We start from the raw sequence: 288358 nt of genomic DNA, 5'->3' as shown, positions 1-288358 counted from the left end.
GTGGTAGATGGGATAGAGTAGGAGGACATATGAGAAAATCTTATGGGGAGATGGAAACTTTCTATATCTTTATTTAGTTGTTGGTTACCTGGGTGTTTACATTTATGTATTCAACTATACACTTAAGGATTTAATTTTATGTAAATTTTACCATATAAAATTAAAACTTTCATTGATTCAAAGATTTCACATTTCTTATAATAATTATTAAGAAAATAGATTTAAAGAGTAGTAATTGCTTGGTTACTAACATCTGCTTTTATCTTATTATGAAGTTTCCCTGTCAAATTTAATCTTTGTTGTTCTGTTTGAGACTTGAATGGGGTTCTTCATAGAACCCCCTTCATAAATGGGCTTTTCACCCAACATGGGACTCTGGTGTCAACTTGTAAATTGAAAATCAATATAAAACAATATAATCTAAGTTCTGGAGCTGAAAAATTGGCATTTCTTTGAAACATTTGTAAAGTATGTGAATTTTTTTTTTTAATCTATATGAAACTTACAACCCACAAGTACTGTGTAGGGGGTAGATGTAGTCATGGAAGCTGTCATATAAAAATGGTTACAGGCTCAGAGTAGCTGTTTTAAATAAGCATCCTTTTCCCATCCTACCCCTAATCTTCTGATCTATTAGATCAGTGATCTTATTCAAAGGTCCAGGGACTTTTTCCATGTCAGTAATGATTCTGTGTAGTCCATGGTTCTATTTTATTGAATGCAAAAAGGGATCTAAAGAAGGTGGGATAGGTCTGTGAGCACTCCAAAGTGGACTCACTCCATTTGGGTGCCAAGAACAGAATGGGGGGAGGCCAGTTGTAAAATCTGTCTCATTGCTTGGCCCGAGCTAGGGAAGAAGGCTGGGTAGGTACTGATGCAAAGAAAACTTCTGTACAATATTTTTCTACTGAGTAAAAGCTAGTGTCTTAGAAGGCTCTACATGATCTCACCATCTCTTTATTTTTTTTTTTTTCATTTTTTTTTCACCATCTCTTATTTTTCTGATCTCTTCTACTCTCCTTTACTTCAATCACATCGGCCTTGACTGGCCAGGTACTCTCTTATCTCAGTGCCTTTGCACTCGCTTTGCCCTTTGCCTCGAATTCCCTTCCTCCAGACAACCACCAAACTCACTCTTTCATCTCTTTGAAGTCTTTGCTCAAATGCCATCTTCTCAGCTAGCCTTACCTGACCCCAGTAGCTAAAATTGGACATCTCCCCTCTATTGGACACTCTGTATTCCCCCTTTCTCGTTAGTGTTTTTTGCCATAACACATCACCTCCTCATATTTTATACCATTTACTTATTTGTTTGGCTTATTGTTTGTCTTCTCACACTAGAATGACAGTACCTAGCTCAAAGAAGATAATCAGCATTTATCCAAAGACAGAGTGAGTGAATACAAGGGGGAGAGAGCCTGTGAGTAAGCCGGTAGGCTCTTGATCCAGACCATCTCGGCTGAAATCTGACTCTGCTAGTTCTTGGCTGTGTGACCTTGAGCAAATCACCTAATGTCTCTGTGCCCAAGTAAAATGGGTACCTACCTCGTATGATTGTGGTGAGAATTAGGTAAGTTCATACTGTAGAACATTGAGGACAGTGCCAGGCATGTTTAGGTGCTCTACATATATTAGTTATTGTTGATATTCAGTAATCTATGGATAAGTTTTCTTCAGGTCCTATGTGCTGTAATAAGGGAATTTAAAATTAGGAGTCTAACCTTCTGAGAGTTTAGAATTGAATTTTTATATAGCTCCTTTTTCCCAGAAAGCGCTTTCACACACTACCTATTGAACTTCAGTTTATTCTTTAAGACCCAGCTCAAATGTGACCTTCTTGGTGAGGCCACCCTATTTTCTCCAGGTGGTGTAAACTCTCTTTGCTCCGAATGCAAAGCATTCATTTGTTTGTTTTGCAAACATTTATTGAACATGTATACATGGGCCAGATGAGGAGCTAGGGATATAGGGAAGACTAAGATGTGGCTTTGACTTTGAGGGGTATGTAGTTTGTTAGCAAACGCAGATGTACGCAGAAATAAGGGCACAGTGGTATCATGGGTCTGTTAGCAGGTAGAGTGCTTATCTGTTTATCTCTGTCCTGTCTCCTGGATTGTGAGCTTCTGTACCCAGAAACTCTACATTTCAGTTATTCTTTGTGTCACAATTCCCTCTGTCGTGCTTGTCTGGCACATGGCATGTACTTAAACATGTTTATTGAAATAGTTGACATAACTGGGGAAAACAAGAAGTGCATAACAAAGAGACAAGTAAAAGAAATGACCATGATGATGATATTAACAGCGAATACTTTTTGAGTGTTTACCCTGGGCCCACTACCAATCTAAGTACTTCACATATTTTACTTTAACCTATATAACAACAGAAATAGCAAGGTATTATCATTTGTATTCTATGGATGAGGAAACAGGCTCAGAGAAACTAAGCCACTTGTCCAGGGACAGAACCATGGTTACAACTCAGCATGGTTTGCTTCCAAAGATTATTTTTGCCTGCTAGTCTATACATCACTAAGATGTTGGCTGGTACCGATCTGGAAACTTTTTGTGGTCAGCTACTTGTATCTGAGTATTTGGTATTTCTTCTCCTGCTACTTTTCTTTCTCCAAACTCGTCAGACACAATTATGGACATAAAAGTTGTGGACAAATGGCTCCAGGGAGTCGTGTTTCAATTAGCAAAGTTGAGGCCAGTGTGGTCAGCTTTCTGGATTCTGACATACCTCTTCTCTTCTTTTTCTTTTTCTCAGTGTAGTTTAAAATGTGCTGATAGAGAATTGGACTGCTGGCAGTAGCACCAACCTACCCATCAAAAAGAAAGAGGCAGTGGGGAACAGTTAGGAAGAATATAAAGATATTCCTTTCCATTTCTTAAAAGCCTTTACTGGAGGAGAGGGAGCCAGAAAGATAGGAGATGGTCTAAGGTGGCCTTGCCTTTCATGAGTTTAAAGGTACTTAGTGTGGGGTGAAAAGTTATTTTTCTTTTCTGGCTTCTCTAAATAAGGAGAAACAGGTCATCTTAGAAAACAAAGGAGGATTCTATTTCATCATCTGATGCAGTGTTAGGCTTGGAAATTGTATAGTCTGATACATTTCAATGAATATCTATTTAGTCAGAATTTATAAGGGGATATAAAATCAAGTAGTTTCAATGTTCACAGGTAAAATCCCTATTTTTTCCCTTCAAATGAACTAGTCAGGATGAAAACCCGTTTATTTTAGCAGGCTTACCTCAAGAACACTTTGATTGCAAGATGCCAGTGCACTTTAGTAGGGTGGCTATCTGCTTGAGAACAGAACAAAATAAGTATCCTCAAGGATTTTTAGGAGAAAAATCAGCTAGTTCTGTTAAATTAGGAATAGAAATAGCAGCATATGACATTTTAAGCAACCCCAAGAATGGGTTTACTTGGAGTCAAATGCATGATCATCTTAGGTCAGATAACTTACTTCTTCAGCCCTGACATGGACAAAAAAGATCAGTTAATTTAGACTATATTCCAACAGTCAGCTTAAAAATTGTGTTCTTATTGTGATATCCCCCCCCAAAATCTAAATATATTAATATTAGCAGAATTATTGTAAAAGGACAAATCTGATAACACTAAATGAAATGACAGAAACCTCTGATGTTAAAATTAGAGTTATGCATGGGAGAAGATAAAGCGATTCTAATGTAATAGCTATTAGAACATCAGGATTGCTATTATCTTAGAATTGATATTGTTGTATCAATTATGTACTTTTTTATAGCAAATCTGAATAACTTAAGTTCTTTCAATTTTTTATAGTCCACATTAAACTATTTATGTGGTGTCTATGTTAAGAGACTATTGCACTTACACTATTTTTATATTTTTTGTAGACAGTAAAAATTATGTCCTTAAATATTGGACGTAAACGTCTAATTACATAAGCTTATATTAAATCCAGTTTTAACATAGTTTGAGTAGTTAAAGTCTGACTTTGATTTGGAGATTTCCTTGACCCTTTCTCCTTGAACCCAATTGATAATATTATTATATTGCTTTTCATTTAGTTTATTATTCTTGGAGCAGAACTATTTTCATTGTTAATTATTATAATAGAATACAAGCAGCATGGGATTATAGGGAAGGGAACATGGTACGTCTTTTTTAATGTCAGAATAGAACAGGCGTTCAATAATATTCGCTGAATGAATGAATAACTTGAAAGTACATCTTACTATCTGATAATCATAATGATTATATTAACTAGCATTTATTGAGTACTTACCATATCTTAGGCACAACATGTTTCTCCTTTTTATACATCATTTCTCACAAAAAACTGAAGATTAGAGAGTGTAAGTTTAAGCACCTTGTCCAAATTCAGGTGGCCAGCAAGTGATAAGCTCAAAGCCAGCTTCTCTTCTCTGGGTCTTGCAGAAGCTGCTCTCTTTCCCTTGTTCTGCAGTATTTTTCCCTCCCCTTTTTTGTTCGGCCTCACACAGGAAGTGAGCTCTGCAGACTGGACATTGTTAGTGGAGAGGATGAGTGGACTGGCCCAGGCCCTGCTCTCTGTCTCTCATGTGGGGTCTGATCTCCTCCTTAGCTCTCAGGCTGTGAGGTGGATTTAAGGGCACTGAGTCATCCTCCTTCAAACTGGTGCTCACTAGTGGCCCCTCTGATCTACAGACGTTCTCTCTTCCTCCTTCCCTGCCTGTGGGCTGGTTTGTGTGCTGAGCTAATGCCTATGAAGCAAAATGATGTCTTCTGGGTCCTCTTCAGTGTTTTCATCAGATTGAAGGGAGACACTTTATTGAAACTGCTTGGCAATATCATTTTTAATTGGAAGTCTCTTTGACTTTGCATTTTTAATTGCATTAACAACAATGTACTGGAGTGACTTAGAAAATGTTTATAACTTGACCCAGTCGAAGCCTTATTTACTAAAAAATAAAATAAAAATTCACTCTTCAGTCTCTGCCCTTCATCCTTTGAACCAAACCAAACCAAACCAATCAAACTTCACAGAAAAGACCAGGTTTGGGTTTTGAATCTAGAATGTTTTGAATTGAAAGAAATAACTTACTTGTTCACTTTTAGTGTGTCTCTTTATGGGTATCGGATTCCAATGCCATTAATTTGCCTGAGTGCTTTCATGCATATTTACTTACATGGTTGCCAAAGCACTAGATATCAAATGTGGAAGAGACTGCTTAGGGTTATGTGATGCAAGACACTGTCTTGACTTCTTGCCTTTTTGTTTCAGTACATGAGAAAAACCTTCATCTCAAGACAGAATCCTCTAACGCTTAAATATATCGTATTAGTGATACATAAATATTAAGAACAAATATCAAAATGTACTATGAAACTTTAACACACTATCAAGTAATGAATGGTAAAGTTTTTAGTCTGTTTAATTTAATCATGGCAGTTGATTCCCCATTAAAGGACAAATTATAATAATATGACTCTCCCTGCCTCAATATTTTTTACTCTAAAATAGAAAACATTTAATTTTAGGTAGAGTTTTTCCTCTGACTTGGATGCCACTGGATTGACCTATAAAGAATGAAAAGTAATTGGATAATACAGTTATTCCATAAATTGAGAGACATGTCTCAGCTGGGCAAATATTGCTGACTCAGCATTCTCTCCCTTCATTGAATCACATTTTCACCCACAGTAAAAAAGAAGTCCAGATTTTCATACCTCAAGCAGACTTTTTGAAAATGATATGAAAACATGAGCCTGTTGCCAGAGGGAGCAAGACCCATTGGTCCTGTTACCACAAGTGCAGGTGCCTGGAATGCTGGACAGTGATGGACATGATTGACAAAGGCAGGCCTAAGTTGGTGTGAAGGCCACAGGCTCCAGGCTGATGAAACACCCTGGAAATGTGCCCAGTGGAAACTCAGGACGGCATGGGTATGGTTTCATGCCAAAGCTTTTTGGGAATGGGTCCAAAAACTTCTTCTGTAAGGGGAAATGAAAGAGGAAATAACTTGTTATTCCAAACGGGTGAGCGGGTTGGGGTGAGAGTTGAAAGAAGGGTTGAAAAGAGAGAAGGAGAAGGGAGCTGTGAAGGTGAGGATAGGCTGAAGAGGGGAAGTGAGCAGTTGGGGCTGGAAATTTTAATAAGCTCACAAAGATAAGGAGGAAGTAGGAACTGTTTGGAAGGTAAACACACCATAATGGAAAGAGCGACCTTGCCAAGAATAGCAACATCAAGATAATTAAAGGAAAAGGCTAACGTAAATGTGAGGAAAAGGAGAAAACGCTGAACAGGTCTTAAATATAAGAACATTCCAACTCAGCATTTCATAATTGACAACATAAACAGGAAAAAGGAAAGAGAGGCCTCCTACAGCTACGCATGCAGATATCCCCCACACTGTGATCTTTGTGTTATCACCCAGATTTCTGTTGACTCAGGTACAGGGGGCTGCATTGGGTGGGGTGAGAGTATAACCTCAATTGTTTATCTTTCTGAGCCTAGTATGTTCTGTATGTTTGTCAGAAAGCCATGATACCAGGATATTTAATTAATTTCCTGAATTATATTATTTTGCAGTGTTAATATCTGTAATTTAGTTGTCTGTAAAACCAAGTCGTGACCTCCTTTATATATAAGATTTTCTTGAGCTCTTTTCACGCAAATGGACTACCTGAAAAGCAATTTTAAAAGATGATCAAGCTTATTAAGTGTATGCTTAATCACACACAACATCACATTGCGTAGTACCCCACTCCATTCTGTTCTGTAAATAGTTAATATCATACTCTAATTCGTGTTTTCTTTTAGTTCTTGAGCATTTCACAACCTTCTTTCTAGAATAAAATTGTTCAGAAACATAAACAGGGAGTTATTAAGATGAGAGGCAAATAAAAATAACATGTACTTTTTAGTACAGAGGTTCAAATTAGACTTCTAATTTCTTCACATGAAAGGAATCTTGGAATCTCTTCTCTAAATTATTACCAAATATAATACTTATGTACAACTTCATTTATTGTGAAAGAATATAAAAAGTGGCCTATATATATATTTTTTTCTATGTCATAAAATTTAGCAAATATAATTTTACTTCAATACTTATCTTTAACAAAACTCTCCCAAAAGTTATTTTATATGTATCTAGATTTATAGTACTGGGTCATGCCATTCCAAAAATGTGCATCAATATATAAAACCCTAGGTTTGGTAACTAACCAAATTAGCCGTTGCTTTATTTCCTCTCTTTGGGGTAACTTTTTATTAAGTTTAACTTCATTTGGTTCTTTAAAAATGTTTTCACAAGTTGTTTTATTATTGGTACCTCGCATTGCTCACACAGCAGTTCATAACGTCTTAAAAGCTTGGCATATTTCTCCTCTTTTGCCAGGAGCAATTGGTGACAAATAAAATAGAAATCTTAACCTTGGCTCTTTCACCACTATAGGAGCCTGATTATTTATCACTATTTTCTACATGTTCTCAAAATTTAAAGACCAAAAAAGATAACATTTGAACAGACAACCTTTTTTTTTTTTTTTTAAAAAAGGCACGATTTCTATTTGTCCATCAGAGAGGTATGTGCATTGGAGCCCTGGAGATACAGTCTAGACATGGCTTTGTCACAAACTACCTGTGTGGAAAAGGGAGAAAAGAAAAGGCCGCCTTCTAGCAAGGCTGGGGAAGTGAGTATAAGGAAAGAGAAGGAGAACAAGTTCCATAAGGACACTGGGAATTGAGGAACAGGTTATTCAGATCCACCAGAAGAGAGGAACATGGAAGAGAGCCTGGAATCCAGTTAAAGCAAACAGTAAGATAAGGCAGCTGCAGTTCTGTGTCTATGAGTCCAGAAAGAGTAGCCTAGCTTTTCATGAGGACTCAGTGCAATTGCTGTTGGATTTTGGAATTGAGAATGTAGTTCTCAGCCACCACCCCAGACTGATACTACTACAACTTAATTCACCTGGTTATTGGTGCCCTCTGGAAAGGGATGTTTACTTTATAATTTTTATTTTTAATTTTTTAAAAGAAGAATGTTGGTCTTAGGCTTATTCCTATTGCATTTGAGGAAAGCATTTACATACTTGATTTATATATATATATATGTATTTTATATATCTCTCTTTCTATATATATCTGTATATATATATAACTTTTGAACAGTGATCTCAAAAAGAATTTTTAATTTAACTCTCAAAGAATTAAAAACCACTTTCAACGCTTTTGAAAAATATAGGCTAGTTCTCAGTTATTTATGGTACTGGATCACAGTGAGTCTGAAACAATTAAAATACGGGAATACCTGGGAATTTCAGATCTAGAAAAAGCTCAAAAAACTGAGTCTCCTAAATTGTTACCACAATTCTTACTAGAAGAAGAGGGAGTAGAGGCTAACAGACGTACAGTGGGACCCATCGTGCCCCATGGAAAATTGAAGTTTGAATTGAATATGGTTGACTATATGCTTCCTTCTATTTTTACCATAGAAAAGGTTTCTTTTAAGATCCCCCAAGGCAGGTGACATTCATCACTGAGCTTCATCCCCAGTTTCAGCATCTAGCTTATTTTCTTGCACACGGTTGGGGCTCAATATTTGTTCAATATATCAAACTGAACATAGAATGTAGATGTTTCTTAGGAGTCCAATCTCCTTGTTAACGGTAAATTTTCGGCTATAGGGAATTGGATAAGTAGTGTTTAAGATGAATTTTCACTGAAAGTCTCTGGGATGCTGAATGAAGATACATTGAATCCAAGTTGCAGCTTTCTTCCTAGTGGGATCAGGGACAAACAGAGACAGGCACTTGCCTGGGCACATGAACCACACTTTCTGACGACTCGGAAAATACCATTTCCTTACTGCTCAAAAGGAAGGTAGAAGACGGAGACCTCCAGACTTTTGTGTTCTGGCTCCATCTTTAAGGCATTCAGATTCTCCTGGAAAGAGTATATATTTTAAGGACCACCTGACAAAATTTAAATGACTTTTTTATTTCTGGGAGCAGGCTTTTCTTGATGTCATGATCTTCTTGTTCATCAAAATGTCACAAGAAAAGAACTATTCATAAAGCAGTTTCTTCCTTTTACTTCTGAGTGTGATCAGCTGCCAGGGTGCATGAGGGGAAGTTGGGAAGTGGCAATTGTCTAATGATGGCATTTTAAACTACATCCTTATTTTATGGGTTGTGTTTGGAAACCACTTCCTTATTGCAGGTTTTATTAGTACTTAAAAATGAGCTTGAATTTCCCGCTTCTTGGGCAAATAAAAAGTGGAATCTTAACTAAGTCTGATTACCTTTTATTGTATGTAAATTTTGAAATGATTATTTTAATTTTATTTGATTAAAGAAAACATAAAAACATTCTCCCTAGCACATGTGAATCTCCTCTTTGGCTCTCTCTTTGAGGAGGAGGAATACTCCTTCATTGTGGAGTCTGAGAGGATGCCATGGGTTGGAGTAAACTAGTGGTGGGTCCTCTCAGGCGATGCTTTTCTCTGGGTCAGAAATAAAAGAGGATCAGTAACTTGATTTCTGCCTTCTTCTCTCCAAGATAGAAGGCTTGATAACTTGCCTTCTAAGTAGCAGAAAGGAGAAAACAATTGTATGTTTCCTGTTGCCACTGTTCCTAATGACCACAAACTTAGCGACTTAAAACAATACAAACTTATTCCCTTACAGTTCTGGAGGCCAGAAGTCTGAAATCAGTTTTACTGGGCTAAAGTCAAGGTGTCAGCAGGACCATGCTATAGGGGAGCATCTATTTCCTTGCCTTTTCCAGCTTCTGGAGTTGCACTCCTTGCTCAATGACCCCTTCCTCCATCTTCAAAGCCAATGACTAGCATCTTTTTTTCTTGACTTGGCTTCCCTCTGCTTCCGTATGCTTCTGTCATGTGGTCTCTTCTCTTCTGGGAACAAATCTCCACTGCCTTCTTCTTATAAATACACATGTGATTACATTTTGGGCCCACCTGGGAAAGCCATGATAATCTCCCCATCTCAAGAACCTTAATTTAATGCTATTTGCAAAATCCCTCGTGCCGTACAGAGTAACATTCCCAAGTTCCAGGGATTAGGATCTGGGTGTTTTGGGGAGCCCATATTCAGCCTACCACAACAATCTTTCAGCCTTTCTAAGAATGTAGGGGGGTCCTCCCTAACTTTTTGCTTTTGTGAAAATTTGTAGTATAAAAACAATTATTTCAATGAGGGAAACGGGGAATTTTTGAATCACAGCAACATAATTGTTTCTTCTATAGGAATTTAGGATATAAAGATGTTTTTATAGTTGTAAGTGAATTTCCATGAAAACGAAGACGATACAGCTTGGAGGAATGAAAGGACCTCTGTTTTACAGATAAGAAAACTGAGGCACAATGATATTGCATAACACGCCTATAATTAGTCACACAAGGAGTAAGTGATGAAGCTTGGATTCCAACTCAGAGCCCATGTTTTACCTACTAGATCAGAATGAAGAGTGGAGGGTGAGGCTCAGTGCTAAGGTGATAATTGATGCTAAGAAGAGGTCAGTGTCAACAGGGGTGGGAAATAGTGTTTGCTTCTAAAGTCAGAAACATAATCTCACAGAGCTGGAAGGCAGCTAGACTTGCTAGATTTCCTGGGGTGGTACTTTTCAATCTGGTATGTTGGGCGCACCTAGGATCCAATCTAGGTTAGTTTTTTGTTATTATTATTATGAATAGCAGTCAGTGTAAAGAAGTTTGGAAACACAAGGCTCACGCCTGCTAATGATAGAGATGAGAAGTCAGCGAGGGCCTGACACCCCATCCATTCTCACCTGCTCCAGATCTCGTTTCATCAGTTATTTTCTTATCATGTCATCAACACTTCATTCTGTTCTGGTCCCTTTTGATCAGCCTGCAAACATGTTTAAAACTTTCTCTTTAATTAATTTTGGCACAATATCTTCATCATCACTCAATTTCTCTCTTTCAATTTACCACCAAAGTTCTTGAAAGAGGAATTTAGTCCTGCCAAATTTACCTCCTCCACACCCACTCATTCTTCCTCTCATTACAGTCAGCATTCCATTTCCATCGTTCCACTAGAGCCTCTCTCAGGGGTCACCAGTAACTTCCTAGTTGCCAAGCCTACTGACCTATTTCCAGTTCTTATTCTCAGTGACCTCTCTGCAATATTTCAGAATATTGATTACTCTCTACTGTTTTTTTTTTTTTTTTTTTGTGGAGCACAGGCTCCGGACACGCAGGCTCAGCAGCCATGGCTCACAGGCCCAGCTGCTCCACGGCATGTGAGATCTTCCCGGAGCGGGGCACGAACCCGTGTCCCCTGCATCGGCAGGCGGACTCTCAACCACTGCGCCACCAGGGAAGCCCTACCCTCTACTGTTTGAAATCCCCATTTCTATGTCTCTCCCTTCTGAGCCTTTTCTTCATTTCTTTTCCATTCCTTCGATGTTAGAATACTGAGGGTTCTGTCTCTGGTCTTTCTCACCTCTTATTCCTGAACACCTTCTCCCTGCGTCTTCCCGTCTGCTCCCATTGTTTCAGCTACCATGAATGTGGGAAAGATGCCCCAATTCTAACCTGCATCCTGACCTCTCTCGTGAGATCAAGGCCCTTACTTCCAAAATCTTCCCTAATGCCTCCTTCTGGATATGGCCTGCAGAACTGCAAACTCATCACCTCAAAACAGGACTTGGTACCTTATTTTCTAAATTTGTTGTTTCTCTTCCATTATTTGTCTTGTTTTATTTGGATACCATCTCGCAAAGCAAGAACCTTGGTGTTATCGCCTCTCTTTCTCTTTCTTTTCATGTCTCACTAAATTCTGGGCCTTTGGCATCCTCACTTTGGATTTTCTGAACCATCTGAAACAGATTTTAATGTGCTAGCACTATTCTAAGAGCTTTACCTCTCTTAGCCACTTAATCCTCACCTATAATAAAAGAACTGTTAAAACATATATATTCTAGGCAAACCTCTCTAGTAAAGTGTGACTAGTATGATGGTGTGTGTGCATGTGAGCAGTTCTGGGGTATTTCCATGCCTTTGGGGTGCCATATGGTTCCCCTTTAGAATTAGTAAGATGGGGCTCTATTACCTCACTTTGGGTTTCCTGGTGGTTGGTTTTCCCATAGTTAAAAAGAAGTTATGAAACTAATATACTATTGTAAGTCAACTGTACTTCAATTAAAAAAAAAGAAGCTATACCCTATTATTCCTGACACTGAGATCTTTCAAGTCCAAATGCCTATACCCCAATCTTACGGAAACATGGCCTGAGAAGGGAAAGAAAATCATTAATTTTTTTGTTCCCATTTATAATTTATGCCCCTAACTGTTTCTCAAATGGGTGGGAAGTCATAATGATCCTGGTTACTTGACCAGCTGGGAACTAAATTATTAAATAATCCTTTGAAAATTAAAACAAACAAACAAAAACAAACAAACAAAGAAAAACTCCCATTTATAGGACAGGACATTGAGGCACAGAGAGGTTAAGAAACTTGTCCAAAGTTATGCAATTTGTTTAGTGTCAGGATTCAAAAAGATTATTATCCCCATTCAATTTAGTAAGAAAGCTTATGGCTACTTGAGCTTAGGTAACTTGCCTACTGCTGCACAGGTAGCTCAACTGGGATTCAAGCCCAAGTCTTGGATTCCAGACCTCCAGCTCTTCTTTCCCACTATGCTTAGTATGAAATGTGGTTCTTACAATACTGCGGCCACCTAATGAGAGTGCAGGGCTCCTTGTCTGTGGCCTGTGATTCTCCTAGAATCCTCCCCGTGCTCCACCCCCAAGTTGGAAACACTGATTTCATCTCTGCAGAGCATAAAGGCAGCTGTAACATAAGGCACTACAGAAGTATTACCTATTTTTCATATCCTTGTTCAAATCTCCACTCTCCCATTTACCTGCCAGCATAAGGAGTGGGGTTTTCCTTTGCAAGAGGATAATCTGAAATGCTACTTTTGCATCGGAAAACTGAGAGGCTCATATATCCGGCTTGGATGGAAACGTTTTTCAGCCTCAGAGCCTATAAAAATATTGTGGCAATGAATAGTTCAGCTGAAACAACAGAATGCTGGGAAAATGAGTCTGCAAAATGTACTTGAAATATCAGTCATCAACATGGTATAAAACACCACTTCTCCCACAGAGGGAGACCTGTGCCTGGGAGCTAAGTACACTTCCACCTGCAGGACTAGCTGGGGATTTTAGGGTTACACTTTGCAAACTCTTAACTACTCAAACCCATTGACTAACATGAAGATTAAAGACTAGGGAATACACCTCATTCCTCTGGGCTCCCTGATATATCCTCCAAGGTGACAGAAAACATAGAGGTGTCCTTGTACTATAAAGACATTGTAATATATATTAAAATTATATATAAATATTATATAAAATTTATGTATACATATTTATATATTATATGTGATTATAATAAAATTTGTATTTTATATATTAAAATTATATATAATATAGTTTACATAATATATAAATTTAATATGAAATTTATATTTATATAGATACATATATATCATATATAAATTATGATATATCATGTATAATACAGTATATAATTATATTGTCACATATAATATATATATTAGATGTCATGTATATTAGATACATATTAATGTTATACGTAAATATTGTGATATATTATGTATCATATATAGTTTATATATTTTATATATGTAAATATAAGGTATTTTATATACATTTCATATAAACATATACAGTATATTGTATATATGCACATATAAGCCAGTGGTGCAAAGTTTGTTTTTAAAATAACCTGGAAACAAAAGATTCTCTAGCTATTCTTTTTTTCGATAAAAACATTTAAAAATGTAAATAAAAGGAGGACTACAAAAGATATTAAAACTGGCTGAGGGCATTAGTTCGGGTGCCTTGTGGAGAAGCAGATTTGGCAGCGGGAAGGTATCGCTTTCAATATAATTTTTTTGTTATAGTCACCAGTTTGTTGTATTTTTTAGATTCCATTTCCATGTATAACTTGACTCATTTTTATAATCATGGATTCAGAGAGCTTGAGTGAGCTGACAGCACTGGATCTCCAAAAACATTCTGAATACAGGGGACTGATGCTCTGCTTTAATGAGCAGCCTCATGGGTCCTTGAACTTCCCCACATATCCTGCCATGTGGGGTACATGCCTCATTTAAGGAAAGGGCCCCTTTGCAAGAGTCACTCGTCAGCCCAGCACATTTCCCGGATGCTGGCAGTTTGGCCATTTGTCAAGGCGCCAGCATTTGGTGACTTCTGGTAATGGATTTCCATGTTTGTTTTATGAAGATGTTCATTCCAATACTGTGAAGAACTTTGGCAGCACTTAAGTGAAGGTAGCTTAGCACGTGACATGAGCTTGGGAGCAGCAACCCATCCCGCAGTGCCTGCAGCCTGCTCACTCCCTCCCTGGGCTGGTGGTTACTGAAAGCCCAAGAGAACTTGTCAGCCTGGCTGAGCAAGAAGCCGCCCTGTCCCAGCATGGGCAGTGCTGGCTCTCATAGATATTCTGGCCGTGTGGCCTGGGCGTTACTTCAGAAGTCCTGGGCTGAGGCTTGCTACAGTTGCCGAGTGGAGGATATTCCCACAGAGGTTCCAGAGGTGCTGGGGCCGACATTATATCCAACACCCAGGGGCTTTTCAAGGTTCCGACCTAAGATCTTACGGATGGATGTGTCAGCACTGCGGCATTCTCTCCGGTGCATCTCAGCGCGCAGGCCTGGTCTTGCGGAACGAGCACGGGATTGGGAGTCCTCAGGAGGCAGGAATCTGCTGTTTACTCTCATCTACCCGGTTGTGTGACCTTGGCCACTACCCTCCCCGTGCAGCTGTAAAATGCAGCAGATGGGCAAGAGGTTCTGACGGCGTCGGTCGGTTAGGGGAAGTGGGCAGGGCGTCGAGGGGTGGGGCAGATTTGCACACGTGAGCAGCACACCCGCAGAAGCATGGGGGGCCGCTGCCCCTACCCTCCAGAGCACAGGGAGGACCTTACATGGGCATGGCAAGCACGAGAGACCTCGTGGAGTGTGACAAATGAAAAATTTTAAGATGACATTTACTTTTACAAGTCAGACATTTAAGTGGGTCCTTTTTATGGAGCATTTTTATGTCACCAAAGAGACTTTTGCGTTTCTTATAATTCTTCTGCACATTAAAAATGAATTATAGTCTCATCCATTTTAGAAAAGAATTTGGGGGAATTTGTAAAACAGACAAAGGCCACATATGCCCTGAGACAGTCTAATAACCTGAATGAGTTTCTCTCCTTGATGGATATACTAGTACCTGTGACTGAGGAAAAGACATTAAATGTCAAAATTTTAGTATGAACCTAGTGTTTGGTACCATTCGTAAATATTTTTACCGTCTCTCCCACTGTTTCATGTGTTTCTGAATGTTTGTTGGGGAAAGTCATGTGGACAGAAATAAGCAAGAGGTGGGCCAACGTTCCGAGCCCGGAGTGCCCAGACAGGGCTCGATGTGTCACCAGGCTCAGTGCTAACTGGTTTGCATATCCCAACTCATTTAATTCTCACAACAACCCTGGGAGGAAGCGTTGTTTTGTCTTCTGCATTTTCAGATGGATGCTCTGAAAGGTTAAGGAATGTGCCAAGGTGGAGGGTCATGAGCCCAGGCATCCTGGTCCAGAGTCCTTGCTGGGTACCACCGTGCTGACCTGCTGCCTGGTGGTACTCGGGCTGGCCTTCGCCTTCCCCTGTGGTTTTTACTACATAGGGTCAAGACGCAGCAGGCTCTGGAAACTATCCTATTAAGTGTAAGTTTTTTGAGAAGAGGATCCAGGTTTGGCTAAAGGTATTAATTTTATACCTGCTGGAGAATTGAATCAAATCGAATGGTGTGTCCTCTCTGCACGCTGCACTCCTGGGACGGGTTTGTGAAGGCTGGCTTTCTCCCATAGTACATAGCACTGGTGGGAGCTCTGCCATCCTCCCCTGGCCAGATGAAAAGTATCAGAGTCTAGAATCTGGTCATCATGCAACTAATCAGGGCAATAGTAATGGGCAGGGAAGGGAGAAAAGCCTTTATTTTGGATTTGTTTAAATTGGGATAGAATTGCCAGTGGCTCCTGCAACTGATGCTTAAACCAGTTCTGGAATTTTGTTCTCTCCCAACACCATCAGACATCTTACACGGAGGGCCACAAATTAGAGAGCAATGGGAAGATGGGAGCCAGGCCTGTGAGGGGTCTGGAAACCACCAGAACAGTGGAAGTTACCGCTAATACCTACCTCAGAAAGAGAAGCTTTTATTTGCATTAGTGATGTTGTAATTTGTGTGATCTTTTATGAGTAGGAAATTAATTTATGGAATATTTTGGTTTACACAGTTCATTTTCCCAGCATTCCATGGCATATTTGAAATATGGGACAAAGCACTCTTATCACAGTTATTTTAAGAAGTTAGAAAGCAAATACGACAAACCTACACCAATTCTCTACAACACGGCAGGGCAGGAATTTGATTCCCTAATTCACAGCTATTTCCCCAGCACTTAGAACAGTGCCAGGCATTGTTCAGGTGCTGGGAAATATTTGTTGAAAGACTGCAAATGAATGAAGTGTGTAGGTTGCATAAAAAGCCTGCCAGTTCCTGACAGATCTCATCACCTTTGCCACTAATGTTTTATTTTAGTGGTTTTAAACATAAAAAAAGAAACTTTATATAAAACTTGAATATATAAACAAAAATATTTTTAATTAATTAAGTCCAAATATAGAACTTTCCCTTATTTTACAGCTAGTCAATGATAACAATGAAGCTGTTATAATGACAAACCAAAATTTGAAATCTAGGACTCTGACAGGTGCAGGCATATAGCAGCCTCAAATCCAATTTATTTCTGTCTTCTATTCTGCTTGCCCGATACTGTATCAAGAAATTATTGGTTCACAGAGAAGTAGTTTGCTTTGCAATCTCGGGATACATTTCAGTGAAACTGATTTGGGAGCTTGAGAGAACTCACAGAAAGTGTTTGTTTCAAAGCTGAATCATTAACAACACATTATCTATTTGCTCTTAAACCTCCTCATCAGCATGTTAGATCAGAAATGCTGCAAACTTTACACAAGAGCTAAGGGTATCTGTGATCTGGATACGTGCTAGGCATTCATTTGCCATGAAGGGAAGCTGCCTGCAGGCGTGCTACACTACCTTGCTGTGGGTAGTGTACTTGAACGTCTGCCTAAACTGAACACTCTGTTGTGCTTGAAGAACCTTGGGATTCCGAAGAACAGTGCGGGTAGGAGGGAAGGAGGTAGGTAGGCAGCAAGAAAGCCTCATTAGTGAATGGGACTTTGTTGGAATTAGGCCTTCACCCATTCATCCATTTGTTCATTTCTAAATATCTGTTGAGTATCTATTGTAAATAAAGGGCTCCTCTCTCTGAAGAGGTGAAAAATCCAGCTTCTATAGATTTGGAGTCCCTGTTAGGGATGAGGAAATGCAAGAAGAGTAGGATAATGTAGTTCAGATCACTTTGAGGGAGTACAAAGAGAATAATTGGTACGAGGTGGAGGTTGTTACTGGAGGTTTCTCTAGTGGCCAGTTCTTTGAATTGCTCTAAAATAGTCAGGAATATGCTTGGCATGCATCACCTAGGTGTACGCGCACACACCTCATACAGATTCACTGTTTTTCAGGAAGGATTTAGTTTTACAAACTCTGGGAAGTCAAGAGCAACATCAAAGAACTTTCCTTGACTGAGATCTTAGGGGTTGGCCTTAACCACATGTCACCTAGTAATGAGTGACTCAACTTACTCTGAGTCAAACTGGAAACATAAATTAGGTCAGCTGAAAATTTTCCACATATTATGAGTGCTCTGAGTTATGGGGCACGCTTGATTTTACCTAATAACTGTAGGTTTATTTGAATTTCAATCAGCTGCCACGTAAATATTTAAAGCTGAATAGTTGGGGCCAAGGAAGCTCATAATCCCTGAAGGGCCATGTGGCTTTTTCTCTCCTCCCCTTGTCTTGAAAACACAGAGGGTACGTGGGAAAGAAAAAAGAAAAAACATAATTCAAAATAAGATATAATGTTTGTTTATAGATTGAAGGCTATGAACTACAACCCATTTCATGTGTGGATGTTATAATTTTTACACAGGAGAGAAAACACTGTAATTTCTTTTGGTGTTTTCCACCTCTGTTTTCTTCCCAAGCTACAAGTTTATCAACATTGCTCAGGTTATCCTGACTTCCAGAAGAAAAGAATTAACAATCACTGAATTATTCATCACCTGTAATTGGGACAGAAGACTATAAAATAGAAAGGATGAGCAGGGAGCAGACTAGCTGAAAGGGAAGGAAGGAGGGTTGTGATACTGCTTTGGTGTTAATCCTTTGATGAAGCATCTCCTTTGCCCTAACTTTCCACTGTCTCTCTGCAGCCTGGCTCCCCGGGCCGTACTTCTGAGGGGAGGAGGAGAGATGTATAGGTCAAATTCGGTCATGGGAGGGAGTCTGTGGTTTCTTGGTCTAGCTGGAGGCCCGATTCAAACATGAGGTACAAGGTCAAGTCAGGTCAATAGGAACCAGCCTAGGTAAGCAGCAGCTGCTCTATCGCCTTGAGTGCTTTTCAATTTGGAATAACAGAGAAGAGCAGCTTCTCTCTGAATCATTGCTTTTCCCGTCTTATGAATTTCAGAACCTCTTGTACTTTCCATTGCTTTCCAAACACAGACTTGTTTCAGGCTTCCCTGCACACAGATTGCAGTGATGTGGGCAAACGGTTTTGACAAGATATGCAGCTTTGAGAAAAAGCACTTCAGGCTTACAAGGACATGCACTGTTGTTGGCCTCTTTGTAGCGGGGGGTGGGGGGGGGGTGGGGAGGTGGGGGGGTGGGGAGCTGCTGCGTCCAGCACCCGAGTGGGGAAAGCCAGCCTGGAGGCCCTATGGCACGGTGGAGCCCAGACGGCCGGGGAGCACGTATCCGGCATTCTCCGCAGGGCTTATCATCAGATTCATAACCAACAGGAGGTCGTTTTCTGTCTGGGTTCTAGGAAGAAGAAAAAACATGTCACCCAGGGCTTTTTACTCATACTTCTTACATTTGAGTGTCAAAAACATTTACTGAAACCAGCTATGTGCAGAGTGCTATAGAAATGTGAAGAAGAAATGAAAGATCGCCCCTTTCTTTGAGGAGCTACCTTCTAAATTGGAGCCAAAAGCTTGTGAAGGCTGCTATAAATGCTTCTGAAACAGCACAGAAAGGACAAATGAATATTTCAATAAAGGAGGAGAGTGGACAGGATCCTCTGGGTTTTCTCACTCCGAAGTTGAAGGGGCTGTGGTTCTGCAACAAACTTCCCTTGTTTTCTTTTTATAAGGTTTTTCTGCCACCTATTAATTTTTTGCAACCTCCTCTGGTTAATCTTTGTTCTGATTTAGTTTCCTTCTCTGCAAGATTGTGGGTCTAATCATTAACTCCCAGCCTTCATGCTTCTTGTCTTCAAAGAGTAACTCCTTCCACCCAGGTGGGCCATGGTGGGGAAAGAAATCGAATGCCATTAACTGCAGCAAAAGAAAAAGTGAAATGAATTTGAATTAAGCTCTTTGAATTTAAGAGAATAAAAACATGATCTATTATCTGCTTTTAAATTTAAGGGTTTTATTTTACAAATGTACACAGCACTTTACTGAACACGTGACAAATGATAAAATGAATTTCAAGATGATGTTTTGCTCAGTGAAAGGAAAGAGTATAGAGGGAATGTTTAGATAGGGAAATGAACTCAGGAAAAAGGCAGATCCAACTTCGATGTTTTTCAAAATCCTGAAAGCAAGTTCTGTAAATCAAGGCAGTATGTGGAGCTCTGAGCAGCATGGTGTTGTGGAAAGACCACAGCTTTGGGACCAGAGAGACTGCGATTCAGCCTCAGGTGTTCTGGGTAATCGTCAGCAAGTGACTTAGCTACTTTCAGCCCCAGTTGCTTCATTTGATTAAAAACAAGCAATAAGAATAACGTGCTTAAAGAATTTGACACAAAGGAGGTCCTAAATAAATGTTAAAAACTGCCTAGCTAGAGACTACATTTTCCAGCCTCCCTTGCAGCTAGGTGTATCCACATGACTAAGTGCTGACGTAAGGGAAAATGATTTGTGCAATCATTTCTTCGCTTGCTGAAAAGATTTATTCACCCTAAACTTCCCCTGTGTCTTATTCCTGTGGGATGGAAACAGATTTGGAGGTAACCCCTCTTTGACCAGGCATATGAGGACAATGATGGTGCAGAAACATCAGGATGGAAGGTGTCTGGGCTGATGAGTGGTATTTGGTCAGAGCTGCCCCATCAGCTGAGATTGGGTGGCCTGTTATATTAGAGAGACTTAAACTTCTATCTTATTGTTAGAAAGAAGCTATAATATTGGCTTGGTTTTAACCACGTCAAGAAGACGAGTGCAGTCACTCCTGTCAGCAGTCCTAGGCCCTGAGGCAGCCCAGCCCAAGGGATGAGACCTGAAATCTCAAGGAAGAGAGGTCCACCATCCCTGCTGTGCCCAGTCTGATTCCTGACCCACAAAACCTGTGAACATAATCAAATGGTTGTTTCAAGATGCTAAATTTGGGTCAATCTGTTATGCAGCAAAAGTAACTGCAACAGAGTATGAGGGTCGAAGACATATCAATATGAATGGACAGATTCATTATCCAAAATATTCCAATGTACTATGGAATAAAATTTCTCCAAAAAAAAAAATTGGCTTGTTTTTTACCTTAACTAATACAGGAGGATTTTAGACGTTTTTTTGTTGGGATAGTCACCAGTTTCCAGGAACCTTCTGAAAACAGGCACTGCGGATGTTCAGAACCAGAATTCTGAGACACAAGCTACTGAGAGGTGCAGGTACTGAGCTTTGCTTGTTTCTGAAGCTCCTCTGCCTTGGCCTGTAAGCTTTCATTATTACCCCACCTCTCACCCCAAACACATACCTTCTCAGGTGAATCAGTGCTGCCTCACAGTGCCGAGGTACTCATGAGGGCAGCTCCATGGCAAAGTGGTGAGTGGGAGAGTCTGACCTAGTGTTGCGGTGGTAGCTAAGGGGTCCTCCTCAGGGTGCATATGTCTGTGGGATTGGTACTGTTTAAGAGGGGTGCCACAGTTGGATGTCCCTTGGAACTTATATTGCTTCCAAGGGAGCATCACAACTCTTGTTGTCAAAACAATGCTAGGTAATAGTTTACTGCCTGTGGTAGGCAAGATAATGGCTCCCCAAAGATGTCTGGGACCCAATTCAAAGAATTTGTGAATATGGTAAGTTACATGGCAAAGGGGAATTGGGGTTGCAGATGGAATTATTGTTGCTAATCAGCTGACCTTAAAGTGGATGGAGAATCCTGAACTATTCAGGTGGGCCCAATGTAATCTCAAGCATGTTTAAGGGTGGAAGAGGGAATTGGAAGAGGGAACCAGCTAGGCTGCAGCATGAAAACTTGATGTTTGCTTTGAAGATGAAGGAAAAGGGCCTAAGGAAGGTGGGTGGTCCCTAGGAGCTTGTTATAGTCTGAATGTGTCCTCTCAAAATTCCTAAGTTGAAACCCTAAGGCCTAATGTGATAGTATTAGGAGGTGGAGTCTTTGGGATACGATTAGGTCATAAGGGTGGAGCCCTCTTGAATGGGATTAGTGCTTTATAATAGACCCAACAGAGCTCCCTCAGCCCTTCTGGTATGTAAGGGTTTAATGAGAAGTCTGCAACCAGAAGAGGCCCTCACCTGACCATGCTGGCGTTTTGATCTTGGATTTCTAGCCTCCAGAATTGTGAGAAAAAAATTCTTTTGTTTATAAACTATGTAGTCTGTGGTATCTAGCCTGTGGTATTTTGTTATGGCAGCCTGCATGGATTAAGATCGAGTTGGAAAAAGCAAGGAAATGGATTCTCACTTATAGTCTCCAGAAGGAGCACAGCTCAGCTGACATCTTAATTTTAGCCCAGTGAGACTCATCTTGGACTTCAGCCTCCCAGAACTATGAGATAATACATTCGTGTTGTTTTAAACCACTACATTTGCAGCAATTTGTTACAGTTGCCATAGAAAACAACTATACTCCCCTAATAATTAAGAGGGGATTACTGATATTCAGAAGCTTTGTTCTCAGATCCAATTTGCTCAGGGATAGATAATTTTTCAACAGTCGGTTCTGGAAAGAGGTCAGAACCAGACCTCAAGAATGTACAGGTGGTGACAGGTAGAGACCTGAGGCAACAGCATTGCAGCTCTGATCACTTTGCTGCAAACGAAGCTGCTTTCCTGAGCCCAGCGATTCCCTCTTTATCCTTTCTGTCTAGTCTTTCTCTGCTTGAAAGTAAATCACAAGCCTTTCATAGAAAGGTGTGAGCTTTAGGTATACCCATTTATAGACGTGAGGTGGGTTGAGAATCACTAAACTGCTATGGAAAACAAGAATCAGCATGCTTTAGGATTATTCCAGCAAAGGTTAATATATTAACTAAAATTAGAATCAGTCAATTACTATAAGAATATGAAAAATAAAGGAATTTCATGTGGTAGCTTAACCTTCAAACATAACAGTTTAAGCTTATTTATTCATTTAAAATTATATGTGGTAAAGTATGCAAAAGTATAAACCTACTAATTTGAATACATACTTTGAATGTCCACATCATAAGGTAGAGTTTATTCCTAATTTAGGAGTGTACATCCTGACTATAAAAATACGATGCCTCTTCACCATAAGTGCTAAAATAAATGTTTGAGTCAAAGGACCGCTTCCATTAGCCAAGGTTGTTATTATGTTTTTAAACCTTAGGCTTTTAGAGAAGCATGAGAAATGAAATGGCAGCACTTGGTTTCCTAAATTCTAGATCTTCTAACAACTAGAAATTAACTGATGCTGTTTAGGGAAGCAAATGAGAAAAGTAAAAAGAGCTGATTCTTAATATCTTGGGAGTGAAGTTAGAGTTTCAGTCAAAGACGTGTGTTCAAGAAAAATACTAGTAAAAAACCAACATCATCTCCCCAACATGCGCAGCAGCTTAATACAGAAAGCTATTTTTATCGTATAAAATGAAACATAATTGTTTTGAGCATTTTCTTAAAGAGACTCTGTAACTAAAGAAAAATAGGGTACAAGGTACTGTGTTTAGTGATACAGGCACAGCTTCAGGTCTTCCTGGATTGGGAGTCTCTCACTTCTGCACACATTTCAGGGGAAACAGTAGAGAAGTGACAAGTGTAAATTTTGAAAAGAAAGAGAATTTAGGGAATTAGAACACAATCGCTAATGTCAAAAGGTGCCAAGGAAACTGCCTATCACTTTTAAAAACATGTTGCTTTTTAGAGACATAGGAAAAGTTAAAGCAAGAAAACCCCAAATCCTACTGTTTCAGTTTTATAATTATTTCATTTAAAAGCCTGTTTTTGAAACTTTGGCGAGTTTCTAATGCCGTTTGTAATATTTATTGAGTTAAGTCTGTCTGTTTATCTCTAGGAATATATAGGCTTCTCTAGGTCACTGAGGCAATGATTTCCAATATGGATTCCAAAGTCTGAAAAGCTAAAGCAGCCTCCAATGTTGATTCGGTGTTTATTACTCTAGTTCATCAGTTGTTTATGGAGGGATCTAAAGTGCCGGTGGTGACGATGTGGGGTTGTTTTAATCTATACTATTATTCTGGTATATTAGGCTGTGTTCTCCATGACATCTGGGCTTGCTATTGTTTGGATCGCTCCGGTTTTTAAGGAAGCACTTATATATACTGGAAGGCCCTAGATTACCCACTCTAACAATTTGTTTTTTATGTGTTCTACACATAAAGAGCAAATAAAGAGAAATATTCATTGGAGTCAGAAAAAGTAGGCACAATGATTTAAATGTTAAAGAATATCTTTCCAAATTTGGGTTCCCAAGCTCATTTGGACCTCATTATTTTGACACCAGTAAATACTATTTTATTTTTAATTAAGACTAATATTTAGCAGTAGTTTGTTTTTCAGACTTCTTTTTTCCATGCAGCACATTTTCCAGGCACTGCCACTGACCATCATAACTGACACCAAACTTTTTATAACAATATCAGAATGCATTCTAATTTTGTTCCTTCACCATGGAAACTACTTTTTTTTTTCTTCTTTTACTATCTTTGATGTCTTCCACGACTATTGAGCATCTCCTGCTGGATATGACAATACTATCCAAACTCAGTTTGTTCACAACTGAACTCATTATCTTACTCCCCATCTCCACCCCCCGAATTGGTTCCTCTTTCTGTATATGAATTTACATTACCATCCATTCAGTTATCCATTCTGGAAGCCTGAGAATCATCCTCATATCCTCCTGCACAGTCACTAAGCCCTGTGAATTCTAACTCCTCCTTAACCCCTGTTTAATTCCCCTCTGCTTGTCTTCAGCTCCTTTGCTGCTATCTTAACTCAAGCCAACATTAGCTGTGCCTACATTTCTTTCATTGTCTGCTTATTTCCCAAGTTTCAGTCTAACCCCCTTCCGCTGTATCATCCACCTTTATGTCACACTGATCTTTCTAAAATGCAAATGACATCACATTACTTCTATTTCCAATTCCTCAATGGTTCCTCATTGCCTACATGACTCTGTTCAGATTCCTTTACAGAGTAAACAAGACCCTGTAGGATTTGACCTCCATCTCTTTTAACAGTTTAGCTTCTCTTCCTACTACCCCCATATGTTGAGGGAGCCATCCATGTGGTATGGCCTACAAGTCCCTGAAAGTACCTGCCAATATATACTGTTGGGTCTTAGCAGTCACTATTTCCTCTGCTTGGAATAAATACTCTCCATCCCCATCACCTCCAGGGAGATCTCCCCCTTTATGTCCTCATTGGACTTAATTAATACATTGCATTCAAAGTATTTTTTTTTCCATGTCTGTCTTCTCTACTAGTTGATTGTATTTTAAAAATTTTATCACTTTGTCTTTCTCCTTTTAGTCTTTAATCCATTTGAAATTCATTTCTGCATACTGTGTGATATAAAGATTCAACTTTGTTTTCTTCCCTATATGGATAAGCAAAAGTCTGGATAACGTTTATTGAAATGTTTCCTCACTGATCTACAATGCTACTGTTTCATAACTCAAGTTTCTACGCAGGTGTTTGCCTTTAGATTCTATATTCCATTCCTTTATTTTTCTTTATGTGCACTGATTCTACACTATTAGTTAATGTAACTTTATAATATTTCTTGATGTCAGACAGAGCAATTCACCCATCTTATTCTTTGTCAGAAGGGAGACTTGGCAATTCTCAACTCTTGATCTTCCATACAAAGTTTAGAATCGGCTTGTTGAGCTTCACCAAAAACCTTTAGATATTTGATTAGAATTGCATTCAGTCTGTAGATCAATTTGAGGAGAAATGACATCTTTATAATATTCAGTCATTCTATCCATGAACATGGCATGTCTCTCAACTTTTTTAGGTATTCTTTGATGTTTTCCAATCAAGTTTTATAATTTTCTCTGTAAGAATATTGCAAACCTTAATTTATAATTAAGTTTGGGTTTTCTATATGCATTATCATATTGTCTGTGAATCATGGTAATTTTCTTTCTTCCTTTCAAATCCTCTTTATTTAGTTTTTCCCAAGACCTTTGATACACTATTAGGTAGAAGTTGTCATAATGGGAAGCCTTGTCTTATTCTCCATCCTCTGGCTTCTGTTAAGGTTATCTTTGTCCTTGGTTTTCTATAATTTGAATACAATATACCTAGGTGTTTTTGCTTGTTTGTTTTTGTTATTAAAAAAATAAACTGGCTTAGTGTTCGTCGAGCTTCTTGGTTCTGTGGTTTGGTGTCTGTCTGTCATTAATATGGAAAGTTCTTGGCCATCATCATTCCAAATATTTCTTCTGCTTCTTTCTTACTTCTTCCAGTATTTCAGTTACGTGTTTGTTACACCTTTTGAAGTTGTCCCACTGCTCTTGGATGTTCTGTTCTATTGTTTCATTCTGTTTTCTCTTTGCATCTCAGTTTGAGACGTTTCTATTGACCTGTTTTCCTCAGGTTTGCGAATTCTTTCCTCATGCATGTCAAGTCTACTGGTGAATCCATCAAAGGCATTCTTTGTTTCTTTTACTGTGTTTGAAATTTATAGCCTTTCCTTAAGGTTTCTATCTCTTTACTTACATTTTCCATTTGAATTTCCATGTTGTTTACTTTAGAGCCTTTAACGTATTAATCTTAGTCACTTAAAATCCCCTGTTTGATAATTCCAACAGCTGTGTCGTATCTGAGTCTGGTTCTGATGATTGCTTTATCTCTTCAGATTGTGGTGGTGGTGTGTGTGTTTTTTTTTTGTTTCCCTTTTAGCATCCTTGTAATTTTTGTTGTTGTTGTAAGCAGGACATATTGTATCAAGTAATAGCAACTAATTTAATAGGCTTTTAGTGTGAGGATTTATGCTAATCTTGCTAGGAGTTGGGCTGTGTTTAATGTTTGTTGTAGCTATGACTCCAGAAGCTTCAAATTCCTCTAGCATCTTTCCTTTCTCTCCTGTCTTTGCTTTGGGCCTTCCCTAAGTACTGCCCCTCAGAGAGAGCCTATGTCTTGCAGCTCTCTTAGCTATAACCCACTATTATGATACTGAAGCCCTGTGGGTGTGGTGGTAGGGGTGGGGGAGGAGGAGCGTTCTGTAATCTGATGAATCTCAGTCTTTTTGTGAGCGTATGTCTAGTGACTGTGGTCTTCACAATTGTTTCTGCCCCTCCTCCTGTGGTTTGAATTTATTTTGTTTGTCCCTTCCTGCCTTCCCCAGCTGTAGCATTTCAAATCTGTTTCCTTGAAGCCCTATGCCCTGTTCACTATGGTTTTTATTTTTTTCCCTTGAGTGAGACAGGAAGGCTGGAGGTGGCTGGAATGGGGAGAAATTGCTAACCCCTAGGATAAGTTTTCAAAATCCGTGCTAAGCCCAAGTCCTTTGCCTTGTAGAGTAAGCCTCTTCAATGGAGATGTCTCTGAATACGTTTCACAAGAACTACTCTTCCCCTCCCCTTGACAGAACTACAAGGGACTGTTTCTCCAATTCTCAGATCCTCAAGGGAGAGCCTGTTGGAGCTTTTGGAGGGAAAGCCCATGAAAATCTGCAGGGGGCATTTGAAGAGTGTGGTCCCTGGAGTTTCTTACTTTCATGGTAGTCCACACTCAGGCTTCAGTCAAAATTACCCTTTAACTGTTCCTATCAGTTTGCAGCTCTAGCAATTTCTGCTGCAGTGAAGCACGTTTTGGTTGCTGTGCCTTTCTGGATGTGCCTCCCTCCACATTTTGGGGGCGGTAATTTGTCTTGCAACTTCAGTTATCGGATAGAAACAAATTATTTTTTTCATCTTCAGTTTTTCTTGCTGTAAAGATGGGAGCGACAACTTCCAAGCTCCTTATATCTTGGAGCTGAAATCAACTTTTTATTCTTGATAGAAGTTGAATTGATGATAGTGTATTTGTATGCAGTGATTAATTAAGTTTACTAATACTTTATTTGGGATTTTTGAATCTATGTACATGAATGAGATTGGCCTGTAATTTTCCTTTCTCTTACCGTCCTTGTTTAGTTTTAGTAACAAGGTTTTATAAAAATCACATAAAGTGAGTTGTCTCTTCCGTGCTTTTTCCTATCCTCTGGAATTGTTTGTTCCCTGAAAGTTTTGTAGAAATTGCCTGTAAAATTGTCTGAGCCCATTTTTTTCTTTGTGGGAAGATTTTAAACTCAATGTCCTTTATGGTTAGAGTACTAGTACTTGGTTGTTAATATCTTCTTGAATATGTTTTGGTAAGTTACTGTTTTCTAGAAATTTGTTCATTTAGTCTAAGTCTTCAAATTTATGGGCATAAAATTATTCATTACATTTTCCTATTGGTGTATCTACTGTTTTCTTTTTCGGTATCTTGCTCCTGCAGAGTGGATCATAATTGGGCTGGAGATACTTTTTATTAGGAAACTTCTCTGATAACCCAATATGTGACTAGGTCAGTGCTGGTTTTTAGAAAATCCAGTCAGGGTCATCTGTTACCAGCTTTTGAGAATTACATCATCCTCCAAATGTCTTCTGTCATTCTTTGGCATTGTTGGGCCTTGGCCTAGATTATGTCTATGTCTATAGATTTAAAATGTCTTTAATAATTGTTAACAATATCAAAAAGATATCTTAACATTTGATGAAGATCTCTGCAACCGATTTGGCTAGATTCTGTGTGCAGCTATCCAACTCAGAGGCTGCATTTAGACACAGCCTGTGAATCCAAAGCAACATGAGCAAAGTTCTAGTCACGCCATAGTTTGTGGCTGCCAAAACGTGGACACGGAAGCAGTTATTTTAAAACTTGATAAGCAACACAGCATTTTGGAGAATCGTAGAATAAAATGAGTCCTTCTTGTTGCCCAGTTGGAAAAATATTTGCATGATTATTTACATCCTTAATATTGAATGCCCTTTATCTGGTCATAGAATATATGTTTTGGGTAAGAATTCTCTTTAGAAGCATAATTTATATTTTAGGTAAGATAATTTTTTCAAGCAAGGTTTATGTTCTAGAGACTTTTCTATGTTTAGTACTTTATTCTGGTGGGATTTAGTAATCTTTTGTTAAAAATGAGAATATATTTAATTTTTATTTTTAAAATATAATTTATATAAAAAATAAACTATGGATCAATTATATATTTAGAGCCCTAGGTTCCTTTATATAATATTCTTGTATTACATTTTTGGGGGGTATAATTTATACACAAGTTAAACTGGGAAGTTGGAAACTTCTTCAGTGTTCATGTAATGTTTAATTTAAATTATTTCCAACCACGGCCCAAGTCTCATTCTGCTATGGACAATCTGTGTTTCTTGGTATATGTTCCAACATTTTATTTAACAAAATAGAAATAGAAGAACAAATATAAAGGCACCAAATGTGAAGTATAGCTAGAAGGCTTTGACAGACATAACAGCGAAGCTACTTCATCTTTGCAGCATTTGATTCAGGGACATTGTAACTCAAAAGATTTCATCTTTGAGCAATTTAATTCTGTAATTTAAAGAACAACTCAGTACAACATAAAAAGGAGAAATGTCCAGCTCAATCCTCATGCACATAAATCCAAAAGTATGAAGTGACATGAGCTCTAGCAAATGCAGTGTTGATTTGATTCTGATTATTTCAGAACCTCTTCTTGACCCTCCAACCAGCTTCCTCATTTAGTCAGATTCAAGGATATTAAGTCAGCTTGGAAAAAAATATTAATGATTAAAAATATATACTACAGAGATAAAATATGATGTTGATATTTTGAGATCTTCAGGATAGACATTTATAAATGAAGTGAAATACGTAAAAAGCTAAAATTACCCTCCATTTAGTGATTAAAACAGAGACATTAAATATTAGAGAAAAACTGTTAGATTATAAAATAAACTATTTGCCTTGGTCAAATTTTCTTTTATTGTCTCTTTACATAGATTCCTTAGAAAACAAAAGAAAGCTGCTAATGGTTTATTGGAAAGTGCCATCTCAGTGAAGCAAGAGTGAGGGGAAAATATCAGGGAGGCAGGGAAGGAAAAGAACAAGTCCAATGTGATGCACTGTGGAACTGCAACAGAGGAAACAGATTGGGTTGTTAGATCACGTAGAATGACTCTGGAGAGGCTGTGTGGAACATTTCATCTCAGGAGAGTCTACTGCAGCGATCTGGGCATTTATCTGAGCTCTTGCCCATCTCTTGTATTTTATTGGTCTAAATCAAAGCAACTAAGTCCTGGAGATATCTGGATAGCTGCTGAAAAAGCTAAGGTTTCTCCTTGTCAGTTGGTGATGTCCGTGGACGTTCCCTTTGCTTTTCCACCAAGGAATGGCCTATACCTTTGCTAAGGTAGCTCCTAGCAGAAAGCAAGAAAGGTAGCAGAAGCCAGGGTTGGGGGAGGTAGTTGGAGGGAGAAGGCAGGATTTGGGATGGTGCTTTAATTGGTTTTGTTACTAGTACATCTGTGTAAAGAGTGTGTGTGTGTGTGTGTGTGTGTGTGCACGTGCATGCGCGCAAGTGGGTGTGATTTCCCAACAGGGGCCTATAAACGAGGGCTATGGGTAAGTGTAAAAGTGAAGGGCATGTTGTCACTGTACAGGTTGTTACAGAGCCTAAAAGGGGAACCCAAATCATATAGGATCTGAGAATCCTTTAGATGTTTCCAAGGGAGTGAAGGAGACTTCAGTGTCAAAGTTTCTGGGTGGCACTGTTGACATAAGCCTAGAAGGAGTGTAGCCGAGAGATGGTTCTACTGATATGAGATCTTTGAGCTTCCTTTTGAGAAGATTGACCTGTGGCAGTAGCCTGAGAAGATGTAGCCAAAGGAAAATTCAAACAAGTGTTGGGGCAGTCCCCACATCCCTCCCCAGGGTCTTAGTGGACAGAAGTGTAGGACATATTTCCACTTAATCTATTTTCCATTCATTTCTAATGATTGTTTCGTTACATTCTTCATCACCTCATCTGTAGGAATTTAAGTCTTCTTAGAGCCTTAAAGAAACAGAAGAGATTCTTAAGGCCTCTCCATCAGCAAGAACAAAGGCTCCAGGACTAACACAGAGAGGTGCCAGGGTATGGGGAGATCGGGAATAGCTAATAATCAGTGTAGTGTGATTAGAAAGGCAATCTGCTGATGGACCAAACTGAGAGTTTTTCATTTTTCATCTACCTGGTTTCTGTCATGTAGACATATCTGATGCCAGGAATGCTATTTGGAAACAATGTTGTAAATGGAAGGAGCCTTTGTATTCAGCACCCTACTCTTTTAAGGATGATTTTGGAAAATTTCTCAGATTTTACATCTCGATGTCTGCTTTCCACCTTAAGAAGATGTGAACAACCAGGTGGATGGTGAGACTAAGTTTAGTCATGGGAAAACAAGCCTTTTTGTATGCCATTTCTTAATTCTCTCTTCAGGCCTTCTTTATGTTTTTAGCATGTACTAGGTAATGACCAACCATCATTATCATCTAAAAATGCTTATTAGTCATTCATCTACAATATGTTGAGATTCTATTTTATCCTACTGAATTATAGATCTCCTTGTGGAAGCTAATTTAGAATATAGTTTTGTTCCTGTGCCCACTGCTAAATGTAATGCCATCTATTAAATAATAAACAAAATTTAAATAAGACTTTTTCAATAGTCACACATTAAAATGTTTTAGTGAAAAAATTGGGGGGGTACACTTATTTATATTGTTGCAAATGTATTTTTTCAAAGTCAAGGAAAAGGTATCTGTGGATGAATGTGGAGATGTTGTCATCAGTTTTCTCCATAACTGCAAGATGTAGAGTTTAGAAGTGCAAACCTGGATAATGTGAGTGAACCACCAGTTTTCGGAGGGAACCTTTCAAGCATTCTAGCATTACCGAATTACTGACATCATCACTCTGAAATTCAAAGACTACTTTGGGATTATGATGGTAATTATTTGTAGAAATAACAGTAGTCCATAGGATGCATGGTGCAACTGAAAAGTGCTCTCCTGTCCCTTTGCTCATTCAAACCTACTCTGAGTAGATCTTCTCTGCCCTTTGGATGAAATATGGGGCAGGTCCCATGACTTTCCCAGTAACTCCCAGAAAGCCAAAAGCCTTCTAGTCCCTTTAGTCATAAAACCAATTCTCTTTTCAAGTCTCACGTAATAGCAAAACTTTACACTTCCCATCAAATTAAATCTTCTGCCTTCCTCCAGCTTCGACCTGTTTAGGTTGGAAGTTTGCAGTGGCAGGCAGGTAGGGAGAACACCCTATGTTCTTATAGTTTATTTCTTCTCTCCCTACCCACCCCATTTGGCTGCCTCTGGTTCCTCCAGGGTAGTGAGGGGGATGGAAGAGAGGAAGTGGGCAGGAAATACCTTGGCCTGGCATTGGGGTTCTCTGGTCTTAGTGGTTGTTGGAGGCTGACTCTTGAGGGGGCACTTTTATGTGTCTCTTTGAAACTCATCCCTTTGGGCACACCTGAGTAAACTTCCTGTGACTTGGGCAATGAGTCTTCCATTTTCTATCTGACTACTTTGACTTTTCCCCTCAACCTCAGGGCATGCAGTAGTCCACCACCTTCACCCCTGAGAGAGTCATAACACCCTTTCATGAAGTCCTTTTGGACAAAATTGAAAATGGTTCCAGGCTGGTTCTCTCCTTCATGGCCAACATCTGGTTTACGTAAAACACATGTCATTGCCTCTACTCCCTTGTTTGTTATCACAATTTACCTCCAGTGAAGTTTCCTTTGTCAGCTGCCATCAGCCACTTCAGCCAATTTCTCCCTTGTAGACTTTTTCTGTGTGATTCAATTACCAGTTCACTGGGTCCCTAAGCTCTAGGGGGAGACAGGCCAAGCAGCCTCCTTCCTGCCCCCCTAGGCAGTGGGAGGAAAATGCCATGGCACTTCAACACCTTTCTCTAAAGACGTTTTCTTTAATGGTCTTTTCAGTCTCAAACTTTTTATACCCTCAGTGGGTGGGCTAAGGGTCACAAAAAATTGGCTTTAGCCACTTCTTTTTTGCAAGTCAAAATGCATACTGCTTACAGGCATAAGTAGCACAACACTTCAGTCTGGAAACCAGGAATATCTGCGATCTATGTTTCCTGATTCATACCAGAGACTAGAAGAGAAATGGTCCACTTTTAACATTTTTGTATATAAAGTAGAACCAAGCTAAGAAACGCATAATCATATTCATATTTTCTGCTCATTATGTATAGATTTAGTAAAAATTGTGTTAAGAAGTACTAAAATCCAAAACAAACAGAACAAAAACTGAACAGTGTGACCTAACACTGTATTTTGTATGTCCTACTGTATTAACAATTCAGGTTACATACTTAAAAATTATGTCTAATAATCAATAATGGCTAAATGAAAACTGGTTTTAAAATTAGTTCCATTTATTCGTGCATCAGCAAACATTTATCGAACTCTATTATGGACCAGGCACAATGCTAGAGAGGAAGACAAATATGAATGAGAGAACACTTATTCTTGTGGAGTGGAGCTAGGCAGGGATACAGGGTGGGAGGAGAGGTGCCTGTGGGCATCCAGATGGAGAAAGACTGTAGAGTTGAATCTATGAGTCTGGAAAGCAGAAGCAAGACTTGGCCTAGAGTTATAGAGCTGGAATAACTGAATGATGATCTTTAAGAGGAAAAACTAAAAAGCAACCAAATAAAATGTTTCCTTGCCTTTTCTTAGAATGACCTACATAGGCAGGACCCAAGTGGAAATCAGGTTGGAATCTGCAGTGCATTTTCCTTGGAAATAACCATGGGTAGATTCTTAGGCCACTCGCAGCATAAAAACAACTCGATATAACTTTTTCTTTGTAATTTTTAGAATGAGAAAACTCATTTGAATTCTCATTTGGAATTCTAAAACTTATCTCCCCTTGCTCTGGCTACAAAACTGGGACTGGTCATGGTTCATGAAAAGCCCATCTTCCTGTAGGAATTGGGTGAATTAGATACACCTGGGAATTGGTAACTTGTGAAATATCAGCATTTGTATGGGAGAAGGTATCTCTTGGTGTCAGTCTCTTCCCAGTTCTTAGTTGAGGGAAATGGAGTTGCACCCTGGAAAGAGCAGAACATCCAGGGCTGGTGGAGTGGTGTGGGCCGTGTACATGGGGTACTTGTGTGTTGTGGACTGTCCGTTTACGTTCTTGTTTTCCAAAACCCTCTGAGAACTTTTGAAATGAATGGGTTTTCTCCACAAATGAACATATACAGATTTTACATAAACTTTGAAGCCCATCTATAGACCTCCTTTCGCATACCATAAAAATAAAATAATATGTTCTCATAAAAGGAAGCTTATATAACTACATCCAAAAGAAAAGTATACTAGAATTGTAAAGGATCAAATTTTAAATGTATATTTGTCTATGACATAGAGATAAAAGCATGGAAAAAGGAGTAGCTTCCAGAAAAAGAGCTAGAGGGAAAAGATAGGTCCATACAAGGTCAATGTATCAATTTAAAAAATACTGTAGAGAGAAATAAATTCATTTGTCAATGAAGGAGAAAAAATGAAATACCTCCTTTAAAAATTTTTCTCCAACAGGAAAGATAAGCAAAAAGAAGTTAGTCAACTAGGAAGTACTGGAGATATAACAAGAATAGCCATTTCCCATGAGAGAATAAGGAAATTATTTTTTTTTAATTTAAGAACTCTAAATCAATAGGTCTGAATAATGAAATTAAGAGAATGGGCTATTATTCTTATAGAAACACTAATAATTATTTTTGAAAGTGAGCTTTAGAGGCCAGTGATTGAGATTTATGCAAAATAATTATATTTTATGTTGATAAATACGTAAATACCATTTTTATGTTCTCCAACAGCTTAATCTTTCATTTAATAGTGCTTCCTCCTAGAAAACCTTATGGGATACTATTGTCATTGATAATGAAAATACTTACACCTTGGCATACTGAGCATATTTTTTCTTCTGTTTAGCCCTAATGAGTATGGAAGGCATTAAGTAGTACTGGAAATAGGCTCTTGAAGGGTTACTGCCTGGATATGGATTTAAAGACATTAGACATATTCAGAAGGAACACTAAAGTGTGATCAGATTGGTTGAGAAACAAAACCAAGTGTACCTAGCATGTCTGGAAGATAATTTCAATAAATTGAAATACAAATATTTATTAAAACATAAGTGTAACATTGAAATCTTGGGACCTGGAGGGGAAATTTGACAGGCTCTTGTATTGTAAGTAATTCATCCCATTAATGTGGATGATTTCAGGATCTGGACACTTTAGGGAGATGTTTTCACACTAAACATTGGAGGGGGGTGTAGTGTCTGGAAGGGAATTGGTAGTAGTTTCTACCAGCGAAGATTCCCAAATGTAGATAGATGATGCAGTCCATGAGGAGGCATATTGCAAAGGAGAGAATGACAGGACTGATCTTAAGTGGGGATAAACTGATAGTGAATCTGATATCTATCAATATTTTGCCTATGAAATGGACAGAATGAACAAATGTGTTTCTAGTCTGATATGAACTAGAAGATTAGTCACACTTCTGAAAATTCCTAAATACTAGAATTTGGTGTTTAAAGCAACATATCTTGGTATTTGCCAAACAAGATGGGATAGATTATGAATGTTTATCTCTAACACCAACTGTCCAAACTGAAACTAGAAACATCTGTCAAATGATTTTCATCCTACTTTTTTATGCTAATTTTTTCTGTTTTAGTTTTTTCTAAACATGATGTGACAGAATGTCAATAAGAAAATTCTGGATATAGCACCAGGAGCATTGGAATTCTTGAAGTTGCTATAGGGCTTGGAATCAATGATTTTGGGGTTCAGATGTTATGACTGGGGAGTTCCAGTAATCTTTTTCTAAATACCCTAAACTGACTTCATAATTTTTTTTATGGTTGTGATGAATGAATTTTATCAAGTTGACCTTGATATATATTTACTAAGCAAATTATTATACCTGACAGTACTTGGTAAATTGAAGTATCTCTTCTATTTAATCTTAAGCCCAGCCATCAAATTAGAAATAATGACCACCAACACCTTGGAAAAATGTGTTGCATAATCAATTTATATTTAACATAAAATACTTATTGAACATATTAAATTAAAAATAACATATAAAATTGAACATACTGGTTTTTAAAAATCTTGGCATGTTAAGTAGGCTTTTGTTGAGTTTAAAAACATGCAATGATTTGATAGACTGTTTCAAGTTTTTCTTAAACAGAAGCATTACTTAACCAAGTTTCACCGGAATGACTCTAATCCATGTAATATTGAGAGAACCATTCAGCTTAAATTGAAATACTAGTTGTCAAATATAAAAAATGAACAACGCCCAATATATACTTACTGGCAAATACTTTTGTTTTGCTTCTCCTTTAGTGAAATATAGAATCACAACCAACCTGTACAAAATTCCAGAAAAAGCACAAAGCAAAATGTAGTTCTTCAGAGGGAACATGGGACCCAGATTGCCCATGGCATGGTGGTAATCTCACCTCTCTTTTGCTCTGGTGTTTCCAGCCAGTGATTGTTCCAATGGAGCCTTAAAAATACGGTATCTGTGGAGACTTAGAGTTGTAGAAACAGTCAAATGTTAATATCAATAGAAGATTTTGCAAGTCAGTCTTGGACCCACTGATGTGAACAGCTACTTTTGAGCTCTAGACTGACTTGTTGCTGACTCTGATCCTTCAATAATTAAAATGGGAACTTTCAGGCCTTCTTGCAGTTAAGCATCTACATACTTTCCTGCATGTATTAATCAAATGTTATGAACGCCCTTCAAAGCAAATGTTCTTCCTCTTATAGCTGTGAGTGTTTTTTCTTCTTTAAGAAGAGAAAGATCACTGAGCAAGATTATAAAAAAAATTAAATTCTTTTCATGGAGTTATTTTTGTACCTTAGGAGTAACGGGAGGTGGTTAATTCTGAACATTTATCTGAAACTTTACACCGGCTTTGCCCTGGGAGAATTTGCAAATCTTCTTTCCTGCCATTGGGTCTGACTGAGGAACTTCCATTTGCAGAACCATATGTGCAGTAACCAGTCCTTGGGGTCACCCTGGCAACCACACAGTGTCCTCATTCCAAGCCACACTGGTGCTTTGCCAAGAGAGGGACAAAATGGAGGAGCTTAATGTGACGCTGAGAAGGGGAAAAGGAAATGAGAAAATTTTGAAATCAGTGAGCTGATTTCACATTCCTCCAGAAAGACTTTTGTTAACACAAAGATCATCTAATCAGAAATGGAATTGTTGTTCACTATTCCAGAAATACAATTGTACAATGTAGCTCTGTGGTGGTTTGTAATGAGACGTGAAATTTAGGTAGGCAAATATGAAAGGTTCAGAGTAAATAGTATATCCAGCATAGGAATCCAAACTCCACTTGCTTTACAGGATTTGTTGTCCAGGAGTAGCAAGAGTGATTTGTCTCATGAAAGCACTGTGTAAAATGCCTTAAGAAAGAGCTCTCAATTTTGCATTCCCCTCCCATGACACTTGATTCTGTCTTTTTTTTTTTTTTTTTTTTTCTTTTTGCGGTACGCGGGCCTCTCACTGTTGTGGCCTCTCCTGTTGCGGAGCACAGGCTCCGGACGCGCAGGCTCAGCGGCCATGGCTCATGGGCCCAGCCGCTCTGCGGCACGTGGGATCCTCCTGGACCGGGGCACGAACTCGTGTCCCCTGCATTGGCAGGCGGACTCTCAAACACTGCGCCACCAGGGAAGCTCCCTTGATTCTATCTTGATATGTGTTTCTGTTCTCTTTCTTTTTCTTACATGGAATGTGGAACAAAAAATACCTGAAGGACAGCACTTAGAACCTGAAGAGAAAAATCTTAAAACATATACCAAGGGCTTCCCTGGTGGCGCAGTGGTTGGGAGTCCGCCTGCCGATGCAGGGGACTCGGGTTCGTGCCCCAGTCCCGGAGGATCCCACATGCCGCGGAGTGGCTGGGCCGTGAGCCGTGGCCGCTGAGCCTGCACGTCCGGAGCCTGTGCTCCGCAACGGGAGAGGCCGCAGCGGTGAGAGGCCCGCGTACCGCAAATAAAAATAATTTTCTTTTTTTTTTATTGTGATAGGAACAAAGGGGAAGTATATCTTGGCTGAGAAAATACAGTTTTACCCCTCGCTTTGGCATTTTGCTTGTTAATACAAAATAGTACCCCTAGGAGACCCTAGTTCCTAATGCAGAGTTCTATTAATTACCGAGCAGGAGCCATTCTTTCATTCCAAGGATGAGACTGTTGGTATTCCTGATTTTACACAGAGAAGGACATCTTTTGTAGACTCTGAAAGATCCCTTGGATCGAAAGGAAAAACACAAGAAACTATGGGAGTCTAGGGACTTCCCTGATGGTGCAGTGGTTGAGAATCTGCCTGCCAATGCAAGGGACACGGGTTCAAGCCCTGGTCCGAGAAGATCCCACATGCCGAGGAGCAACTAAGCCTGTGTGCCACAACTACTGAGCCTGTGTGCTGCAAATACTGAAGCCCGCACGCCTAGAACCCGTGCTCCGCAACAAGAGAAGCCCGCACTCACCGCAACTAGAGAAAGCCTGCGTGCAGCAACGAAGACCCAATGCAGCCATAAATAAATAAATTTATTTAAAAAAGAAAGAAACTATGGGAGTCTATGAGTCTAGTCAAACAGCAGTCTAAAAATTTCTGTCAGCATTAAAGTAGAGTTCAAGGCATATAAGCAGTCAGAATAAGAGTTGTCAGTCACATGTTTGTTTTAAAAGAGAATAATCTAAAATATTTGTGCCTACCCAGATGTAAGCTCTGCTCTTTGCATTACCAAAAAGGCCAGCAGTATTCTGTCAACGGGATATTTGAAAACACATGGGACTGGTTGCAATGTTTATTCATACTTAAAGCTGAACTGATATTGCTGATAATGTTAATGATAACAAATTGAGTTTGAAAAAGGTCTTTCAGTGACTTTTGTTCCAGTTGACATGCCAGAAAGAGGTAAAAAGTTTTTTTCTGCATGAAATTATGATGTACCCTCTACAAATTAAGGTTTGTGTGTCTATGTGTGTTGGAACTGGAGTTGTGTCTCTACCAACTCTAATAGCATCTTCTTACTCTGATCTAGTCCTCTGACTTTCAGTATTTGGGTAGGACAAAAGAAGGATTTGGAAAGATGAAGGGAAAAGGACAGGAAACGGAAAAGTTTGGGTAGAGGGTAGGAGTAAGGGAGTGGGATTAAGCCTCCCCATACCTCCACGACCTCCTTCTCACTACCCATCACCCACCACATCAAACAATAATGGTCAGAATGGAAGAGGCAGGAAAAAGAAAGAAAAAACCCAAAGCCAGAAAGGTAACACAGAATGTTGTGTGGCTTATCTGTATTAGGAATGACCTGAATTTTGGTTCCTATACAAGTCAGAAAAGCTCCTATAAGCCACAATTCTTTACATAAAGTTCCTTGGCAGTTGCCACTGCAAATCTTCTGGTCTTTTCCGATCTCTAAGAAACAATACTATATATGCAGCTGCTGTCAATCATGGAAGGCTGCCTCAAGGTTATACCAGGTCAGATCTGGAAACCCCAGGATCAGTGAGTGAGGTCTTGATGGCAGGGTGGGTGGCAAATATGAATGGAGAGAGCTTGAAATTTACAAGCTGCTGTCACAGCAAGATTAGGGCTAAAAGAAGGCAAAAGTTTGAAAGACGGAGTGAAGGAAGATCAGGAAGCAAAAGACTAAAGGAAAAATGTGTTGTTTTGTTAAAGGTTCATGAATTTAAACACTCAGCTAAAAGAGGTTTAACTTTATAGTAAGCATAGTTGTTCCGTATAACATGGCCAAATAATATTCCACCTTCCTGTAGAATTTCTCCTTTACCCCATGCAACTTGCCTGTTTCACGACATCCCTGTGATTTCTCTGAGTTGCAGTTTCTAGTCCATCTCAAATGTTTCCCACTTTGCTGTTTGGAATTAAATTTCCTGTTCATCACAACAGATTGGATATTATTTAAAAGGATGGCAGTTCAGTCAGGTAAACATATACCTTTGACAGGCAAAAATGAATTAGGCTGAACATAAAAGTAGAAGAAAAAGAGAGGTCAGCCACATCTTTTAGCTTTCTGTTTTCCCACATCCCTTCCTGCTCAGAATGTTCCAGAAAATCATCATAAAGTATTGAAAATGCTTGTCTCATACCCGTCTCCAAGTTTTTAACATATTTTGACAAGTCAATAAGTTTATACTGAACTCTCTTGATTTACTTTACCTGAATACGAGGATGATTTCTTTTTTTTTGCCCTGTAACTTACAAAATAAAAACACTACCTACTTTTTCAAATAGTGAACTATATTTCTAGTAATTAAAAGACAAGGTATTTGTCTTCTCCTTTCCTTCTCCATGAAACAGTCATCAGGGTTATTCAATGGCAGTTGAGAATGGGGGTGTGTAATTGATGCAGTTTGATATTTCTATTTTTAGTGTAGAATACACCTCAACAGAATGTCTTAATGTTCAGTAACTTAATGGCAGAATTATTGACCAGATTCTTCCCCATCCAGCTACTACAGTACCCCCATTTTTTAGAAGATTCAAAAGTATCAAAGATTCAATTTACACAGCTAAACCTAACCAGTCATCCTTTGGGACTGAAACAGATAGAATAACATTGCTAATAGAATGAAAAAGTCTAAAATCTATATAAAACATCATTAATATTTTTTCTTTAGTCTCATATGGATAACATTATAATCAATCTATTTGAAATATGCAACAGATCATTTCTCTCAAGTTATTGAAATTAATGGGACTATGAAAATAGAAAGTCTAGAACTGATATTATGATTTTTTTCAGTTTACTGAATGAATGTCAGTGACAACATAAGAGTTAAAGTCCTTATTAACAAAGCCTGAGGTATCACACACTAAGGAAACAGAAACATCTTCCTAGAGCCAAATCGTCCCTTGAGTTGGCCCACAAATGTAACTCATAAGATATCTTAATAAAGTATTTAGGCCTATGGATTCCCATGAATTATGTGCATGAGAAAGCTTCTTTACTGGAATGGAAGAAAATTATAGCCGTTGTGATGGTTCCCACAAAAAAAGTCTCACAGATCTTTCCTTGGACTCTCTTCCTTGTGCTTCTGTTGACGACACATGCCGTGACTTCCAGCTGGTCTTCTGGCGGTACCCTCTCAGCTGCGTTTGTGAACTTCCCCATCTCTCCATGGCCCTTAAATGATGATGCTACCTGGCTTCTGCTTTAGGTCCTCTTCTCTCACCATACCCACTCTCTTTGGGTCTCTTCAGTTACAACTTGGGTTACCATATACAGACCAATAATTCCCAAATCAGTATCTCTAACCCAGCTCTCACCCCAGACATTCCGATCTGAAGATCTACTGGACCTTCTGCTTGGCTCTCCTAGGGCCACTCAGCATCGGCGAGCTCATGAGCTTCAGTCCCTCCACTCTGCCCAGTTTGTGTTCTCTCTTCTCAAGTGGCATTAATCATCCTGTGGCCAAGGGACAGAGCAGACTCATCCCAATTCTGCCTTCTCTCACAGCGCCTGCAGCCAACTGACCACCAGGTTCTATCAGTTCTCCCCCTTAAACATCTCTTCGTTCTGTCCATCCATTGTCACCACTCCTTATTTAGGCTACTGTTACCTTTCTCGTGGATTAGTGCAAAAATGTCCTAATGGATCTTCCTGCCCCGTGTCTTGCTTCCCGTCAATCCATTTTTCAAATCACCCTTAGAGTGATTTTCTAAAGTGTGAATCTGGCCTTATTATTTCCCTGTGGAAACTCTTTAATGGCTCCCTGACGAATCTATTTGAAATATGCAACAGATCATTTCTCTCATGTTATTGAAATTAAATGGGACCATGAAAATACAAAGTCTAGAGTAGGTTAAGTCCAGTCTCCTTAATGAGGTTTACATGGCCCTTCACAATCTGACACCTGATGTCTTCTCCAGTCTCCTCTCTCCTCCTCCCTAATACATGAGTGCTCTTTGCTGAGCTTTATGGATCTTCTAATTTCAAATTCTCAAATGGAGTATGCTTCTCTCTGCCGTCTGGATATTTGCTCATGTGATTCCCTTTTCTCCTCTTCAGGAAGGGTATGTGTGTTGTAGTAAAGAGCAGAGGCTCTGAAGTAAGACAGCCTCGGTTGGAATCCTGGCTCCTCATTTCCTAGTCTTTAACTTTCCTAGATGATTATGATGTTAGTAACAGTATCTACTTTTCAGGGTTATTACGAAGATTAAGTGAGTGGGACTTAGAATGAGGTCTGGGCTCTAGTGAACACTCAATAAATATTGTTGGCCATGACTATTACTTCTCACCTGATACCATTTTTCTAAGAATCCTTGCTCCTGAACCTCTGCATCTGATTAAGTGTCCCTTTTTTTTTTTTTGTGGTACGCAGACCTCTCACTATTGTGGCCTCTCCCATTGCGGAGCACAGGCTCCGGACGCGCAGGCCTAGCGGCCATGGCTCACGGGCCTAGCCGCTCCGCGGCATGTGGGATCTTCCCGGACTGGGGCACGAACCCATGTACCCCTGCATCGGCAGGCGGACTCTCAACCACTGTGCCACCAGGGAAGCCCTAAGTGTCCCTTTTATGCTTTTCCATAGCACCCTGTATGTACCCAGGTACATACACCACATACATACACCACAAACATGTGGTGGCAGGTATCACACTATATGGTAATTGTTTCTCTATTTGTCTCTCTTTCCTGATTAGCTATACATTTCTTAAGTTCAGAGTTTTATTTTGCTCACTCTTGCTTCTCTGGGATCTAAAAAATGTATCTGGTACATAAGAAGTGCTCAATAAATATATCCTGAAAGAATGCAGGTCATTTGTAATCACCACAGGCAACTCAATTTCTACATATAGTCTTTGCTTTTCAAGAACTAAGATTTCAGGCTTCCCTGGTGGCACAGTGGTTGAGAGTCCGCCTGCCGATGCAGGGGACATGGGTTCGTGCCCCGGTCCGGGAAGATCCCGCATGCCGCGGAGCGGCTGGGCCCGTGAGCCATGGCCACTGGGCCTGTTCGTCTGGAGCTTGTGCTCCGCATTGGGAGAGGCCCCAACAGTGAGAGGCCCGCATACCGCAAAAACAAACAAACAAACAAAACAACAACAAAAAAAAGAACTAAGATTTCAGGAAAAAGAGGAGATTCAATGTCACTGTATTTTACATGTTCTATCATGACAGTATATTTTAAGAAAGTACTGGGTTGGCCAAAAAGTTTTTTCGGGTTTCCACAGCAAAACCCAAACGAACTTTTAGGCCAACCCAATATTTACGTGGGATGTCATTTTGAACTGAGTTGATGTATAACTAGTTAGACTTTTCCCCTGTAAACAAGAAAAATCAATAAGGAGACAATTATAAATAGCTCCCGTAGTATAATCAAAGTCTGAGGTAACTGCAGTGTGACCAGTACCATCAAGGGTTTCTACCCCTCTATAGGTCTTAATAGACAAGAGAAATGGAAAGAGAAAAAGAGAATGCACTTCTTAAAATGTGAGAGTGTATGAAGACCCTGGGTTTAAAAAGGAGCAAAGAGTTGGTTATATTTTTTCCCATAGTTTTTGGCTATCATGAATAAAACAGCTATGAACATTCAAGTACAATTGTTTGAATGGGCATATGTTTTCACTTCTCTTACCTTAGAGTGGGATTGTTGGGTTGTAGGTACATATTTTAATCTTATAGTGAACTGTTGAACTATTTTCCAAAGAAGCACCATTTTGCACTCCTCTCAGCAATATGTAAGAGTTTCAGTTGCTCCCCCTTGTCTGCAGAACTTGGTTTTGTTGGTCATTTTTAGCCATTCTAGTGGGGAAGTAGTTGTTTCTCATGTGGTTTTAATTTGCATTTTAATGATGTTGAAAACATTTTCACATGTTTGTTGGCCATTTGTACATCTTCTTTTGTGAAGTGTCTGTCCAAATTTTTTGTCTATTTTAAATTGGGTTGTTTGTCTTATTATTGAGTTGTAAGAATTATTTATGTACTCTGGATACAAATACTTTCTCAGACATGTGTTTTGTGAATATTTTCCTCCAGTCAGCAGCTTTGCCTTTCCATTTTCTTCATTTTGAACTCGTTTTGATGAATTTTTGATTTTGATGAATTTTAGTTTAGTAATTTTTTTCTTTTATGGTTATTGATTTTTGTGTCCATTGGAGAAATCATTGCCTATCCCAAAGCTGTGAAGTTTCCTCCTATTTTAGAAATTTTGAAGCAGGTATTTTATAACAGGCATTTGATCTGGAGCAGGGTCATTTAAACTAATAAATAACCAAAGTAATAGCCAGACATAGAATTATGGTTCGTGGTTATAAGCTGAAGATAGCGATTTGAACATTTTCAGTATTGGAAACAGACATCTCTCAAATCAGCATATCACCTTTACAAAATGCAATTCCGAGCCTGCCATAGAACAGTGAGGTCCATCACTGGAGTTGAACCTGTGAACGTTGCACATGTGCATGGCAGAGAGCAAAATGAGAATAGAGACAAACCAAGACTGAAATCAAGGCAGCTATGACACAAATCTGACTAAGGGTTCTGCTAATATGGGAGTGACAAGGGATAGTTAAAAGCAAATGTATATTGTTTATAAGTTGCATATATATTTATGCTGAAGTTAACAATAAGTTGTATATATTTCATTCCAAAAACATTAGTCATTTCTGTTTTCCTAATGAAAATTCTTCAGTGATTTAGTCACTCAAGGCTTGAAGTAGGGATACCTGAATTGAGAATACCAATCGAAATTCTAACCCTAATAAACAATAGCTTGTGCAGCCCTTTACAGAGGGACATAAAGGGCTTTATTTGCTTCTAACATGGAACTTAGAGTAGATAACTTTGAAAGCAGAGGGCAAATCATGATATTTCTTTGCCATCCAGGGTTCTGATGAACTGAATAAAAGAAGAACCCCTTTTGTCCATTTGAGAGCTAAGCTTGAACTGAACATTTCTTTACCTTCTGAAATGTTCAGTTAAGTGCTTTTACACTTCAATTTTCCAGCCTGGACCAAGACCAGAAATGCCAAAGTGATATGAGAAAGGCTGTTCTTGCTGTTTTTCTGGCTGGGATTGGAGCAGAAAGTGCCAGCAATCTTGCAAGAAGCCTGTTCTCGAAAGATCTGCAACCCAGTTTGCAGAATCAAGGGGTTTGAATAGTTCAGATGAGTTTGGCAGGGCGTCCTGGTGTGCTCATCTGAATCACACCCTGCAGAAAGCATTTTGTCTTGTCAAAGTCAACCACAAAATACTCCGTGTACTTCTTCAGACATCTTAACCATCATGTGTGCCCATCCAGATAGACCACTAAAGGCTAACTGCACGCTGCCAAAATGAAATGTCTGAGTGCGATCCCTGTGACTAGGTTTCAGATTTCAACCTGAAATAATAAAAATGGTAATCGCAGTGATAATTTCATAGAATGTTTATAGAATTGGCTCCAAAGTGCATCAGAGTCCTTAAACTACAGAAGACATTAGAGATAGTTTAGCCTAACCCCTCATTTTATACTTTAGAAATTTAAGGTTCAGAGAGGTGAGGTTATTTGCCCAATTTCATGCAGCAAGTTAGAGGCAGAGTCCAGCCTGGAAAATAGGAGCCCTTCTTCCCTACAGCACATCATGGTGTAGGCTGAGTGATTTGCTCTTTATCATGTATGAGCCCCCCAAAGAAGAAAAGTAGCTATACAGTTACTATGTGGTTAGAGTATGGCAAGTAAAAGGAAATTCCTTGTATGTGCTGAAATGGAAGACCACCATTTCAATATCAGTGCTGGAGTGCCAAACAATATATTCAGATCTATTAAAACCCCTCACTGAAATGCTGGTATACGCCCTTTTTTTTTTTTTTGGTAACATTACATGCTAGGAGTTTTTCTTTCTAAAAAACCTTTTGCTGTTAGAAAAATCTCGGCAAGGAAGGAAATGATTGCTTTGAGGACCTAAGCTGGGAATTCTCATTCAGACATATCTATTCAAGAATCAGCAGTGGAAGCAAATGTTGCTCATAAACATCCTACCTGGACTTTGGTAGGCACAGGGCAGCCTGGCTGAAGACAGGAGTGTGGAAGCAAACACTGCTGGTGGGCCCAGAGAGAGGACCCGTGTCAGTATCCCAGAGTGACAGTCCTGGCCCAAGTGGAGCCAAGTGACCTCAGTGGCAGGCAGATTTGCCTGTTCATGTCCTGCGTCCACAAAACAGTGCAACGGTTGTTCTGTAGTTGTTTCTGTTCCCAGAAACAGTGGAAGCCTGCTCACTTACAGATCTACAAAGTGGAAGATAGCTCCCTGTTGTCAAAACCCTTCACTCTTCCCTTGTGAAATACCCATTTCTTGTTTGTTTTTTTCCCCATTCCTACAGCCACGGTTTTACTATTATAATTTTTTTTTTGGCTGTGTCGGGTCTTAGTTGCGGCACGTGGGATCTTCGCTGAGGCACATGGGATCTTTTTTGTTGCAGTGCGTGGGCTCTTTTTTGTGGCGCGTGGGCTTCTCTCTAGTTGCGGCGTGTGGGTTTTCTCTCTATAGTTGTGGTGCACGGGCTCCAGGGCGCATGGGCTCTGTAGTTTGTGGCACGTGGGCTCTATAGTTGAGGCGCGCGAGCTCAGTAGCTGTGGCATGTGGGCCTAGTTGCCCTGCAGCATGTGGGATCTTAGTTCCCAGACCAGGGATCACACCCACGTCCCCTGCACTGGAAGGCGGACTCTTCACCACTGGACTACCAGGGAAGTCCCTACTATTGTAATTTTTTTAACAGGCTCTGCTTAGCTGAGATTTAATTCAAGATAGTGTTTTACATATAAATAGCACTTGGCAATATAATTGTTGACTTAGTTTCCTCATTGGTTAATTGGGTTTGTTCTCTCTTATCTCTAGGTCCCCTCTATCTCTAACATACTAGAGTTCCATGGGTCAGGACCCTCTGTTGCATACCTCCTGTTTCTCAGTCAGGTAGCCAACCAGCCACCCTGTATTCCATACCATGGGTATTTGTGTAACAACAATGTTACGGGAACCTGGCATGAATGAATATAAATACATCTCCAACATGACTTCATCATATCATCTTAACAAGTAGGGAAAGTATTTCTCTACACATAGCACGTGCACTACAGAGTCTCTATGATATGAAACACTTTAAAGTTATAATGAGATCTGTGCTGACACAGACACGAAGAACTTTGGCGACCACTGAAAGTGGAGCCTCAACCCTGCCAGCACATCTATTCTCTACCACCAGGCTAAATACCCACCTGCTAGTGAAATATAAAGGACCCTGTGCTATTCAACTTATTCTTAAAGTATTTAAATAAAAGTTCAATCCCTTATAACCATTGGTTTGGTTAATATAGGCACAATGACTTTTTTAGAATACAATGGAAAGACATGATATTCCTAAGATGATAATAGTATAGTTGATTTTACTCATTTTATTTACTATCATTGGTTTTATTTAGCAGATGTCACAATATAAGCAATTTCTACTAATGAGAGCATTGAACGGTTTGAACCTGGGCTTTCAAGTGAACCAGCTGGTTCAGAAATGATATTTATGTAATGTACATCCTCTGCAATAACAAACCAAATCCCAAATACACATTTTTCACAATGTAAAATCTTACCTCATTCTCTTCTCTTTAAATAGCTATCCATTTTACTATAGAGTTTAAGAAAAACCAAATGTTAAGCATTAGGTCTTATTATGAAACACAGTATATATTAGAAACCTATGAGCCCACTTATATGAGGAATCCAAAATTGTCATACTCACAGAGGCAGAGGGTAGAATGGTTGTTACCAATTGCTGGGTGGTGGGGATGGGGAGGTGTTGGCCAAAGGGTATAAGGTTTCAGTTATGCAAAATGTGAGTCCTAGAGATCTGCTGTACAGTAGAGTGCATATAGTTATCAATGCTGTTCTGCATATACAAAAATTTTCTGAGAGGGCAGATCTTAGATTAAATGTTCTTATCACACACAGAAAAGAAAGTAGAAAGGGCAGGAGGAAACTTTTGTAGGTGATGGAAAAGTTTATGGCATAGATTGTGGTGATAGTTTAACAGATGTATACTTATGTCCAAACTCATCAAGTTGTATACCTTAAATAAGTGTACATTTTGTATGTTAAAAAAAGAAAAAGAAAGATAGAGAAAGAAAGAAAAAGAAACCTATGAGGCTAAATAGGAGCTAACTCCCTGTTGGATCAACAAAGCAAAGACTCCTCGATAATCTTGAGCATTTTTATTTTTTAATTTTTTAATTTTTTGCGGTACGCGGGCCTCTCACTGCTGTGGCCTCTCCCGTTGCGGAGCACAGGCTCCGGACGCGCAAGCTCAGCGGCCATGGCTCACGGGCCCAGCCGCTCCGCGGCATGTGGGATCTTCCAGGACCGGGGCACGAACCCGTGTTCCCTGCACCGGCAGGCGGACCCTCAACCACTGCGCCACCAGGGAAGCCCTTGAGCATTTTTAGACTGGGGTCTGTGTATCAGAGACAGCAAGAGCAGTGAGTATCTGTGGAAACCAGGTGGTTGCCACCAGCAGGTTTCCAGGCAAAAGTCAAACAGGCTTTTTCTGAGTCATCCTCTCACCTCCCTTTCTTTACCCCTTTCTCTCTCCAAGTCCCACCTGGTCCCCTCTCTTCTCTGGCTCCTGGGCTGTCTGCCCCATGCTACTTTCACGTAATCTTTCCCTTCCTACATGCTTAGATATCTGCCCCCCCACCCCCCTTCTCTTTCCTCCAGTTGAAAATACCCATTTCTCAGTAAATATAGATTATTCTGTAAGAGATTATTAGGTTAAATAAGGCGTACTGAGTTTCAAGATACTTGTAATGATATATACCCTGAATCTATACTTTAAAAAAAAGCAGACTATTAAACCAAACAAGTGTAAAATTAATATGGGCATGTTTCTAAGTAGGAAAAGACTTCCTGGTATTTTCTACTACTGTGATATCCATGTATTTCCAATAAATTAAAAAAAATTAGCGGTCATTAAGCAATCACTTTACTCTTAAAACTTTGCAGACTCTCTTTCCTGTCCCTACAAACACCAGTGAGGGTGGAGGGTTGTGCCTTCAGATGCTAGGAGCTGACCAAATCAGGTAAATAAGACTGAAATACACTAATTATTCTTAATTCTAGTTGTATTTAATGTTTATCTAATTTTAAAAATAAGTAATAGATTCACATGGTTTAAAAATTTAGTAATAGTGAAAATGAACACAATAAAAATTTCCTTCTCATCAGTCCCTCCTCTGCTGGTTTCCAACCCTTCACCAAAACAGGTGACCTCTGTTATTAGTTTCTTGTGTAGATTTCCAGATATATAAAAAATGTTTATATAAGCAAATGCTAACATATTCCTTTCCCTACTTTTAAAACAAATGTAGCATACTGTACACACTTTGGGTTTCTCCGCTCACTTAACAAAATATCTTATGTATCTTTACATATTAGTGCTATAGAACTTCACCATTCTTAAATTTTTTTATTATGGCTGAACAGTATCTCATTATTTGCATATGCCGTGATTTACTTAAACAGTTCTCTACTGACAAACTTTTAGATTGTTCCAATCTTTTGCTATTACAAGAACTGCTGCAGTAAATAACCCTGCACATTCATGATTTTGCCCATGTGTGAATATATCTGTAGAATAAACTCCTAGAGTTGGAACTGCTGAGTCAAAGAGTATATGCATTTGTAATTTCAATAAATATTGCCAAATTGCCTTCCAGAATGATTATACCTATTTACACTCCCACCAGCAATGAATCGCTGTTCCCGTTTCTCTATATCTTGCCAACCCTAGGGGTTGTCAAATTTTTGGATTTTTACCAACATGATAGTGAAATATGGTATCTTGATGTAGTTTTAATTTGCATTTTTTTCTATGTAGGAGTGATTTGAGCATCTTTTCATATGTTTATGAGTCATTTATATTTCCTTTTCTGTGAACTGTTACTCACTTTCTAATTTTTTTTTTGAATTCTATGGTCTCTTTATAGATTAGAGAGTTTAGTTCATTGTCTGTATTGTAAATAGAATAAATTACAAATATTTTTTCCCAGTTTGTTGTTTATCTTTTTGCTTAAGAGTTGCTTTAAAGACTGGATAATGGGATAATTGCATTAGTGTTTCATGTCATTTTGCCTACACACACAGCTATGGATGAAGATAGATTAGAGTGTGTGTGCGTGTGTGTGTGTGTGTGTGTGTGTGTGTGTGTAGATTTTTAAAAAGACTCTCTTTTTTTCTTAGAGCATAAATAAAACCATGCAAACAGCTCATGCATTTACATACAGGCTCAGCCCTTCCTGTAGGCAGAGGAGGAATGCATGCATATTCTCCGAAAGAGGTTCAAAGTGTTTATTGAGTTGCCTACTATGCACTATGCATTGATGTTGGCACTAGGAATAGAAAAACGACTGAAACATTGAATCTTTATTCTAAAAATTCACAGTTTGGTAGGAATGGTGAGGAAGTTTGATATTCACATAAAGAAATATAATAGAGTAGAAGACAAAAGTAAACATGTCAACAGAGAACTAAAATAGAGCAGGATAAATGTATATATAGTTACGAACACAGTGATAAGGGAGCAGGGAGGATGGATGATTGACTGTAACCTGTATTTCTCATTAAAACCACCATATCAGTCAGAGTTCAGTGCAGACAAAAGAAACTGCTTTGAGTATTTCAAACAGAAAGGAATTTAATACAGGGGATTATGAGTTCACAAAACTATTGCGAAAGGACAGAGGAATGGAAGTCAGGTAGCTGCCCTTGACTTCTGGTTTCTGGTTGTCCCCCTGCCGCTGCAACTGAGTAGTTAGAAAAGCATTGCAGCTCAGCCTACTGCTGCTTCTGTTCTGGCAGCCTGTCATCCATGACGCTGATGAACTAAGGAGAATATGGGCCCTGGCCACTGCCAGCATGCATAGCTGTCAGAGCTCGCTTGTCAGATGCAGCTGCCACAGGAAGGTAGCCTCACCTATCTTTCAGATTTGTCACAAGCACATCTCTTTGGCCGAATCCAGAATGTACCTGGACTTCCAGGTGTAAGGGAGCCTGGGAAATGTGGTTTTATTCCTTCCGATGCTTGTAATTCAGGGCATAGCAACAGATGTCAAAAGGTAATACACAACTTCAGTCACTTTGGTATGAATTTATCAGATTATCAAGCATGATGAAGCAGAAGACCAAAGAATGGGTACATTAAATCGATATGGTTTGTCCAGGTCCTAGGGGAATTTGTCCTAGGGGAATTCTAGAAAATAGGATTTACAAAGGAGCTCACCTGGCAGGAAACCTGGTAATTGCAAGTGGGAAGATGGAGGACATGGGGCCTTAAAGCATGAATAGGACTGGGAGAGTTATTAAAAGAATGGTTGAGAGTGTTAAAGGAAAATAAATCGCTTTTCACTGTTGTATAGGCACATACAGTGCTGATAAGAACAACAATAAAAATAATAATATGAAGATTTCATAACATAATATATGTGAAAACCTCTGATAAACCTCAATGCCCTGACCATAAACGATACTAGTTGTAGGTATTGCTATTCTCACTTACATACGAGGAAACAGGTTTTAAAAAATTAGCAACTTGTCCAAGTTGACTTTACTGTGTATTAGAACTTGAACTGAATCTCCCTTTCTTCTTCCCTTCTCTTCTCTCTACCTCCCTCCTATTCTCCTTCCACTCTTCTTTCCCGTAACTTATTGAGTGTTTACTATCTGCTAGGGTCTTTCCTTAGATGATCAAGGCAAAATCCTTTTCCTCAAGGAGGCAGTAGCCTTCTAGTCTGTCTGATGTTCATTCAGGATTTTTTTCATTGTATAACATATGCTTCCCAGAATTATGTTAGAAGCCCTGGATTCTGTTAGGAAACTAGCCACTTTTATCCTATTCAGAACACACACACACAAACAAGGCACAGGCCAGTTCTAACAATGGGGTAGTAGACTCTAAACTCAGACCTTCAGATCTCAGTTGTAGCAGTAGACACGGCTCCTTGCTGGGAAATGGGTCATATGGATTTTATATAGAATTGCCTGCATGTGTATGGGCAATAGGATTTGAATCCTGGGAGAAAATAAAATGAAAGAATAAAAATGGCTACAAAACATCTCCAGGATATTAAAGTGAAGCTAACCACATAAAAGACACATGACATTTGCTTTGAATAGATAGACTGAGCATTTTGGTTCTTGTGCCGCTTTTTATCTGCCAGTGATTCTTGGGGCAACAATCCAAGTTTTTAGGACACTATCACATTTTTAAGTTTTCCTAATGAATTATAATAACATTTCTGTAGTTTACATCAAATCGTGTTGAATGGCATTTTTAGCAAATTGTGTCACTGTGAATTTCCAAATTTTACAAAATTTCTTGTGCCAAAAAATAATCAGTGAAAATGATTTTGTGTGAAACTTTTTGAAAGCCAAGTTTAGCTGATTTTGCTAAATAGCACAAGCAAACAATTTATTCCATCTTTCTCCAAGTCCTTTTTCTGTGCCTTGCTCTCTGCTTCCAGGCCCCCCTCCCTCTTCCCCTTTCTAAGCTTCTTTCACTTTGTCTGCTGGCCTTTGTTTCTGCTCCTAGTTGTCTTTCTCTAACATTATCAGCCCTCCCCTCAACCCTCCACCCGTAGCTATAACCAAGCCTTGGGCTATGATTTTGGGTTGAGGGTCACAGAGGTCATGGATTTTCCACGGAAAGAAAGTAAGAAAAAAGGGGAAAAAAAGAATGATCACTTCTGCTCTCACTTTTGCCCTTGGTGCTGAGAAATATACTTGCGAGTATCCCAGCGAGCATTATTACTGTGGGATTGAGACAAACACAGTACTCACCGTAAGAGAGACCATCATAATGTTGCTGAGGACTTGTATTCTGAGATCCTTGCATGTGGGTGGTTAGACTACCTTAGTAGACCTGTGAGTGCGTCCTTCTGAACTGTGCTGACTCTATTTCCCAAGGAGGGAAATAGTCATGGGGAGTGGAAACAGCATGTGTTCTGCAGTCAGAGATCCTGGGTTGGAATCCCGGCTGGCCCGCCACTTAATCTTCCTGAATGTCAGTGTTTTCTGTTACCAAATAAGGAAACTAGTTACTGATCTAGCTGTAACAGTATTACTGCTAACAATGCTGTGAATGTTAATTGAGTATTTACTGTATGCTAGGTATTCTGTTAAATACATGCCTCATCTCAGATCCCTTTGCAACATTAGGCCGTAGCAAAATTATTATCCCTGTTTTATGGATGAGGAGATGGAGGGAAGAAAATACATTATTTACTCTAGGCCACTTAGGTGAGAAGTGGAGCTGGGTCTGATTCCAAAGCCCTCCTTTGAACCACTCACACGAGGTAGATATGAGGATTAAATAATACAATACAGAGTATCAGATATATAGGAAGTTTTGTTTCAAATCGTTTTGTTTAGGGCTAGAGATAACAGGCATAAAGACAGCTCCAGTTCCTAGGCTGGCTTTTTCTGAATGTTCTCTCTTCCCTTCCTTATGTGGGCACACCGGACCCCAAAATATGGTGACTGAAGTCTGTGACACAAATCATGGGAGATATCGTCACCACCAACTCTATTTCTTTGACCACGTGGAAAATTTGGTAAACTGTCTAGAAAATACCACAACAGACTGCAACTGGGGCATTGCCTGGTCCCAGATCAGAAATTGTAGGAGGGTGGTGTGCCCACTGGGAATTGAAGAGGGAGACGGAATTGAGATCAGAAACATCCCGCTGCCACCTACTCTTCGTGGTATTCCTAATGGAAGCCACAGAAGCTTACGGAGACTCCTGCAGAAAAGCTACATAATTATAGGACGGCACTCTATTCCAGCTTCTGTGGCTTCCGTGTGTGCTTTTGTGATCCTGGGTCGTGTCTAGCCCACGTGCTAATTTCTACCTGCTGGATACAATTTGGTTTGTAACAAGTGATGCTTTTTAGGAACTTTCTCATCAATTCATCTCTGGGTGGGATTCTTTTCTAAACCATGTGAAGCCAGAGAAGCGACACAAACATCTGATTGGTATGTTCTGTTTCAGGAGAATAATGAGTCTTCCTTCTGCAAAAAAAGATCACAAAGCTCCTAAACTAACTATGGCAAATGCTTTAGGTATGTCTTTAAATTTGGGCATCCGTGAATTTAGTTAGGCCCTTTCAACTATGCCTAGATCACAGTTTGTCAAATCACAGTTATTACTGAGGTTCCAGGAGGTCTTTGATTATTTCATGACCTTTTCCCTAAATAGCACCTATTACTTTGATACAAGAATTTTTGAAGTGCTTCACAATCTTTCGCTATTCCCTGGGGCCTGGGTCAGCATTCCTATCGCCTCTATTTTAAGATGAAACACAGAGAGTTTAAGTGATTTTCCCATGGGCTCCCAGCAAGTCAGCATCAATGCTGGACACATACTTCGTAAGCTTTTGGCTTTAGATGAACTCGCTGAGCCACATATTTCCCCCAGCAATTATTTATCCACATTATGCCTCTGACCTGGATATGCTGGTGCTTATTTCCCATTTGCATAATGAGGAATACATCAGGCACCCAGGAAGGAATACTTCCTCCCCACAAGTAGCCAAGCCCTAATGTGGACCTGGCTTTATGGGCTCCAGAAGGGTGAACAAGGAGGCTAAGCCGGGCCAGCGCCGGCCTGAAATGCGAGTCTGGGCAGAGCCTGGTCAGAGTGAGGTCCAGCAGGGAGCCTGTGCCGCCTCGCGGCGGAAGACAGGGGAGGGGGACATGTTTTCTCACTTGGGTTTTTTTAAAATGCAAAATTCAGTTTAATGGTGGAAGGCTGAAATCTTTTTCTGCCTGTTAGGTAGCTGGAGAGGGGTCCTGACGAAATACTGTGAGTAACAAAGTTTATGTTCAGGTAGAATAATAAATGCGGGATGTGGGTAAGGAGAGAAACTATTTTTTGTCTTTTGCCTTTTGCGCTCAGATGGACACATCATGAGGAGTATTTTTAAAAGTATGCATGGAAAATTAAATATGATAGTTTGCTAAGCCATTTGTTTTCAAATGACTTTTATTAATAGTGTCTTTGTTACAAAACTATCTTGTCTTATTATAAGTTCATTAAATTAGCTTTAGAAAATACAGATAAGCAGAGAGAAGAAGATAAAATCACCCTGAATTCCACTACTAAGGGGTAGTCTTTGTTAACATTTTAATGCATTTTTTTTCTTTCTTAAAAATGGGCTTACTCTTGCTTTTTACAATGATTATACATTATATAATTTACTACCTGTTATACAAACACACAGAGAGGATTATACTATGCATATTGCCTTATAACCTGCTTTTTAAACTTAAAACTACAATATTTTGAAAGTCTTCTCTGGTCATTAAACAGCCTTCCCCAACATCATTCCTGATGGTTGCATAGCATTGCATTGTATGGATGTATTGTCGTCTATTTAACTAATTCCTCATTGCTAGACATTTATGCTGTTTCCAAGTTTTCTTTGTTATAAACAGGCTATGATGAAGATGTAAATCTTACTCATCATGGCATCAGATCATGCATTTAATTTGTATCTTCTGGAAGACTTAAAACATAAGGTTGCTAAGCAATATCACTGCTGTATGAATCCTTTAATGGGAAGACTTGGGGTGAGAGAGCTGCTTTGAGTCTAGCCAGGGCTAAGGTGACAATATGTCAAACAGTAAAGGGCTCATTCTTGTTCACTGGAGGTGGAGATAAGCCCAATAAGCTAAGAGCTCTGTGTGACTAAGGAAATGGACTTCTCACACAGCAAACTAGATAACGGTAGAATAGCACTTAATTAAGATACTGAATACAACACTTAAAATGTGTTAAAAAGGAAGGAGCTTATTTGTCTAAACTTTAGGTGTGCTGAAGTGGTTGTCTGAGGACATCAATATACCAGTCCCATTATGTTTGATGCAGGTCTTTCCAGGACACATTTCTAAAATAAAGACAAAAAACAAACAGAAAAACTCCAAACCTTCATTTTTTAAAAAATTAATTTTTGTTGGAGTATAGTTGCTTTACAAGGTTGTGTTAGTTTCTACTGTACGGCAAAGTGAATCAGCTATACGTATACATATATCCCCTCTTTTTTGGATTTCCTTCCCGTTTAGGTCACCACAGAGCACTGAGTAGAGTTCCCTGAGCTATACAGTAGGTTCTCATCAAACCTTCAAATAACAACAACAACAAAAAACCCCAAACCTACCTTTTGTTGATTGCATTTTGTCCTCTATTAGCTCTGCCTTTCCAGATTGAGCAGCTCTCCCCCTAAATGCTTTGGGAAGGCCAAGTTACCACGTGCAACTTTTTCACGTGTAGGTCTATACTGCTAAAGAAACAAGCCTACTCGCTTTGTATCATTCACGTTAGCTAAAAAAACTTTTGTGGAAATTCAAAGGAACCCGTTTAAATTCTGTCATCTCTTACCCACCCCCAGCTAATTTTTTTTTTCTAAAACACATATATTTCCTATGACTTTCAAGCCTGCACTGATGATAACCTGACTGGCAGATATGTAGGTCTAGGCTGAAGGGACATGTGATCTGAGCAAATTGCAGCAGTTCTAGAGATTGAAGTAATCAAAAACATACATCTTTTGGACTGCTCGGGCATGTGTGGGCTGTATCTGCTATACCAGTACTTAGAGTGGCATAATGATGTCAGCCTCTCCCCAGATAGTTTTCGATGGCTCTGTGAACATGGTTAGAGAATAACAAGTCTTGTTTTCCTTCTCCTTTGCGGTGACCATTGTCTCCAGCTGGTCCTGTGCTCAGTGAGTCATTAATTACACCCAGAATCTTTAGAAGTGACCTGTTGCGGCGTTGAGGTTTATTCCCAACTTATTCTGCTTCACCGCATAATATTTGGCCAACGTGCCGTGTTCTTCTTTTGAAAAAATGTTCCCTCATTCGTCCTCGCACCATGAGGATTCATTTTTGAGATGAAGAGCAAAGGGCTAGGTTAAGAAAAACACAGCCACCTCCAGAGTGCAAAAACTGCAATAAACCCATCACCTCTAACAACAGCAGAGCAGGAAAAGATAAAAAACAGCCTGCCAAGAATGTAGTAACCACCCATTCACTTTTAAATACTCTCCACACTTCAATGCACAGACCTAATTACTTTTCTGCATTCCCAAATCCACTTTGCCCATACCGCAATCAGAAACCTGGCGTTAAAATATTTTAGACTTGGAGGATCAAGGCTAATTATGGGCCTTAGCTGCACCTTTTGGTTTCTCTCCCCTCGACCCCCTCCTTCTCTTCTTTGGGTTACTTTAAAGCACGCTCCACTGGAAGAAAGGCTGCCCAGTCCCAGTTGGGGGTGAAGCTTCGAGAGAATAAAACAAAGAGCAACTCAACTCAATTCAGTAAGCTTCAATGAGGCTGGTACATTTAATGTGAGCCCAGGGTTAGCCCACAGAATTGTGGCAGAATGCAATATTCTCAACAAAAAAAGATGTGTTTAAGGTCGGCTAAGGCCCCATAAGGCTGTTGTTGGTGTTTAAGCAGTCCACTGAGGTATTTAGCACCAAGGGTTTCTAAACATTCCAGCAGAGAATTAAACCGCAGCTTTACAGTAGCTGCTTAAAGGTTTGGGGGGCTGGGAGCGTCCCCTCCCCCTTGTATTGAAAGGTCAACAAACAGTAGGAAAGATCATGTCATAACAAAGATGAAGCCACCTATTATCGCGTATAGTGACAGCTAATAGCACCATCAGAGGGATTAATCCAAGGTATTAAATAGTGTAATTGTTAAAATAATATCATGGTTATTAGAACACCCAAGCATGAGCCATTTTTCATTTTTACATAACATGAAAGTATTGCAGGTGAGCTTAGTCGTCCCATGACAGGCACTTGTTATAAATATGTAAATATTAGAAAATTGCTTCAGTGCTACAATTTTCCTGCAGCATACAGAATGCATTTTTGATATGCAGATGTTATGTTTCATGACATTTACTAAACTACTTTTGGGTAATTTTGCCCAGAGTTACACTCTTAAAAAGCTTTCATTCACACAGAACAATTTACTGTGAAAGTTGGTTCTAATGTTTTACTTCATTGAGGCATTTTTAGTTTCATGGATTTAATAAGACAAATACTAACACAAAAAAGCATAGTTTCTCAAAGGTGAGTTTGTGAAAATGGCTAAGGGAGGCTGAACACTGATAGAGTTAACTCTGTGGAATCTTCGGCTCTAAGTTTGAGCTCTAGTAAGTTTTATGAGACTGGATCTGGACATAGCCATCTTAGGTTTACACAGTTCTTACTCAGAATATTAGAAAGAAATGTGGTCACCTTGAAGGAGTGCAGATGTTACAAAAACAGAAGAACCCTCAACATTGAAAACACACGAAGCTACTAAAATGCTTCCCTATTTCTTTTAGCTTCCAGTAGTTAAGAATCCAAACCACAAGATGTACTGGAGGAGATGGTTTAAAACAATAAGATGTTTCAGATGGTCAGAGTTTGTAGGGCACTTAAAAAATAAAACAAGGGGCACATACACTGGCTCACAACCACCAATTAACCCTCCTTGTTAGATAGGTAATTTTTTCCAATCAGAGGCATCAAATATCAGAGAAATCATGGGCCAAAACAGTCATTATCTGCAGGGAACTCAAAGGCTTTGAAAGCCAATAATTCCAAAGAAATAACAGAGTTCTTTCACTGTATGGACTTCATCTTAAAACCTGTAATAAGAGCCAGGCCCTGGCTGTGAACCTGTACACTTCAAGGAGAAAAAAGGAGGCAGCAGAAGGCAAGGGCAATAATCATAGGGCTTTTCTGTATAAAACTATCTGGAAGTGGAGGTCAAAGACCACATTCTGAACACTCTCTATATCACACAACGTCCTGATCCAACATAGAAATGAAGGGCTTGATTGGCCAAAGGTGGGAATGGAAAAAAATATTAAATTACTGCGCTAAAGAACATGACAAGAAACTCTGCTTAAAAAGTCTAGCAGTTTAATTTGAATTTTTAAAGCTTGAGTGAAATTAAATAATCCTTGACAGGATAAAAAATAATCACAGAATTTCTCAAACTTCATGGCAAACTCTTCTTAAGAAATGCATTTATTCTTAATACCTCATTTTCTTTCTGTGGCATTCATATTTTATAAGGTCTAGTCTTGGAAATCTGTAGCTAGTGGACCTGGTCATTGAATATTTGACAATGAAGCTCTCCCTTAATTGTACCCTCACTTATTTTCTTATATTTTTGCTATATCAAAAAAAAAAAAAGAAGGCTAGAGTTCAAATCTGTAATAAATCATCTATGTTGTATCTATATATTCCATGCATGAATGAACTAGCATTTGGTGTTTTTACCCTTTCAAACACATGGCTTCATATTCTGTAGACGGGGCCTTAACTTTTACACATTTACAACTAATTTCATAGAAATTCATGGGTGTAACACATACTTTTCACTTAACAAGGTCAGGGCACAAATCCACATGCCTAATTTAAATGATTCCTTTCCCCACCCCCCCATCATTATAAGCCCATAACAGATGTGAGGGAAAGAGAAACTCTATTCCTTATAGTTCAGTTGCTCTGACTACCTCTGATGATTTTCCTGCGGACCTGGGAGAACAGATTCACATTTTCTATAGCAAACTTTCCCAATGAAATAGAACTTTCGAAATTCTGTTTTTGTCCTTAGTTAGGTTAATGTTAGAATTGGACACTGCCGCAGTCTGTGACAGTCTAAGATACTGAATCTGGTCACTTTGCAGACAGAATAAGGTTCTTGGCTGATGTTTGAGGACTGTTGACAAGACGTATGTAGCATAAGTAATCATGTAGCCCAGCTGTCATCCAACGTGGCTTAGCTAGCACCTCCTGGTATGGCATCCAAGGGAGTTGGACTAGATCTCTTTGATACTCCTGTCCAACACTTAAGGCTCTGTGATACTATAATTTGTCCAATTTAGATCAAGACATTTCATTATACTTAAGAGAGCACTTTGTTTTCTGACTTCAGTAAAGCAAGAAAAATTTTAAATTACATTTATTTTGGTAATTAAAGATAAAATTGACTGTATCTGAGCTGGCAGGGACATTGAAATTCTTATATAGCCAATGCTAAAGTGCCATTTTTAGCATTTCAAGTTTCTTAGCACATTTAAATTCTCTCATGTGTTCCTTTTCCAGGGGTTTCTACAGGGAAATAGTGGCCGTTACTTTCAAAAAGTGGAAAGCAAATACACAGCTAGTGAGAGCTCCTCACATCCTGCCCAGTCTCAGAAGTGAGATGCTGAACATTTTGTAGTGTTAATTAAGAAATAGAAGAATAAACAAATGAAAACTTCTCAGTGACACATGGACAGGGTAGAACAGGGTCATTTATGTTAATCAGCAAAGTTACTCACTTGCTACACTCTTCTTTATGTTGATGAGTCTGACATTTATATTTTCATTCTGACTGCTTACCAAAGTTTTCATCCTATCGTACAACTTTGCACAGCACATCCCAGTGTCACATGGAGCTCAATGGAGAATTAAACTCAGTTTGGTTTCCCAGTGTCTCCTGTGTGTGGTGTTTATTTCCTTCCAAATCAAAGGCTTTGCCAGTGTCTTCCCCAAACCTGGGCACCCCTCTTCCTCCTTGGCTCAGCACCCCTAACAGCATCACTATTGTCAAAGTTCTCCAGGTTCAAAGCCCTGAAGGCATTTTTAATTTATTGCTCTCCTTCATTCTTTGTAATTATTAAGTTCTTAAAATGTTTCCTTTAGACCAAGTGCTGTGACATTACTTCCTTTCTATTCCGCAGACACCTGTCACACCTTGTCTGAATTAACGCGGCTGCCTTCTAGGAGTTCTGCCCGCCTCTTCCCTTTCTCCACTGCCACTGTTAAACTAATTTTTGTAATATACCCACTCTCCTACTCAAAATCCTGTGAAGCGTCCTGATCTCCTAGCATCGTGCCTGCGTGCCACCTTCCACCTTAATTACGGAATCACCTTTACCAAGTCTCCCACATCTCCTTGCCGCTTAGCCTGGACTATCTTACCATTCTCCTCACTTGTATCTATACTTCTCAACTTTCCCCTTTCTCTTCCCTCTTCAACTCCCCAAATCCTAACCACATTTCAGCCTTTTCCCGGTGAGATGTTTTCTGGCTTGTTTTCATCCACTTCGATCCCCTTTCCTTTGAACTCCTAAATCGTATCTTATCTTTAGACTGGGTGATCATCTTTGCTGGCAGCTTTGGCAGAATGGAAAGAACCTTGGACTGGAGTCAGATAAACTTGATTCCAAAACAGGTTTCAACAATGTATCAACTCTGGGCCTAGAGCAAGTCATTTTAACTCTCTGAGCCTGTATTGCCTTTTTTTATAAAATGCAGATATTAATAAAAGAGATGCAAACCGATAACAAATGTGAAAGTACTGAAGTACTGACATGTAATCAGATTGTTAGTGTTAGTCGAATTTGATTCTTTAAAATTGTTTTTAACTACTTTATGTCTGTCTGTTTTCCTAATTTGGCTTCAGGAGAGCAAGTACTCTGTTTTATATCCCTTCCTCCCCACAGAAGCTCTGGATATTGTTATGTAAAACTTTGTGGCCAATTAATAAATCTGGAATAAAACTTCCATTTTAGAAACTTGGCCTAGAGTTTTCCAACAACGCATTTTAAAGCTAGTCCAATCTTGGACTCTGAAAATAGAGTAGAAACAAACAAACAACAAAAACCTACAAGTTAAGTCTTGTATAGGGAAATCTTACCCCTACTAAATTTCTTGGACAACATTATAACTTTATATGAACTCTTGGACTCTGTCATAGATAGAAGATGATCACTTACTAGTTTTTCCCCTTTTCTTATGAACTAAATGTAACAAGTTGCAAAGAAATAAAATATTTGAAGACATGCTAACCCACCTCCACTCAGGGTAGTTTCTAATAAATATTAACTATTTTTTCACTTGATTATTTAATTTAGTTATCAATCACTTATATAATTCTTTTTATGGGCAAGTATTGTTTGAACACTTTACAAGTCTTAATTCACTTCATCCTACCCTATGAGTAGGCAGGATTATTGAGGTTATTTTTACTGTTAAGGAAACTAACGCACAGAGGGGCTGAGCGACATGTTCCAGGGCTACAGAGCTAGGAAAGCTGGAGAAGGATCTGGACCCAGGCAGGCAGTTGGTCCCCAGAGTCTCATACTCTTAACCAACAGGCTTATGGTGCCTCTTTTGAACCTTGTGTGTTTTCGTACTTTTCTCCTTGTTTGGACCCCTTTCATTGCTATCCCTCCTAAACGGTAGCTAGCAAAACTCTAGGATACAGTAAATATTAATCACAGTATTCATACTCTGCTCTATTCCTTGACCTGTTGGGTTGGAAGTGGACTGTTGAACTCCCAGAGGGAGAAACTTCACAGGCTTATGGGATGGGAGAATGACTGTGTCTTTTATGGGAAGGTGGAGATTATTCCTTTTATATACAGAGGGTGTTTTGCTTTGCCTCAAAGATTAGGAAAGGAGAATCGACCTGAGTCATTTTTTTAGTCCTCACCAAGAATTTCAAAATAACGTGTCAATGCAGTGTCACAACATAATTGCCTCAGATAACGTATCTCAAATCGTGAGCAAAATAGCAGCACATCGGCCAGTTTACTTAATTATATTTTGCCAAGTACTCAGCTGTATTTTCTTGAATTGTAATTTTAGATTTGAAGCAGTTCAGCCATCCATGAGGAAAGGATTTCAATGTGTTCAAAGAGCCTTTTTTTCTAGAACTTTATCATGTTTAGAAGGTCATCAGCCCCCATACCACTGGTGTCATCTGATTGAGAATGAAGGTCAGATCTTATCCTCCTTTTATGCTGGGGTGTTTCTATTTGCTCTGTTACACAGTAATGTGGATACTGCAATTTACCATGCATGTGCTCAGAGAACTTACGTCCATTTCTGATGTTACACTTGAACACATTTCTTACCTTAGTCCGGTCGGGCTAACTCTCATGGAGAAAGGCCTGCTAATTTCTTTTGGTCTTTGCAGTCACATTTATATATCAGGAGATAACCTAGTTCAATTAGCCATTTTAGTATGCAAAGACTTTTATAAGAAAATAGAAATAATTAATTGTCAGAAGGATTTTAATCCTCAGTGTCTTCTTTTATAAATGTCGACTCTAATGAGGTTTGAAAAGTCACCACTTTACATGTGCCAAAACCCACATATGTATGTGTTTTTGGTAGATTTTCAGTTGAGGCCCATACCGTCACCCTCCTTCCTAATGATGAGAGGAGAGTGATGGCTCGCTCTCATTCCCTGCATGTAAAAAGACCTTCGCTTTCATTAACTAGGTAGAATATATCTGTGTAAATCTGAAGGTAAAGTGGCTGTTAATAATAAACATAACAGAGGGTATGAATATCGGTTCACAAACTCAGATGTGCAAAGGACATCAACATTGTAAAAACTGCTTTGAGCTAACTACAATCTATCCTCAATCCTCCTTGTGGTCCTGACAGGAAGTTCAGTTCAATTTAGGACTCTCCTTCCCTCCTGCATTGTGCAAAAGCCCTAAGGACTTACATAGAAGTACTACATACTCTCTGCACATGTCTGGCCACAAGATATTTATCTCTAAGACACCCGTTCTCTAAGTCTGGATGTTCATTTCTGGTCAGGAGGTTTTATTGCTTTGCTCCTGTGCCAGGAATCTTTGCCAAGCCCAGAGCCCTTGTGTTTGCAGCCCAGTCCCACCAGCCATACAGAGCCCTCCTTCCCTGATCAACCTGGGGGTTGATCACACTGCTCACGCTGCCATGGAACATGCATGGATCCCACCCCTCTCACGAGCCCCACAGGCTCTCACCTCCTCCCAGATGTGGGATATCTCCCCCTTGCCCTTCACCTCAAAACCACGCCCCTCTCTTTCTTTTCCCTCCAGGACAACAAGAGCAATTGTCTTCTACAGCTTGTGTGTTCTGCTCTGTGGAAAAATCCCAGAACCAAGAGAGCACAAAACCTGGCCCCTATTTAGAAATGACAGGAGGGAAAGGTAGGGAAAAATAAATGGAGAATAAAACCAAAATAATTTCTCGGTTAATTATCTCACCACTCTACTCTTTAAATAGAGAAATATTCCTGTGTCAGGCTTACCTTTACATACCATAGGTCATAAAATCCCACCACAGTCCCACAAGGACAGGTTTCTTATCTCCACTTTACAGATGAAGGGTTGGTTAGTTTCCCTTCTAGGCCAGTTATACAGCCAGTAGTAGGGCCAGCATTTCAATTCAGGCCGATTAGACTCCAAAGCCAATATTCTCTATAAAAATAATGCCACAAGTGAGACCAAAACAAAGTTTTCTCCCAATTCTTCTGAAGAAAGCACTTCCAGCCCTAGAGTATTCCTGCCATATTAATAATGCAATCTGAATTAGAGAGTATCTTTTGCCTGGGTTTCTGTGGGTTGCCCACCTGCCTCAGAAGTTTGCTCTTCTAATTTCTCCAGGGCACAATTTCCCAAAGGATATACTTCATGAAGGGTTGTGTGGTGTTACATCTTGTTCTAGGTCAGTGTTAAACTTTAGTGTGCACTAGGATCATCAGAAGGCTTACTGGAAAACAAAATGCTGGACCTCACCCCAGAGTCTCTGATTCAGTGAGTCTGGGGGAGACCCCTGCAAATTTGCATTTTTAACAAGTTCACAGGGGATGCTGATGCTACTGGTCCAGGGGACACACTTGGGAACCAGTGTTCTAGGAGTAATGTCATCTCTAGTTTAGTTTAATTGAGTGAGGATGTAGAGATAAAATAAGTGTTCTCATGCCTCTGTTACTTGGGGATTTGTCTCAGCTCAATATTGCTAACTGCTGTAGAGGTTAAGCATGATCAAGTTTTAATTTATTTCCTTGGTCATAAATTGTTTAATTTATACCTGTCATAGACTTTTGTTTAAGGACAAGAAAAGCACAATAGTGATACTGAAAGGCGACAAGTCTGAGGAGAAGCATACACAAGATAACAACTCTGCAAATTCTCCTCCAGATGTTCTTCCACAGTTGTGTATGCTGCATTCATTGGATCAGATTCTTGCACAGAAACCAAAATGAGTCTAATATTTCAAAAACTAATGTTAAAAAGAGAAATGATAACTTTCCAGTTGACTTTTCAACTGTTTTTTTACAACCAACTATCGGAATGCGGTTTAATTTTACTTACATTTAAATATACTTACACAAAAACATGCTACTTTCAAATTGTTAGTCAAGAATATCATACTTTTATCGCATAAATTGGATTTAGTTAAATAACATGAATTTCTCGTTAACTATAAAAAATGAAAAATTCTTTATATGAAATAAGACTTTAAATAACCTATTAAATAATCTATATAACACTAATAACTTACTAATCTAAAATAAAAATGCTTACATTACTTTTTATTAAATGGCACAGAAAAAGTATTTAAAATATTTCTAAGGGTGTTCAAGAGATTAAATAATCCTAGGAAAGGGATTCAGGACTCAGAGGAAGAAGGGAAATCTTTAGGGGAGTAGATCCCACAGTGACCCAATTTTTTGGTGTTACTTTACTGTCTTCTCTTTCCTCTGGCTGGTGTGGTGCATAAGATCATATCCATCCAGGGAATGCCTTTATTCTTAGGAGACCTGTTGGGCACAGGGCACATGTTGTGAATTCTTAGTTGGAGCAGGTTCTTCACGAGGCTCTTGGGAAAAGCGCTCTCTCATTTTTATGCCTCCCCTGAGTCAGAGGGCTCACACCCAGAGGTTGGAGACCAGACTATGGGCCCAGGGAAAGGTGGTTTAGAAGCCCACAGCTGGGCCTATAGATGGCCTTTTGTTAAGGAACAAAAGAAATCCTCCCAGTTTTCATATGGCTAAGCCTAGTTTACCAGGGTGGGAGGTCAGATTGGAATTTGGGACCAAAACCCTATAAGGTAGACATTGATCTGTAATGTTTTCCATTCTTGAATCTAGTTCGACATTAGGTGGCATTATGGAACTCAGGATTTAGGATTTGGGATTCTAACCCTCCTTCCTTCCTCCCTCCCTCCCTTCCTTCCTCCCTCTTTCCTTCCTCCCTTCCTTCCTTCCTTCCTTCCTTCGTTCGTTCCTTCGTTCGTTCCTTCCTTCTTTCCTTCCTTTCTTCCTTCCTTCCTTCCTTCCTCAGCAGCAATGACTAACTGAACCTGTTCATCAGAGCGCCCTGAGAGTGGATTAACTTTGGTTGTTTTTCAACCCTCATGCAAAGTTCTTTATTGACTTTCCATTACCTATGCAAATAATGCCCATATTCTGAAGCTGGGCATTAGAAACACGTCATGATATGGTCTCAATCTCTTATCCAGTCTAGGCTTCCATTAAACCTTTCTCCCTCCTAACACACCCTGTGCTCTGTTTACCACCCTGCTCATTTTTCTTTGGTAACTTCTTGCCTCTCTTCTGACCAGGAATGCCAGTCTTAGGCAACTGTCTTCCAAATCCTCCCTCCTTTATGAGAGTGAATTATTTCACTCCTGGTTAAATTCTGCTGAGATTGATACCTGTTTTGTATAGTGTGCATTTCTGCCACTGGATTGTGTGCTCTTTGTAACCCCATTATCTAAGACAGTCAATGTTGCACTTTTAAAGAAACACAGTGCCTTAAGGTCTATCATTTCATTTAATCCCCCCAGCACTTCTATGGGGGTGATATTTGGCTTATCTCGAAAGCAAAATAACTAGAAGAAATGTCAAGATATATTGAATAGTAGCATTAAACAGCATTGGAGAACTAATAGGAAACCATGGCATCAAGCCAAAACAAATGGACAAGCAAATTATAGGTAACAGAACAGACTTTGCAAAACAGCTGTTGCTGTAAACTAAGGAGAGGTCATTCTTAATAATTTAGGTAGAAAAGTCTGCTGGCTTACTAACATTTTGGGGGCATGTGCCTGTAGTCGGAGATACCGTGGATAGTGATGTCTTCTGAAACCTATGAAGAAACCTGCCCTTATTCTGAAGAGCATTGCCTGATCTCTAAATGGCAATGGACTTTGCACAATATGAAGGTTTGGTTATGGCCATTTGCAGCAGGTTGGTTTCATTTGGGTGACTAATGCTAACTAGCACTAGGTAGGAAGGAAAAATAATCATACAAGTAAAAGCCAAGGCAAGCTAAGTTTATCACTTTTAAAATTCATCAAAGCAAGATTTTTTCAGTGTTTATTTTCCTTTCTTTCTAATACTGAAAGGCAATGTCATGGCAAGTTCCCTAGGACACCTTGACTTTGTCACCTTTTAGTTTCTTAGGACCTCAAAATGGGTTAAGTCTCTTAGTTTCTTGGGACCTCAAAATGGGTTAATGAAACCTGCCCTATAGGAGGTCTTGTGAAAAATAATAGGAGGTAACATATATTAAACTAATTGTATACAAACAGTATAAATAAAGTATTTGAATTTTTTTGCTCAAGACATAACATTATAATAACTTTAAAAATTATGTGTCTTTTGTTTTGTTTGTTTTTCTTTAAAAATCTATTTTTGTAAGGCTGACTCTCTGTTTTGGTCTTTTGAAGACCTCCTTAGGGCTATATTTGAGTGTAGCTCCTTGGGTTCTTATGATTGGGTTCCTGCTGCTGGCCTAGTCCTACACTGATAACTTTTTGTATGCTACCTATTATGGGCTGAATTACGGTCCCTCAAAATCCATATATTGAAGTTCTAACTCCAGTGCTTCAGAAGGTGGCTGGATTTGGAGATAGAGTCTTTTAAGAGGTAATTAATGTAAAATTAGGTCATATGGGTGGGCCATAATTCAATCTATTGATAACTGGTATCTTTATAAGAAAAGATTAAGACACAGATTTAATCTATAAACATTATCCTAGCAACCAACTTGACTCATCCATACTTATTCTCTAAGGAGATGAAAACTGTATTCTTTTTATTTAGGATTATTTAGTAAGGACATCATTGACTTTGATTAATTTTGGGAGCTGAGTGACTGTGGGGTAATTAAGTTGATTGCTGGTATGGCTTATGGAATCAGTCTTGTTGGTCTGAGCATACAAATTATGCTACAAAACCATTTTCAAAATTAAATTGAGGTTTTGGTAAGACACAAACTTTTTGAAGCTAAAGTTGCAGTATGGCAGCTTTACTCTTAGGGTTTAACGTGTTAATTTACTTTTCTATGCATTCAAATGATTTCTTCCTAATTCAACTTAAACAATCAAACTAACTAACTAACTGAATAAATAAAACAAAAAATCCCCGAATTCAGTATTACCTTTTTCTGTTGAACTTATTTTGGGCATAGTAGGCTATATACTCCATGTGACACATAGTGTATTTCCATATGTCTTTAAGCTTTCCTATGACTTTCTTTGTTGGTTATTCCCTATTTTACTGGAAACACTGAGATTGGTCTTAGAAATTGGGGGTTCCTGGTAAGGAAATTGAGTGGAGTCTATTGTAGCAGAAGGCTACATATTTTTGAAGAAGGCCACAAAATTTTAGACATTTTTCCTATTAAGAGGTGATTCTGTGTCTCCTAGTCTTAAATGTGGGTGAGCTCTATGACTGCTTTGACCAAAATAATGTAATGGAAGTGAAACTCTGCCAGTTTCTGGGTCTATGCCTGAAGTGACCAGAAGGGTCTACTTCCTGTTTCTTGGAACACTCACTCTTGGAGTCCTGATCTACTATGTAAGAAATATGACTACCCTGAGACTGCTCTGTTTTGAGGAAGCTGAAGCTAGCCACATGGAGAGGCAGCAAGAAGAGACACCAATGTTGGCCAATCCAATGTTGGCCAGCTGTTCCAGCTATCCCATCCCAGTCTCCAAGTATGTGAGTTAGAAATCCTGCCCAGCTCAGCCACTAGCTGAATATCACCAAATGACTCCAGTTGATACCCTGTGAAGCAAAAGAACTGTCCAACTTGAGTCCTGCTCTAATTGCTGACCCACAAAATAATGAAAAGTAATAAAATGTTAAATAAGTTTTAAGGATAATTTGTTATATAGCAATAACCAACTGGAACTTGAATCTTAAAGACTTATATGAGGATGATGTAAACTTATGTTTATTTATAGTTATATAAAATGCTTATTTATTGTCCTAAAGCTATAATAATAAAAAAATGCATATTTATAATCATATAAAGATAATTTCTGGCAAAATCTAGAGCCTTCAAACTTGACTGACTTAGAAAATTTTAATCTTCTGTTTATTTGTAACTATTCAAGAAAATGTATCTGAATGCTTTTATCAAGAATAAATGTTGAATCTTTAAATAGAGTTTATTTTTTAGAGCAGTTTTTGGTTCACAGCAAAATGTTGAAAGTATGTTTAGTTGTGTAAGAGACCACCAAACTGTCTACCAAAGTGGTTGTACCATTTTCCATTTCCACCAGCAGTGAATGAGGGTTTTTGTTGCTCCACATCCTTTCCAGCATTTGGTGTTGTCAGTGTTCTGAATTTTGGCCATCATAATAAGTGTTTACTGGTACCTCATTGTTTTAATTTGCATTTCCCTGATGACATATGATGTGGGGTTTAGTGGTTTTTAAAATGTATTATTTGCTCTCTTTTAAAAAACAAACTAAATGGATTTCAAATATTATATTGTATTTTTCAGTAAAATTAAATGCTAACAGTGCTACAAATACAGTTCTCTTTATTCTATAACTTGTTTGAATAAAAACTTTATATTGTATAATATGGGATAAGCAGGAACATGTGGATAATAAAGAAATGTTGCCTTTTTTACTGACAGTGCTTTGGCCTCAAAGAGGATAATTTGTCTGTTATTCATATGATTATTTTATAAAGTTAAAATATCCAGACATGTAGAGAAAACAATTCTCCTTAGATCACCCTCTTGGAACAGAAACATAATGCATTAAAGATCAATTGATACCTTATGTTTCTATCAGTGGTATAAGTTAAGATTTAGTTATTAATATAATCGAGACCTCACAAAATATAGAATAGCATTTTCATGTGGAATCGGAATTTCCCTATATTCTCCATTTGAAAAATTATTCTTATGCATATAGCAGTTAATAAAGAACTGTTTTTATAATAAGCATTTTCTCTTCTCTTTTTTTGATGCATTATGTCAATGGAAAAGAACCCCCCAAATAAGTGCTGCTGCTTATCATCGTGCAAATGTGATTCCAGAGCGCACTTCTCTGTCTTAATCACTGAAATTATTTGGTTATCAAAGCCATACACAGTTCGTGATTTGACTTTCATCCTTTTCATACTTATCCATGATATTGGTCTAGCCTTGAAAACATTAAAATGGCCTTTGTTTGATATTCAACATGTAATTTCAGAAAGACGTGTTCATTTTAAAAATTGAGACTGAGTGTTAGTGTGATAGAAGAGTCTTAGCAAAGCCTGGGAATAGAACCACATTTTCCCGGGGTGTATGGGGGAATAGGTTGAGTAAACAGTAAAATGGCTGAGGGTGTATTTGTGTGTGTGTGATTGTGACATGTAAGTGTCTGTGTATACATTCAGCTCTCTCCCCTATAGTGGACAGACTCTCTATGTATTAATTTTTTATCCTGCAATTTTACCAAATTCATTGATGAGTTCTAGTAGTTTTCTGGTAGCATCTTTAGGATTTTCTATGTACAGTGTCACATCATCTGCAAACAGTGATAGTTTTACTTCTTCTTTTCCAATTTCTGTTCCTTTTATTTCTTTTCTTCTCTGATTGCCGTGACTAGGACTTCCAAAACTATGTTGAATAAAAGTGGTGAGAGTGGGCAACCTTGTCTTGTCCCTGATCTTAGAGGGAATGCTTTCAGCTTTTCACTGTTGAGTATGATGCTAGCTGTAGGTCTGTCATATATGGCCTTTATTATGTTGAGGTAGGTTCCCTCTGTGCCCACTATCTGGAGAGGTTTTATCATAGATGGGTGTTGAATTTTATCAGAAGCTTTTTGTGCATCTATTGAGAAGATCATATGGTTTTTATTCTTCAGTTTGTTGATGTGGTATATCACACTGATTGATTTGCGGATATTGAAAAATCCTTGCATCTCTGGGATAAATCCCACTTGATCATGGTGTATGATCCTTTTAACATATTGTTGGATTCAGTTTGCCAGTATTTTGTTGAGGATTTTTGTGTCTATGTTCATCAGTGATATTGGCCTATAATTTTCTCTTTTTTTTGTGATATATTTGTCTGGTTTTGGTATGAGGGTGATGGTGGCCTCATAGAATGAGTTTGAGGGTATTCCTTCCTCTGCAGTTTTTTGGAAGAGTTTCAAAAGGATAGATGTTAACTCTTCTCTAAATGTTTGATAGAATTTGCCTGTGAAGCCATCTGGTCCTGGACTTTTGTCTGTTGGGATTTTTTAAATCACTGTTTCAATTTCAATACTTGTGATTGGTCTGTTCATATTTTCTATTTCTTCCTGGTTCAGTCTTGGGAGATTGTACCTTTCTAAGAATTTGTCCATTTCTCCTCAGTTGTCCATTTTATTGGCATATAGTTGCTTGTAGTAGTCTCTTATGATCCTTTGTATTTCTGTGGTGGCCCTTGTAACTTCTTTTTCACTTCTAATTTTATTGATTTGAGCCTTCTCCCTTTTTTTCTTGATGAGTCTGGCTAAAGGTTTATCAATTTTGTTTATCTTCTCAAATAACCAGCTTTTAGTTTCATTGATCTTTGCTATTGTTTTCTTCATCTATTTCATTTATTTCTGCTCTGATCTTTATGATTTCTTTCCTTCCACTAACTTTGGCTTTTGTTTGGGAGTTTGGGATTGACATATACACACTACTATATTTAAAATAGATTAAAAAAATAAAATAGATAACCAACAAGGACCTACCCTATAGCACAATATTCTGTAATAACCTAAATGGGAAAAGAATTTGAAAAAGAATATATATATATATATATATATATAACTGAATCACTTTGCTATACACCTGAAACAAACACATTGTAAATCAACTATACTCCAATATAAAATAAAAATTAAAAAAAATTGGAACATAAAAAACTATACCTCAATAAAGAAGATTTATCCATTCATTAAACAAGTACTTACTGATATGTTTTTATAATACTTAGGATTTCATTTCTCATTGTATTGCTAAGAACTAGTATCACTGGGAGGGAGAGACATTAAAAAGAAAAAAAAAAACCCAGAGACTATTTCCAGAAGAAATCTTTAAAGTCCTTTTAAACAGAATTATGCTAAATTTGATATTTTGGAAAATAATTTCTTCCAATCAGCTGTTCCTAATAAAGAGCCAACAGGACATATGTTCTGTGACAAATTGGACTTGTTTTGGCAATGGGAGTTACATGACCTGGTTTGGAAGTATCAGAACACTAAGAGATTAGATGCCACCTGCCCTCAGTTAACTTACTCCTTCTGTGTGAAGGCATTTTTCTATGTCAAGTACATATAATAACAACAACACAATTGTAATGTTTTCAAAATACAGATTAAGTTACTTTCTGACAAGTGTGTCCAGGATTTCATGCTGCCTTCTGCCATCATCAACGAGTGAATCGTTTCTGTACCGTTTCTGTAGACGGCTTCTCCTGCAGAAGGATTTATTGTATTTGATTTCTTTCCTTGTGCTGGGTATTGTGAGGCATGGCAGTGGGGCTGGTGCAGGGGCCCTGACAACAAGGGGGTGGGTGCCACTGGATGGGGACTTGGGGAAATCCTAACTGTGCTGTTTAGGGTGTGCTAAACTATGGTGGGTCTTGGGAGAGGAGGTGTTTTTCACAATGATCCACCATGCAGGGGGTCCAAATTCACTCTATGAGAAACACCTGTAATAGGGGTCACCACACTGTTTATAGTTGCATGGAATGGACCTTGACAAAATGAGAGCACAACAAGATTTCCTCTGGTCCTATGAACAATAAAGTGAATGCCACTTCAGAGTATAAAATCGATAGATTCCCCCCACCCTCATAGACATTAAATATAAAACTCAAATCATTTATTACTCATTAAATATCCTTTAATCTTGATTTTTTTCAAGACTATTAATATTTATGTTCATAGTTCTGATTTGTGTGCATAAAATACTTTCTCATTATGCATCCTTAAAAAAACGCCTGCTCAAAACGTTCATTTCCAATAAAGCTCTGATAAGTTTGTGGCTCTCAAAGTTCATTCCTAGAAACATCCCTGCTTGGGCTTCCCTGGTGGCACAGCGGTTAGGAATCTGCCTGCCAACGCAGGGGACACGGGTTCGAGCCCTGATCCGGGAGGATCCCACATGCCACGGAGCAACAAAGCCTGTGTGCCACAACTACTGAGCCTGCACTCTAGAGCCCGCGAGCCACGACTACTGAAGCCCGCGCGCCTACAGCCTGTGCTCCGCAACATGAGAAGCCACCGCCATGAGAAGCCCGTGCTCCGCAACGAAGAGTAACCCCTGCTCACTGCAACTAGAGAAAGCCCGCGTGCAGCAACAAAGACCCAGCGCAGCTAAAAATAAAAAAATTAAAAAAAAATTAAAAAGAAACGATCCTGCTTGATATACCTCTAGCCGAAAGGCTGGTGAAACTAACTCTATGACTTCTAATCATATTTTCTCACCCTTCCGCTTCTATTTCTGCCACTTCTCTTGGTGCGACCCCCGTGCAGCCTGCTGTGCCCACCTGAGAAATCTGGCAGCGGTCACCATGCAGTGGCCTCGCCACCTCCCCAGCCTTGTCCTGTCAGGAGTGTGCTCAAGGGACCAGCGACGCAGACGAATTTCTCAGGTTTTCAGTGACCTAGAAAACCAAAGAGGTTCTAGCTTTTGCCCACGGCTCGCGGCGGTGACACAGCGCTGCTTAGCACGGCTAAGATGGTCAGTAGCCCCAGACACGGTTCCACAGCCACCCCATGGTCAGGATGGTGTAGGAAGAGCAAACTGCGTTCTTACACTTTACATGAAAAAAACCCCAGTAATGCTGACAGCTTTACCTTTTGCTCTTTGATGGCATAGCCGAAACGCAGTAGTTTTGCTTTAGAAGATACACAACTCCCGATGATTTCCCAAAAGGCGGTATTCAGCAAATGGCGCAAAAGCAACCAAGAGGCCCTCAGCGAGCAGAGTGTGGGCGCTCTTCCTTCTTGTTTGAGGTTTCTCACTCGGATAAGAAAATCCAGGAGGCAATGCGGCCGGAGGATAATTCCTCCGCCTGGCAGCTGAGCTGTAATCTCGCTTATGGTTCTTTAGTAAGCTCGCAGTTGCTGCAGACGTTTTAATGTCTTAATGAAAGGACAGGGAAATTATCACTCACTGATTTGTGTTTTTTAATCTGGAGTTTCTAAATTAAGACTACTTAACGATACAGGCATGCCCATTTCCAAGACGGAGTGTGCAGCTCCTGAGTTTGATGTGTCACCTTGAGGGTTTCCTGGGAGGTAATTATCATGCTGGGATGAGCTAATCTGCCCTGGAATAGTACACCTGCCTCATTCTGCTAACAAATAGGCCCCTGCCTTCTAGAGGCTGCCTGACCTGACTTATTATATCTCCCCCATCAGCAGAAAGACTCATATCATCACTGGGCCAAAGGTGAATTGCCTAGAGACAAAGTTGGAATGAATTTTTTGCAGTCCCATTTCACCAGACATTCAAACCACTTCATTCTGAAGAGTGGAGACCTTTAACTCTGTCACATATTTATGTATGCTTATAAGGCCAGGGAAGGGCCTTCCTGCAGATCTGCTCTGGATGAATGTATCAAAATAGTATTCTAGAGGAAACTGTGTCTGCTCCCAGACCTTTGTTCTGCGATGTTACTAGTCTGAGAGAAGCTAGATACTGTTGCTGGTGTTTTAGTTTACTTGCATTTTGGAAGTTGCACGTGTATTCTTTTGTCATGTGCCAGTAGCCATAGAATTCAAGTCCAAACACAACCTAGGCCTGCATAGGGTGAGATGGACACAAATGTCCATCTAATCCTGAAAAAAATTAAGACTTTTTAGCTGATGGCTGTTTTCCATATAAAATGTGGCTTTGTTTTCTTTTTTTAAAAAAAATAGTTTCTTATTCCCTACAGCAAAAGAGGCTAATATTCATTTAAAACCCAATAACAATTAAACCCCCCAATAACAATTAAAACCTACAATGAACAACTGCTCTAGCTTTGTTTATTGCATGCATAAATAATCATACTTCAATGAACACGTTAGTATCTATGATCTCTTCCCAGATTAAGGTTGCCTCGAGACTGCTTGCTTTGGCTACTGTAAATGTGACATGAATTACGCTCAGGAAAATGCGTCTAACGTGCTGGGTTTGAAGTAAATTATTTTCTTCTAATATACCTACACAACTGTCACAAGGAATTACACTGCAGATTTAGTGATGTTAAGTGTCAATTGTAATTTGGTGACAGCCATTTTATTGGCTCTGCTTGGACTGCTTCTCAGTATGGAGGCCACCGTATCATTAAAAACCAGTGATCCTTCACTGATGACATAATTTGACTGGCAGAGAGAGGAGCAGAGAGGGGCTTGCTTCCACCTGCACAGAATCTGCTGTATGTCAGAGATGAATTTGCCTTCAAATTAGAAACAGCACTGCAGATGAGGGGCTGTGATTTTGCTTGAGTTCTTTTAAGGCATTTTTCTGGAATGGTTACTGAGCAGCTGATAGAAGTCTCCTTTAATATGTCAAACATATATATTATGCAGCCTGTAAACATTTCAAATATTTTTAGTCATAGCTTACAGCGAGTTATCTCTGAAACAGTTTCAGCTGAACTGAGCCACATGTATTTCTGCACACTCATCCATCCATTCTTTTGTCTAGAACTCTGTCTTTGGCATAGGTTCCAGGAATAAAATTTATGTGATAAAATGGTAACCAGAAATAAAACAAAACAAAACAAAAAGCAGCTCGGCAAAAAACTACCAAGGTCTAATATGCGCCCATATTATGTGTTTCGGCAGGTAGGATAAATCATGGGAGCTATGTAAAAATTTACAGTAAGAACAGAACTGTAATCATACATTCTGAAAATTTTATAAACTGACAATTCAAGTAATGTGTTTTATGCTAATATACATTGTGGTAGGGTCTAATAAACTGTGACTCACTCATAAATAGTAGAAAAGCTTATGGTACGCACAGGCAAGCGCATACACAGACTCACACACATTCTATACTTATGCAGAAAACAGAAAATAGAGTCCAAGACTTTCTTAGCAAATTTAAATAAATATAACTGCATTCCATTTTCAGTATTTAAATTAAAATTTTTGCTGCAAGGCACTGTAAGGAACAAAGCAAAACACCTTAAAAGAAAGTGTATCCCTCGTAATTTTACCTCATTTCACACCTATTTGACAGCTTCTCTTAGCCAGTTGGTTTCATTGAAAACACTGACAACATTCACCTATTAGAGTCCTGCCCTTCTACATGGAGACTATTCCTCTTAGATACACTTTGTTAGCCTTCAACATGGAAAAATAACTTTCTCTCATCACACCGCTGACACTTGCCATTATTTCCCCTTTCTCTCAGCACAATATTATTTATTTATTTATTAAGGAAAGAAACTTTCCAGAACAATAAATAGCATAAATTATTCAGCCAATTTCAGTCCAGCCGCATAAATCATACTCAGGCAGACAAGCTACTTATGACAAATGCTTTGTCTAAGAGAAATATACCACTGAAGGTTCAATCAGAAGGGCTCAACGTTTCAGACTTTCCCATTTTTATTCTTGGCCAGGAACTCTACTTCTCTGTCTACAGAGGCTCTTGAGAATGCTCTTTTTTTCCCCATGAGAATACTGAGACCATTTTTACCCACAGGATGGAGGAGGGTGTTAATAAAAGTGTACTTTTCCGAAGGAAAATTCAAATGGAGGTTGGCAAATCTTCTAAATTCTTGAAAGCATATTCCAGGGCCAACTGTGGATATGTTAATAGCTTTTCCCATGATAGGCCATCAAGTCCTGCTTTTCAACACTGCTCAGGGTCTTCCCACATCGACCAAAGAAAGAGCAAATGGAATTTGGAAGCAGGGTGAATCCAGGGTAGCTGGCACCGTCAGGAGACTCTGGTTCTTCTTTCGTCCTGTTGTTGGCTCCTAAGGCTTCTACCACTTATGTTTTTTAACTGAGGCTTCCTCCTTTACGGCCTTATTAATATAAATGGGCCCCATAAAAATGCTTGATTACAGCATGGTAGGATAAAATATGCCCATAAAAAATCGTTTTGGGGGGTAAGCTTCGAAAAATGGTGATATTTTTTGCAGTAAGAGGAATGAAATCTTAATTCCCCTAATACTTTAATTGCCAACTCTTTCCTTTAGTTATTATTTAATTCCTAGACCATCAATGATTCGAGGTATACATGTATGTTATTGAGGACATCAGATATTTGGAACGACTTTGAAACTTACAAAAAATATTAGGTCCGTGCTTGATTTTGATAACCATTTACTCTAAGGGGAAAGTTTCTACTATGCTACAGCAGTTAGGGAGGTTGGTTTTTGGGTTTTGTTTTGTTTTGGTTTTGACAACAGAAAGCTTGTCACTCACTAAAGAAATCTAACCTTTTTTTCAGTGAAAATGGTCATGACTTAACAAGGAATAGCCAGTTTCCTCACCCCGTTTTAGTTAAAAAGGGGACTATGTTGTCCACGTTAAACCATCAGGAAACATTGGGAGAAGGTAGGAATATGCTGGTAGTGGCAATGGCAGAAGAACCAGGGGTTGTGGTTTTGGAGTATAAAGACAGGGAAAATGTCATGAGGGATTTGTTTACACCTGTGGTCCCCCCCAAATTTTGCTGTGGAAAGCAGGCTCAGCGGCCCAGCACCCCTCAGCGAATGTGAAGGTCCTCCTTCAGTGAAGCCAGAAGAAAATCAGGACCTGGAACACAGCACAGCTTCTCTCTGGGCCTGTTTTCCGCAGTAGTTTCTGGACTAAGCCTTGCTTGCCTTACAAGCGCTGAGTGAATTGCGGCCCATGCAGCTGTGGCAAGTATTCCTTCCCAGTGTTCATGTGGCATGCTGCCATAGAAAGGTACAGCACATGGCTCTCCTGAGGAACATGCTTCAAGTTTAGTTTCTGACTAGTAAATGAATAAATTTTTCTGACTCAGTTGGGAATGAAAGGGAAATAACCTGCCTCTGGAACTATCCCAGGGTCTGATTCCTTTGGAGCGGTTGGTGTAACTTAGTAACAACAACCCAGTCATCAGAGAACTCCAGTGTAAGTATATAGCCAACTATAAGCCTCACAGATGAGGGAACTCTGGATCCACAGGGGCTAAGATAGACGTAGGTAACACTGAGCAATGCTGGGGGAGAAAATTTAGCTCAGAAAAATGTCAATAAAAATTCCAAGTACCCCATTCTAGACAGACTCATTTAAATCCCCAAGTTTTTAGGAGATGAGATTACAGTGTACTCCCAGAAATAGTTTGGCTGTGATTATTGTCTGGCCAGAGTTTGTGTCCCCTTGAATATATTTGTCACTTATTTTGTCAGGGCTCTGGTAAGTACACAAGAAATTGGAGAGAATCTACATAGGCTAGTGAAGAAGCTAAAGAAAGCAAGTGCAAGGACTAAGATCTTATTCCAACAAGAGTTTAGAATTTGAAATAAAAGGAAAAAAGTCCGTATAGTGCAGAATGTTATGACTTTTTCAACGAACAACTTAATTTCTCTTAGACCAAGTTATCATTGTCTGTAAATAGGGTGAGCCTATGTCCCAGTTTTCCCAGGACAGTCCCAGTTATGTCTGTTGAACAGGCTTAGTTATAAATAATATCCCCTTTTATTCTTAAAAGTGTCCTGGGTTGGGAGATCAGTTACGTAGTCACCCTAACCACAAACAAATCTCCCTTGGACCTAATAGATTTGTATAAAGGATGAAAGTGGAAACGCTTTAATTTGGTTTTCACATCTGGTTTCCTGAAGTGATGTAGTGAGTGGGCAGGGGACATGGAAACCAAAGCAAACCATGCCCAGATGATAACAAGCTTAGGTCTACATCTTTCCTCCAACTGTTGTCATATGTCCTTTGTCTTTCTTCTCTAGGCGATCTCTGAGGATATTTTGAAATGTTTTCAGATAAACAATTTAGGACTCCAGATAGTTTCGGATTTTCTTTTATAGTTGTAATATTTAGGAAAAAAGTGAGGAACCGGATTTCATATGTCTTGCTTAAATTAATTAGGGAGTTGGGAATGGAATCAAATTTCACTTTATTCCATTACGAGAATTATCTTGGGTAGTGTATTGGAATAGACACTAGCCTTCTGAGAGCAATCAACAATGAATTATAAGTAGACTATGACCAACAGATTCAATTTTTGTATGATGTGGGAGAAGTTCTGATTCTGCCAAAGTTACAAGAGACTGCCAGTGAGTCAACTTAAGAAACAACATGATATTAAAAATATTTGTAAACATGGACACTACTTACTTTTAAATATTTAAGCAAGATTTTTCATAAAATTAGAAATTTCAGTGAATCATGTTACTTATGTTTAATTCTCTAAAAGTTAAAAATTACATTTCGTTGCCTGACAAATTTTTTGTTGTTGTTTATTTAAACACATGCTGGTTAATGTGATGTTGCTGTGAATAATGATTTTTTTCAGGGGGGGGTATTTTTGTTAGCAAAGCATGCATTAAATTAATTACTTTAAAAATGGATACATGAAATGATATAGTCAAGGTCTTTGGGAAAACAGGAAATGTAGAATACTGGTATGTTTTGCTAGGAATATTATCTTCTATTTTGGTTTGCTTATTTTTCATGTAATGAAACTCTAAATTGTTAATTGAGGAAACACCTGTTTTACCTGATTTTCTTAAGTGCACTGGATGGATATTGGATGCCTTGCAGCAAAACTCTCATTAAACCAAGGATCCCATGATATGAGCTACAATGGCTGAATTATTGCATCCAAGAGGATATTATACTAAAACTTCACTGCATTATGATCCTCAGGGGCTTTGTGATAGAATTACTTGTAAATGGAACCATTTTATAAAAACATCCTTCTGATGCTTCAGGATTTCACAGAATTGGATGAGAAGAGACACTTTGTTACAGATAAGGAATTGATTTGGAAAGGGAAACAAATATTAGAAACAAATGAGCCTTTCTTGGGGTGAAAAAAGTACAGGACAGGCTGCATAGAGGCTATTTTATTGAACTCTATAAACTGCTTGGAGAAGCTTAAATGACAGAAATGTCCAAACCCCGTGCTGCTCTTTTCTTGCGTCAATCAGCACGTTCTCCTCTTCTGGCATAGTCACTGATGGACGAGCAGCGTGTGACTTGAGCCAGCCGAGTCAGAGTACTTTGAATACTGGACTGGAAGCACTGTCTCTGAGAAAGTTTGCACCTCATCTGCAGCTGAAGCCATTCTACCGTGCCAAGGAGAGCCAGTTTGAGAACAGTCTTATCAGATACTCTTAGGATAATGATACTGACAGGATTGCTGTGGGGATTAAATAAAGAGTTGGTACATTGTGAAAATTTCCAGCTTTATGATGACAAAGCCTTTCGGTCAGTGGAAAGGCAAGGTTGTATGAAGATTTTATAACCTAAGCAAAACACCCCTTACAGCAGGGCTCCATAAATAGTTGTTTTCTTTCTTCATTGCCGATCAGTATCCGTTCTCTCCTTTTGTCTCCACTTCGCCTTTCAGTTTGATACATGGATTGGTCTCTTTCTAGCTTCCATGGCCCAGTGCCTGGGAATTCCCTACCTATCTACCAAGGGGCATGGGAAAACCCCATTATCAACCTTCACACATTGTTGTGGCTGACGAATGAACAGTACCCTGCTATCCCAAGTCATTAGATAGGGCAGTTTTACCCAATCACAGACTAGCTGGACATTCCAATCATTCTTCAGTTAAGTACAAATTTCCTTTGAGGAAAACCAGATTCAGGGGCACAGGTTGTGGCAGATTGTATGTTCCCCAAATGACCACAACAATACTTCCTCTCCCTCCCGCTCTTCTAGAACGTCACCACTCTCTCAGCAAGAGGCAGAGTCGACATCTCTTCCTCATTTGGGCTTTGTGACCGTTTCCAGACTGATAGAGTACGGCAAAAGTGATGCTATGGGATTTCCAAAGTTTAAGTTAAAAAAGAGGGGATACCGTTTCTGCCTGGCTCCCTCTCTGGAGATGCACCCCATGAGAACCCAGCCAGTATGATGTGAGGAGGTGTAGGCTACATGGAGAAGAACCAAGGCTGCTCCCAGGCAACAGTTAGCCCCAACTTGCCAGCCAAGTGAGCAAGCCATCTTGTAGGCGGATCAACCTGCCCTCAGCTGGGCTTCCCCTCCTGATGCTGTGCGGAGCAGAAGTGAGCTTCCCCTGCTGAGCCTTACCCAAATTGCAGATTTGTGAGTAAAAGTAAACGGTTGCTATTGTTCAAAGTCATTGTTTTTGGTGGTTTGTTATGCTGCAATAGTTATTAATCCTCGGCACTTTATGAGGTAGTGCTAGTATTATGCTCATTTTTTTTTTTACTGAGTATATCCTGTTTATTGTTTATGATTTACACGAAAAATGATGCTCATTTTATAGAGAAGGAAATAGAGGCTCTAACAATAAAGTAACTTGTCAAGGTCATCATGGTGGTAAATGATGGGGGCAGAATCTAGAGCCTTCCTCAAAGCACAGGTTCTCACAGAGGATACAACACCCATATATCAGTCATGGTGTGCTCGTAAATGGTGTGGGCTCTGGAGATAAACTACTGGAATTTGAGTGCCCGAAGAGTGCAGAGCACTGGGGCAATCAGCAGTGAGCAAAACAGAAATCCCTGCCCTCATGGGGCTTCTTTTCCAGCGTGTGAGGGACGATAATAGAAAGCCCTTAGCATATAAACTATTTACCACAGTGCCTGACACACAAATGCAGCATGAATATTGGTTATTGGTATGATTATTGAACATGAAAAGACTATGGTTATTATCTGTGACCTTGATGTTACAAACAGTACTGCTTGTCCATTTTAACAACCACATTTCAATAGCTTGGATGGGAAATAATGTTTGATTTGTGTGGGCAGAACACAAGTTTGAAACTGATTGAGATAATTCTAGCAAATTATACAATGTTTAGTGTTTAATATTCATCAAAATTATATACTGGCCTCTAGGACCTCACAGACCTATAAAGAAACGTCAAATGGGATTATGAAAATAATTTCACAGATACTAAAAAAGAAAGTCCAACAGAAAAATAAAGTATAATCTTGGTTATCTGTGGTGTAATGGTGGGCAGGGAATGTGTAGACAATCGAAGTCAATAGATAGCCCTCAGCTTCCTGGTTCATCAAACCTTTTCCCAGGGCTGACAAGCAGCAGAATTGGCTAGTTTAAATTTCACTTCCTTTTATTGCTCCCATGGAGATGTTAATAAATAATAGGCAAGGAGAGGTAAGAATCCAGGTAATGAGTCTGTTGTCGATGTTTGAAGCTGGAAAGGATTTTAGAGGCGCCTCTGGTCTAGTTCCCTCATTCTAGAATCTAGGAAACCGAGGCTTGGAAATGCTGAATGTCCTGATGGCAGGTGATTGGTGAGGATCAGAGCTGAAACAAGGTCCCAAGCTCCAGATTTCCAGTCTTAATTTCACTTACAGCTTTCACTGATTTTCCCTCCCATTGCCTCTCTCCTCTTCTCTGCATAACTGTAACTGCTAAGCTTCTGGGGTCTATGCACAAGTAACTGAGTTAAATGGAAACTAAGTTTTCTTTTTCAATATTGTGGTCAGTAAACAAAGGACCAGAAAGGAACCTTGATTTTCCTTTAGCCAGAGTTGGAATTCCAGCCTTGGTGCCCTTGCTCCAGCGATTGATGCTACCTGGGGTGCCCTTGTGCTTTGTAAATTCTCATCCAGCTGCTTTCCTCCATAAAGAAAGCCTGTTCATTCTCATGGTTGTTGGAGGAGATTGTTGAGAGGATGTGACCACTGGTTGACCTGTGAGCTGGACCCAGGCAGCTGGAGGTCCCTCATCCCCTCCCCTGTCCTTGGAATATACATTCTGCCCAAAGTTTTCAAGGACACAGACTCGAGAGAGCAAAGTGGTATTGAGACCATTTGAACAGTATACTGACTGAACCCAATTAAGACTCTGTAAAAACTTTTAAGATTCTGGTGGGCGGGTACAGAGATCTACTCATCTTGCAGCCACCCAAGCCAAGCCTCAGATGTAAGTTCCCTTGGTTATCAAACCTGCCATCTGCCAATCTGGCGTGGCCTGCCTCTTCCGTCACTCTTCACCCTCTGTGTAACAGGGGCCAGTTTTTTAACCAAGGGTCTGGCTGCGATGCCGTGAAGTCTTCCTTGACCACTGTGCCTGAGCTACTCAGTTGGTTCCTCCCTCAAATTACCTTGTATTACAGCCCCATATAATTACTTCTGTTCTAAATTGTAAGCTCCCTGGTGGGGGGGGGCGTAAATAGGCATCACCCTGACTGGGACAACACAGTCTCATTCATGAGTACAATCATCTGTACATGTATGATATATATTATATATCTTGCCTAGTTTAGTTATAAGTTTTCAACATATCCCTTTCAGGACTTTGTGGCTAGCCACCTGTATTTGGCCTATAATTAAATTCCAATCATGCCAAATTGTACTGTCATGTTTTCAGAATGTCAGTGGCAAGAGTAATAAAGTAATAGGAGGGAAATGCTTTCTATCAAATAACTACTAATGTGCAGCTGGAATTATAAAATGATTTAATTTATTCACTTTAGAAATACTTGGATCACTCATTAGGTAAAAGGCAACAAGTTAGACTCCATGTTAAATAAAAAGCTGAATAAAGGAAAATAGTTTCTTCTAACAGTGGATGATAGTACGTGCAAATCATATTTTATGTAATGCCTTTCCTGCCCTTTCCCATAGGAGATGGAAGTAGGCATAGGGGCTGGAGAGGTAGGATGTTATAGTTTTAATTTCCCTTTACAGCCCTTCATTGGAAACAGCTATGTAGAACCAGCTGTGCTTGTGTAGCATGTAACATATGTGGTCAAGATTAAGAGCTGACTAGTCAATTCTTCAGAGTTCTCTTTTCTTTCTCTTGCCACTTTGGGCATCAGAACCTCGATTCCAATAGTCATTTGTGTTCATCTAACTCAAATATCTATCTGCAACAATATTTGAAGGGACTATTAAGTTGTACATTTATAAAGAGAGTTGAAAGGCTTAGTTGAATAGAATAGACTGTATACAAGAATATATGTGTACATTCTGATTTTGAGATTAACTTTTAATTTTTCGCTACTAGGAACTGGTAAACTCTTTAGTAAGTTGTAGTTCAGAAAAAAGAAATTTTTTTCTTGTATGGTCTGAGTTGGCTTGCCTTTTGTTTTTACCCAGCTGTATTAGGTTGCTCTAAGTGAAACCGTGGGTAATCATTAGTCAAATCCATTTTACCTGCCTTCACTAATCAAGCTCGTTTTAATTGTTGCTACAGAAGACTTGTACGTTCTCCAAGTGGCACTAAGCCTAAACAAGATGCTGGCCCTGAGTTGTTTTCCAGGAATTGGAGTCAGCTGTGTATATTTCAAGCTGAGCTGGTTAAGACTGGATAGGACCACCGATCCTCCAATCAGGCATGCAGGAGTGTCCGCTCTGTGACCTTTTGACCCCAGAGGGCTGAAACTCCACCCTCAGATCGTGCAAAGAGCCGCCACATTTGAACGAGCAGAGGCCTGTAGCCTATTACGCATGCGCAGAACGATGATGCCGTTATTCCAATCACCTTTCCCCATGCCCCCCACACTGCCATATTCCTTATCCCATAAATACCCCAGCCTCTGGTCTCTTATCTTTATGGTGGGAAACCGTCAAGAAATTTGATGAGGTTAAATTTGCTTTCATTTGTATAAATATTTTATCACTTGCAACAGTGTGAAGGAGACAGACACAAGTTATGAGGCTACTGTAATACTTTAGGCAAGAGAAAACGTAATAAGGACTCGCAGTAGCAGTGAGGATAGAGAGAATGAAATGTTTATTCATTTGATTTGGGGTTAAAGAAGAATAAATATAGGATAAATATAAATAAAGGCTAAGTTTCTGGTTTTGTAATGAGTGGGAGGTAGAACATGTAGATCAAATACAGTTTGGAGGGAAGGATGATGAGTCACCAGCTGTTGGCATTTTGAGATGAATATAATCTACCGGGAAATTAGATTTAAGAGTCTGAAGACTGAAGAATGATCTGGGCAAATTAGGTTGGGGAAACAGCAGAGAGTTTGTAGTAGGAGGTAAAACTGCTTGGGAAGCATGCAGAGGGTAAGAAGAGAAGAGCGTCAAGAATCGAATTTGGGGAAGCCTCCACGACTTAAAAGAAGGGTCGGAGAAGATGAGCTTAAAAGGATGCTGGGAAGAAATAGCCATAGAGGGGGAGAAGAAATAGGGAATTTCTTGTCAGGGAAATGAAAGTGTTTCAAGGAAGGACTGTTCAACATATTAGACTCTCTAGAGAGAACAAGTAAAGGCTAAAAAATACCTATCGGATTTGAGAAGTGGGTCATTGATGGACATGGTGATAGAAATTCCATTCCGTGGAGGGAATGAAGCTGTGTTAAACCAGGTTAAGGAATGAATAAGGGGCTAAATTGAGATTTTTGAGGGTGGATTCCTTTCTATAGAAACTTATGAAAATAAAAGATCATATTTAGGGTAGTGCCTATGGGGTGGTTGCCTGATTAAAAAAGACTTTATAAAGATATGACTTTGATGTTCATAGGTTTACATACTGAGGGAGAAGGAACCAATGGAGAAGGGAGGTTAAAAGATGAAAGAATGAGTGAGGATTATTGAGTGAACAATATCTGAGAAGAGGCAAAGGGGGAGGAAACGAGGTTACTGATTCTTCTCTTTCTGTCCCATGCTGTTCCTGTTCCATAACACACTGAGCCGGGCAGGTCACTTCCTTGTCAAACCTGAATATCAATTTGGTCTCCATATGGTTCAGTGTCTGTGGTGTTGGGTTAAAAGAATCAGCCTAGCTACCAAAAAGTAAATTAAAAAAAAATTTTATTGGCATCCCTCTAAAAATGCCAGGGACTGGAGTATAGTCCTAACTTTGAGTAAGACTTAAATTTCTCTTTTGACGTCTCTCCTTACTTTTCTTTCATGTATCACAGCTGCATTTACTGTAGCTTTTCCACAGTAAAATCACACAGCAAAGCATACTCTCGTTCCTTTTTCGAACTCTTTCCCCCTTGCCAAGGTCATACACTTGAAACTGGCATTAAAATCTCTCCTATTACCTCTCTTTTTTCCAAAAGAAGTTTTCTCTGTTAGAGAGGAGAGACCGAAAGAGAGCAGAGGGGCATATGGAAATAAAAGGAATTGGAGCTAAGGAACCTAGCCCAGTAGTCCTCAAACTTGAGAATCGATCAAAATCACCTGAAGAGTGTGTTAAAACACCAATTGCTGAATTCCACCTCCAGAGTTCCTGGTTGAATAAGTCTGGGTTGGGGCCCAATAATTTGCATTTCTAATAAGTTGCCAAGTGATGCTGAGGCTTCTGGTCTGTGGACCACACTTTGGGAACCACTGAATTAGCTAGCTTAAGGGAAAGCAGACCAGAAAGAGCCCTGGGAGTGATGGAATGCTGTTACTAAAGAGAAGGTATGAGGCACGGTTTTTATTAAGGGCAAAAAGTCATGTCTGGTTTTTAGAAGATGTGGAGCAAGGCCTACTTGATGCTGAACTACTGAGTTACTGGTCCAGGTTCTTTTCCTCCTTCTGATGGGGCTAAAGCTGCTTCCACAGTTTGAGGAAGGAAAGTATACAGGGGTAGTAGCTGGGTGGCTTCAGGGTTTGGGATTGGAGGCAGTCAGAGACAGATAAAAGGCAGATCTTTACACATTAATTTTACAAAGGACAAACTGAGGTGAGATGAATATTAGTATTCTGCTTTTTCCCCAAGGGGTCTCAAGAAGTTGTGTGACTCATCCAAGTTTAGTTTGCATCCAGGCTGAAGTAGCTTTTCTGATCCTCTAGGTGAGTGTTTTTCTCCTACCTACAAAGTGCTTAAAGGTGTCTCCTTCCAAGCAATTGTGTAGAGTAGTTTGAGTCTCTATAACAGCTTTACCCAATGTGAGAAATGATAAATCTCGAGACACATTTCTTAATGTATTTAATCATGTATAACTTCAGTGAAATTTGAGCCATATATTTCCAGTTCAAGTTAAGTAATCAAATTCCCATATTGTTGAATAGCTAAAAAAATTTTGTGCTTAAAATATCCTTTAAGAACTTGTTAATGTACTTTTTACAGTGCTGTGTTCTGCAGAAAATGTTGACTTATGCTTGATAAACAGATATCAAAGCAGGGAAGAATATTAGGTGAATGAATCTGTATCTTCACAAACTCTGGTATAACTTTAACACAGCTTAAAGTGTTCCATTGCCATTAAGACAGGTCTTTTCTAAGTAAATAATATTTAGAATTCCTCATCATGTTGCTGTGGCTATTGCTACACAGTTGAGCAAGTTAGATTGTAAGGAAATAACTGCATTTGTGAGAGGGGAAAAACAACAGACACATAATCATCTAAACTTTGGACAAGCCTCTGAAATGGAAGCCATTATAGCAAAGAAATCACAAATTTATGGAGGAAAAGCTGGGAGGTTAATTTTACCCTTTAAAACCTCAATGAAGCACAAAATTCAGGGGAAAAACTAATAATTATGACTAAGCATTGTAAGATTTGGAACATCAACTCAGCAAATGAAGACATTACCACATGGCGGACATTAACCAATAAAAGGTATCCAATCACTCTAAAATGAGCTCATAACGCAAAATGTGAGCACTGTGGGTTTCCAGGGAGATGTTGCATTTATGAAAAAATTCATTTATTACTAGCCCTGACTGAGCTCATTCAATCTCCATTTACTGAGCATAGACGATGGCCTTGCACTTTGTGTGAAGTGCTTAGGAGGACTAAAAAAAATGCATTGGGTACAGATCCTGACCTTAAGCAGATTACAGTTTAGTTGGAATGTGTGACTGGAAGAAAAAGAGAGGAACAAATAACTATAAGATAAAGAAGATGCCAAAGATGAACAGAAACCAATATGAGGAGAGGCAGAAAAAGGAGTGTGAAGGATCAGGGAGAGAGGGCAGAGTTTAGGATTATCTTCAAGGAGGAGAAGCAATCGAGCTGAACCTTATAGCATGTATGATATTCTTTGATTTTTATTTCAAATTTTCTCAAAGTACACACTATCTTCTCTGAGCTGAAAATGCCATAGCATACGTGTTTTCAAATGGCAATCTGCTATCAAACCAACACACCTTAACATGTGAATCAGACAAAAAATGCAGAAATATGAAACTCATTGACGGATATAAGTCAGCATGAGCTAATTTATGCACCAGCAAGAAATGTCCCTATATCACTGTGGTTTAATGGAACTACGGTTTATACAAGATAGGTTACTTGTAGAAAGGTAACTTTGTAAGAAGTGTGGAGAGTGGCTTGAGGGCGGGGAGAAGCTTTACAAAATTCCTGGAAGACATTGGGGCAAGTAATAGTGAGGGTTTGAACCAGTGCTGTAGCAGTGTGGCTAGAAGAGATGAGATGGATTCAGGAGATCTTCACATGTAGGCTTAACTGGAACTACTTGATGCAGGGACTGAGGGAGAAGGAAGCGTTAATTATAATCACGTGTAGCTGGTTGACTGGGCAGATGGTGATGCTGTCAACTAACAAGATACCATTTACCAGGAGCAGCAGCAGGTTTGGAGTGAAATTAACTGCGGTACTTGCAGGAAAATTACTTGGAGATATCAACTGAAAAGTTATAAATGCGTATTTGGATCAAAGAAAAGAGATAGGACTAGAGGTGGTTTTGGAAATCTCCAGTGACAGTGGAAGCTGAGGGATGGCTGAGATTTCCCCAGGAAGAGAGGGTTGAGTATGGAACTTGGGGGAAACCCTTCACTGTGTGAAGAGATGAGTCCACTCCAGCTTTGCTCTTTTCTACAATAGGCTTTTATTAGTTTTCGTGGGCCATCGTAACAAAGTACCATAAACTAGATCACTTAACATAAGTTTCATAAACGTATTGCCTTCCAGTTCTGGAGGCTAGAAGTCCAAGATCAAGGTGTCAGCAGTGTTGGTTCCTTCTGAGGGCTGTGAGGGAGAACGTGCCCCCACGCCTCTCTACTAGCTTGTGCTGGTGTGCTGGCGATCTCTGGCATTCCTTGGCTTGTAGATACATCACCCCGATCTCGGCCTTTATCTTCACATGCTGTCGTCCCTGTGTATGTGTCTCTCTCTGTCTCCAAATTCCCACTATTTATAAGGACACCGGTCATATTCGATTAGGGCCCACCGTAATGACCTCATCTTAACTTTATCATCTGCCAAGACTGTGTTTCTGAATAAGGTCACATTCTAAGATACTGGGGGTTAGAACCTCAACATGTGAATTTTGAGGGGACAAAATTGAGCCCATTATAGGTTTCTTTTACCCCCTCATCCTAGCATGAGTTTTGGAGTTGGGAGAAAAAAGCCAGACTGCAATAGGCTGAGAATTAAGAGGAGATAAGAAAGTCAAGGCTGTGAATATAGACTATTTATTTGGAACTATGTCCATTACAAGTCAAATGGTGAGGGCTAGGGCTCCATGGATGACACAATTTCCAGAACAAAATACTTCAGTTTGCCAAAGAATCAAAGTCTATGGTATCTTAACAGTGCTTCCTGCAAGATTATTTCTTCAATTTAAAACATATGGGCTTGCTTATTTGGTGAATAATGGCACATATCCATAGAACACGAGTTAGTAGCCATTCACTTTGCATCTAGGATAATGTGCGCTTCTCTGATGAAACTTAAAAGTTTGAGTCTGAAAAATGATGTGTCTAAGAGAGTATGGACTAAGCAATTTTAGATATGGCAGAGCAATAAAAAACATTCTTGCCATGGATTCATTGGAGGTGCAAGGACACAGATTAACCTTGGGAGGTGTATTACAGCATTTATTTTTTCAAAGAAAGACTTGGTATTTAAATTTTCACTTTCATGTGAGAAATATAAATCTTGGGATGTCTGAAAAATATTAAAATGTTCACAGAATTAACCTTCAGTGATAATAGCAAATGTCACATTTCTACTTCATCACATATTGAGAGAAACTGAAATATGTAACCAAATGGTGGCATACCAGGCTCTTCTCCTATGCATCATGGTGTGTTAACTTTGTACCAAAATTTCTGGGTGTAAATATGTGTATACAATTTTGTTTTGAGCCTTAGATGATATGATTTGTAATTTGCAGTTGGATTTAAAATAAACACCAAGGAATTGAAATGTTTTTGTAACAAAATTTTAATAGTATTTATCTTTCAGTGGCATTTGTTTATCCTCCTAATTTTCAATTTTATTTGCTTTTTGGTTTACAAATTTTACATGTTGAGAGAGCAACCAATTGAATATAGTTTTTCTGTAAATATTATACATTAAAATCAGTGATACTTCTAGAGCATTAGAATTCTGAAAGAGCAGTTTCATATCTTATGGTCTTCTGGGTTTTTTTCACAATTTATATAAGTGGGATGTACCGTTCTTGGGGGAAAATAGTGATAATGACAGATACTGCACTTATCTCTACCCTGGTAAAAAGTCAGAATCCAGTTATTTATATATGATACATTTTCCATAAATGGGCACAGGGTGACCCCACTGGAAATTGAACTTCTAATATAACTGTATCCAGTATTACTTCTCTATCATGCTTGCCTGATTTTTCTACTTTCCAACTGGTCTTGGGGACTTTACTGTTGCTTTTGAATCTTGTGCTAGGTACTGAGCCCTTTCCTTTCTCTTTTCCTCTCTGACAGGTAGGACAGCATCTCTTCTTGTTTCACCCAGATCTCTACATTTCTCTGCCGGTAAAAGAACTAAAACTTGTTTTATGCAAAAACATTAAAAATGTTAAGTCAGAAGAGAGTCAGGGAAAAGAATATTGGACTTGGAATCAGATAACGTAAGACTAGATGTTATTTAATCCTCATTAGGGTGCTTATAGCTATGTATTCTCATACAGTATATTAAACTTTGTCATTCATTCATTCATTAATCCATTCACTTGTTCATGCATTCATCTACTTCTTTCCAAGAAGGATTTGTAGAATGTTTCTTGTGTCTAGGCACCGTGCTAGACACAGAGGATGTTAAAATGAAAATCAGACCCTTCCCTCAAGGAGTTCATAGACCAGTTAGGAAGCTAAAAAAATTATGAGTGATGAATGTTAGAGATAATCATCTGTAAATGAGGAGGTAGAACAATATGATTTCTAATGCTCTTTTTACTTCTATAATTCTAAGGTTCTATAAAAATCCTAAAAGTTGTTCACATGCCTTTCCACTTTGGGATAAAACAGGCCTAGAGATAGAAAGATAAAATAAACCCGTTTCCTCCACTTAACAGGCCCCTGGCTTGAAAGGAAAATGGATGAGTAATTGAATGTGTGTGTGTGCCTTATTGCTCTTTGAGTCCTTGGACCACAGCATTCTCCTATTACTGCAGGTGATTAATGGCATCCTGGCACACTGGGCTACAAATTGTTCAAAGTAAGAGGAATTTGGAAGTGAGTGAGTGGCAGCACATGTGGTGCTAGATGAAGTAGGGTAAGGAAGTCAAAACTTCGTGATTCTTATTTCCATATGTGCTTAGAGACGAGGAGAGTCATCTAAGAGGAGAGAGAGCAACAAGACTCCAAAAATGTACCTGGTATTTCTTCCTAAATTCAGAGACAATTTTTAAAGAGTATAGGGAGGCTATGATTTGTGGAAATAGATGGCAAAAAAACTGAGTCATAATAACTAGTGTTCTTCGTTCTCTGCTGCAGACACCGCTTAGGCCCTGGTGGAATAATTACCTTGTAAGAGTAAAACTTCTCTTTGGGCAGTCATGATGGTTAGTAAATAATACTCTAAAGGTCTACGTCAAATTCTTTTGAACCACGGTAAATTTTTTTAAAAAGCAGCTAATAATTCTTCAGTAGGTAGACTTTGTTTAAGTGTAGTAGAACTCATATGATTGACATATTTCTGGTATCAGTCAGTGTTTAGTCAGACAAACAGAATCCACTTGAGGAATTTCAAGCAGAATTAATTTAATATAGTTACAAAATATTGGAAGGCTGGAGGAACACCTGGGGAAGGTACCCAGAGAGTAGTACCTATATAAAAGCACTGCCACCCCTAGGCCTGGGGACCCAAAGGAGAAAATGATGTTTCCTGGAGTGCAAGTGCAGCTGAGGTTGCTGATGTTGGAACTGAGTTACCCGAGTACAACTGTGAGTTACACTTAACTGAAACTATTGCTGATGCTGACATTGCCATTAGAATCTGCAAAAACTGGCTTCTTGTTTCCTCCAGCTTCCTATAAGTGCCTCCCACTGATAAAACTTACCAGAAAGTCAGGCGGCAAGGGAATCTGGGAGAGGTAGCTTTGTAGGCTTCCTGCCTCTGAGGTATGAAAGAGGGTAGAGAAGAAAAGAGAAGGAGCTGAGAGACAAAATGCTCTCCACACCTCCCATTGCCTTTTCTCTCCTTGATAATCTGGTTTATTTTCCAGAAGTTCCGCCACCACAAATGAGGCAGTGAAGGGGAGAGTGGTTTAAACGGAGGGAAGGAGGAAGACGTAACATGGTGACGATCTTCAGAGAAGGGAAAGAAAATTAGGTCAGAGAACTGGGAAGACAGAGGAGGTGTGACTGTCAAGACGTCAGATGACAGTGCCCTTGAATTCATACATCACGGAGTTCAAGCCCTTTGGGTTGGGGTGAAGTGTGGGCTAGCAGAAAAAGTTGTTAAAATTGTGGGATTCATGGATTGGGGGTTAGGTTAAGCTTGCTACTTGTTTCAGGATCTATTCTGGGAAAATTTTAAATTCCTTGAGGACTCATGTTTAACATGGCATGACACAATATGGTACCACATGATTGGTTAATTAGGAATGATGGAAGGAAGCATCTAGACAAGAGTGCTCAGTAATACCCCTGGTTTCCCATGGCTCATGAGATGGTATCTAGGTATTTCTTAAGTCTATTCTTAACAGGCAGTGGAATGCATGGGCAAGGCTGCTACAGAGCGCAGGACTTGCTACAGAAAGCTGTAGCAGGATCTAAGGTCTTTGGGAATAGTGCCACCAAGATCCTAACCCTCTCTAAACCCCCAAAGCACCAAGCAGTATAAAACATAATGTATTGGATACTAGTACAGGATACTCAGTAACTTGCTTGATACAGTGAGGAACAGATCAGCAGAGGCCAGCACAGACCCAGATGCTAGTACACAAGCCACAAGTTCTTCCTCTGGACATGAGAGCATCCTCTTATACCCAGATAGCCTCTTGAGAAAGAGGGAGGAAGGATTTCTTTGTAAGATCCCTTGAGAGGAGAGAATTAGTCTTGATAGGGAGTTTAAAGCAGTCTTTTTCAGTAGTCATTTAGGGTCCAAACTGAAAGATTCAAATATAGGTGCTGCAGAGCAAGATAAGGTGAGTTACACAGTGGAGAAATGCATTCACATGGCATAAGTTTATTCTTTGGAATATCGTGTTTCTGATGTTGTGAGAGATGTATTGCTCATAAATGGTTATAATAAAAGACAACAAAAATTTTCCAATTGAACCCTTTTTAGATAGAATGTTTAAAGTTTCAATCTGTTCATGATATGTAAATTAGAATAGTCCTAGAAAATTAGTTGCTTTTGAATTATTGGCATTTATTGTTTCATGAATGATATAAAATAAGTAAAGTTAATTTTCAGGAGAAAGATTTTATTTTGTAATGATTCATTATTTATACTATGATGGGAAGGTCTGTGTGGTATTTTTAAGAGCCTATAGAAAACATGATCTTTTGTTCTGAGAAGCTCATAATCTAAAGTGATTCATTTATTTGTAAAGATGGGGTTATTGTAAGAACAAAAAGATAGTCTTTATTAAAGTTTATAAGCTAAAGGAGAGGAGATTGTTTCCATTCATCCCCATCTTTCCATAATGTTTTTGTAATGGGAACAAATATTAAAATGATCCATTCTTGTCAAAAAGGGGTATATTCAGATTTGGACAACTTAATAAATAACAGAACTCCCAGACTACCCCCCTAACTAGGGGCCCCTGACTTCAGAGATGCCACCGCACCTTGAAGTATTCCAAAAGCCCGTAAAATACATTCTTATCTCTATTTGTGTGAACTACAATATTAAACCATATTAAATAACTACTTAAGTAAAATAATATAGAAGCAAAATTGTTATGTTTGTGCTTAGACTTTGATAAGCAATCTAGACAGACTAGTTATTTGTGTCCATAAATGTATGATGATCTCATAGTGAGTTAGTTTACAGTTTTATGCATTAACTGCTCCAGGCTGCTTGAGTATCATTTTCTGCTGGCTATTATATTCTTGGGTCACCATAATGCTAATGTAGGGCGTTTTAGCTGATAATTCCTGAAAAGTGCTTGCTTTTGAAATAAAAAGCAAAGCAAAAAAAAAAAAAAAAATCAAGCCACAATGCTGACTGAAAAAAAATATTTATATTAAACCCCTCAGCTAGATTCTCAGACACATCACTGCTTAAAATGCAGTCACCTGACAAAAACAGTTCTAATTATTACCCCCTTGGGCTAACATTTTTCAGAGTGACTGGCTAAAATGCACTCCAGCTCATAATTTCTGTCTCTGACAGTGGAAGACATAACCTAGTTTCCTCTAATGCAAAAGTCTCTAATCTAGAGGGCAAGACCCTGCTCCATCTAACACTGAAGGGAGAAAATGCAATTTGAGCACAAGGAAATTGCACACATAGTTTGATAGTTCTACCACTCTCAGATTTTTTTTTTTTCTTCCCTGGGTTTAAATATCTTGTTTTATTTTATACTAAATTATGACCTGGCTGAAATTGCTATGTTTTCTTTGTCATATCCTAGAAACCTCTTACTATAAAAGTGCAGGTTATACTATAGCTCCATACTTTCATTTTTCCAGGGGGTGGGAATGTTCACGTTTTGACAGTTCAGCAGTGAAAACATTAAAAGTTACTGTGCTTGCTACAGCAATATTTTTTCGTGTTGAATAATAGCTCTTTTGTCTTGGCAAATGGGGCATATATATACGGCATTAGACAAAGGTAATTAAATCGTTTTGAAATGACGAAAGTGCGGATTTTTGAGTTGGACTAATCAGTAACAATTTCATTGTTGACTCTATGAACGAACAAACTTTTGTGATTGCCTGGAGAGGTGAATTAACCTCAAATTGTTCTGGTTCACTTCCCAGGCGGAGGCCAAGTAATACATTGTCTTGAAACTGATAAGCCAGGAGGCTAGAGAAGTTTCAAGGCAGTCCGTCAGAAATCTTGCAAAGAAGGCAGCTATCAGTAGACGGTACTGGAGATTTTCATTAACCATTTTTATTTCTGTGAATTGGAGAGCCCTCGCCCCCTTTCCTATCTCTTTCTGCTGACAGCTGCTGCTTAACACCTCCCTCCAAGCTGGGAGGGTAGCCGGATGGCTGCATGTGCAGCTAACGCCAGGATGGCTTCTGAGGGAGCAACCAGGGCCTCGGTTTCCTCCTGGAGACTGCTACATGTCACCTTCACATCTCATGCATCTTCCATCATTTACGTGAATATATCAAGGGCTCTGGTAGAAGGCACTAGGCTATGAAAAGTGCAGCCTAACCGGTGACTGGGAAAAAAGGCCGCCTTCAGCTACAAATGATTCACTACTGTGTTAAAGAATACTTTCTTTTTTTCCTCCACGATGACTTTGAATCCTAAAGAAATGCCTGTGCTTCCATATGCAGAAAATAAAAGTGAAAGAGTAGCATAGAAAAAGAATTACTCTTAAAAAGTACTGATTTTGGTAAACATTTGTAAAATTACTATATGCAAATGTTTAACGATGTTGTAGGGTGTACTTGTAATGTCAGGAGGAAGGTTTACATCCAGCTGTTCTCACACATGCTACTGTAATTTATCACCCCCAAATTACTGTTTCCATCAGAAGATATTGCCATCTGATCAATCTCATCATTACATATTGGCAGTTTGGACAAAACTAGAGTGAATTATTTGAAAGGTCATTTGACTATATCTAACAGGTGCTTTAAAATATCTTGTGTGGTTCATTAACCAGTTTAATCCAGTGAGTTAACAAAGAAGTTCTATAGTTCATCTGTAGAAAATTGAAACATGGCTTTTATTTTTCAGCCATTAAATTATAAATATCAAAATGTTTTTTAAAAGATACTTGTTTCTAACACCCTATGTTATCTATGTCCTTGGGAAGCAAATAATAATGAATAGGATTAGGAAATAATTTATACTGAACTCTATAACCCTGAGATGGCAGTGAAGCATCCCCATCTCTCCTGACCCCTGGCCTGTTTAGAAGACAGGCTTGGTTTCAACCAAGGAAGGTAGCATTGAAAGTGTGGAGAGGCTGCAGCCTAGAGACACAGAATGGGCATCGTTGGTGCTAATTTACTGAAGCCTATGCACAGCATTTTGATCAAACTCAGTTTTCAGATTATGGACACATTTGACAGCTTCTTCTAGATATTAAGATTCTCTTCAAATAGGATTATTTTAATATATCAATATTTAATATAGCATTTAAAAATTAAGTTGTCAGTTAGAGGATACATGCTAAACTTTGAATACAAGAAAATAGTTCATGGTAAAGAACAATTATATCCGAATACAGTATTCTGAAAAATATTTGGATATTAAACTTGTCTTAGTTACAGGGCCCCAGGAATATGTTATGATATCTTCCTTATTCTATTTTAACCTCGCAATATTATCTCTAGGGGAATTTTAAAAATAGTATGTCAGAAAGCTTGCTTCTAAGTTGTTTAGTCAGGTCTGTCTTTCATAAAGTTAATAGTTTCTAAATATTTCCAGATTTAGCTGTCTGATATTATCAGAACAATTATGAAATATTTTTAGTAATACTATGTCAACAAGGTCTTTCATATTTTAAAAATATGCATCTATTAACTGCTTTAAAATATGGAAGATATTAAAAATAATTCAAAAATTAAAACTAACAGCCTATCCATTCAGTACTGTTTTATACATAGCATTTATTACTATGTTCCAGACACTTTTTTTCAGTGTCATCCATGTATTACTTCATTTAATCCTCAAAACAATCCAATGGAAAAGTTACCATTATTAGGTCCATTTTTATAGACAAGGGAACTGAGGCACAGACAGGATATGTAACTTGACCAAAGGCACATAGTTGGTAAGTGGAAGAGTTGGTATAAAAATCCAAGTAGGTTGATGCTGTGTTCTTTGCCCTTGTATTTTATTATATTGCCTCACAGTAAGTGTTGATTTAAAAACTATGTTAAGATATGAGACTTTCTTTTAAAAAAGTAGGAGTGTAAAATTCCTTGATAGGAAAAATAAAGAATTTTCTGTACATCAATGATCATAGCATCATCCCTCTGTCCCCTATCACTCACCATGAAGCTTGGCAGCAGTGTGAGGAATACACTGTACCTTCATGAACAGAGCTGCATGGTATGAAATTTGCATGTGGGAATACTAAACACGAAGGTACAGAAGTAAATGAACAGTTCCACAGAAAATAGGCAACTTTATATTTTTTCTTTTGCATATTAGTGAGATTTCTATGTTATAACAAGAGAAGATGATACATTTAACTAAAATACTGACCTCCTGATATCAAGGATAGTATTATATACTGAAATTACATATTAAAATAGATTTTGGGGCGCTTTTTTGGGGAAAAATATTTACAGGAGCTTCACTTTTTGTTTAAAATAGAAAATAAATCCTCTGATGAAAATTACTTTGATAAAACTGACTTCAGATTAAAATCCACGTGAATTGTGTCACGTTTTACAGGAAGAATCTAATTTTTTTTTTTTTGCCGTACGCGGGCCTCTCACTGTTGTGGCCTCTCCCGCTGAGAGCACAGGCTCCGGGTGCACAGGCCCAGCGGTCATGGCTCATGGGCCCAGCCGCTCCACGGCATGTAGGATCCTCCCAGACCGGGGCACGAACCTGTGTCCCCTGTATTGGCAGGCGGACTCTCAACCACTACGCCACCAGGGAAGCCCGGAAGAATCTAATTTTGACCTAAATGATATCCAAGATCAACTTAGACCTTCATACATTTTTAACGTGACAGACGCACAATGGCCTCTCGGTTGGTGTCAGAGAGGAGACACTCTGAGGAAGCTTTTATCTACCAGAGTTAGGCCCAGGGAGCACTGTAGCTTGAGATTTCCTTGGTCTACCCCCCGTTCTCTATCACCAGAAAGGATAGAAGCAGAAAAAGTGAAAGTTTCTTCTGAACAGATTCTTTTCATTATAGACTTCATACATTTCAGAAAGTTAGCGTAGAGCAATTAATATCCCTGATTCTTTTGCTGTAATAACATGCAGCAACTAAAATCTTGTTAACATTTTTGTCAGATGTGAGAAAACATGTAATTTTATTGTTTACCAGGTTTGATTTTTTTGGGGAAAAAAAGCACAATTATTTTGTCATTAGAACCTGTAAAATAAAATCGCAATAAAATCCATGTATACAGATCTATGCAAACCAATAAAAAGAATATTTGCATAAGTGTCCTATTAATTGAAACCAGTTTCCCACAATTCTAAATCATATTCTTCAATGAGTTTTGTTGATCTTGCTATCCAATTTAAATGGTCATACTTGGGAATATATATTTTATACATACGTGCACACATATACCTAACAGAAAGTAGTTTGGGTTTTGAATTAATAAATATTTTGGAGGCTAGCAATTACATTTTTTCATTTAGCACTTTAATTCAATCTAGTATTATATGTATTTTCTACTCACTTCTGTATAGACCACTGTAAACATTTGGAAGGCATTTCGTATGGCAAGTTTGTGTATTGCAATTTTTGAGCAATGCAAACATCCCCCTTAAATAAATGAAAACAGATCCCAGAAAGGGTATGCTTCCAACACATTCCCCAAAGATCTGAGTGCCGCTGTGCATTCTTGCTCAATTTAAACAAACTAAACTTCAGTGAGTCTCTCCTCCCCTAATGGGTACCCCCACTGGGAACATTGTTAGGTTACCACCATGGACAAGGCCTCAGTACAGCTGGATCTGTAAACAAGACCATAATCCGCATGAAAGAACTCTCAGAGTTTTGGCAGCACTCACAGTGTTGTTAACATATTGTGCCAAAGCAATAACAAAGCCATCATTTTTAAGTTTGTTCACGGATTTGTATTAATCAAGAAATTTTCCAGAAATTACTTCTAAATGAGGAACCTTCCAGAAAGTTACCATTTGGCAAGAAGACTTCCAGATGCCTTTTTTTGCTTATCTGCAACATACTCTTCCAAATAAATTACAAATTTGTGGAAGTTCAGTGGAGACAGAAAACACATTGCTGTGCTGGCGGAAGGAGGCTCCTTCAGTTCACTCCCTGCTTCATCAAAGCCTGGCTGGTGCTCAGGTCATTTTTTCTTATCAGGAGGAGGTGGCCAGGCCATCTAACTTGGCATTCTGGTGATAAACATTAAGTATTGATATTTGGATCAGAAAAGCAATTATTAGATTACAGTCAGAACTGCACACTAAGCATTTAGGAAAAGACCAGGAGAAGGTGTTAGACCTTTGTTGAAATTTATTTGTTGGTTTTTATTGGTATATTAGGCAATTCTCTCAAATTCAATTTTTTTACTTTAGACCCTTTTTTCAAAACTTGTGCACAGGCAAGCCTTCTGCAAACTATTATGACTATAGGAGAAAAGAAGGGAGAAAAAGGAGGGCATAGCAGTGCCATCAGAGTTGGGTAGTGGAATAACCTATATTTTAAAAATTTTCAACACTGCATTATTCCTTAGATACTTAATAATAGTAGTTTTTCATGTAAGTTTTGTGTGATAAAAAAACTTCTGGGTAAAGTAAAAAAAAAAAAATCCTGGGTAAAATAAACTTTTTAAGGGTGTTAAATATTCGAAATGCAGGGATGATATAGCCTTAACAGAGGGTGCATCCATGACTCCCGTGGTGGTAGCTGTACATGGGCTCAGACTTTTATATTGGGAGTTGGGAACCTATAAGTGAGTCTATCACCAATGGTCATGGGAATTCCAGGTTACCTGAGGAGGTCTGGATCTGTTGACTGGAAGCTGATTCAACATAGACTGGCCCAAATGACCCAGGCACCACCCCACTGACTGGACAAGTAGGGCTGGGTTAGGTTCAATTCTGCCCTGGAGCCTTGAGGTCCTAAGCCAGAGGAAGTTGCTTGCCTAAGGTTTTGGTTGTATTTCATCATTTATTCAAAAGCTCTTTCTCTGGCTGAAGACCACCTCCAACCTGCAAACTACCCTGGAACTAAATACATGTTTCTTGTTTCCCCCTGTGGTGCATTGCTTAAAGCTCCACTATAACCTGTTTATATTCCACCTTGTTTTAAAGTTACTTGTGTTCATTTCCTACTTTCCCTTTGAAAATGGAATGTTCCTGGATGTCTCTCCAAATACCTAATATGGTGCTTTGTACATATATGTACGTGTGTACATTTGACTTGCATGAATGCTTATTTAACTGATTTGAGAATGCTTATTGTTTCTTAAAAAAAATCCTCCTGAACACATAGTATTTTGGAAGGTACCTAGCACTATACTGAGCCAATTATTCCTCCAACTGAATTTATAATACTCCAGCATTATATTCTATACTATATACTCTAGCATATAGTATATGATAAATAATAAGCACTACAAAGATATGAAATGATGACAGAATCATAGTTTCAATTTTAAAGCTTATAATTGTTCTTCAAGAAACAAAAATGCTAGGCAAGTTCTTCAGGGTTTTTTTGGGAATCAGTATCCTCTCCCCAAAGAACATAAACTTGAATTTTTTCTGAGTATCTGATTATACAGATTATACTGTCTATATCTGATTATACTGTGGTCTGTGACATGTTGATGCTGATTATTTTTTCTGTGTATACAGTAGTTATTCTAAGGAATATGTATTTACTCTCTATCTCTGAATTAACTCCTCTTTGAGTGGTCTATTGTCATATGAGATTGGACTTATTCATGTAATTCTGCAAGAGAGTCATCATCTGAGAATACCCTTATTTCTGTTGGTTGTGACCCCCATGATGCAGTGGCTTTTGTTTTCTATCAGTTAATGGGCAAGTCACATTACTCACGTGGCTATGTGGGTTTAAATGACCCAGAATAAATTTTTACTAATATTTAAAAAAAATGTGACCGAAGGTGAAGTAAATCAATAGTTTGGAAATTACCCTCTCTTTTGTATCAACAAAGACTTGCAAAAATTAATAAATAAATACTTCAGGCAATAGGATTTCTTTAATCATACTCTTAAAATTTCTTTATTTTAAAATTATATCTTTTTCTTTTTAAAGATAAGTTTCTTTAATCTTATCCTTGAAATTCATAATACGCAATTCCTCAATAGAAGTCACTGTAAATAAAAATGTGTCCTAAGGGTAAATTCAAGAAACAAGCTATAAAGAAAAATAGCTAGACACACATAGCAAATGTAACCTAAATCCCACCAGCTGAATAGACTCAAAGCTGTGTAGATCAGAAAGACCTTGTTGAAGATCCAGGAGAAGGACTCCCTGTGTGCTGGGGGTCCAGTGATGATGGCAGATTGTCATTTAATGTTTGAATCACAAACCTGAGGGTTGCCTCAGCCATTTTTAGGTAAGCTCTGTTATTTACTAGAAAGAGCAATAAGGAAATAAAATATTGTTCATAGTCAACCAATGTTAAATTGAAGAAGCTCTTTCCAGTAAACAACAGTTTCCAAAACCAGATGTGAAGTCCACTTGTTTCTCATGTATTCAAAAAGCAGAAGTTAGCCTAAGTAGTGCATATTCTTGTGAGTTTCAAGTTCTTTTTCTCTCCATTTAATATTGTCTGGCATTTATTCAGCACTTATTTTGAATGCTTTATGTATTATCTTAATTCTCACAATTTAAGGCATGTATACTATTGTGTATATATACAGTATAGTTAAATAATGTCTCCAAAGACATACTGCTAATTGGAGTAGGGACTGGATTCAAACCCAGGGCTATTAGTCTGTAGAGCTTTCTGTTTTAACAGTTTTGCTATACCACCTCTCTGATTGGAGGACAAGACTTAGGATCCAGTAGGCTAATATTTCTATGTAGTTGACACTTTGTCACATATATTTAAAGCTGTGAACATGCACAAGGAATCAATCAAAAGAAGAGCATTTCTCCACCCAGGGTCACCTTTATTATTTCTCTCATCACACACCTGGGCTGTTGAAAGTTGCTATAGAAAATCACAAAACTCTTCTGACTGGATCTGTATGGTTATGTTTTCTAATTTTAAGGCTGCTCACAATTCTTTTGCTGACTCCCCATCACATTTTCTACAGAAGCATTTCCGTACTATCCTTCATCTCAGCAAAAACCTTTACTTCTGGCTTGACTGAGATTAATGTTTGGAAGTGTGTTCTGTTGGGGAACTGTCTTACTGGTCCTCTTGTTTTCCTGTTTCCCAGGAATTAACAGAACTGGAGCAGCACTCCCTTTTTCCCCGCCCACTTCTTCCTCTTATCCATGAGGATGAGTGATTTAGGAGATTTGTTGGTACAGGTGGACTCTGACATCCAAAGGTCTACGATCCTTATTTTGGTAGGCTGCATGTTTTAATTCACTGCTCCCTTTGCTTACCCTTTTTCTATGTCTTCTATGCCTGTTCACAGGGTGAAGGTATTATCTTTTCTCCTTCATGTGACAACTTACTGGGGCAGGCCCCACTAGTCATTGGTTTATTCAACATGTAGCAACAAAGTCCATATACGGGTAGTATTTACTCTGTGGCACTTACTGAACTAGGCTCTGAGTAGAGTACAAAGATGCCTAGGACCATTCTGGTCCTCAAGGACATTACACACTGATTGACAAATTAAAGCCAATGACGGTAAAATAAGGCATACAAATATAAAAAAAAAGTATGCTTCTAAGAAACATACAGAGTGTGAAATTCCAGAGAAATAAAACAACAGACGATGTAAACTATGAAAACAACAGACTGTGGAATTCCAGAGAAATAAGAAATCACTTTCAGTAGAGGTGATCAAAAGGAGAGATCCCTTTCAATGAGATAATCAGGAAACCATTCCAAGTTCTCTACAATCTGAATACTGTAAACTTTGATGTTGTATGCCACCATTCCTCCATGAGAACAGGAAATAGTGCCTTCCATGCTTCAATTAATCCTTATAATAATGCTACAAGGAGGTGTTCTTATGTCCATTTTATAGACACAGAGCTGCCTAGAAAATTGAAGTCCTAAGAATTAAGTAGCTTGCTCAGATTCACATTGTTAATCACTGGGCGAAAAGGAAAACCCAGGTGTGCCTATTTTGATGTCCACATTGTTTTCTTAAGACCAGACCACTTTCCAAACTGTTTGGTGTAGGATGAAGAGCCCTGGGTAAGATGAAGAAAGTCAGGATTTGAGTACTGGAACCACTATTTCCTGGGCGTGTGATTTTGGACATTTCACCTCTCTACTCTTCAGTGTCTTTTTTTGTGAGAGACATAGATGAAAATTCCTGTCAACTCCAGGAACTCTGGAGAAGTTAAGATGAGATAGGCCTGAGATAGGCCATCTGAGTGCTAGTCCAGAACTTTACTTCAGCTAAGAACCATGCAAGTATTCTTTCAACAGCATGAACAGAGATTGAGTTCCCTGGAACCAGACTGTGAGATGGGGAGTTGCATGATGAAATTTTGCTGGAGTGTGGTCTTTGGGAAATAGACCTCTGCAGAAGTAAGCCAGGTAGTACCGGGTTGAGTAAGAAGCTGAACAGCAGTGCAGTTCCAAATGAGGCCTCGGCTGATCACCACAAGCGCCCTGAGGCCGAATGTTCCTTTAGAGTTGCTCATATTGAGGCAAGGGAGCCTGAGCCTTTGTTTCCCTGAATAAACCAGTCACTGGCTGTGGGTTGCCCCTTGGGAAGAGCTGTAACCTTGGGCAGGGCAATCCCCTGCAGCTGAAGGCCATCCCCAGTGAGGGGTGTAGCAGGTGCTATTCCCAACTGCCTGAAAGGGACGCATGGGCCCTGAAGAGGAGATCTGGGTAGAGCACTGCAGGATCCTCTACAAAGACCTAAGATGCTAAGAGCCCCACCACCTCTGTCATGATCTCTCAGTGCTCACCCCTTTTTCTTAGTCCTTCTAACATTACAGTGCGTGCCATCCATTTGGTACTTTCCTCCCCACCTGAACACTGATTTCAGGGCCATGTCTTAGATCTTTGAGCTTCCAGCACTGAGGAGTGTACTGACTACAGGTAGAAGCAGCTCAATTAATGTTTGATGTTGGTGATGTTAATGGATACTGAGGAGTCTGGAAAGGAAGCTAATAAAATCCATTTTATTTACCAAATATATAATCACAGAATAAAAACTAAGGGATGTGAAAGAATTACTATAATTAGCAAAGTATCTTACACACAAAAAAGTGCTCAGTATATTTCTATAGAGTAGACAGGTAAATGGATGAGTAAAAGAATGTGGAAGAGAACAACTGAGGGCCAACTGGTTGGCTCTGATTCTCAGCACAACTCAGCAAAACCTTGAAAGGAACAACTATGGACTGTGGCCTGGGATGTCAGAATGATTCCTTGAAGATGGTGGCCTTGAGGTCTGGGTGGCATAGAGATGGGAGGAAGGTGGAAGAGAATGTAGTGGAGGTCGATAAGGGAATATTTTATGGCAGGCAGGAAATAGACATGAAGGATTTGGGTAGGCATGAGGGCAAGCAAGGACACTTGCTTCTTTGGGGTGAAGTGTCTTTGTGTGTGAATTGCAGGGTGCTAGGCTCAACAAGTAGGGGAAATGGAATAGATTGTGAAAGGGATAGGGGAGTTGACAGTACTACGTCATGATGGAGTCCTGAGTTGGGGAGTGAAAAATGAAAAAAATGAATGTAAAAAGTGCAGGGCCTCAGAATAGATTGAAGGGAAAATCAATTTGAGGCAGAGAGACCAGATAGAAGGTTGCAGTGGCATTTGAATATAAGTGATGAAAGCCTGAACATGGGTGATTGAAGTTGGAATAGAGAATAAGGGTGAAGTTCAGTAGTTAATCTCAAGAAAGAAAAATAGGACTTAATAACATGCTGATTTTTTTCCCACTTCTTTGTGCCTTAAAGCCAAGAATGTTGTTGAAAATAAGGAACTTCAAATTTCTTCAATAGTTATATCTTTAAAAATATTAATGTCAAGGACTTCCCTGGTGGCGCAGTGGTTAAGAATCTGCCTGCCAATGCAGGGGACATGGGTTCAAGCCCTGGTCTGGGAAGATCCCACATGCCGTGGAGCAACTAAGCCCAAGAGCCACAACTGCTGAGCCCACGTGCCACAATTACTGAAGCCCACGTGCCTAGAGCCCATGCTCTGTAACAAGAGAAGCCACCGCAATGCTAAGCCCGTGCACTGCAAGGAAGAGTAGCCCCCGCTCGCTACAACTAGAGGAAGTCCACGCAGCAATGAAGACCCAACGCAGCCAAAAATAAATAAATAAATAAATGTATATATATTAAAAAAAAAATTAATATCATTATCCACAATGTCTGAGATTCTAAAAGCATTAAGACATGCCTACACAATATGACCAGAATGACTGTTTTGTCTGAATTGACTAGGCTAGTTAAATCCTAATTTAATCATTCCACTCAAGGCAATTATCTACCCTCTGTATAACTCTTCTCAGTCTACTAAGTGTGCTAATATTATAAAGTGGCCAGTTAAAAACTACTCAATTTAGCCAAAACAGCTAGGCCAAGAGTACAGTATTAATATATATCTGTTTTTTTAAATCTTCCTATCTACCTACCTATCAATCATTTATCTCTCTCCATCTATGTCAGCAAGACCAAAGTTAGGTCATTCATGTCTTGATCTAATTTTGTGGTGACTTGGTCTTATCTCGAGCCAGGACTGGTACAATATGACCTTGGTTGAAAGAGCATGTTCCCCATAAGTACAGACATGTTGTGTGATGTACATGGTATTTATAAACTCTGACATTTTAGAAATGCAAAGTATATTAGACTAATTCATTTTTATTTTTTATGTTTCCTATTTTATTTTATTTATTTATTTTTTTACATCTTTATTGGAGTATAATTGCTTTACAATGGTGTGTTAGTTTCTGCTTCATAACAAAGTGAATCAGTTATACATACATATATGTTCCCATAACTCTTCCCTCTTGCATCTCCCTCCCTCCCACCCTCCCTATCCCACCCCTCCAGGTGGTCACAAAGCACCGAGCTGATCTCCCTGTGCTATGCGGCTGCTTCCCACTACCTATCTACCTTACATTTGGTAGTGTATATATGTCCATGCCACTCTCTCGCTTTGTCACAGCTTACCCTTCCCCCTCCCCATATTCTCAAGTCCATTCTCTAGTAGGTCTGTGTCTTTATTCCTGTCTTACCCCTAGGTTCTTCATGACATTTTCTTTTTCTTAAATTCCATATATATATGTTAGCATACGGTATTTGTCTTTCTCTTTCTGACTTACTTCACTCTGTATGACAGACTCTAGGTCTATCCACCTCATTGCAAATAGCTCAATTTTGTTTGTTTTTATGGCTGAGTAATATTCCATTGTATATATGTGCCACATCTTCTTTATCCATTCATCCAATGATGGACACTTAGGTTGTTTCCATCTCCGGGCTATTGTAAACAGAGCTGCAATGAACATTTTGGTACATGACTCTTTTTGAATTATGGTTTTCTCAGGGTATATGCCCAGTAGTGGGATTGCTGGGTCATATGGTAGTTCTATTTGTAGTTTTTTAAGGAACCTCCATACTGTTCTCCATAGTGGCTGTACCAATTCACATTCCCAACAGAAGTGCAAGAGTGTTCCCTTTTCCCCACACCCTCTCCAGCATTTATTGTTTCTAGATTTTTTGATGATGGCCATTCTGACTGGTGTGAGATGATATCTCATTGTACTTTTGATTTGCATTTCTCTAATGATTAAAGATGTTGAGCATTCTTTCATGTGTTCGTTGACAGTCTGTATATCTTCTTTGGAGAAATGTCTATTTAGGTCTTCTGCCCATTTGTGCATTGGGTTTTTTTTTGTTGTTGTTGTTATTGAGCTGCATGAGCTGCTTATAAATTTTGGAGATTAATCCTTTGTCAGTTGCTTCATTTGCAAATATTTTCTCCCATTCTGAGGGTTGTCTTTTGGTCTTGTTTACGGTTTCCTTTGCTGTGCAAAAGCTTTGAAGTTTCATTAGGTCCCATTTGTTTATTTTTGTTTTTATTTCCATTTCTCTAGGAGGTGGGTTAAAAAGGATCTTGCTGTGATTTATGTCATAGATTGTTCTGCCTATGTTTTCCTCTAAGAGTTTGATAGTTTCTGGCCTTACATTTAAGTCTTTAATCCATTTTGAGATTATTGTCGTGTATGGTGTTAAGGAGTGACCTAACCTCATACTTTTACATGTACCTGTCCAGTTTTCCCACCACCACTTATTGAAGAGCCTGTCCTTTCTCCACTGTACATTCCTGCCTCCTTTATCAAAGATAAGGTGACCATATGTGCGTGGGTTTATCTCTGGGATTTCTATCCTGTTCCATTGATCTATCTTTCTGTTTTTGTGCCAGTACCATACTGTCTTGATTACTGTAGCTTTGTAGTATAATCTGAAGTCAGGGAGCCTGATTCCTCCAGCTCAGTTTTTCGTTCTCAAGATTGCTTTTACTATTCGGGGTCTTTTGTGTTTCCATACAAATTGTGAAATTTTTTGTTCTAGTTCTGTGAAAAATGCCAGTGGTAGTTTGATAGGGATTGCATTGAATCTGTAGATTGCTTTGGGTAGTAGAGTCATTTTCACAATGTTGATTCTTCCAATCCAAGAACATGGTATATTTCTCCATCTATTTGTATCATCTTTAATTTCTTTCATCAGTGTCTTATAATTTTCTGCATACAGGTCTTATGTCTCCCTAGGTAGGTTTATTCCTAGATATTTTATTCTTTTTGTTGCAGTGGTAAATGGGAGTGTGTTCTTGATTTCACTTTCAGATTTTTCATCATTAGTGTATAGGAATGCCAGAGATTTCTGTGCATTAATTTTGTACCCTGCTACTTTACCAAATTCATTGATTAGCACTAGTAGTTTTCTGGTAGCATCTTTAGGATTCTCTATGTATAGTATCAAGTCATCTGCAAACAGTGACAACTTTACTTCTTCTTTACCGATTTGTATTCCTTTTATTTCCTTTTATTCTCTGATTGCTATGGCTAAAGCTTCCAAAAGTATGTTGAATAAGAGTAGTGAGAGTGGGCAACCTTGTCTTGTTCCTGATCTTAGTGGAAATGCTTTCAGTTTTTCACCATTGAGGACGATGTTGGCTGTGGGTTTCTCATATATGGCCTTTATTATATTGAGGAAAGTTCCCTCTATGCCTACTTTCTGCAGGGTTGTTTTCATAAATGGGTGTTGAATTTTGTCAAAACCTTTCTCTGCATCTATTGAGATGAACATATGATTTTTCTCCTTCAATTTGTTAATATGGTGTATCACATTGATTGATTTGCGTATATTGAAGAATCCTTGCATTGCTGGAATCAACCCCACTTGATCATGGTGTATGATCCTTTTAATGTGCTTTTGGATTCTGTTTGCTAGTATTTTGTTGAGGATTTTTGCATCTATGTTCATCAGTGATATTGGCCTGTAGTTTTCTTTCTTTGTGACATCCTTGTCTGGTTTTGGTATCAAGGTGATGGTGGCCTCGTAGAATGAGTTTGGGAGTGTTCCTCCCTCTGCTATATTTTGGAAGAGTTTGAGAAGGGTAGGTGTTAGCTGTTCTCTAAATGTTTTATAGAATTCGCCTGTGAAGCCATCTGGTCCTGGGCTTTTGTTTGTTGGAAGATTTTTAATCACAGTTTCATTTCAGTGCTTGTGATTGGTCTACATATTTTCTATTTCTTCCTGATTCAGTCTTGGCAGGTTGTGCATGTCTAAGAATTTGTCCATTTCTTCCAGGTTGTCCATTTTATTGGCATAGAGTTGCTTGTAGTACTCTCTCATGATCTTTTGTATTTCTGCAGTGTCAGTTGTTACTTCTTCTTTTTCATTTCTAATTCTATTGATTTGAGTCTTCTCCCTTTTTTTCTTTATGAGACTGGTTAATGGTTTATCAGTTTTGTTTATCTTCTCAAAGAACCAGCTTTTAGTTTTATTGATCTTTGCTATTGTTTCCTTCATTTCTTTTTCATTTATTTCTGATCTGATTTTTATGATTTCTTTCTTTCTGCTAACTTTGGGGCTTTTTTGTTCTTCTTTCTCTAATTGCTTTAGGTGCAAGGTTAGGTTGTTTATTCGAGATGTTTCCTGTTTCTTAAGGTAGGATTGTATTGCTATAAACTTCCCTCTTAGAACTGCTTTTGCTGCATCCCATAGGTTTTGGGTCGTTGTGTCTCTATTGTCATTTGTTTCTAGGTATTTTTTGATTTCCTTTTGACTTCTTCAGTGATCACTTTGTTATTAAGTAGTGTACTGTCTAGCCTCCATGTGTTTGTATTTTTTACAGATCTTTTCCTGTAATTGATATCTATTCTCAAAGCATTGTGGTCAGAAAAGATACTTGATACAATTTCAATTTTCTTAAATTTACCAAGGCTTTATTTGTGACCCAAGATATGATCTATCCTGGAGAATGTTCCATGAGCACTTGAGAAAAATGTGTATTCTGTTGTTTTTGGATGGAATGTCTTATAAATGTCAATTAAGTCCATCTTGTTTAATGTATCATTTAAAGCTTGTGTTTCCTTATTTATTTTCATTTTGGATGATCTGTCCATTGGTGAAAGTGGGGTGTTAAAGTCCCCTACTATGAATATTTTACTGTCGATATCCCCTTTTATGGCTGTTAGTATTTGTCTTATGTATTGAGGTGCTCCTATGTTGGGTGCATAAATATTTACAATTGTTATATCTTCTTTTTGGATCGATCCCTTGATCATTATGTAGTGGCCTTCTTTGTCTCTTCTAATAGTCTTTATTTTAAAGTCTATTTTGTCTGATATGAAAATTGCTACTCCAGCTTTCTTTTGGTTTCCATTTGCATGGAATATCTTTCTTCATCCCCTCACTTTCAGTCTGTATGTGTCTCTAGGTCTGAAGTGGGTCTCTTGTAGACAGCATATATATGGGTGTTGTTTTTGTATCCATTCAGCCAACCTGTGTCTTTTGGTAGGAGCATTAAGTCCAGTTGCATTTAAGGTAATTATTGATATGTATGTTCCTATTCCCATTTTCTTAATTGTTTTGGGTTAGTTATTGTAGGTCTTTTCCTTCTCTTGTGTTTCTATCCTAGAGAAGTTCCTTTAGTATTTGTTGTAAAGCTGGTTTGGTGGTGTTGAACTCTCTCAGCTTTTGCTTGTCTGTAAAGGTTTTAATTTCTCCATCAAATCTGAATGAGATTCTTGCTAGGTAGAGTAATCTTGGTTTCAGGTTTTTCTCCTTAATCACTTTAAATATGTCCTGCCAGTTGCTTCTGGCTTGCAGAGTTTCTGCTGAAAGATCAGCTGTTAAACTTATGGGGATTCCCTTGTGTGTTATTTGTTGTTTTTCCCTTTCTGCTTTTAATATATTTTCTTTGTATTTAATTTTTGACAGTTTGATTAATATGTGTCTTGCCATATTTCTACTTGGATTTATCCTGTATGGGACTCTCTGTGCTTCCTGGACTTGATTAATTATCTCCTTTCCCATATTAGGGCAGTTTTCAACTATAATCTCTTCAAATATTTTCTCAGTCCATTTCTTTTTCTCTTCTTCTTCTGGAACCCCTACAATTCTAATGTTGGTGCATTTAATGTTGTCCCAGAGGTCTCTGAGACTGTTCTCCATTCTTTTCATTCTTTTTTCTTTATTCTGCTCTGTGGTAGTTATTTCCACTATTTTATCTTCCAGGTCACTTACCCGTTCTTCTGCCTCAGTTATTCTACTATGATCCCATCTAGAGTATTTTTAATTTCATTTATTGTGTTGTTCATCATTGCTTGTTTCCTCTTTAGTTCTTCTAGGTCCTTGTTAAATGTTTCTTGCATTTTGTCTATTCTACTTCCAAGATTTTGGATCATCTTTGCTATCATTATTCTGAATTCTTTTTTAGGTAGACTGCCTATTTCCTCTTCATTTGTTAGGTCTGGTGGGTTTTTATCTTGCTCCTTCAACTGCTGTGTGTTTTTCTGTCTTCTCATTTTGCTTATCTTACTGTGTTTGGGGTCTCTTTTTTGCAGGCTGCAGGTTCGTAGTTCCCGTTGTTTTTGGTGTCTGTCCCCATTGGCTAAGGTTGGTTCAGTGGGTTGTGTAGGCTTCCCGGTGGAGGGGACTAGTGCCTGTGTTCTGGTGGATGAGGCTGGATCTTGTCTTTCTGATGGGCAAGTCCACATCTGTTGGTGTATTTTGGGGTTTCTGTGGACTTATTATGATTTTAGGCAGCCTCTCTGCTAATGGGTGGGGTTGTGTTCCTGTGTTGCTAGTTGTTTGGCATAGGGTGTCCAGCACTGTAGCTTGCTGGTCATTGAGTGAAGCTGGGTGCTGGTGTTGAGATGGAGATCTCTGGGAGATTTTCGCTGTTTGATATTATGAGGAGCTGGGAGGTGTCTTGTGGACCAGTGTCCTTAAGTTGGCTCTCCCATCTCGGAGGCACAGCACTGACTCCTGGCTGCAGCACCAAGAGCCCTTCATCCACACGGCTCAGAATAAAAGGGAGAAATTAGAATTAGTAGAAGAAGAAAGAAAGAAAGAAAGAATGAATGAAAAAGGAGGGAGGGAGGGAGGAAGGAAGGAGGGAAGGAAGGAAAGAAGAAGATAAAGTAAAATAAAATAAAGTAAGATAAAATAAAATAGTTATTAAAATAAAAAATAATTATTAAGAAAAAAAATTAAGAAAAAAAACAAAAACGGACGGATAGAACCCTAGGACAAATGGTGGAAGCAAAGCTATACAGACAAAATCTCACACAGAATAATACACACACACACTCACAAAAAGAGGAAAAGGGTAAAAAATGATAAATCTTGCTCTCAAAGTCCACCTCCTCAGTTTGGGATGATTCGTTTTCTATTCAGGTATTCCACAGATGCAGGGTACATCCAGTTGACTGTGGAGCTTTAATCCCTGCTTCTGAGGCTGCTGGGAGAGATTTCCCTTTCTCTTCTTTGTTCTTACAGCTCCCGGGGCTCAGCTTTGGAGTTGGCCCTGCCTCTCCGTGTAGGTCGCTGGAGGGCGTCTGTTCTTCGCTCAGACAGGACGGGGTTAAAGGAGCAGCTGATTCGGAGGCTCTGGCTCTCTCAGGCCGGTGGGAGGGAGGGGTACGGATGCGGGGCGGGCCTGCGGCGGCAGAGGCCAGCGTGACGTTGCACCAGCCTGAGGCGCGCTGTGCGTTCTCCCAGGGAAGGTGTCCCTGGATCCCGGGACCCTGGCAGTGGCGGGCTGCACAGGCTCCCCGGGAGGGGGGTGTGGAGCGTGACCTGTGCTCGCACACAGGCTTCTTGGTGGCGGTAGCAGCAGCCTTAGCGTCTCATGCCTGTCTCTGGGGTCCGGGGTTTTAGCCGCGGCTCGCGGCCGTCTCTGGAGCTCCTTTAAGCAGTGCTCTTAATCCCCTCTCCTCGCGCACCAGGAAACAAAGAGGGAAGAAAAAGTCTCTTGCCTCTTCGGCAGGTCCAGACTTTTCCCCGGACTCTCTGCCAGCAAGCCGTAGTGCACTAACCCCCTGCAGGCTGTGTTCATGCCGCCAACCTCAGTCCTCTCCCTGTGCTCCGACCTCAGCTCCCAGGCCCGCCCGCCCCGGCGGGTGAGCAGACAAGCTTCTCGGGCTGGTGAGTGCTGGTCGGCACCGATCCTCTGTGCGGGAATCTCTCCGCTTTGCCCTCCGCACCCCTGTTGCTGTGCTCTCCTCCGCGGCTCCGAAGCTTCCCTCCTCTGCCACCCGCAGTCTCCGCCCGTGAAGGGGCTTCCTAGTGTGTGTAAACCTTTCCTCCTTGACAGCTCCCTTCCACTGGTGCAGGTCCTGTCCCTATTCTTTTGTCTCTGTTTTTTCTTTTGCCCTACCCAGGTACGTGGGGAGTTTTTTGCCTTTTGGGAGGTCTGAGGTCTTCTGCCAGCATTCAGTAGGTGTTCTGTAGGAGTTGTTCCACGTGTAGATGTATTTCTGGTGTGTCTGTGGGGAGGAAGGTGATCTCCGCGTAATACTCTTCCGCCATCTTCCCGGAAGCCCGCTCCACCAGTTTTTGCATCACATTTTCTGCAGCTCTGCTGTTTGGTGAATACATATTTAGGATTGCTATACATTTTTGGTAGTTTGACTTTTGTCATTATTTAATGTCCCTCTTGTCTCTGGTAATTTTCTTTGCTCTGAAGTCTACTTTATCTGATATTAGGTAGCCACTCCTATTTTCCTTTGTAATATAACTGTCTTCAGTATATGTTCTATACACACTTAGAACCACATCAGGTAGTATTATTATTTTTGCTTCAACTATCAACCATAATTGAGAAAACTCAAGAAGAGATGATACCCATTTTCTTTTTTTCCTCTCTAGATCTTGTACTTGTTTCTACTTCTACTTTGTATCACTCTTTATTGAAATGACTCTTCTAAACTTCTTTTCCAGATCCATAAGTCTTACTGCTTTCCTCTGCTACCAGACACTACTTATCATCTGAACTTGTTCAAAGCAAGTTATGTCAGAGCTCTATTCCACTCTCTTCTGAAAGAAAATGAAATCTAATTATCATATTTTTATACAAAGATAACAAGGATAATAAAATCCTGAAATGTGAAAGGGAGATGTGAAAAAGAGCATTCATGAAAGCTCAAAGAGTTTTGAGACACACAGTTGATGTGTACACTGATCTGCAGCAAGATCTTGACATTGTCATGTAACATTAAGATGGCAAAATAAGTAAAGACAGTGTTTCCATGCTCCACTAATTTTTACCAAAAGATAGAGCTGAATAAAAGCCAGCTGAATCTCTGCCAGTCCTCGGGCATATGTACAAGGAATTGCACAGGCATGAAAAAGCAAAACTACAGTAAATAATGTGATTGAAGTAAACAGATGCTGCAGGTGAGTGTGCCTTTTAATTTGAATAAAAAGCTAACTATACTTTCATTACTATGACTTCATATAGTATATTTTTCCTAATTTACATTCTTCAAATGTAATTTACCTTAAATTTTTTTTTATTTCAAAGTTATTTCTTATCAAACTGCCTATTTTGCTATGAAGTTCAATAAAAATGATGAATCTTACTGTTTAAGCACTCTGGTTTTATACAGTAAGCATAAATGGAAAAAAATTAGTTCAGAATTTGTATCCACAAAGTTGTGTGGGACTGTAATCATTACATTGTAGAGTTTGATTAGAAACCTCTGAAAGTTGCTCCTTTACCTCTGTCCTTTCATGTGGGACCTTGCCTCTTTGGGAGCATTTTTCACATTGCATCTTAATTTATTGACATGCCTCTCTCATGAGAATGTGAGCTCCTGGAAGGCAGGGATGAGCACCTTATATACTTGTTATCTAAACTAGTCTATTATTAGAAGGAATGATTTTTAAGCAAAGTTTATTTATGGTTTTATAGATGGTAATTTTAAAGGAAATGAATCTTCTCTAGCTAGTTGCAGCAATATAAAAATAGTTGCTTTATTATCACTTGTAAAGTAGACATGGACTGTAATATTTATCAATATTTATCAATCTATTAACTGATATGTGACTCCTACTTTGGGTTGTGCAATCTGCTGATCACTGTAGGAATGTGAAAATAGTATAAAGCATAATTTGCTCTTCTTGGGAGTCTCTAATCTACTTGGGAAATAAGACCAATAGATGAAACAATTCAAGTAAATCTAAGCTTATACACAACATGGGCCTGCAACAGGGTTGTAGAGAGTATGCACTTTAGAGGTTCAAAGTAGGGGTGGATCACAGAGAGCTGGAGGATCAGGGAAGGGTTCCTAGAGTAGATGAGACTTAAGTAGGGTCCGGAAGTATGAGGTACCGTTCTGGTAGATGGAGGGAAAGACCAGTGGTTTGGGGAGAATGAGGAATTTCCCAGGGAAGAAGACATTAAATAGGAAATATTTTTTAAATTACGGAAAAGAAGGAAGATGTCTCAAGAAATACTGAATCTTTCGAGATTGTACTTCCTCTTTGTTTTATGGTGAGGATCAACCAGATTTCTCAGACGATGATGAGTGACATAGAAAATGAAAGATATATTTATTGGAGGGTCAGGATAATGGCTATCCAAGCCTGATGGGCCATCTTCTATCTCAGTAGTTAGAAGAAACTCAATGAGCAAAGACTAAAGCTTATAAACGGGGTGGGATAATCAGAGACTTCTGGGAGAGAGAAAGATCAACAAGTAGAACTACCTCAGGCCCCTGTCTCTAACTTGCAGGGTGCCCAAGGAGACACAGGGCAGTGGCCTCAAACCTTTAACCAGTGAACTCACTAAGGAAAGGACTTCTGGTTAAGGATTTATTTATTTTTTCCCAACTGTTGCTAAGTGCATAGACCCTGGCATGGATAAATATCTTTAAATTGGAGAGATTATGGCTATGTATAAATTTAATATGTAAGTGTTTAATTATGTAAGTTATGTATTTTGGGTATTTGTTTTGAATATGATTTATGAAATGTTGGCTTGTAGAAAACTGGCACATAGAGATATGTTGAAGCAGGTTTAGAATTTTTATCAACATAAATTGTATATAAAATGTACATTTTATATACCTCAGTGGTGTTATCACTCTTTCTAACACATTTTAAGGAGGAAACCTATTTTCATATTGTGGGTCTCAAGAATAAGTTAAAAAGAAAGAAACCCATAAAACAATTCTCTAGGTTTCCCTAGAAAATGTTCTCTGCTCCATATGTGCTTTGAGTTTTATAATTAAACTTGTGCCTGGACCAATGTCATTTGAATTTTAAAGGTTATGTACATAGAATGTCAAACCAATCATTTAAAACACGTTAGTAAAGTGAAGCATTGGCCAAGATCCTTCTCGAAAGTTCCTATTCCTCTCAACATTATCTAATTCTATGAATGAGAAACATTCTATCTACTGTGAGTGGTTTAGTTTACACTCTGCTCAACAACCAGTTGACTGGTTTTCTCGACTAGGTCCCGGATTCATAGGGATGCAGACACAACCTCACGTGAAGCAGCGCCCCTTGTAATCACAAGTTGATCACAAGGTAACCATGGTAGCAGAACAATGAGAGAGGCAGCTGTCCCACTGCCATTTATCTGTGTGCCACATGTTTGCATGAAAAATTTGTTAAGTACTTTATACTTGGAACTTGTTTTGTCTGTAACTCCTGTGAACAAGAAAACTTTTATTGCCAAGTTTAGAGTGGTCTTGAATTTTATGGCTTTTTCGATTTGTATCCAAATTTGTGTCAGCTGGATTTCACTTTGGTCGTGTTGGCAACGCATGACTTTCTGGTTCTGAGACAGACTAATTAGAAGGTGCATAGTCATCAGATTGCTAACTGCACATTTTAGGGAGCTAAGTGTAAATAAATCTAAATCATATGAACTAAATTTACTGAAAAATACATGTGAATTTAAAAATTAATGGAAAAAAATCAGTGCCAAAATGACCTGTTCTTTTTCTCAAAACCAAAACCACTTAAGACATTATTTACTGAACTTGAAATTGTAGTTGGGCTTGTCATTTTCTATTGGAAAGAAAGGAAGCTCAAAATGGTAAAACACTGGGTGGAAAAATATTCTAACTGAAAAACAAAAGGCAATTCTATTTTAGAAGGTTATGCTTTTCTTAGATTGTGAAAGTCATCTCTATTACCTCAAGATATAGAAATTTCCACCTAGAATCACAGGGTATAGTCTCAGAACTAGAAGAGCCTTGAAAGCTATTCAGTCAGGCACCACGTGATAGGCTGAGGTCCTCGCCGTGTGCCTGGATGTTTGTGCTTAGACTTCTCCATGCTAGACAAAACTGTTTCTTGAGGCAGCCGTTCCACACTCATGGACTGCTAGAAAGAAAGCAGTCTCTCTGGAGCTTCCCCCAAGTGGTGTTTATCCCTCAAGACTGGTTTAATTCATTTTTCTTAGAACTGTTTGGTTTAGTGTTTAGTTATTTGTAAGGGCAGAAGCTCACATGTGTTACCTTAAGAAAAACGGAGTTTATTATAAGGATTCACATGGAATGGAAAAAAAGAGAGAGAAGATAGCAGGAACAGAATCAGTGTTCCAGGATCTCTCTCTCTCTCTCAGCACATTGGCTGCCCTCTGAAATATGCTCTGTTTTCTTACCTCTGCTGCTGATCTTTGTTCACAAAGTGTGTTGCTCTCTCATCATCTTAGTTTACACATGGTCTTAGTTTACCATGGGCCAACTCTGTCTGCTGGCTTCCTTTTAGCTTTTGCCTTTATTACTAACTGGTTCAGTCTTTCTGTGTTTTCTAATACAAATTCCCATTTAGGGAGAGTGAGGTCCAGCTTACCTTTTTACTCCAGGTGCTGGCATAGGTGGCTGGCTTATGGACTGGCTGCCTTTCAGTGATAGTCATATGTCAACTACTAGTCCACCTTGATTGGAATGGTGTTGTGTGATATAAAGCATGGCCATTTCATTGGTATCTAGGATGCAGGATGGTGGTAGAGGCAGCATCTCTTTCAAGTGGAGTAGATGGGCGGTTGATAACACCCCTGTACCTATTTCTTAAATTATATGAAATGTGTGTTTATATACCTTCCTACCCTGTTATTCCTCCAGGTTAAAGTCCAGACTTTTCAATTTTTGCTTATAGAACATGGTTTTGTGCGGCTTTACTTCTTTATCTTTTGTGCATAATTTGGTTGACTTATATCCCTCTTAAAGTTATAACTGAAAGTCCAGAAGTCATTCCAAGATGATCTGACCGGTTTATGATAGGAATACCACCTACCATGTTTTAATACCTTGCTTTAACTAATGCCATCCAAGGTTCAATTAGATTTTTCTAAGAGTCACTTTGTCTTGTTGACTCGTAGACCTTACTGTTGGCTAAGCCTCTAAGTCCTTTTCTGTACATGCTGCTGAGATAGCCCTCTTCTTATCTCATACAATTGACTCCTTGTACTCAAGTTCAAGACCCTTTATTTTGCTTAAATTTTATTTTTGTTAAAAATTTAATGTTAATATTCTGCCCTCTAGAAGCTTACATTTCATCACTGATCATACTTGGTATAAAGAAGTTCCTTAATATATTATTTAATTAAATGTGGAAAAAACTTTTTTTAGGGTTTGTCTTTGCAATCACCTGTTAAATCTTTTCAGACCAATCCTTAATCTGTTCTCCAATATTATCACTCTCAACCTGATGGGTAATAGTCATTTGATCACGTGCCCTCCAATCTGAATTTTTTGCTCTTTCTCTCTGCTCCACTCTGTAGCATAGAGGGTTGATCTCATTTTTTAGCCTCCATTGCTAATTGGCTTCTAGCTAGGTATAGACAATGGAGATTCTTAAGGGGGATTGGAGGGCAGAAGAAAAGGAGAAGCCAGGATACTTTTCCCTATCATTTTTGCTTTGATCCTCATCCTTCAGGACATTGACTACTGCTTTTGTAGGACAGCACCTCAGTCCCTGGTGTCAACAACTCTTGTTGACCTTGGCTCCTGGCTTTTGGTAAGGCTACCTTCTCCCTTTGCTATTTCAGCCCTAGAGGTAGTGATAGCTTTCTGAGTCTTGCTAAATTCTGGTTGCCTCATAGTCCCCTTTTAGGCCTTTAGATTCTTCCTATAACTTTGTAACTGGTTCCCCATTTTAAATTCCCTTGACATTTGTCCACCTGGGATGGATACTGTTTTCCTAGCTGGATCCTGGCTGATAAAGATAGAGGAGGTTGTTAATCATATCTAAGGATAATATATCCTCTCTCTTTTTTGCTTTCAAATCTCTATATAATACAAACAAAAAAATTTTTCTTAAAGGTACCCCATTAACAGATGACTAAAGGTGGCATAGTAGTGCAGCAATTAAGAGCATAGATTCTGAAGCCAGACTGCCTGGGTTCAAATCTCAGATCTACCTCTTATTATATATGTCACCTTAGGCAATATGTTTACACTCTCTTTTTCTCAGTTTTCCTATCCATAAATTAGGAATATTAGAAATGCTTACTTTAGATAATTGTGTGAGACTTTCCTTACTTGAAATAATTTGGGCCACGTGTGTTTTGGAACTGAGAACATTTTAGATTTTAGGAAGGTAATATGGTACATGTGATCATATTTATATGTTACATAATATACCATATATTACATAATACCCCCAATGGAATCTAGGGCACTGATTAGTAATCAGACATTAACGCCTTCTAAAATCAGATCAGAGTTTGCTGCAAAATGAGTTTGGTCAAGTTTTGCTGCCAAGTGAGTTACCAAAAAACCTGGTTGACAAAGGTTTTTGAATTTTAGAATTATGAGTGAGGGATTAGGCTATTTCTGCTACAGAGTAAACACTAGATAAATGTTAGTGAAAACTTCTTCCAGTCTGGCACTGGTTCATCATTCTCTCTACCCAGCTTGATTAAAAAAAAAAAAGTCCACGTGAAGTCCCTTCACGAGGAAGGGCCCCAGGTTTTTCCTGGATTTAATAGTTCCAAAATAATGATGCAAGCCGACCTCCAAGTTTTAAAGTTCAAAAATGCCACGTCTTGGGCTTCACTGGTGGCGCAGTGGTTGAGAGTCCGCCTGCCGATGCAGGGAACACGGGTTCGTGCCCCGGTTCGGGAAGATCCCACATGCCGTGGGGCGTCTGGGCCCATGAGACATGGCCGCTGGGCCTGCGCATCCGGAGCCTGTGCTCCGCAGCGGGAGAGGCCACAACAGTGAGAGGCCCGCGTACCACACACACACACAAAAAAAGCCACGTCTTTTGGATTAATTATTTCAACTCAATAGAAAATACCAACAATAGGAAAATTAGCAAATCAGCCATTGAGCCCATGTAGGTAGAAATCTAATTCTATTTTGTCAGCCGGAAACATCTAATATGCTGAATGCTGAGAACTTATCAACTATAACAGCAAAAAAAAATTAGGGAAATACTGGTTTGAGTTTTCAATTTCATCTTGTGTTTGAATCACTCAATGGCAATAATTCATTCCTCCCCAAATCTGAAGTTTTCTTCTGCAGTCTGGCTGAATTCTCAGCCAAAGTGATCAGTCTAATGTAGCAACCCTAAAGATCAGCAATTCTGTGAGTTTTCTCAGCTTTGATGGTATCAATAGGCTACATTTGTCTTGGAAATTTGAGTTCTAGGATTGAAACGGAATTGATATTTTTGTTATCAAACTTCAGATAAAATATTTTAAAATAGCTCTGAAAGAAAGTATAAAAAAACTGTCATAAATTTTAAGATTGGAATTGTATCTGCCCCTGTTAAAGTTGGATGAATTGGTATATACATCATGGATTTTTTTTTTTTTTCTAACCTTTCCTTGCTTGTAGCATCACTTTTCTTGCGCACACCTGACTAATATAGACAGTTTAAAGTGATATCTGACTAATTTTGCCAAAGGCTTTGGAAGATCTAATAGCAGTCTTTAAAAATTCTCACTGTTTAAGCATTGTAATACCAAACTTATTGGATAAAATGTCTGTTTTGTTCTGGCAGATTTACCTTTCATTATTTTCTATGGCTCTGTAGAAATGTTTCTCTTGGAACTGCTCATGGAGGTTTGTTCTCCATCTTTTCTAACATTGATAATTCTCCCCAAAGGTACCTTTCAACTGAGCCATTTAACTCACCAGGGGGCTCAATAGATTGAGACCAAGCTTGCAAGCGCTTAGGGCTTTTGGCCCTGCTCTTCTATTCCAACCATGCACTCCAGTGGGAGAGCAGTCACATTAAGGCCATGAAAGGCCAAGTTGTCAAAAGAAAACTTGGATTTCCTTCTTCCTCAGCACTGAGGTGAGCTCCCTTCCACAAAACCTTGCCTCCTGTTACTTACATGTTACCTTATATGGCTTCAGAGTGGAGGCTGAAGCAAAGACTCCACCACCTGTGCCATTCTCTTTGGTCCACTATCAAGGCTCCTTGGGCAGCCTCCTTTTCTACCATCTCTGTCCAACTTATTTCTGAGGTTGCTTCAGTTAGACTCTCTACCTTATTTTAGAGCCTGACTCACAAACTATTTTTGAGAAGATTTCTTACTTTAAAAATTTCTGTTGCTAAAATGCCTTCAGGTATTGGATTGTCACTTCTGGAGTGCTGTCGTTTATTATCTACTTATTTATGCAATAACAAGTTTCTTCTTCACTTTCTGATATGTGTATATCAATATCTATCAATATTGTGTGTCTATATGTAATACTTATTATACTGTGTCCATGTACATACATCTGTCTTAGCTTGGACTGCTATAACAAAATACCACAGACTGGTGGTTTAGACATCAGGGATTTATTTTCTCACAGCTCTGGAGGCTAGAATTCCCAGATCAGAGTGCCAGCATGGTTGGTTTCTGGTGAAAGCACATGGCTTCTTCTTTGTTTGGAAGTGGAGAGAGTGTAAGCAAGCTTTCTGGCATCTCTTTTTATAAGGGCACTAATCCAATAATTAGGGCCCCATCCTCATGATCGCATCTAAACCTAATTACCTCCCAAAGACTCCATCTCTGAATACCATGACATTGGAAGTCAGGGCTTCAACATGTGAATTTTGGGTGGACACAGTCATTCAATGTATATATGTTGGAGAAATTCATGACCCCAGGTGCTTAGTCCTATAACTACATTTAAGCCAAGCTTGTGATTCCACTAAATTGAGGTCAAAACTTAGTATTTGTGGCAAGATGATAATATTTTGTCCCATAAACTATCCTGGTAGAATTAAATACTGTATGTTTTGAGGAAGCATCAGTCTCTTGCTAAGTAAACAAAAAAAGTTCAAATATAAATTTAATACCATTATAGGAAATGGAATACATAATAATAATGAAGCCAAAAGTAAATAGAAAAACTCAGAAGTACCAATTATTTCTTAGAACCAGTTTCAGTTTCAGGTAATTCCCATAGCAAGTGCCCAAACGAGACAATACATATATGAAACAGCTTTGTACGGCATGGAGCCTTTGAAATGCATTTTTGTTATTTGTGTTGTTGACTTCTGCTATTCTGTTGTCACATACCTTGGCTCAGGTTCTCATCCCCCAGGGCCACAAGACCAGATTAACAGCAGTCTCCTGGGGGAAAAACCAGTGGGGATTCTGAAGGTGGGAGTGTAGGACTCCAGCTGCTTTGAGAGCTGGGAGGTGTCTGTGACTTGTCACCTCTGATTGCCACAGCCCATGGACAGGATATCTGAGCATAGCACATTGGATACCTCCACTCTTATTGAAGTCCCTCAGAGAGAGGCACGAAACTACTTCCAGGATGGCAGCTAGAAGATGAAGTCATACTTAGGACAACCTGTGGGAGGAGAGGGGAGCCAAAGAATCCAGCGTCCTTGACCTTTTCAGTTACATGATACAAGAAGTAAGGAGAAGCTTACAGGTTGAGGGGTGTTTAGTCTCTTATCAAACTTTCATACTGTTTTGCCTGACAGAGCCTAATGACCTCTCTTTACTAAGCTGTACATCCATACATGGTAATGCAGAGCCCAGGCTGTGGAGTGTGCAGACTTGGAATGTCTTGACTCTGCCTTTTACTAGCTGTGTTGTCTTGGGCAACTTACTTAATAACTCTGGGCTTGTTTGCTCATTTGTAAAGTGGGCTAAAATTAGTACCTATCTAATATTGTTATGGTAAGAACTAAATGAGACAATGTAGGGAAAACGCCTAGCCTAATGCCTGGCACATAGTGAGTATTCAATAACTATTAAGTAATCTCAATTTTATTTATTTATTTATTTATTTTTTACATCTTTATTGGGGTATAATTGCTTTACAATGGTGTGTTATTTTCTGCTTCATAACAAAGTGAATCAGTTATACATATACATATGTTCCCATATCTCTTCCCTCTTGCGTCTCCCTCCCTCCCACCCTCCCTATCCCACCACTCCAGGCAGTCACAAAGCACCGAGCTGATCTCCCTGTGCTATGCAGCTGCATCCCACTAGCTATCTACCTTACGTTTGGTAGTGTATATATGTCCATGCCACTCTCTCGCTTTGTCACAGCTTACCCTTCCCCCTCCCCATATCCTCAAGTCCATTCTCTAGTAGGTCTGTGTCTTTATTCCTGTCTTACCCCTAGGTTCTTCATGACATTTTTTTTCTTAAATTCCATATATATGTGTTAGCATACGGTATTTGTCTTTCTCTTTCTGACTTACTTTACTCTGTATGATATACTCTAGGTCTATCCACCTCATTACAAATAGCTCAATTTCGTTTCTTTTTATGGCTGAGTAATATTCCATTGTATATATGTGCCATATCTTCTTTATCCATTCATCCAATGATGGACACTTAGGTTGTTTCCATCTCCGGGCTATTGTGAATAGAGCTGCAATGAACATTTTGGTACATGACTCTTTTTGAATTATGGTTTTCTCAGGGTATATGCCCAGTAGTGGGATTGCTGGGTCATATGGTTGTTCTATTTGTAGTTTTTTAAGGAACCTCCATACTGTTCTCCATAGTGGCTGTACCAATTCACATTCCCACCAGCAGTGCAAGAGTGTTCCCTTTTCTCCACACCCTCTCCAGCATTTATTGTTTCTAGATTTTTTGATGATGGCCATTCTGACTGGTGCGAGATGATATCTCATTGTACTTTTGATTTGCATTTCTCTAATAATTAATGATGCTGAGCATTCTTTCATGTGTTTGTTGCAGTCTGTATATCTTCTTTGGAGAAATGTCTATTTAGGTCTTCTGCCCATTTTTGGATTGGGTTGTTTGTTTTTTTTGTTATTGAGCTAAATGAGCTGCTTATAAATTTTGGAGATTAATCCTTTGTCAGTTGCTTCATTTGCAAATATTTTCTCCCATTCTGAGGGTCGTCTTTTGGTCTTGTTTATGGTTTCCTTTGCTATGCAAAAGCTTTTAAGTTTCATTAGGTCCCATTTGTTTATTTTTGTTTTTATTTCCATTTCTCTATGAAGTGGGTCAAAAAGGATCTTGCTGTGATTTATGTCATAGAGTGTTCTATGTTTTCCTCTAAGAGTTTGATAGTTTCTGGCCTTACATTTAGTTCTTTAATCCATTTTGAGCTTATTGTTGTATATGGTGTTAGGGAGTGATCTAATCTCGCACTTTTACATGTACCTGTCCAGTTTTCCCAGCACCACTTATTGAAGAGCCTGTCCTTTCTCCACTGTACATTCCTGCCTCCTTTATCAAAGATAAGGTGACCATGTGTGCGTGGGTTTATCTCTGGGATTTCTATCCTGTTCCATTGATCTATCTTTCTGTTTTTGTGCCAGTACCATACTGTCTTGATTACTGTAGCTTTGTAGTATAATCTGAAGTCAGGGAGCCTGATTCCTCCAGCTCAGTTTTTCGTTCTCAAGATTGCTTTTGCTATTCCGGGTCTTTTGTGTTTCCATACAAATTGTGAAATCTTTTGTTCTAGTTCTGTGAAAAGTGCCAGTGGTAGTTTGATAGGGATTGCATTGAATCTGTAGGTTGCTTTGGGTAGTAGAGTCATTTTCACAATGTTGATTCTTCCAATCTAAGAACATGGTATATCTCTCCATCTATTTGTATCATCTTTAATTTCTTTCATCAGTGTCTTATAATTTTCTGCATACAGGTCTTATGTCTCCCTAGGTAGGTTTATTCCTAGATATTTTATTCTTTTTGTTGCAGTGGTAAATGGGAGTGTTTTCTTGATTTCACTTTCAGATTTTTCATCATTAGTGTATGGGAATGCCAGAGATTTCTGTGCATTAATTTTGTATCCTGCTACTTTACCAAATTCATTGATTAGCTCTAGTAGTTTTCTGGTAGCATCTTTAGGATTCTCTATGTATAGTATCATGTCATCTGCAAACAGTGACAGCTTTACTTCTTCTTTACTGATTTGGATTCCTTTTATTTCCTTTTATTCTCTGATTGCTATGGCTAAAACTTCCAAAACTATGTTAAATAAGAGTGGTGAGAGTGGGCAACCTTGTCTTGTTCCTGACCTTAGTGGAAATGCTTTCAGTTTTTCACAATTGAGGACGATGTTGGCTGTGGGTTTGTCACATATGGCCTTTATTATGTTGAGGAAAGTTCCCTCTATGCCTACTTTCTGCAGGGTTTTTATCATAAATGGGTGTTGAATTTTGTCAAAAGCTTTCTCTGCATCTATTGAGATGATCATATGGTTTTTCTCCTTCAATTTGTTAATATGGTGTATCATGTTGATTGATTTGCATATATTGAAGAATCCTTGCATTGCTGGAATCAACCCCACTTGATCATGGTGTATGATCCTTTTAATGTGCTGTTGGATTCTGTTTGCTAGTATTTTGTTGAGGATTTTTGCATCTATATTCATCAGTGATATTGGCCTGTAGTTTATTTTCTTTGTAACATCCTTGTCTGGTTTTGGTATCAAGGTGATGGTGGCCTCGTAGAATGTGTTTGGGAGTGTTCCTCCCTCTGCTATATATATATATATATATATATATATATTTTTTTTTTTTTTTTTTCGGTACGCAGGCCTCTCACTGTTGTGGCCTCTTCTGTTGCGGAGCACAGGCTCCGGATGCGCAGGCTCAGCGGCCATGGCTCATGGGCCCAGCTGCTCCGCACCATGTGGGATCTTCCCGGACCAGGGCACGAACCTGTGTCCCCTGCCTCGGCAGGCAGACTCTCAACCACTGCGCCACCAGGGTAGCCCCTTCTGCTATATTTTGGAAGAGTTTGAGAAGGATAGGTATTAGCTCTTCTCTAAATGTTTGATAGAATTTGGCTGTGAAACCATCTGGTCCTGGGCTTTTGTTTTTTGGAAGATTTTTAATCACAGTTTCAATTTCAGTGCTTGTGATTGGTCTGTACATATTTTCTGTTTCTTCCTGATTCTGTCTTGGCAGGTTGTGCATTTCTAAGAATTTGTCCATTTCTGCCAGGTTGTCCATTTTATTGGCATAGAGTTGCTTGTAATACTCTCTCATGATCTTTTGTATTTCTGCAGTGTCAGTTGTTATTTCTGCTTTTTCATTTCTGATTCTATTGATTTGAGTCTTCTCCCTTTTTTTCTTGATGAGTGTGGCTAATGATTTATCAATTTTGTTTATCTTCTCAAGGAACCAGCTTTTAGTTTTATTGATCTTTGCTATCGTTTCCTTCATTTCTTTTTCATTTATTTCTGATCTGATTTTTATGATTTCTTTCCTTCTGCTCACTTTGGGGTATATTTGTTCTTCTTTCTCTAATTGCTTTAGGTGCAAGTTTAGGTTTTTTATTCGAGATGTTTCCTGTTTCTTAAGGTAGGAATGTATTGGTATAAACTTCCGTCTTAGAACTGCTTTTGCGGCATCCCATAGGTTTTGGGTCGTTGTGTCTCTATTGTCATTTGTTTCTAGGTATTTTTTTTATTTCCTCTTTGATTTCTTAAGTGATCACTTCGTTATAAAGTAGTGTATTGTTTAGCCTCCATGTGTTTGTATTTTTTATATATCTTTTCCTGTAATTGATATCTAGTCTCATAGCGTTGTGGTCGGAAAAGATACTTGATACAATTTCAATTTTCTTAAATTTACCAAGGCTTGATTTGTGACCCAAGATATGATCTATCCTGGAGAATGTTCCATGAGCACTTGAGAAAAATGTGTATTTTGTTGTTTTTGGATGGAATGTCTTATAAATATCAATTAAGTCCATCTTGTTTAATGTTTCATTTAAAGCTTGTGTTTCCTTATTTATTTTCATTTTGGACGATCTGTCCATTGGTGAAAGTGGGGTGTTAAAGTCTACTATGAATGTGTTACAGTTGATTTCCCCTTTTATGGCTGTTAATATTTGCCTTATGTATTGAGGTGCTCCTATGTTGGGTGCATAAATATTTACAATTGTTATATCTTCTTCTTGGATCGATCCCTTGATCATTATGTAGTGTTCTTCTTTGTCTCTACTAATAGTCTTTATTTTAAAGTCTATTTTGTCTGATATAAGAATTGGTACTCCAGCTTTCTTTTGGTTTCCATTTGCATGGAATATCTTTCTTCATCCCCTCACTTTCAGTCTGTATGTGTGTCTAGGTCTGAAGTGGGTCTCTTGTAGACAGCTTATATATATGGGTCTTGTTTTTGTACCCATTCAGCCAGTCTGTGTCTTTTGGTGGGAGCATTTAGTCCATTTACATTTAAGGTAATTATCGATATGTATGTTCCTATTCCCATTTTCTTAATTGTTTTGGGTTTGTTATTGTAGGTCTTTTTCTTCTCTTGTGTTTCTTGCCTAGAGAAGGTCCTTTAGCATTTGTTATAAAGCTGGTTTGGTGGTGCTGAACTCTCTCAGCTTTTGTTTGTCTGTAAAGGTTTTAATTTCTCCATCAAATCTGAATGAGATCCTTGCTGGGTAGAGTACTCTTGGTTGCAGGATTTTCTCCTTCATCACTTTAAATATGTCTGCCAGTCCTTTCTGGCTTGCAGAGTTCTGCTGAAAGATCAGCGGTTAACCTTATGGGGATTCCCTTGTGTGTTATTGTTGTTTTTCCCTTGCTGCTTTTAATATATTTTCTTTGTAGTTAATTTTTGACAGTTTGATTAATATGGGTCTTGGCATGTTTCTCCTTGGATTTATCATATATGGGAGTCTCTGTGCTTCCTGGACTTGATTAACTATTTCCTTTCCCTTATTGGGAAGTTTTCAACTATAATCTCTTCAAATATTTTCTCAGTCCCTTTCTTTTTCTCTTCTTCTTCTGGAACCCCTACAATTCTAATGTTGGTGCCTTTAATATTGTCCCAGAGGTCTCTGAGACTGTCCTCATTTCTTTTCATTCTTTTTTCTGCTCTGCAATAGTTATTCCCACTATTTTATCTTCCAGGTCACTTATCCGTTCTTCTGCCTCAGTTATTCTGCTATTGATCCCATCTAGAGTATTTTTAATTTCATTTATTGTGTTGTTCATCGTTGCTTGTTTCATCTTTAGTTCTTCTAGGTTCTTGTTAAATATTTCTTGCATTTTGCCTATTCTATTTCCAAGATTTTGGATCATCTTTACTATCATTATTCTGAATTCTGTTTCAGGTAGACTGCCTATTTCCTCTTCATTTGTTAGGTCTGGTGGGTTTTTATCTTGCTCCTTCAACTGCTGTGTGTTTTTCTGTCTTCTCATTTTGCTTATCTTACTGTGTTTGGGGTCTCTTTTTTGCAGGCTGCAGGTTCGTAGTTCCCGTTGTTTTTGGTGTCTGTCCCCAGTGGCTAAGGTTGGTTCAGTGGGTTGTGTAGGCTTCCCGGTGGAGGGGACTAGTGCCTGTGTTCTGCTGGATGAGGCTGGATCTTGTCTTTCTGGTGAGCAAGTCCACGTCTGTTGTTGTGTTTTGGTGTTTCTGTGGACTTATTATGATTTTAGGCAGCCTCTCTGCTAATGGGTGGGGTTGTGTTCCTGTGTTGCTAGTTGTTTGGCATAGGGTGTCCAGCACTGTAGCTTGCTGGTCGTTGAGTGAAGCTGGGTGTTGGTGTCGAGATGGAGATCTCTGCCGTTTGATATTATGTGGAGCTGGGAGGTGTCTTGTGGACCAGTGTCCTGAAGTTGGCTCTCCCTCCTCAGAGGCACAGCACTGACTCCTGGCTGAAGCACCAAGAGCCTTTCATCCACACGGCTCAGAATAAAGGGGAGAAAAAGTAGAAAGAAATAATTAGTAGAAGTAGAAAGAAAGAAAGAAACAAAGAAAGAAAGGAGGGAGGGAGGCAGGGAGGGAGGAAGAAGGAAGGAGGGCAGGAAGGAAAAAAAGAAAGAAAGTAGATAAAGTAAAATAAAATAAAGTAAGATAAAATAAAATCAAGTTATTAAAATAAATAATTATTAAGAAAAAAATAAACGGACGGATAGAATCCTAGGACAAATGGTGGAAGCAAAGTTATACAGACAAAATCTCACACAGAAGCATACACACACACACTCACAAAAAGAGGAAAAGGGGAACAAATCATAAATCTTGCTCTCAAAGTCCATCTCCTCAATTTGGGATGATTCGTTGTGTATTCATGTATTCCACAGATGCAGGGTACATCCAGTTGACTGTGGAGCTTTAATCCGCTGCTTCTGAGGCTGCTGGGAGAGATTTCCCTTTCTCTCCTTTGTTCTCACCGCTCCCGGGGCTCAGCTTTGGATTTGGCCCTGCCTCTGCGTGTAGGTCGCCAGAGGGCGTCTGTTCTTCCCCCAGACAGGACGGGGTTAAAGGAGCAGCTGCTTCGGGGACTCTGGCTCACTCAGGCCGAGGGGAGGGAGGGGTACGGAGTGCGGGGCGGGCCTACGGCGGCACAGGCCGGCGTGTCGTTGTACCAGCCTGAGGCGCGCTGCGCGTTCTTCCGGGAAAGTTGTTCCTGGATTCCGGGAGCCTGGCAGTGGCGGGGTGCACAGGCTCCCCGGAAGGGGGGTATGGATAGTGACCTGTGCTCGCACACAGGCTTCTTGGTGGCGGCCGCAACAGCCTTAGCGTTTTATGCCTGTCTCTGGGGTCCGCGCTTTTAGCCGAGGCTCGCGCCCGTCTCTGGAACTCCTTTAAGCAGTGCTCCTAATCCCCTCTCCTCGCGCACCAGGAAACAAAGAGGGAAGAAAAAGTCTCTTGCCTCTTCGGCAGGTCCAGACTTTTCCCGGACTCCCTCCCGGCAAGCTGTGGTGCACTAACCCCCTGCAGGCTGTGTTCACGCTGCCAACCCCAGTCCTCTCCCTGTGCTCCAACCGAAGCCGGAGCCTCAGCTCCCAACCCCACCCGTGCCGGCAGGTGAGCAGACAAGCTTCTCGGGCTGGTGAGTGCTGGTCGGCACCGATCCTCTGTGCGGGAATCTCTCCGCTTTGCCCTCCGCACCCCTGTTGCTGTGCTCTCCTCCGCGGCTCCGAAGCTTCCCTCCTCTGCCACCCGCAGTCTCCGCCCGTGAAGGGGCTTCTTAGTGTGTGTAAACCTTTCCTCCTTCACAGCTCCCTCCCACTGGTGCAGGTCCTGTCCCTATTCTTTGTCTCTGTTTATTCTGTTTTCTTTTGCCCTACGTGGTACGTGGGGAGTTTTTTGCCTTTTGGGAGGTCTGAGGTCTTCTGCCCGCGTTCCGTAGGTGTTCTGTAGGAGTTGTTCCACATGTAGACGTATTTCTGGTGTGTCTGTGGGGAGGAAGGTGATCTCCGCGACTTACTCTTCTGCCATCTTCCCGGAAGCCCACAGTAATCTCAATTTTATTGTGGCTGCTATGATTGTATCTGCCTGAGTTTGAATCCTGGCTCTGCCACTTACTAGCTGTGTGACTTTGGGCATGTTGCTTAACCACTATCTCTGTGCTGTAGTTTTCTCATCTATAAAATGGGCATAATAATATTACCTATCTTATAGGCTTGTTATGAGGATTAAATAAACTTAATAGCTATAAGTCCTTGGAAGACTGCCTGGCCCATAGAAAATGCTATATATGTGCTGGCTAAATAATTAAATAACATTATTATCATTACACTAATCAAATTAAAGAGAAATTCCCCTTCTCTTTACCTAAGAAACCCCAAACCAGGAATTTAAATTCGAATAAAATATGCTTTTCGAGGTTGTGAAAACATCCAGTTAACTATATTTGAATTAAAAAATCAGGCTAGCTTATTTTACAAATCTTAGCACTACATTATTAATAAAACATTTTCTGGATATTGCATTTAATTCAGAGTTGAGATTTTCATAAATGTTAACTTTTGTCTTAAAACTTCTACTGCATAAAGCTCGCAGGCAAACCTTCAGACAATCAAAAGATTTGCCTTAGCAAAATCTCAAATAATAATAAAAAGAGACATTGGACTGTGAGAACTGACTGCATATGCTGAAAACTGAATTATGTAAATTGATATTCAAGCTTCCAGAAGTAAAGCCACAATATTCACAGATAAAAACTTCATCCTTTACCTTTGTGAAGTGTATGTGGAGTGTTGGTTAACTGCAGGGGGCTGCTAGCTCCCTCCATTGCCTGGATGGGGGGAGGTGGTGGGTAGCAGGTGGAGTGTGGTTAGGGAGGTCGCTTAGGTATGCTTCTTAGGGCAGGGGATCCTAATCTTTCTTTAGGGTCTCATGTAGTCAGTGGATCATCTTCCCTGAACAATACACCTTTTTTTCATCCTTTCTTTTCAGAGAGACTCATCCCAATCTGAGAACTCCTGGTTGAATGCCTTGGAGAAGGCCTGGGCTCCACACTTTGGAAGAGTTCAGAGTCTAGTTAAGAGATGGGACACTTCTGGGATCTCTGTAACTTTTTATTGTCCTTATGGAAGTGGGAAATGTCACCCTTGCATGGCAACATCGAAGCTTCCTCGGTGGTAGACAGGTAGGTCCTTGGCAGTTGTGTGTTTGCACATAAGCATAGGAAACTATACCACCACTTCTGTGCACTTGAAATGACCCCATTTTGTCCTTTGAGGTAGAAAATCTTTATTATTTTTTTGGTTTGTAGAGGAAAGGTTGAAACTCAGAAAGGCTAGGTGGCATATCCAAAGCTACATATCTAGCCCTGGTGCCTAACTCTTCTTCGTCTGTGGGAGAGAGGGCAGTTCTCTTTTCCATTCCTTGAAATGTCCTTTGAAGATCTCACCCAGGTGAAAAAAGGACTTTCCATCAGTGGAATTTATTTTATTACCTTTGATAAAATTATTTTGGGGGAAGGAGTATTGTAGTATTGTAGTATTGTCTTCTGTCTTGTTAGAATTTTATTTTTGCAAACTTTGATTCTATTAGTGAGAAATAATAACAATCCAAACTTGCATTTATTTGATAACTTTCTTTTAAGGAAGTCAGTGAATACAATTCCTGACAATTCTAAAAAGCTTCAGTAACTTCAAAGCATGTTGTGAATGTTGAAGTTAAATCATATCTCCCAAAGGATTTTCTTTACTTTTTCTATAAAAAATTTTATTTCATTTACGTTAAATCAATTAGTCAAATCATCCATTAACATATGTTGGGCACCTACTATGTGCCAGATACTGTGCTAATGGGCAGGTTGGACTGGTTGGATGAGTTGATTTTCTAAAAGAAAAAATTCAATTCCGTCTTATCAAACTTCAGATTAACTTGAAGTTTTATGAACAGCAAGACTCCAAACATAGGGTATGCCAGGAATTGCAGAAATTTGAATAATCTCTAATATTTGAGGATTACCATGCTGGTTGTTATCAGTTTGTCCTCTAGATCCATTTCTGCACTTCTTTGCCCTGCCTTGTTCTTTGGAGTGTGTGTGGGGGTGGGAACGGTGGAAGGGAGGATGGGAATGCTGATTTCTATGTATTGGTTCTACTAGCATCTCTTGCCTCTATCTTCTGGTTGTGTTTGACCAATGGCAGACCAGCAGGAAACCAGAGGGTGGGAGGGGAAAGAACCCACGATATTTATCCTCATTCTCTAACTCCCTTCTCATGGTCTGGCAGAGTTGAGTTCCTCTCCTGCTTTGCCTCTGTTGGAGGTTGCCTCTTTCACAGTGCTGCTCTCTCCAGGCTGTATACCTCACATTGTGTATCTGTAACATTGGTTTGTCTACTTGCCCTGTCCGGCCTAGGGCTGGTACTGGCTTCCCACTGTTGCTAGTCCCTGGATGTCTTGCCACTCCTTATTGGTTCTTTTAGCTCTGCCCACACCCCTGTAAATAGTCCTTTATTTTGAATGTGCCATCTGTTTCCTTTAGCATCCTGACTGATACTGCCAATTAGTCTGTGCCAAGCACTACACTACGGCTTCATGGATTATCTCATATAATACATACCCGCCCTGTGTGGTAGGTTCTAATATTACTCTTATTTTTTAAAAAAAACGTATCAAAAAGAGATTTAAAGGGTAACACAGCTGGAAAGTGGTGGGGCCAGGATTTAAACCCAGGCAGTCTGATTACAGAGCCCATCCGCTTACCCATGATGCTGTATGTCTCTGGTCAGATTCTCTGGGAGACTGACTGTGAGATGAAGATTTGCAGGGCAGGCAGAATTTTGGGGAGTAGAGCTTGCAGGATGAACACCTGGGTGGGTGGGTGGGTGAAGGAAGCAGGGCTGGGGAGAAAGAAGTTGAACTGCAGTGCAGGGGAAACAAAAGCGTAATCCAAGCCCAGGAGGAGCTTTGGAGCCTGGGAGGCTTCCAATTTGGGGTAAGGGAGCAGGGGTTTTATATGCTGGTATTGCCCAGACACTCAATGCAGGGCTTTAACTTTGGACCCTCTTTGGCCAAGGTAAGTCCAGAAGAGAGACTGTTGAGAGTGTTGACTGCCAACTCTCCCAGAAGCTGGGGGAATGAGGGCTTAGTCTTGGAGGGCAGATCTGGGCAGCATGTCATCACATCCACTATACTGTTTGAAACACATATGGAGGTCATGAGTTAGCAGCTTGCTCAAATCATGTGTGATCTTTGAAAACGTTATTAGACTCATGTATATAGCTGGTTTTCCAACTATACGTGTGTGTATGTGATTTTGATGCGATCATTTGATGTTGTTGAAAAACACTGAAGCAGGAGTCAAGAGACCTGGATTCGAGTTTCTGCTCTGCAGCTTAATACGTGCCTTTGTTCAATTCACTTAATGCTTCTGGATCCCAGTTTCCTTACTCATAAATTGAGGAATTTTGATTAGATGGTTTCTAAAGCTATCTTAAACTGTAAAGTTCTCTGTTTCTATTAACTTATTAGCTTTCTAAAATCCAGAAATAGCAAAAATAAACATGTTGGAATGCTTTTTAAGTAATGCTGGAGCCTATTTCTTGAAACCTCCAGTTAGTGACTTTCTTAAGCTTTGTCAATAAATCATGATGAATATCATGAAAATTCACACAGCCCCAGTATCACCCAGTGATCTCTGAAGAGCAGAGATGCCCCTTTTCTCACTGGAATGTCTTTATTTGGTATATGTGAGGTTTAAGAACACTAAACACTTCTCATTCTTTCTGAGCATAGCTCATACAGATATTTTATTTTAAGAATTGTTTTGAAATTGCTTTTGCAGGGTCATTGTTAAAATTTGAACAGGCATGATCTTAATTTGGCTAGATCTATATTCCTCAAAGTGAGAAGGAGTAGAAAATGGCCTTAGCTTGAGTTAGTAAAATAAAACTGATTCTCAAGGTATAGAAAAGCTAGAGAAACAAACAGGTAAACAAAATCTAGATAACAAAAAAGAGAACGAAGGTATTGATGATAGAATTATGAAAAAATATTGAGTAAGTACTCAACATTGTGAACTTTAATTAAAACTAACAGAAATATATCTTAACAAGAGAGTAAAGGCTTAAATACAGAACTAAGCAAATATAGAAATCCTTTAAGATTGATTTTCCTGAGCTGTGGCCAACGATTCAACAAAAATGGAAAATAACTATTATTGTCAGTCATGTATGGCCCTGCCTGTATGATTTCCCAATGTAAGCCTTATGGTCGAAGCTGCTTGAACCATAAATAAATAAATAGACATACCTTCACTCTGCTTTCCTTACCTGACTCTTGTTAAACCTTATCAACAACTGTAGAGGGCCAAAGAAGCAATTTCAATAAATATTTCATTACATGGGAGCCCATTTGCTGGCATTTCAAATAAATAACTACATTCTCTCACTCAGTGGACACTAGAAGGGGAAACTCTCCAGTTTCCATTTTCAGACTTTCTTTTACTTTCTGAGGAGGTCAGTCATTTTCGTTTTCCAGTGTACAACTCGATTATTTATTGGAGGAAAATGTTTTAAACCAGGAAAAGAGAAAAAAATTCCAACCAAATAATTTATTGAAGACTGTCTCCTGGCAGATTAATCCCTACTACTTGGCCAGGGCTCATTCCAGAGTGATCAGACTGGTCAAGCTTAAATTGTATGTCCACAGGAAGTTGCATAAATAACCCCAAATACTGTGAACCTCTTTGCACTCGGTCATCCCCATGACCTTCAAAGAAAATGTCAGAAAAGTAGTAAGAGAAAATATAGCCTGAGATGCTCTAGTTATGGTATTTTCTAATAAATAACACCATTTTATGCTCCTTTCATCTAAACACATTTATCAGTTAAGACTTACATGCTTCTTGGTAAGTGAGTAGAAATACTGCCCTTTACCTCGTGGGTAACCTGGAAATACAATTAAATGTATTCTAAGTCAAGCTCAGGAGCTATTTTTAGAGCCAGGGTTAACTTTCTTAAGCAATATCCTTATTTTATTTCCTTAACTGTATTCACTTGAACATTGCCTTTAGAATATACTGTGGTCCTTTCTTAATTGCTCCCTTAATAGAGACTGTGTACATGGGAATGTTTGAGGAGATGATTTTGTGAAAAGCCCTAGCTTCCATCTTGATTATCCAAAGGATGGACCTTGATTTACAGCTACAGAGAAACAAGAGCTGTTCTAGTTAGACTTTGCCTAGTCACTTTTTGCCCAGCAATTTCAGTTCAAAAGTGAAGTCATCTTCTCAGCCAATCTCCTTTCATCCTCAAGTTTTCAATTTTGATTGGAGACATCACTAGTATTTAAGTCTTCTGTACCAGAGATTATGAAGTTATCTTAATTCTTCTTTCTAATTGTCTCTAGCTAATATGTTATGTACTCTTTATTCTTATCCCTTTTTAATGAAAAAAGTGCTGGATTTAGAAAAAGACATGGAATTCTAGTATCCCAACTCTGCCACTTACTAATTATGAGATCCAGAAAGTTTCTAAAAGTTTTAGTGCCTTCCCCTGTGAAATGGGGGCTAGTAATATTTGTTTTGCTGATATCACACAGATGTTTTTATGATGAAATGAGTTGGTGTGAATTGTAGATTATCCCAATTTATATGGTAGAGAGAAGCAGGGGTAACCTAATTAGATCATTGCCTTCTTTTGGGAGCCAGAACATAAAACTGCTGCTCTCTGAGCAACATCCACTCCCATGCATTAGAAGCTTTAGGATGGCTAGCTTCCTGTCACTTACTGCATATACCCAGCCCTGATCCTGAGGTGTAAGCCCTCTAGAAGCTGTCCATCAAATTGCTTACTCCTGTGGGCCTAGAGAGAAGGCACACCCCACTTCATACCATTGCTGCTAAACTGTCTTTCTAGGCTGCACTGAATGTAGTTGTTCCAAAGTACCACAATTCTTCAAGAGACCACAGAGACTAAGTTCACCCTTCTTCGCATCCCTGTTTTCCTCAACTGCCTACTGGACCTCTCCTTTTCTTTTTTCTTTTTTTTTTTTTTTGCGTTACGCCGGCCTCTCACTGTTGTGGCCTCTCCCGTCGTGGAGCACAGGCTCCGGACGCACAGGCTCAGCGGCCATGGCTCACGGGCCCAGCCGCCCTGCGGCATGTGGGATCTTCCCCGACCGGGGCACAAACCCGTGTCCCCTGCATCGGCAGGCGGACTCTCAACCACTGCGCCACCAGGGAAGCCCTGGACCTCTCCTTTTGAACATCGCACACTAACATCATATTCGATACACCTAAAACTGGAGTCTTCCTTCCAAACATTCCTGTCCAATGTCTCCATCTCAAGGAACCGATGAACACCACTACATTTCACTAACTTGTCCAAGGCAGCAATCTGGGGTAGGCCTTCCACTCACCAATATCTAATTAAATACCGAAGGCGCTTGCATCTATCTCCTAAACATCTTTTAATTCTATTCACTTTTCTTCCTCTTTATTGCCACTTACCCTGTCTCAGGGCATCATCATCCTTTACCTGAATTACTGCCACAGCTTCCTAAATTGTTTCCCAGCCTCTCCTCACTCTTCACCCCTCTCCATTCTATCCTTACATTCTAGCCAGAGTTAGTGTTCTAAAATGCAAAGTTGACCATGTCATAGCCCCGCTTAAAATGTTTTAAATGATTTCCACTTGCCTTCAAAATACTGGCCAAATTCCATGAATCCTGTAAGGACAAACTTCTGCTCTTGCTTCCAGCTTCCCTCTCCCCACTCATATCATGTATGAACAGCTTATAAGCTTGAGTAATTACTCTCAGTTCCAAGAACGTGCCTTGAGCACCTTCATGATTTTGCATATGCTCTTCCCCCTCACTCAGATCACTTTATCTTCTCTCTTTGCCTGGCCAATTCCCAGTCATTCTTTGAATTTCAGTTTAGATGTTGTTTCTTTTGGAAAACTTCCCCTGTTTCCCTAAGTTCTGAGAACACCCTGTATTTCTGCTATTGTAACACTCAACATGTTGTTTGGCGCTTGTCTGTTTATCCACCTATGTCCCTTACTAACACTCCACAAAGGTGGGGATTATGACTGGTGTGTTCACCACTCTATTCCAGGTACTCAGCACAGTGCCTCGCAAGTAGAAAGCTCAAGTATTTGTTGAATAAATTCATGAATAAGATCAATGACATCTTTGTTTATTTTCCTGGTCAGCAGAGTGATATGGTTCCCATTGCATGATTATGGATGGTGCCAACCCCTCTATGAAATGGAATAATAATACCTGTCTCAGATGACTTCAGGGTTGTTTTTGATACTAGTGAGATAATTCCCATGAAAGTTCACTGTAAACTGATCAATTTCCTACTAATAAAAATATATCATTATCAAACTCATCATGTTTTTATCAGCATGTGCACGTGTATATTAACCATTTTAGAGCTAGTATTTGAATTTAGTCATTTAAAATTCTGTACTGTGTATATCAGTTAGCTATTGCTGCAGAACAACCTGCTCCAAAAACTTAATGGATTAAAAAACAACTGCTTATTTAGTTCATGATTCTGCAGGTTGGCAGTTAAAGCTGTGGTCAGCTGGGCAGTTGGTCTTGACTGGGCTCTATGGACAGTTATTGGGTCAGTAGGGGGCTGGTTGGACCAGGATGGTTTCAGCTGGGCAGCTTGTCCCTGTTCTGTGTGTCCTCTCATCCTCCAGCAGGTTAGTGCGGACTTGTTCATGGTGGAGGCAGGGTGCCATGAGAGTAAACAGAAGAACATAGGACCCCTTGAAGTTTAGGCTTGGAACTGACACAATATAACTTGGTTACGTTTTTATTAGAAAGCAAACCCAAAGCCAACCCATATTAAATAGGTAGGGGAATCTCTGGAAGACATTATGGAGAGTGAATACAGGGAGGGAAATATTGTGGCCATTCTGCAAACAAGCCACCATATTCTGTCAGCATCTTCATTTAATTATTTACCAAGTCACAAATCTGACCATGTTGCTTTATCTAAAATTCTTTAGTGACTCTCCATTGTCTTCTCATACCACTTCTTACATGGCAGGCGTTGACTGTTCTAAACACTATATATATATTATCCCTATGAGGGAGGTACTATTATTGTCTCCTTCTTACAGATAAGGAAACTGGGGCACTGTGAAGTTAACAAACTTGCCCAAGTTCACTCAGCTAGAAGTCTGGTTTTAGCATCAGGATCTGGAGCCTGTAGTTTAACCTTCATCGTCTCCTACCTCTTAAGACTTAGCTCAGTTTGATCTGTTCCCCTGTGTACTTTGACATTTCCTATGTTCAGTTACCTATTTCAATATCTGATGCCCCTGTGAGTTAGCCACTCAAGAGCACAGATCATGCCTTACCTCTGTAGCCATTGAATGTAGCACAGAATCATGTCTTTGTTGCCCTTTCCATACCAAGATGCGTCTTTTGCACCATTAAAAATCTCTGCTTCTTGGATGAAAAAAAATCAGAGTGAAGACTATTAGTCCTCACAGCATCTCCAAGAAAGAAGTGACGAGTGGGAAGCTCTATCTCATTTTGCAAACAGGAAATTTAGGCATGTGGAGATGAAATCACCCAGTGCTGTGCCAGGATTCTTTTTTTGGTTTTCCAATTCCTAGTTTTGTGTTCTATCTACCAAAGAGTGGTATTTGTCTATGAAATGCGGCTGATGGTTTCTTAATTTTCCCCAGAACAAAAGTTAAAAAACCTAGCAATTAAATTAAATCACCCAAGAGGGATGCCTTCTTCCATTGTAAAGTTTTGAGGGAACAAACTTCTGGGGAAACTTTTTTTCCCTGGGGTATAGTGCTTTCTTCTCTTTCAGCAGAATATATTGTGTCTGATGGAGCAAAAAATTGTTTTTAAGAAACCCTGCACCAATCTGTCTGCCCCAGCTCAGACACATGCTCGAACAGAAAATTAAATTCACAGAAATGAGAGAAAATCAAGAGAACCAAAGGAGCATGTCTTCTGTTTCCCAGGACCATCCTCTAGTGTATTTAGTGGCCTCTTGGGTGACAGGGTGATGAGGGGAAAGGATTGGTTGAATGCAACTAATTTTTCATGTCTTTTTGCTTATTTCATCAACGCGCCATGAAAAAAGTAAGCGTCATGCACATTTTACCTACATGGTTTTAATCTGTAAGAAGCTTTATTAGAACTTAGATAGTTAAAACAGTTTTGTTTTTTTTCCCCAGTGCGAGTTTCATTACTACCATTTGCTTCATTAACAGCAGTAACTTCTTGGGTGTGAAGCTTGCTTGAAATGGTAACTACTTAGAGAAAGTGGAGGGAGAAGGAGAAATAAAAGAAGAGGCTTAAGGAATAGTGCCACTGAAACACATTCTTGGGAAAGAAAATCAACTGGATGGTCTCTCTGACCACATAACTGTTTTTCCTCTTAAAGATTTTTGGCATTTGGTTTAAATTCTATTATTTCCTAAATAGTAGTCTTTAAATCTCCTTTTAATCATCTATTGTATGCATATCATTTCAACTTAGGTAGAATTTTTATTCGTATAAGATGTTTTGTGTTTTTGCTTCATAGTGACTTCCCAATTTTACAACCTTCCTCTGTCTTCTGTCTCTAAATTTCATTTGCCAATAAAACTATGCATTTGAATACTTGGTTCTAAGCTTTGTAAAAAGAGGGAGTTTGGCATGTCTTGTAAACCATGTACTTAATAAAAGTTAGATGAGGATAACGAAGATGGTCCTGCAGATGCTGACCTTTCCCAGTAATCTATTTTCCTTGAAATGACTGTATTTGCCTCAGTGACTCAAAAAAAAAATCTCCTTTTTTCTATATCTCAAGAAGGACAAAACACCTTCCGGATTTTATTATTTTCTACTCCCGAATAAGAGTTTGACTGAGAGACCAGAAGCCAGGTCCCTTGGGTCACTGAGCACAATGGTGAAGTTGCATATGAACTGGCAATTAAACTCGCCAACTCCTCAGGCACGTCTCGGATTCTTCCCCACCCACCCCGCCCCCACCCCGCCCCGATCTCTTCTCACCTCTATTCTCAGAGTGGCTGGTTTGTTATGAAACTCATTCTTTTTAGGCCAAGTTTCCTTTGAACAGGGTGCAAAGGCATATGATCCTGTGGATTAGAAGTGGGTTGTCATCAAAATGATATAGCTCTGTTCTTCTCCGTTCCTTTCTTGGAATGGCTGAGAACAGACTTGCGAAGAGAAAAACTTGTTGGCGTTTGGGAGCTGCCAGGTTTTAGAGAGCCCAATTATGTCTTTTTTGAACTAGCATTTCTTTAATAGAGTTTAATTTAAAAATGTTTTTTTTTTCATTTTTGACATTTCTTGTAGTTTTTAATTTGAAAGGATGAGGATATGTTTACTTGTGGGGAAAGTGAAAACAGATTGTGCATGAGTAAGCAGGGTCAGTTGGCCAATTGTGATGATGCTAGAGTGGCCATCAAATGGTCCCCTATACTCCAAAAAGTGCCCTTTTTATTGATCTTGTCCCTAAAAGTCCCCCAGTGTTTGTGACTTTGCTTTAAATCATTGTTGTTCCACTAGAGTACCCATCTTGTTTGTGGCTCAGCATCTATTCCATCTACTTCTTGGAAAGTTTCCTATGAAACTTTCCTCCATTTCAGAGGAGTTGATTCCACCTGAGTTTCAGGGCTGTGCCGACAAGTCTAGTCCAGTCTCCTGACCAGGGAAGTTAGTTCAGGTATGGGAACGTAGCCCAACTGAAGAGATGTGAAGGGACTTTTGCTGGATTAAGAAAAAAAATTTTTTTTTAGAGAAGTCTTTTGCTTTTCACAGGAGTTACTAGACTTTTGATCTCTTTTCCCCTGGAGTTTTTTGGTGGGAGGATGTGGGGTGTGTGACCACAGCCTTCCTTTTTTGTCATAAATGTCAGGAACTGAAGAGACCTCTGAATGGAGCCTGAGCATGGAGCTGAATGTGTGGAAGGCAGAACAGAGAGACAGCAGGAAACTGGGCCTTTGGTAACATCCCTTGAACACTGGACCAAGCCTCACCTGAACTCATTGCTATCTAGTATGCATGTTATAACTTTTAGTCACATGATTATCATCTATTTGGATTTAATTATAAATATTACTGCCTTTTGAGCTCCAGAGAGTGTGTGGGGCCAGCTGAAGCTGCCAGGCCTGCATCACAGCTGACCTCTTGCTCTACCCCATCCTGCTTCTTCTCTTCCACAGGGGTTGATCCTGAGGAAATTCCTTCTTGGACTCTTCTTCCTGGGGAACACAAAACATGACAGAGGTAGCCCCTTATGGACAGACTGATTTTTCCATGGGCTCACCACAAAATGGAACAAAACACAGCACAACAAATTTATTATACCTCACTCGTGCACTGTTCTTCTGGGAATTCATCTGTTAGGTTTTGCTCCAAGAGCCAATAGTCAACTTAGGAAACTGAGTTATCCCAGGAGGGGGTAGGAGGGAAAGGAAGTCAAGAAGACCACTATCTTCTAGAATCTCTAATCAAATTTTATGTTTTATTTTTGACATATCTGTATACTCATGAAACTATCACCATGATCAAGGTAATGAAAATATCCCTCAGCCCCCGAAGTTTCCTCGTGATCCCTCGTAATTCCTCCCTTCCACCTCTACCCCCTTCCCTATGCAATCACTGATCGGCTGTCTGTCAGTATAGATTGGTTTGCATTGTTTACAATTTTATGTAAATGGAATTTTAAAGCATGTACGCTTTGGTTTGCCTTTTCTCACTCAGAATAATTATTCTGAGATTCATGTGTGTTGCATACATCAACAGTTAATTCCTTTTTACTGATGGATAGTTTTCCATCTTATGCATATACAATAACTTGTTTATTTATTTACTTGTTGATGGACACTTGGGGGTTTTCAGTTTGGGGCTATTATAAATAAGGCTACTATGAGCATTTAGGTCTTTGTATAGACATATGCTTTCATTTCTCTTGGCTAAGTACTTAGGTATGGAATGACTGGATCATGTGGCTGGATCATTATAGGTGTATGTTTAACTTTTTTTGTGTGTGTGGTACGCGGGCCTCTCACTGTTGTGGCCTCTCCCGTTGCGGAGCACAGGCTCCGGACGCGCAGGCTCAGCGGCCATGGCTCACGGGCCCAGCCGCTCCACGGCATGTGGGATCTTCCCGGACCGGGGCACGAACCTGTGTCCCCTGCATCGGCAGGCGGACTCTCAACCACTGCGCCACCAGGGAAGCCAGTATGTTTAACTTTTTAAGAAACTGCCAGATTGTTTTCCAGAGTGGTTGGGTAATTTTACACTCCCATCAGCAGTGTATAAAGGTTCCAGTTCCTCTAACCCTTGCCAATTCTTGTGTGTCTTTTCAAATGTTAGCCACTCTATAGGTATGTAGTAGTACCTCATTGTGGTTTTCAATTTTAATTTTTAATTTGGAATTTTCCTAATGACTAATAATGTTAGTCATCTTTTCATTTGGTTACTTGCTATCCACATATCTCCTTTGTTTTTTCATTCTCTTCTCATAATAGTGTCCTTCAAAGAGCAGAAGTTTTAAATTTTCATTAGGTCCAATGTTTAAATTTCCTATTTTATGGATCATGCTTTTAGTGTTCTAAGAAATTTTTGCATAACCCAAGGCCACAAAGATTTTCTCCTATGTTTTCTTCTAGAAGTTTTATAGTTTTAGGTTTTACATTTAGGTCTATATCCATTTATTTTTAATTTTTTATATGAACCATTTTGAGTTAATTTACATATATGGTGAAAGATATGGATTAAAATTGTTGTTTTTTTGCATATGGATATTCAAGTGTTCCAGCACCATGTGTTCAAATCGCTTATCTAATTTTAAAATATGGAGCACATAATTCCAGTGTAGTCCATAGACTATCTCAGCATAATCACTCCTAGGGTTTGTTAAAAATGCAAATTCCTAGGTCTTACACCAGCCCTTTCGAATTAAAATCTTACGGCAAATATCCTAGGTGATTCTCGTGGATGCTAAACCTTGGGAGCAACTGGCATAATGCCATTATTATTCATTAATGCTTCCCTTAAGTCAGTACTGTCTCCATCAGAGATGAGAAAGGATGTAATTTAGAAAAAGTCAGTCTCTACAGGATGGAAATAAACCAGAACAGTTTCTATTGTTTATTTTTAATACAGAAGATTTTAAACATATACAAAAGTAGGTTGAATAGTATAATGAATTTCTATGTACTTACCATTCAATTTTAGCAATAATCAACATTACAAATTACTTTAAAAAAAAGAGGAAAATACAGGTGAATTTTTGCTATGTGAGGAAAAATGTCAAAGCTTAACAAGCAATGGGGAAAAACCAAAAATACCAAAAATACAATAAGCAACTACAAAAAAATCAAAGATCAATATATTTGCCATAATTGTTATTACAAACCTCTATACATCAAAAAAAATCTTAAGTGATTTAAAAAACATACATAATCGAGGAAATATTTTTGAATAGAACAGGTGATTTTTAATCTATAAAGACATATAAAATGATTAAAATGACTAAAAATCTTACTAAGTGATAGAAGGATAAAAGGGCAAAGGAGAAAATATACCATTGAGATTATATTGAGAGGATGTTATACAGCCAGTAAAATCATCTTTAAAAATAATTTTTATAATGATGGGGAAATGCTTATGATATGGTGAAAAAAACTGAATACAAAATTTATGCTTTGTGTGTCCTCACAGCCTCTTCAACAAGTGGTGCTGGTAAAAGTGGACAATTACATGTAAAAGAATGAAATTAGGACACCTCCTAACACCATACACAAAAATAAATTCAAAATGGATTCAAGACCTAAATGTAAGACCAGAAACTATATAACTCTTAGAAGAAACATAGGCAGAACACTCCATGACATAAATCACAGCAAGATTCTTTTTGACCCACCTCCTAGAGAAATGGAAATAAAAACAAAAATAAACAAATGGGACCTAATGAAACTTAAAAGCTTCTGCACAGCACAGGCAACCATAAACAAGACGAAAAGACAACCCTTAGAATGGGAGCAAATATTTGCTAGTGAAGCAACTGACAAAGGATTAATCTCCATAATATACAAACAGCTCATGCAGCTTAACATCAAAAAAAACAAACAACCCAATCCAAGAATAGGTGGAAGACCTAAATAGACTTTTCTCCAAAGAAGATACACAGATTGCCAACAAACACATGAAAGGATGCTCAACACCACTAATCATTAGAGAAATGCAAATCAAAACTACAAGGAGGTACCACCTCACACTGGTCAGAATGGCCATCATCAAAAAATCTACAAACAATAAGTGCTGGAGAGGGTGTGGAGAAAAGGGAACCCTCTTGCACTGTTGGTGGGAATGTAAATTGGTACAGCCACTATGGAGAGCAGTATGGAGGTTCCTTAAAAAACTAAAAATAGGGCTTCCCTGGTGGCGCAGTGGTTGAGAGTCCACCTGTCGATGCAGGGGACACGGGTTCGTGCCCCAGTCCGGGAAGATCCCACATGCCGCGGAGCGGCTGGGCCTGTGAGCCATGGCCACTGAGCCTGCGTGTCCGGAGCGTGTTGCTCTGCAACGGGAGAGGCCACAACAGTGAGAGGCCCGCGTACTGCAAAAAAAACAAAACAAAACTAAAAATAGAACTACCGTATGACCCAGCAATTCCACTACTGGGCATATATCCTGAGAAAACCGTAATTCAAGAAGAGTCATGTACCACAATGTTCATTGCCGCACTATTTACAATAGCCAGGACATGGAAGCAACCTAAGTGTCCATCGACAGATGAATGGATAAAAGAAGATGTGGCACATATATACAATGGAATATTACTCAGCCATAAAAAGAAACGAAATTGAGTTGTTTGTAGTGAGGTGGATGGACCTAGAGTCTGTCATACAGAGTGAAGTAACTCAGAAAGTGAAAAACAAATACTGTGTGCTAACACATATATATGGAATCTAAAAAAAAAAGGTTCTGAAAAACCTAGGGCCAGGACAGGAATAAAGATGCAGACATAGAGAATGGACTTGAGGACACGGGGATAGGGAAGGTTAAGCTGGGACAAAGTGAGAGAGGCATGGACATATATACACTACCAAATGTAAAACAGATAGCTAGTGGGAAGCAGCTGCATAGCACAGGGAGATCAGCTCAGTGCTTTGTGACCACCTAGAGGGGTGGGATAGGGTGGTTGGGAGGGAGACGCAAGAGGGAGGGGATATGGGGATATTTGTGTACATACAGCTGATTCACTTTGTTATACAGCAGCAACTAACACAACATTGTAAAGCAATTATACTCCAATAAAGCTGTTAAAAAAAAATAAAACAAGGCTTAAGGAAAAATGAGAGCGAGTATGCTCCTGGATGTTATTTTTTTAAGTTAACTCCAATGAACATGTATGTATTGCTGATGTAATCAGAACAGAAAAAAAAGTATTTTTTAAGAAGAAAATGAAAGGGACATTTTCTTGGCAAAGTCAGAAATGGGCACAGATACAAACATGAGGCAAAGAAGAGGCACAGGGAGGGCTGGAGACTGGTTTTGCACAGCAATTGCCTTAAGTGAAAAAGTAGAGGTAACAGTTTCCTCCTTTGCAAGTCTTACCAGTGGATGAAGACTGCCTCACATGAGCGGTGCAGATTTTGGGAACTGGCAGAGGTGGACAGATTCTAATGGGCAAGCCATAGTCTGTTTTCCTGATCAGATATAGACCCTGCTCAAGCCCATAGAGCACCTTTTCTTGACTCCTGGAGGGGGCATGGAGGAAATAAGTTAAAGTCATAACAGCCCTTTCTACTTGTCCAAAGCCACCCAACAGATGATATGTCTGTTTGTTCATAGACTCTGAAGTGTCACTTTGTATCATTCTTCTTCTGCAGTTCAGAAACTCAATCTAAAATATTTCACTAAATTGGAAACCCACTCATCTCTTCTGGGTTTGTACTTCTGAACTGAAACTGAACTCTGGTTCACATGACCTTAGAACAATGTAACTTTTTGTTTTGAAAAAGAATGGCTTTAAAAGTCTCATAAATGGGTCCTGCCTGTTCTTGGAAATCAAGTAGCACTTGTAAACTCCAGTGACTAAATGTTGTGTAATTGTGAATAAATAATGTCAAGGAAGCAGAAATGTACAGATTCTACATTTTAGGTTATGCATAATTTCAGAAATAATAAAAATGTGTTTGTCCCTTTGAAATTCTAGTATTGGAAATTGCATCAAGAATTGCAAAAAAGGATATTAAAAGATACAAACAGATTATTATTATATATTTTTTTAATCTAAAAGAAGTAAATTAGAATGTCAAGTAAAGCTGGTGAGGTCTCCAAAGTACTACAAAGTTTACTGGAAGAAATTTTTATAAACTTGTTCTTTAGATGGTTCCATAATTTGATGGTTCCAGGTAGTTTAGATTAACATTCTCAGGCAGCCTTCTTCTGTGATCAGCACCAAAATAACTATCATCAAAACAACTATTGAGTAACCAAAGTATGCAGAACATAGCTTTATAAAGTAAAATAAATTTGTGTAAAAAAGTTTTTCTCAGGCTTGTCAGGAAAATAAAGCAGAGTGATAATGAACTATAAAAATGAGGCAACTTCTCCAAAACAGCAACATAGGACACCCTAAGGAGTTTAAAAAATAGATTTAAGAATTGATTCAAGTTATTTTCACTACTTTTGTGGAGTCTCTTTTTAAAAGCAAGAATCAAAACGTAGTAGGGTGATTATGATTTTACTTAATGGAATAACAGAAACTAAAAATCTGAAATAAGAACAGGATCAGACAAATACTACATTTCATTTCTTCATATGCTAAAATATATACTACTAGATTTCTCTGACATGAAATACACATTAGTTTTATTTACTTATATGTATTAGTGTGAAGTGTGCTAAAAAGTAGAATCGAAAATAAGATTAAAAGTTAGAATTATCTATAGAACATAAGCTCTGGGCCCCAATTTACCTACAAAAATGATGTCACATCCAGATTTTCAGACCTGCGGGTCTTAACCTTATATACTTTCTACTTAACTTGTTTAACAGTTTGATAATAAACAGCATGTATTAAGTATCATAAATGTGTAAAGCATGTTCTGCAATGTCTGTCTTTGTGGAGGAGGGTTTTCAGGACAGTATATAAATAGCAGTTTGAAACTGTTTTGATGGTTTACTTAACAAGATGAGTTACATTTTTACACTTAGTTGGCCAGATCCAGGATATTTAGCTCCTATTACTTTAGTAAATTCTGTACCGTCTCAGGTTCTATACTATGGCTGAAAACTCCTCATTTGATACACAAGGGGATGCTGGCCAGTGAGCAACATGTGAGCCATTATTTTAGAAAATATGGGCAATTATATACTGGTAGGTTTAATTTACCTGGTTATTTGGGCTTAAAAATTATATGGTCTACCCACGTACTGCAAAAAAAAAAAAAAATTATATGGTCTAATATGTGCTTAGTCTCCTGGTGAATTCCAAAATTACTGCCCCTATATCCATTTCTGGAGGTGATCTACAGGAATACATATCCCAACCTTCAACCATGCTGTTCCTCATAGAAAAATTCCCCGAACTCAGTTAAAAAGTACTACCTTTCATTTAAAATCAAGAACCACTTATTGAATGCTAACTTCATGTCAAATATTGTATTAAGCACTGGAATAAAAAAAAAAAAGAGATGAGCATGGTATGGTTTCCATGCCTCGACACACTGTTTTGTGTTTGGCAGCATGCAGATACATTACCCTATTTCATCCTCACTGGAACTCCACAAGATAGATCTGATTTCTCCCATTTTACAGGTGATAAAACTGCAACAGAAATGTCACTTGCCCAGGATCACACTTTTAGTTGAGCCAAGACTATAACCCAGTTATTTTTGAACTCCTGGTTCTTTTCTCTATTATTCAATAGCATATGTTTTGCTCATGTTTTCCAGTCAAGATAGACCATGTAACTATTTTAATGCAGAAGTCCCTCTAGTCCAAAGTAAGAATTTCATTACCTTGCCTAAATTTCACTGGCCATTTCAATACCATAGGAGCAGGAAATTATTCAGTTCATGAAAAAGAAAATTCATGCACCTGTGGATTTCATCTTTTGTGCCAGATGAATAGGTGAGGTTGGATTTGATTTGCTCCATGACTAAACTCTAAAATTGGGATTTAAAATGGATATGTAATCTCACTTTGATTCCATTTCTCCTGTAATGCTGCCTAATGGTTATGCAAGTCTCAGAAATGTATTTAAAGTAATAACATGTCCTTTTATCCAATAACATCAAACTGAGATCTTTTTTGTTCACTTTTGCTAGACCTCTAACCTTTAAAGGTGAGTCAGGCAGCTGTAGAAAATCTGATCTTATTTTCTGCCCCTGGCAAGACTTTTTCAAGTTCATCTTTTTTCCCTTCTCTCAAAATCTGATGAAAAATGAAATGTCAGGAAAACAAGCTTTCAGGCTAAAAAACTTGTGTCTGTCTCTGTGACAGATGTCAGTTTGAAAGGTTTCAGGTCACCTGTCAGAAGTGTGCCAGTGTGATCTGTATTCACATCGACTTGACCTCACACCAACACTGAGTTGTGCTTTTAAAAATATCCTTGAAAAAGAATTAAAAGATTTGAAGTCATTGCCTTTTCCTCTATCTGTTAAGTCCGATTAATGAGACAAAGGAAGGGGAGGCAGAGAGAGAGAGAGAAAGAGAGAGAGAGAGTTTTAAAAGGACAGTTTGACCTCTGGTTGCCCCTGGCAGTGAACCAATCAGAATTCTTGTAATCCAAACACAGATGCCTGGAGCTAAACAAATCCTATACTTGTGAACAAGAATTCAGTTTGCTGTCAAAATATAGTGAAGTTCAGCATAGTGCTTCTTTCAACAAAATATCATGAATCAAAGTTTAAATGTTTGTGATTAATAGAGAAGAGTAATATTGAGCAACATAATAGCTCAATGGTGGCTCAATTTAGTAAAAAATATCTCCATCAAAAAAATCATGTGTTTTGAAGTCCTGTATTCTAATTCCATATCCTGGTTGTAACTCCCTAATATTTTATTTCAGAAACTCCACTGATATTATAGTACAAGTCAGTAGTTTTGTAATGACTAATTAATGGGGTTGAACTCTGTTCTTTTTCTGGATTAGTTACACAGTGTTTGAACTATTTATCACAGTGATTAAAAAATGTTAAAAAATGTTTCTTTTTCTAAGTTTTTCCCCATGTGCCTTTATCATAGCCTGGGAAACTTAAGGATTGAAAAAAAAAAAAAGGTAGATTTTGTTTCACCAGTTTGGGAGGATTCAGGGCTTTGCCTTGTAACCAAGAAGGTAAAAGATTATAGTTCCAAAAGCATGTTTGTCAAATCTACCACTGTAAACAAGAGACTGGATCAGAAGAGATGAGAAAGTCCATGTAATATGACCCCAGAAACTTTAATAGCACTATAGAGATGTTAGCTTTTTTCCCCTTTGCTTGACTTAAGTATACAATACTTCCCTTCTTTCAAGTGGGCCCACTCCTGATGTGAAGTTGAAGATATGCTCACTGTATTTGTATTTGGAACAACATTATTTTTGTGTATGGAAAACTTGGGGGGAAAAAATGAAGCGTAGACCTGGAACGCAAATTAGTTAGCTTGAAATAGAGGCAGAAAGCTGATTCTCAGCAATGATTTGTGTAGTATGTGTGACATTTTTTTCCCTTCCACAGCTACGTTTTAGACAAGTACTTCTCAGGCTTGATGGGCCCTTGAATTTCCTAGATCTTGTTCACGGGAGATTCTGATTTGTAGGTCGGAGTGGGGCTTGACCATCTGCATTCCTAACATATTCCCAGGTGATGCAGATCCTGCTGAGCCTGGTCTTCATACTGGGTGCAAGGTTTTAGGCTCTTCTCAGCTCTCCACAAGAGTGTGTGTCAAATACATCAAGGTTCCCAAGTTTAGGCGGCTTATCTTATTAAAAAAAAACAACCACCAAAAAACCCTTCTGACATTTTTTTCCTGTGTTGATGATCTTTTTTATGTTTCTGTGACTTGATCTCTTTTTAGGAGTTTCAAATTTCAATATAACAGTAGCTACATCATCTCAGAATGACCCTACTGTATTACCAAAATAAAGCACAAAGATGGTAACAATGTCAGGTTTTCCCAAACCTGCTCTTAAATCGTTAGTTTTTCTCTAGGTCATGGTCTTGTTGAGAGCATTTTGCAACCTACTAGGTAATTTCATTAATACTGACATCTCTTCCTTGCCATCTAACAGACTGTTTGTAATCAAAAGGTTGGAGGTCTCTATAAGAAGCACGTGGACTAAGAAGCGCCCCGAGAAAAAACAGTTAAAAACAAGAGTAGCCAGAATTATCAGCGGTATTTAGACCCAGATAACCACAAACATCCTGGAATTTACTTGCCAGTGAGTCATGTTTACATCTCTAGATGTTAGTTTACTTTCCCTTCATTTTTTTTTTTCTTGATCACTCATGCAGTGGAAAACGGAAACGAAAACTTCCACGGAAGATGACTTGCCAATACTTGTGCTTATGGGTTCCCACTACTGATGGGAAGGGATCTGGCTATTAGACAAAGCTGTCCCGATTTTCTCGTGCTCATTATATATTTATAATATGGACAGTCTTGTGACGTTATGCAGCTGCTTAAGCAGGAAACTAATATCAAATAAGAGAGTGCCAGATTTAGCTTTACCAAGATAAAATGCACCATATTTAATGCTCAATTTTCATTCTATGTGTGTTAGATAAACACGTGATTGCTGAGATTTTCATACCAGTGTATTTTTTTTTCATACCAGTGTATTCCACTACAAGTTATTTTTATCCTTTGTAAAGATTCTTACTCTCTTGCTGTCAAATGCTAAGATCATTTAAACAAGTGAAAAATATTTGCTATCTTTCTCGAAAGGCACAAAGTACTCTCTGTACACAGGATGTAGCTCATTGCTACCTTATATTAGAAGCAAACATGAAGTGGTTGCCTATCACATAGTAAGTCTTTAAGGACTACTGTATCATACGTTCATGAAAGCCTTTATTTCATGTTGTCAACTTCCTCTGGTGAGTCAGCCAGACAACTGTGAGTGCATGATTATAGATTGGAACCAGAAATACAGATCCATTATTGCTATCACATAGATAGCAATAACGTTAATGTTAATGTTATTGACGTTACTCAATAACATTACTCTGATTAAACCTTCTCCTGTAAGAAAACGGTTTCAGCCTTTTTGATGAATATTGGTGGAGGAAAAAAATGGGGGATACAACAATTGTGAAAACAGATTTTTCTGCCTGAAATTAATAATTCTGAGCAGTACTAAAATTAATTACTCCGTGGTTATAAGTAGGCAGCGGATTTATGGTAAATGACAGAGTGTTTGCAAATCTTCCTGACTACTCGATTAGAAAATGCACAACTGGAGGCGTCACCCGAGCATGCATTATTTAAGTGGTTGGTGTCTGGCGACAATCTGGAAACTGCAATTGTTGTGATTGCCGTAGGAGAATTCACACTTTCTGAGAGAAATTCTTTCACCTTTGTGTGCCCACAGCATGGATCTCTCGTCGTGGCAGCTGTAGGAAACACAGGAACTCCGTGACCTGGAAAATGTGGGACAACTGCCACAAGGTGACCCTGGAAGGCTGGGGTAGGCCCAATTAATTTAAAATTTTGCTTGGCCTTGTCTCTTCCAATTTTCTAAATCCTCTGGAAAAATGATTAATGCATACACTGCCAATGCGAAAATATTTTTGACCCTATTAAAGTCGACCAAGGGTAAACCAAGTGTAGGCTGGCATTGTATCAAACTAGCTTTATTAAATTTGATTGGAGGTTTGTATGAGGAAGGGACAGACAAGGACATTATTTTGCACAGCGGCTCTCTTTTAAATGAAAATATCAAGAGGAATACAAAGTAGCAATGTGCCCTGGACAGGAATCCTTTTAAATATAGGAAAATACCATGAAGAACTTTGTTTAAAGGGTAAACCATATTTGCTAGAAAATTTTTCTGCTGTCTTGTTGCTGTGCTGGTCAGTTACCAATGAGGGTGTTTTAATTTATGGAAGCCTTATATTTTTTTCATTTATAGATGAGCTAGTTCAACCTTGGTTTCTTTCTCTTATCTGTCATTGAATTCTACGAGTTAAAATTATCTGTCTGCATTTCGAACCTTAGCAGAATGTTTCCCCAATGAATCCATCCTATGCAATCATTTAATTAATTAATAAAGTTAAATTTTTTTCCTACTGGTTATGAATAAAAATGTTTTGAATAAAAATGGTACAAGTCAGGCACAATTTCAAGGGATAGACTTTCTGATAAGCATTTCTTCCTTCTCCAAGAAGGAGAAAACCCATTTAATTGTCATAAAATACCGTCAACATCCATATTTCATATGTAATGTTTCTCATAGTTTTCTCAAATCTAGGAGATATTTAGCTACATTATCATAAAGCATATATTTTATCCATTTATCGTATGCAAAGTACAGCAACTTTGTAGCAGGGGTGGGTATTAATAACGTTGATATAACTAGCAAATAGTAAATACTTGGTGAATGAGTGAATGGCAGAAATCACCTGTGACCATCTACCAAAGGGGAGACTAGAGTTACAGCTGGAATGACAGTTTAGGAGGTGGCACTAGGCCAGTGAACGTTCTAAAATACACGAGTCATTTTAGTCTAGTGAGCATGGATGTGGAGAATAGGTAGTCATAGGATAAAAAATATCCATGACTGGGGATATTAGCTTTACCTCTGATTCTTAAACTGAAAGATAGGAATGAACTATCTATAAGACTTGTAGATTCTATCACTCTTCACCCATGTTCCATGGCTTTCTCGTCAGTGTCTTCCTATATCTTTGCCCTGTTGAGTGCAGGCCTGGCCTTTTGATGTGGTTTGGCCAAGGAAATATGAGCAGAAGTGAGTTGTCACTTCAAGCAGAAGCTTTAAGAGCCAGGGCATAGTTTGCTTATTCTCTTTCCCTCTGCATGACAGTCAGCAAAGTTCCAGATAAAGGGCAAAGGAGAGCCAAGCTACGGCTGACTTGTGATATACACAATACTGTGCATGAGAGACACACTTTTGTTACTGCTAGCCTTTGGTGTTTTGCAACTCTCTTTTACCCCTGTAAAACACAGCTTACCCTGACTGACAGAGATGTAAACTGTGTTCTTTCAGCATGACCTAAAGAATGTGACTCTGTGAGCTTTGGGATGAAATTAGCTGTCATCTTCCTGCTACCATATCTAGGACCCTCCTTGCTTCCACACCCATCTACTCCTTCTTGCCTCTTTAATGGATAGAGTGAACCTCCTCTGAACAATGGCCACAACCTCTACTTGTGCTCTGGATCCCATCTCCTCCCAAATGCTAACAGCCTTTTCTCTCTGACATTGCAGGAGAGAAGGGATAACTCAATCTTTCCCTGTCGAATGGATCATTCATATCTTCTGTGCTAAAAACAGTTCTTTCTTCGTTCCATGTCCCTTTCAGCTGGCCCCTTCCCATTTCTCTCTCCTTTTTCTCAACCAAACTTCTCAAACTACTTAACTGTGGGTGCTGTCTGCACTTCCTCACATTCAAATCTTTAAGCTACTCTGAGTTTTTTTATCGCACCACTGAAAACAAATCACTCTTGTCAAGGTTACCAAAAGCCTCCCTATTGTCCAATCCAGGGGACACTTTAATGTACTAATTTTGCTCTGCTTCTTAGCAGGATTTCACTAAGGTGACCATTCCCTCCCTCATGAAGGACTCTTCACTCGGTGTCCAGGACATTCTCCTGGCTTCATTCTTACCTTTGTGGTCGAATCTTTTTCCTTTACTCACCTGTAAAATTTGTAAAAAGTGGTACTCCGTATGGGTCAGTATTGAGTCCTTTTTCTTACTATCTGCAGATTATCTCCACGTATTGAATTTGGTCTCATGACAACTGTGGTTTCTAGAGTTGCCATTCTGAAGTTCCCACTTAGAAATACTCATAAAAACCCCATTTATATAAATATATACTTTCTTATTTCCCACTTCAAAACATTTTTCATGAAATTTTAGGCAGCATTCATAATGTTATTTTAATTCCCTCATTTTATTCTTTAAAAAAACTATCGATCATCTGCAGTGTGCCAGGCACTATAATAAATGTTAGCAATATAAAAATGAATCAGATATAATTCTTGCTCTCAAAAAAGTGCTTAGTGGGGAGGAATATACGCACACGATTATGGTAAAATGAGTAAAATGAGAACATTTCTAATAATGTACCTTCTATAACACATGGTGGGAACATAAAGGAAAGAGAATCTAGGTTTTCTGGGGCAGTAAGAGAAAGATTCCCAGAGGAAGTTATATTTGGGCTAAAACGTAGTCAAACAGAAATTTATAGAAGCAGGGAAGAGGAAACATTATTCCTAAAGGCAAGGAGATGTGAGAAGGCCTGTCATATTTAGGGGATTTAAAATAGTTCAATAGTTTTACAAAGAATAGGTGAGGTGGGAGAAGACTAAGAGGTGAATTTGGATTTAGGGACCGGGCTGAGGGCATGAGGGCATTTTATGGAATCATATTTTCTTGACTTTGGGCGACATTTCTGAGCTCTTTCCAATGTTTCTGTTTAATCCGTCCCAATCCTATACGCATGGACCCTATTATATCAATACTAAGGGGAGGAACAACATAGACAATACTAAAAGTTTTGAGACAGGAAGCATTGTATGCTGTTACATTTCTAGTCTTCGTATTCTTCTATTGTATCTGTTTTCATTCTGGTCTTCTATTTTCTGACTACTTCATTTGGTTTTGAGTAGCAGTTTTCTGGAAAGATAGAGGCTGAAAGTTTTTTTTTAATTTATTTATTTTTAATTTATTTATTTTTGGCTGCATTGGGTCTTCATTGCTGTGCGCAGGCTTTCTCTAGTTGTGGAGAGCGGGGGCTACTCTTCGTTACAGTGTGCGGGCTTCTCATTGCGGTGGCTTTTCTTTTTGGGGAGTGCAGGCTCAGTAGTTGTGGTGCACGGGCTTTGTTGCTCTGCGGCATGTGGGATACTCCCGGACCAGGGATCGAACCCATGTCCCCTGCATTGGCAGGCGGATTCCCAACCACTGTGCCACCAGGGAAGCCCAGGCTGAAAATTTTAATGTGTTGATAAGTACTATTACTATTTATATAATCTAATTCCTGTCCTTTACCTTTCATACTATAGGGAAACAATACTTCTGAATATTGAATGGCTGTTTGAAGACTAAACTTTCTCTAGTTCAATATGGATAAAATCAGTTATAAAATGTTTGAGAGTTCAGTACTAGAAGAAATTGGTATAGAGTGAGTTACTGTAATACATAGTTTTATCTAACAGAACCCATTGAAAGTGCATGCATCTGGGTGACTTGGCACTGTTTTAGTAATGGCAAACATGACAATTTCTATAATTTTATTATATTTACATTCTAAGCCTAAATTTATTGATATTTCTTATTATGCTCATGATGGATAACATCTTTAAAAAATTAAAAATGGCTAACCCAGTATATATACATGGATTCTTAAATATTCCACACCCACCAGAGTAATGCAGCAAGAACTTTTGAAACTAATTCAGGGAAGGCGATTTTGCTTCTAAATATTATAATATAAATAGTATTTAAAATATTTAAATTCTGTGATGCAAAATTCAGTTGAGTGGTGTAAAACATATTTTGACTTTGCTTTACCTTAAAAAAAAACTCTTCTATTTTCATCACTTAATTTATGACAGGAATGACAAATTGATCATGAACAGGGCATTCTAGATGAGATTTTTAACTTCACAGATGAATATGTTGGGGTGAATCAAATAGTTGAACGGACAAACCTTCCCCATGGAGTGCTAGCAGGCACCATTGTCTTACTTGAATTATTTTATAGTTGCAACTGAATGGACTCTGATAACTTCTCCAGTGAATTAGTCATTCTAGCGAACTGCCTACAGCATTTTTGTGAAAGCAGTAGAACCAAGAACAAAGAGACATTAGTGTATGAATCAGATTCTGCCCTGTGACTTCACAACTAAGTTGAAAAAAAAATGGGCTGATAGAAAGGAAAGTGCAAGCCTAATTTTCTGAAGATAGAGGCAGTTTGTAAAATGACTCTAAATATACAGTGATTTCTTATCTGCTGAGCTCTAGCCATTCAAACGCTCGTTATAATTTTCCATTAGCATTTGATAGACCATAGCTGGGTGGGTGGCCGCTGACATATAAGTTGGCTCCACTAAAGTAAAGACTCATTACTTATAGGGAACTTGAGCTACTGGGCACAGGGATAGTTTTTAAACACCAATCCTTCCCCACCCGTCCAACAACATGTGTCAGGACATGTGATGTCTCTCACACCAGGACACGTTCAGGAATAAAAAAAGTCTACACTCCAAATTATATGAGGAGAGACTAAACAATTTATAAGATGATTTAAATAAAAAGCTAAGTAATTATGGGCTTCTTTTTTCCCCATAGTGCTGATGTGTCCTCTCAGCGTTAGGTAAAGTGTTTAGGGATATTCATGAAGGATTCTAGGACACTGGAGTGCTACTGGGTTTGTTAATTTCTACCAGAAAGCCTCAGATGTGTTACTCTACTTGAGTGGGTAGTGGGGAAATCTGGTTCATTATTTCTGATAATGGAAAATGTACTTTTCTGCAATGGCAGCTACACAGCTCACAATTGTGGTTGTTGAGGAATTAGGCATTAGCTTTTCCAGGTGTCTAGGGTTCCACTCTATATCTCTCTTTTTGTACGTTACAGCTCTTACAAAGCAGCTAGTACAATGACAAAGAGCTTAGCTTGTTGAAAAATGGGAAGGTCCCAAGTGCAGAGGAAAAGTTGACCCAGGTCTTAAAATGTAATTAAATGAAAAAAACACATGCCTCCCCATTTGTCTGTTGGGTTAAAATAAAGTTAAATACATAAATTTTTTAAATTGAAATATTTGTTTCTTAAAACTCTTTTAAAAGTTTAGTTTCTGTGTTTGAGATGTGGCTCAAACTTTTTATTTGTTAATGTTCATACAAAAAGAATAACATTTAGTATGTACAAGATAGTATTCTAAATACTATAGGGGATGCAAATGTTTAAGGATAAGGAGATGTTCAGGTCTCTCAGTACAGTTTTGCTTCTAGTCATAGGATGGTACCAAATAACCACAAAGCAAAGCACATGGGACTTACAAATATAAAACATAATTCTTAACTTTTAGGTTGTGTATTTTTTTTTCAGTTGACATATGCAATGTAGCAGGGAATGGTTCTAAAGTCTTGCTCTGATAATTGAAATCTGTTCTCTGTGGTGGCCTGCATTAAATGCATCTGAGATACCAGAAATTCTTTGATATTATATAGAAGAAGGAATAAAAATAATTGGATAGTTAGAAATGTTGAAGTTTGTATAACCTGTTTACTCATTCTATAATTATGTTTCTCAAGAAGGCCCAGGGAACATTCTCTTCACTGAGGCATTGAGAAATACATTGTTGAAGGATTACTAACTTTAGAAAATCAGTAGTGACTGTCCTCTGTAAGTGGGGGTCATGGTAGGTGATGCCCCAATAAAAATAGACTTATTATTTTCATTGGGGATGATAGGATTCAGAGTGGCAGAAGAATTTAATCACCACTTCAAGTCAGTAATGGGGTTGAATTTTATTGAAAATTCTTGGCATCTGTTGGGGTTATAATATCATTTTCTTCCTTTAATCTACTTCTTATACTGAATTACTGTAATAAATTTCCTAGGGTTACATCAGGCTTTCATTTCTATGATAGTATATTTGATAACAATATTTTATTTTGTGGCTGGACTATGGGATTCATTTATTAATATCTTGAATTTATATAATAAGCAAAATTGGACTACAATTTTATCTTGTCTTATCCTTGTCCAATTTGTGCTATCAGAATTTTTCTAGCCTTCAAAAATATGTTGGGCAGACTTCCACATTTCCCTGTTTTTCTATGCTCATGGGGATTATTTGTTCTGGGAATTGTTTACTATGATTTTTCCATAAAATCATCTGGGTTTGATACCATTTTAGGAATAAACTTTAACATTTTCTTCTACAGTAATTATTCTGTTCAGATTTTCCACTATTTCTTAAAACATTTCAAGTCATTTTCTAATCCTTTTCACTGGTATAAAACAGAATATTCTTACGTAGTTATTTTTAGAAAGGATGTGAGAGGGGTAAAATTTGAGTCTTTGCTTTTCTGAATATGCTGTTATTGTGTCTTTATAATTGATTAAAACTATAGCTAGGTCAAGAATTAGATTTAAACAAATGTCCTTCTGGTTCTCTGACAGCATTGCTCCATTGTCTTCTAGAATAAGTTGTTGCTGAGAAACTTGATACAAATATACTGCGTCTTATTCCTCCATAGGTCACCTATTTACGTCCCCGTGAAAACTTTAGGATTTTCCCTTTCTTTGGAGTTTTAAAACTCTACTATGATTTATCTTTATGAGTATCTTTTTTCTTTGATTCTGTTGAGCCCTAGTTAGGCCCAAAGGCATGCATCTTTTTTTAGCTCTGGGAAATTTTCTTCTATAATTTTTTGATGATTTTCTTTCCTTCATTGTGCTTGTTACTCTTTTCATAAATCTAGTGTAATGGATGTTGGAGTTTATAATTCTATTATCAATATGTCTTAGATTTATTTTGTACAGTGTAATCAATATTTTATTCTTTTGTATCATGTTTTGGAAGAATCTTTCAGGTTCTTCTTTCAGTTTGTGAATTCATTCTGTGGCTGTGTTTTCATTTCATTTAGCTTTCAAAATTACCACTTAATTTTTTTGACAATCATATTTAAAGTTTTAAGATCATTAATTGTTTCTATTTTTGTGTATGAAATATCCTTTTGAAGTTCTCTAAATATATCAAGTATAAATATTTGAAATGTTTGCTCTGTTAGGCAAACTTTAATTTCTCAGCTGTTAATTTTTTATTTAATTTGTTGTCTTTATCATGCTGATAATTTCCTCAAATATTTGGTGATTATTATCTTTTGCCTCTTCTTTGTGTTTAAATATTCTCGTTCACAATCTATAGACAGTCCCTGCTTATTCTAGGGGAGAGATCATACATACTGTTGTATGGTGTGCACAGGTACCTCTAGGAATTAGGGATTCTTATTCTTCCTGGTTTTGCTAGCTATCTGCCAAAACATTGCCTTTCCAGACCTAATATTTAGTATTTATTGCATTAGCTGCGGCTTCCAGGAAAATACCTCTGCTGCCTACTGTTCTGGGCAATGGGCAATCAACCTAATGATTTTCTGTGCACCTTTCTTGCTGAGCCCAGAGCACTCCTGGGATTGCTTTTCTCTTTTGCTTATGTGATTGATTATGGTCTGTTTTTCAGTAATTCCTGAAATATTCTAGTTTACTAATGGCACTTTCATTTTCACTGATGTACATTAATGTACTTTAAAAGTATAATTTTTGTCATTCCAAGGACTTTAAGCAGGAAGGGAAAAAAAGATATGTGTACTCAGTGTGACATCTTGGTCAAATATTATCTCCATTCCTTTGAACATTTTATTGTCTTGGTCTGGTATTACCAGTATTCTAAGGTCTGCCCAACACGTTATTTTTCATCTTTCAGAGTCCTAAAAAGATGAAGTCAGGCTGTGGGAAGGATGGCCAAATCATACACGAGACCACGACACTGGGGCTCCTTCCCTCAGAAGGCTGGTATTGAATGGATTACTGCCTGAGGCAACAATGTAATAAGCAGTTACTTGATCAAAAGCAGGGAACTGCCCAGTAGAATCAGAGGATAGAGGATATATTCTCTGTAGTACATCTGTGTTCAGAAATGCAGAAAAATTTTAGAAAATTTCTGTTTCCAATGAGATTCAAAAAACATTCATTAGGTTTTAACAAGCAGTTATGAAGATAAAACAAAATTAAGATACAGAAGTACTGTATAGGTATGATAAACAGAACTGTTAAATTAGTAACTTCAAGGGAAGCAGGCTATAAAAAAATTGACAGAAAGAAAATAAAATTAACAAAATAAAAAAATAGATGTGATGAAATATTACAATTTCAGGAAAAGTATAAATAATTGAAAATAATAAAAAATTTAGTAATATGGACAGAGCTATATGATACAATCTACATATATAGAAAGTGAGAACAGAGTAGATGAACAAAAGTAATAAGCAAAGATGTGACAGAAGAAGATTCATTAGCAAAAGATAGACTGACTTTTAAAAATATAGAAATAGCTCATGAAATCTGAGAAATATTAATTTTACTACACATATTGGTGAAATTATTATATTCTAAAAATACAGCAAAATTATCAGACATGTTAGCAGGAAAATCATGTTACTTATAAAAAACAAAACTTAGGCTGGCTACAGACTTCTCCAAATATTTTTGGACCATATGTAAAACAACATGAAAAAGAATGTTAAATATAAAGTTAAAGACAAACATACATCAGACTTACCAAAAAAAAGAAAACCAAACCCAGAGGAAGCAATATTACTTTGATACAAAATAGAATTCACGAATAAAAAGCATATAATGTCACGTTTTTATTTTGATAAAAGCTGATGTCCACAATAAAGTTATAACAGTTATAAAACATTATGTGACTGAAAAGATAAATTATCTACCGCATAAACTGTTAGAAATACATGGAGAAACTGACAGAAACACAATTGTAATGGGATACTTTATCACATACTATTCTTAGTCTTTGACAAATCAAAAGTAAAAAATAAATAAGGATTGAAAGGACTTGAAAAAATGGAGTTAACATAATAATTATATCTATATTTATATTTTTACATACATGATATGTGGCATGTGTATATATTTATACTAAAATTTTATAAAATTTAAATGTATCTATATAAAACTCTATATTCTAAAGGAACAATATTTTCTTTAGAAATGCCTCAAACACTTACAAAAAGTGATCATATGCCAAACACACACGGTCAAAATCATAATTAAAAACCAGGAGTAGAAACTGTGTAAGCTGTGTATTTTAATGGCATTGCAATAAAATAAAAACCTAATTGCACATCTAAACAAAAAATTCACACTAGTTAGATATTAAAAGCAAAATAAAGCATTTTGCCAAAGAGTTCTTGGATTAAAGTAGCACTACAGATTTTAGCTAGCATATTTAGAGAGATAAGGAGCACTTTCTAAATTAAAACCACTGTGATATTTCCAAAGTCATGGTTTGAAGGCAGATTTATAGACTGGAGTTCCTTGTTTATTAAACAACAAAGAATGAAAATCAATTAATATTTAACCCAAAAAGTTGGAAGAAAAACAACAAAGCAAACATAAGAAACTCAGGAGAAAGAATATGATTCAATCACTGATTTATTATTTTTTTAGGAAAGAACAGCAAAAAAGGAAGAATAACTAATAGAAAAACTTCTGGAATACCCAAACAAGAACAAAATAAATGGAACATTAAATGTAGACATTTATAGTTTATAAGGGGGGGATATATCAGTAAATGGGAGAGTTTAAACATTTTAAGAAAATTTTGCACACCACTCTATGCTAATAAACTTAAAAATCTCAATGAATACGTAAGTTCCTGACAAGGTATAAGTTAACAAAATTGGTCTGAAAAGAGGTGGAAAATTTAAATTTAAGTAGGCCTACAACTGTTAAAAAAATTAAAAAGTAAATTCAAGTTTTAACTTTTGTGTCTTCAAAGTGCACTGATTAAAAATTCCCATAGTGTTTAAGTAGATTGAGAGCATAAAAAGAGAACATTTCAAGTCATTTTATGAAGGTAGTAAGCTTTGATAACAAAGTATGACAAAGTTAGCACAGCAGTGAAAACTACAGATTAATGTCATTACTGTAATACATGGATGAAAATATACTAAATAAATATCAGAAAATAAAAAATAGGAGCATATTTAAATAATGAAACACCATAACCAAAACTAGTTTTTCATCCTCAAATAAAATAATTCATTATGATTTGACATATTAATTTGAACATTACATCATAGGTTGCAGAATAAAAGTAATATGATCATTATGAATGATGCCTAATACATTAGTTTCCTATTGCTTTTGTAACAAATTACCACAAACTCAATGTCTTGAAACAACACGAATTTATTATCTTACAGTTTGGGAGATCAGGAGCCCTAAAATCAAAGTGTTGACAGGGCTGCATTCCTTCTGGAGGCTCTAGGGAAGAATCCATTTTTATGCTTTTCCAGCTTGTAGAGGCCACCTGCTTTCCTTGGCTCATGTCCCCTTCCTCTTATCCTTCCAACTTCTTCTGTCATCACATCTTTACTGACTCTGACCCTCTTGCCTTTCCTCTTACATGGACCCTTGTGATTACCCTGAGGCCACCTGGATAATCTGGGATAATTTCCCCATATCAAGGCCCTTAATCGCATCTGCAAAGTATGTTTCACTATATGTAAGGTAACACAGTAACAGGTTTTGGGGATTAGAATGTAGACATCTTTGGGGCCACTTCTCTGTTTATCAAACCCCAAAAGAATCTAATTAAATCTAAAATCTCTTCTGGTCAAATTCTTATCAAACCAGGATCAGAAGCATACTTTGTTAAGATTGTAAAGCCTTTGCATTACCAGCTGTCACCATCTTACTTTGTGGAGAAACACTGGAGATATTCTTAATAAAATTAGCAATCATTGTCATCTTATTCCTACAATGCTATTATTTAATATTGTTTAGGAAGTAGTAACATAAATAAGAATGGAGCTCTAGTTTAGAAAGGAGATTCAGTTTTCATATTTTCCAGTGATGTTACTGTACACATAAAGAGCAGAAGAATCGATTGAAAAACTGTTAGAGTTAATATAGAGCTTAATAAAATGACTGGACTCTGAAGAAACAACCAACAACTAAATAACCAAATAAATAAATAAACAGTATTTAATATACTGACAGGAAAAGGTTTAGTTCAGGCAACAAAAAGAGCCCCTTTGTCTGCAGGGACAAAAAGTACAGGAAGAAAAGGAAGTCGGAGGCTTAGACCAATAATTTGCAGACTTTATAGTGTCAGGCCTCCTTAACACTATTAAGTAGTGAGAATGCTGTCTAGCTTTTTTTATGTGGGTTGTATCTATCGATACTTACTATAGTAGAGATTAAAATAGAGAAACTAAAGAAAATTTAGTAATTAATTAAAAAATAGTAGTAAGCCGATGTTAAAAATAACATGTATTTTGTGAAAAATAAGTATATTTTCCAAACGCCTTCAAAATTTAGTGAGAAGAGCGGCATAGTTTACAGTTTTCCAAATGTCTTTAATGTCAGAAGACAGCTGAATTTTTTTGTCTGCCTCTACATTCACTTTGTTGTGATATGCTGTTTTGGTTAAAGTACATGAAAAATGTCTGACCTTAGATAGGTAGTTGGAAAAGGGAAGAGTATTTTAATAGCCTTTTGGAGAGTTGTCGATATTCTGCTTTGACCTTGACAAGTGGTAGTCTCTTAACATGTTTCAGTGAGGAGTCTGAAATGATGTTAATGAACTTTTTGTACTCTGCTTCATTAAAATCCATTGGCCTGTCTTGCAGTTTGACTCTTTCACTCATGCATGGTTTTGTAACATTATGCCTCAATCACTTGAAAAATATTTGTAAACTAACTTTGCAGGTCTTCCATATGTTGACACATTTCATTAGACAATATCTAAAGATCACATTTGTTAATACCACTGCTGATCTCATCAGAAGAGTTTTTAAGTACTGGGAAGTCATCAAGCTCAGGGGCAGATACAAGTTCTCCAAAATTCTAATTTTTGCCTGAAAACACTAAGATTTTGGAATTGACTGCTACTACAGCCTATGCCAAAATTATCTGACCAATGTGGAGGTACCAGGAGACCTTCAAGCTGGTTATTTTTATCTTTACAATCAATGGTTCATGATCCGTAAGAAAAATAAACTATCAGTGATATTTAGACTGTAAGTTGGAAGCACATGTGCATCTCTGGCCCATCAATAGTTCATATAAATTATAATGAACATTTGAAAACTATGGCAAGAGTCAAAACATTTATTTTATAGGGTATGGAAGAATGAATTGGAAGTGAATGAGGAAGGAAAACTGGAGGAAATAAAATTGTTTTAGTAATTTAATTACACTAGGTCCTAATGGGCTTCCCTGGTGGCGCAGTGGTTAGGAATCCTCCTGCCAATGCAGGGGACTCAGGTTTGAGCCCTGGTCTGGGATGATCCCACATGCCATGGAGCAACTAAGCCTGTGCTCCACAACTACTGAGCCTGCACTCTAGAGCCCGTGAGCCACAACTACTGAGCCTGTGTTCTAGAGCCCACGAGCCACAACTACTAAGCCTGTGTGCTACAACTACTGAGCCTGCACTCTAGAGCCCATGAGCCACAACTACTGAGCCTGTGCTCTAGAGCCCGTGAGCCACAACTACTGAGCCCACGTGCTGCAACTACTAAAGCCCACGTGCCTAGAGCCTGTGCTCTGCAACAAGAGAAGCCACCACAATGAGAAGCCCGTGCACCGCAACAAAGAGTAGCCCCCGCTCGCCGCAATTAGAGAAAGCCCATGTGCAGCAACGAAGATCCAACACAACCAAAAAAAAAAAAAAAAAGGGTCCTAATAAGGGTAAGGTTAGTAGGAATGGAAATGATGAAATACGTTCAAGACATTGCATATATATGTCTTAGTTTTTATCACTATTATTACTGCAAATAAGGGTCTAAAAGAACTTGATCAGAGATTGAGTAATGGAGTAAAAAGAAGAGAATTCATATGTGGTTCTAAGATTTTAATGTGTGAGAAGAAGCAAATTTTGGTATTGAAATTGGGATGGTTTAGAGAGAGTCTGGATTAGATGGTATCCAGGGAATAGATGACATTTATAGCTCCGGGAACTGGAGGTGGTTATCTAAATCCCAAGTGTATGTAGAGAAAAGCAGTCACAAAATTGAGGCTCGAGGCTCTCAGGTTTAGAGTTTGGTGAGATGCAGAAGCATCAACAAAGAGAATGAGAAGGAGTAGAGAGTGAGATAGACAGAATATTTCCCCAGAAACAAAGCTGGAAAAAAGCTTAAAGAGATCATCTGTATCAATGTTGTTGATACTTAAGATGAGAACTGGTAAATGACCGTTGCGTTCATCAGTGTGATAATCATTAACGATCTTGACAAGTGAAGATGGAGAGGTGGGGATAGAAGTCATCTGGCAGGAGGTTCAAGGGAGAATGATAGAAGAAGCTAAAGAGGAATACTACAAAGGGGAGCAGAGAGATTGCTTGTTAGCTAGTAGGCTATGGTCTCCTAGGCTACATGTGGTCAAGAGAGGGTATTTTAAAGATCAGAACATCCTAGTAACTGCATTCTGAACACTGATCCAATAGAGAAGGAAAATTGATGATAGAGGAGAAAGAGAAGACAGACAGTGGAGCAATGTCTCTTAGTGAGCAAGAGGAGATGGAACCAAGGACGAGATGGAGGGGGAGGGCCCTCATAGGAACAGGCAAGCCACCCAGGGAAACAGAAGGGAAGGCAGAAGTAGGCGCCAGCTGCAGGAAGGTGTGAGAATGTGGCGGGAGAGCCTGTCGAAATTCTTTTCTGCTTCCTTCTGTTGTTTCACAAGGTCCTAGAAAGAAAGGTGAGGGAGTTGATATATGCAAGTGAATAATTATCACAATGAAGCATGGAATCCAAGGTGGGAAGGGAGGAGGACATGAGGGAAGTTAGAGACCTGAAAGGGTGGTAGGATCAGAGAATTACAGTAAATGAATTGAAATACTGGCATATAGCATGGTTAAGACCAAAAGCAAATTACTGAGTGGGTGAGAACTGTAAACAAATAATTGTACTTGTGCTTACATCTCTTGTCTCAAAGATAAATTCTTAGTGAAAAGTTCTGATTATAGAGTGATTAATGAAGGTTGTTTTCATTTTCATGTATTATTCTGATTGTATAAGTTTCTTTCAGAAGTCAGGCTTAGTATCATATACCTGGTGGACCCCGCTTGAGAAACCATTGGTCTCATCTGTCTTGTCCCAGCCCCTACAGAAGCAGGCAGCTCTAAGTGGGCTCTGATTGACACCATGCAAGTGCAATCTGACAGCACTTACCTGGTGCCCCTGTGGACCTCTCACCTTCCACACAAGTGTTGACTGACAGGTGTGGGGAACTGCATGACCAGCTTGGTGCTGGGAATCTACACATGTGGAACTGGGAAATGTGCAGGGAGTTAATTAGGCAACATTAAGCCAGGGTTAAAACCCATGGAAGGTGGGAGCTTGTAGAAAAGTTCCCCCTTTTGCTTCCTCCAACAGCTGTTCTGAGAAGCTGCGTAGAGAGTTTCTAGGATGTTGGAACACTCAGTTGCAATTAGCAGTGCTGAACTTGAAACACATCCTCAAGTCTTTGTTAGGGCTTTTTCTCCTTCCCCTTGTCCCTCACTCCTGCTCCCAGGGTTGCTCTCCATGATAAAGTAGGAGCCTATGAGCCCTCAACCTCAGACTCTGCTCTCGGGGAACCCAGACTGAGACAAGCAACATGACATTTCTACGCTCTACCAACTCTAGTAAAGGAATAAAACTGCATTTAAACAAATAACTTCTTTGAATAAGCATCAAGAGAATCTGACAAAAAAATTTAGCTTGAGATTAGAATCTGTAATTTTTCTTCATTAACATAGACTTTTATTGATATGATTTCAGTCATTGGTTATTGTTTATGAACTTAAGTTCTAACATTGCATTTTGTGGCAATTTAGACAAAATATACATGATTACTTTGGTCTAAAAAGTTAAAAGTAAAAGTACAGTTATGTTTATTATACTTCATATAATGTGTACTAAGAATTATTATTTTCCTTTTCTTAGTTTTGCTTATTAAAAATGTTCAGCCTTCATGATTCTTTCATGGATTATTGATACAGCTTCTTAGCTCATTTCCCTGTCTCTGAGTCCCACCCGCTTCTATCCCTACACATTGTTCTCAGTGATCTTTCTAAAACAAAGATTTGATCTGCTGGACTTCTCTGCTTAAAAGCCTTCAATAGTTTTTCATTGCCAAAAGTTAAGCCCAAACTCTTAGGATGACCTATAACTTGCTGCTCTCTCCTTTCCAACATCCTTGAGCCCCATGCTGTCTCTATATTTAATTATTTGTAATTCTCTTCGCTGGCCAAACTATTTCAGTTTTTGGGTTCAGACCTGCTCAAGTGTCTCCTCTTTGGCAAAAGGTTCATCTTCCATGCCCAGTTGGATTTGATCACTCTCTCTTCTAGGGAGGTATACTTTGTTCCTTCCTCTTTTATAGCATGAATCACACTGTACTATTATAATGATTTGTTTGCAAAACTCTTCTCATCTACTAGACAAGGCTTTCCTCATTTTTATGTGCTTAGCCCTTTCTGGCACTTGGTATGTAATAGTTCATCAGTAAATGTCATTGTGATTGCAGTCAACAAAACTGTGCTATCTTTGAAAGTAACAAAACTGGATTAAAAATTTATATTTCAAAGTTTTTGTGAATTCAAATAGCCACCCATTCTTCTTTCCCAGCTCTATTGTCCCCAGGCCCCTTAATGGAATCAGTGGGGAAAGTAATTATAAACTTTAGCTGGATATTCTGGGTTCACAACACATTTTGGAACATATGAGTATAAAAATTCCTTTTAGGTTAAGCTTCTACTCTTCAGTGGGAATGTTTACACTTTATCTGCAGTTAACAGTATTCTGTGTCAGCAGCAGGCTGGAGGGTGGCTTGTAAATGCTGAGAGTCATGGAGCAAAGTTAGCCTAGTCAAAAATTAGACATTTGCTCTTGAACATGTGCTCCTCTCTAGCTTGTACGGTATTGAATTTCCAGCAGCTGAGCTCCTTGAGTCAACCATGAACACAATAATTATTGGGCATATGTATTAGCATTTAAGACTCTAGAGGGGGCGCTGTAGCCCGACCAGCTCTCTCTGCACACAGGTATGTTTTGTTTAACCTGTTCATGTTTTAAAACTATAAATTACTTGCCAGCATTCAAAAACCAATATATTTCACACATAGAAAATCTTCTCCTGAAGAGCAAGAAGATCTGGGACAATAGACTCACATTTTTCCATAAGACAACAATGGCTGGAGCTGAACACTAACTATGAGGCACACATTGCCCTGTCCACCTCTATCCTAGCCCAGCTTCCCTCTATCATTTGTTTACTTTGACCCCTTGGTCATTGTAAGAATTTTGATTTGCAAATCCTGACTTTTGTTTGTACAGCACATTAAAATTATTCCTTCTGTGTTAGTGCTCTTGTCCCATGAAACCATGACCTTACTCCATTATAAGTCAAAATTCGACATAATTTTCTGATAGTTTGAGTTATTTATAGTAGAATATTTTAAAAATACCATATGATTAAATGTAAATATTTCCCCTATACCACATTATCACTTAACATTTTAAACATCCAAACTTAAGTTGAAGTCTTCTGGGATCAAGTACAAACAATTTTGCTGTCAGCTTTTTCAAGAACCAACTTTAATAAGGTAAACCAAGTTGCTCAGAAGAATTAAGATAACTCAAAATATCTGTACCATATTATCTGCTAAAATTTTGTATTTTTTGACATCTTGCACTATGTCAATACATTTCTCTCATGTCGTGTTGTGTTATGCCAGTTCATAGTGGGAAGAAGCATAACAGGATGTGACATTATGTAAGTGATGCACTGACATGTATAATTTTAAAAAGACTACCCTCCTGTTGGAAGCAGACACACACAGTTAATTCAGATCCTGGGAATTTAAAATGAAATTGATGAACAAAACTAGAAATGTCCATGAACTGATGAATGAATGATGTTGTTCACCAACCCAAAAGTAGATTGTGATATGTGACTACATTATCATCACTGAGGATCTCAGAGCTAAATATTACCCATGTATAAAGTAGTCATTTGCTATTTTCCAAATTTGACTAGATTCTTTACAGGTAGTCTACGTAGTAAACATTTAAGAAGAGTATTTTTATTTAAAAAATTTTAGATTTTTCTTCTCCTCTGGGTCCCCTTTTGATTGACATCCTTTCACAAGTGTGGTCCTTGCCATCAAGGTGGTCAAGACCAGTGTCTCTCACTGATCTGGTAGTAGTTTCTGCAGGTGAAGAAAGCAGCCTGGCTGGTGTCATACTAGGTCTTCAACATGGTCTTCATCATGTGCCAAGCCGTGTGGCTGACAGGGTCTTGGTGCTCCGGCCCGGTGTCAGGCCTGCGCCTCTGAGGTGGGAGAGCCAAGTTCAGAACGTTGGACCACCAGAGACCTCCTGGCCCCATGTAATATCAATCAGTGAGAGCTCTCCCAGAGATCTCTGTCTCAACGCTAAGACCCAGCTCCACCCAATGGCCAGCAAGCTCCAGTGCTGGACACCCCATACCAAACAACTAGCAAGACAGGAACACAATCCCACCCATTAGCAGAGGCTGCCTAAAATCATACTAAGTTCACAGGCACCCCAACAAACACCACGAGACGGAGCCCTGCCCACCAAAAAGACAAGATCCAGCCCCACCCACCAGAACACAGGCACCAGTACCCTCCACCAGGAAGTCTACACAACATTAATTTCAACAACATTCGAATTACAGGGGGCCCAGAAAAAGAAGAGAAAAAGAAACGGTCTGAGAAAATATTTTAAGAGATTGTAGTTGAAAACTTCCCTAATATGGGAAAGGAAATAGTCAATCAAGCCCAGGAAGTGCAGAGAGTCCCATACAGGATAAATGCAAGGAGAAACACACCAAGACACATATTTATCAAACTATCAAAAATTAAATAAAAAAAAAATTAAAAGCAGCAAGGGAAAAACAACAAACAACATACAAGGGAATCTCCATAAGGTTAACAACTGATCTTTCAGCAGAAACTCTGCAAGCCAGAAGGGAGTGGCAGGATATATTTAAAGTGATGAAAGGGAAAAACCTACAACCAAGGTTACTCTACCCAGCAAGGATCTCACTCAGATTCGATGGAGAAATTAAAACCTTTAGAGACAAGCAAAAGTTAAGAGAATTCAGCACCACCAAACAAGCTTTACAACAAATGCTAAAGGAACTTCTCTAGGCAGGAAACACAAGAGAAGGAAAAGACCTACAAAAACAAACCCCAAACAATTCAGAAAATGGTCATAGGAACATAAATATCAATAATTACCTTAAATGTAAATGGATTAAATGCTCCAAACAAGAGACATAGACTGGCTGAATGGATACAAAAACAAGACCCATATATATGCCGTCTACAAGAAACCCACTTCAGACCTAGGGACACATACAGACTGAAAGTGAGGGGATGGAAAAAGATATTCCATGCAAAGGGAAATCAAAAGAAAGCTGGAGTAGCAATGCTCATATCAGACAAAATAGACTTTAAAATAAAGACTATTACAAGAGACAAAGAAGGACACTACATAATGATCAAGAAATCAATCCAAGAAGAAGATATAACAATTGTAAATATTTATGCACCCAACATAGGAGCACCTCAATACATAAGGCAAATGCTAATGGCCATAAAAGGGGAAATCAACAGTAACACAATCATAGTAGGGGACTTCAGTAGCCCACTTTCACCAATGGACAGCTCATCCAAAATGAAAATAAATAAGGAAACACAAGCTTTAAATGATACATTAAACAAAATGGACTTAATTGATATTTATAGGACATTCCATCCAAAAACAACAGAATACACTTTCTTCTCAAGTGCTCATGGAATATTCTCCAGGATAGATCATATCCTGGGTCACAAATCAAGCCTTGGTAAATTTAAGAAAATTGAATTGTATCAAGTATCTTTTCCGACCACAATGCTATGAGACTAGATATCAATTACAGGGAAAAAACTGTAAAAACTACAAACACATGGAGGCTAAACAATATATTACTAAATAACCAAGAGATCATTCAGCAAATTAAAAAATACCTACAAAAAAATGACAATGAAAACACAATGACCGAAAACCTATGGGATGCAGCAAAAGCAGTTCTAAGAGGGAAGTTTATAGCAATACAGTCCTACTCCAAAAACAATAAAAATCTCAAATAAACAACCTAACCTTACACCTAGAGCAATTAGAGAAAGAAGAACAAAAAACACCCTAAAGTTAGCAGAAGGAAAGAAATCATAAAGATCAGATCAGAAATAAATGAAAAAGAAATGAAGGAAACCATAGCAAAGATCAATAAAACTAAAAGCTGGTTCTTTGAGAAGATAAACAAAATTGATAAACAATTAGCTGGAGTCATCAAGTAAAAAAGGGAGAAGACTCAAATCAGTAGAATTAGAAATGAAAAAGGAGAAGTAACAACTGACCCTGCAGAATACAAAGAATCATGAGGGATTACTACAGGCAACTATATGCCAATAAAATGGACAACCTGGAAGAAATGGACAAATTCTTAGAAAAGCACAACCTTCTGAGACTGAACCAGGAAGAAATAGAAGATATGAACAGACCAGTCACAAGCACTGAAATTGAAACTGTGATTAAAAATCTTCCAACAAACAAAAGCCCCAGGACCAGATGGCTTCACAGGTGAATTCTATCAAGCATTTAGAGAAAAGCTAACACGTATCCTTCTCAAGCTACTCCAAAATAAAGCAGAGTGAGGAACACTCCCAAACTCATTCTATGAGGCCACCATCACCCTGATACCAAAACCAGACAAAGATGTCACAAAAAAAGAAAACTACAGGCCAATATCATTGATGAACATAGATGCAAAAATCCTCAACAAAATACTACCAAACAGAATCCAACAGCACATTAAAGGGATCATACACCATGATCAAGAGGGGTTTTTCCCAGGGATGCCAGGGTTCTTCAATACATGCAAATCAATCAATGTGATACACCATATTAACAAACTGAAGGATAAAAACCATATGATAATCTTAATAGATGCAGAAAAAGCTTTTGACAGAATCCAACACCCATTTATGATAAAAAAAAAAAAACTCTCCAGAAAGTAGGCATAGAGGGAACTTACCTCAACATAATAAAGGCCATATATGACAAACCCACAGCCAACATCGTTCTCAGTGGTGAAAAACTGAAACCATTTCCTCTAAAATCAGGAACAAGATAAGGTTGCCCACTCTCACCACTATGGTTCAACATAGTTGTGGAAGTTTTAGCCACAGCAATCAGAGAAGAAAAAGGAATGCAAATCGGAAAAGAAGTAAAGCTGTCACTGTTTGCAGATGACATAATACTATACATAGAGAATCCTAAAGATGCTACCAGAAAACTACTAGAGCTAATCAATGAATTTGGTAAAGTAGCAGGTTGCAAAATTAATGCAAAGAAATCTATTGCATTCCTATACACTAATGATGAAAAATCTGAAAGTGAAATTTAGGAAACACTTCCATTTACCATTGCAACAAAAAAGAATAAAGTACCTAGGGATAAACCTACCTAAGGAGACAACGGACCTGTATGCAGAAAACTATAACACACTGATGAAAGAAATTAAAGATGATACAAACAGATGGAGAGATATACATGTTCTTGGATTGGAAGAATCAACATTGTGAAAATGACTATACTACCCAAGGCAATCTACAGATTCAATGCAATCCCTATCAAACTACCAATGGCATTTTTCACAGTATTAGAACAAAAAATTTCTCAGTTTGTATGAAAACACAAAAGACTCCAAATAGCCAAAGCAATCTTGAGAAGGAAAAATGGAGCTGGAGGAATCAGGCTCCCTGACTTCAGACCAAAGCTACAGTAATCAAGACAGTACGGTACTGGCACAAAAACAGAAATATAGATCAATGGAACAGGATAGAAAGCCCAGAGATAAACCCACACACATATGGTCACCTTATCTTTGATAAAGGAGGTAAGATATATAATGGAGAAAAGAGCCTCTTCAATAAGTGGTGCTGGAAAAACTGGACAGGTACCTGTAAAACAATGAAATTAGAACACTTCCTAACACCATACACAAAAATAAACTCAACATGATTTAAAGACCTAAATGTAAGGCCAGACACTATAAAACTCTTAGAGGAAAACATAGGCAGAACACTCCATGACATAAATCACAGCAAGATCCTTTTTGACCCACCTCCTAGAGAAATGGAATAAAAACAAACAAATGGGACCTAATGAAACTTAAAAGCTTTTGCACAGCAAAAGAAACCATAAACTAGACGAAAAGACAACCCTCAGAATGGGAGAAAATATTTGCAAATGAAGCAACTGACAAAGGATTAATCTCCAAAACATACAAGCAGCTCATGCAGCTCAATATCAAAAAAACAAACAACCCAATCCAATAATGGGCAGAAGACCTAAAGAGACATTTCTCCAAAGACGATATACAGATTGCCAACAAACACCTGAAAGGATGCTCAACATCACTAATCATGAGAGAAATGCAAATCAAAACTACAATGAAGTATCACCTCACACTGGTCAGAATGGCCATCATCAAAAAATCTGCAAGCAACAAATGCTGAAGAAGGTGTGGAGAAAAGGGAACACTCTTGCACTGTTGGAGGGAATGTAAATTGATACAGACACTATAGAGAACAGTATGGAGGTTCCTTAAAAAACTAAAAATAGGACTACCATATGACCCAGCAATCCCACTACTGGGTATATACCCTGAGAAAATCATAATTCAAAAAGAGTCATGTACCACAGTGTTCACTGCAGCACTATTTACAATAGCCAGGACATGAAAGCAACCTAGGTGTCCTCTGACAGATGAATGGATGAAGAAGATGTGGCACATATATACAATGGAATATTACTTAGCTCTAAAAAGAAACGAAATTGAGTTATTTGTAGTGAGGTGGAAGGACCTAGAGTCCGTCATACAGAGTGAAGTAAGTCAGGAAGAGAAAAACAAATACCATATGCTAACATATATATATGAAATCTAAGAAAAAATAAAAAGGTTCTTAAGAACCTAGGGGCAGGACAGGAATAAAGACGCAGACGTAGAGAATGGACTTGAGGGCATGGGGAGAGGAAGGGTAAGCTAGGACGAAGTGAGAGAGTAGCATTGACATATATACACTACCAAATTTAAAATAGATAGCTAGTGGGAAGCAGCTACATAGCACAGGGAGATCAGCTTGGTGCTTTGTGATCACCTAGAGGCGTGGGATAGGGAGGGTGGGAGGGAGAGGCAAGAGGGAGGGGATATGGGGATATATGTGTACATATAGCTGATTCACTTCGTTATACAGCAGAAACTAACACAACATTGTAAAGCAATTATACTGCAATAAAGATGTTAAAAATTTTTTTTTTAATTTGATCATTTAATTCCCAAGCAGGTAATTTATTCCAAAGCCCTCTTTGCCATATTTCTCTGGATATGATATGTTAAAGATATATTTTGTTTTAAACAACAATGATCACTACATTTTTCTCTTTTAAAGATAACATTTTCAAATAAAAGTATTACATGCTTATTATTGGAAACTTGATAAGCCCAAAAGAGTGTTAAAGATTATTGATAAACATCTCACCTGAAGATAACCACTCTTAATGTTTTAGAGTATTTTGTTCCAGTTGTTTCCTTAAGATTCATATCTACTTGTCTTCACTGATCTATATCTATATTGACAATCATTTGATTGCATTTCAAAATTTCGTGGATCTGGGACTTGGGCAGGGCTCAGTGGGCATTTCTTCTACTTTGCACATGACATTGTCTGAGGTCACTTGGTAATATTCAGCTGGTAGATAGGGTGGTCTGAAAGGTCTGAGATGGCTTTTCTTACATATCTGGCATCTTGGCAGGGTGGCTACATAAGACTTGGCCCAACTGGAGCTATTGGTTCTTCTCTTTTGGGGGGTCTCCGTGGAACTCCTTGAATCAGTTAGACTGCCTGAGCTTCCTCACTGCATGGGGGCTGGATTCTAAGGGCAAATGTTCCATATGTATGTATACTTTAAAAGCAGGGCTGGAATTCCACTGTATACCCAGTTTTGAATCTTGCATTTAAGGTTTAAAATCATATTATATGCATTTTCCTATTCCACAAAAATTTCTTGGCCCTTGATCTTGATAGCTACATAATATTACATATGATACTATGTAATTTACTTAGTCACTATCCTATTGTCACACAAATAATAATCTTTTTATTACATTAATAATATGTAATAAAAATTCCTGTGCATACATTTTTACCTGAATTTTGTATTGGTTCCTTAGTGTGTAGTCCAAGAAGCAAAATTAGCAAAGTGTATGAAAAGTTTTGAGGCCAGTGATATTGATTGTCAAATTGCTTTCCAGTAATGTAGTACTTATTCTCATTATCACCATTTAATACTTATTCACTATACCTTCATCAGCATTTTCATTTTTAAGTCTTCATCCATTTGATGGTTATAAATATCTTACTGATGTTATTTAAGTAAGGCTGAAATATTTTCATGATTATTATTAATTTGTTACTTCCTTACCTGTATTTGTTCATTCATCTATTGAGACACTATTTTTAAAATCAGTTTATCTGAATTCTTATATATATATATATATATATATATATTTTTTTTTTTTTTTTTTTGCGATACACGGGCCTCTCACTGTTGTGGCCTCTCCCGTTGCGGAACACAGGCTCCGGACGCACAGGCTCGGCGTCCATGGCTCACGGGCCCAGCCGCTCTGCGGCATGTGGGATCTTCCCGGACCGGGGCACGAACCTGTGTCCCCTGCATCGGCAGGCGGACTCCCAACCACTGCACCACCAGGGAAGCCCTTTTTTGCTATTCTTAATCTAGGCGATGCAGAAAGATAATAAAAATTAAGATGATTATGCAATTAAAAATCTCTTTCTCAAAAAAAAGATACAAAATATACTTTCAAAGCAGCATAAAATTTGATAACCTACTTTTAAAATAGCAAACAATTTTTTCAAATGTTTCTGAAATTCTGTAAGTTATATTAACTGTGTATTGTCCTTTTATTGCAGAGTGAAAAATCATTTCTGATTTCTATATTTATAAACTAGTAACTAAGTATTTTATATTAGTATTATATACATAGTTTCTCAAGAGAGAACAATGGCAATACATTCTACATAAAAATATTTTTATTGCCTCATTTAAAAAGCTGTTTGAATTATTTAAAGGATATGATTTCACTCCCTCCTTCTTTGATGTTCATTTTAGAACACTGTATAGTACAGGTTATAAAAGTAGTGAAAGTAAAATGGCTGATATATAGATAGATGTAAGTATATAATAGCTGTGTATTTTGAATGCGAAGGACTGTGAAACTTACTGTAGAAATTCACTGCAAAATTTCAGTAGCAATATCACAGTTTGCTTTGGGGAAAAAAACACAAGAATGCAGGAACTCACAACAATTTTTTTTTTTTTTTTGCTGTAAAATGAAAGCTTTTCATCATGATGTCCTGCCAAGATATGTCCTCAATAAATTCAAAGTCCTCCTCACTTTTTGAAATTCTGTAAAGTACATTGCCGTTGATTTTGAAACATATATTCTCTCACATTATCCTTACTCGGCCAGTTTGTTGGATGTCTGCTAACTTGCCTATTAGTCCTTTTCCATTAACCTTCCTTTTCTGTCGTTGTTTTGTCATGCAGGTGTTCCTCTAAACTAGCTTGACCACTTACATTAGCCTTTCAGTGGTCTGGCTTACAGTTCTAGCTAACACATGAATTGTCTGCGTATACAGTTTTTCTTTTTTCCTTTCCTTTTCCTCCCTCCCTCCCTCCTTTCCCTCTTTCCCTTCCTTCCTTCCTTCTTTCCTTCCTTCCCTGTATTTGGCAGTCCTTAAAAGAAATGCTTACAGTAAACTTACATAACTACCACATAACATGATGCCATGTCAAACCGTTATCACCCCTCCACCAGACCTAACAAAGGCGACATGGTAATTGTTGCATTAAGACCCAGTGCAATGGCACACAATTGCATGATGCTATTTCACCCCCTTTCTTCTTGAGCCTTTCATAACAGTCTCCTTTATTGCTGATGGGTTTCTAACGATGGTGTCCATGTGGCTTTGGAACAACAGCAGAATGTTAATTTATTCCCCAGTGTTACCCAGGGGCCCCGACGTGGGTCCAGGATTGGTGATGCCCTAATTTAAATACTGGGTAGGACCAGGCTGATCAGGTGGCTCAGAGCTAGCACAATAGGCTGTGAGGGGGAAGACCCACTCCCTGATCAGGGCCGATCAGGAGGATTCCAAGTGTAATTGGCCTCTGGGGAGTGTGTAAGTCACTCTGTACACCCCCTTCAGACCTCCTTAATGCCTTGCCAGCTGGAAGGAAAAGTGCCTCTTGCATTGCCCACAAAGGAAGCGGGGACCGAGGGGAGTAGAACTGGAGAAATTAGAAAAGAGGAACGAGACAGCAACACAAATGAAGAGGTGGGTAATAATATTTTACATGTAAAAGCCGGGAGAGTGTGTCATAAACAAATGGGCTTGCAATGGTCAGTAGACAATGATATCCTGTTACCTCATTTCAAATGCTGACTAATTACAAAGCGCGAGAGGAAATTAGCACAGGAACCTCGTTCTCTGCCAAGTCCACATCAAAATGCTGTGAAAGAAAAACATGAAATCAATCTTCCATGGCTTTAAAGAACTCATAGTTCCTGAAGTTTAAAGCTCTGCACTAAGCCCTCCAAAGTATAATAAGACTTACTGGATGTTCAAATCTCAGAAATTAGGCTTGTAAGAGAAAAAAAAAAAAAAAAAAAGAAACACTATGGCTCTCACCTTTGTTGATCTGGACAACATGCTTAACATTCTATTCTTTTGTTTATTTGTTTTTTATATTTGAGTTTTATTTTATTTTATTTTTTTATACAGCAGGTTCTTACTAGGTATCAATTTTATACCTGTTGGTGTATACATGTCAATCCTAATCTCCCAGTTCCTCCCACCACCTCCACCCCCAATTCCCCATCTATTCTTTTCTTTACTCTGATATTATTGTTTAAATCCCCAACTCCAATTCTACTTGCTTTATGTCAAATAATGATCTGATGAAGTGGGAAACATATCTTCTTGGACAGAGTTGCCTCTTGACATTTCTTTGAGGATGCATGTGGCTTGTTTCAGGATCTGAGTTCTTAAACTTCCCATTCAAACAGGTGCTGGTAAATAGTAGAGCTGTTTATTGTTATTTTGTAACTTTTTCTGAATGTAGAATTTTTGAAAAGGAAATCACTTTCTTCTACTGATTTACAGCTTAAAGATGCATCACCACTGAAAAAACTAAAACAACAAAAATCGGTTCCCAAAATAACTTAGACATTTAAATAGGCATAAATCCAAAAAACAAGCAAAAAAAAAAAAAACCCCAATACAAAAAACAAACAAAAACAACTTTAAGAAAAGCACCAACCTTTGCCAGAATGTGTGCTAGCATGAAATAATGCTAAGAGAGTCAGTAAACCAAACCTGCAATGTGACCCGGACAGTGAGAGGCATCTCTTGAGTCCAGGTTTCCTGCTCCTTAGTGAGGGCTGGTAGTAATTGACCTAAGGGCGCTTTAGGATGCTGCTGCTTAGGTACCACAGGTCACTGTGGGGTAGGGCCAGCGCTCCAACCCGCTTTCAACAGGAGTAGTACCATTGTTTTTCAGATATGGGGTTTTGGAGCAAGATGTCTTTTTGGGGAAAAAATTCATAATTCTGCTGGCTTAAAATAATTTAAAAGGACTGGACTAGATGATCTCTTGGGACCCAGTCTGTTCTGATATTCTATGATTCTATGTGAAATATCTCATTGAAAAACCCACCTCAAGATAAAGTACTGTATCTGGAAATTATTAGTGAGGAAAGAAGGAGTCTTATCGTACTTGAAGATAAAACTCAGGCTTTTTCCTGTGACCAAAAAAAAGCCGTTGTAGGAAATTAAATAACCCTTCTTAATGGTAGTCACGTAGATATCTTTCACTTGCCATTTTAATGGGGTAATTTGCTGCTGGCAGGGCAGGGAGAAGACAGTCTTTTAAATGTCACCCTCCTTCAGGTGTGAGGCTCTGTTTCCTTCCTGGGCATTCTGGTGAAGGCAATGTTGCCATAGATTCATTTGCTATCGTAGTGGTAAAAAATAGGGTAAAAAAATAAGAAAGCCAGTACCAAATTAAGACAACTAAAAAAGTATAATGAGGTTAATATTTTTGAAAGTATTGCTGATGTATTTAGCGAGTTGCTTAGTAACTCCTCATCCATTGAACCAATAGCATTTATAGTTTCAAGCTGAATCCCTGAGAATAGAGGTCATAGCTCAGTTTAGAGTAGCAAGCTTGATTCTGAAGTGGAAGGGTTTTCTAAATTCCATAAGCTTTACTCCGCATGCCAACTTCACTGCAGAGACATGGAGAGCGTGGAAGCAAAGTTCCCATCAGGGGGAAGTATAAGGCCTTCTGATGGTGAGAGGAGTGGTCGAGAGAAGAGAAAAGGGGCAAATGTAGGAACTGAGGCATTCACGTACAGGCTTACCTCTAGGCTTAAAACCTCTGTTGGCAGGGGGAGGGGTAGTGAGACTGAGGGTCATGGCTTGAGAAGGAAGCCTCAGCAGAGGAACACTGTATATATTTGGTATTTAGAATTCTGGAGGAGAAATTTTCTCATAGAAAATCTTTCCCAGTAGGAAGTGGCTGCAGCAGAGAAGACATGCTGAATGGCTTGGTGAGGTAGACACAAGCCTGAGACATGACCTCAGACATGTGGGACACAGCTGAGGCTGTTGGCTGGGCAGCTACCAATGCTGTCATTGAGGTGACGGTCACAGTGACCTGTGGCCGAGGCCTGCATCAGGGCAGGCTGCCCAGGTGGAGACCCAGATGAGAGCCACATCCAGGGCTCAGGCAATCTACAGCCCAAAGGGAGCCTAGGGAGGGACCTTGTCATTAAGAGAGAGGGCTGAGCTCACCAGAGCGCTGTCCCTGTGTGCTGTTGCTGCTGAGAAGAGGGACCACAAATGTCACCAGCTCAGATCAGCAGTGGGGTCAATAAAGACAGAGACGGATGCCCAGAGATGAGCAGGGCTGGATATTTCCCCACCCACACGGGCTACAGAAACTCCCCGTGCACTCAGATGCCAGGCTGAGCATAAACAGGAAGAGACCGTCGCCTGGGACTGTTGGGATTTTAGCACTCAAGTCTGCATTTTGGGGGACACCTCAGTACTGGCCAATTCAGGACAGTTGATGACCCTAGCTTCAAGTTCAAGGCAAGATTTATAGAAAAATGCTTCATCTAATAGCATAGTGACCAGCAGAGCTGCCTCAACTGTGCAGTGGCCTGAAAGCAAAGTCTGCCCAGTCAGTAAAGGCATCAGTCATCATGGAGCTTTGCCCATTAAAAGATACTGTAATTTTTTGATTGCTCCGGGTGAGTTAAATGAGATGCTTTTTTCCAGTATCATAAAATGTCTTTTGGATCTGGGTTATTGCCCTTTCTGGTAATTTCTCTCATTTCAAAATAGATATTACTCTTTCTTTTAAGCCAGATTGAAGGGGCCCATGATTTAGGGTTAACGGTTTTAAGTTACAAATCTAGTTCTTTGAAAGGGAGAAGGTAATACTGTGGGCTTCTCTAATGGCATTTGTACATTTGCCATTTCCCACCATGTTTCCAGTTCATGGTTCATCGAGGCAACTTAGCATGGTGGTTAAGCAGGTCAGGGCTGGCTTCAACTTCCCTGGTTCAAGTCCCACCTCTCAATCTTCACTTGCCAGACCTTGCAGACCTTAAGTCATGGTGCCTTGGTTTTCTCATCTGTGGGGTGGGATGGGATGATGCCGATAATGGGACTATTACTTACCTTGCAGTGTTTTGTTAGGATTAATGAGATAATGCATTTAGAGCTCTTTCAGTATGTCTGGGCACATAGAAAACACTCAGCGGAGGAGAAATACTCCTCCATTTACTAAGTTTACTAAGTTGGAAGCTCTTTGAACATAGAGACATTGTCTACACTTTTGCCCACCTGTTCATCCTTAGTATGTAGAATAGAATAAGCATTAAATAATGTTAGCTATTATCGGGATTAATTTTTGAAAAAGAAAACTACCCACAATCTTTATACCATTCTTTATATTTCTCTCGTTCTTAAAATTTCTTCTTAAACTTATAAGAGAAATAAAAAAAGAAAACCTGAAAATTCATTGGAGGTAAATACTTGCACATTGTTATGAAGACACAGGCATGTTTGTAATCTCAAATTTACTGTCTTCTAGAACATCTGAGACAGGCAGAATGGGTCAAACACCAATCCAGGAATCTGAAAATCTGGCTCCTGGTATTTTCTCTGTTCAAAAAGTTTTCCAGGGCTTCCCTGGTGGCACAGTGGTTGAGAGTCCACCTGCCGATGCAGGGGACACGGGTTCGTGCCCCGGTCCGGGAGGATCCCACATGCCACGGAGCGGCTGGGCCCATGAGCCATGGCCACTGAGCCTGCGTGTCCGGAGCCTGTGCTCCGCAATGGGAGAGGCCACAACAGTGAGAGGCCCGCGTACCGCAAAAAACAAAAAAACTTTTCCGTAGAGTTCTCTTCAAAATGTTTAAAATTAGGGGGTTGGACTAGATGAGCGCTAAGGCCATGTCCAGCTCCAGACTTCAGCAATTCGAGCAGGGAACAAAACAAAACAGTATACAATTAAGTGCTAAATTGTACTGAACAGCATGATGATGCTTTTTAAAAGCTTCACCCTTTTCTCTCTTAAAAAACCCTTCAAGGTTAATGTTACCCTTTTCCTTTTGAAAGCCTGCTTTCCTTGTGCAGGACTATTGTGATTCAGACGAAAAAAAGAGAACGCGCCTGTTTCGAAGATTCCCCAGCAGCTGAGAACACCTAACGGCAGAGACATGGCTAACATTATTGCACACCACGCGTCAATGAGGGAATAAACATGTCTCCTACCCAGAAGGTTCATGAACTGAAGGAGGCTGGCAAATTACTTTATAATGACAGCCATCCTTGCAGCAGGGCAGAAACAACAAGCAGCATTGTCTCTGCATCTTGAGGTAGCTGAACATCGCACCACCTCTCAAATTTCCTTGCCCCGCCCCCGGTCCTTCCATTTCTACTTTTTCCCCCATGGAAGGCAAATTGCTCTAGTCTTCTTGCTGAGAAAGCACGTTGTGAGTTGCACAGCTGAGTCCGATGGCCTGGGATAGTCTACAGCCCTAATTTGCTAAATGTAGGCAGGAAATAATTTCATTTCCCCTGAGCCTCTCTCTTTTAAGAGAAGTCTGAAAAAACACTTCATAGGCTCTAAATTATAACTTAGAATATGCTGTACTTCCTTTGATGGCACTGAATGACTGACTTCTCCAAGTATCCCTGGAATCAGGCAAATCGAAGAAGAAAAGACAGATACTCTAGTCCTGAAATCTCACTCTATTTGGCGAGGCAAGGTCGCCATTTGCTTTTCTCACAGCTTGTTTGTTCTGGCACTAATTCTCTCACATAAATCACAAGCTTTTCTGAGTAAGGATGCATGCATAGAGGTAGAGAATTTGGTTCTAGTCGAAATTTCCTTTGTTGCTTGAAGTTTTGAAAGCTTTCTTTGAGTGTGTGTAGACACAGCTACTCCTGGCACCAAGGACACACTAGTACCTCTTCACGGGCTCTAGGGTATGTTGGTAGTACTGTGATCTGTCAGGTATCCTTTCTGACAGAAGGAGGAAGGGGTAGGAGCAAAGTGTACGCTGGGTAGGAGATTCTCTGTGCACAATTTTATTTATCTGAGTGTCAATGGCAAATAGTACTCGATTTAGGCCAAATGCCGAGTCTCCCATATTTCTTTTCAGTGGCATCGTCCTGACTCTCAGTCTTATTCCTTTGCTCTCAGGCGCAGCTGGGTGGAGAGTAGAATGCTCTGGGACTACTGGCTTCTTAGTGTAGCACGCTAGTCACAGGGGTCCTGCCTGAGGCTGTGGCTCTCATAAGGATAGTCCCATCCAGTCCCCTTTGTCTTTTCTTCTTGCCTTTTCCAAACTCCCTGTCACCCACACGTCTGTTCCTTTGCCTCAAGACTTTGTAGATGCCCGGAGCCCTTTCTCATTGGCATTCACGCTCATGCCACTGCTGATGCTGTCTATTAATTATGATGTTGCCCACTCCCCAGTAGTGTGGGCAGGTGGGCATGTGGGGTTTAAGAATCTCTCAGGGCTTTTTGGAGGGAAGCCAAGCATAATTTTGTAGGCTGGTGAGTGGGAAAGGGAGCCCCTGCAGTTAGGGAATGACTTATTTTTTTAGAGCACTTTGTATTTTGGATTTGTTAACTTGTTCATTGGCTGCTTGTCTCTTAAGAGCTTATGCTACAGGACAACAGAGACTATCAGTTCTCCTGATATACCTAGCCTCTTAACTCAGCACCTAGCATGTATTTGATGCTCAATAATGTTTATTAATAAACATCTATTGAATGGAAAAAAGAAAAATTCCTTTAAACTTGTGTTTCATGTGTGCGTGAGAAAGAAGAGGGGGGTTGGGGGAGATAGATAGATGTGGGAAAACTTCACATCAGAGGTTTTCAAATTGTTCCGTTTATAGCGTGCTCCTAGTGTCTCAGTAATTTTTCTCACAGCATTCCCAGGCCAAAAGAAATAATATAACTGTTGCATTAAGTGGTTGGGGCCAAACAAGTTAATAAGTATTTATGTCCTAAGAACTTAATGGCCATTTAAAAACCACAAATAAATTGAAAAAATACATTTTCAGTTCATTCTCATCCAATATTACATATAAGTGGGATATGTGTGCATATTGGACTGTACAACTTCTCAAACTTTGGAATTAGATTAGACATTATTAGCCTCAGGTCCTGTTCCACATTCTGTGTTGCTTTTCATGTGATACTTGCTCGTAGCAATCGCTAAAACCCCAGGTTCACGAGGACATGACACCATCAAAAGGAATCTAGCACAATCTAATATTGAAACTGGGAACCACCTCAAGCAGCCGGTTTGTATATCTGACAGATAAAGAATATCTCTGTGTTTCCCTGTAAAATTTAAAAATATCCTATGGTGAATTGACTGTGGCACCCTGGGGCATGTTGGCACAAAGTTTGGGAACTTCATGGTTATGCTCACGTTGATTTCAAATACAGGAGGAATCACAGTTACGATGATGAAAAGGTAATAAAAGTTTTAAAAGCGCTTACTTTTGCAAAGCGCTTACCAATTATGGCTAATTTTCATTCCATAATAGTCATCATTAAAATATGTTTTGGGTTAACTTTGCTACGTTGAATTTGATTAAAAGTTGACCCTTACTTTCAAAGGCTATGACTCTAGAGCAATGAGACCAGTTTCTCATGTTATTCACACGAACTGGTCTCGTTACTGTATATTCCACAGGTTTAACCTTCACACTTTGTGCCCCATGGAGCATGGTTATCTGCTTACAACTTAAGCGTATAGGGGTTGTACTGCTGGTCTGGCTCACACTTGCAGCGTTAGAAGAGCTTATGGCATCTGCAACGCATCACAACATTTGTGTCAAAACCTACAAATTATCCGTTGGTATTTACTTAAAGGCTTCCAGTGAAATCCTGTGACAAATAGGTCCAATCTAACATTGGCCTTCTCACTAAATGCTTTATTCTTGGCATTTATAAATGTTTACAAATGCGTTCTTGAGTAAATTTGGGTTTTGAAGATAATTTATAAGGCTTAGCATTCCTTCTTTAGAATTCAGCTAACCACTGCTCTTTCTCAGCTGAAATGGGAGACCTCAGAGGGTTAAGTGAGTTTCACCTCCACAAAAAGTCTACATCAAGTATTTCCTTAAATGTGGACTTCTTGACAAACACATCTCTTCATTTGCAAGGCCCATGAATTTAAAGCATCCAGTAATAACAGGCCTGTTCTCCCTCTCTGAGCTGGAAGTTCCTTGTGAAATGGTATCCTGCCCAAGTGCCACTGCAATAACACTCTGAGTCCTAACGTTGGTGTCAAAGTGCTAGTGAACCAAGACTGGCAGTGGGTTAGTTTGGGAGGGCTGTTTGCCTCTGCCTACTCCCTTCTCTCCCTACTGATCAGCTCGCCCACACGAGCTATTCCGCTTGTCAACTGTTCATAGATAAAGGGAGAAGGGGATGAAGAGAAATTACGACATGCCTTTCCCTTTCACTCAATACCCAGATCACCCTGTTAGTGATCCAGCCTTGGAGGGCATGCGAGCTCTGGCCCCTCTAGATTAACGGCTTCCTAAGCAGATCCTCCAAGTAAGAAGTACACCCCTCGCTAAAGGCGGCATCACTTACATAATGTTTTGACAATATCTAACACTTTCACAAACATCCTTAAATTGAATACTTAAATACATGAGCGTCTGTATTAATACATGACTTGCCTGATTATTTAACCATCTTTTCCTTTCTGTTAAATGACCGACTTAATGAAGGGCAGCTGCATTGCTAGGGTCATTCGGGTGGGTGAGAGCCCTTCTGCAGTATTTCGCATCTGGAGTAAGAGAGCTACGGAAAAGAAATCGATGCTCTAAAAATACTTGCTTTTTGGTAAACTAAGGCTTAGCTCTCCAGGGCCACACAATGTCACACGTGCACACATTTTAGCTCCTTCTCTCAACCCATCTCCAGTCCAAATCAAAATGGGGACAGAAATAATCCTGGCTTTTTATTGGCATGAGGCTCCAATGGGATAAGCTCTTAGTACATAGCAAACATGAAATAAATTAGTTTTTTCTCCTCCTCTTCCACATTATTATTATTGAGTTAAACAATTATGTGAAATAGTTGTACCATGATGTAAATTTATATTAATGGCCCCAAAATGTTGAATCTCAGTTGGACATCACATGAGAAGAAAAATAATGAAATAAAGAAATTCTACCTATCATGAAAAATTACCACAAAATGGATATGGCCCTCAGAGGTCCTGACTCCTCGTCTGTAAGAACGACTTACCCTGAGGCAGTGATGCTCACTGTGCAGCTTGTGAACTGCTCACAACACTTAACAAGCAGTTTGTGGCCCATTATAGCCTGATTTACTGTGTGTACCCTGTGTGTGTGCTTCTGTTTCTCTCAGAAAGGAGTTTCAAGTAAAATGTGTAGGTTCCACTCTCTGAACCTTAACATATGGCACACGGCCGTTTGCGCCATGAGCATAGAGTACTTGGTACCTCAAGGTGATGCCTTAATTCTCCATAGCAACCATGAGGGATAGGTGTAGGTGACATCGTTGTGGTTAGTGGTTACATGGTTATAAACATTAACATGTTACACAAGCGGTAACAGGAGAATGAGCTGAACTTCACAACTAATGGAGCGGGCTCCTCTGGTGGAGGGGTCCCGTCAGAGATGAGACAGCTTTTAGATATACTTAATGCAGGTGTTTCAAAGATGGAGGGAGCAAGGTAGAGGCAGTGTTTGTGTGTATGTATCTTTCAGAGAGAGAGAGAGTGGGAGAGGGAGAGAGATTTTACTGGTTTTAAAGAGAGGGACCTCAGGGGATGGTGGTGTGATGAACTGGGAGATTGGGATTGACATATATATATAAATATGTATAAAATTGATAACTAATAAGAACCTGCTGTATAAAAAAAATAAAAGAAAATAAAATTCAAAAAAAAATAATTTAAAAAAAAAAAAGAGAGGGATCTCTTTTTTTTCCCCCCATTTGTTTTCATGTACACAGAGGCTTTCCTGCTCTGGACTCCTTTCTGAAAGCTATCTTCTGTGCAATATGCATATGGTAGGTACAATTTTTCCTCCTCTTAATGCAGTTGCCTTGCAGAGACTAGCAAAAGAGTTATTTGAATCTCATAGAGACCAGCTTTTTCTGATTATATTTTTAACCTTATTTTGTCAGTTCACACTGTCAGGCTTGTAGGCCATCTCCTTCAAAAGACACCTCATTTTCATTTTCAATCAATTTCTCTCCACGATTCTTCACATAGCTTCCTTCACACTACTAATTCCACTTCAAAGCTGGTATCCTATCCCACATCCCTGAGCTTGCTGTGCTAACATGTTTAAACATGATTAGTCTTTATTAATGTAAGAGACAAAGCTCTAAGAATCACACACCTCTTAATTTGCTATAGTTCCAAAGGGGGACCTCAACCCCAGAAACTGAAAATGAATGGGCTCCTTGAGATGCAGATATACTGGGCATTTTCTGTCTAAGTGGGAAGTTTTGCTTTATAGTTGAAGATGGGATTTTTCTCCTGGTTGCCTTCCAGTTCAAATCCCTGCTATATCAAATGCCGTGAAATATCCAAATAATCACATATTTCCTGGTCACATCAGAGATGATGATTAATTTACTTTCAGCAATGTTTGTTACACATTTAGTTCAGGAAATGAAGGGATTTTGACATCATTGTGGTAGTATGTTACCCCCATTATAATATTATAATAGAATACTCTCTCAGTGTCGTACTCATGTATTCCATTATTCAACAAATTCGTGCCAAAAATTGTGGTAGGCACTCAAGAAAAGGTGGAATTGGATGAGATGACCCATAAGGGAGTTAGTTAAGGTGAATACTTTATCTGTTTAGTACTGTCATGAAAATTCTATCTAAGATTTCAAAATATTTAATATTATACATATAATATACAAATATCTGATATTGGTATATGTTGCTTATTTTATAAAGATTTGTGTTACACATATGCAATAAAATATTAAAATAAGGCTGATATACTAAGGACCTTATAAAAGAGTCGAGGAGATTATTGGATCTGAAATCTAAGCTAAGGATAATTTCTACACTTGCACATTAAATTTAGTTCCTGTGCAGGTCACAAAGGCCAATAAAGAAATTTCATGAATCATGTAGTATTCATTTTCTAATAAAAGGATATATACTAGTTGGTAAGAAGAAAATGTTCCCGGAAATGAACTCTAACCAGGAATCTAATCCTGGATTGCTATAATAAAAGAAAATATCTTTAATACTGGCCATTACAGAAGATGAAGAAAATGTATTCATATGGTCATTTCTTATAGAGACCCTTGGTAAAAATCAAGAGAATAATACTACATTGCAATTTTGTGAACCTGTTTCTACAGGGAATAAATGACATAGTCATCAGGTGTCTGGAGCCTGCTGTTTTGTTGCAGCTAGAGGCAGCTGGGGGTTCTGCCATGCTCCCTGGCTGGGTATGCACCTGAACCCAGCATTTCTCACATGACTTGACTGAGAAAGCCCAGCCCCAGGCCCCTGCTGACAATGTTGACAGCAGTGCCACCTTCAGCAGGCCCCCAGTGCTGGGCTGTTCCTGAGCAGTGGGCAGGTTCTTCACCGTTCCAACTTCCACCTCACCACTGCCTTGGCAGCCAGCTTGGTCTACTCAACAGCTATTTGGGCTCCCCTTCTCCTCACCAGCAACGTTCCTAGACTCTTTTACCTGCTGCTGGGGCTCATGTTTGGGCATCAAAGGTGAATTGTAGCCTAAGCAAGTGGAGAATTTGGAAGTATTTCAAACTGTTGACAACCAGGATGGTTATACCAGTATATGTCTCATGTCCTCTAATAAGAATGTCATCTCCCTCCCACTGAGCTCACTTAGTACTGCATGGTTTCCCTTCTCAAGGACACTTATCATATAGATTTCTCGTCTTCTCTACTGGACTGTGGTATCCATGAGGGTGGTGTTCGTGTCTGGTTTGATTTGTATGCCCCACAGCACTTAGCACAGTCCCTTATACTCAATATCTGTTGAATGAATAAATGAATGTGAGACATTTCACCAAGTCCTTTGAATCTGTGAACATGGGTATAAAGAGGTGAGGTGTCTTGTAATATGTTCCATCTCTTGATTTTCACTCCATTGAATACTGAGAGTGTCTATCCTTTCTCATATGGGATGAGTTTTACATCTAATTATAGAGTTATAAAGATTTGATTCTTGAAGGTGAAATCCTGAGGAAAACAGATATCATCAGACCCTGGTCCTCGAAGTATTTTCTCTTTGAGCGTGAGCAGAAGTCTCATGTTGACTCAGAAGGCCGCTCTAAGGCTTCTTTCTTCTAACTTTATTATAAATAGGGTCACCATAAAATTTGTTGTCAAAATTGGGATACTTTTGAAGGTGAAAAATGGCTCTTTTCATAATATGTTAGGACTGCAGGCATTAGCCTTGGGCAATGGGGATGTGTGGTCAGCTAGTTATATTTTTATCTTATGAATCACTGGTTGCCAGAGTGACAATCTGCCTTCCATCTCCTTCAATGGCCATGAAAGAGGCAAGAAATGATACACGTAGGTCATTTAAAATTTCCCCAAATTGCCTTTTTTAATGTATGCAGTAGATTGGGATATTTCTTACACTCTTCATCTCAACTCAAGGCATAATCTCAATTCCTAGACGTAAAATAGAATGAAAGAAAAATGGCGTCCTTTTTCATCCTAGAATATAGAAGATAAAAATTGATATAAGTACCATCAAGGCAGGTAGCTGGTAAAATTCTCAGAGAAGAACTTTACTTCCCAGTAGCTGATTTTTAATTGTAGGCTTCAAAATTTGGTAAGGCTCTGGTGGAGAGAAGGGGATCAGTATCAGTGGAACACTCAACACTTTTTCCTTCATTGGGAAGGATATTTCATCTCAGCTTAGAGGAACATGGTGGGGAGGCAGAATGGCTGATATGAAATAAAATAGAAGCCTGAGCACTTGGGGGGCAATTCTGGCTGTCTAAGTGATCAGTCATTTGCTCGCAGTGTGAAGTGTCTGCATTTATCACAGTAATATTCTTGTTTGTTTCTGTAGACCTTGCAGGTCTCATTGTATCTATGCTGATGGCCTTGTCATCACGGCTGATGATCAGGATTCTCTTTGTTGGTCTTATGTGACTCAGTGACCTTCAGTAATTGAGGATGGAACGTGGAATTAAGTGCATAAGGGTAAAGCAAGTGTCTGTAGTGAGACCTTCTCTCCCCTAATAAGGGAGCAAAAGTTTGTCAGAAATGACCAGCAGGTTATCTTGGGACATTTAAAGGAGTGGAAATAAAGGGACCCTCCCTGCCTTCATAAATTACATAAGAGTGTCCAATCTGCTCATCTTCACCTGGTAATTTGGAATGGAAAAATCTCTTGTGCATAAACTGCCTGTCTGAATCTACCACAGTTAATCCGGAAGAGAAGTGGGAATGGGTAGTAGGCTTTTTTTTTTTTTCAAATTTTGTTGTTAATTAAAAAAACAATTATCAAGACTTTCTAATTACTTTATAAGTGCTATATGGCCTGTACCTGCTCCTTAGCAAATTAGTAAGGTAATGTTGGAAACATCTTATTAAACAGAATTACTCTGTTTCCTCCTCCAGATTCACACATCTACTTAATAGACCTCTTCTTGTGCAGCACTTTTGTGAAACATTTATATCCATTAAGTGATCTCACAGTTATTAGCATTGTGCATTGGTTTTTAAATGTTCTTTACCCAGGACCTACTAAATTGACAGACTACTATAAGGGTGAGTAGGGACAGACATCAACTCTTCAGATCTTCAAAGATATTCCCATAAAGCAAGTTAGTATTTTGGAAATAATAAGATCTTTCTGGTGTAGGTTATAGAGATTCATTGAGAAGATAGTGCCTAAAGGGAAATAGAGCCTAGAGGTCCATAGAGGGTCCCTGGGACAGAATGGGAGTATCTGTAGTCAGGGGCTGACAAGTAAAAGACTAGAACAAAATGTGAGCCATTGGAGAGCGCTGGCAAAGGGAGAACTTAAAGGAGAGAGGTGACTGTGCTCTAGACGTCAGGCCCATGGGAAAGATGCTGCTCAAAGACCTCGACGGATGGGGCTTCATCCAGTTGAGAGCTTCAGAGACTACGTCAGGGTCTGCAGCACATCCTTTTGAATCTGAGTGGAGCCAAGTTGAGAATGAGGAAGCAAGCAGCCAAAATATAGGAATCATGATCTCATAGTTTTAAATAATCTTTGAGTAGATGATTTATATCATATAGCCCATCATAGAACTATTTGATATTGGAGCTTGAATATGAAGATTGAGACATATTCAGAGTTGTTTTGAATTTTCTAAATTTGAATTGACTTTCATTTAATCTAAATACATTTTAATTCTTTTATATAACAGTTCACATAAGATTCATGATGATGGTACTCATAATTTTTTTTCTTTAGTTCAGTACTCTGTAGTTCTAGGAGCAGTGTCAGGATCACATTTTTTTTTTTTATACCAAATTGTTACATGAGGCTTGCTAGCTTGTCCAGCAACACAGAATGTATGCAGGGGATCTGGAATTAAACCTAAAATTCCCTCTCTGCTTGCCTACATCTGCAGTGATCAGTCCACCATGCCCTGGGTATCTAACAGATATTATCAGTCTGCAAATGCTTTGATGTCACATACGCCAAGCCACTATTTACCAGAATGAGAGTCTCATTTTTGGCATGCCTTGCTCATGAAATATTTGTGGAGTGTTGGCGAAGCTATGGAAATCCTTTTATTTGTAGGAATTAAAAAAAAAACAAACCCAATTCATCATGAATAAAGGTTTCTTGAAGGGATTTTAAGGGAACACTGGGGCACAGTTTGAATCTCAAGTTAGATTCAGAGAAATTTTATGGAGATAGAGGGGAAAACAGGAATAGAATTTATCAATTGTAAAATAAGTATGATGACTAAAAGTTAAAGGATTTTGGATCATTAGGCAGTGAGAGTTGAAAAATAGTTGATCAGTTTACCATTTTTAGTAAGACAAAGAATGAGTAAGTGATGGAAGGCCCTGACAAGCCTCATTGCAAACCTCATTGGGACTATTTAATTGCAGGAGTGACTGGGTGGACATAGATGGCTGAAGATGGTTTGCTTTGTGCCAGAGCAGAGTTGGGAGAGGGGCTTCACCCTATTTTGATCAGGGGCACTGCTGGGAACAGGAGAGCAGTGGCAGAACAGGGCAGAGAGCTAGATGGAGCAGCTAATGCACCAGGACTGGTTGGTGGTGAGGTGGGAGTGTGGGCACTGGGCAGATCAGGAGGACTGGCCTGAAGAATTCCTTCTGGGCACCCCAGAAATGCTTCCAGTGGACTCTGCAGGTTTCTGGTGAGACAGGAAACTCATGCCACAGTAATTTGGTGCATATATCAGCAGTTCCTAAACCTCCTGAGGGCAGTAACAAAAGAAGTCTCTGTGGCTGTGGAATAAGTGTACTTTTGTCCATTGTCCTCCACCCATGGACCTCAGGCAGCAGAGAGTTAGATACAGTCAAGGTTACTTACTTGAAATAGGAGTGAAATGGCACGTGAAGGAAGCACAAGCCATACTGAATTCTCTTACATAGTTTATCTAAGGCCGACCATTACATGTAGATTGTCTGGAATGCACTTTGCCTCTACCTTCTAATTACAATTCCTTTAGGATTTCCCCAGAAAGCCTCCATTGTTAAATTTTATCCCATTAGCATACGTACATCCCCTAATTTCACATACTGATGTCCCCTGGGTTATCCTTCCCTTTGGTCCCTTCTTTGGGGCCTTCTTTATTACTGTAAGTTACCCTGGGTACAATAGAAGTTCAATAAATATTTATTTAATAGATTAATAAAATTGAATTTTTCTTCCTCAACATATCTCATCTAAAAAGGAATTATTTTCTTATTGTAAATGTTATGTTAATTGTTAATTTTTTTGAGATTTAAAAAAATAAGTTGTCGTAAGCACAGTTTGTTATTGTGGCTTTTTCAACACAACAGGAAAAATATTTTGGCCAAGAAATATATTATATTAAAATAAAAATGCACTGTAAAAATTAGTGGCTTGTCTGTAATGCAAAGATAATTTTTAGAAATCTAGTTCTTTTGAGATCCTATGAACATATGTTATAGTAGTATAAGAATTAGTAAGTTCAAAGTTGTTTTTTCCCCAGTAAAAGACTTTTCTTCAAAGTGCACTTATTTTTGAGTTGCAATTTTCTCATTTTTAGGAGATAGGGATAGTAATACCTTTTCCACTGCCCTCTTGTTTATTGTGACATTCAAATAATGGATTTAATTCCTTTGTAAAGTATCAAGCCCTCTACAAGTATTAGAATACAAGGAATCTTCATTCATTCATTTATTTATTCAAGCATTTTCAAGCCCTTGTGTGTATGAATGCCAAGGAAAATGCTATAGAGGATTGCCCTCCTCTTCAAATAAATGCCTTTTAAATTTACAACATCCAAAATTGTTAGCCCAAGTCGACCAATCATACAGATTAACCAGCCACCCAAATAAGAGAGGGCAAATTTCGAAAATCCAGAGAAAACATAAGTCTGACTTAATGACATACATCTCTGGAAGGAGGAACACTTCAGGAAGTTTGGAGAACTTTCAGCAATAGTATTTTAGTTATAAAGCTGCAGACTAAGCCAACAAGGAAGAAAAGGTGGTGCTGTTCTAAGAAAACTACCTGCCAGTGTTTGAAGGCCCAGACTCAGAGACATTAGATTCATTCTGTGTGTTTGGCTCTGAGGGGCACAGTAGGACCAACAAGGGAAAATTACAAGGGCGTAGGTTTCCATATATTACAAGGGAGAGATGTCTAATATGGTAAACTATCCAACACTAAAATGAGATGCCTGAAGGGTGATGAGTTTCCTGTCACTGGAAGAATTCAAGGACAAAATACACTACCTCTTGCTTGAGCTGGAGGCTTTTAAGGTATTTTCCAAAGCTGATCTGATTCAATGATTCTACTCTTGAAGTTGGTCTCTTAAACTGTGAGAATCCACTCCCCCTGCCCTTTTTGGACCCCCTCTTCCAGCTGTCTTCTCCCCAGAAGACATTTGAGTAAAGTGAAGAAAAAGGAATTCTGCTATTAAGTATGGAAAGATTCTCCTTAAAGATGAGATTTCTGTTTAAGGATAAACCCAGGGTCACAATTTTATGTTTTTACTTATCTTTTAAAAATAATTTAAATGGAAGCATAAGTGTTTAATGTGGTGCTTATATCATTTCCGTTCATTTTCCAAATGTACATACATGAGGATGGAATGAGCCTGTTTTGCCTGGATACAGCAATCGGTTTTTCTCCTCTGTTCTCAATCAGACAGTTTTAAATTTTGGTTAGGTACATAAATACACTGTGATGGACAGCATTAATAAATATTACATTGACTCTGCTTGAACAGTCCTTCTTCATCTTCATCTTTTTTGTTTAAATTCTGTGGGGTCTCAGAGTGCTCTTTATGGAGATCAAGAAGATTAAGCAAAATTAGCTCTCAGCTACATAATGGGCTTCCCTCTCCTGGCATGTGTCTCCCCTCTCTGCATGTGGTGACTCCCCCTGATATCAACAGGAGATTCACAGATGGGGAGGGGGGTGGAATTATGTTCTGGGAGAGCAGGGCACATCATGGGATTTCAGGATTCTCTTTCATTTCTAGCAGTGTATGTGTTTGAATTGGAATCTAAAATGAAAATGATAAGTAAATCAGCTGGCTACTCAAAGACACCTTCAAATTCATCTATCTCTGAAGGCAGACTGACCTGTTCAATCTCAGAGCAAGGGGTAGCCATCCTAGTCTTGAGAACATCTAAAGCATAGCTCTGTAAACAGATGATACCTTAAAAGAGGTCATTTTCAGAGAGAACTATGCTTCAACCATGTCAAACAGTGAAAATCATGCTGTTTATAAAGTTCTCCAGAGAGAGACTGGCTTACTCATGGGCAGAGTCAGCAGCTGCCTACGTGGAATAATTTGAGGATCAATGAGAGGCCCCCATGCTTTAAAATCCATCTCCCTCATCAGTCTGCAGTAGTGCCTGAAATTTCCACCATAACTGTCATATCTTAAAAGCCTTTAAGAGGACATATGCCCTATTATCTTGAGGGAGGTAACATTAATTAACTATATAACATATTAGAATGGATGAGTTTTCTTGTTAATAACCCATTACAACCTTTGACACCTAGTAAAGATCTGGGCTGTGAAGATACAGAAGAAGAGGCAGGTAAGTTTTCATGGAGAAGCAGAAAGAGGTGATTCATAGTGTGCATGAAGGGGATATTACTCAGGTCCATTTGGGGGGTGTCTCTAATATGCAGATAACTAATGGAGAGAAAGAAGACATTGGGTATTTTGTTGCAGGTAGTGGGGTGTGGATGACCCCAAAATGTGAGAAATGGAAAACAAAAGGAAGGGTACAGAGGACAACATTTACTTGCCTCATAATATTGTTAATCTTTTTTTTTTTTTTTAAAGAAGATGTTGGGGGTAGGAGTTCATTAATTAATTAATTAATTTATATTTGCTGTGTTGCGTCTTCATTTCTGTGCGAGGGCTTTCTCTAGTTGTGGCAAGCGGGGGCCACTGTTCATCGCGGTGCGCGGGCCTCTCACTATTGTGGCCTCTCTTGTTGCGGAGCACAGGATCCAGACGCGCAGGCTCAGTAGTTGTGGCTCACGGGCCTAGTTGCTCCGTGCCATGCGGGATCCTCCCAGACCAGGGCTCGAACCCGTGTCCCCTGCATTAGCAGGTAGATTCTCAACCACTGCGCCACCAGGGAAGCCCATATTGTTAATCTTGACCCTACCATTCCCAAAGAAGTTCAGTGGTCTTAATCATCATTTGTATAGTGTTTTTCATGCTAACTTAAAGGCTCTTATTTGAGGGTGGAAGATGTGTCTTTAATCCCGTATCAATGGAAATGGAGAATTGATCATCATAATTTAAATGGTAATATTTTACTAATTTCAAGGATTTTTATTGACCTTTCAGCTATAACATGCATTGGCTAAGTTAACCAGTTTTATTTAGTAGTTTCTTCCAAGGTATTACTTAAAAATATTTACGCACCCACAATGTGAAGCATTTACAGTGTTTAATTAGTATCAAAGAATTTTAAGAGCTGGAATTGATGGTTTAAGATCTCTTAGTTCAACTCCATTACTTTAGGCATGAGAAACAGAGACACTTTTTCATAAAGTGTCTTTATTTATTCCTTCCTTTATTTATTGAGTATTGACTATATGCTAGGCACAGGGAAACAGTGGTAAGCAAATATAGATATAATATTTTCCTCATGGTGCTTATACTTTAGTGGGGGGAAAATACTAACTAATCAACTTATACAAATACATATAAAGTAAAAGCTGTAATAAGTATTATTAAATAATGTATTTCATGAGAGTGCATCATAAGGGAACGTGAAACCTTATAATGGGAATGGTGTTAGTAAAATGTCCTTACAGAAATAATGTTTGAATTAATGTCTGATGGTTAGTAGGGGTTCACTAAGTGGAAAGAAGGGAGAAAGAGGCAATGGGTAAATGGGCAATGGGTAAAGAATGTGCAAAGGCCCTGCCACAGGAGGCCAAGGCATGTTTATGGAATTAACAAGAGGCCTTGGTGTTTGGAGCTCAGAGGGTGACAGGGAGAGAGTTTGGAGAAGAGGCTAGAGAAGCAAGCAGAGGCTGATCACATAGGGGTTTGTTTGGACCTCATCCAAGGAGCAGTGCATAGAAGGGACTGGAGCCAGATACATGCAGGTCAGGAGGCTAAAGCAGTGATCCAGAAGAGAATGGACGTGGACTTGCCCAAGGCTATAGAACTGGCATTGCTTCTAGTTTCCTTGATTAACAAGATCATGTTTAATTACCTTAAATGCGAATGGATTAAATGCTCCAACCAAAAGACACAGGCTTGCTGAATGGATACAAAAACAAGGCCCATCTATATGCTGTCTACAAGAGACCCACTTCAGACCTAGGGACACATACAGACTGAAAGTGAGGGGATGGAAAAAGATATTTCCATGCAAATGGAAATCAAAAGAAAGCTGGAGTAGCAATACTCATATCAGATAAAATAGACTGTAAAATAAAGAATGTTACAAGAGACAAGGAAGGACACTACATAATGATCAAGGGATCAATCCAAGAAGAAGATATAACAATTATAAATATATATGCACCCAACATAGGAGCACCTCAATACATAAGGCAACTGCTAACAGCTGTAATGGAGGGAATCGACAGTAACACAATAATAGTGGGGGACTTTAACACCTCACTTACACCAATGGACAGATCATCCAAAATGAAAATAAATAAGGAAACAGAAGCTTTAAATGACACAATAGGCCAGATAGATTTAATTGATATTTATAGGACATTCCATCCAAAAACAGCAGATTACATTTCCTTCTCAAGTGAACACAGAACATTCTCCAGGATAGATCACATCTTGGGTCACATATCAAACCTCGGTAAATTTAAGAAAATTGAAATCATATCAAACATCTTTTCTGACCACAACACTATGAGATTAGAAATGAATTACAGGGAAAAAAATGTAAAAACTGCAAACACATGGAGGCTAAACAATACGTTACTAAATAACCAAGATATAATTGAAGAAATCAAAGAGGAAATCAGAAGATACCTAGAGACAAATGACAATGAAAACATGATGATCCAAAACCTATGAGATGCAGCAAAAGCAGTTCTAAGAGGGAAGTTTATAGCTATACAAGCCTACCTCAAGAAACAAGAAAAATCTCAAATAAACAAGCTAACCTTACACGTAAAGGAATTAGAGAAAGAAGAAAAAACAAAACCCAAAGTTAGCAGAAGGAAAGAAATCATAAAGATCAGAGCAGAAATAAATGAAACAGAAACAAAGAAAACAATAGCAAAGATCAGTAAAACTAAAAGCTGGTTCTTTGAGAAGATAAACAAAATTGATAAACCATTAGCCACACTCCTCAAGAAAAAGAGGGTGAGGAATCAAATCAATAGAATTTGAAATGAAAAAGGAGACGTTACAACAGACACTGCAGAAATACAAAGCATCCTAAGAGACTACTACAAGCAACTGTATACCAATAAAATGGACAACCTGGAAGAAATGGACAAATTCTTAGAAAGGTATAACCTTCCAAGACTGAAGCAGGAAGAAATAGAAAATATGAACAGACCAATCACAAGTAATGAAATTGAAACTGCAATTAAAAATCTTCCAACAAACAGAAGTCCAGGACCAGATGGCTTCACAGGTGAATTCTATCAAACATTTAGAGAAGAGCTAACACCCATCCTTCTCAAACTCTTCCAAATATTTGCAGAGGAAGGAACACTCCCAAACTCATTCTATGAGGCCACCATCACCCTGATACCAAAACCAGACAAAGATACTACAAAAAAAGAAAATTACAGACCAATATCACTGATGCATATAGATGCAAAAATCCTCAACAAAATGGTAGCAGACAGAATCCAACAACACATTAAAAGATCATACACCATGATCAAGTGGGATTTATTCCAGGGATGTAAGGATTCTTCAATATATGTAAATCAATCAATGTGATACACCATATTAACAAATTGAAGAATAAAAACCATATGATCATATCAACAGATGCGGAAGAAGCTTTTGATAAAATTCAACACCCATTTATGATAAAAACTCTCCAGAAAGTGGGCATAGATGGAACCTACCTCAACATAATAAAGGCTATATATGGCAAACCCACAGCAAACATCATTCTCAATGGTGAAAAACTGAAAGCATTTCCTTTAAAGTCAGGAACAAGACAAGGATGTCCACTCTCGCCACTATTATTCAACATAGTTTTGGAAGTCCTAGGCACGACAATCAGAGGAGAAAAAGAAATGAAAGGAATACAAATTGGAAAACAAGAAGTAAAACTGTCACTGTTTGCAGATGACATGATACTACACATAGAGAATCCTAAAGATGCCACCAGAAAACTACTAGAGCTAATCAATGAATTTGGTAAAGTTGCACGATACAAAATCAATGCATAGAAATCTCTTGCATTCCTATACACTAATGATGAAACATCTGAAAGAGAAATTAAGGAAACACTCCCATTTACCATTGCAACAAAAAGAATAAAATACCTAGGAATAAACCTATGTAGGGAGACAAAAGACCTGTATGCAGAAAACTATAAGCCACTGATGAGAGAAATTAAAGATGATACTAACAGATGGAGAGATATACCATGTTCTTGGATTGGAAGAATCAATATTGTGAAAATGACTATACTACCCAAAGCAATCTACAGATTCACTGCAATCCCTATCAAATTACCAATGGTATTTTTTACGGAACTAGAACAAAAAATCTTAAAATTTGTATGGAGACACAAAAGACCCTGAATAGCCAAAGCAGTGTTGAGGGAAAAAAACGGAGCTGGAGGAATCAGACTCCCTGACTTCAGACTATACTACAAAGCTACAGTAATCAAGACAATATGATACTGGCACAAAAACAGAAACATAGATAAGTGGAACAGGATAGAAAGCCCAGAGATAAACCCATTCACCTATGGTCAACTAATCTATGACAAAGGAGGCAAGGATATACAATGGAGAAAAGACAGTCTCTTCAATAAGTGGTGCTGGGAAAACTGGACAGCTACATGTAAAAGAATGAAATTAGAACATTCCCTAGCACAATACACAAAAATGAACTCAAAATGGATTAGAGACCTAAATGTAAGACTGGACACTATAAAACTCTTAGAGGAAAACATAGGAAAAACACTCTTTGACATAAATCACAGCAAGATCTTTTTTGATCCACCTCCTAGAGTAATGGAAATAAAAACAAAAATAAGCAAATGGGACCTAATGAAACTTCAAAGCTTTTGCACAGCAAAGGAAACCATAAACCTGACGAAAAGACAACCCTCAGAATGGGAGAAAATATTTTCAAATGTATCAACGGACAAAGGATTAATCTCCAAAATATATAAACAGGTCATGCAGCTCAATATTAGAAAACCAAACAACCCAGTCCAAAAATGGGCAGAAGACCTGAATAGACATTTCTCCAAAGAAGACATACAGATGGCCAAGAAGTACATGAAAAGCTTCTCAACATCACTAATTATTAGAGAAATGCAAATCAAAACTACAATGAGGTATCACCTCACACCAGTTAGAATGGGCATCATCAGAAAATCTACAAACAACAAATGCTGGAGAGGGTGTGGAGAAAAGGGAACCCTCTTGCACTGTTGGTGGGAATGTAAACTGATACAGCCACTATGGAGAACAGTATGGAGGTTCCTTAAAAAAATAAAAATAGAATTACCTTATGATCCAGTAATCCCACTACTGGGCATATACCCAAAGAAAACCATAATTCAAAAAGACACATGCACCCCAATGTTCATTGCAACACTATTTACAATAGCCAGGTCATGGAAGCAACCTAAATGCCCATCGCCAGACAAATGGATAAAGAAGATGTGGTACATATATACAATGGAATATTACTCAGCCATAAAAAGGAACACAATTGGGACATTTGTTGAGCCATGGTTGGATCTAGAGACTGTCATACAGAGTGAAGTAAGTCAGAAAGAGAAAAACAAATATCGTATATTAATGCATATATGTGGAAACTAGAAAAATGGTACAGATGAACTGGTTTGCAGGGCCTAAACTGAGACACAGATGTAGAGAACAAACCTATGGACACCAAGGGGGGAAAGCGGGGGTGGGGGGTGGAGGGATGAACTGGGAGATTGGGATTGACATGTATACACTGTTGTGTATAAAACTGATGACTAATCAAGACCTGCCATATAAAAAAATAAATAAAATTCAAAAAACAAAACAAGATCATGTTCTTTTAACTCATAGAAGGTTTGTGTTGCTCTTTGAACTTCCCATCATCCAGTTATCCTACTTCCATTTTCGTGGGAGATTTATCCCTTCCCGATAAGTCCCTGTGATTTTGGTAGAGCTGACTGGAGCATGTGATTCAGACCTGAGCTATGAGACCCTCAGATTCTGTTGAGACCATAGCTGTTGGTTCAGGAGTGGGCATGAGATCCCATCAGAGCAAATGAGATGCCAGGAGACTAACTAGAACTTCTCAGACAGAGAAAATTAGTGAAGTGGGGCCTGCTGGAGTTATTCAAACAACAGGTGGAGAAGAAAGTGAAGCCAACATAGCAGAAGTCAGATGTGAGAGATGGTGAGAAAATGCACCTGGATGACACTGTTTGAGCCCTGAGGCCAATCATGGCAGAAGTCAGCCATGCCTTGAATTTTTCAGTTATAGGAATCAATGAAGTCTCATTTTGTTAGAGTTGCTTTTCATTGGTTTATCTCCCATGGGCAACCAAGAGTCCTAACTAAAAAAATATTAAATATTTTGCTCTTTTGTTAACTTACTTACTGGATACCACCTAAAAAAGAGGAAAGCTATGATTTTCAATACAACCTTTACAGGAGAACAATTTGACTATAAAGTTAGCTATGCTGGATTCATTTGGGTCTAACACTAGTTACCTTAGTATTAAATCACTTTAAAGATGAAAATTTTACAGAATATTTTATTCTAAATAGAAGTGTTTTTCCATGAAATAATTGTATATTGGAAATGCTTTATTATAAACAATATATAGATAAATGGTACTTATTATATCTAATGTCATTAAGAGAAAACAGCCAACTGACAAATATTCCTCAAATAATATAATGACATATGATATGCAAGTAATTTCAGTGCCTCTGTAAAAAAAGGTGTTACTTCACACTCATTAATAAATCTTTATCATATCTCTATTATAACATTGTGCCAGTTATTTTTGATGCTTTCTCATATGCTATCCATTAATAGTCTCTTTTTTTGTTCTCTCACTTATCTTAGTTAATCTGGGTAAATAATAATACAGTTTCTTTAAGTTTTGGGTGCGTATTTAAAGACTTTTATATTCTTTGTATCAATAAACAAATAGCTTAAAAGCTTACAGATTATAATATTTATTTAAAAATAATTGTAAAAAATTTAATTAAAGGTGTAAGATAAGGCTTTTGTGAGGAATTTTGGAACTGTGGAAGACTCAAAGTGCTTTTTTAAAAAATTGAATAAGCAGAAACTGACACACCATTGTAAAGCAATTATACTCCAATAAAGATGTTAAAAAAAAAATAGACATTTTAGGAGCTCAGTCTCTTGCTGGGGAAGAGTTTTGGTGTCAGTGCACTGGAAAAAAAAATTGAATAAAATCCTGCTTCCCCTTCTAAATCTTGCAGTTCCATTCAGAGCAAAAGTATCCATTCATAAACTTTTGAATTAGTTGGGTTTCAAGAACTGTTGCCATTGACTATTTGCTCCGATTTATTTTTTACCGAAAACATGAGCTTCCGAGGCTGGTAGAGGGTGTTGAGAATGAGGTGGCAGATTTTTCTTCCTTTATGATCTTATGAGAATGTAATAATTAAGCTGGGTAGGACCAAAGGAAATGTGCAGTCTGTGAGTACGTACACAGTTGAATAAATGTATAGTGATTACGCCAATATTTAGTAAAACCAAGGAGAAAACAAAATTACAAAAAGAAGTCTGAGGGGCTTCGCTGGTGGCGCAGTGGTTGAGAGTCTGCCTGCCGATGCAGGGGACACGGGATCGTGCCCCGGTCTGGGAAGATCCCACATGCCGCGGAGTGGCTGGGCCCGTGAGCCATGGCCGCTGAGCCTGTGCGTCCGGAGCCTGTGCTCCACGACGGGAGAGGCCACAACAGTGAGAGGCCTGCGTGCCGCAAAAAAAAAAAAAAAAAAAGTCTGAGGACAAGCTATACATACATTCGTTCATAACCATTAATATTCACTGATTATCTATTGTGTGCAAGGCATATTGCTAATTTACAATGTGAGAAAGTTAAGATCAAGGATTTGTTAAAGTTAAAATCAGGGATTTGTCCATTAATGTACATGTGATCTAACAGGAACACAAGTTATGTAATATCTGTTTCATAAAAATGTATATAAATAGCTTTATGTTTAGAGGACTTCTGTCTAGTATGATTGAGGAAAGCTACATGGAAGAATTGATATTTTAGCTGTGACTTGATAATTATGCAGGATTTGTAAAGGCATTCCAATGGAAGGAAATAGCATGAATAAAGTTATGCAGGAGAAAAAACGAGAGTTCAAAATAGTAAACGGTGAGTAGTTCACGAACAGAAAGAGATAAACATAAGATTGGAAAAATGAGTTACGTGAAGGCCAGATCATGGAGGTACTTGAAGGATTTTGTAGTTTATCTTTGAGGTAATCGGAAGCCATACTCCTTTGGAGCATGAAGAAAAGATTGAAAGAAGGTTTAAGGAAGATGAAGATGGCTAGGGAATGAGAGGCTACTGCAAGTGAGAGGCAATAAAGTCCATTTTAGGAGAAGTGGAAAGAAAGGATGCTTGGAAGAGATAGTAGACCAATGAAAGTTCTTGGCAACCGATTGAGTATGGGACAAGGACAAGAAAGAAAGAAAAGATGACTGAGGAGATAAGCAAATGTGACTATTGAAAGAGGAAATTCAAGAAGAGGAGCAGATAATAGTAAGAGAAAGGTGTCAAAGGGATATGATTCTCTTAAGGATTGTGTTCAGCTCTTCATGGCAACAGGAGTACTGGATTAAGCTATTACACTAATTTTTAATTTTATGTATATCCTATTTAGGAGTGTTATACATAGCATCATCCTACTACAGCATCACTGTAATTATGGTACAATTATATTTGTAAAGTTTTAATTCAAATAAAGTGATTTTTTTTTTTTACTCTGCTTGCGCCAGCTGCCTGCACCAAGTGAAGAAATGACCTCTTTCTTTCAAAACCTATTTATTACAGATGCAAGACCTACATATTTCATTTCCATATGTGCTCTGTTGATCCATGGAACATTTCAGCTATAGGCCTTTTAGTAGATATAAAAGCCAATAATGTATGAAATAGACATTATTACCAACATGATATTAAAAAACGTGAGGCAAACAGTATATTGCACATTGTAGAAAAACTGTATTTGTGTGTATATATATATATTCATATATATTAAAATACATATATATATAAATATTTTAAATGTAGTTATTTCTTCTAGAGTTAATAATGTTTCTGAATCATCACCAGGCATATAGCTAACCATGCAAAAGAGAGTTTTAAGCTATGGAATTAAAATAATCTAGTGAGGCCAGTGAGTGTCTAACAGGAGAGATGGTTTTATATGGTTTTTCTAAAGCCCTCAAGAGTTCAAGGGCTCACAGTCTCTCTTAAAGATCTCCTGTGTTTTATCACTCTCCTAATTAAGAAATTCCCGCTTAAGTCCTGTTGAAATCTTTCCTGCTCCATTTCTCACTTGTTCTCCAAGGAGCAACTACACTTCCCTGCCTGATTTTGGTGAGGCCTTAGGGGTTGTCAGTCTTCCTAAAACGTTTTGTGGTTGTGAAGTGACTTGGGAAGCACATTTTCTTCCTAATTGTTGGATATTGTAGTGATGAAGTACCAGTGAGAGCAAACTCTGGAACTTGTATGAGTTAGGCCTTACGTAACCCTGGTAGAAAGTAGCAATGTATAGAGCCTAAGGAGTTAATTGGGCAATCCCTCAGAATCCTCCAGTGACCTTTGAAGCCTCTGATGCTCCCAGATTCTCAGACCAAAATTGTTTCTGCAGCCTTGAAATTGTAGTATCTGGGAAAGAATTGGTTCAGTATGAAATCCTGTGGCCTACAGCCAGAAACGTTTCCTCATAGAAGAAACAAACCTCAGTCTCTAAACATAGCTTGAAAACAGCTGGGCAAGGGTGAGGCAAGGAGGCATGTCTGACACAAAATCTCTAGAGATCCTCACTCTGAGGATCTGACCCTGCACTTGCATGACCATGAGAGGGAGGGCCTGCTTGCTTCATCCTAGTCACAGACCCTGATTGAAAGCAAGTCATTTGAGGAGAGCGTCAAACTTCCCAGGATGTGAATTGCATTTCTATTATGCTTCTGCCCTGTGAGCCACAAAAATAATAGCTGGTGCTTGGGATGGGAAGAGAGGATTCTGCTCTCCAGGGGCAGGGGCTGTGTGTCAATTAGGACAGAGAGAACTGGCTTTTTCCAATGAAAACAAAAAGAAAATTTAGGGGGAAAATATTGGGGTAGCTCCTAGGGTGGAAAAGAAATTTGAAGAACCAGATTTAGGAAGGACTGGGAACCGTTAGTTGGTGAGGATGTGGAGACATTGGAACCCTTGTGCACTTTTGGTGGGAATGAAAAATGGTGCAGCCACTGTGGTAAACAGTATGGAGATTTGTCAAAAAATTAAAAATTGAACTATCATGTGATCCACCAATGCCACTTATGAGATTATACAAAAAAATTGAAATTAGGATCTCAAAGAGATAATGAACTCCCATAATCATGGCAACACTTCATAATAGCTGAGATATGGAAACAAATGTCCATTGACAGATGAGTTGATACAGAAAATGTGGTATATACATACAATGAAATATTAGTCAGCTTTAAAAAATAAGGAAATTGTGCAGTATGCCACAACATGGTTGAACCTTGAGGACATGATGCTAAGTGAAATAAGTCAGTCATAGAAAGACGGATACAGCATGATTCCACTTGTCTGAGGTATTTAAAATAGTCAAACTCATAGAATCAGAGTGGAATGGTAGTTGCCAGGAACTGGGCGGAAAAGGAAATGAGGAGTTACTATTCAACAGGCATACCATTTGAGTTAAGCAAGATTGAGTAAGTTCTAGAGATCTTCTGTACAAGATCGAAACTGTACTCAACAGTACTATACTGTACACTTAAAAATTTGTCAAGAGCATAGATCCCGTGTTAAGTGTTTTTACCACAATAACATTAAGTTTTTAAAAATTTGCGTTGTCTTCAAATTAAAAACAAAAGAAAACAGCTTCGTGATTGGAATGCTATCTAAGTTTCACCTATCTCATAGAACGGGATTAAATGAGACATCATACACAAATCATTAGGACCATGACAGCACAAAAAATGCTCAGTGAATGTTGGTTATCAGAAGGTTATCATAATAATTTTTAAATGCCACCTTGAGTCATTTTGAATAGTAATTTGAGCCAAGCCTCTCAATAACTTATTTACTCATTTCATAAATATGAGCACTTGCCATATAATTAATTGCTATGCACCGTGTTAGGCGGTAGGTATTGAAGAATTAAAGGTATTGTTTCAATCTTCATGGCATTTACCATCACATGGGAGTGGCATCTGGGGGGCAAGCATGTAAATAATGACATAGCCAAATATGGTGTTAGAGATATTCTCAGAGTGGCTGCGCCTGAGAGGGAGAAGAGGATGGGGGGAAGTGGAGAGGTCAGGCATCCTGGGTTGATTCTAGGACTAGGACTTCGTGGAAATGTATTATAGCAACAGTTCATGAATGCAGCACCTCCACAAAGCAGTAAAAAATACCTCTGTGAACCAAGCTTAGCAATCCTCCATGTGAAAATGCTTCATGAATCACAATCACAGGAATCAAAACTTTATTCAAGTTATTACTTGCGTTGCCACATTGAGCAAGGCGGTATTTTCTCTTAAGCGATTTTTAGAAGATCAACTATGTGCCTAATGCCTTTTCATTTTTCCCCACACTTTCAAATTTATTCTTATTTAGTTCTCAAGAGAATTTTTAAAGCAAGTAATATTTTTCTATTCAAACTGAGGCTCCCTTACCATAGTCTATAAGGAAGCCTACTGATCATTTTGTCTGAATTTCCTTTGTTTTTTAATAGATTAAAAAAAATATTGAGGCCCAGAGAGGTTAAGGGACTTTTCCGGGGTCACGTACATTTGACATATGAATAAGATAGTGACCTAAGCATGAATAGTTTGTCAGGTAATGTGTCCAGTTGAGCACGCAGGATGGCTGAGGCCCAGACTTAGGCTCCTTTCTTGCAAAACAACAAAACTGATTAAGGATAAAACTTCTTCTCCCAATCTCTCTCTCTTTTTTATTTATTTATTTATTTCTATTGCTTTATTGGAGGGCCAGTCCATTATAGTTGTAGAAAGCTCTGGCCCTCTGAAAGGGCCAGACCTGGACCTGCATCTTGCCTTTATCACTTACTAGTTATGTGTTCTTGGACAATTTGACCAACCTCTATATGCCTTGGTGTCTGTCAAATGAAGCTAGTAATCATATCATGTATGTATATATAATGCACTTAGCATAGTACCTGCCATGTAATACATATTAGGCGTTGCTAATAATAATAGCAGAAAAAGTAGAAGGATTGGATAGCAACAGAATATTGATTTTGTTCTATTATTGGTGTTCGTCAGAGGAATGGAACCAATAGAATTGATTGATTGATTGATTTTAAAGAATTGGCTCACACAATTGTGGAGGCTGGCAAGTCCAAAATCTGCAGGGTAGTCCAGCAGACCCAGGGAAGAGCTGCTGCTGCTTCTGCTGCTGCTGCCGATTAAGTCCAAAGGCCTTCTGCTGGCAGAATTTCTCCTTGCTCAGAGATCAGTCCTTTGTTCTGTTAAGGTCTTCAGTTGATTGGGTGAGGCCCGCCTACGTTACAGAGGATATATGCTTTACTCAAAGTCCACCGATTTAAATGTTAATCTCCCCCAAATCACCCTCACAGAAACATCCAGAATACTAATGTTTAATGGCATATCTGGGCACTGTGGCCCAGCCAAGGTGACATCAAAATTAACTATCACAGTTTCAAAGCACCTTAACCATGTTTTAAAGACGGTTTCCATGTCTGGTCTGGCATTAGTGAAGCTATCACTCAGTCATAGAACTCAAGCCAGCTATTAGTTTGACAGGCTTGGATGCAAATCCCTTTTTCTCCTTGACAATAATGAAGCAGTCATATTCTATGATGGGCTCTGCTTGTCAGTTTTCCATCACAGACTTACCCAGCTATGGACATTCACTGGCTCCCACATGCTACCTTCTTCCAAAGTAATGTCTGCTATATTGTTCCCAAACTAATTATACAGGCACCTATTCAACCACTGATACTCACATCCAAGTCACTCACATTTCTCCAGAGGAGTGACATTTCTCTCAATAGCAATAGTTGGCCGTTCGTGGTTGTTAACGTTATTCAGACCCTGGCCCTGAAACCTGCACTTGTTCTGGAAGGAGCCCTGTGGGAAGCAATCAGCAGGCGTGGAGCTGTTTCATTTGGGGCTTTGGTGGCTAGGAGAGGTCTGAGGAAAGCTATGTGTATTTTTAGACGACCCCGCTCCTGTCAGAGGCAGTGGAGGAAGCTGAGCGTCATCATCAATCTCCTGGTTGTCAGGTGGCAGCACAGGGGATACTCCAGCCAAAATGGCCTGGCTGTTGAAAGTGGCATTATTTGCCTTGTGTTATGGTACATGTCATTAAACCTTCTGTTTAATGTTCTTTTCCAGGGAGATTGTCTCTGGTGTTTTTATCATCCAGGGAAATGTGGTACCAGAAATGATCATGTTCCTGGCAATTTTCTTTGAAGATGGTAGACTTTTGCAGAGTTTACTCTCCCTTCTATTAGGGTTGATAATGAGAAATTGTGAGGATTATTAAACACTCCTAGCTTTCAGTAGGAACTTATTTAGCACAGATGTTTCTATAATTGCAGTACACTGGGAAAACTCACAGTGTTCAATGGCCCAAAACTCATTATTACTTATTACTTCTACCTGTGTATTGTGGTGCTAGTAAGCTGGGTTGAAATGTTTAATTTAGCAGAGCCAGAGCTGTGTATATCAGCTGCTTTAGAACAACTACAGAGAAGAAATTATTGGATGTTCTGCCCAAACCCTTCCTACTTATTAATCTTTCAACCGTTACCTGGTACCCTGATATGTTCTTTTTTATGGGGTCAGGTCACGCCATTGTGTTAGAGTCCTTGAGACAATTCCCTAGCTTATGGCCATGAGGAAGAAAATGGGATCTTTAGAGACTTTTAAAACAAACAATGTGGCTAACCATCATATTTCATTGGGACAAAAAGCATGGAATGTGTACAACTGTATTACTACTTCTTTATAGAGCACAACTCTTGTCTCAACAGTATTGCTTGTACTTTTAATGAAAGCTTGGCAATGTTAAAGAACATGGGTTCAGAAGATGCACTAAAAATGCTTATAAAAGGCCACTGAAGAGAATACAAAAACTTCATATTCTCTCAATCTCTACATTTTTAAGACCAACACTATAAAAAAATTCCCCTTGCATCCTTTATTTCCCTAGGCTGAAGAGAGACTGTCTTGCCTTGGCTACAAGTTTGCTGGGGGAAGGTTTGATAAACACACCTATATGCATTTCACTAAGGTGCTCTTTCCTTTGGTGATCAACTTGTTCTGGTTTGCTGAGGATATTGCTGGTTTTATCACTAAGCACTCAAAGTGCTACATCCCAGGAAACTTTCTTAGTCTTGGCAGATTGGGACTGTTGGTCACTCTTTTTCTTTGATGCCCTGGGGTTCCTACGGCCTGTTAATATTGCATCTACTATCCCTAGAGTTGAAGGTTTCTTGAGCATGTTAAAGACTGTTGTTTTTCCTCTGTGCCCAGAAGAACCCAGGATTTACATTATTAATGTAAAAGAAATGAGAAACATGAATTCAATGACAATTTTCACTCATAAGAGCCAATCATACAAGCCATCAGAGACTAAATAATACATCCTGTTAAATTTGGAACTAGATTTCAAATATATAACATTTGTAGCTTTAAATCAAGACCAGAAATTTTTGTTTTTCATATTCATTTGTTATACTTAAATGAAGTAGATCATATTTATTTGACAGTGGCAAAACCAAGATTACAAAATGATCTAGCGAATTTGGATAACTTAGACTTACACATCTACCTTTATCTGAATAATCTTATACTTTAATTTGAGGATAAGTTTATTTTTCATCTTGTATTCTTTGTCTCAATTATTTTGATTGGCTGCTTGGACACACACACAAATTCAGAGGGTAATAACGATGGCTTCATTTCTGGTTTTATTTTCCTTTTTTACGTATAAAATGCAAATAAATTTGAAAGCACTATGACGATATACTAAGTATTTACTATGTATTTAAAACTCTACTTAGATCAGTGAGTTAAGTATCACAAAGAAAAATATAAATCATCTAGTTTTTAGGAAGCACGTGGAAATATTTTAGAAAGCTAGCACCTCCTGCCTTGTATTGAGTTATTCTGGGGAACAGTGAATGTGTACATCTTGTTGATGTTGCGACGCCACACTTCTGTAGGTTGTGCGTGGTGATGAGGTATATGGAACAGACCGCACGTCCCTTCCTTAATAGCAGGGAGGGGAGCTTTGTGCCATTTGCCATTGGTGACTAAGTTACAGAGGAATATTTCAAACCCTAGGAATGAGTTTAAGATACACATTTATTGGTATGTCAAAAGACAAATGTAATTGACTGTACTTTGGTTTTTAGAAAACCAAACAGACTTGGAGCAGTAGTTCAAAATATTCCATAGGACTTGAATATTTCATATATAAGTAACTAAAGAGATACTCCATTCATTGAAGTGCTGGACAAACTTTGGCATGTTTATTTTTAATTGTGGCAAGGCATCCCAAGGTGAAGGTATTCATAAAAATCTTCTCATTAGTATTCAAACTTTTTAGGTCTCAGAGCTTTCTAATGAGATCTAAAATATTTAATCCACTTGATCATGAAAACAAACTATTAGGAATCAAGAAAGAGCCTCTGTATTTGTAGTTTCTAGCTTCAGATAGTACTTAAGAGCATAGAGGTCTGGAAAGTTTAAAAACTAATTAAAAGTTTTTACCAAAGTTATTTGAATATCAGCTTAACATCAATCTGACTCTATGCTGAAGGGTCAGATTTTTAAAATAGGAGGGCAGAAGAAAACCTGACCTCCTACTTAAATTTTTTTTGAATTTTCTTTCACTTGGACTTGACTTTTTGAAGCTCTAAATCAGATTTTTCTTTGAGATGGAAAATAAGTGACAGAGATAAATCCAAAGCTAGTGACACGTGCACACAATATGCCAGCCTCAGATGGAGTTATCAGCATTTCATCCTCACCGCATTGTGCTGAAATTCTTCTCACCCATTCCTTTCCTGGAATACTCCTGTTGAGGAGCTGCAATAATAACTACTCTGCCAATTAAGGTGTTCTACCTGGGGCCAGCCAGAGCTTAGTTTGGGGACAAGGTCACTTGCTGGGATGGAGTTGTAGTTCCCCAATTACTAGTAGTTCCACTACCTCTTCTAACTTGTCAAATAATGAGGAGACTTTGAAAGCTAAATCCAGCAGTAGCTCCTAGCAGGGTTAATGCAGAGTGAATGACAATGATACCTCAGGAATGAGAATCTGACAATGTCTGTCAAGTTCTGTTCACAAGGATGACGAAGTTCATTGCTACTCAACGCTACTTGGGAAAGGTATTGGTCTTGATCTTTTCAGTGAGAAAGGACCACATTACTCACTTTGGCAGAAGTTTCACGCTACCCATATAAACTGGGCAGGAACTTAATGTTCTAACGACAGAAGTTGAATGTGTTACAACAGGGCAAGTTACCCACAAAACCATGTCATTTCCTGTGTATGTCTCATGTCTTGACTCTCTAGTCAATTTTTTTTATTGCATCTCTAAATTCTCAGTTTAGTGATGAATAACTGTGGTTATACAACAGTTATTTTTAGTACTCATTAGCAATACAACTGAGAGAATAAGAATAACAGAATTATGCTCCCAAATGAAAAACAGAAAGATTTTATACCAATGATAACAACGTTCACTGCTGACTCCACTGGTGAATCATTTAGCTGAAGACTGAAAACAACTCAACAAAAAGCCCTATAAAATTATTCTAATGATTAGCCATTCAACATTTGTAGGAAATTGACTAGATGGCCTGAAAACTAATGTCTCCCAAGTCTAAACTGTATTTTTAAAACTAGTGCTCAAAGCTGAATATGTAATGTAGCAAAGAATTTTAGCGATTAGATTCTTTTGCATGTGTGTTTCCTTCACTTCACATGTGTTTATTTATTGAAATAGTGAAGGATACTGCTGTCCCTTGATTATGCTTGGATTCACTGTGTAAAAGATTGAGAGAGCAAATGGCCTTTTTGGCTTCTACAGATGTTCTGACTCACTCTTCAAATTCTGCTGAAGTTTGCTTTGGATAAATGGACAAAGCCTCACTTAGTGATGACAAATATATACACAAGTATTTAGGGAGACACAAATATTACTTTTGACTCACGTCATAGCTAGTCAACTGGTTCAGATCTGAATATCGGATATCTTTTCCTGCTGGGAAAATGGTTCTGCATCCCCAAGATTATTTTACAAAAATGAAAAAGAAAAGTATTTGAATAAAAAATGGACAAATATATATTTTATCTTATGTAACAGATATCCTTTCCCCAATTTCAATTATTGGGCTCCAAAATATTAATTTTCTGTTTGCTTTTGATACATGTGGCAAACTCACTAAGAGCAAGGAGGGCATTGTTTTCACATTTTTTATACTTGCATCATAGTACGTGGACCTATAAGAACTTTCCAAGTTCTCCATTAGATGATGCAAGTTAGATGATGCAAAATATCTACAAAATTTTAAATTCACATTTTGATAAATGAATAAAGTTTCAGTTAGGTGACATACACACTTTAGAGTAGCTCTTTTAATATTAAGATATTATTAGCTCTATGGGCTATGTTCTGGACTGTTACAGCATGCCATCTTACTTCCTACCCAGTATTTTGCTGATTGTTAGTGGCCAAAACGATGCCAGAGAGGGCAAAGGGGAGACTGCAGTATTTGCTTTGTAACGATGCATCTGAGACATTTTTCTGTATGGAGTTTTTTCTCTTTTGTTTTTCCAGAGTAAAATTATCCTTTACTTACAGATCTCATTTTCTTACATAATATTCATAATTACTAAAAAGTAGTAGATGTAATATAGGCAAAATACTTTCTCTTGAGTGTTTTCAGGCTGGTTCATAGGGAGGAGGTGCACTTTGCCATCAGTCAATGATTTTTTTTTCTCACTGAGGGGTTGGGACGTTGTCAAGGACCTAGTTTAATTCTCTGGCATCTCTGTAAAGCAATCCTTTCCTTTCAGAGTCAGGTGTGGCAACATGGTCCAGTCCAGTTTGATATTGCTGCCCCTCTCCTCTCTTTTCAGAGGCATCTTCCCACTTCTCTCTTGGTGCCTCGCCCGCCCTTTTCCCTGCCATTCTGCTTCTTCTCCTGAGGGCCCCAAATGACAACGAGTTAATCTGACAAATTAATCTGTGCTAATCTGTTCTTGGGGGCCCCTTCCAGGTAACAGAGGCATGCATTATAAATAACTGAATTGTTACCTGTTCTAGCATCCCAACCACCCTTTGTTGCATAATCAGTTGATACTCTAGGACAGTGATGGGGGAAGCATGCTTGCGCCAGAGGGCCTTTTGAGGTCTGTCCCATTACACTGTCCCCCATGGCCTGTCTGTTCACAAGACTGCCTGCTTAAGAGACTCTCAGAAACTCGTTTCAGGGCAGCGCCTCTACAGATTCCCAGCCTTTAGGACTCTGTGGATATCCTAGGTCTGTGAATCAACTCTCTCCAAGTTGGGCGGGGCAGTGAGGGACTGATGCCTGTCAGTCTCCCTTTGTTTGCGGTAGCACACCCTTTCTTGAAACAGTTTCCAGAACTGCTGGAGCCAAAAGTATTAGAAACAAGTCGCAAATAATCATGAAAACACAAAAACCAATTCTAACATTTTCTGTTCAAGAAAGCATATGAATTAGACTGATTTTCTGAATACGTGTGCTACTATAGTCTGGGTGTTTAATGATAATAATAAATGCTCACATTTATTCTAGCCATAGTGCTACTAGCATTCCAAACATCATCTCATTTAATTCTTGAAATAGCTTATAGAATTAGTACTATTATTATTCACATTTTAGATGAGAAATGGAGACTCAGCAATGTTATATAAACTGCTCAAAATTTGCACAGTAAGTAAAATGGAACCAGACTCTGCTCCTACATCACTTTAATGCTGGCATCGATGCCCTTTTCACTAGACCACAGCTGTGCTCACTTCATCTTAGGTCATCTTTGGGTTCTCTTCTGGCTTCATCACCCTTGTTCAGTGATTAGGGCAGTTTTTCTTATTATCTGGGACCTTGGCTGGACCCTGACTTCCCTCAGTTGCTCTCCTTAGTTATGAAACAACCCCTTTTTAGGATGTGAGTGTATCAACCATCTCTTCTGATTGGTTAGATCATTTAATCAGATTACTTTATGCAGATAAAAACAAAGAATGGAAAGAAAGAACACATAGTTCCATGTTCTGTAAATAATTAGAATGGAAGGTTTTCAGTAAGTTTCCTCTAGCACAGAAACTTTGTCAGTTTGATCATTCCTTTACATGCTCAAAGCTTGTTTCTTTTATGTTATCATCAGTTTTTGAGAACCTAGGCAAATGGAAATTCAAATTTAATTTGTGCCTATGATTAGTGACATATGTTTAGGAATTCAGGGCATTCAAAGATATTTTGCCTAACCATTTCATGAATTTAGTCATTCATTATAAACTGTTTCATTTCGTGTTTTAGGGTTTACTTTTTATTTACATATTTATTTATTTACCTGTAACTAACTTCCTTCTCATATAATCATAAACAAAAATCTAGTGGTTAAAAAAGCTCCCATGAAAAGGAAAAACAGGAAGAAGCAATTTGTTCTAAATAAACCTAAAAGGAACCAGATCCTAAAGCCCAAGACAGCTTTTTCAATTTAATAGTTATTGTTACAGTTTTCTATTTAACGGATGTTTAGCGAGGTCAAAATTCATTGTTTTTGAGGCTGTATCCTCTCTTTTATCTACTAAGTTCTCCATAGACTAACACTTATGGAAAAACATGTCTGTTTGGATTTAGATATAGTCAGGAATGTGACATAAATAGAGAGGGAGAGAAGAAATCTCATGTTTTCTTCTGGCTCTTTTCCGCGGTTTGCTAATTGTGTCTGCTACAACGATTACTGGGTTCTGTTTAAGATCAGACTTTCTTCTTGATATGTGAGACGTTCCTTTTTGTAAACAAAACATTGGGTTTTCATTCAAAAGAAAATGTGTGATAATCAGGAGACATTTCTTCTTACTATTTCTATTTGAAAATTCCCACCAGGTCTCTGACATGAAATACAAAGGGCTTGCCTTCAGCACGAATAATTTCATAAACTGAAGGAGTTCATTTTTGAACATTCTTAAATTCAATGAGCAGAACACACTTTTATTTTCAGAATCATAACATCCTAAGCTACCTAAGAGGTCCAGTAGTGTCATGGTTGGACAAGAAGAAAAGAAAACATTTGACACATGCATATGAAAACTGAATATAATTTTGAGTCATGATTTTTTTTTTATTTTGAATTTTTTTTTTCTCCACAGAATGTATTGATATGTTTCCTCACAGGCAGGATTATACTATCTCTTGTATCTTAGGAATTATTGGACATGAGAAGTGTATTAATTCTTCCATGTCTAAATGAGCAACATCCAATAAGAACATATGATAGCTTTTTTTTTTTTTTTTTTTTTTTTGTGGTACATGGGCCTCTCACTGCCGTGGCCTCTCCCCCTGCAGAGCACAGGCTCTGGACGCACAGGGCCAGCGGCCATGGCTCACGGGCCCAGCCGCTCCGCGGCATGTGGATATCTTCCCGGACTGGGGCACGAACCCGTGTCCCCTGCATCGGCAGGCGGACTCTCAACCACTGCGCCACCAGGGAATAGCTTTTTAATCACCGACGTATTCCAGTAAATTGTTCTTAAGCACAGAGCTTACCTACTTGAACAACTATCAAAGATATCAGAAATCTTTGAATATTCATTTGAAAATCAACAGCCTTTTTCTCCTTTGAAGTACAATACCAATATTTACATGACAATTCTTCAACTAGGCAAAATAATGATGTGCTATTTAAAAAATGAAGTGGGTTGAAATCTGAGGGAACCTCAACTATGCATATAAAAGATTTAAATATTTACATTAACTTAACTATGCTTAAGTGCCTATTAAACTGTCTTTATAGAATTTATGGATTGCTGTTGTTTTGTGTGGTTGGGAAAAACACCCTGTCCCTTTTACTAGACAGTGATTATTGGCTGAAGTCTTTTTAATCTTAGAAAATAAAATGAATTTCTATCTCTCTCTCTCTCAGTATTAATGATGGCAAATGACCCTATGGCTGAAGCCTTTGGATGAATATGTTCTTAAAAAAGTAAAAGTACTCCGAAACTTTTGACCATAAGTGAGAAAATTCTGTATTTGCTTTGGTTTGTGGTTCAAGTTTAGAATTACGAGGTCAGATTTAATCCAAAGCCACTTTAATGAATCTTTCTTGAAACCTCAACATCTTTATTTTCTTAATGACTTGATCATTTCATTGAAGAAATCCAAACTGCAAATTACAGGAAAGACCCAAAAAGCAGGATTTTGTAGTGACAACTGTATAATATATAATATTTATATATATGAATATCTATTTTAATAAATATATTCTTAACAGTGCTAGAAGATGAGTACTCTCATATATTACTGGTGACCTAAGTCACCACTTTTCTGGAAGGACAATTTAATGGTATCTACCAAAGGCGTTAAAATAGCTATACCTTAACAGAGCAATTCTCCCTTAATAAATTTATTCTAATGTAATTAAAGATGCATGCAAAAATATCTTTAATAGTGCTCATAGTAGTGCTATTCTAATTACACAAATTGGTACACTACCCACATTTTAAACAAAAAGGGATAAAAATCAGACTATCATACAAATCAAATTGTATCCACACAACAGCACATTATATATCTCTTACATGTTTGTGTAAAAGTGTACCTATGTGGAATGATGCTTATAACAAAATTTTCAGGGAAAAATGTAACTGACGAAACAAAGGGTTAGTAATAGATATCTCTGGGTACATGGAGCTAAGAGAAATTCTTAAAAATGTGATGTTTCTGTAATGAGCATGTGTCAATTTTATATTGATATAAATACACCACTTTGTAATAAAAATGATCTGTTAGTTTCTAAATTTGAACAAAAGCCTGAATTTCACGAGTTTGAGCATGCAGTCAAATTTCTACAGTTTAAACAAGTTTTTTGATGTTTAGAAAATGAAAAATTTCCTAATAAAATATCATAGGAGATAAACCACAATTGTGGTATTATTCTGATGTGTAATGTTTTCTCTGGCTTTGTCCTGCATAACTAAGACTGGCTCTGTATAGGAAATATTTGCTGTTTTGTTTGCTTTGTCTAAAGGGGTAGTAGAATAATTAGATGTAAATGTTTACTGGGTGATGTGCTGGTTAATGTTTAACAAGCTGCTCTGGCATCGTGGGGGTGAGGTGGGAGAAGGCTTTATTTGTAGCGTTTGCTGAATGGTGCAAATACTTTCACCATGGCTGATTTCAAGCTCTCTATGTGACATCGCTGAGTTGGGAAGAGATGTACACACCTGGCTGTCAAGTGCTGGTAACAGTGAGCTCCAGCATACCACTGGAAAGCGGTCTCTAGATGGGAGGGTCCCTGTGAGGGTGGAATAGCACAAATTAGATGCAGAAGCACTCTAGATTAAAAATTGAGCTTGGAAAGTTTAGGAAGTGGAAATCTTCCTAAGGCAAAGGAGAAAGAGGAAGTGTACAGAATAGTGATGTAGTTAAGTATAGCACATGAGACAACACTAGAATTTTCGAGAGTGGCAATGATTGAACTTTCTTGTCAGAAGAATCAGTTGCAGCACCTATTAAGCACAGACATTTCCAAGATTCTCCCTAGGAGATATAGAATGGGGCCCAAGAATCTGTATTTTAGACTCTCAGAGGACTGCCATCATCAGACAAGGACATCTGAATTAAAATGCACATGTTGTGATCCCATATCATGTTTTGGAGTACTTAACACTGGAGGATATCTTATAATTAGAGTAGATATGTAATTTATCTTCCAAAACCAGGATACTTTTGAGTATGAAAGGGAGTATTAATTATTACTTCAAGTTAATAGGTATAACTCAAGATGATCCTGGGAAAACTAATAAAATTGACCCTACTCAAACGTACTCCCAGGAGAAGTCTTTGCAGTTATATTGGAACACTAGCTGTAAAACCATAGGATGGGTGAATCCGCTGCTACACGGTATCTTATTCTGAGCACTCTAAAACAAACAAATTTCTTGTTCTTGACTCAAACATGAGGATCATTGCGTTCCTAGAGTGTGGGAACTCTTTTTATAGCACCATCTCATTCAGTGGAAGGGACTCTTTCCTACAATGGGTATAAATTCAAGTCAGTGGACGCTTGGATAAGGATTGAGGTCTATTTATACCTCTCTTGGTATTCAAATCTGCCTAATTTTGAGCAACATCTTCTCCTAAAGAGCTTTTTAAACTTGCTTGTATGGAGAACTACTCACTGGCACAATCTGAGATCCACTGAAAGGACTGTTTTCCCTGCCCCACCTGGTTTGATGCCTAATCTTCTCGGTATTAGCATTCATCCTGTAAGAATACTCTATAATGACCTTTTAATTTTCTCCCATAATAGAACCAGGAGGAATCAGGACCCATTATCAAATAAATTTCAGTGTCTGAAAAGAAAGTTCAGTGTAATGGTGCATAGGTGAGTGGACACTGCGATTGAGAGGTGGCATGGTTGGCTGAGATGACAGTGAGAGCATTACCCTTGGGAAGGGTGAAACTTAGATTCAGCCAGTGCCCAGTTATTTTGTTAAAGCGCCATGGTAAGCGCTTCTGTTGGATGGAGGTACTGGTTTAGATCAGATTTTTTTGGACTGGACTCACCACATGCAGGCAGGTCCCAAGTGGTTAGTGCAGAAGATCTCTGTTACTGTAGGCTGTGTGTTCTTAAGCAGTGATGTTGGAGATGGAGTTATTACAAGTGGCTCAAATACATATATACCAAAGTCTTATTTATAAATGAAAGTAATAAATCATATGCTATTGTGATTAATACAGTACCATTTAAAATAGACAATAAAAGTTTTACTGATTCACATACATGTGTATGTATGTGCATATATGGTCGCACATGCATACATACAACTGCATGTGTGTGTGTATATTATATATGTAGTACATTATACCTTTCTCAGGGTTGTCATGTGAAATCAGCCATTCAAGTATAGATAAAACTTTTGTAGGTTAAAACATATTTTCTAATGCAAGATATTTAAGGACCACGGCATAGAAGAATATGGTACAATCTAAATTATCTTGTCCAGTCTCTGTGTGTACAATTGGCCTGGAAAACTTTGGTTTTAGGATTCTGGGGAAAGAGATATAAAGGCTTAAGTGTAAAACATGAATAAGACATGAGAATGGCAGATAATGGAAGAGGTAATGGAGACAATGATTTTATTAGCTCAATGAAATGGAAATGATGGACTGGTCTAGGAGGAGGACCCTGGAGATAATGTCCTGAGCCTTAAGAATTCAAGAGAGAATTGGTCAGGGGCAGACATCAAAAGATTAACCTTTGGGGGCAATCTACATTTCATAATCCTTTGGGCTATAGAATTATGCATTTTCCTTGGTTGTATATTTTCCTATAAATATCAGTGACATTGTAGTAATTCTTTATAATGAATCTATTTATTCACTGCACCTTCTTTGATAGGACTGAATATTCCTACTGACCTCATTGTATAAAAAGCCCATAGCCTCTCCAAATAACCCCTGTCAGTGATAAAGGCAAACTTGGGTCTCTTCTTTTAGCAACTTATTTAATCCAAACTCTTTGTCTACCCATAATGAGGACCAACACCTGAATTGATTACTAGCCTTGCTCACGTCTTTACATTTTTGAGTGTGCCCTCATTTTTGCACATTTTTTTTCCTAAGAAAGTTAGATTTCTGCCCTTGCAAAAAGGACACTATTTTCTTATCTCTTCCCATATGAGTTTATGTAAGTTGACATTTGCTGTGCCTCTTCTCTCACTCTGAGCTCTTTGAAAGTGCTTGCCCGGGGTCTCCTTGGGGACCTGGTTTCCATACTGAGGGCTGGTGTTGCTTTTAGGGTGAAACCTCCCAACCTCTTCAAAGAACAGACAGGTTTGACCCCAGAGCCCTTATTTATAGCAGCTAGTCACAAGGTGGCCGTCTTACATGACCTATGGAATGTGCCTGGCACTATTCTCAGACTCCATAGACCATGCTCAAGGGCAAATGACACATTTCCTGATTAGGAATGAATTCCTGCAGCAACATTATTAAATATTAAAAGCCACAAATAGAGCCATAGAATGGTTATGTGACCCAAAAGGAATCTTTTAGTAGTACTTTTGCATTCTTAAAATCCACAGCATTTTAAATTACTGAGGAATTGAGACATTTCTTTAAAATGTTTGTTTTGCTTATTTTTAACTATTTGAGACACCTGGAAAGGATAAATATGGAATCCTGAAGAAGACGAATACATGTATTTTAGAGGTGAATAGCTGGGAGATTTTTTTTTTTTGTGTGGAACATGGGCCTCTCACTGTGTGGCCTCTCCCGTTGCGGAGCACAGGCTCCGGACGCGCAGGCTCAGCGGCCATGGCTCACGGGCCCAGCCGCTCCGCGGCATGTGGGGTCCTCCCAGACTGGGGCACGAACCCGCGTCCTCTGCATCGGCAGGCGGACTCTCAACCACTGCGCCTGCAGGGAAGCCCCATGAAGACAGTTTTGAATCATGCAGTGAGACAGGGACAAGAACAGTGAACACGAATGCTATATCTTCTCTTCAGGAAATTTAGATGTCTGAATCACAGGTCTTTATTTAAAATGCATATTAACTCAATAGCATAATTAATTAACACATATTAATTGAATTATTTTAAATTTTTGTAGCTCTGTAATATAACAGCAAAGGGTAGAAAAATTTGAGAAAAAAATCCCATCTAAATGTTGTTTCATTTATAGACACTGTCAGGCAATAAGCTTTTAAAATTTATTTTTCAAGGAGCTTGAAAAGTTAGTTTTGGAAATATTGATGTATTGTATGTACATGTGATATTTAGATAAGGATTTACTGTATTTTCACACATGAAGTTTGTGGAGTTTGCCAATCGGCCTTGAATGTGCACTTGAAAGATTAGTATCCAATATCTGAAGAACATGATTGATGTTTTTTTCCTCTAATCTGAGAGCATACTGTAAAACCTCCGTTTGAATAGTTACCAGGAATCACATAATTAGAATTTTCTATATCTTTTTTAAAAATAGGAATTTGCAAACAAATTTTCTGAATTGAATCAGAGGATTACTGTACCTAAATGTATTCAGTGAACCTACCAGTTCCACTAACTTGTTACAGTGTCAGTAACAACTACAAGAAGTTAAGAGCCTTCTCTTTGGGTTTGAGTCTCCAGCTCCTTGAGTTGTAATTTGAGAGCCTTCTCTGTATCTGTTTATTTGAAATAATCTGTCCATTAAGTCAGATGAATTCTTCTGCTCCTCCTCTCTACTTCTTCTTCCTCTGGGCAAGTAATGGCTATTAGAAGTAAATGATTTATTCATTTGAATATTTGAATCCTAATTGCTGATTTTGGCTACACTACCATACACTACTTTCACACTTAAGTTTACTGAGTAGTCATGTTCTCAGATATTGTGCATAGATTTATCTTGTTATGAACCATATTATTACATTATCTGCCCAGAAAAAAGTTATGTCAAAGAATTATGGCTTCTGAGAATCCATGGAAACTTCAGGGAAGAGATAAATTATATCAGAAGAAAGATATATTTGGCAACCAGAAGGTATGCTGTGAAATATAGCCCAAATATTAAAAGACACGATGTAAACTAGGCAAAACTTATCATGGAACTGCTACCTTTAAGAACATAAAAATTCATTTCCAAACAGGAAACAGAGAAAGGTAGACAATCTAGAAGATTCTAACTGCTCCATTATTTTATTTCAACTACTGTACAAATGAAATTTGTTTTCTTCTACAGGTATATGGACATAATGTGTTCTGGATCAAAAAATGCTTTTTTATAAGGGCAACCTAACTTTATTTAAGCAATATATTGAATAGCATTGAATGATTTAAGAGCAATAGAGATTCATTACAATGTAATAATTCCCATCATTATTTGTTGCTGGCAGTTTTAGTTAGCTCCGTTTGTCATAAGAGATTTCCATGACACCTCAGGATAAGAATAACATCCGAATAACATATCAACCTTTCTTTCCCTCTATTCCCTGACCCACTTCCACCCCCTGCCACCCATCACCATAACTTTTTTCTGAAGGGCGATTAAATCCCTGGTAGAATACAACCTGACCACGTTCAGGCTCCTTTATCTGAAGTGTAAACTTTAATACTGTAGCTGCCTATATACCTTTTCTAGATGAATGATGCCAGGACTATTTGTGCCACTACAGTTAGGGGTCTCTTAACATTTCCATTCTAAACACCTATTTTCAAAGGTTTATAACTCAGCTATAAAAATGCGCTCCAGGCTGAAACTTAGCTTACAGGGTCCTAGCCCAGGAGCAATCTTTTACTCTTTTATATATTAATCTTGAAAAAAAAATGGTGTGACACTATTTTAAAGAAATGGAGTGTTCACAGTAATAGAAGTTAAGGACACGGGGTATGAGGAAAGATCACATGGCAACAAGTCCCCCTCATCTATAATAGGTTTATCTGAAATTCAGTTTCATAGCATCTCCTTCCTGCTTTTCATTCTCTCTTTCAATTCTCTCTGCTCAGAAATAAATCTAATTTTATTGCTTTTATTATTTGTTTCAATAGCCTCATTTGTGGAACTTATTTAGTAGTTATGCCACCTTGATCTATAGTACTATCCACAGATTTGAAATGACCCCTCCAGGGTAATATCAGGTTTGGGAGACCAGAGTGCCATGATTATTTGTGTTTGTTGTTGTTGATTGGTGCTGTTGTTATTTAAGCATAAAAAAAAAAAAATGAGAAGACATTCATTAATTTTTGTTGACAGTAATTAAGAATGAATTGAAAGCTTAATAGCAATAAAAGTAACTAAGCCTTACTTTTCTAAATTGCTTCCCAAGACATTTATTTGGATATTTATACTTTTCTTCTAAATCTTAGTGTTTCTTTCTGATCTAAATTATTAAATAGATGGGCTTTTCCACTATGGATATAGTGCATTAATAACAAATGAATTAATTGGTGATGAACTGTTTTCATAAACATCTGATAATTTAATTGTTTTAGCCTGGTTTTCATCTCTCAAGATAACTTTTGGATTTTCGAATCTAGATGATTTTAGATTTTTTGGTATCTCAATTACAGATTTAAAACCATTGATAAGATCCTCTAATTAGCAGGGTTTTTTTTTCCTAGTGTGTTTTATGTAGCCCCAAACCTTATTCCCTCATAACATTAGATTTTTCCTTGGATGTTTTTATCACCTATAATAGCTGTCATAATATTCATTATTTGAAAAACAAAGAGGACTCTCTTTAAATTCAGATTATTTGGAGTGATACTGAAACCTTATAAACGCATATGACTTTATATTCTGATCATTAACAACTATTTTGTGAGCAATAAAGTGTCACAGGTAGAAAAACAAACAGACAACAAACAAAAGCTCTTTCTAAAGGTGCTAAAGGGAAAAACAAACATGTACTCTAAGTCGAAGCAGGCAGAGATAAAATGGGAAATATGGAGTGCTTGTTTTTTCCTTGTGAAATTTGCTGCATGTCTCAATCTATGACTTGACCTGATAGATGAACATTTGGAAATTCATTAGCTGTCAGGATTGGTTAATAGGGGTGCTTTTCCTAGCATTTGCTTTTTTAGAAAATATAGAACAGTACACTTTCCAAGCCTCTAAGACTTCATGGACCTTCTGTACCCCTTACCCTCTCCAATGGCACCCTTTTCAGTTTGTCTTCTCTGATCACGGGAATTGGCAGGGTGGGAAGATGAAAAGTGACAGGCTTGGTAGGGCCAGGAAGGCATAAGCGAGGCAGAGAGAATGAAGGAGGGTGTGTGAGCACATATGTATCCTTCAGGATTCTCAGTTATTCTTTACCATCTGTCCATAGTGTGAATTCTTTAATAACTATTTCAGAATGTGTAACATTTACTTACAAATTCACAGATGTATTAAATTACAAATATACTTTAAATCAAATATAATCAAATTTACTTTCATATTCAATGTATTATATGTATGTATATATGTAAATAAATACATGTATGTATACACACATACACTCATTCATTCATCAAACACTCATTGAGCATCTAGTCTATATCCAGCACTGCAATAGAAGCCAAGAAGGCTTGTACAAAATGAGCTGGCTTTTAGAGGCTGGGGAGAAAGCCTTAGAAAGAAATAATTATAATGTGATCAGTGCAAAGTGATAATTAGAATACATTGTGATGGTGCTCTATGAGTGAACAAAGAGGGAGGAACTCTTTCTGGAAAGGCCGGGGAATGCCTCAGAGAGATTAGGGTCTTTGTGTTGGGTCTTGAAAGATGAGCAAAAATTTTGTAAGAACATGTGCAGATGTCGAGGCATAAAAGGGTTTTGTAGGTTTTGTAAGCAAAGACTAGTTCAGTATGGACTGGAGGGTAAGGTATGTTGATGGAAAGAGATGGGAGATACAGCTAGAACAACCAGGTCTTATGGCAGATTCTAAGTTATGTGAAGGTGTTTCTTCTTTATCGTGTAGGTGATGAGGAGGAACTGAAGATTTTTAAGCTGTGACAAAATGTGATCTGTTCAGAAAGACAACTCCGGTGCCAGTGAGGAGGCTAGGTTGGGAGGGGTGAACACTGGGTGAAGGAGGACAAATTTCAAGGGTTTTTGTCATAATCCAGGAGAGACATAGTGGATGAGAATCAGAGCTGATGTAGTGGCAGAGCAATTGGGAATAGGGAATGGATATTAAAAAAGAGCCAGAACAACAGGATCTAGAGTCTGAGTATGGGGAGTGAAGGAGAAGAAACGCCAAGGTAATTCTCAAACACCTAGGTTAGTTAACCTGGGGGATGGCGGTGTATTGTGATAGGAATTTAGAAAGTTTGGCAGGGGTGTGAGTGGGGACAATAAGTTCATCTCCAAGTTTGGAGTATCTGTAGGTCACCCAGAGGTGACCCAATAAGCAGTTATAAGTATTCCATACGAGTTCTTGAAAGAGAGCTTAGAGCTACACATAAATTCACCTGTTAACCAGTTTTTTCATTATGTGTTAGGCACTGGAGGTATAGTAGCGAGCAAGATATAATCCTCGTTCTCATTTATGAAGCTTAGGTGGAGAGAAAGACAGTAAGGAATAAAATGCCTTTCAATGTGGTAAGTCCACAGAAGTGTGCGTATACAGTGACATAAAGAGAAAACAAACCAAGAAAATGACACCTAATCTTTTCTTTCAAGGCTGATGGGAAGGGCCTCAGAGTCGGATTTCCAGAGGAAGCTCCAACTGACCTGAGACCTGAAAGATGAATAAAATTTATTGAGGTGATAAGTGAAAAAAAACTGAGATTGATCAATAGTAGGTGAAAGTGGGAAGGTGGACGAGATTGCTTTGGGTGAGCACGTGGAATAAAATCAGATAAGAACATAGGGAGGATGGAATCCCGGGACGTCAAGGTTTGGGATGCAGGGAAAGGAAAAAGGAGACAGTGCTGGGTGAGGCAGAATCCAGATTGGTGGTGGCATAGAAGTCAAGAAGGGAGAGAGTGCTCAATAATGTCAAATGCTGCAGGAAAGTAAAAAAAGAAATTTCTAATAAACTTTAATTCAATCAATATTAAGTACCTATTTTCTACGGACTATCCTAGATACTGGGTCATGAATGAGTGAACAAGACAGACATAGTCCCCACTTTGAAGGGACTCTAGTGCACTAAAGATACAATAGGTGTTCTTAGGGATTTGATAAGTAGGACAAAATGAATAATTAACATCAGTGACTGTTCCCATTTTCCCCGCTCCCCTCTTCCCCAGGCCCTGATACCACTTTTCTTTCTGTGTTTATGGACTTACCTATTCTGGATAATATGTTTAAATGGAGTCATACAGTATGTTTCTGACTTCTTTCACTTAGTAGAATGTTTTGGAGGTTTATCATATGTAGTGTATATCAGCACTCTGTTCCTTTTTAGGGCTGAAGAGTATTCCATTTTATGGATATCCTGCATTTTGTTTATCCATTTATCGGTTGATGGACATGTGAGTTGTTTCTTCCTTTGGCTATTGTGAATAGTGCTGCTATAAACTTTTGTGTACAAATATTTGTTATTTTCTATTAACGAAAGAAACTGGTTTTTATTTACAATTGTTGGGGAGTGAACCAGTGGAGAGGAAGAAGATACTGACAAATAAGTGGGTAATTAATGGAGAAACGTTCTGGAGATAGGGGAGAGATGAAGACTATAGTGTTTGCTTGGAAAGGAATTTGAGAAATAAGAGGAAGAAACATGGTTTGTAGCTGTCAGCTCTACTGAAGACACTGCTGAATGTTGGATATTTTACTGAACGCTGAGATTTTACTGAATGTCAGATATTTTACTTTGAATGAGGACATTAGTTTTTCTAAATGTGTTTTGTATTACCAACATGGAACAAATCTTGGAAGGGTTTCTCTGTAAATGAGGCCCCAAAATACCAGAATATTTATAAATATTTCTAAAATCTTTATTAACAAATTTAAGAGCGATACACACTGGTCATTGCATAATAAGAGGCATTTAATTTGGATCAATTTCCTGCAATGCACTTAGTGGACTTTAAAATCCATTTTGTTGGGACACTTCTGAGACCCCATGCTAGATAATAAGGATGGCTGGAAGCCCATTTCATAATTTCTAAGTGCAACTGAGGTAGAATTAAAGTGCAAATACAATAGTTGAAGTGCTTGACGCAAGAGAAGCTATAAAATTGCTCTTTGCTCTGACTTTTAAATTTCTATATGAATGCTTTATACAATAGTCTTTTTACTGTTTTTCAAGTCATGAGCAATTACATTTGATGACAGGGCAATTATCACACATAGAAACTCAGCATTCCAGAAGCTATCAAAATCCCACCATTAGACTCTACCTCCCCCTACCATTCCAATATGCTGAAAAAAATTGTGGAAACCTTTGATTTTGAGTTTTAACTCAAACGATTGGAGATGGCCAATTGGGATATTTTTCTAAATACAGGAATATTCTCATCTTGTGAAGAGATGATATAATTGTACTTTTGCTGATTAAATATTAATATTAACTATGGTTTTATAGTTCCAATCCCTGTAGATTCACTTCCAGAAGTTCCATTTATTCTACAAGGGAACACATGACAAAGCAACACATTCTGCAGGTGTCAGCTCAAGCAACACGGTGGTGCTGATTAAATGCATGGAGTCCCAAAGGTTCTTTTTTGGGTCTTGGATTCATTGAGTCACTCTCTGCCTCTCACTTGTTCCCGTCTCATTTAAAATTAAACGGAGAACCACTGGCAGTTTCCAGGCTTGATTTTCATCCCACGCCTAATGGCTTACAGGTGACAAATTTTTTCCCCCCGGGGACAACAACAGATTTTCCCATGCCAATCCAGGGGTAATGCCAATAAGAACATTATACTGAAAGGACAGGGAAAGGGCCATTTCAAAATAAATCAATAGAACTCTTTTCACTTTTCCTTGTTCTATAAAAGCTCCCCCCACCCCTGCTTTTTTATGTTTGATATATAGAAATGATTCTATTTATAACTATCTCTTTTGCTCTGGGTACTCTGTACTTAAGCCTCAGATCTTTTGATGTTATTTAACTGTTATAAACTGACCCATATCCTGGAGAGACTTATCTGTGAAACATATTGGGCTGCTTTTACAGTCAACACACTCATTTTGTTCCTCCTTCTTCTCCAGAACTTACACTCAGCAAAAAGAGAAGACATTACCAGTTATTCTCAATGAGTTTCATGACATACAATGTTGCCCGAGTGGGTAATAAAATTATATTGTCGGTGTCTTCCTGTTTTCTGAAACACCACAGAGTGGTGGAGTGGGTGGGATTCAGTGAAAATATTGTGATACACATGCTTTCATTGCAGTTGTCACTAAGGAAAACCACCTCATGTTTAACATGAGATCATTGTCTCCCCACCACCTCTGTGTTTCAGAAGTCAGGGTTTTTAATGTGTTGAAATCCTTTAGGAGAAACAGTAAAGAACTGTTGAGAAGATTAAAACTTCAAAGTGATTTCAAACATTTCAGAATAAAAAAATTGTTATTGAAAGTAGGCTGCCATTAATAGCTTAGTAATATTAATGGCACATTAATAAAGTAAACCTATGAAATGGTCTAATAGGTGGCTTTTCATAATAAAGAATTTAATATTTATAAGTATCTGAGATGTGATTTAAGAAAAAAATCACTAGTCAACAGTGTTTCCTGAGTATCAGTAATTGTATTTAATTGTATTAAATCAGGATATATCCCTCGTCTAACTTACCATCTTTTATAAACTTGCATTCATGTCAATAAGTACTGGCATACATATATTAATAACTGATTTCTTTCCAAAAGAAGAGAGAATTAGGAATAAAGTTGTGTATTATTTGAGGAGAAGAATAGACATGTTGGCCTATATAATGTAACTGCTGTTTGCATATAAATTATTAAACAGGTATAATCAAGAAAGATATTTGCAAATAGTAATCATGAAAATAAAAATATTATGAAAGTACTCATGGGATTATTGTCTGACTAACATATGTATATATCTAGATTGATACATGTGCAAGAGAAAGAGAAAGAGGGAAGAAAAACTGTACATAATGATAGGATAAAATATGAGGTGGACAAATTTGTTCTTAGTGAATCATTGCCTCATTTTACTATGGACTCCTTTTTCCAATCTAGAATCAATTTGCACCTATGTGCTGAGCTCCTACGCCCTCTCTCCAGTGAGGTAGTGTACCTAAGCCCACAATTCTTAGGAAAAATCTTTCTCTTGACCTTTCCGTAACATACTTGTCTTGATTCCATTTCCCTAGAACCATGCAACTAATAAACTAATTCATGCCAAAATGAAAATGAGTGACGGATTCCACCAGGAACTTATATTTGAATATCATCATTAGCTCTCAAAAGATCACAGATATAACCCTATAAAGTGAGTGGGGATTTAATGTACCAGAATAGCCTCTTGCGTGAATATTTTGGTGTGGTAGACGCATGTTTCATCCCTTTTCTATCCCATCTTGTAGATTAATTTTTACTCTTCTTAAATATTAGAACTATCCTTCATAGGTGTGTACACACACACATGCTAATGCAGAAAGGAGAAAAAAAAACCCTGTATTTGGTCAATATAAATTAATAAGATAACCATAATTAACAGTCTTGTTTCAATCTAGACTTTCCTGTAGTTTGGGGAAGATCTGAAGTAGATTTATTTTTTGCAAGGGAATATTATTTAAACTTGCCTGTAATGCTAACCCATGATGTGTGTGTGTGTGTGGTAAATTCTAATCAGATCTAAGAAATTTATATTGTATAAGTTAAGCACAGAATCGAAGAGTGAACCTGTCACTGGGGGTTTTGATCTGATGAAGGAGAATTTGTCAATGACTCTACAAGAAAAATCCCCAAACTTTCTGAGATTAAGATCTTGACCTCCTTGTGAGAATGCTTGGAAGGGCTAATTTAAATCAGGTTTCAAACAAAGTGGAAGTTTCTTGGAAACACAGCAGAACAGAATGCATTAAAAAAGGTTCTGCTTAACTGGTAAGAGGGAACCTTAGGGTTTCGATTCCGTTATAAAATATAACACAACGATTGATAGTAATGTCTATGAAAACATGACTCTTGGAAGTCTGTTAACTTGGAGAGTGATCTGAGGCTAAGGACATGGGCTGACAAAGCTACCATAGCTTTAACTCACATTTGTTTTTCTGAAATCCCTAAAACGTGGTGGGGTGGGATGGGTAAGAGTTGGTGCTATTAGATATTTCTCCTCTTTTTACTTGTATTGACTTCTGATTTGTTTAGATCATTTTACTTGAACAAAGTTTCCTGGCATTAGCAACCCAATGGGAGAACTCAAATGATTGTCTCTCAAAGCTTTCTGTGCTGAGAAGCACTGTGCTGCCGTTTCCCTAGTTCTGCAAACTCTGAACTCAATTCTGAAACAGTCCGTACAAACCTTACTTAATTTATTTTAATTTATTTTATTTACTTTTTATTTTTGGCTGCACTGTGCAGCATGTGGGATCTTAGTTCCCCCACTAGGGATTGAACCCATGCCCCCTTGCATTGGAAGCGCAGAGTCTTAACCACTGGACTGCCAGGGAAGTCCCCAGACCTTACTTAATTTAAGTGAAGATACATGTGGTGGTGGTGTTATTCATGAGGATTATGTTAAACTCCAAGATGCATGGATACATATAATCGAAAAATAAACCTTTATTCGGAGCTTACTCACTGGCCTCCAAAAGATTCAACTATTACTATAAGCGGCCCATTGTTTCTGATGTGTATCTTAGATTTTATTTCCTGGCAGCTCTTGCAAGAACTACTAAGAATTAGTTTCACCACATAGTAAGTAAATACTTTAATGCCCTGCATTATTTTTTACACTAAGCTTTGCAAGCACTGAAGCCACAACAGATAATTGTCAAAATGATGAAGCAGTAAGATCACACAAAGCCAGCAGTTATAATGTAGATGTTGTTCTAGGGAACAGCTAATAAGACTTAGAGCTTACTTTGTTAGCTGGTTAGGAAAAGCAGTAATTTATGAAACTGTATCAAAAGCACCAAAAAAAAAATGTAGGAAGAATAATTTTGGACTCCAAGTACCCTATAAGATTCGTTCATCTATGCTTCCTTTATCTGATTTATTTTGCTTAAATGAGGTATTGGTGTAAATATTGCTTTAAAAGGGCCTGTGAAAGACACTAGATTATCAGGTATCTTTGAATTAAGCCTATGGCTTTTGTGAGAATCCTATTAATTTTTAAATTAACACAGGGTAAGGGCACAGTTTGTAAATTCTGTTCTGAAATGATAGTTTCACCATGCAAATGCAAATTTCAATCTATTGCTTTCAGAGCTTGAGTTTCATCAGCTTTTTATCCTGAGGGTGGGGTAAGGGAGTGAGATCTGCCTGCTCACTTGGTTTTAACCACAGAGTGTCTGGACTGCTCCATGTTTTCTTTAACAAGGACCTCAGTGAGTGAAAGCTGTGTTCTGTCTGTGGTGATGTATCTGAGTGCAAACAGGACCCTTATAGCCATTATGTACCTATTAGCCCTGATTACCTTTTGATGGCTCCTCACCAGTTGGTTTCACTCACTTTGACAGATCTAGTACTTTGTTTAACCTTTAAACCAGTAGGGCAATAACACAGCTGACAGAAGGGGCAAAATAATTAAAGAAAACTTAGCCAGGACATTTAAAAATTCTCTAACAAGGCGGATATTTCTGTTCAGTTTGAAAACTTGTCAAGGGCTACATACAATTCCCCAAAATTGCTGTAGCAAAAATGTTTTATAATTTTTCCTAGCTTCAAATTAATTTCAGCAATGGAGCTTAATCAAATTACTGTCTTCCTTTAAAAAGTCTATAATATACACTTGCAAGAAGCAAGTTTTAATATTTCAATACTTCAATGAGTAGCAGAAGAAAAGTAATATTCAAGAGAACTTCATTTCTGGAAAAATCAGGAAGGAAATATACTTTAAAATATTGTCTAGAAATCTGCCAACAGTCTGTTTTACATTTTCTGAAATGGCTGACACATATTTTTGGAAAATAATATAAGTGATTAAGAATATCTAGTTCTATAACATTAACAACTCTAGGCATTGAAATGTGGTCAACAGTGATTGGAAGAAAAAAATACATCCTGAACTTTGTTGGCTTATATTTCAGAGTACTTTTTGTGAGCAACTTCAGATAATAACTTGCTAGCGAAGGAGGCAATACAGTGTCCTCTTCTTCTCCACATTTTCCAGCACTAACCCCATCTCCCAAGGCCTGACCCCATCACCATACTTGTTTCACTTTGGAGCCATTTTAGTCACTTCTGTGAAAGGGCACATCTGAACTCTCTGGGTATTCCTCCTATTAATCAACATGCACAAATCAGAGAACTAGAAAGAGTGCTTCACTGCTGCATGAAGATATTTAATTAAAGTCGGAACAACTTCTAAATGAGAAAGTGCAAATAGTCTCTCCAGATCATTAATAATTTGGCAGTTTATAAAACATTAAAATATAATGTGTTCATTATTTTCCTTAAATCTATTGAGAGCATTACATAATTCCTCTAGCTTAGATACATTCTTTTTGGCTAAGATAATATCAACTAATAAAGGTGTCTTACCCTTGTCAGATATGATATTGACATGAAGAAACATCACAATTGTCTTCTAATTATGTCTGACAACAAGTCTAATTTAGCATTCTTTCACATAGTATTTATCATAAGTCTTAGTGTTCCTTGTTATCCATTCTTATGCTAAGTGATTACTATCATGATCTCGACTTCATGGTTGCATAAATATTTCTTATGAACAAGTCCGGCATTTCCAATAGCTGAAAAGCCCCAAATCACGTGAAAACAACAATATTCTCAGTCATGCAGCTACATGCCATATTATCATTTAATTTTAAACAGGATTTCAACAAAACAAGTGTAGAATATTATTTTAAACATTATTATTGCTGATATCCTCAGTAGTATATATTTTATATTATAAAGTATATCAAAGATCCCTTCTTTTAATGGATTTCAGTGAAGGAAGAAACCCTCCACAAATTAAAGTGGGAAAAAAAGAAAATGAACATAATAAATGTAACCAACACATAAAAAAACTTTTTTAACATCTTTATTGGGGTATAATTGCTTTACAGTGTGTGTTAGTTGCTGCTGTATAACAAAGTGAATCAACTATATGTATACATATATCTCCATATCCCTTCCCTCTTGTGTCGCCCTCCCACCCTCCCTATCCCACCTCTCTAGGTGGTCACAAAGCACCGAGCTGATCTCCCTGTGTTATGCGGCTGCTTCCCACTAGCTATCTATTTTACATTTGGTAGTGTATATATGTCCATGCCTCTCTCTTTGTCCCATCTTACACTTCTCCCGCCCCGTGTCCTCAAGTCCATTCTCTACATCTGCATCTTTATTCCTGTCCTGCCACTAGGTTCTTCAGAACCATTTTTTGTTTTTTAGATTCCATATATATGTGTTAGCATACAGTATTTGTTTTTCTCTTTCTCTTACTTCAATCTGTATGACAGACTCTAGGGGCATCCACCTCACTACAAATAACTCAATTTCGTTTCTCTTTATGGCTGAGTAATATTCCATTGTATATATGTGCCACATCTTCTTCATCCATTCACCTGTCAGTGGGCGCTTAGGTTGCTTCCATGTCCCGGCTATTGTACATAGTGCTGCAATGAACATTGTGGTACGTGACTCTTTTTGAATTATGGTTTTCTCAGGGTATATGCCCAATAGTGGGATTGCTGGGTCATATGGTAGTTCTATTTTTAGTTTTTTAAAAAACCTCCATACTGCTTTCCATAGTGGCTGTATCAATTTACATTCCCACCAAGAGTGCAAGAGGGTTCCCTTTTCTCCACACTCTCTCTAGCATTTATTGTTTGTAGATTTTTTGATGATGGCCAATCTGACCCATATGAGGTGATACCTCATTGTAGTTTCTTTTTTTTTAACATCTTTATTGGAGTATACTTGCTTTACCATGGTGTGTTAGTTTCTGCTTTATAACAAAGTGAATCAGTTATACATATACATATGTCCCCATATCTCTTCCCTCTTGTGTCTCCCTCCCTTCCACCCTCCCTATCCCACCCCTCTTGGTGGTCACAAAGCACCGAGCTGATCTCCCTGTGCTATGCGGCTGCTTCCCACTAGCTATCTATTTTACATTTGGTAGTGTATATATGTCCACGCCACTCTCTCACTTCGTCCCAGCTTACTGTTCCCCAACCCCGTGTCCTCAAGTCAATTCTCTAGTAGGTCTGCGTCTTGATTCCGTCTTGCCCCTAGGTTCTTCATGACCATTTTTCTTTTTCTTTAGATTCCATATATATGTGTATTTGTTTTTCTCTTTCTGACTTACTTCACTCTGTATGACAGACTCTAGGGGCATCCACCTCAGTACAAATAACTCAGTTTCGTTTCTCTTTATGGCTGAGTAATATTCCATTGTATATATGTGCCACATCTTCTTTATCCATTCATCTGTCGATGGACACTTAGGTTGCTTCCATGTCCTGGCTATTGTAAATAGAGCTGCAGTGAACATTTTGGTACATGACTCTGTTTGAATTATGGTTTTCTCAGGGTATATGCCCAGTAATGGGATTGCTGGGTTGTATGGTAGTTCTATTTTTAGTTTTTTAAGGAACCTCCATACTGCTTTCCATAGTGGCTGTATCAATTTACATTCCCACCAAGAGTGCAAGAGGGTTCCCTTTTCTCCACACCCTCTCCAGCATTTATTGTTTGTAGATTTTTTGATGATGGCCTTTCTGACTGGTGTGAGGTGATACCTCATTGTAGTTTTGATTAGCATTTCTCTAATGGTTAGTGATGTTGAGCATCCTTTCATGTGTTTGTTGGCAATCTGTATATCTTCTTTGGAGAAATGTCTCTTTAGGTCTTCTGCCCATTATTGGATTGGGTTGTTTGTTTTTTTGATATTGACCTGCATGAGCTGTTTGTATATTTTGGAGATTAATCCTTTGTCAGTTGCTTTTTTTGCCAGTATTGTCTCCCATTCTGAGGGTAGTCTTTTCGTCTTGTTTTTGGTTTCCTTTGCTGTGCAAAAGCTTTTAAGTTTCATTAGGTCCCATTTGTTTATTTTTGTTTTTATTTCCATTTCTCTAGGAGGTTGGTCAAAAAAATCTTGGTGTGATTTATGTCATAGAGTGTTCTGCCTGTGTTTTCCTCTAAGAATTTTATAGTGTCTGGCCTTACGTTTAGGTCTTTAATCCAGTTTGAGTTTATTTTTGTGTATGGTGTTAGGAAATGTTCTAATTTCATTCTTTTACATGTAGCTGTCCAGTTTTCCCAGCACCACTTATTCAAGAGGCTGTCTTTTCTCCACTGTGTATTCTTGCCTCCTTTATCAAAGATAAGGTGACCGTGTGAGCGTGAGTTTATCTCTGGGCTTTCTATCTGTTCCATTGATCTATATTTCTGTTTCTGTGCCAGTACCAGACTGTCTTGATTACTGTAGCTTTGTAGTATAGTCTGAAGTCAGGGATCTTGATTCCTCCAGCTCCTTTTTTCTTTCTCAAGATTGCTTTGGCTATTCAGGGTCTTTTGTGTTTCCATACAAATTGTGAAATTTTTTGTTCCAGTTCTGTGAAAAATGCCAGTGGTAGTTTGATAGGGATTGCATTGAATCTGTAGTTATTTTCACAATGTTGATCTCTCCAATCCAAGAGCATGGTATATCTCTCCATCAGTTTGTATCATCTTTAATTTCTTTCATCAGTGTCTTATAGTTTTAAGCATACAGGTTTTCTGTCTCCTTAGGTACGTTTATTCTTAGGTACCTTATTCTTTTTGTTGCAGTGGTAAATGGGAGTGTTTCCTTAATTTCTCTATCACATTTTTTGTTGTTAGTGTATAGGAAATGCAAGAGATTTCTATGCATTAATTTTGTATCCTGCTACTTTACCAAATTCATTGATTAGTTCTAGTAGTTATAGCATCTTTAGGATTCTCTATGTATAGTATCATGTCATCCGCAGTGACAGCTTTACTTCTTCTTTTCCGATTTGGATTCCTGTTATTTCTTTTTTTTCTCTGCGGTGGCAAAGAGTTCCAAAACTATGTTGAATAATAGTGGTGAGAGTGGGCCACCTTGTCTTGTTCCTGATCTTAGTGGGAAAGGTTTCAGTTTTTCACCATTGAAAACAGTGTTGGCTGTGGGTTTGTCATATATGGCCTTTAATGTGTTAAGGCAAATTCCCTCTATGCCTACTTTCTGGAGGGTATTTGTCATAAATTGGTGTTGAATTTTGTCAAAAGCTTTTTCTGCATCTATTGAGATTTTCATATGGTTTTTATTCTTCAGTTTGTTAATATGGTTTATCACATTGGTTGATTTCCGTATATTGAAGAATCCTTGATTTCCTGGGATAAACCCCACTTAATCATGGTGTATGATCCTTTAATGTGCTGTTGGATTCTGTTTGCTAGTATTCTGTTGAGGATTTTTGCATCTATGTTCATCAGTGATATTGGCCTGTAGTTTTCTTTTTTTTGTGGCATCTATGTCTGGTTTTGGTATCAGGGTGATGGTGGCCTTATACAATGAGTTTGAGAGCATTCCTCCCTCTACTATATTTTGGAAGAGTTTGAGAAGGATAATTGTTAGCTCTTCTCTAAATGTTTGATAGAATTCAACTGTGAAGCCATTAGGTCCTGGGCTTTTGTTTACTGGAAGATTTTAAATCACAGTTTCAATTTCAATGCTTGTGATTGGTCTGTTTATATTTTCTCATTCTTCCTGGTTCAGTCTTGGAAGGTTGTGCTTTTCTCAGAATTTGTCCATTTCTTCCAGGTTGTCCATTTTATTAGCATATAGTTGCTTGCAGTAATCTCTCATGATTCTTTGTATTTCTGCAGTGTCCGTTGTTACTTCTCCTTTTTCATTTCTAATTCTATTGATTTGAGTCTTCTCCATTTTTTTCTTGATGCATCTGGCCAGTGGTTTATCAGTTTTAACTTCTTAAAGAACCAGTTTTTAGTTTTATTCATCTTTGCTATTGTTCCCTTCATTTCTTTTTCATTTATTTCTGATCTGATCTGTATGATTACTTTCCTTCTGCTAACTTTAGGGTTTTTTTTTCTTTTTTCTCTAATTGCTTTAGGTGTAAGTTTAGGTTGGTTATTTGAGATGGTTCTTGTTTCTTGAGGTAGGATTGTATTGCTATAAACTTCCCGCTTAGAACTACTTTTCCTGCATCCCATAGGTTTTGGGTCATCGTGTTTTCATTGTCATTTGTTTCTAGTTATTTTTTTATTTCCTCTTTGATTTCTCCAGTGATCTCTTGGTTATTTAGTAGTGTATTATTTAGCCTCCACATGTTTGTATTTTTTACAGATTTTTCCTGTAATTGATATCTAGTCTCATAGCATTGTGGTTGGAAAAGATACTTCATACGATTTCAATTTTCTTAAATTTACCAAGGCTTGATTTGTGACCCAAGATATGATCTATCCTGGAGAATATTCCATGAGCACTTGAGAAGAAAGTGTATTCTGTTGTTTTTGGATAGAATGTCCTATAAATATCAATGAAGTCCATCTTGTTTAATGTATCATTTAAAGCTTGTGTTTCCTTATTTATTTTCATTTTGGATGATCTGTCCATTGGTGAAAGTGGGGTGTTAATGTCCCCTACTCTTCTTGGGTTATTCTTAACATTTGCCTTATGTATTGAGGTGCTCCTATATTGGGTGCATAAATATTTACAATTGTTATATATTTTTCTTGGATTGATCCCTTGATCATTATATAGTGTCCTTCTTTGTCTCTTCCTTCTTTGTCTCTTGCAATAGTTTATTTTAAAGTCTATTTTGTGTGATAGGAGAATTGCTACTCCAGCTTTCTTTTGATATCCATTTGCATGGAATATCTTTTTCCATCCCCTCACTTTCAGTCTGTATGTGTCTCTAGGTCTGAAGTGGGTCTCTTGTAGACAGCATATATATGGGTCTTGTTTTTGAATCCATTCAGCCAGTCTCTGTCTTTTGGTGGGAGCATTTAATCCATTTACATTCAGGTAGTTATCGATATGTATGCTCCTATTACCATTTTCTTAATGGTTTTGGGTGTGTTATTGTAGGTCTTTTCCTTCTCCTGTGTTTCCTGCCTAGAGAAGTTCCTTTAGCATTTGTTGTAAAGCTGGTTTCTGTTAGCTTTTGCTTGTCTGTAAAGGTTTTAATTTCTCCATCGAATCTGAATGAGATCCTTGCTGGGTAGAGTAATCTTCGTAGGTTTTTCCTTTTCATCACTTTAAATATGTCCTGCCACTCCCTTCTGGCTTGCAGAGTTTCTGCTGAAAGATCAGCTGTTAACCTTATGGGAATTCCCTTGTATGTTTTTTGTTGCTTTTCTCTTGTTGCTTTTAATAGTTTTTCTTTGTATTTAAGTTTTGATAGTTTGATTAATATGTGTCTTGGCATGTTTCTCCTTGGATTTCTCCTGTATGGGAGTCTCTGTGCTTCCTGGTCTTGATTGACTATTTCCCTTCCCATATTAGTGAAGTTTTCAACTATAATCTCTTCAAATATTTTCTCAATCTCTTTCTTTTTCTCTTCTTCTTCTGGGACCCTTATAAATAGAATGTTGGTGTGTTTAATGTTGTCCCAGAGGTCTCTAAGACTGTCCTCAATTCTTTTCATTCTTTTCTCTTTATTTTGCTCTGCAGTAGTTACTTCTACTACTTTATCTTCCACGTCACTTATCCGTTCTTCTGCCTCAAGTATTCTGCTATTGATTCCTTCTAGAGAGTTTTTAATTTCATTTATTGTGTTGTTCATCATTGTGTGTTGGCTCTTTTTAGGTGTTCTAGGTCCTTCTTAAATGTTTCTTGTATTTTCTCCATTCTATTTCCAAGATTTTGGACCATCTTTACTATCATTACTCTGAATTCTTTTTTAGGTAGGCTGCTTATTTCCTCTTCCTTTGTTTGGTCTGATGGGTTTTTGCTTTGCTTCTTCATCTGCTGTGTTTTTCTCTGTCTTCTCACTTTGCTTAACTTACTGTGTTTGCGGTCTCCTTTTCACAGGCTGCAAGTTCGTAGTTCCCGTTGCTTTTGGTGTCTGCCCCCAGTGGGTAAGGTTCGTTCAGTGGGTTGTGTATGCTTTCTGGTGGAGGGGACTGGTGCCTGTGTTCTGGTGGATGAGGCTGGATCTTGTCTTTGTGGTGGGCAGGACCGTGTCTGATGGTGTGTTTTGGGGTGTCTGTGTACTTACTATGAGTTTAGGCAGCCTCTCTGCTAATGGGTGTGTTTTTGTTCCTTTCTTGCTAGTTGTTTGGCAAAGGGTGTCCAGCACTGTAGCTTGCAGGTTGTTGAGTGGAGCTGGGTTTTAGTGTTGAGATAGAGATCTCTGTGAGAGCTCTCACCAATTGACAGCACTTCTGGCCAGGAGGTCTCTGGTGGTCCAATGTCCTGAACTTGGTTTTCCTACCTCAGAGGCTCAGGCCTGATGCCCGGCTGGAGCACCAAGACCCTGTCAGCCGCACAGCTCAGAAGAGAACGGAGAAAAAAAAAGAAGGAAAGAAAAAAATAATAAAATAATGTTATTAAAATAAAAATTAAAAAAAATAAAATAAATTTTTAAGTAATAAATAAGAGAGCAACCAAACAAATAAACAAATCCAGCAATGATAACAAATGCTAACATCTATACTAAGATAAACATAAAAATCAGTAACTAGTCTGTCACATACAGCAAACCTCAAGTCTACAATTGCTCCCAAAGTCCACTGCCTCAATTTTGGGATGATCATTGTCTATTCATGTATTCCTCAGATTCAGGGTACGTCAAGTTTATTGTGGAGATTTAATCTGCTGCTCCTGAGGCTGTACAGAGAAATTTCCCTTTCTCTTCTTTGTTCACACAGGTCCTGGGGTTTAGCTTTGGATTTGGCCCTGCCTCTGCATGTAGGTCACCCTCTGCGTCTGTTCATCACCCAGATAGGAGGGGGTTAAAGGAGCGGTTGATTAGGGGCTTCTGTCTGAGGCTGGGGGGAGGGAGGGGTACAGAATGCAGGGCGAGCCTGTGGGCAGCAGAGGCCGGCGTGACGTTGCACCAGCCTCAGGCACGCCGTGCGTTCTCTCGGGGGAGTTGTCCCTGGGTCACGGGACCCTGGCAGTGGCGGGCTACACAGGCTCCTGGGAGGGGAGGTGTGGATAGTGACCTGTGCTTGCACACAGGCTTCTTGGTCGTGGCAGCAGCCTTAGCATCTCATGCCTGTCTCTCATGTACGCGCTGATAGCCGCGGCTTGCGCCCGTCTCTGGAGCTCGTTTAGGCAGCACTCTTAATCCCCTCTCCTCGCTCACCAGGAAACAAAGAGGGAAGAAAAAGTCTCTTGCCTCTTCGGCAGGTCCAGACTTTTCCCCGGACTCCCTCCCGGCAAGCCGTGGTGCACTAGACCCCTGCAGGCTGTGTTCACGCCGCCAGCCCCAGTCCTGTCCCTGCGATCAGACCGAAGCCCGAGCCTCAGCTCCCAGCCCCGCCCGCCCTTGCGGGTGAGCAGACAAGCCTCTCAGGCTGGAGAGTGCCGGTCGGCCCTGATCCTCTGTGCGGGAATCTCTCTGCTTTGCCCTCCGCACCCCTGTTGCTGCGCTCTCCTCCGCGGCTCCAAAGCTTTCCCCCTCCACCACCTGCAGTCTCCGCCCGCGAAGGGGCTCCTAATGTGTGGAAACCTTTCCTCCTTCACAGCTCCCTCTCATGGTGCAGGTCCCATCCCTATTCTTTTGTCTCTGTTTTTTCTTTTTTCTTTTGCCCTACCCAGGTACGTGGGGAGTTTCTTGCCTTTCGGGAAGTCTGAGGTCTTCTGCCAGCGTTCGGTAGGTGTTCTGTAGGAGTTGTTCAACATGTAGATGTATTTTTGATGTATTTGTGGGGAGGAAGGTGATCTCCACGTCTTACTCTTCCGCCATCTTGAAGCTCCTCAACCAATACATTTTATATCACTATCAGTGCTGAAATGATCAGCATGGCTTAATCTAAGAGTTTGCGTAGGACAGTTTTGTGGAGAACAAAGTCTTAGGAACTATCAGAACGAGGGAAGTCCTTGAGGACAGGAGGGTAGGAGAAAACCTTCTGAGATGCACATATGACATGTTTGAAGATCCAGAAATGAGAGGATTTCAGTTATGCAGTGAGTAATACTGGGTTTTTCTGCTTGGGTCAGACAAATTTGGAAATGTTACATAGAGAAATTTCTTAACTGAAAATGAGAGTTTTGTCTTCTGTGAATAAAAATTTGCTCCTACTTTCGGGATAGAAATGATAAATCACTAGAGGTTTCTAATATGCAGTCATCAACGTAATACTAAGGTGAGATTTGGGGTTTTTTTGATGAAGGAAAGCTGAAGTAGGAAATCAGGCTAGGAAGAAATAATAACCATTTGGGTCCAGTAAGGTTAGGGTCTGGGTCACAGACACAGCTATTAGCTTCCTAAAGGAAGTGAGTGACATATAAGCTGGGTCTCAAAGGCTGATTATGAGTTAGGCAAGGGGAGAAATATTCCAGATAGAAGGAATGAAATATGAAAAGGCCATAAAGTAAAAGGACATGGAGCTTTGGAAGAAGTTTAAATAAAGCTCGTGTGACTGGAATTTAGAGGATGAGGTTGTGAAGGGGAGAAAGGAGGCTATGAAGACTTTTTATATCATGTAAAGGAGTTTGAACTTCATTGTCTGAGAGCTGGGGAGACTTTGGAGAGATTTAAGCCAGGGAGAAGCATCATGATCAGGTTTGAAGTTTAGGAAGTTTGCTCTGAGTGTGGACAGCAGATGGGAGGTGAGCTAGACTGAAAGAAGGAAGCTAAAGAGGGGGTCATGTAGTATCCTTGACAAGGTAGAATGTGGCCTGGTGTAGGCTGGTGGCTGTGGGGAGAGTCATAACTATAAAAGCTATTTAGGGAAAAGAATTGCTCATCTTGGCAACTGATTTGATATTGGGGAAAAGGAGAGGGAAAAGGAGTCCAGAACGAGGCTGAGGGGCTGAGGTAATGGATTTTGTGAGAGGCTAAATGTAAAAGATTGAAGGGAAAAAAAAAGTTAGAAAGATGACAAGATTTAAGAAATAAAAGGCCATGTTATATGCTTTAAGGAGGGAGTTGGTGGTGATGATAGTCTGGTAGAAGGAGAGTAATAAAAATGATCTTAAACACATTTAATGAAGGAAATCAAGTGGGGATATTTTACAAACAGTGACAAATATGAACCCAGAATCACACAGTGAGACACTGGATAACTAAAAATGTTCAGAGGAATACAATGAGAGCCAGGACTGTGCTGGTTCAACATTAACGGCCATTATACTGGAAGAGTCCCTTGAAGGAGGTGGAAACATTAGCAAGGAAACCACAAAAATATGGAAAATGGTCTATGTGTGGTTAAAGAAAAGTCAATGAAAAGAGTGTTACCTATGTGAGAAGCCTTTGGTTCTCTGTTAGTTTTGTTACATCTGGATTCCTCTGCTTATGTGACGCAAAGTCATCAAAATAATGTAGCAGCGACTGTTAATTGCCTATCCAATATTCATCTGCTTCTCTATTTTTTACTGAAAGATCCTGATTTTATTGGTGGTAGCACTGTGCACAGTTAAAAAGCTGTTCTTTGAACTTTCCCCAGGCTTCTTTTTTTTTTTTTTTTTTTTTTTGCGGTACGCGGGCCTCTCACTGTTATGGCCTCTCCCGTTGCGGAGCACAGGCTCCGGACGCGCAGGCTCAGTGGCCATGGCTCACGGGCCCAGCCGCTCCGCGGCATGTGGGATCTTCCCGGACTGGGGCACGAACCCGTGTCCCCTGCATCGGCAGGCGGACTCTCAACCACTGCGCCACCAGGGAAGCCCTCCCCAGGCTTCTTTGAAGCTGTATTTCCCAGGCTTCTTAGAAGCTAAAGCTGTTTGACATAGTTTTGGCCAATGAGAAATAAGCAGAAGTCACTGGGTGGAGCTTTTTGGAAAACTCTTTAAAAGGGAGGTGAATTTAACTGTCATGGGCCTTTTTGTTTTGATTGCCTGAAATGTTGGCATGATATTAGAAGGAGGAGGTGTGTAGGTGGCAGGAGCCATCCTGTAATAATGAGGATAAGAGTCATGTCCTAGGGGTGTCTGAGGAGAAGGATAGGAGCCTGGGATGTTGAGGACCTCACAGCTGCTACATTGGCCCTGGTCTCCCTATCCCTGAACTTCTCATTAAGTGACAAAAATAACATTTCTTGTTTGGTTAGAAGCCAATCCGGTATGTAGACTTAATAATATTTTTAAATGTTCTTATTAATAATATTGCAAATTGAAATAGTTAGGATTTTGTGAGTGCTCTCTATGTGGAAGGCACAATGCGAAGAGAGTTTAACAGAGAGTTTAACTTTCCTAAAGTTACTTCAATACCAGAGTACAATTAGTGCTCTAATCTGGAAGCCACAATGAAAACCAAGATCTATTTGACCCCACAGAACATTTTAAGGCCCTTCTAAGCCCATAATTAATTTTATATAGTAAATAATTGTTGAATTCATATTCATTTTTTTGACTGTTTTGCTTTTACCCGTGTCTGATGATGATACAAAAGCAATCCCATTTAAAACAAGAATAAAACACGCATTACTGGTAAATTCACTGAATGGATACATGACCAAGGAGGCTGATGCTAATCCACATGTTTTCTGACCTGTATAAAACTATAGCGTTTTCAATGAAATCTCTTAAAAACCCCACTGAGTTCCTGACAGCTGGTAGGGTTCAAATAAACCCTGCTAATGGCTCTCAAGATGTCTTGATTTGGGCTAACAAAAGGGATGAAATTGCTACATAGTTACATTCACTGTTCAGAGATGGACATGTGCCAGATGTGGATGTGGTTGCTCCCGTTGTAGACCTACCTGATGTCCGTCCTTCCTGCCATGCTGGGGATTTCTTAACTGTATTGAATGGGCTGTTATCTGCAGTTCATGGTGAAGTTCTCCAATAGTACCTCTTAACTGAAACAAATTAGAAATTTGTAGTAGACCCACCAAAAGCCATTGGTAGTAAGAGGGCATAACACATGTTACAGAAATTAGAGAAGTTACTCCTAATATAGACACAGGAATAAGAAACTCTTGAAAAAAGGGTCAGCAAAGCACAGGGAATGCATATTACAGAAAACTATCAGATAAGTTCAGTTGTACCAATCCCTATTTAGTCTGCAAGAAAGAGAGCGACAGTAATATCTATGCCTATTCAAGCACATGTACAAATTCACCTTAGAAAAGACCACCATAAAAAGAAATTGGGTCACTGTGGTATAAGGCATTCTTAATTATTTACATGATCGTATGCTCAACCTGTAGGTCCAGGACACTGTAATATGAGCAATCCTTGTTCACGTATGCAGAATTGCAATCAATTTCAATTGCAGTGAAACCATAAAGGTCGAATATATCCACCTTATTTTCGCAAAAGTAGACTTGAAATAGCTGTTGCCTTTAGTCTTCATGTTAGCAAGGCCTGTGAAGCACATTGTAAATGCTCAGTATTGCTTCATCACAGAATAAATTCCTTTCCTTATGTGTGAAGAATTTGGTTCATGCATGCAGTACAGAGTATTCGTATGGTTAGAGTAATTCAACTGAATGACAGGGGAAAACAATTTATGGCCATTGCTCTAATATACTTGAAGGCTATTCATATACCCCCTTCTCTTAGGGAAAGAAAAGAAGTATGAGCTTGAGATCTAATCAAACAAGATGTCTTTAAATTAGGATCAGATATGAGTCTCTAAATGTAGATCTTATCAATGAGACAATCTTTAAAGTGGATTGCTGGGAAGCGATTGAAATATGCTCAGGTATGTCTGTGTTCTAACTGGTAAATTAAGGCTAAGGAATTCCAGATGTATATTCATTTGTGTATTCCTTCTTTCAACAATCCATACTATCACACAAAATACAAAACAAGAACTTTGGGTCTTCTTCCAGCTGCTGAATTCATATCAGTTTTCTCCTTGCCCCAAAGAGATCCCTCACCAAGATAATCCATTTCTTCCTGGAGTACCCTTTCGACTGAATTTTACTCTTCTGTTGTATTACTTTCCTACTGCTGCTTTAACAAGGTTTTACAAACTTAGTGGCTTAAAACAACACAGATTTATACCATACAACTGGAAGTCAAATCAAGGTGTTGGCAGGACTGTTTCCTTTTGGAGGCTACAGGAGAGAATCCATTCTTTGCCTCTTCCAGCTTCTAGAGGCTGCTGACATTCCTTGGCTCATGGCAGCATCATCTGTTTCCGTAGTCACATCACTTTCTCCTCTCTCTGACCTCTCTCGTACAAGAACACTTGTGATTATACTGAGCCCATCTGAGTAATCCAGGATAATCTCCCCATCTCAAGATACTTAGCTTAATCTTATTTGAAAAGTTCCTTTTACCACGTAAGATGACATACTTACAGGTTCCAGAGATTAGAACATAGGCATCTGTGGGGGCCATTATTCAGTTTACCACATCTGTATAAATATTTTTAGAACATTAAACAGTAGTTGGCTGTTTTGAACTAGCTGTAAGTCACCTTTTGTGTTCAAGCCACAGACACTTCACCTTGTGATGCTGGATTGGTCTTGAGCCCCAGAATTCCAGGGGATACTGACGCTCCCATGGCTCCCTACTAAAGAATAATGTTATCCACAAGTTGAAACCAGGAGTGAATGAACAGCAGTTTTGGGTCCTGAAACTCAGTCTGATAATTGAAAGACTTCAAGGAGCACTGCAGGTGTCATAATTCTTGGCCTTAAGCAGACTACATGCTTTCTCATAAAGTGATCAAGGTGTGGTCAAGAAATTTTGCTGATTTTAAAAGAGCTATTGTGAACCAAAAAAGAGAACCTTGATGATTTCAGGCTATTTCTTAAAGTAACTTCTGGTTTCATCTCTCAGCTTTGCTTTAATATTTACAGTTCTGCACCTGTTACTAGTGATATTTGTTTTTCTTAGACATGATGTCATGACTGCATTTTACCTCTGTTTATTTTTTAGAATTTATGGTAGGGAGTGTTATCCATGCTTTCTCCAGTTGCATGGTTGACTGACTGGCCCTTGAGTGGGCCTGAGTGGGTTGTTTCGACGCCTGTAAAGAGATGATTTCTAGCTCCAGTTTCCTCCTTTGAAGAGAGGGGTCCAAGAGGTCAGCATAGACATGGCCTGGGGTCAACTGTTGAAATGATCTTGGCACCTTATGACTGCAGAATCTTTTCTAAAAAAGTTGTGACCCGGTGAAATGTCATAGGGAACCTCAGGAATTTATGGTCCATTAAATAGGAACTTTTGCCCTCTTGGGAGTATTTGGCGGAAAGCTTCCAGTCACCTGCTCTCACAGAGCTGGAGGAAAATATCACTGAGCATGTGTACCTCTAACTCTTGGTTTCCTCTTAGATTTTCTTGCTGCCAGAGACATAGTTTCTTCTTTCCTGCTTTACAGTCTGGCAGAGCGAACCCACTCCACAGAACGAGGTCAGCAGTTGTGCAGTTGCTCTTCCTGTGACTATGTGGGATATTATGACACAGAGGCTTACAAGTAGGAAGCTCATTTATACTTAGTTCCAGACTATGTTTTCCAGCATATTTTTGTCAGCAATAAAAATAAAACAAATATGATCTTTTTATTCCCACCTGCAGAATCTCAATTGTTTCTGAAAGGAGGTAATTGATTAATTAGTATCAGAAATCCCAACAAGAGCAGACTAAAAATTGTTGCACCTAAAAACTCATCTTTCATGATTTAAAATTTTAAAATGCATCATTTATAAATTGCCCCATTTTCAATATAAATGCTTTAATGCCTCCTTCACTTCTCTCTCTCTCTCTCTCTCTCTCTCTCACACACACACACACACACACACACACACACACACACGATAGAAGCAGAATAGATGAGTTGGGCAACTTAATTATTTTGCATATGAAATTTGTTTTCATTATGATCACACCCTTGGGTCTCTAGGAATCCTAAGGAAGAAGCATTTTGTGTGCCAGCCATTACAGTTCATTCATTCAATTCATCCATTTAACAAATACTGAGCACCTATAATGCAGCAGGAACTATTCTAGGTGTTTGGAAAGTGCCAAAAAACAAAAGAGAAAAAGATCTCTGCCCTCGTGGAGCTTATATTCTTGCAAGGAGAGACAGACAATGAACAATACACATAATAAATACATAATCTAGTTGGTATACTGCAAGGTGATAAATGCTATGGAGCATAAGAAAAGCAAGGAAAGGGGAATGGGGACTGTGGAGTGGGGGGCGGGTAGGGCAATTTGTGGTATTCAATAGGGTGCTGAGAAAGGTACCTTTGTGCATGTGTATAGTGGCGAGGGGAGGGGGTGAAAGTGCTAATAAAGAGGAAGTTATGTGGAAACAGAAGCCCAACACAGGTACTTGGTTTGACTTATGGCATTCCTTCATGACAGGAAAGAGTGGGCAAATCAGGAGCTCGTTGCACTCACCAGCCATGTATGGGACACATATCCTGACACTATTGTAGCCCTTCACTGCTTTTATTCTTATTATGCCCCAAATGTCTGAAGACCAGTTTGCACTGTGAAGGTTAGAGACGGAAGAGATTATGGGTGTAATGGAAAGAACCCAGGGTTAGTTTCAAGAGTCTTGTAATTTAGCCTTGGGGTTCTGCCTCAAACTACTGTGAGATGTTGGGCAAGTCATTTAACCTTTTGGGTCTCAATTTCTTCATCTGTAAAATGAGAGAGTCAGCCATGTCATCCCGCTTAACTCTCTCCAGAAGAGTCAACGGAGGAAAACAGGAAAGTCAGGTTGAAGTAAGAAGGAAAGAGGAGACGGAGAAGAAAAATCAAAGGCAAATAAAATAGGAATGGGATATTTGGGCGAAGGGAGAAAAGGAAAAATGATAAAGAAACAAAAGTAAGACACACCCAAAAGTATGTAATGAGTATGCCGATATAGTGCAGATAAAACTAGACATCTGGTCAGTCACCTTTTCTCCATTGACACTTCTGGAAAGCTACGTTTACTTAAGTGTAGATAGAGAACATCCTGCTCAGCTCCCTGAAGGAGCTACTCCCTACATGTGGGTTTCTGGAGTCTCAGGTTGTATTCAGAATTCCTTTTTATGGGCCTAAGTAAAATTATGGTATTAATTTTTATATTTTCGATATAAAGATTAAAAAAAGCTTTGTAGTACTTTGGTAATCTGTCCACCTTGGATAACACTATTTTAATGGAGAAGTGGGTTACAACCAATGAGGAGCATATTTTTATAATCGTGCTTGTTGTCTGTGACATAATTAATTTTGACATCATCCTCGAGTATCTGTTTTCAAAGAGATTAATATTTAACTTTTGCTTATGTGGCTTACATATTTCACTGTATCGGTTTTTCTTGACAAAGTCCTCTCTCCCTTGCTTAGCATCTTCCTCCATCATGGTCATTTCCCCATTTATTAGCACCAACCTCCAGGGGGAAGATAGGGGGAAGGAATCAAATATAATTCATTCCATTCCTATAAACTGTTGGAAAAACTGGCAAACAGTAGATGTCGAAAGCAAAGGCTGAGTAAAGTTTAAGTTCCAGAGGAGAAAAGATAAGGCTTTTCCTACTTTGGGAATTACAATTTTTATGAGTTCTACATAGCAACTCTGCATAGAGAGAGAATGGTATACAGAACATAGGTGGAGGAATGAGCCTTGGAGAGCAGTAGGGCTCCACTTTTAAAAGAGTGCAACAAAGTGAAAGTGGACAATGACAGATACACAGTTGACCGTTGAAAAACACGTGTTTGACATTCTCGTGGGAGAAGGATTACAAATACTGAAGGGATGTTCTACTTGGTGTGGAAGTGACGCAAGATGATGGCTGGTGATAAAGAAAAGATTGCAAATCAGGTGCCAAAACTGTCAGTAAGAGTGGAGATAGAGCAGAGAAGGTGTGGGTGGTAAACCGGAGGGCACTGGAGAGCAGATACGTATACCTATTTGTCTCTGGCCTTCGGCCTGATCCTTGCACACATCATGAGCTGGCTAGCCCATAAAGGTTCCTTCCTTCAGTGGCGTGAGCTTATTTATTTCTCTTAAGTGGCATCTATGTAAGTTAGAAATACTATATAGTAAAATTGGTAGATTTAAATGTTTCTCTTGTGTTGATTCTTAGATTATGAGGAGGATCAGAGAGAATATTAATAATGGTTTTTACAGTTTTGAAATCTGATAAATCCAACGTTTTATTTTGACATTTTAACATTGTGAATCACTCAATACTTATAATCTCTGTACGTATATGAAACACTGTGCCATGTTTTCCAACTTTATCTAGGAAAGGACAGCTATTTTGTTTGTTTATTTGTTTGCGGTACGCGGGCCTCTCACTGTTGTGGCCTCTCCCGTTGCGGAGCAACAGGCTCCGGACGCGCAGGCTCAGCGGCCATGGCTCACGGGCCCAGCTGCTCCGCGGCATGTGGGATCTTCCCGGACCGGGGCACGAACCCGCGTCCCCTGCATCGGCAGGCGGACTCTCAACCACTGCGCCACTAGGGAAGCCCAGGACAGCTATTTTGATCTCCATCAGCGTTGCCTTCATCTGGAAATTTGGGAACAGTTCAGAGTAAACCTCTCAGCAGTTTGCAAACTGAAGTACCTGCAGAAACCATAGCTATTCACCAAAATACACAGACTGGGTGCATGGTACCATGGAAATTATTTGGTAAAACAAAACAACCCAGACACACACCAAACTTATGTGTACTCTATTTTAAGTAACATCAGATGCAGCTTTGATTTTGAACAGAATTCCAAATAATTTGCTGTTCTACCCACCAGATTATAGAAAATGTGAATTAAAGTAAATGTTTCTGCCATAAAAAAAAAAAAAGAAAGAATCACCTTTGGGTTTTACAGTAAATTCTCAGTTGCCTACCACACTGCTTCTTCCTGATGGACACTTCTCTGACCCTTTTCTCTACATTCAAACTCTTGGCTCTGTGACTCCCACCAGCCACCAGCCACCACTGGCCTGGGTCTTGGCTTTGCTTGTATTCAAAGCTCAGCTTTTTTTCTAATAAACTTGTACTGATGAGGCTGTATCTTTTTTTTTTTTTTCGGTACGCGAGCCTCTCACTGTCGTGGCCTCTCCCGTTGCGGAACACAGGCTCCGGACGCACAGGCTCAGCGGCCATGGCTCACGGGCCCAGCCGCTCCGCCGCATGTGGGATCTTCCCGGACCGGGGCACGAACCCGTGTCCCCTGCATCGGCAGGCAAACTCTCAACCACTGCGCCACCAGGGAAGCCCCGAGGCTGCATCTTTTGTGGTCCTCCTTGTTTCTTGAGGGTAGAAATCCCAGCCCTAGCTTTTACTTCAACAATACCCCTAACTATGTCCTGGAGAATGGTATACCTGGAGGGTAGGATCTTCAAAACAACTGGCCTTTGAGTGAAGTGGCAAAACAGTATTTGGGCTGATTCAGACCAAAGAGTGCCATCTATTGAAAGATCACTTAGCTCTCTAGTAAGTTATTCAGCAGTGTGTGTTATCATGAAATAAACTCAAAATAACATTCTGGAAAATTGAGATGGAAGAAAGAGACATGAAATGTTAAAACAATTCTATATGTGATAGCCAGACGTGGAAGGCAAGGTCCACCCTGAACCACAGAGAAAAGGGATGCTGAGATCATTTTCCTTCCTCTGAGATTGTGTGAGAAGCTTCCCACAGAGAGTCACCTAAAATGAGGAAGTAGCTTTTTATTATTAAAGACAAATAGTTAATAATAATTGTTTGGAGGAGTCAAATGGTTTAAAGTGACAAAATGGACCAGAGTGCACTGGGGTTAAAATGGAAACGAGTTGTTACATGGAGGCAAGCAATCCTATTCCTGGACAGCAAAGGTGAAGGAACATGAATTCATAATGCACAGCAGTCCAAGCAGATTGCTTAGAGAGCAACAACTGCATGCATTTTGCAGGGCATGTCTCTCACCCTGTTGCCACTTTTTTTAGTGCTCCATATGTTAGATTGCAACTGCAGATTTAGCCCTTTTGCCCAAAGGCATCTGAACCTGTGAAAAGCCTAGCTGGGGCACTGTCTATTGTTCATTGACAACTTGTCAATTTACTTCCAGGCAAAATAACTCATAAACATGATAAGTAAGGCAGATAAAACAAGAATTCTTTCACACTTTGCAACTTTACCGCAAAAATGGCTTATTTTCCATAAATGTGTGAAACCTCCCCTCTGAATTGTGACTGTGCGTTGAACTTTAGAACTGTTTAGAGAAAGCACAAGCATTTCACAATTCCTGTCTGTAATAAGATGAATGTTAAATATTAAACATGCATTAAAAGTGATAAAATAAAAGATTTTCAAAGGTTCACTGGCATCACCATATTTTTCTTTGATTCCCTGAGTTAATAAAAGTTAAGTTTAACAATATTCTCCAAAAGACAAATGTTTAAACACTATCTTCTAAATTTGACATTTCATGTATTTATATTTGCTATTATCTAAACCCTAATGTCAGTTAAGAAAAAAAGAAACAGATATAGTAAACCGTATCAGTATTAAATTCAAAAGCCAGTATGTGGTGTGTTAGCATATGTTTGTTCTGTAATGAAGTGGCTTTTATTTCTGATATTTATAAACATTCCATTTCTAATGTACTGTTTAAATATTGAAAGCTAATTGTGAATTCTTTTAGGTAAAATATTTTAAGTAGATAATAATTTTGAAATATATTAGTCTCCAAGGCAGAGCAGTCTGTTTATGTGTACACAGTTATTTATAAAGTCATACTTTTTAATGAAGTCATGTTCCTTGGATGAATTTGATTTTAAGCTTCTTGCTTACTGTAATATCATCACTGAGTTACACTCGGTGCCCTACTGATTTTCCCCAGGTGATCCTCCACAGCGTCAAACATCCTAATTTTGAAGAGACTGAAAATGGAGGGGAAAACAGGTGGGATGGATTCCAATGATACAGGACCAGATTCTGCATCCCATTTGGGTCTTCCTCTTGTGACCTTTGCCCCTGAGACACAGAGCACACTCCCAACATTTCCAGCTTGAGGGTTTGAGGGTCATAGTCACCTTTCCCCCCTCATTTTCCTGTATTTCCTTCATTTAATGTAGAATATTTATAAACAGGAACACATGTGCATCTGTTACATAACAAATGACTTTTGGGAAATAAGTGAGAGAACAAGAGAAAAGAAATTTAAAAGACTGTAAAAAAAGGGGAGTAAAACAAATCTGTGATAATCAAGAATGGCTCAGAATAGGACCTGTTTTTTAGGAAGCAGTGTATGTAGTTCAGTGGAAAGAGCCCTGCACTGGTGCACCAGAGACTTGAGTTCAAATAGTGACATCAGCACTAACTAGATCTGACCCTCAGGAAGGTCGTCTTTATTCCCGACTTCAGTTTGAGTCAGTTTTTCCCTCATGGGGGAAGAAGGCCTGTGCTGGCTGTGCTCCAGACCCCCTACCAGTTTTCCTCTTTTTGAATACAGAGAGTTCCTGTAAGGTTTTAAATAAAAAGAATCTTTCAGAAAAAACAAAAAAAAGGTACTCAAAGCCAGATCTAAAATTATATTTATTATGTGAATAATGAACTCAGGTGATATAATAATAATTTAATTCATAAAAATTTTCTCCAAAAGAAACCATGTAGATTACAGAGAAATGCTGTGCTTGCTTTAAAACAGGAAATGAATATGTTAAGGACTCCATCACCTGATTTTTGTGTGAACATGGAGAGTATACATACCTGTACTTCCAAAACTTCATTTTAAACTCTATTCTTTTTTTTTTTTTTTTTTTTTTTTTTTTGCCGTATGTGGGCCTCTCACTGTTGTGGCCTCTCCCGTTGCGGAGCACAGGCTCCGGACGCGCAGGCTCAGCGGCCATGGCTCACGGGCCCAGCCGCTCCGCAGCATGTGGGATCTTCCCAGACTGGGGCACGAACACGTGTCCCCTGCATTGGCAGGCGGACTCTCAACCACTGCGCCACCAGGGAAGCCCTAAACTCTATTCTTTTTTATTTTTTCCCCACATAGGCTGTGCATTTCTAAGTATTATATACTTTAAAAAGTCTTAACAGATCTCACAGAGATTGTATTTTTTCACGTGGCCATACGATGTTCCAATTTCTACATCCTGGTATCTTGGGTTCTTCATAATGAATTTATCATTGTAGCAATTGGCTGCATAGAAGCTGGTCCCCTTCCACCCCACTCCACATGCATTGTAGCTAACCATTACTCTGTTTGTGCAGTGTTCTTCTTCACTCGGCGTCAATGAACATGTATTTTCTCCCATGAAACTAAATCCTGTTTATGTGCCCAGTTCTTTAACCTGTCAAGGTCGTTTTGAATTTTAACTTTTTTTTTTTTTCAATACTGGTCATTCCACCTAACCTGCCATCTTTGGCATGTTAATGAGCACATTGTCCATGATATTACTAAAATTGTTGAGTTAGGAAACGCTGGAAAGAGAAAGAACAGTAACCTAGGAGTAAATTGTTCAGGACTGTTTGGAGACCTAGAGTATTTGTTGCAGAAGTTTCCCCACAGCCAAATATTGTAAGAAGTGAGAAGAAAAGCAGTGAGTTAAAATTAAGGGAAGGCAAATAATAGAGGCACCTTAAGTGTCAGCCATGCGAGAGAGGGAACAAAAAGGAAACAGAAAAGGAGGAAGAATAACAAAAGACTACATTGCACACCTTTAATATATACAATTTTTATTTGCCAATTATATCTCAATTAAGCTGGGGGGAAAAAAGAGGGAAAGATAAAGCTATAAACCAGCCGTATTTTGACGACATGAAGATACAGAAACTGATATTGAATATGCGAGTTTAGAATGTATTTATTTAATTGAAGCATGTTGTTTCATTCAAAAACACAGCAAAGGGGCTGCTTAGTGCTGGACGTCAATTAATATTCTTACAAAGGACTGGCAGGAAGCCACGGTGGACGTCTAGTCAGAGACAGTGTGTCATACTACTGTTGACTGTAAAATTAATTACCATTTCTAAATAATAACTGTGATGCATATTCTTCCAGGCGTACTATACTGCCCTCCTGGCATTAAAGGTTATAAATAATTATGTGTTTTTTTAAATACGCCCTTTAGAGAAATCACAAGCAAAAATATCAACAAGCCTAATAATAATGATAAAAAGAACACCCGTGAATGGTGGGACAAGTCGACATTGTGAAGACAGGACTGAATATTAAGAAGTGTCACCTACCTAAAGTAAGTGTTAGACATTCGCATGATGGCATCAGCTGCTGATCTAATGCATCTGGAGCGGCCCTGTCACTAAAGCATAGCTAACCAAGGCAGAGACACAGACAAAGCTGCTTCATCATTAATGTCAGTAAAAGGATCTGGAGGAAAAATAGAGAGTCTCTGGAGACCTTGTCTGGACTTCTTGGAGCCTGGACAACAGTCCTTTCCAACAACAGTCTTTTCCACCCCAATAGCAGCTGCAACAAAGGAAAAAAGGAAGGCATTGACTTGAGTTGTCATTAAGTTCAAAGAGGTGAGAACTGTAGCCCATGATGAACCTTTATAGTCAGAGTTATTAATGGAGAGTTCTTTTTATGGCTTTTTGAAAATATCACATTTATTAACAGTGCTAAATTATCCTGGGTTATTGTTTGGCATATGTTGACCAGTCAGTTTTAATCTCCTAAAATTAAAAAAAAAAACTTTTCTATCTCTATGAGAGAGAATAGAAGAGTAGAAAAAAATTTCTTCCTCAGGGTTGTAGCATATAGATTTAAAACAGCACTATCAACCTAGGGATATACAGCTCTCGCTCTTAGTTGGGTACAGACTAGTTCAAGGATCATATTCAATGAGAAGTTATTAATGTTTCAGAGGCAACCTAAAAGGACACATCAAATGATGTTCTGCAGGGTCTGTCCAGGGTGGTAATATTTAACGTTTTATAAGTGACCTGGACGATAAAATATGGAACAAGATCATAAAGTTTCATGGAAGACTCTAAGTTGGGAGAGGTAACAAGAACCTTGGAAGATCTACTTATAATTCAAGATGACCTTGAAAAGTCAGTGGAGGAGCCATTAATGATCAGGTTTACATGGATTAGATAGCCTAACAAATGAGGTTTGAACAATGGGCAAAAATGAGAGAAAAGGGGCATGGGAAGGCAAATGTGAAATGTACTAAATACATCTAATCTGGTAAATACAAGTTCTGCTGGAAAGAATCACACATGATACTAGCAAATGTAAATGACATCATACATAGGATTATGAAGTAGTTTGATGCTCTATGGTTTAATTTAAGAACAATATAAACAGATAAGAGACTGTCCAATAACGGCAAAAACTAAAGAGCTATGAGGGGAAAAGTGAATGCCTTATGGTTTCTGAGCATTGGAAATTGAGAGCAAAGGGTGACCTGTTTATAGTTCATTGCCAATAACTCTTGCTTTGTCAAAATGACTCAGGCTTATTGTTTACTTTGGGTGTAGTTCATGATTCTCCCTAATTGCTTTCCTTCTGATCATCCTTCTAGTTTCATTTTATTCAGAACTTATGCATAGAGTTTATGCCACTTAGAGTACACTTGTTTACATGTGATTTTGTTATTGAATGACCTACAGTTGTTCAAATGATTCAACAAGTTAATACTGGCTGGCTGCTGTCAGGGAGATGTTTGATTGCTCAATGCAGAAAGTAACCTTTGGGCCATAATTGAGGCTCACCCTGAGATACTTTGGAGGAGTAATATTCAACTTACGCGTTCTGTTTTCACTGAAACACTGGTTTGCATATATTATTCTTTCTGATGCTGCAGAAAAGTGTGTAAGGGAAAAAAGAACAAGACCCTGTGTCTAGATAACAGAGACAGGCATGCATTGAATAGTGTGCTTTGGAGGGGAATAAACATCTCCAAGTTTCAAGTAGCAGATTGAGAGCAATAGCAAAAGAGTCATAAAAACCCAGATGTTGAAGACTGTTTAAAGTGTGAACTTAAAACAATCGCAGAAAGACTTGAGATTTTCTTTATTGCTTTTTAATTCCCAATAAAGGAAAATAATCCACTTTGTATAGGCCTTTATAACAATGGTTCTCAATAATTGGCTACACATTGGACTTGCCTTAGCTACTTTTTAAAATGCCCCCTGCCTGTGTCCCAAATCCCAGAGATTATGACATAAGGAGTCTTGGGTGATACCTGGAAATGGGGATTTAAAAGTTCCCCAGCTGATTCTAATGCATAGCCAGGCTTATAAACCACCGAGCTACACCATGTCTCACACCATGTGGCCAGGGGCCAGTGACAGAAGATTTTTGGTGGCAACACTTCAGTACTTCTTAAAATGCTCCTGTCCTCTCTGTGTGCTGCTAGCTGTCTTCCTCTTGACTGCAGACCGTCTTAAATTTGTTTGCATGTTTGCTGCCCTACTCTCACCTGGGGGTAACAGTTAGCTTTGCTTTTCCTGGTGTTCAATGTAGGCATTTCCTCTCATTTTATTCAGCTCTAAAACATTGGCATTGGCCTGCCTCACCTGTACCCTAGCTTGGCTTATCCTTGGAGAGTGAGGCCAAAGAGTATCAGTATTCCAACACAAGACAGCATGGAATAACGTGGATTGTAAAGCCACTGAGTCATATATGGGGGCATATTTACAACTGTCAGTGAGTGAAATGAACCAGGATTATGAAATGAGGAAAGTCTTTGGACAAAACCACCGTGGAGATGCATCCCTTAATTATATGTGGCTAAGATTTTTACTTCCTTAATGCCAAAACAATAATCTATATTATTTGTGGTTTTCTTACGTACATAGCTCTGCTTAGCTAAGTACAGAATGTTAATTTCATCATATTTTATTGGTCATCTTTAAACAACCTATTTAAAAAATCACTCAAAAATAAAGTCCCACGATAAATAGCCTTTCACATTTCATTATTATTATGGTCACGTGGACTCAAATGATAATTTAGGTCAAAATCCGGAGTCTGGAGTTGCAGGCCAGGATGAAGCATCCATTAAACAATAGTGTCTCATCAAGGTTTGTGCCTTCTTGGTTGTACCATGTGGCATAATTGCATTTTTGTTAATACATTTTAACAGAAAAAATTAATAACAGTCTCATATCACACCAGTAAGATTGTGGCTTCTTTCGTTCAAATGTCAAGTCAGCTAATACTTTTTTGATATCATCAATAATGCTTCATTCAATGCAATCTACATAATAACTATCCGGTAAAACCTTAACATTTAAAAGTACTTTAAAATTTGAGTTTCTCCTAAATTATTTCCATTCTACTCTCTCACCCTTTTTTCAATCTCTACTCCTTTTCTCCTTCCATGCTACTGTCACCTATTGGCTTGTATGTTTATACTCTTTCCGCTTCAAAGGGAGAAGTTTGACTGATATCCTTAACATTTCAAATAGTAACCTCTGGAGACAGAGGTTCAGCTTCTTATCTTCTTGAGTGAACTGTGGTAGTTCAGTAAAATTATCTCCTTTATCTCCTTATAGGATCAATGTTCTAGATTGTTGGCTGCCTGCTTATCTTGCCCCAATTCATAGTCAGGGAGGATTCATTATGTAGTAGATAAGGTCAGCCAGTTTATCTGGCACAAAATCTGGGATCCAAGCCTTTTCAACTAGTAACATAGCTAAGTGGGAATTACTCTGTTTTAATCTTTGTATGCTATATGAGTTCTTACAAGTTTTAGTCATTCATTAGAATACATCGTGACTGCAGTAGACTTTAACATCAGCATCAGAGCTGTTATCTGTGACCAATCCTGCAGAAAGAGTCCAGTTTCTTCAAAGGATTGACCTTGCCAAAAAGTCTTAATGCTAAGTATGAATAACATCTTTTGTTATACCTTCCGCTAGTCCAGAGCGAAGGCCGCAAATTTCCTTTATGAGTTTTCTCTTGTAATTTCTGTGGCTTTTCTTTTTTTATTTTGGTTTAGTTTTTCTTTTCTTTGTTCAATAAGCCACTGTCTTCTGTTGGCCCACACTTTCAACCTAGAAGATAGGAGTCTAAAAAATTATTTGTGTTAAGAAGCTCAGTTTAGGATGTTATCATTCCACAGAAATGTGCATTTTAAAGGATGTACTTACAGCAGGCGTTCTTAACACAAAATAAGGAAACTCTAAAAGAAAGAATGTGAGATACTGTGGTAAGTTCTTGTGCCCAGGGGCCACTGCTCAAGTAATACTGTCATTTTGTCCCTTCAGAAGGTGGAACCAGCCTAACAAGAGTCTTGCTCGGGCTCCCTGTGGTTCGGAGGATTCCTAGGCTGAGCAAGAATACGTAGGTGTAGAATTATTATATTGCTCCTGGTTTCTGCTGCAGCTTTGGAACTCCCTGGGGGTGTTTTACACCTGTTAATAAAAAGATAGGACAAGATTGAATAATGGTTTCTGTTTCCATAAAAAGGAAATAAGGCTCAATGGACCGTGTTCCCAAAGTGCTTTATAACAAGAAATTAAGGCTCACCACTAATTTTCTAGTCTTTCTTTTTTTTTTTTTAAGACTAGAATCATATTTTCCAGTTTATAGTAACCTACTTTTGAGAAAGATTCTCACCGTATTCTAAACCTATAGGGAGATACTTACCACACAATGGGATCTCTAGGTTTTGCAAACTGAGGAACCTGTCCATTGTGATCATGAGTTTGCTGCACCACATGCATTTTATGTTATCTCTCCCCACTGTTTGCACCCCCCTCCTTAGTGTGGCTGATTAAGGTATCCCACAGTGGATGACAATTTTTTCCTGGTTGTATCAATAGCTTTGGTTCATGCCTGAGTTGCTGCCTGAAGGTTCATCTGTAAGCAGTGCTTTACAAATGTACACGCCCACTGGTCATGATGGACAGACATATGACACAGATAGGCTGCTGTTTCTTTGCTTTTCTTTTTTTTTTTGGCCATGCTGGGTGGCATGCGGGATCTTAGATCCCCGACTGGGGATTGAACCTGTGCCCTCTGCAGTGGAAGCACCGAACCCTAACCACTGAACCACCAGGGAATTCCCCAGCGGCTGCTGTTGAACTTGAAAAAATGATAGGAAAAGCACCCTAGAAGTAACATAGCCCAATTGTATAGATCTGCAGTGTAATTTTTGTATACAAAAAAGCCTATTTTCCTTGATGATAAATAGGAAGTCTGCTTTATTCCATTTAATTCAAATCTCTGAAAGCAAAATAATTTGTGCTGTTCCAGCTTATGAATGATGAGGTTGTTTCTTTTAGGAGTAAACTCAGGTGAAAAATACATAGGGATGTTCTTTTTATTGCACAAGTGGTTAAAAGACCTACTTTATATGGTGTACATTGAAATGTAGTGTAAATGCACAGGTGATGGTAAACTGGAATGGTAGCACTTGATAGTTACGTAATTAAGTCAGAATCCCCAAATTTCAAAGGGTATGGGGCTCAAAATAACAATGACTGTAAAGTAAAAGTACTATGTATTACTTGTCTGTTGCGGTTTAATAACATCACTACAAAGTTAGCAGTTAACACAACACACTTTCAGTCTCACAGTTTCTGTAGGTTAGGGAGTCTTTTCTCAAAATAGACATTATGATCTATGTAATTTAGCCATACATACATGATCATGTACATCTTCACCATAAAAAACAAAAGTCAGATAGAATGAACTCAGCAGCAAGGTGAATAGTTATATATGTAAATTACTGTGCACAAAAAGTTCTCAATAACTGTACTTAATCAGATAAAAGTCTTGTTGCAGATGCATTTTTAAGCGAAATTCTTAAAAAATCAGCTGAGGCATATGTGGCCTTATGGAACAAATGGATAAAGAATGGATTATTAAATCAGTGGGTCCGAAAACTTTTCCTGAGAAACTCCCACAGTGCTCGTTAAACTCTATATTTCTAGGACCTATTCTTGGATATTATGATCAAGTAGTTATGATTGGAGTTGGTGATTATGCTCAAACAACTTTGGAAAAAAACTGGTTTAAGTAAAGTGTTAGAAACTTTCTGTGAAGTAAATGGGTAAAGTAAATTAAAGTATAACCATGATTGTACATGAATTATTAAGTATCAGTAATGTTGACTTGTGGGTATCATTTGAAATCCAAAACAAGTCTATATGGCAGAATGTGAGGTGAGTGGTGTATAATCTCGTTCCTTATCAGTTGGTAGGAAAGTGACAGGGAGAATGGTGGGAATGGGTGACCTCCTAAAAGAGGATATAATTAAGTTATAAAAAAAAATATCAGTTTGGGGCAAAAGATTTAGCAGAGGAAATACAGAGAAGAAAAACTGAGGGTTTTATACATAGAAAAATGGATACAGATATCTTTATATATCTAATAGAGGAAATGAGGCATGGAGATGATGAGATTAGATATCAGGGAAGATTGGTACATGTGACAGGAGAGGCAAACTGAGGGATAGAAATGAACCAGTGAGTCCCAAATGGGGAACTGCAGGTTGGTTTGTTTTGAATTTCAGGAATATTCTATCTGAAGAAGAAATCAATCACAGACTGAACATAGATGATTGTAAAGGATACAGCTTGATGCTGGCCAAGAGTGGCTGTTTCATTCACTTAAAATGTTGAAAAATGAAGTCAAGCAAAAACAGTCCAGACATCTTTACATTCAAGACCACATTGGACACAATAATATTTTATTATAGTCCTATTGTCTTTAAAGATATACTTGATATACTTTCCCTGTTACATTTGAAAATAAGAAAAGTATATCCTCATTCTTCCAGACGTTTCTTTCTTTTTCTTTCTTTCCCTTTCTTCCTCCCTCCCTCCCTCCCTCCCTTTCTCTCTATTTTTCTTTCTTTCCTTCTTTCTTTCTTTCTTTCTTTTATATACTGTATATGGCAGGTTAAAAGGGCTGAGCTGTGTTGATTAACTATCCAAATGTTTAATCAATACAGCAATAGCAAGATGCATTCTGGCTGTGAAAGACCTTGGAAAGGTCCCACTTTCCTTATTTTCCACCCCCAAGTGGGACATCAATGAACTATTACATGGTCCCTGCATATCAATGCAGTAGGGCTTAGACAAATACAATGTTAATGGATAATTGTGAGTCACCTTGTCAAAATATGTTAAATGCCCCTTGAGTACGCTTTTTTCCCCCTATTAAAAATGACAGTAAACTGTGACCTTGTTGATATCATACATGCTTTCAGGAAGCAAATATTATTCAGTCTGTAACCGGTTCATTGATTTATGGGTCAAAAAATTCATTAGGACTAAATTATAAAGCACACTTTCTGCGTTGATACAACCCATGGTAATTGTGTGACAAAGTGCTAAACAGTCTTACTTTGGTTTAGGCAAAATAGTTTTACGAACATTCATTCAGAAAACATATATAGAGGCAGCTTCTAAGAGAATGATTCATAAGTGAGGCCTGTGTCCCTGGATGTCTGGGATGTCGACATAGCACAGAGTCAGGGGAAGTTCACTAGGTGACCAAGGTCCTGGGACTCTGGCCAAGAATATGCCATCTGTCAGCATGGTGGTACGTGCCGGAAGCCTGAGCCTTGGACCTCTGCCCCCGACTAGGTCTATTCACAATGCCACGAACACCCACCCAGATCCTCTACTGTTTCTGGTGCTGTTGGAGGACAGAGGCTTGCTTGTCATCTGGTGCCATGAGTCACAAGGAGACGAATTGTGGCACTTGGTGCTTCTAGATTCCAAGTGAGCTTCGGCAGCATGACACACATAATGGAATGGGTTAGATTGGCAGTCATGTTTGAAGTTTTCTTTTTTCTTTTCTGAAAAACATTTCTTAAGAGGCTGGTAAAAGGAAGATTCGATGGCCAAGAATGTAGATTATGCAGGGAATGTCAGAATTTATTTGTCATTTTATCATTTGTTACTACTAAGCCTAAGATAATGCTAAGTTGAAACTGAGATAAAAATGACATAATTGGCCACATTTTTTTCTTCACTACAAAAGTCATTTTTTTCCCTCTGAGAGAGAATGCAAAAATATTTAAAACTATAGGTTATGTGCTACAAGATGCATGAATATAGAAAGCATTATGCTACTTTAATGGGTCATGGAAAGAAAATATGTTGTATAAATGTAACACACACATTCAGAATGTGTAATAAAGGATAGTTTCATCTTTAAAAATGAGAGAAAACAGCATAAATAACTAAAATGAGAACCCTCTTAACATGTCAGTGATTTTATTAGAGAAATAGCTTCACTTTGTATACACTTCTTCAACTTACCTCTGGTCACCCGAGTATAAAGAAACAATTTTACACATTATAATGAAATAGAATAAATGTCTCAATTTAAAAATTCACTATGTGGTGGGCATTTATTCTATCAGAGCACCAAGGTAAGGTACACCACTCTTTGGTACATGTGATTTGTTGGTACAGATGCATAAGAACACACACATGCAGTTCTGAGAGTGTAAGAATTACATGGGGGCTTCCCTGGTGGCGCAGTGGTTGAGAGTCCACCTGCCGATGCAGGGGACACGGGTTCGTGCCCCGGTCTGGGAGGATCCCACATGCCGCGGAGCGGCTGGGCCCGTGAGCCATGGCCGCTGGGCCTATGCGTCTGAAGCCTGTGCTCCGCGGTGGGAGAGGCCACAGCGGTGAGAGGCCCGCGTACCGCAAAAAAAGAAAAAAAAAAAAAAAAAAGAATTACATGACATTCCCTTTGAGGAACTAATTCAATTTCATTGCAATATTCCACTCTCCAAATGTTTCTGGTTGCTTGTCTGAATCGTTTCAGAGATAGAAATGAACACATAAAGAAGACCCATTCGGGGCTTCCCTGGTGGCATAGTGGTAGTCTGCCTGCTGATGCAGGGGACACGGGTTCGTGCCCCGGTCCGGGAGGATCCCACGTGCCGCGGAGCGGCTGGGCCCGTGAGCCATGGCCGCTGAGCCTGCGCGTCTGGAGCCTGTGCTCCGCAACGGGAGAGGCCACAACAGTGAGAGACCCGCGTACCAAAAAAAAAAAAAAAGACCCATTCTTACCAGCATAAACTAAGCAATGACTGCTAGATTATTCTTCCCTAAGTATCATAGATAAGTGGATATTTAGAGTTGGAAGAGACCCTAGAAATCATCAAATTGAAATTCCTTCCCTTCTAGTTAAGAACAATGAGGCACAGATGTTAAGAGACTTACCCGAGCCCACACAGCACAGTAATGGCAGAACCAACAGATGAAAACTCACATTTTTTCTGAGTCCACTATATTATGCTGCCGTCTTCAAAGATAACCTCCCCCCATCTAAATCATATCATGTTCTATGGAATGGAAGATTATGGTTGCTGCCACCATTGAGTTTCCTGCTTTAATTTTTGCTTTTGCTATGTTAGTTAACATCTGTTGATGAAATGCTATCTATCAGGCATTATTCGAAGGGTTCTATATGTATAATAATTTATGTGATCTTCAAACGAGGCTACTATTCATTTTTTATAGATGGGGAACTATCACCTTCCTCTTCTTCCACCCCCTCCTTCTTCCTCCTCCTCCTCTTTTCTTTCTTTTTTTTTTTTTTTCCATAGACGGGGTAACCAAGGCTAAGATATTCCATAAATTGCCCAACGTCACAAGCTGGTAAGTGGTGGCCCTGGGATTCTAAACCCAAGGCACCTGGCTTTAGAGACTATTCTTTTCTTCACGAAGTAGATGGAGTTTCTTTTTCTCCAATAGATGGAGTTTTTCTTGTAGCTGGTACTGTTCCTCCCCAGCACAATTAGTCAAAAGCAGCAGAAGGGAAGAGAAAACATCAATAGCAGCAGCTAGTTCTTCATCACTGTGTCCCCTGGGTGTAGCTCTGTTGCATCCATTCCCTTTTTCAGAAGATCCCTGGCCCATACTTCCCTAACTGCTACTAAAATTTACCTTTTGATGCAAGATGTGTAGTATATTAATTGTTCCACCACCCCCTCCCAAACTCGCTTGCCTTTTCAACAGATAATAACGTAGCTAATGATACTTAAATCTGTTACTTTTGTGGAGCCAGTGTTAAGCATTCCAAATTAGTGCTAATAATGTAGAAGCATCTTTTCAATTTCTCTAATTCTTGCAGAAAAATATCTTCCTTAAGTAAGTTGATATGCTTAAATATAAGAAAGTTTTCTGTCCAATTATATCATTTAAAGTTTTATTAGGAACAATATCTTACTGACAATTGTTATATTCTATAAGTTGGGTTGTGATTAAAATGATTAAATTGAGATGCCTGAGAAACTAGGTCTCCTGTTGGCAAAACTGCTCAGAGTAATGGTATGAGAGTGGATTCCTGAATGGAAAAAATGAAGCAATTTTTTAGAGGTGATTTAGTGTTCTTTACACTATATTTTTAAATAAATGAGATGTGATAATGTTATCCCTGATAAAATTATCAGTCTTTGTGGCTTTTTATGATATTTCAACTATTTCATTTAATTTTTTCCTGGAATTTCTATGTGGAATTTCTGTTTTCTTTTTGGTGATTCCTTTTTCTTTTCTCACCTTCATGTGCTCAAGGAATCATAATGAAATCTCCCAGAAATTTAAATTTTCCATAATTTCCATGTTAAATAATTCAGCTACTCAATTATTTGAGACTTGTATGGTGCTTTTTATTGACAAAGTACTCAATAATTATATCACTAAAATAAAGTAATTCTTACTAATTTCATTACTTTTAAATATCAGTCAAATAATAGGAATGACCTTTATAATCTATTAAAATTTAAATTGTTTACATTCATCAGAATTAGACAAAAAAGCTACATGACTCAAGTTGTATAATATTCAGTATTGGTTTACTGAACAAGTTAATCACAAGCATAGTTATTGATATATCAATATATATACTATATTGATATATGTGATTATCATTCTCTACTTTCTCTTGGTAGAGGGTTTATATTAAAGAAAACTGAGCATCTGTTTAGTATATATTTCCAGATACGACTTCAGTTTAAAGAAAATAGATTTGCAAACTCACTACTTTTGAAATATATATTAAAAAAAAAAAAAACGACGACGACAACATGTCATGGATTCCTGCTTCAGCATAGATTTGAGCAGTCTTCTTGCAATCATCTAAGATATGGAAAACAAATATACTGCTAGGCAGATAAGAGAATTTTTACTTATTAAACAACAACAACAAAAACCATAAAAACCTTTTCTGCTGTTCTGTTTATTAATATATTTAACACACAGATGCATGTGACTTTCTAGATGAAAATGTTACCACTGATGTGGACCTCCATTGAATTGGCTTTATAAATTTGCATGGGTGATTTCATGTATACTACTAACTTGCTTATGTATGTTTTGTATGAAAAGAGTCACAGAACTATTTGTAAAATAGTCTCGCAATTCTTCATTTTTCTCTTTCCCAACTTTCTTTCTCAACAAGAAAATTATTTGTGATGTTCTGCTTTCACCTTAAAGAAAACTTTCAGTGGAAAAAGCACAAGGAAGTAAGGCTTTCAAATTACATTCCATTTATTTTCAAGAAATCCAAATGCTTCTACATCCTTAGTTTTCCTTTGTCCTCTTAATAAACCTCAACATGAGAGGGAAATCACTTCTTAGTGTTTTACGACTGGGAGAATAGAGTAACAAGAACATAAGTGATCACCAGCAGATACTGCCCAGAATGCATGGCTCTCAGCTTTTGGTGTCTGTGTTCCATCAGGCAAACTTTGCCCTTCCCCAGGAAAGACCTGAGTGGTGGAGTACCTAATATTGTCGTTGTTACTATGGATTAGAGAAGAATATATGATCCACCTTTTTATCATGTACTGAACTTTCATCATAAGTAAAGCATGTGGATTGTTCTAGACTTAGCCAGCAAGGGATTAATGTTAGAAAATTATTCTTGCTTTCCCTATACCTCTATTAGAATTAGCAAGAGCTCTACGAGAAGATGGGTAAGTGTTGCACTTAGGAGAGGTGAGGCATCTTAGTTAAAATCTTTGTTTGATCCCCATCTAAGTTCCCAGATGCCATGGAAATTCCTTTTACTTTTCTTGACTCTTTCCTTTTTCATCTTCAAAATGGTAGAGGGAGTAAAACTCACCAGCTTGCTTCTGTCCCACAGGCATTCCGTGTAATGTACATAACCTGCAGTAATATTTCTTAAAAGTTGTATCGGTTTTGCTAACCTGAATTCTTCTGCGTTCTCCTTCATCCTACATGTGTAACTATACGCTATCAGTCCCCAGAATGAAAGATAATATCGAGTTGCTCTGTGAGGTGAGACATTGTTTTCCTCAGAAAAATAATTTGGGCTAGAGCTTTAGAGGATAAATGTTGTGCTTTTAACATGGAAAAAAGATCATGGGTTATGATTTCCTGTGCAAAGACCATTTTTTTCAGCGATATATCATGCCTCTTTTCTCCTGTGCGTGCAAAAGGACCTTCCTTCGTTATATGTTAGAAGGTGCATAACTCCAAAAGAGATGGAGTTAGATGAAAAAGAGCTATTCTGAACTCCACTGATTAAAATAAATGTGCTCATAAAAAAGGCAGGAGAGTAAGTTACTACATCCCCAGAACAGCAGTAACTTATACACCAACAAGTTATTTTCAAGTTTGCCAGAGGAAATAATCTGCTATCAACAAGGGGTAATTGCCTGAGCAAACTCATCTTTACATCTCACACACGCTGTCACCTTGTATAAAGAAGGAGGAATGCACTACATATCAATTCAGAAAAGATTTTCTGAAATATTTTTCTAAAGATTTCTTCCTTCTCCTAGGCAACTAAAAAGAGAGAACATGAATACAGTTCAGAACACATCTAATCTCTGCTCCTGCCTTATCATGGAATAGCATTGGAACACACCACAGATTCCATACCTCAGAGCCTACGGGCAAGATGAGAAAGGATCCATTTAGATTGGAATAGAAATTCCAATTGGAGATTTACCTAAGACCGCCACAGGTGAAACAGGTTAGCTGAGAAACCCTCCAGGAATAAATGTTGCTAACATTAGGAAGAAATATCAATGTGATGTAATGTTCAGTTTTACCCAGAACAACAAAAGCAGAAAAACAGAGGCAGGAGAAAGGAGGGAGAGGATGGTTAGTAGGAAAATGAGAAAGGAGGTGTCCTTTTGAGAATAATATTTAGGGTTTGCAAAGGGCAAAGGAGGATCTTGATGTACAATTCATGTACTTCATGTACTTCACTGCTGCCTTCCGTACATTCTATTGAACTTGGTATTTGAAATTTTAATATCTGAGATATTTTAACATCTGTGCATGTGTGTTAAAATTGCTAAGGATTCAGCAAGTCATTGGGGTAACAGGATGTGTGAGCGTGTGTGAATTGGTAAGAAACCAAAGACAACTGGCCCACAGCTTTTTTTTTTGCCCCAAAGTTCTCATTTTGTTGAAAAGATACTTTGAAAATCATGGGCTGAAGGTGTCTTACCTAAGGTGATTTCTACTCACTTGAGAAAAATTATTTGAATGTGGGACTTGAATATATGTATACATCTGCATGTTCTCCATGGCTAGATTTTGGCTGACTAAAGGCCAGGTCACATGACACACTATTATAAAGATTTACATTGCATTTTTAAAGAAAACATCAGTGTTCTCTTTAAATGACCAGATGTATATTGGAGAAAACAAAGTATTACCATGCTTAGTATTCCTATAATATTTGCATAATATTTTTTGGTAAATACAAGGATGTTTTAATTTTCTTTCCTCACAAGAGAGAACTTCCAGTCCGTATACACTTCTTGATAATGTTTTATGGGGTTGTTTTCCAGGACAGGTGGTATGACCATTAGTAAATGACATTTAAAGAATCAATGTAGATAGACTTTTTTTTTTTTTTTTTTGCGGTACGCGGGTCTCTCACTGTTGTGGCCTCTCCCGTTGCGGAGCACAGGCTCTGGACGCGCAGGCTCAGCGGCCATGGCTCACGGGCCCAGCCGCTCTGCGGCATGTGGGATCCTCCCGGACCAGGGCACGAACCCGTGTCCCCTGCATCGGCAGGCGGACTCTCAACCACTGCGCCACCAGGGAAGCCCTAGATAGACATTTTAATTTTTTGATATTTGTTTAAAAACACATGACTCTGTTTTTCTTTTTTTGTATATTAAAAAATAGAGCACTTGACATTTTGGCCACCCAGTCCTTGCAATCTTCTCTTGCCTTCCTGGACATTGCTATCTTATTCTATTTTATGGTCCTATGAATGTTTCTCCTCTATTTTAGTCATGGTTTTCTCTTCTTTGCCCCATCCTGCATGTTGACATGTCCCCTGGCCTCCCTCTAAAACCCTAGCTCTACTTTCCCTCCGTTAGTGATTTTTGTCTGTTCCCACAGCTTCAGTGATCCCTTCCACAAGATGGCTTCCGGTCTTTTATTGTCAGTAGCAACAACTCTCCTGAGCCCCATAGTCATAGCTCCTGTTGCTTGTTAGATTTTTCTCTTGGAAACCAAAACCAACATCTTATTTCCTAAATGAATCCTATATCCCAGCAAAACTAGACAGTCCATGGCTTCCTCCCGCATATTTTTATCTGCTCTTGAATCTTTGTGCTTTATTCAACTTTTGCCTAAAATCCCACCGTATCTTGACTTATTGAAATACTACTACTCTTTAAGGCCCAGCTCAGTATTCACCTTGGAGACTCTTCTTTGCAACTTAGTTATTGTGGGACTTTGGAAAAATACTTATTTGAGCTTTTGTCTCTTGGCTTGTAAAGTGGAAATAATAATTCCTATGCTTAGTAAATGTAAACATAGTGCTATGGTCTGAATGTTTCTGTCTCCCCCTCCCCCCAATTTCATACATTGAAAACCTAATTCCCAAGATGATGGTATTAGGAGTAGGGCCTTTGGCAGAGCCCTGATACATGGGATTAGTGCTCCTATCAAAGAGGTTCCAGAGAGCTAGCCATGTGAGGATACAAGGAGAAGTCTGCGATTAGGAAGAGGGCCAACACCCAACCACGCTGGCAGCTTCATCTCAGACTTTCAACCTCCAAAACTGTGAGAAATAAAGTTGTCATTTATGAGCTTTCCAGTCTATAGTATTTGGCTTAGAGTAGCCCAAATGGACTAAGACACATAGGACATAATTATTACAGTGACTGACTGAGATGATCAAAATATAATACCTTGACAAACAACTATAAGGAAAAGCAAATTTTGTGGGTCTCAGGCAAATTCCTGTTACAGTGGAACTTAACCAAGGTGAGATATATCTATATGGGCCACTGATTATTAGTTTTCTTTCTTAATTCTCATTACACTTTTAACTTTTATTTGATACTTGCAACATACAATTTTGTTTGACAGAGTAGAGAGGAATAGTAGTTCAGAGTATGGACTTGGAGACCAGACTGCTTGGGTTCAATTTTGGCTCTATCATTAATAGTTCTATGGTTTTTGGACAAGTCGCTTTAACCAATTTGTGGCTCCTTCATAAATTTTAATGTTGTGGTGAGGGTTAAATGCATTAATGAAGGTAAATTGCGTAACGTATAGTCCTTAGTAAGCACTAGATATTACTACTATAATAGTTATTTGTGGACTTGTAATATTTTCTTCACTAGATTGTATGTTCCTTAAGAGCATGATATCGAGAATGATTTATACATTGTTGCACCACCCAAAAGTCTAGTGCAATGTCTAGCAGAGTGACTTGCACATAGTTGCTGCTTAATAAGCACTTGTTGAATCAAAGTTAAGTTGTGTACTTTAAATTATTAGCTAAAATTTTAGTATTTCCATACAATGACTTCAGACAGAATATAGTAAGAAAACTTCTGTAGATCTTACTTGAGCTTCCCCTTAAGTAGTTTAACCTAGCCAGTTTTAGAAGTTTTTTCTATCAATTCCAAATTTGACAATTCAATCATGACAATTCAGTCTTCTAGAGCAAGGACTTTTTTTTGAAGTGTTTATAAAAAAATAATGTTTTAACACATTAAGGTAGAAGGATTCATTGCTTTGAAAGTTGTGTGTTTTTATTTTTACCCCCTTAGTGAATAGAGAGAGTAGGAAGGTTTCTATCTGAAATACTCAGGATACTAGATGGATGGTCCCATTATAAAATTTTCAGGAATATGACTTTGGTGTGAGATCTCCCCAAATTTTGACTGTTCATTGTGTGTTCTTACATAGAACTTTGGTTTCATTTATTAATGCCTCAAGATCTCAGCTTTGTCATCTAAACTGTTTTTGCCATTAAATGAGGGATCCCTTGAGCAGCAGTTCCGCCTACTCAAACTCACTTCAAGGATATGAGGAACCCCCCTAAGATAGCCCGATAAACAAAATAAATACAATTATGACAAAAATGCAGGAAGAAAAGACTATCTGGTATTTCTGGCAGCCAGGCACTTGCCCTTGTTCTGGCCTTGGGTCTTTAACTTTCATGAATTTTTTTTTTCTTGCTTTCTTGTTTCTCTAGGTAAAGCCACTAAGACATTTTTTATGCAAATTGTTTTAATTCTTCCTACTCATTCCCAAGAAGAAGATCCTTGAAATAATCCTAAAGTTAAACCAATCAGGATCCCAGTCCTCATTAAATGATGTAAAGTAAACAAAATGTAGGAGAGAGAAGTAAAAACAGAGGCGTTTCTGAAGGCCCAGGGCTGCTGCCATATTTAACATGTTATAAATGTTCTGAAAATACAGTAAACAATGAAATCAGGTAGGTTTAGAGATGATATTTAGCTCCTCAGTGTTCTGATAGACCAAACGGATGAAAATAAGCTACTTTGTAGTGTGCCTGACGAGTGGCAGATGAGATTGACTGGGGGCAAGTGTGAGGGGGAAAAAGAACCACAAGTACCTTCCCATGTATAGCTGAGCCTCTGGACTTTTGGAAAGGTCCCTTTATGGAAAATGAAATCTCTGAGATGGATCATTTCCTGAATACTTCAACTCAACATTGGCATAAAAAATTAGAAACAAAATAGAAAATAATACTTTGGCTTTAAAAACATGTTACTTCTACACTGATAAAATTGCATCAGTTCTACTTAAGCATTTATTTTTGCACTTGACAAATGCTTTATTTGCTTATTGTCCCCCAAACTTTCTACATATCAATAAAAATATATTTTATTAACTATTATTAATTATATATATACTATTAAATATTATTAATTATATATTATACTTTATGTATAAATATAGTAATACTTACAAAAATTAAGTACTGCTATAATCACCATTTTACAGATGAGGAAAAAGCAGCATGGAGAGGTTGAATAAAACATGAGATGAAAGATCCAGAAGAATCATGACTAATTGAGATGGTGGAGGAGTTTCCAAATATTTACAGATTGAAATATACAATACTCTGTGTTAAAAGGGAAAACTTAGAAAAAATATGATGAAAGAATGACTAAAGAATGTGATGAAAATTAATGCTAGTGGTTTTCAAACTATCCTTAGTAGGGTGCTAAGATTTCTTAGAGGCACCTAGGTGGCTGGGAAAGCCCAGAGTGAGGGTCACTGTTGCTTGTCTATTTTACATATTGAGCTCCGCTCAGAAAGAAGGAACTCTGTTGTTAAAAGATTAGAATACCATTGGTACAGATTAGATTTCCCTGTGTGTATTCGACCGTGCTCATTAACATTTTTCCAAAATGCTGCTGTTTGTGGGCATCCACTTTGTGACATAAGACTGGACAACTAGGCATGTTTAAGCATATGATGATGATGTATATTTACCAAATCTCATTTTTTTTGGTAACTAACAAGCTACAACTGTACCCCAAGATATCTAGATATTCCAGATAGTCCAAGATAATAACGTACGCTAAGTATAGAAATAGGTGTAAGTGGAGCTTCTATTTCTTAGATAAATGCATAGTCACGTTAGCTGACTGCTAAAGGGCGCTACTGTTACCGATAAAGCTGTCATTTATCATGTAATATTAATGTAAATAATAGTAGTGGTTCACTATTCAGAAAACAAAGATAAAGCTGGGTGATAGGCAGTAGCCAGCGGGCAATCTTTCTCTCTATGTGAATATGCTCAAGACTTAAAGATGAGCTCAGACAGTCTATTTGCGGATCTGTTCAGCTCCACATGTTTAAAAAATAAAGCAAAAACCAAGGATAAATGATAGAAACCTAGTGGAAAAAAAGGAATGCCGCTTCCCCCCATGCTACCCATTTTCAAATGTTTTCTCAGCTTCAGAATTTTAAAAAAAAATCATAATATGATAAGAAATCGTAGTTCACAGTTGCTCCATTTGGTAATTAAGTCATTTAAAAATAAACACTTGAAATGAAGCTGAAGTAGGGGTTTTTCTCTCATAGGCAATAAGGCAGACTCACCAATACAGACAAGCATTTAATTGAAAATACTTTTAATTACTGTGGATTATCTACTTCTTTCTTTACAGACATACCTCCAGGAAAGGCAGTTGAACTAAATTTTCATTTTATTTTATTTTATTTTTATTTTTGCTGTATGCGGGCCTCTCACTGTTGTGGCCTCTCCTGTTGTGGAGCACAGGCTCCGGACGCGCAGGCTCAGCGGCCATGGCTCACGGGCCCAGCCGCTCCGCGGCATGTGGGATCTTCCCGGACCGGGGCACGAACCCGCGTCCCCTGCATTGGCAGGCGGACTCTCAACCACTGCGCCACCAGGCAAGCCCTTCGTTTTATTTTTTGCTGAGGCAATCTATTCCTGACCTGCTCCCCAGTTAAGGAAAGATCCTCTGGATGTGCTAAAATGTTTTCCTAAATGTACTTTTACAATATAAACAAAATAGCGTTCCCCCCAAAACCAAATGCCTGTATTTACTTGAGAAGAAGCTGTGAAGAAATTGATCATTTCTCTGAATATCCAGTTGTTAAAATCCTATCTCACATAAATAGAATTGGATGAATTTATAATTTTCTATAATTTGTAGATTTCAGGTCATGTTTCATCTTAATCTTTGTTTCTCCTTAGAAAAAATGTCTCTCTTTGACTCAGAAAGGATGCTGCTAATTTGTATATGAGATGTATTTTGTTAAGATGTTTTTATATTTGAAAACTATATCATCTTGGTATTATGCTGAGAAATGCATGTCAAGATTTATTGACTTTTGTCTCTTGTTATATGTATTAATCATTCTTAAGATGGTAGAAACATGCTGTCTTGCTACCTATACACTGGGGAACAGTACTGCCCACAATCCTCAAAAAGTTTAACCTAAATCCAGATCTAGATCTCAGAAAAATATAGCATGAGATTCTGTGTCTCATGCCTGCTGTGGTTACAGGAAAAAAACAAAACAAAACTTGATCAATTAATTCTGCAGTAATTCCCTCAAGACTCTATTCCCTTGGGGGGGTTAATATGAATACAGTTTTACTTATTTGAAATAGGTTGTACTAATATTCCTGAAAATTGCCCCATTTCTTGGATCCATTTAAAAATTTCCTGTTGGCATAGCAACAGATGAAAAGATCTACCACAGTTTTTACCACTTGCTTCATTCTTAAGAAAACAAAGTATGTATTTATTTTACATTTAATTACATCCTTTCTGTCCTCTTCTATCAGCCTATGCATGTGAGACTAACTTCCTTTCTCATTCCGCTAAGACATTCAACCCTATAGTATATGTTTATAATTCAAAACTATCATGCTAAAACAGTTCTTTAAAAAAAATAGTTTCACTGAGGTAGTTACTAGGTCATGTTCCTATTGTGAAATATTTATATGTAAATCACCAGACACTTTTAGTATCTGACCTGGAAAAAATATCTCATCAATTTTATTTACAATACTGGATTTGAAAGCTTTTATCAAAATATTACCCAAGTATTCTTTTTCCCTTCTCTGGTAAATGATGTTTATAAATTTGGGGAGCATAAGTTAATGTTTGGGGAAGGTACCCAGACTAAAACACCTAAATAGCTTACTATATTTTTCTACTTTAATAAATCAGTATTTGAAAATATATGAACTCAGAAAGCATACCTTTCAGATCTCACCAGCACTGTCAGGGAAATACTAATCCCTGCCCATGAAGCCCATAGGATCTTTTTTAAATGGGGATCCTCAACCCTGACTGCATATTGGAAACATCTGTAGAACCTTAAAAATTGACCAGATCTCTCCCACCCCTCACCCCAGCCCTGTTTTAATTATACCAGAGTGGGTTTCAAACATGAATATATTTTAATGCCTCCCCAGATTACACTCATGGGCAGCCAGGGTTGAGAACTGGTAGTTTAGGACAAGAGAATCTGCATAAACTCTTACAGATCCCTCCTCACTCTGCAAGCCACCACACATAGGATGGAGGGAGACTAAGGAAAGTTGGAAGATAAGGTCATTGAAGATAAGAAGGTCTAGAAACTAAGAGGTCAGAATGTTGAGCCTTTTATACTTCATATAAATATCATTTTAAAGACAGGATGCCTAGAATTAAATAGAATCTAGACTTGGTCTTCAGTTTACAGTAAGGGAGTTAATACTTCCCTTGTTCTGATTAGTATTTCTCTTCTTAAAGTCTATGACTGTATTCATCTCTCTGCACCTACATCATAATGTTGGCTCATTCACAATTGTGGGCAAGTCTCCAAAAATTAATAAAGTAAAATAAAATAAACCCAAATAATATTAATGTTGCTGAACCAGGTTCGTTTGTCCGATGCTCAGCAAGCCAAATGCTGAGCCGTTGCAGAGGTTTGCAGCAAGGAGAGGGTTTATTCACAAGCGAGGAGACAGGGGAACAAATTTCAAATCCGCACCCGCCACCAAGGCAAGGGGCTGGGGTATTTGTGGGATGAAGAATAAAGCAGCAGGACCAGCTGAAGAGTGTGAAGCATGAGGCGTGTGGAGAAAGGTGATTGGAAATAAGAAAAAGGTGAGGTAATCGTCATTCTGCAGAGGCCTAAGTGAGCTACAGGCTTCTTCATGGGACTGGTGTTCAGAAAATGGCCACGATAGCACAATCTGAGGGTGTAGTGTTCAGCCCTCTGACATAAAAAGGTCGCTGAGTGGACACTTGCCCATGCCCAGTTGGAGGGTTGGTGGTCCTATCCAGTCTTAACTGGATTGAGCTGGAAGTTCCAAGCTCCAAGTTCCTGGCAAACAACTCAGGGAAACATCTTCTTGTTTAGGCTACATGCCTTGATTAATGAAGGCAGGTTACAGGTGTAATGAATTTAACTGATGAAACCATGTTAATAAAACACGGTTTTATTAACAGCAGTTAAACCTGGTTTTTCCCAGCTTGAATTTGTACAGTTAAATTTAAAAAAATGATATACAATCTTACTTTTTCTTTTCCTGAGGGATAACATCATCATTCTTACTCTGTCATTCAAGCTCTATCATTCAAACTACTCACTTCCTCTGCCTGTCTTTTGTGATATGTACGGTCTCCAAAATAGGAAGATGATTCTCCAGAAACCCAAAGGTTTGGATTGTTTTTCTGGACGTCATATCCAAATACATATGTATAACTTGCTTAATTCTTAGCATTCATTTTATCTAGGAAAATAGGAGTTGTTATTCTGGGTCAGACTAATTTCAGGTAGCCAGGAAATGGCATCATGGACTGTCCTTCAGAACAGATATTGCAACACATTTGCTAAACTTGCCAAATCTCACTAGTATATAGCGTGAACACATTTTAGGCCTGAGCTAAGGGTTTCAGCTTCTCGAACCTTCTCAAAACTTGAGTATTTGTTGACTTAAAAATTTTAAACTGCATACAATTGCTACCTTGTTGACTCAAGTTAAAAAAGAAAGGGGACTAGATTTATCTTCTTCCTACTTGCACTACGGATTTTGGTACACCACCAGTACTCCTATGCCCTTCTCACCCCGTTGTTTTGTAATGCACCTTATGAATTTGCCATTCATGCGGAAATAGCAAATTTTAAACGACACCCATTGAGCACACCTTATTAAGCACTGCAGAATTTAGTTCTTATAACTCCCAAAATAATGGCATCATAACTACTACCAAAATTAAAACTGTTGAGTGAGGTTTAAGTTTTTTTGTTGTTCTTTTTGTCCTTAGAGTATACCCCAGAAAGGATGTATAGAGTACTTTATCCAAAAGACAATTAAAATGAGTCTTTCCTTTAGATAATTATATTGCCAATTTGCTGCATGGTTAGGTTCACTTATTTCATTTTTTTCAGCTTTAGAGTTTTTTTTTTTTTCTCTTTGAATTATTTTTTCAATCAGTAGAATATTTACATGGTTTTAAAGTCAAAATTATATTTAAAGACATACTCAGAAATTCTCACTTATATCTCTAGTCCCTCCACTCTTTTTGTCCCCCTTAATACATAAATGTTTCTTTAAAAAAAAAGTATGTGTATATATGTATATACTTTTTTCTTACACACATACACACGTATATGTGTATGTATATTTTTCCTTTCTTTGTATACAAAAGATAGTATACTGTATTGCACCTTGTCATGCCTTACTTTTTCATAAAATAATATATAATATATATATTAATAATAATAATAATATATCCTGAAGACCACTCAGTAGCAGTATACACAGATCCTTCTCACTTTTTTATGACCGCATTTTGTGGATGTACCATAGTTTAACCAGTCTCCTGCTGATGAACATTTGGGTTGTTTCCAGTCTTATGTTATTACACAATACTACAATAATCAATAATGGTGTACAAATGTGGCTTTATACATGTTGGGAAATATCTTCGGTGTAGATTCCTAGAGGTGAGACTGCCTAAGTCAAAAGGAAAATACCTCTGACATTTTTGACTGGTAATTTTATTCTCGCATTCCTGTGATATACTCTATTTAGTAATGAATGAAATATAATTATATTTTTCTGCATTACCAAATTGTTTCCTAACATTTTATCTAGGAGTATTGAGAAAGGTTTGTTAAAGACTGAATTGTGTTTCCCCTCAAATTCATGGTTGAAGCCCTAACTCTCGATGTGACTGTAGTTGGAGATAGGGATTTAAAGAGCTAATTAAGATTAAATGAGGTCTTAAGGGTCCTAATCCGATCTGATTCAGTGTCCTAATAAGAAGAGGAAGAGTCACCTGGGCTGTCTGTGTGCCCAGAGAGCAAAGGTCATGTGAGGACATAGTGAAAAATTGGCCATCTGCAAGCAAAGGAGAGAGGGCTCAGGAGAAACCAAACTTGTCAACTCCTTGATCTTGGACTTCCAGCCTTAAGGGCTGTGAGAAAATAAATTTTTGTTGTTTAAGTCACCTGATCTGTGGTATTTTGTTGTGGCAGCCTTAGCAAAGTAATATAGTGTTTATAAATGAAGTTTGATTTTAGTTGCTTTTTTCTTGTGTAGTTTCTATCAGATTAGGTATAAATATTATACTCTTTTCATTTAAAAAAAGTACAGATTATGTTTTTCTTGTTTCTATGCTCTGGAACAGTTTATGTGGGATTGGGATTATCTTATCTTTGAAGTCTGATGGATTTCCCCTGAGAAACCATCTGGGGCAGGTGTGTTTTTATAGAATAGCTTTTTAAAACCTTTGTTGCTTCTTTCAAGTTGACCTCTCTCACTCGCTCTCTTTTTTAACATTAGTTTCCTTTGTTTTAAAATTTACTTGCATAAAGTTGTGCAAAATGATCTCTTACAATTTAAAAATATCCCCCTGTTTAAATGGTTATTTCTCCTTGTCATTTCTTAAGTTTATGTACTTTCTCATTTTTTTCCTGTTTAGATTAGCTACTGGTTGATGTATCTTATTAAAATTTTCAAATAACCAATTTTATTTATTGTCTTATTTTTCTAATTCTGACTCATTAATTTTTACTTTTCTTCTTTTTTTCAATTAATTTTTCTTTTTCCACCTTTGAGCGAGAAGTTCGTTTTATTTTTTTGTATTTCACTTCTATCAACATAAATATTGAAAGCAAAGAATTTTCCTATGAGCATTGCTCTAATTTTATCCCACAGATTGGATATTTGTGTAGTTTATATTAACATTATTTTAGAGATTCTGTGATATATGTTTACATTTTCTCTTTCCCCTCCAAGAGTTAATAGAGTTTTCTAAGTGGAAGGGTGTTTTGCTTCTGTTTTTATGATTTTGTTATTAATTTGGATTTTATTTCATTGTGACCAGAAAATTCTATTTATTTTATTTCTACTTAATATAATTTAAGCTTTCTTTAATGAAATAAAGCTTTCTTTGTGGTCTAAAGATATCCATGTTCCATACACACCAAAAAAGAGGGTATTGGACGAGGGAGGCATATGGAGGCTTACTAGGTTTCTCAGTTTTAATTGTTCCCTCTTTTGTTGCTCTAGTGGAGTGTGAAGGGCTTCTATTTTTTAAGGAATACTCTTCTTACTTTTTACCTTAATTATTTTTTATTTCTGGTGTGTCTCCTGATTCTTTAGGCTGTTTTGCTTCAAAGGGACCTTCATCTGCATCTATTTCCTTCTTTCATTTACCTCTAGGGGACACTCTAATTGCTACATAAATCCCTTCCCAGAGAGTTGCCTTCCCCCAAACTGCCACATCTAGTGTGCATACTTTTCAAGGGCCTTTCTTTTGACTTTCTAGGAACATTTGCTTGGGTCATCCAGGTCTCAGACCTCTCAGTATTTCCCACTCAGGATAGGACTATCTCTTTCTGTAGTGGAATCTTGTTGATGTTATCTCTATTTTGCCACCATTGGGACCCCTAGCACTCTTTTCTTCTCTTCTTCATAGTCCCCACCTGACTGTCAAGAATGAAGAGTTTGAGATTTTACCCTACTTGTAAGCTAATCTGACAGTTTTCTGGATGCTGGTAGAAGACACAAGACTCCTGGATCAGAGCTGAAGAACTGTTTATTACTCACAGCAATAGCAATAATTAGAGTATCAGTATTATTTTTGCTAGTTCTCTAAACCTCAGTTTCCATAGAGCAATGAAAAGAGGGCCATAGGATATCTGCACATAAATTTGGACGTGTTATAGGAGGGGAACTCGAAGCTTTGCACATCCCTATACTGGGCAGTAAGCATGCCATCCTGTGTTCCAGATGGTGATACTGTATTTATCTTTCAAGGCAAGCCTGACTTTTTTTTTTTTTCCAGAAAGAAACACTATCTCTATCTTCTATGGCTGTTTACTATAAAAACAACCTTGCAAAGATAGTCTGAAACAAAGTGCGATCAATGAGTTGCTCACAGAACACGTAGAATCTCGAGACCTAATGTAGAATTGTCTCCCAACATTTTCTACCTTGGAGGATTCTCAGAGACTGCCTGTGCTAGGGTCAGGTTTTCCCACTTACATGTAAATTGAAGTTTTAGTCTTTTCTATTTGTTCTGCTGTTGGCATGGGATACAGATGATACTATGTGCTCTTTTCATCCCAAATGGTTTTTGGAAGATGCTGGTGATTCAAACTTAGGTGGCAGCCATTATCCTACAGAACTCTGGTAACCCTCTAATTACTTTATTTAATTTCACAATAAAAATAATCTACTTAATAACAATAATTATATAAATGTTATATATTGTTTTCAAATTTTTGAATCCATCTACAGCCAAAATGTGGAAAGCAAAAATAAATATAGAATAGAATGTAAATATTATAGACTTCAACAATATGAATAAATGTTTAGCCAATAGAAGTTGGTAGAAAACAGGTGGCAGAAATGGATATGTAGATGTACTAATTTCCTCATCTCATACAGTGCATAGTGAATGGATATTGTCTAAGAATAGGGAAAAAGACTAAGCAGAGGATTGAGGTTAACATTTCATGATAAAATGTTGCTACTAGAAAAATTTATAAAACATGACGGACAAAAACAAGAAGTGGGAGGAGGAGAGGGGTGAGAGGTAGGTATATAATTGGTTTAAATTCTTTATTTTTCATAGTGGGAAGTTAGTAGATACTATCTGAAAGTGATAAAGACATAGAATTATAAATATTAACATATGGTACTAATCACCATAAAATAAGTAAAACAGAAATCATTAAAATAAGTTGCCTCTGGTAATGGAATAGGAGATGGTTTGGGAATGGAACATTTAACTTTTTATTTTATACTCTTCTGTATTACTCTGAATTTTTGTTTTAACAAATATATGCAGGGTTTATAATTTAAAACAGTTTTATAAACTAAGAAATTAAGGACTGAGGATTTACCTCTAACAAATGTAACAACCAATGAAAAAAGTCACTAGAAGGTAAGAGCCTTCTCTATGGAGACCTCTAGATTATGATTTGCCATAATATAGAATCCACAGATTGTTTGCTCAGGACACATAGTCAAAGGCCTAAATGAGACATTATATTTATGGCCTTGGGCTAGAGAATGAGAGGCTGGATCAAAACCAAAACACACTGTATAAGCAAAGGATGCCATTTCCTAGACTGTTGTAAATGCAGCTGTGATTCAAAAGAAACTCTGAGACTCTCACCTACTTTGAGAACATGTAAGGCTAGAGGCACCCAATACTGAAATTGTGCAGCTTAGAAGTGGAGAGGGAAGATAAAATACTATACACAGTCGATCGTACTTATTAATTCCTGGAGTCTTATCTTCAGCCCCACATGCATTATCAAATGAGGCCTTGTCTCTCTAGTAGAGCTTTTTTAGAAAAGTGTAATAAGCAGAAAAGAATATGTCCTACTTATGTTTCAATTTCAGTCTCTTCTCACTAGAATTCTTGTGCTACCTAAATACTCTTAGGCTTACCTTTTTCACTAGCAAAATGCAAATGATAATCTTCATTTTATAGGGTTGTTTTTAAAAGTTAAATGAGATAGTGGACCCATGCAGCCGCTTTCTTAGCCTCATTAAGCTGACTTTGGTCTTCATTACGTAAGATTTAAAGTAGGAGATTCTATATTGTTAAAATCAGAATACTGTGAGTACATTCATTCTTCTAACTAATATTTATTGAAGGATTACTATGCACTTCACTGTGTACTACATTAAGAGCTGGGATACGATTATGAGAAAAACAGAAAAGATGCCTGTCCTCTAGTATCATACAACAAATTGCAAACCAACATAAGTGCCATGAAGGAACTCAGTTTTATGACAGCAGATAGCAAAGAAACAAGGTTTAAACTAAGCAATCAGGAAAAACTTTCCAGAGAAAGGGATAGTTGACCTAAATACGAGGAGTTAATAAGAATTGTATAGAAAAAGAAAGGAGAGTTTTCTGGGCAGAAGGAGCAGTATGAGGGACAGTCACAGACATAGGAGCAAACTGTGACGGCGTCAAGGAAGCCAAAAAGACCATCTGACTGGCTTGGAGAGTGCGGGGAGAACAGTGAGGCTGGGGAGAAGGGTGTACTCTTTTTGGTTCCCAAAAATACCTAGTACTTTGCCCTGTAAACGTGTGATACAAATGTGATGAAAATAATAATCTCTGAATTGTTAAGCACTTTTTCTGTGTCAGGCACTTTACAAGTATCAAATCATGTAAATTCATCAACCCTCAAGACACTCTTGCGAAGTAGCTAATGAGGGAGCAGCCAGTTATGTTGTGGAGCTCAGATTGGAAGCCAAACAGTTGTTAGTTTCCACACTCTTAGTCACTATGCTGTAATTAATGCCTTTCAGGTATGAAGGAGTGAATGAATGAATGAAATCACTTTGATCCGAGATCCTGCAGACTGAAATGTGAGTATGTTTTCTTTGGATTTTTGTGCATTAGCTTGATGACTTCTTGCATTTGGTGAGCACTTTATTAACAGCTAAAATAAAGACCACTACTGAGGACTTATGTGCCAGGCACTATGCAAAAACTATGCATGCATTATTTCAATTATTTGTTTATATGCCCATAAACCAAGTTAGTCTGTGAACTTATTGAGATGGGGGCCTTGGCGTATTCATCTTGGTACCAGCAGTACTTGGCCTACTGTTTGTCTTCAGTAAACCTACTTTCTTTCTGTCTTTTCACTCCATATTTAAGTGCAATTTTAATTGCTTAAGTGCAGGGAGAAGGAGTAGTTGACCTTTTAAGAACTTCCAGGAGCTGTAATTCTGAATGTCCAATCAAACTGCTATTGACTCAAACTACTTTTAGTAGTAGCAGCAGGCCCAGTTAATTGAAAGATTGTCCTTAAATTCAAAAAAAGCTGATGCAGAAAGATGCTTATAATTTTAAGCCAAATGTACTTTCTCTAAAATGTGCTTTCACATGCCTAATGAAGTTGTTTACTTTGATACTCCATCCGCATTGAAAAGAATTGGAAATATATATTTTTAAAAAGGAGATTCTGTTGCAAGACTTTTATGATTATTAATCTGGGTTCTAATCCACCTGAAATGATTCCATCCTCAGGCATGCCTCGGGCCAAAACAATGTGAGGAGAGCTAGGGCTGATCACAACCCCCAGTCTTCCATATCCTTCTATTTATAAAACTAACATCATAAAGAGATGTTGTAAAATATTGAGGTTAAAATTAGCTCCAACAAAATAAATTCTAAACATATAACGGAGTATTAAAAAAAGAGATGGCTACAAGTCAAATCACCTACAGTTAAATATATACATATTATATATTACTTATAAAGCTATTAATCCAATTTAACAACATCCAGGGCATTTTTGTTAAGAAATTGCCAAATAGCACTAAGTAGAATTTACAGAGATGAATAAAAAGCATAATTATGAAGTAGACTTGGGATATTCCAGTTGGTAAATGAGGCTGTGAAATTGCCTTTTGTTAAAAGAAGAGTATTAATGACTATGTTAGTACTTGACTAGTATTTTATGACACTTAATCTGCTATTATGTGAAATGCTTCATACATTATCCTATATGATAGTTTAGAAATAGTTTTAATGCCTATTTTATACCTTGCTAGAGAATTACAATCTGTTGATACTGAATATCTGTTAGAACAACTTAAAAATGCAATATGTATGATTAATGATAATCAAGAGAAATTATTGAAGCTTGCACAATTTCTTTTTAATAAGTGCATTCTGCACAAGTTTTGGTGAGTATGTAATATCTGATCAGATGGAAAACTTTATAACTTAATAGTCACCAACACACACATATGCCAAAATACTCACGATTTGATAATAACATGACGGAGAGGGCAAGAGAAACTTGATGTCTACCAATATTTGCTTTCAGAGAAGCTGAATTTTGAAAATAAAAGAGGTACACACAATATTACTTGCAAAGAGAAGCTTTGTAAAATAAATTTGCATAAAATTAGATGAGAAGGTTATGTTGTATTATTCCTTCTGTGGTTCTCCACAGGGTAGCTGTGTCTCTCTTTGGTTCCTCTCTGTGGGTTTATTCCACGATTTAGCTCTTAGTTCTTTGGTCTCTTGTTGTTTCAGCTGCTGTGAATTTAGGGATTACATCTACACTCACATCTTCAACTTTCATCTTTATGTGAATAACACTTACATCCTACGTCTTCAGTCTTGGCCTTCAGAACTTCAGTATCCTACCCCTTGATTCTGGTGGAACATTTCAACGTGACTCCTGACTAACACTTCAGCTTATTTAGTGTCTAAAAATGTATGTGCCATTCTCCCTGGCTCCTCTTCTTGGCATCTCTATTTGTCAATAACCCCCCAGCTATCATTCCAGCACAGTCCCGGAGTGCCTATTTCTGTCAGAATGGCCACCTTTCTCCCACACCCAGGTCTGAGAATCTCAGGGTATCTGCTTTGCCCATGCAACGAATGTTAGTGTCATAAGTACCCGATACTGTGGTAGTTGCTGGAGATAAACAGATGGATAAAACCTACTCTCTGCTCTCAAGGAACTCACAGAAGACCTACACCTTTGTTTTTTCCCTATGTCATTAACCGTATTAGACTCTAGTGTGACACTATGTGAGCATGTGCAAAGGCCTTGGGCCTGGAATTGCTGGAAGAATTCCATAAGAAGGCATCCTAGGAGAGTCTAGATTTATACAAGTCTGGAAGGCTAAGCTTCCCATAGAGGATAAATGGATGGAAGACTTTGCAGGCAGAGAGATTTACATAACAAGAATTATTTTTTTCTGTAATTCTTCATATATTTTCTCTCCTCCCTATACAGTGCTAAAAGCTATATGCTCATGACTGGCCTCAGCAATTAAAGTTCTGGTTTTAGGCTTAGTCTTCCTCATTCCAACCTATACAAGACAGATACATTAATTTTCCCCAAATCTGTTTACATTCTATAATGTCTTATCATAATAAAATTCAGAAATCTTAAACTGAAAATCAATGTCTATATAGTCTGACACTAAATTCCATTATAATCTTTTTCCTACTGTTAGGATGCGGTGAACAACAAATAAATAAAACAAGAACTCCAGGAAAATTTATATGTTCTCCGAAAGGGACCTACTTATTTTTTTCCAATGATTCTTTGGGGATAGTGTAGCGTATCGTTCTGGAGTAAACAGACCTGAGTTCAAATCCTGACTGTGGGGCCCTGGGCTAGTTTGTAACCTCTCACTGCATTAGGGTCCTAATTTGGAAAAGGAGATGATACCGTTCATAAATATATTGTGTGTGACTCTGGACCAGAAATTGTTTCGGCACTAGGGATATTGTGGTTGAACACGTCCCAGCCTTCTTGGAGCTTTCATTAAAGAAATAAATAAGTTAATAAATGATGTATATTTTGACAATCAAAGTGTCATGAAGAAAATGAAGCAGAGTAATATGAGAGAGAGAGAGAGAGAGAGGATGGCAGTGGTGGGAAGGCTGTTTTAGCTGGAGTGGTCATGAATGGGCTCATAGTGGCACTAATCTCATAGAGTTTTTGTGAAGACTATAGGAGTCAGCAGTGCCAGGCACACAGTAAACCCTCAGGAAATCTTAGCAATTATATTATCTTTGTTTTTAACTCCTCTGAATCTCGACTCATACTATTCTTCCCACCTGGAATGTGCATCTTCCTCTCTGCTCATATCTTGTTAAGTTCTTCAGGGCACGTTTGAAGCTCTGCCTCCTTCTCAGCCTTGCCTCCTTCATAGTCTTGCATTATGAATGTCCAAATCCCAGGAATCAACAATACTCTGAGTTAAAAGTACTCGCAGATATTTGGCATTCAATCACGTGCATCTCTGTAACCTCTCTTCACATATTATTTTGAATTTTTGTGTTGTGATTTAACTCCCCATATATGAATATTTGTTCTTCCCAAGTAGTATATAAGCTCTCCAAGGACAGGGCCAGACCTATGTTTGGGACATAAAAAATAAGGGAAAGATTATGTATGTTAAAGAGATTTAATAGATATTTGCTGATACATTAACAAAATACTTTATGACGTTGACTATAAGCTCCATTGTAGAAGGAATTATGCTGCATATGGAGTTATGTGGCCTGGGGACCTAGAGATTGGTATGGGCAGTTTAGATCAATATTTAGATTGGCCTTCAAAGTTCAAGGATATAAATTCACAAAAAGTCTAGATTGATGGCTTGTTCTCCCTGTGAAAATGTTTCGTGTTTTGCAGCACTTCAATAAGATAATATTGTATAAGCTTATTAAAATATTGCATTATAACACAAAGATGATGCCACATATCATGTGTTGAGGAAGAGTAATATTTACGATCCTAATTTAAAATACAGTTTATTTAAAGAACATACAATTTGAAGAGAATGGGAGTTTAGGACTGTACATTATTGCTTTGCTGTGTGCAATAGAAGCTGGGAAAAAAATGGCAGCCACGGCACTTTATGTCTACAGGTATCATTTAGATGAAGCTATGGTGTCTGGTTCATTTCCCAAATTGTATAATTGCAGCCACGAAGAAATACTGAAGTTTCCTAGTGTCAAGGAGTCAATAACATCATCTTTGTATACAAAGCACAGCCCATAAATGCTAAAATTTCTTTGTGTTTTTCTGTGTAATTCTCTTTTTCATGAAATGAACTCTAACCCACCAGAGCAAACAAACACTGCACCAGCTTTTCATATACACAGCCAGGGAAGGGCAAACAATTATTCAGCATCTGAGGCTCAGTTATATTTTTTTAAGCTTTTGTTTTGTTTGTTAAGAAAGGCTAAGGGAAGATGAAAGAAAAAAATCTGGACAGATACTTGAAAAAAAAAATAAGAGCAATAAAATTTTATGGTAGAAAAAGAAACTAAGGAAAAACCAAAGCGTTGAAAATAAAAACCATTGAAAAACCCATCATCCAGAAATAACCATTAATCTGTTATTGTATATTTGCTCACATTAATTTCTATACATGTATGTATGTTGTTTTATAAAAGTTGCATTTCATTTAAAGTGTTTGTGACCTGCTTTTCCATTAATAATGCACTGTGAACATCTTCCATGTCACCAAATACTCTGGAATACACTCCTTTTTATGGCTACTTGGATCCCTTATACAGATGTACCCGAATACATTTAGTGAAAACCCTGTTTTTGTTTCTATTTATTATTCTTTCAATTTTATTCTACACAATACAATATAGCTTGAAGTTTAACATATTCTTAATTTTTCTTCTGATTCTTGCCTTTTTATTTCAATTGTGTGTGTTCATGAATACACACATATACACAAACACACATTAGGCATAGCTCCCAAGTAAGTACTAGCATTCAGCTATAAAGTTATCAATCCATGACCCTTTATATGAAAACTTTGGGCTAGATGTGCTATCATAATTTATAATTTTTAGCATTTAGAGAGTGCATATGCCATGTATAATGCTCATGGCCGGGGGTGCTGGGGCAACATCAGGAAATCACACTTATAAATATTTCTGAAGTAAAATGTATGAGTATTCACACTAAGTGGATAAGTAACTTCATGTAATTTGAATCAGATGTTGCCACCACATGAGTTTTTGAATCACCGTATGAAAATGTTTTTCAGATCTGGTTGGATTTTAGATTGTGGATAAAGGATTGTGAACCTGTAATTACTGATAAAATGCATTTCCAATGCAGACTGATATTTAGAGTCAAATGATGAAATTATACTACATTTCACATGTTACACTGTTCTAATTCAATAAAATAGTATTAAAAATTCCTAGAGAGGAAAAGCTACTTAATACCTCTTTTCTTTTTCTCTAAATTTGCTCTTAGGAATCCTTCTTGGTCTAAATCTAACTGAAGTCACAAGAGCTTCTGAGTTTCTTAAGAAGCACACTTTTTTCTTTTTTGGTGGCAATTAGCCCTAATCTAGTATAATCGAATTCTGTATAGTATTATTTATATACTATAGTATATAAAAGTTTATTATATATAAACTTTTCAGAGTAGGAATTATGGTATTTAAGAATACCAAGCAAAACATACAAAGATGAATAGCAGGTAGGAGAACAGAACACCCGATTGAATGTTATACTAGCTGACTGACATGTCCTGAAGAGGACTTAGAGGAAAAGCCCCACCTACCAACACAGAGGATAGAGCCGTCGTCATTAACAGGATGCTCACACCAGTGGTTGTACAAAATTGTGTCTACTGGGGGACCCTACAGGATATGCAGACAGGGATCCTCTAACTGCTGCGGTAATGATCCCAAATAAATGCCTATAACCACAACGTGGGACACCCAAGGTGCAGCTTTTCTGAGCATGTGCAGCAGCAGCAATAACGTGAGAGGAGAAATAGGCTCTGAGTTGCTGCTTCATTGAGCATGTCCCCGGTCTAGCCTGCAGCAGTAGAATTAAGTTTTTCAATCCCAACAGAGACAAATGGAAATCCTAATGCTCCTAGGGATAAAGTGAAGGAAGATCAAATGGGCAAACGAGGCATGTTTTTTTCTTTTAAATAAATGGATTAGGAGGATGCAGTTACTACTTTGTACTTACAAGTGTATGGTAGAAATTCCATGGATTTGGAAGTTGCTTCATTGTTTCGAAATAACCAGTTTGGGGGAGACTTCCCTGGAGGTCCAGTGGTTAAGACTCCATGCTTCCAATGCAGGGGGTGCCCGTTCCATCCCTGCTCAGGGAACTAAGATCGCACATGCTGTGCGGGCCAAAAAAAAATAATAATAACCAATTTGGAACATCAGTATTTCTGTTTAAAAGCTTAAAATGTCTCAGGAAAAAATAAAGAATATTGTAGTCCAAATATCTTAATCTCCTCAAGGGGAGAATTGCTTGTCCCCAAACCAAGAATTATGAATTATGGTTAATAAACATAAAAATCTTAATCCAAATGTAAATGAATAGATTGCATTTCTCAAAGGAAAAAATAATAATACAAATGCCATATTATTAAAATATGTTAAAATATTATGCTATATTATTATATATTATAATTATTATTATATAATCCTGTTATCTTTAGACAGGACTTTCCATAATAACAGTGATCAGTGCTTAAAGCAGAAGGGTCTGCAGCCTGATGACAGGTCAGAGATCCACAGAACCTCAGGGGACATGCTCCATGAGGTGTCTGAGCAATAGATGTGAAATTTTTTAAAAAAATGGAAATTCATTCTTCTTTGCCTTTGTTCACTGTCACGTACATTAAAGTCTGTAAGCTTTCCAGGGTGCACATGTAACCTTCCTAGGTAAAATTTTATGACAAATCAATAGATGTTTGGTATCTTTTGTCATAGGAAGTATATGATCATTTTTGCAGAGGAAAAAATGAACATGTGAAAATAAGTTCAATCAATAAAACATGGGATTAGTAACATATGATTAGTATGTAAGTTATAGCATGAGTAATGCTGATCCTAACTAATTATCTTTGAAATTGTCATGGCAACTCTAGTTCATGATTGTCTCCAGGGACTGGGAGTTGGAGGAGAATCTCAGCTGGAGAGGACTGGGCATTGTAGGAGTGTGGGGAAGAG

General features: G+C 38.3%; 1 long non-coding RNA gene across 1 annotated transcript; it reads left to right on the top strand.

The window, feature by feature from the left end:
- The first annotated feature begins 131006 nt into the window (after positions 1–131006).
- LOC137220746 (uncharacterized) lies at positions 131007–281229 on the top strand. The gene is made up of 3 exons (XR_010941776.1): positions 131007–131193; positions 151594–151689; positions 281168–281229. It is a non-coding gene; the product is annotated as an uncharacterized lncRNA (long non-coding RNA).
- Positions 281230–288358: the final 7129 nt, after the last annotated feature.

The sequence above is a fragment of the Pseudorca crassidens genome, chromosome 3, assembly GCF_039906515.1.
Source record: "Pseudorca crassidens isolate mPseCra1 chromosome 3, mPseCra1.hap1, whole genome shotgun sequence".
In the NCBI taxonomy this organism is placed as follows: domain Eukaryota; kingdom Metazoa; phylum Chordata; class Mammalia; order Artiodactyla; family Delphinidae; genus Pseudorca; species Pseudorca crassidens.
This window is presented reverse-complemented; position numbering and strand designations above follow the sequence as displayed.